A 288,358-nucleotide genomic window follows, 5' to 3' on the forward strand; every position below is an offset into this window, starting at 1 on the left:
ACAAAAGTGTAGCTTGTAGGAGGCTAGGAGTAACTATTACTCTCTTGGGGGGCAGGATTAGTTAATACCTGGCGCATACAATGGCTGTAGATGGCAACAACTGAGGTGAAGATAATTGGCCACATAAGGGGGAGAGTTTCTGTTAGGCTGGGACTCAGAAATAAGTCTCCTGTCAGCTGGACTGAGTGATTCAAATAGTGCTACTAACTGCCACCTGATTAGTGATGTAACTGATGGCTCCTTGAATGAGAGAAATAGAAGGGAGAATAAATACATAAATTCAATTTTTGCATTGAAATCAGTAAACAAATAATTTTCGCTGTCTTTGTGTATTGAAAGTTTGCTTCTATTAAGAATTTTTAGTTAGATGTAGTAAGTGTGTATAATTCCCTGTCTTTTGTATGTATGAGGGTTTCCTGGTGTTAATTCCTTCTCTTTACATCACATCCTAGATATTCTTGTGCCTGACCAACACGTAGTCATAACCTGTCAGACAAGGTGCACTTAATCAGTATTCAGTCAGGCCAGGAGTTATGGCCAAGTTTTGCTCATTCAGTTTTTAGAAAATTTTTCAGATAGCTTTTTTTGCTTTGTAAATTACCATGCTTATATATAAAAAATTTGTAAAATACCATACTATTTTTTTTTTTCCATTTGCAGTGAACATGGATATACAATTAGGAAGGCCATTCTGCAATCTTCTTTCAGAGCTGAAAAGAAGCTTCGGCATTCAGGTCTAGCAGAAAATTCTACTTGAGCATGTGTAGTTTCTCCAAATCTGTTTTAACTCCTGTGCATCCATTGTCAAAAAAGAAGTAAGGTATTTTCTGATGCAGTATGTAACTTCTGCATCTTGATGTGAAAGATATTTATTGTCCCATTATTTTAAATTCAAGATGTGCATTGATGCTGATTGTGCCGTACTCAAACCTCTCCTGATGGGAGAGAGTTTTTAAAGTCCTTGCCAGGAGTTCGAGAGACAAACGGGGACTCTCAGCCTTCACTGCTTCTTGATAGTTGTTTATTAAGTCTTATCAGAGAAAAAGAGTCACTAGAGTGATCCAGACATAGCACAAAGCAGAGAATGCAGGAGAAAGCCCAATTATCAAGATTTACACAGCCTTTTAAAGATAAATTAACCAATAGTTACTAAAAACGTACATTATTTTTACTTTTCTGCCAATTATTTAGTAACACAGCCAGGAACTGCGGCATTCTTTGTCCAATCATCCCAAACTACTTTTACTGCAGAATATGGAGTAGTAGAAGAAGAAGAAAGTTTGGAGAACAACAACAATCCTCCATTTTGATGTTTTTTGCTTTTATCTATTTACTACATTAACAAACCCAAAACCTCTAAATTTTTCACCCTGGGACAATATTACATAGTAGTCTATCACCTAATTTACAGTTCTTTTCTAGTTCTTTTTTAATAGTAGGCAGTTTTTTCCGTGGACAGAGGTCAAAAGCTGTGTTGTTCAGGGGGGTGAAACCCCTCAAAACAGGCAGAGAAGTATTCTCTGCACTCTGAGTTCCTACATGCATCATTTGGGCAACTTTTGTTTTCGTCTGAATGTAAGTTGATATTCTCAAAAAAAGCTAAAGTATTATGTGACCCATCAAAGGGTCCATAAAAGCTCCATAAAAGGCCCATCGAAGCTCCATATAAGCTTGCTGAGTTCAAAACCCTTGCTTCCCACTTCTTAACTGAATGAAATTGAAATAATGAAACCCACTTCTTAACTGAAGCCCAGTGAGCATCCTTTCACCCTCATGAAACAATGGGTTAGGCTAAAGTTCCCCCAAAACTTTATTATTCTGTGCAAGTTTGCAGTTGTTTTATTTTAACTGCAGATTTAAGCATAATTTACTTTTTCAGTATTTTGTCCTGCTACTTTGTCACTTTTTCATGATCACGCAGATAAAGTCTGAGCAATGTTGAAGACTCCAGTGAAATTTCATTGTGTTCTTCTGGTGAAGGTTATAACATTCAGATATCTAATAGAAAAGTGCTCAAGACTGCCATTTTTTAGATAAATTTGAAATTTGCTACCAGGGGTCATTAAGGTTAAGTATTTAGACTTAACTGTTACTATAATGAACAGAAAATTGGATCTACACAGTAATTTATAATTAAAACTGTTTCCAGTAAAGATCATGTCATAAACACTGATTAGGCATATTATTAGACGTATTTAATTTCTTATTTAGGTAGAAAAAAGTTGTCCTTTAGACTAAAGCAGCATATTGGGCCTCCTAACAATTGCAATAGCTTCCAAGTAGAGCAAATTATGTTCCCCGAATGCAATCCTGTTGGCATAAAGCTAACAAATAATGCATCATTTGTGCATTTCTAATTAATGAAAACCATTTATATATCATTGCATTAAAGGTACCTTGATTTGAATGCTTCAACTTTATGTTCTCTGTTGTTGAATAAGCATTTTTAAATATTTTCAAATGCTACAGAAAACATACAGAACAAGTATTAAAGTATTTTTCTTTAGCATTTGTTTTTAGACGTATGCCATTTTCTTAATCTAATAAAGCTTAAATTTGTAAGATTTTTGGTGGTGCTTAAGATGATACCATTTAAAATATTTTTTTATACTCTGCAGTGCAGTCTAATTTTAATCAAGTTGTGACAGTATAGTGTTTTTTAGGATTTCTTAAGGTTTGGATTATTCATACCAAGTAAAGAGCTTCTTTACTCGGTTGCTTAGCTCTGGAAATTCAATGCAAGGATAAGGATATTAGAGACTTACACCTTATCTCTATTTCTTATTAGTTATTTCACACTTTGGTGCATACATTTGTATGTTGACACAGCTTTTTAAAAAATACTCATAACTCACTGTCATTTTGAAGCAGTGATCATTTTCCGATTCCGCTTTTTTTTCTGATTCATTTTGCATGTAACTAATTTTTTTCTCTAGTTTCCACAATCTTACTAGGTTTCCTTTCCCCAGACAAATCTCATTCTGTACTTTTGTTTCATCTTTAATTATCAAGCATTTTAAAATTATAGTTGATTTACTATATCTACTTTATATACTCCCTCATATTCATAACTTCCTGACACCTTTCATTCACTGAGCTCTTTCTTTATCTCTTTAATTTTTCTTTTCATTGCCTTCTGTCTGTTCCTTTCTTTTTGGTAGATTTTCTTTCCTGACAGGCTTTGACCAATTGGTTTTGCAGGTGTAGAACAAAAAAGATGTGCTACAGAAGTAGCAGTTACAGTTTTCAGATGATGTCCTCTGCTCTCTACAACAGATACCACTTCCGGCAATTGGAGACAATGAGCACATACTTCACGCTGTGTCACATTCCATTGGCATAGCTTGTTTCACAAAGAGGGCCTGAAATGGAGAAGTGATGCAGTGGCTTCCCCTGTCTTGCAGGCTTGATCTTCCTGCATCAATGTATTATCTCAAGGAGTAAAAGTACTGTACTATTGAAAACATCACAGGTAATGCAAAAGAAAAAATAGTGAAATAACTTTTGGAAAGCAGTTTAATTTGTCCTTGATTTTTGGCCTACCTTTCATATTTTTAAAAAGTTTTATTTTTGAATTCTTTGCCCCCTGATGTTTGAATGTACCTTCTGCAGCTCTCGTCTATATCCCAGCAGTCATCATGCCAGTTCCAAAGATTTGTGGTAAGTAGTGGTTAAGTTCCCAGGAAGGGAACTGGATTGTCCCCCAGAAAGTGCCAAGCTGAGTCCCTTCAGGTTGCATGTACAGGATGAACGCACCCGTAGCTAAGCTGTAATGGACTGGTCAGGGTGTAACCTGCAGTCCCAAGGAGTGGCCAAACACCAGCCTGGTGAAACATCATCCAGAGGCTGTTGATGTGGTCCTCTGGAACCAGCAGCTGTGCAGCTGCACTTCTTTCAGGTGTGGCCTGGCTCTGAAAGCAGTTTAGTCACATTCATACAATGTTGCTTTGACAGGTCAGACTTAAAGATTCCACCTGTAAAACTGGTGAGAGCTACATACACAGTCTATAGCATCTTTGACCTTGTTAATCTGCAGTTTGGATAAACAAACCCAGTATTACTGTCCTAGATAAAAGTAGTTGTATGCTAATTGAGCTTTAGATCAGAACAACGTTTTCCAAAGCTCCAGAGCTAGGTGACTGAAAAGAGCACCTTTAAAAGGAGTAAATCAGCATTTACTACAGGCCTTGTCTATGTGCCAGATTACTTCATTGAGCATTCCTACTTTTTCTTTGAGATCTGCACACCCTTTCTCCTCTCTAGCCCCCTTCAGAGAGGCAGTTTATTACTGTAATCTTGCTAAGACACTTGGAGTTTTTAGGGATAGAGATTTTCATTGCTGTAAATTTTGAAATGTGCCTTTCTCAAACATTGATTTCATTAAGCAATTGAACAGTGTTCTTAATGCTGTGCATCACAATCATACTCCTCTGAAGCTCACCAAATAAAATGCATTGGGGTTTGAGTTACATATATTTATTTGGGATGCCTGTAATCTATCTGTGCATTCCACCTCTCACATACCGTTTAAGGGGTCACAACTTTTGTCAACTTTATTACAAGAAATGTGATACAATGGTAGGAAAAACATCTTCTTTTGATGCCTGAGTAGGCAGGAATAGCAGTGATAATCTTCAAAAGTGATATGCCTTCATACAACTGGTTAGGAGAGTGCAGGAGGCTTTTTTCCCTTGCCATGACATCCTCTGCTAGGGTGGGATTAGCACTCTCAGCCCCTCTGTAGCAGTTTTTTGGGAGAGCTTCTGGCAGTGGGCAAAGCATGTTTCAGAGCTAGAAGTATTTTACTTGTCAGAACATAAGCTGAGCTCGGTTCAGATTTTAAAACCTTGAAAGCACATACTAGAAAAAGAAAAACACCAAAACAATGAAATGAAATTTTAAGATGCAAATGAGCGAATGAAATGAAGAAAGAAATTAAATGGAATCTGTGGCCATAGATATTGGTCTTAAGGATGGGTCTTTCATGATCAGCTGTTCAGCCTTCTTTAGATTACTCTTCCAATTTCCTGTGTGCGCCTTCCTGTTTTTTTCCTCTGTTAAGAACAAGCTTGAGGTTGTAGCAACAGAAGGGTTCCAGTGGCCTGTAGTCACTGCTAAGTGCTTAACCAAATGTTGCTCGTAAATACAACAGAGCACATCTAGATAACCATCGACATAATACAAAATCTAGTCACACAATCAAATATTAAAAAGTCTTCTAGAATTTGGTACTAAGGCAAGTGTCAGTATTTAGATTTCATTTATATTACTTTTTATTTTTTCCATGACCTGTGATGGAAAAAAAAAGTCTTCCTTCAGTATTTTCTGCTTTAAACCATTTGTAACTTGTCTCAGAGGTATATTAGGATACAAAATGAATATGTAAGCAGAAAGTGTCATATATTATCACTTCTGTCCTCCTTATTGATTGTAAACTGCAAGCACGAGACATTCTCCATGGAAATATGTTGATTTGTCTCTAGATGTAGCTGACAGTGAGTCAACAACATACTCTTTATGTCATCCTTTTCTTAAATCAATAGGGTGCTTTCTAAATTTATAATGTTCTTTTTTTAGAAGGAACACAGTCCTTCAAACCAAGAAAAATTATATACCACCATGGTTAATACTTTAAAGACAGTCTCTGAGCTTCCCTTGAATGAGTCATTGTCACAGTCATATTTAAGGGACGTTGCTGTATTTATAGCAAATATACAGCAGAAATATTATTCTGAAAATAATAAATGTTTTCACTTTATTTTTGCCTGATTTTGTTAATCAAATATGGAACAATATGTAATGTAATTTATATGAGTTAAAATTTAACTTGTGGAGCCTCTCTTCTGTATTTGGCCTGATAATACACTGTAGTATATTAGTGTATACAGTGTACACTAGTCCTGTTACTGATAAGTCAGCTGGCCTGTGTACCATAATTTTGGAAGCTTTTAAGATCAACTTGATTACTAGATATCTAATAGGCTCCAAGCACTCTTATTTCTTACATGCAACTTTTATCTTTAAGTAGGAAAGATGAGGAAAGCTATCTGCATGTTGTTAAATGTGTCAAAAAATGCTTCTAGTTCCACTTCTAACACATTTAATATTTTGGCAAAGTGAGAAGGTTATGTTTATGTATATTTTTTTTCCCCTGAGAGAATTTAAATCTCTTAATCAGTAGGATTGAGTTGTTAGAGACATAAACTTAGTCTTCTTTTTGTTGTATAAAAGCATCCTTTATCAACAGACTACCAAAAAGACAAAGAAACAATTTATTTTATAGACACTAAAAAATAAATAATATTAATTAAGTTCATATTACATAATATTCTCCAGTTTAAGTAATTTTTGTGAGATGTGGACAAATAATGCATTATATCCAACAGGCTTACCAAAAGATTTGTGCTTGAGATGCAGCATGCAGATTGCTCTTGAAAAGTCCTCTAACAGAACATAATCTTCTCTTTTTACCACGTCCAAACTCCTGATGCTTTCAAAAAAAAAAAAATACAATTGCTATTTTTCTCCAAATTGGCAGAGGTTTAGCACCTTTTTGGATGATGCAGTTGGCTATTATTAAGTCTTTGATATATGTGCAGATGGCAAGGGCACTAGAAATGAAACTTCATAACTGTGTCTGAGGAGCACGTTATTTAGTAAGTAAGATGAAACGTCATTGTTAGGAGAGCTGCAAAGGATCTCTAGAGCAGATCTATTCTCAACCAATTAATTAGAGTGCTTTCTTACAGTCCCTCATCTGCAGTTGTACACCACATGCTTAGGTATATAGTAAAAGGAATTAAATGGCCTGAGTATTCTCCCATTTTATCCCCTGGCTCTTGGAGCAATTGTGAGAAAGGTAAAATTGTTGAGATGTTAGCTAGGTAAGATACCATCACTGAAATCAGTTAATTGACAATGGCTTTGGGGAGCAATATGCATTTCTCTTTTTGGCTACATGAGTCTCTCTTTGGCCATTTCTCCAGCTGTTTTCCCTAGCACTAAGGGCAAGATCTTTTCTGCCTTCAGCTATTCTCATACAAACCCATAGAGATTGAAGCACAGCTAGACCCTTTGTTGTGGGCAGTGGTAGCTTCATACAAAATTTATTAAAGAAGCCCTCCTGTTGAGTAACAGGGTTCTGAGGGTGCAGAAAGGACCCCTTTGCTCTCTAAACTCCTTCTTAGAGAGGAGCCTGGGTGTGGCTGGATCCAATCTTAGCCCCAGACTTTGTCAAAAGTTTATGTCTAAAGGAATATAGATGTGTAATTGAACTTTGTCCTGCAAGATTAAGGTTGGAAGAACAGATATATAAATATATATGATTTATTATGATCATGATTAGACAAAAAGATCTTAATCAGATTTACTACACAGTATAAGAGCTGCAACAACAATTATAATATAGTGCATTATAAAAATGTTGAAGCAATTGCATTAAAGTAGTTGTATTAAAACTAGCAGAAACAATTATTAAGTAGGGATTGATGTTATTCACCCATACAGATGACTGTGGGCAAGTCTCTTTTGCTCAGCCTGGAGGAGTAACCTTGAGGGACATCTCCACTCACGAGAGGAATCTCCACACATACACTCCAAGAGGGGATGTGTTAGAAGACCCTGCCGTTAAAATTTGGGACTGGGTTTTTATAGTATAGAGTGACTGTCAGTCTTATGTCTCCAGGCCAGCCATGCCAGTTCAGCAGCTTTAGATAAGTTGTTGGTAGTATCACTTGTTTATTCCTTTATCTGGGTACTTTACCAGTCCTACCACATCTTCATCTCACTGTCAGGGTGCTTAATTTTGGGATTGATGAGTCAGACTGCTTTCAGCTTTATTCAACACCAAAAGCAGTATGATGCCCCTTCTTCATTTACCACTGGTACCTTTGTGAATAGGGCATTGTTCAAGCTGTTTTACCCCATTCCAGGCAAAGCATCCTGCAAGTGCATGTGCATGTTGGAGGAAGAGTTGCTAGCACATTTTGGAAAGGTTCTTAAAAGCAAGAGTGGCTAAAGAAAGAGTGGGAAAAGAATGCAAGATACTGAAGGCAAATCTTGTAACTGAGTATGCTCACAGTGAGTGGTAGATTTGAGCTGCTCCATGCAGAGCTGTTTGCATGATATGCTGAATGCTTTCAGGGGCCTCACTTCGAAGAGAGTCCCTTTTGACAGGAACAGTAGCTGCTGAGTATCAGCCAGCAGCAAGAGAAGAACTCCAAGGCTAAAGGTGAACCGAGAGCTGAGAGCAGCCACAGCAGAGGATGAGTAGTGTTCTCATTGCCAGGGCACAGTCTGATCACACCTGGGCTGGAGAAGTAAAGGAAAGCAGTAATAGTGACGGAGTTTATGGAGAAATCATAGAGCAAAAGCAAGGCAACAAGCCAGAACAACCATGTGGGGATGGGGATGGTAGGTAACACCTATAGGATAGAGCAGCCTGAGGCTAAATCAATCTTCTCAGGCCATGGGTCAGGGCTTGTGAGTGTACTCTCATCAGGACCATTACAGCCTCTTGGTGCACTAGACCATGATGTTGAGCTTTTCAACTAATCAAGCCCAAATGGAGCTCTTAAATGACATTACTTGGCAGGCCAAAATTTGCAGTGAATACATAATTACAGGGTGTAATAACCAGATCAAGATTGTACTGATTTGTCATGTTCAAGGTATGCCAAGTTAAAAAGCTTCTGGTAGCTTCACCAGCCTTAGGTAGGCATTTGGTCTCTTGTAAAAATTATGTCTTACTGTTGTGATAAGAAATAGGTTTGTGATGTCTCTCATTTTTTTAATTTGGCCTAATGCATATATCTTCATATGCAAGACAAGGATGAGTAAGTTTGTGCTAAGACTTGAGCAAATGCTGAAGGCCAATGTTTTCCCCTCAGTGTATACTGGTAATAGTGGAAGATCTTGTTAAAGCCAACTCGTTCTTGCATGCAACTACAGGACTGAACATTCTGTACTGCATGAGTGATGCTGATGCATGCTGATCTGCATGAGTGCCTAAATCTCCACCCTTTAAATCATGTGAAAGATTGTATCACAGTGAGACACTGGAAGAAGTTGCCTGGAGAAGCTGTGGATGCCCTGAACTGTTCTGGGCCATGGTGGATGGGGCACTGAGTAACCTGATCTAGTGGGAAGTGTGCCTGCCCATGCCAGGGAAGTTGGACTAAGTGATCTCTTAAGTTCCCTTCCAACCCAAACCATTACATGGTTCTATGTTTGTTTCATCTTGTTTCTTAGCAATTCTCAATTTTCTACTAACCTAAAGAAATAAAAAAGCTAAATAATCAACTATTTGGCAATAAAAAACTATAAATGTGCATAGGGGTTATATGCCTTTAACTGTATTACCCAATCTTTTTTCCATACAATTACATGAAAATAATAAAAAAAAGTATTGAAAAAACATGAGACAGTGTGAAAATTACTCTGCTAAAGTCTGTGTTTTCTCAAGTAAAATAACAGCCTGAAATCAACAGGGCAACACACAAGTGTGAGGTTATACCTTACATAGCCTTCCTTCTTGAGTGTGTGTTGAGCCTTTCAGTGTCTTGAAAATCTTCAGGGGACCCCATATGAGAAAAGTATAAATGTTTTCTGCTAACAGGATACTGTATATTGTAATAGTGGCAGAATCTGGTCCTGGAACAATTAAAATCTCAGTATATTAAATAAAAAGAACACAATTCTTTGTTTTACATGCTAAGTTTGCCTCTGAATGACTTGATAGCCTGCTACTGAAGCAGATAAAAAGACTGTGGTAATACAAACCTCATTTTCTTCCCCCAAGGTATGAATTGTATGTAACTGATGTGCTTTTTTGCAATTTCTAGTGTATAATTAATTGGAATCTGCATACATGAAAATGTTTTACAGTGTATAGGTAGCAACATGTTATTGTTAGAGAATGCTCACTAATTATCTCTGTTGGACCTCCTGTTTTTAAAGTCTGTATCTAGGTAATTTTTGGATGCTTCAGTGCTTCATATAACTTATTTCCTACTGAAAAAGTAGAACTCAAAGCATACTCTAGATCACAGGTAAATGTAGCAGTGGCAGGTAAACATGTTTTTTTAGATTGGGCCAGCATCGACTTAGGTCAATGAAGAAAGATTGTACTCAAGTCTCACTTTGGCTTCTAAGTAGTTGTCACTGCAGAACTTTGCTGATTTGACGCTTCTGTTCTCCGAAAAGAAGGTTGATGCTGTAGAATAGAAAATGAAGCTCAAGAACTTTTCTTTCTGTGAAAAAGTGTAGAATGGAACAGGCAGCCCAGAGAGGTTGTGGAGTCTCCTTCTCTGGAGATACTTAAAAGCTGTCTGGACACAAGCCTAAGTAACATGCTTTAGAGGGCCCTGCTTGAGCAGGGAGGTTGAACTAAGTGATCTCCAGTGGTCCCTTCCAACCTCATGCATTCGGTGAAAATAATTGGTGCTTTTTCTTGTGTTTTGTTTCACCTGAATAAAACTACTTGTATTTTTGGAATTTAATAGAGAACTGAACACATAATGTACACAAAGTTGTTAATTAAGACCTATGAATAGAATTACAACCAAATTTTTTAAGTCTCTTGAGCAATAGAAGTCATTAGGCACTACCCAGCGTGTAAATAACCACATAGGTCAGACTTGTGTGACAAATGAAATTATTTGGTATCCAACTGGATTCATGGGGATTCTTCAAATACATCTGTATTAAGAGTAAAATTCCATAGATATATTTAAAAAATAGGTATACAATACATACAATGGCAAAACAAAAACACCCTGCAGAACTTAGGCTATTTAATCTTGTTCCATTTTGTTCATACATATCTTTTAACATTAAAAAAATTAGATGAAGGCTACTGCATAGCTCTTCCTATCTTTTATGATAGTATTCTGCCTTCCAAAAGTTGCCAGAATCTTTAGATGAAGTTTTAGAATATACAAGAAGAAGAAAAAACAGTAGTTTCCCGAACCTCAGCTGTGACAAGGAAAGAGTAGAAGCATCTTATTTTCTGGAATAATTCACAAGAAACAGATTTTAGAAAGCCACAGTGGAAAATACATTCTAGATACCTAAGAGTTTTTCTGAATAATTTTACAAATGTCATACTTCCTTGGATTCTAGTTTAGGATTTTTCTTCTCTGTTATGCCACAGAAGCAGCTTTTGACTGCTTAATCCTACTTTTCCCCAGACACTTAAAAATTTCTGTGAAATTTTCTACTTGGAACTCTTGGGCGCTTTAGACCTTGACTGTCAGAGTAGCTTCAGTTTCTCATGTAATGTGGGTATGCTGCTGTTACAAGTTCATTTAGCCAAGTGACCCTGAGGCTTTTTTCATAGCCTTTTGTTTGGTATCATCTGCACTATCACTGACATTAATAAAGTCAATGTACTACCTTTCTTTATTCTGATTTTCCACCTGCAGCCAAGAAGGATCATTTCAGACGATAACTGTAACTCATCTTTATTCTGATGTTTAAACATAAGAGAAGTCTTACAGACCCCTCATTTAATTCATTCACTGACCCCCTTCAAACATTAGAATTTATTTTGTCACATGTTAATTAGTTTTCCAGAACAAAGACAAACTAAGTATATGGTTGTAGGTTTGTGTGGCTATTTAAAACTAATTTAGCTGTTGCAGAAGAGTGACACCATTTATTGCAATCAGAACTGGGGAATCAAAACACAATCAGATACTGAGAGTCCAGACTGTAATAAATACTTGTTTTGTGACTCGGAGCTGCAGGCAACTGTAATGGCTGAATAATTTTATAGTTAGAGGATGAAATACACTCTTCATTTCATAGGAAAAAAAAAATACATGGAAGCACATAAAGGTGAAGACCCAGCATTTGAATAATGTTGCCTTCTCAGTGAGTCATGATGTAAACCTTTCAGCATGCTAAGATATAAATCTGACCTGCTATAACCAGCTTCAAAAATTTCAAACCAACATACTCAATACCTACATTTTATCCAAAGCCATAAAAACTTTAAATATCAATTTAAAAAATATAAAATTAGCTCTGATAAATTTCTTTCTTGATGGTTACCATTTAAACAACTCTAAATATTCTTAGGGTTATTCTAGCACACTTTTTTTTCCCCCCCCAATAGTCGTGGGGTCAGTAGCACCCAAAGATGGTGGTGTTGTGAAGTACAATAACATCCAATATATCTTCACTATTTCTCTGCCTAAAACAGAGTGTAAATTCTTTGGGAACAGGGGATGTCTTTACATGGGTTTATTACTGCATCACACCTATATAGCTCAGCTATCAGAATGTTCCCTTTTAGTAGATAATTTAGCTTCTGACCTCACTGTTGTTGTCAACTTTCTGCTGACAACTCTTCTGATTTTGCAAGAGTTCTTTTCAGGAATATAGTCATTGGTTAGTGCAAAGGAAGGGGGAATTTATGTGGCATTAATAATTTTTACTAATTTTCAGTGAGCGAGCCCTTGGATCTGTCATAAAATAAGATTTCTATTTGACAGGAAATTCTCTGAAATACCTTATTAAAGTCAGCACCGTATTGAGGAAATTTTACTAAAATTCTATATAGAGATTTGTGTTTAGTCAGCTTCCTGTTGTTGTTCTCTTCCCATCTGGGACATTAACACCAGAGAGCTTGATTTCTTTAGATAATTTTTAGATTTTTTTTTTTTTTTGCAGTGTAATTACTAGAGCAGCAATGTAATGTTCACAGAAACCAAAAGCTCCCAGACCTGATGACTACGATATGACTGTGAAGAACCTAAACTAAGCTGGTGATACAAGTTTGATAGGGGTTCTTCCTCCTTTAGAAAGAAGATAGGCTCTGTTTCTCTAAAAAGACTTGGCTTTGCCAATCAATTCATATAAATACCTTTACCCGTAGAGGAAATAAGGGACTCTGGTATTCATTACTTCTGCTCTCTTGTTTTATTAAATACTGAAGACTTTAATGGAAGTTGAAGGATAATTTTTAATACAATTAAATAACAGTGAAGTAATGATACTATTCATTCCCATAGCTTTGAAATGTAAAGATAATTATTTTCCCAGTTCTCTGTAGAATAAGCATGTAACATTAGCCTTTGATTACAGTGAAGTACAACAAGGTTAAACAAAATTTTCAGAAGTAGAAAAAAATAAGGAAAACCAAGAATAGCACTCTAATTTTTTGTCATCTTGTTCTGTTCTGTTTTCACAAGATCAGGCTTTATTAAGTTGTCATCTGAAGCACCTTTAACAGGTTATATCCATGAAGAATTTAAATTAGAGGCTTCTAAAGTTTATTTAGGAAATTAACTACCAAGACGGGATATAAAAAGCATTGCACTGATGATGAGTTTTGTCAGGTATGCACAATTTTAAGTCCCTGTCATGCTGCTTGCTTGGATGCAAATTTCTTGTGGATTTTCTTCTCATGGCTGGAGTGCTTACCAAAACAAGGCCCAAACTGTCATTATATAGGAGAAATACCTAGGTTGTGGTTCTTAGTAAGAACAAGTTTCCTGCTGTTGTAGGGAACCCAAGATGCTGGTGGTGTCCTCTGGTAGCTTTTGCAGTACAAGCCTTGCATTTTTCACAAGGCGAAGGAGAGTGATCTCTGATTGATGGCATGCAGGGACAGAGCTCTTGGCTTTTCTTTGGGCCCACTTTTGCTTCCTTGTGTCTGATTATGGGGAGTTGGGCAAAACAGGGATACCCAGCATTTATGGTTTTTTATTCTTTGATAGATTTTACCAGATTTTGTAGACTTCAAGGTGAAATTGCTAGAAGCAAAACAGTCTCCTGGCAAAATTGTATGATAGCTATCCAGTCTAGGCAGCTTTACAAGAAAAATAAGTCTTGCAGTGTTGTTTTGGTTTTTTTAACCCAACCAAACAAAATGCAACCTTAATATTAAGCTGTATAGCCAGTATACCAAATGGGGTTCCTGAAGTGAGTAAAAAATTACAGTCCTGACATTTCTATTTAGATTTTTCTTTAGGGAGATCATATTTGGATGAGTTCAAAAGCTGTTTTCATGAGTTTTTTCAGTTTTCTTCTACAGCAAAATTTAGCTATTTTCATCAGGCATCACTGCAAGTTGCCAGGAAAGTGTCAGAATTCTTCTCAGTAAATCAGTTTCTACAAATTTGTCCCAGGTAGAAAAAACATTTGCAAAGAAAATGAGTCTTATGACCAAAGGGAAAAACAGTAACAAATCTAGTGATAGGGAAAGAAAAACAGTGTTCTTGCTAAAGGCTATTTAATTTTATCTTCGTAAATTTTTAAGACTATTATTTATATCCTGTACTGTTTACTGATCTAATCATTGGTAAGAAAAAATGTTTTATGACTTTCAAAATATTTCTGTGGTAGATGAGGATAAAAAGGTTGCTACACTCTATGAAAGATAATTTCTTCTATATTAAAATGTTTTTCTCCCATATTCTTATTGCCTATTTTTCATCTTGTAGGTTAGTGAGCTTTGCAGTCCATGCTTCAATGTCTGTCCAGTTGCACCTTGAACCCTGGAAACAATTGTACAAAATCAGTTCTTCCTACAAGCCCCAAATGCCCACTAGTGAGGCACACTGCCAGAGTGGACCCCAGCCTCCCACGGTGTGACAGATCAGAGCTGCCTCCCTACAAAGCTTCATTCCTACACTTGCTCCCTAAAACGGAAACACTAAGGAATATTCTGGTTAAATACTAGAGTAATTTCTGGTAGGACTTGAAAATAAAATTATTTTTTCATGAGAGACTGTGCCATGGTAGTTCAATTGTAGGATTGTAAACAGGTAGTGCTCTTCTGGCACTGGCTCCAAATAGATTACAGTTTTGTTACCAGACTGTACATCTTGCTTGCTGGAGGTCTTTAACTCTACTGTTAAAATGCTTGGCACTGTAAGGAGAGGAATACTTGGTACTTCAGTAAACATGTAGACCATGCTTGAAACATCTCCAAGATCTAGTCTGAGGTTCAAAGCAAACGCTGCATTCTTAATCAATAAAGGAATTGTGATGTCGCATTTGCATCTATCTCTTTGTTGAATAAAGAACTCTTGGGATGATTTTTATTTTGGGAAAGGAATATTTTAAGAGATTTAGGAGAAATCTTGGTTCAGACAAAGAAGAAAATTAAAAGCTTAGACATTGCTTAGAAAGCATGCATTCTATAAGAACACAAATAGAAAAAATGGCACTTTTTATTGGGATTTGTTATATCTACATCTAACATAACAGACCTGAGTCCAGAGTGTGTTGCAAAACTTCTGCTGCTGAACTGTCTCCTGTCAGAATTGATGTGGGGGGTTTTCTGCAAATTTACGCAGTAATCTTTCCATTTTCCATGTGAGCACAAGCCCACACTCAGAACTTGCAGTTCTAGAGCTAGTCAGGCTTCTTGTCCAGGGACTTAGTGAAGGTCACTCAGTATCTGTGTCTATAAGGCACACTAAAATGTGTCACAGATGAGAAGAAGAAATATGTAGACATTTCTGTTCATTTATAAAAGGATTGTGTGTGCAAGCATAATGCCATTAGTTTTCTTTCTGAGATGTTTTCTAAGTAGAGAAATGTCAAAAGGCAAAACCCTGAGGGAACCATTGTGGTATGATTTCTTTTATATTTAAAGATAGTGTTCAGGAGAGGGAGTACACTTGTTAAAAGGGTAGGTGTTTTAATCTGAAGTGAAAAATGGAAGGCATTCTGTAAAAGACTTGAAAACAAATTCATCACTTCACACATTAGACTATCTAGAGATGAAATTTTGGCACAGTGTTTGAGGATAAATGGCATGTCTTTTTGATCAAAGTTTTTGGAGATTAGCTGAATATTAAATATGTAAATGTACTCTCCTCTAACAGGTATGTAATTGGCAAGAATGATCAAAGTATCCTTTCAAATCTCTAGACAGATACTAAGTATGTATTTTCCCGTGTTCTGAATTTTACTTTTTTTTTTCTTTTTACAAGAGCCTCTTCATCTGCTCTTCTTCAGGAAAAAAAAACACACTGACAAAGAAGACTTCTTTTGAAAAGCTTAAAGAGGAACATGTGCTGTGATATATTGATCCTTTGGAAGCAGCTGATAGTGGCAAAGCCCACTCCATCACTTAGGAGTCTGACAACCCTGGAAACAGGCTGGCCAAACTGCATGAATCTGATTTTTGCATTGCTTACATCCCTGTGCTAGCAGCTGTTATCATAGTATTAGCCTTCTGTAGTCCTCATGTAGCCTCTTGAAACTTATATGGGCTTCATGCTCTGAGATTACCTGCCAAATATTTAAAAAAAGAATCATCATCACCTCTCTCTTTCTTTTCATTTTCCACCTGGGGAGAAAATAGCTTGATTAGTTTGGGTGATGGTAGGAAGCTGGAGGAAATCCAGTCATGATTTTTCAATCTGAAGGGTTTATTTCCTTTCATTTCATTCATTTCCATTCAGCTGAAGGTAATGAGGTTATGCAGGTCTGATTTCAAAGGGCACAATTTTGAAACGACGGGTTTTGCTTAGGTACATTATAGCTTTAAATTGGTGATTTTGATGAAGTTGCATAAACTAGAGTATAATGCAGTTTCTCCCCCCCCACCCCCCAGATATGGTGGCTCAGCAGCAAAGACATGCAGTGGTATTTTTTCTTTTTTTTTTTACTCTCTCCCCACTAAAGCACACAAGAACAGATCTGCTGAGTAGGAAGTGCTATTTTTACATAATCACTTTTCAAACCATAGCCTCACTGTAGACATTTTGAAGACACCAAACTAAGCATTCTAGCAGTCACTTCTCCTCCAGCTGCAAAACTGCATGTACAAAGCAGTAGTGTAGGTCATTTATTAATTTAATAGCCTCCTCTTTACTTATTCTGCTGTCAACTAGCTGAAGTATTTCCCAAGAACTGTTCTTCAGATTTCTGGGATTAACCATCCAGATATTCCTTGCTTACATATGAACAGCTTATGATTTCAAAAAAGAAATTTTTGAAATTAAGGTATCTAAAAAATAACGTAAATGTGGTTATTTTGTTTTGAAAATTCTTTTTAATTTACTGGGATGCATTGCTATAACATCTGAGTGTCTAATTTATTTTCATAATCAGCCCTTTGAGACAGAGAAATGTTGCTGTTATCCTCATCATTCAAATGAGAAGTGTTTTGCTTAAAGCTGTCCAGGGCCTGCATAAAAGAGAAGGGAGATAAAACCATCTTTCACATTTCAATCTGAATTGTTCCGATGCTAATGAAATAGCAAACATGATTAAAGTACTTGTTTACAAGTTGATACAGAGGCGTCTCTTCCTTGACCATGCAAGTGACTTCCATTTAGCTCACTCTTTTTTTGACTCCCTCCAGCTGCTGCCATTGACCTGCACTTTTTATTCTTTGCACCAGTGTTAGGGGCAACATATTTTTCCCCATGTCATTGAGGCTAAATTTCTCTTTTTTCCAGGCTCTGCTATAATCTGGGATGACTCTTAGCAAGTCCTTTCTATCTATTGTTTATCAAAAAGAAAAAGTGTTAAATGAAAGACAGACAAAGCCACCACAAACACATTCATAAATCATAGATCCAAGAAGCATGTAGTAACCACAACGATTCAAAACATTCATTGAAAGGCAACCTTTTGGCCAGAGAGCATATCTTTTCAGTAAGTTAATTACTGCTTAAGATACGGATGCATACATAATCTTTCTTTATAATTTCTGCAGAAGTTTTTACGTAAGAACGTCTGCTCACATGTGGCAAATTAACCTCTTTGCATGCCAGCTGGGTTACACTGTGTTTGTGATATACAGCTGACATTAAAAAAAAAAAAGTGCCAGCAAAAGTAGTAAGAAATAGAAGGTGTTTTGAAAAGATTTCTGCCACCCATTCCTTCCAATGAAGTAGAAGAGGGTTTTTTTAATGCTGGAGAGCAGACTCCTTGACTTTGATAGCTCAAATTTCAGAGCACCTGTGTAAGGTTTTATAGCACCATAACAAGGGACTGCAGGGCCCATATCCAGAAATGGGCTTTGAGCCAAGTTCTAGTTAAGTGACTTACAGGCTTTGTGGGTAGAAATCACAGTGTACTTCAACTCAAAACACTTTTTATTTGTGTTAAGAGACTTTCACATCTCAAATACTGTCCTTATTAACCTTACAGTTTGAATTAATATTGCCCCATAGTTTCCAATTAATATATATTCTGCCTATCAGAACATCTGTTTTCCAGACAAATTAGCCCTTACTTCCTTCCTGTTCATAGAGCAGCCTAGGTGATGCCAAAAGTTGAGATCATTTTAGGCTTAGCTGGACAAGGACTTCTCTCATCTGTGACCAACAAAGTGTCTTACTGAGTTCTGAAACAACCAGAAGGAAAATGTACAGAAAGTGTCAGTGAGTCATTTGTGTACATGCCTCTGGGCATTTATCCTTCTCTTGGAAAGGCATTTTCCCTCTCATCCACTGAAGCAGAACAAAATAATATTTTAATTTTAGGACTGGACTTATATGTAAACATTGTACTTTCAAATTGTAGAATTCTGATATAGACATTACTATAAACCAGTAATTGGCTATGCCAGTATTCAAATAAGGAAGCGAACTCACACTGGATGAACAGGCAAGTGAATGCATCCTACTCTGGAATGATATTCTGAAAATCACCTTGAAAATGATCCAATGGGCTTCTGCTATCCAAGGAATAGTTATAAGTCACTGCACACGCCAGCCTTGTAAACACACAAATAATTACCATGTTTAAATTCTGACATCTAAAGTTAGGTACTCATCTACAAACCTGAAAAGCTGGATGCTTTGCATAATATGAAGATCATTGGCTGCTATATTCTTTACATCCTTGTGTAAAAATAAGTGTTCTGCTGAAGAAAATACTTTCTGGTCTTACTATGGGATGATTTATCCACAGTTTAGATTTTTTCTTTTCTTACGTAACAAAGTTTAATCAATGACCTCAATGACAATTCATGTTTTTGTAAAAAGAAATGTATTATTTTACATAATTTATTCAATAATCTTTTGTTTTATTGCATTTCAGAAATACAGATGATTCCAAACTTTGTCTGATAGGTTGAATTTATAAAAAAGATTGTTTAATCATATTTCTTTCTTTTGTTTTTTTAAGAACAGTCTAGAAACTTGCTAGTATGCTCCACTGAAGAAGTGGCTATTAGAGTATCTGGTAACATATAAAAGATATAATTATGCATTGCTACATTAATATGTGAAGTCTCCTGTTGTATTGCTTTCCCTGAAGACCCTATTGCTACCTGAAGAACAGAAATGCAATAATATTATGAAGTTGCAAGTCATTACTTGGTAAAAAAAGAGTTTGTGAGATAACTTAGTTTTGAATCTCGAGATGGACAATAACGTTGTTTTCTTGTGTGAAGCTAAGGGATCATTACAAGTGCTACTAAAATTATCAGACTTTGAAAAAAAGAATGCAAACATTAAGGCAATTGCAATGAAAAGCTGCACAAAAGCATGAGAAATGCTGTTTTCTTTGTCTTTTCCATGGTCATTTTCTTTCAGTTTTAGCGACAGTATTCATTCTGCTTGATTTATAGAAAATCAGAATTTATAGGTATCAATTTAGAGGCTGTCTACATGTTAAGCTCTTTGAGATGGAAAAAAATGTTCAGAATCCTTTTATAAGATTGCAGACTTGTAAAATGAAAGCATATTTTTCTAATAAAATTTTTAAAGGACAAATGTACTTCCAGCTGTGCCATATTTCTGTAACTAATGATATGCAAAAGGCTGGCTCCTCAGCTGATGAAATTCAGTATTACTTAATGCTAGTAAAGCAAAATCCACATAAACATATGGCTCACTAAGTAGAAAAAATCTGCAGTGTGTTAGCTAAGCACTAGGAGAAATGAAACCTAAAACTATGCAAATAATAGGTGAAAAATCAAAATTCTCTTAAGTTTTTCCTCATATTCATCTGTTTTGAAGGGAAAATATGTCTTCAGTTCTAATTGTTTATTTTCCCTCTTTGTTTACAAGTGAGAACTAATTAATTTACTATTTTTCCCAGTAAAGGAGCTACTGGAATGAAAGAGCAGTTGAGAAATACCTGGTAGATGCTGCGCTTGGGATAGTTCAGTTTGCAGTAAGCTTTTGATTAGTAGCATGAAATGTTCAATATCCTAAGAAGACTAGAGCAGTAATTTCCCGTTGCTTTCCAATTGTTTACCGATCTGCATTTTATTGCGGCATGGAATGCCCTCTGGTGGCGCACAAGCTTTATGGCAAGTCAAAGTACTGGAAAAATGGGAATCATCAGTTGGATGTGCAGCCTCTCTCCTGCTCTGATTTGCAGCTCAGTGACAGAGCTTTTCCAGCGACCTGCAGTTGTGATAACTTTTGGCAAGTGGCTGAGGTTAGTGGTGAGGCTTTATTCAGAGCTGCTTCAAAGAGCTACAAAGCTCCTGCAGCCCTGCCGTGAGTGAGCGGTACTGCCCTTGGAAGAGGCAAGAATCCTGCTAGTGCTGAAGCAGAGTTAAAGTCAGATAGTACTCCTAATTCCTCTACCATAGGACTAGAAATAAAACACATATCTTATTCAGAATTTATTCCTGTGTATCTTTATTGAACACAGAGGACTATATAGCAAAGAAAGAATTTACCCTGGTAATAAGCACAGGGGCCTGTCTTTAGCATTTTTTCAAAGTTCATCTCAGCCTGGAGCATAGAAGTTGAACAGTTCTGTTGCTGTCAGAGATAAAAATGTATAAAATTATTTTTAAAAGAGTTTTAAAATTACTTTCTTAATCTTATTAATGTTTTATATACCTAATACATTTTCTTAAAATCACCTGTTGTGAATATACTTCAGTCTTTTTTTAGCACAATTATTGGAACCAGATGGTGTAAATATTTTCTTTACCCCAACAGGTAAACACATAGGAAGAAGAGTAATCTACCTTGTGTTTTGTGAAGATCTTAATTTTTTTTAGGAGATGAAAAGATGATTGAAAAGATGATGAATAGAGAATGGATATAGGCAATCTCTTTCCCTATCTTCCCCCTCACACTCCCCTCCAATCCTATCTTTTGTCTCACTTTGAAAAACTGTAACTAGAAATAGTCATGGAAAAAGTAAAGAAAAATATATTAAGTGGAAATGGACTTCCAAAAGACAGTAGATTTTTTGCTCTATCTATCAAAATGATAACATTTTGAGACATACTTGCTAGATGAATGGATAATTTTTCTTGACCTGAGTTGTTAAATATGGAATTTATATATAGCGTTATAAATCTACTGGCTTTCTAATGTTCTATGGCAAAGACCTTTCAACCTTTACACCCAAGGCAAAGCACCAAGTATTAGCAAGACATAGAAAGAGGAAGAAAAGAACCCCCAACATTTATAACTTACACGATTCCAGCAGGAAGGAAAGAAGCATGGACGCATGAGGCTCTTTAAAAATTCAGACATTCTGTTTTGTTCCACTCCAGCTGTATTTAAATCCTACTGCTGCTGAAAGGTGTTGAGATTATTCAACATAAACTGATCTAGACATTAAAGAAATTTTTGCCTTTGGTTAGATTGTTAGTGACAGTGTTGTGGGTTGCAAAGGGCTGATTGTGAAATCAGGCGAACAACAATAATTCAGAAAGTTCATTTTAACATGACAGAGCTGACTGGAGGCTCATTATAAATACCAGTTCCATATGAAGAAAGGCAGAAGGGAATTGACATCAGTGTTTTTATTCCTGGAGGTGACAGACACACACACAAAGTGAAAATAAACAACGAATAAATAACAGCAATTCTTGCTTTGTAGAAGGTCAAGCTTGTTTCATGCAAAATTTTGATTTAAAATGGTTTAAAAACCTCACAACATTCTGGGTGCTTCAATTTTTACATCACTTTGACTGAATACCATTCCATATATTCAGAGAACAATCTTATTTCAGATCACAACTGTTCTGTTACTGTGAGTATTCTGCTCATGTCTTCTAAGATCTCTCAAAGAAATTCCTGTGAGGGCCCAATTTTGGCATTTAACCTGAGATATGTCAACTGGCTGAGAAAACTACGGTCCATTTTTAAGTGCCTGACTGTACTTCAATTTTTAAAGTCTTAAGGTAGCTCTCTGCCAGAGCAGTAAGTGTGTAGCTTGCCCCTTACAGCACATCTTAGGTATTTTAGGGGAGGCACCAGTTCAGTCTGACTGCTCTGAACTGAGTAAAAACTGCATAGCCTATAAGATGAAGACAAGACAGACAGGATACCATTTTAGAGCCAACACAAGTATGTTCTCACCACTGCATGTTTTCTACACAGGGCAACTGAACAGTTATTCGATGCTGGCACAGCAGCACTGGATGATGTGTTCTTCCTCCTGAAAGCATTCAGTGGTTTTGTAAATGTATAAACATCAAGAAAAAAATGTACTGTACTGAATGATCCATCTAGCACATTCCCAAGCCATTAACTCTGGTTATTTGTGGGGATGAAGACAGGAGGATCTAGAACTTCCTACCTGGAAAGTGTAAAACTTGTCAAGAGATGTATTTGAAGGTGTTCAGTATTACCTATGGCAGGCATGAGGCCCCAGAAATCAAAGGCATGTCTTCTACAGTTACGTGGATGCCATTTGGCATGGCAATTTGAGGAGAATCTGGAAACTCAGGAAGCTACTGGGATAGCAGAACAGTGACAGACTGACTCTATGGTAAATCCCTTAGTCAAAGGCGATCCTAATAAGCCCTGAAGAGACTAACTCAGAAAAGGTTAGGGAAAAAGAAACTCATGGCACACATTAAAGTTGAAATGAGTAATTGTCAAGTGGATTCTATTTTGTGGCTTACCAGCTTCTCAGGTTTGGAACAGAGCATTTATTTTTTGAAAAAGCTGGTTGCATTTATAGGGCATTCTGTCCCTGGATAATTTTATTGACAACAGGTATGCAGTTAAATCTGCAATTTCTCAGACAGTACTGTATTGATTACCTTTCACCTTATATTGTATACTCCTTAAAGAACAAATCACCTAGAGTACATTAAGGAGTAAACTAACTTTTAATTGAGTGCCTTTTTATTATACTGCGTAGTTTAGATTAGTGGCACGTCAGTGTGTGGAGTGTGTTTACAGCTTCCTCTATTACTGTGCTTCCATAATAACCATAATAACTAGAGGAATAATAACTACAGGAAGGGAAGCTGAGGCCTTACAAAAAAAAAAAAAAAAGGAAATAAGTAAATCAGCTTAGATAGCTATTCACTGTCCAGAGAACTTAATTGACTAAAATATGATTAAGTTAATGGAGTGAGGTCAGACATTAGTGTAACGATAGATATTTGTTTAAAACAAAATAGTGTGCAAATCAAATCTGTGAAACAAGGAGAAATGAGGTGCAAATTTCCCTGAATCAGTACTGGACAAAACCAAAGTACAACATGACAAAAATTACAGGTGAATGCAAAGCCAAACCAAACCAAAACAAAACAAAAAACAAAACAAAACAAAACAAAAAAGATGGGGAAAATGTCCACAAATAAAAATCAGACTTATCTTAAAACAGATTAATATCAACCAGGCCAAAAGTGATATGAGAGGAAAAGTAGAACTATGTATGGTGCTCTATATGGTGAGTTGTACTTTAATCACAAAATCTGAAGTGTAGGAAGAGAATATCCATGTCAGTGATTGATTGTTTTTATTGCTGCCAAGTCCTACCCTATGCCGCATCCATGTTTGTTTTCTCTTCATCTAGTTTTCCTGACCTATCTCATCTCATATTCTGTGGGAAGCAATGACCTTTGCAAGCCTCTCAGTTCATCACAAGAGGAGAGGAGACACAAGAATTGCCAACACCTTAATCAAGGTATTGATCCACAAGTGATCTGCAGGGGGATGTGTTTTGGCCAGGGTTAAACTTCCAGTTTATGCAGCATCCTCAGACCAATGCTATATTCATGTGACACCTTATCTACCCAGGACCTCAATAAAGGTGCAGTAAGTGTTCTCAGTCTGTCTTTCAGGTATGATATTTCTTCTTCAGCCACTAACTGTACTAGGTCCCAGCAGCTGACAGCATGGAGGAGAAAGATGAATAATTTGGATTCTGCTGCCATGGACTGACTTACCTCTGACTTATCTGTGAAACAACTGATGTGTCCTCCCAGAGATGTAGCCAGCAGCCCCCGCTCCAGGACGCTTCCTAACACGAGGCCTCTGCCTCCTGCACCTCCTGTGAGCATCAGCTTTGTCAACGTGCAGACCAGCACTCCCCAGGCTGATTATTGGTAAAATGATTGACTATGCATTAATCCCCAGAGAATTTGCTTATGCAGTTCATCATGTTGCAAATTATTTTTAATCTCTCTTAGTCGCTTCTGGGCAGATTAATCACAAAAGCAGAACTGCAAAACTTACTGTTCCACTTGTGCTTCTTTGTTGTTCCTCATCTGCTTGGCTCTGTGTAAACAGCACATGCTGATGAACATATGGCTCAGGCAGAGTGAGACTAGAAGGTGGGAGAACACCCCAGCAGAGCAAAGTGCTTCTTCCACTGGAATCATCATAGAACCACAGAATGGTTTGGGTTGGAAGGGACCTTAAAGATCCACTACTTCCAACCTCTCTGCCACCTTTCAATAGACCAGGTTGCTCACAGCCCTATCCAGCCCAGTCTTGAACACTTCCAGGGATAGGGCATCAGCAGCTTCTCTAGGCAACTTGTTCCAGTGCCTCACCACCCTCACAGTAGAGAATTTCTTCCTGATACCTCACCTAAACCTACTTTCAGTTTAAAGCTCTTGTCCCTTCTTCTGTCCTTCCATTCTCCTTGTAAGAAGTGCCTCTCCAGGTCTCCTGCAGACCCCCCTGTAGGTACTGAAAGGCCACAACCATCTCTCTGGAGCTAATTGAGCCTCAGAAGAACAAAATTCCTAACTAATTTACCAACAGTCAGAAAATATTTTATTTCCTTTTGTATCAAATTGTTTACTTTGTTTGTTTACTTGTTTTGTTTGTTTGAAAAATTAACAAGTAGTACAGATAATAGACTAAGGCTCCTACCTGGCAGCAGTTTTTACCCTATGCACAGGCTGGCTGACTGGCTCAGAGATTCCCTCTTGGTGTCTTACATCCTGTACAAGCTGCCCCTGGTACCCCAGCAGTCCCAATGGTTCTGTCTTGTGTTGGCTTGGAAGTTGTGCCCTGACACCCCTCTGCTCCAACCACACTATGTACAAGGCACCAGTGAACAGCCGCATCGGGACCCTGACAAAAATACAAAACCCACACTGATATTTTTTCAGCCAGATCAGCAGGCTGGAGACATTAGCTTCATTACAAGACCACTAGGTGGCAATTTAGTAGCCCTGTTTTAAATGTTTAATATATTTAATTTCTTTGTTGCTCTAGATAACAGCTTGAGGAATGGCATATTGAATAGAATTCTGGAAAACCTGTACTGTTTGTTCCTGCCAAATATATTGAAGTCTTTCTGCTTATCATACCTCTCCCAGACATTCATTATGTCATCAGTGAATGCCTCTGAGCACTCAGTGAACACCTCTGGCCAGGTGGCAGAAAAGGTAATTATTGATTATCAAGAAAAAATAAGGGTCCTTCTAGCTCTTTAATACATACTTGGTGCAGCTAAGGCTGTATAGGAGTTGCAGCTGTGTATGCCATGAGGAGATTGACCCTGTCCACAGCCACAGCTATAGGACCATGACATAACTATGTGCATCCACTGAAGGTGAATTTCTGTGGCAGCACACCAAAGGCAACAGGGGAGCTACTGTGGCCTTCATCTGTATCTGCCAAATGTGTTTGCAGTGGCCCCACAATCCCCTCGCCTTGATAACCATAGATCAGAAAGATGATGTGAACCATTTTCCTAGAGATTCAAAGCTCTTTTCCTAATTAACAACTATTGTATGGTTGTGAGAGGATAGGATTGCTGCAGAAAGCATTTCAGGTCTGGAAGATTTAGGACTGGCATCTAAACAGAGAGAGAGGAGGTGAACAACTCAAGTATATGCATATGTGAATGTGTACAGTTATTTTCATTGCAAATACTATGTAATTGATAGAAAAAACACCACGAGGCATATACCAAAACCCATACAAAAGCTACATATGAGAGAAATGTTTTGATCTCATACCCCTTCACCTTTGGGATAATGTTTATTTTTTTGCCCCCTTGTTCAGTGTTGAGAGTCTTTATGGATTTTACTTAGCAGTGAAGTGATGCTGAAATAACTGATCCCAGAAGTTTTGTGAAAACTATTCATAGTAGCGCCCACAGTTAATGATTCAATAAGGAGGCTTACAAAGTATTTTTTCCCAGTGATCTCAAGTGACACATACTAAAAGTGGTGAGCTTTTGATGTGCTGACATTTGTTCCCGGGAAAAAAAAAAGAGCAATAGCATATTGTAAAATTTCAGCCTTCAGATGCTAAAAATAGGAGGAAATGAAAGAAAAGAATTGCTTGAAGTCAGAAACCAACATAACAATATGTAGTGCTTCTGTAGCCTCAAAGCAGGCTGACTCAGAAGCTAATGTTTTGGTGGAAAAGGTCAAGAAGAAAATGGTTTATGATTCTCAGTGATCTCTATATTAAGTGACTCTTAGGTTTCCAATTACTGAGCTGCTACCAGATGAAAAAAAAATTCAACCCGTCTGTTAATAGCAGAAAATATTGCAAATGACTGCAGCTTAAAGTTGCAGGGTGTGGGGAGGGGGGACAAAAGAGATAACATGGATGAAACATAAAGAAAGGTTTTGTGAAGAGCGCTTCAATCCAGATGAAAAATAGAACAAAGGATTCTCCCAGATAACACAGTAAAGAGGAACCAAATTGATCAATAAATAACTGCATTAATAATAGGAAGATTGATACCACTTTACAATTTCTTTTTTTCTATGTTTCCTTTCAACTGTGGTTTTAATTTTTAAAGGATCTGAAAAAGGGATTTCTCACTTATCTTAGCATTAAAGGGAGTCAGCTGAAGTGGGGGCAGGGGGAGGAAGGGAAAGTAGCTGTTTCCAAACCAGCTAGGAGAAAGGAAAACTTATTTCTACTTTTATGTACAGCTTGGAAACTGCACTAATTTTTATCAATAATGAATATGAAGGGAAAAATAGGAAAACAAATCCCAGGATTTATTGGGGTAAGAGGGTTTGAGCATCTCATCAATATATGAGTATCTGAAGGGAGAGTGACAAGAGGATGGAGCCAAGCTCTTTTCAGTGATGCCAAGCAATAGGACAAGAGACAATGGACAGAAACTGATGCTCAGGAATTTCCACCTGAGTATGAGGAAGAACTTCTTTACTGTGAGAGTTACCATGCAATGAAACAGATTGCCCAGAGAGGCTGTGGAATTTCCCTCAGTGAACATACTCAAAAACCATCTGCACACAATCCTGTGCCATGTGCTCTAGAATGAGCCTGCTTGAGCAGGGAGGTTGGACCTGCTGACCCACTGTGCTCCCTTCCAACCTGACCCATTCTGTGATTCTGTGAATACATTAGAAACTGAAGAACATCTTAGATTTCCCAAGTTGTGGGTGGTTTTTTTTTTTTTTTGGATAGCTCAAGACCATAAAAGTTGTGAGAGTGGTGCTGTTGCTTTTCATGCAGTGACTGATGAACAGCTGCTGGTTTTGTGTTTGCTCCCAGCCCTCGGCCTGCATTACCTGCTGGAAATCCCAGTGCCATCAGCTGAAGGAGGGAGTTTACCAAAAGGTATTGAAGTACCAGAACATGCTGTGGTCTTGTAGCAGTAAGAGAACGGGAGGTGGCTTTAAATTGCAAGAGAGTAGGTCTAGATTAAGTTCAGGAAGAAATTCCTGAATGTGAGGATGGTGAGACACTGGAATAGGTTGCCCATCTTCTCCCAGAGAAGCTGTGGATGCCCCATCCCTGGGAGTGTTCAAGACCAGGTTGGATGAGGTTTTGAGCAACCTGGTCTAATGGAGTGTGTCCCTGCCCATGGCAAGGGGTTTGGAACCAGATGATCTTTAAGGTCCCTTCCAACCCAAACCATTCCATGATTCTATGATCTCCCACAGTTTTATTGCGTAACAGGTAGAGGGAAGCTGAATAGAGGCTCCAGAGCTCCCTGGCAAAGCCGTTCCTTATTTGACCCTGCTTCTTCACATTAAATAGTTGTTAATTTCACTGGTAAAAGCTCATGTTTGAAAGTTTTCTGGGAGAAACTCGATTACAAGCACAAAAAATATTTTTGCTTGTTAATTTCCCATGTGCAAACTAAGAAACTTCATGTTCAGTCATAAGTAGTAGCAGTAGGAAACTACTTCCTATATAAAAGTCCAGAGAGAATTTTTCTCTCTTTCAGAGAGAAAAATTATTTTAGAATACTCCAGAGAGTATTCTAAAAATAAACATTTTCTTTAACCTTAAGAAACAGTATGGAGATTTTATTTTAATCAAATAGGTGGATTTTGATTCCTGGCAGCCATTTCTTTCTTTATCAACAGTTAAAACAATTTCATAATACTTTCTTTTTGAGAAAGTAATAATTTTATGAACACTTTTTTTTCCCCCTTTAAGCTAAGACAAATTAATGTATGTGGGCATTTCAACACATCTGGATTTAAAGCACCCATTTTTTTATTATTTTTTTGAACAGGGATTACTGTGTTACTTGTTACCTCTATTTATTTTTTCCTTTAAACCAAAAACAAGTAACCAACCAATAACCTTTTCCATTCCATATTTGAAACTCATAAAAAAAAATCCCTCAGATGCACTGTTATCTAAATAACATACTTAAAACCTGAATTATGAATAGAAATTAAAGGCTATAGAGTAATTTTTCCCTCATTTTTGTGAATTATACCAGTTGTCTTCCTACTTTATAGCTGTCTTTTATCTTACAGCAGTGACACCCCCATCTGACTTATGATCTCTCCACAGGAAGTCATTGAGTGACACAATAGAGTTAATGAATTGGTCTTTCACCTCCAAAAACCTGATCTAAATGCTAGCCTGAGATAATGAGCATGATGGAGTTCAGTAATGTCAGCAGAGTATTAACTTCTGTTTAAAGGAAGAATGAGCACTGGCAGGAAAATGGATTTTAAGAGAGATTTGGAGCAATTGCACCTGCATGCATTATGGCAACTCTAGCCTTCCTTCATTAGAGTCATATTCACATTATCCCTTTGCTATTTGAATAGAATTTGGCAGAGGTTTGTCTGCAGAGCGTATCATTTGTCAGGGATCTTTCTAGATATTTAAGTTCCCTGCCATTCTAGTATCTGAGCATTATGCCTGCAGTACCTGGTGGTTCAATGTCACAATACATCTCTGCAGAGAATCAGAGAGGACCACTTGACCAGTCAAGGGTAATATATTTTATCACAGACATGCACAATGGTAACATATTTCAGGGGAAAAAAAACCCCAAAACACTATCTAGGAAGCACTGGGTTAACTGCAGAAGTCAGCAGGACTGACAGAGTATCTGTTTTTCCATCACAGAAAGGCCAAATATAGTGTACTTCACTGAGGATCGCTATTCCTGCTGGAGGTGGATTACTGGGATGTCCTGGAGGCCTTCAGAGGTAACTACAGAGCATCTACAAAGGTAACCCCTTTGCACAATTTTGGAGAGACTTGAAAGAGGTCAGCAATGACTTTCCAAGCACTTCATCATTCACAGACGTAGTGCAAACTGTCAAACCATTTGGCCAAAGACAAAAAAAGTCTTCAAGTTTGTTGGCATATTTGCACCATCTTTCCAGCTCTTCCTCTTTGTTGTTTCAGACAAATCCCACTTGCACTCTCAAAAGGTCTCAGCCTAAAGTGGGAAACATCTCCCATGCTTCTCCCAAGTGCTTGACAGGTTTGTAGTTCTGCTAGTTCAGTGATGTCATTACTTATCTTAAGGCTACTTCAGAAAGTATGATAAGTGATATAAAAACATTCATGTGACCACACCAAGTGCCTTTGCCCACTTCCAAGCTTCCACAGGCTCTTCAAAACAATGGAAATGGTCTAGCTGTCTTGTCAGCTAAGAGAATATTTCTTTGCAAAGTGATAGATTGCAGAAAGAGCAGCTGGCTGCCAGTGAGCCATAGAGAGGCTGCCACTCCCTAGCTGCAGCTTCATCAAAAAGTCAAACCAAAGAAGAAAATTCCAAGCAGCAAACCGCAGAACTCACCACCAGCAAGACTAAGTCCAAAACAAGTAAAACCTTAACACAACAGCAACGGCAGAAGCTATCCCTTCCTCACATTTATCCCCACTGAATTTCTTTCCCTGTGTATGTCCTGTGTCTTTGGGAGAGAGCTGGTGATCTTCCTAACTGCTCCTCAAAACTGTAAGGGAGAACAAGGTTCTCAGAGTAGCTGTGCTGTTGCCCTAACTGATTTATTTCCCTCACACAACAAAATTCAAGATTTTATCTCAAAAAAAAAAAAAAAAAAACCAAACAAACTCAACAACAACAAAACCAAACCAAAACCAACCAACTAAACAAACCCCACCAAACCCTCAAACCCCAACCCAACCTAACCCAGACCAAACCAAAAAAAAAAGCATAAATCAGGTATTTGCAAACTAACCAGTGAAAATTTTCAAAGGAATAGAACCCTGAATAACCAAAAGAAACAAGGATTTTGGAAGAGTGAAATAGTTGGTACCATCATGTGTACACAGAAGACACCACCTTTACCTCTTAGCCAAATAAGCTTTACTTTTTTCTGAGTGGCAGCAGCATCTGAGTAACTTGTTCCCTGCACAGTCGTTGGCTCCTCACACTCTTACACAGACTGACATTTATGCAATCACCAGCTCTGTATCTCTCTGACTTCAGGCTTCCAATCTCAGCAAAATTTCTCTATTGATTACAGCAGACAGACTGTAAGCAGTTTACAGGCTGGTATTCTGTTAGCTTAACCATTACCATCTTTTTTACTTTCTTCTTGGTTTTATGGTTGGTTTGGGTTGTTTGTTTTTCCTTCACAGCTTGTGATTCACCCCTGATTACAGTCCATAGACAGCTTTAATATACCTTTGTCCTCCTCTTGTGCTCTCCTGCCTTCCCCTCCAAAGCTGCCTGCAATTCCCACCAGAAGGCTGGTTCAGACCCTCACTGTTCACATGTTTATATCCAAGTTTATCTGAGCACAGACTATGCCTGTCTCTGATCAAAGGTTAATTTTAAACTTAAGCAGATGTCTGCCTCCAGAGTTTACATAGTTTATATACTTAGAAGACAAATGTTCTCTTGGCTTTTGTTATTCTATGTTAAACAAGCCAAATTCTTTTTGGGTATGACCTTCAGGGAGCAGGCAGTGCTGTTTGTGCTCAGTCAGTGCCAGGAGCCAGCTGAACCACAGCAAACCTGTGCCTGAAGCCAGGCAGGTCTGTGTGTGTGGATACCTGCTCAGTGCTACACTTACAGTATTTAGTCCTGCCCCTCAGGGCTTGTCTCAGCAGCAAGGATCAGCCCACATCCATCAGCTATATTATTTTCAGTCCTGGATGGCTTTGCTTTGGTCAGAATGCAAGTGGAGAAAATGCATCTGGCTGTGTGAAGCAGAACCTCAGTCTCTACCCAGACATGGTCCCCAGTCACACAGTTTAACAAGAAGTTTTCTCAAACACAGCTCTTAAACAGATGAGCTCTCTTCTATTCATGGAACATTGTTCTGAAGACCATGTCCTTACACCTGGTAAAGCTGAGCTGGTTTCCAATAGGTTTGAAGATTTTATTTGTGTTTGGGGTTTTTTTAGCTGCGGCCCAGAGCTGTAGGGCTTGGTATAGATGACTTGTCCTGGTAGTATGACCTAGGACTTGCTCCAGATGGCATGAACAGAGCACTCAGCAGGGCACTGATGTGTCAAAATGCTGAGTAGGTGCCACTGAAATGCTGAATGAGGCACATAAGAAATGTCCCCTGCACCAGGCACTTGGTATCATGTGTGGGACATGCAGACATGAAAACTTCGAGACCTTCAGAGCCTGACATGAGCACAGCCCACGAAACTCTGCTTTAGAGTGCACATGTGTGGGGGAGAGGAGGAATGTAATGATGCTTGGAAAGGAGTTATCTTTGCTTTTTCTGCCTGTCTATTCACTCCATTTGTTCTGTGCTCCAGCTGAGAAGGAATGTCTTAGATGTACCAGTACATACTGTCATGGCACATTTGCTCAGTTACATCAAGCTTTGTCGTAATTTTGTATCATCTTAGATATATTTTTTAATTTTTTAAGTTTTTTTTTAAATTTTAGTTTTAAAGATGCATTATTATAAGGTTTAGAGGAAATTTAGGCTATAGGGGGAGTATATCAGTATATCAGAATTTTGTCAGTTAATTTCTTTTAAAAGTGTGTGGCAGGTCTGTGGAAAGGAAGTTTCTTTGCCCTGTCCTAGCTTCACACACTAGGTCTTCCTCTGCCTTCTGGAGTTGCCACCTTCTCCAGAAATTCATGGACATGATCAGAGAAGGGAGGATTCAAAACTGAAGAACAGGGCAGACAGAAGGATAAATTGAAATCCAACAAGGAAATAGCACAGCAAACATGGGTGGGTGGTTCCTGAAGAGAACAACATCAAAATCGCAGCCAAAACAGGAGATGAGCTAAAAAATCACCCTTCCCCAAGGTTTGAAAGAGGGCAGTGTGGGCACTTGGAAAGTCACTGAGCTGTGAGTTTGAAATCCAGATTGGACGTGAAGGCTGCTTCTGCTGTGATACTTGGAACATCCTCAAATTACCTTCTGTCTTCCCTTTTAGTTTTGAAGTTTGAAGTATGCTCTTCTAGTGTCTGTTCAGAAATAAACTGGCTTCTAAATACATGTATATAAAACCCCTTTATTATTCTGGGAGTGGTTACTTCCCAGAAAGAAATTTATACAGATCTCCCTTACGTTGTGGCATATTCAGGATGAGCATCTAAACAGTTTCAAAATATATCTCCAGTCCTTCTTGGTGGCAGTCACTGCAGCCTTTCACTGTGCTCCAGAAGGAGGGAACAGGTTCAGGTTCTGCAGCTTCACCCTGCTGCTTGTTTTGCTGAAGTTGGTTGACTGTAGAAACTGAGCAGACAACAGCTTAGAGCGGATTTGTTTATGCCTTCCTTCTATCTGAGCATTGTGTATTCACAACTGGATTTCAAAATGTAGCTGTCCAGGGTGTCTCATGTCTGAATATGTTCAGAACAAAATAAGAAATGGCAGAGCCACATTTAACACGGTGCTGTGGTCAGGTTAATAAGTCTTGCAAGCTTTCCAAATAGTGTGGTGTTGTACTTGAGGTGGACTTGCCTCCTCAAACACAATGTCATCTTAAATATTGTTACGTAGCTTCTGCATCTTCAAAGATTTGCATCCAGTCAGCTGAAAACATGCAAAGACCAGGCTCATTTTCATCTGCAGAATACCAAGTAATGTACCCTAAAAGAATTTGTATTTGTGCCAAAAATACATACACAGAAATAGTAGTTATATTTCTGAGCTTTAGGTTTGCTTTTTAGCAAGCTAACACAAATGTCTTTGTTTTAAAATCGGCAACCATGTCTATAAAAAGCTATGATACACCAGAAACACATTAAAATAGCCTTATATGAATACACAGTATGTCTCTGGTGATAATACTAACAGTGTGCCTTATGCACATGATTTTATTTGCATGAAGGGCTAGCAGAGTTCTGCTTCTTTTGATCATGTACATGGTGGAAAATTGAACAGATTAATGTTCTCTTGACAAACTGAGGTTTTGGGTACTTTGAGCAGTGTTTTTATGACCAGTGTAAACAAATCCTATGTTTTTAGCTGGCAGTGAGATGGTTCTGAAGCTGTATACAAGAATTAAATATAGGCTCTGTTTGTAACATATTGAGGATAGAAATAAGAGAAAGGCAAGCAATAATTTTAAAGCATTTGTTGTAATTTTGAATCATCTTAGATGTCTTTTTAAATTCTTTTTCTTCTTTTTTTAATAGAATATTTCCTATACTCAAACTCAGCCACAAACCTCAGGAAAATGTATTTTTAAACTTTCTTAAGAAGTGTAGTGTGGTTTGTTCCATAGGGGAGGAAATCTGGCTCAGCAGTGTGCCAGGTAGCAAATAGCTCCCAACTATCCATCATTTAACGAAGAGGCTGCCGTGAAGGGATACGTGGCTATGCCTCCTGCTGTAAGAAAGCTACCTTTTGTTACTTGAAAGCATTTTTCACATTTTTTTATGGGTTCAGACAGAAATCTACACAGAGTTTTCTTCCCCAGGATTAATTTCCATTTTTGGGACATTGGAGAACTCCATAATTCAGGAAGAGAAACAGAAACTAGCTGTGAGGAGGCCAGAGATTTCAGTTAACCATCATTCAGATGGAAATTATTTGGAATTCCTGAAAAATGCAGGACAATTATTTTGCCAGTTTTCAGACCTAACCAAACTGAAGAGACCTCCAGGTGCTCACCCCAGTCCTAGAGCACAGAATTTAGCTAACAGTGCCAGTGATGATTTTTAAGCAAACTCTCCTTACTGAAAATAGGCATATCCATGTTTTCAGGACCTGAGAGGCAGGTAGCAGTGAAGACTGGGTAAGAACAAGAATGTTCTCCCATAATTAACAGAAAACCTGCACTGATCTCCAGAATTATGAAATAGAGAAGAACCTCCTGAGCTACTGTCAAGAGCAAACAGAAGCTTCTGCCTCTTCAGTTTACTGAATCTGAGACATGGAGATAGTTTGGATGTGTTATTACCTAATGTTGGTGTTGTTATACTGCAACATGCATGTACTCCAGAGTTTCTAGTATCATTGTGGCCATGAGAAAGGTGAAGTAAAGGTTCAGTATATTAAGTTTACTAGATGATCTACTGGCAGTGCTAGTTTTCAGTGGGGAAAAAGGAAGTTTTCAATTCTTTCTAAATTTAGGGAGACAATAGATCTGAAAGAAAGACTGTTAGTAATTCTGTGGTGTAGGTTTTGAACTTTGCAGTCATATAGTTTGCTATTTTTAATTTGCATTCAAGTCACTTAGATTCAATTTTGAGGACAGAAAACAGATTAGAAATCCACAGTATGCTTTCAAAAGCTTCTTTGAAGTGAAATTTGACTCATGTGGTTGCTGCTACTGGTTTTGTAGCTCAAACTGTCTGATGAGTTTCTTAAGTAGATCTATTGAAAATAATTTCTTAAAACACAGTTCTCCCAAGAACACCTATAAAAACAAAGCAGGTGAAATAAGTTTTAAGAGAGAAAAATAATACTAAAGATCTAATTATACTTAATAAGATAGAAGGTTATGGAAACTATTTTAATTATGTCTTTTCCAGTTGTTTAGAAAGGAGAGAACATTGAAACCCAAGTTTACTACTTCAGGATTTAGGGCTAGTGTTAAGGGGGAAAAAAATGGAGGTTTTAAAAATTTGGAGAAAAAAACTATGTCTTATTTCTTAAAATAAACCAAGGCTACTATCCACACTATGTATGATAGAACAACAGCAAGCTGTAGGACATTTGGTGAAAGAGAACCACATAACATGATGCTTGTATGTCACGTTGGCACTGGTCTCCTGTCTGAAAGCTCATGACCCCATGGCACCTTGGTCCAGGAAGGAACAGCACCATTAGCTGCAAAATAACTTCATTGCAAGTAAAATCCCATTTGGTGGAACTGTTTAATTCTGACTCTGACATTTTAACTTGAGTATTCAACTTCTTCCTGACCTCCTTCACAGGGAAAAACTTACTGCTCTGTTGTCCCATGAATCAATTTTGTCACCCTATATTTTTTATTACTGGAAAAACAAAGTGAAAGTCCTTGTCTAAATTTAAGACTTCCTTACCTTCACTGCAGGCTTCTCAATATAAAGAAAATCTTAGTATCTATGTATATGTATTCATAACAAGTAAAAATTTTCAGGGCAATGTTTTTAATCAGAATTTAGGAACCACGTTTGGATGGTTTCCTGCTTTACAACACTTGGTAAACATGAGGGCTAAGCTAAGCTCAGAGAGTTTGTGCAGCTTTTGCAAACTCCAAAGCCTGCTTGCTTTTCCACATCACACAGACAGGAAGGAAAAGCATTTGTGTGGTAAGGGGAAGAAAATAGGCAGGAAATAGCAGATAAACCCAAACAAGAGTAATAGGTGCACTAGAAATCCGAATGGGTTTCAGGGAGCCTTCTGTCCTGTGTGTGTGATCTCCCTCTGAGAGCTGGCACAGCCTGGCCCTGCTATCTGGGGGTGGTGCTCCAGAGTCCCAGGAGGGTAGGAGCATCTCCAGCCAAAGCCAGGGTACCCAGCAGCTGAGGAACTGAATCAGATGGCCAAGTGAGTGGCTCTGAATGTCTGTCACACATCAGAAGGGGGAGGTGGAATTAAGAGCAAGCTCAGGAAAAGTGGTCTGTTCCAGTGCAATTTTATAGGTGTGGCAAAGGGCTTGTTTATGTAGCCCAGAGGCAAGTGGGAAATACCCCAGCTGGCAGGGACTGTTCCTTCATAGGCAGAACTAACAACTGGCAGAATTGTTGTGATCAGCTACATAGGAAAATCCCTGAAAATGAAGGTGAATATTTGTATAGATCCATACACACATTCCATTTACTTTTTTTTTCTTCAATATTATTTATTTAAGCGCATGCCATATGGACATTTGACTGTTTCCTGCTAACGGTATATATATGCTGCCTGTGATCATTACCCTGGAACAGGAAAATTGGAACTTAGAAAGGGTTTTGTTAATAAGCCTTTCCTAAATGACACTTTTACAGTCCACCTCTCAAAGGAGTACAGTGCCAACTTTGTTGTGAGGCAGATGGTAGGGAAAAAGGTGGATGTGACTCTGATCATTTAGCAGGGAAATTAATTTATGTGGTACTAACCAGCCTCCAAATTGGGTTTATTGGCTCATTACGGTTTCTCCAAAACGCCAAAGCTTTATGTTTTAAAGAAGCTGAAGGTTATTTTCAGGATATTTGAGAGAATGGGAGAAAGAAAGAGAGAGAAAGAGAGAGAGGAGAAAATTGACTGAATGATAAGGATCTGCATTAAAGGTAAAATGACAACTTTAATGCAGATTTCAATGAAGGACTCTGAAGATCAGCCAAAGAATGTTGAAGAAATTCTCCTGTCTGGTAGTGAAGTGCATCTTTATCCACCTTTGACTGTTGTAGTATGAATGTTCTTAGATTATTAGCATTGTGCTTTTGGCATGGACACACGTTCATTGCACGAGGTAAATGAAATGCACCATGGTCTAGCATTACAACATATAGATATTTCCCTATTTTTTTTAATAAACAAAATTGTGGATGTCTTTATAGCAGCGTAACTGTGTCTATTTAGTATACTAAAGTGAGTAAATTCAGGATAAAACTTAGACAGAAAAATGGAGATCATGCTTTATGTTTCTGAATTTTATGTCAGATGGGTAATCCTTATATTATCCCTACTTGTGGCATTCTATGGCCCACTGTTATCCTAAGGACAATTAGGAGCCTTTAGTACCAGCTTGCCTGAGGAAACAACAGTGTTGCTAGATCTGGTGCTTTTAGCTTTATTGCTTCACTTCCTTCAAAGTAATTATTTGTGCATGTAAATTACCTACTCTGAAAAGGATTTATGTAATGCATTACATTATGCACTCTGATAAGATTTATAAAAATGCCTTAAAATTTAGTTCTGAAGATTTTTTAGGATGCTGTAGTCAACTGTTATCTTTATAATTTTTTCTGACATTTCATGGAATGTGCTACAATGGCAAGGCTAATAAAATGCTAGTCTGTGACTTGGTTTTAGATATCTTTCCTTACACTAATGTTGGGAGGGACCTAAAAGATCATCTAGTTCCAACTCCCTGCCATGGACAGGGACAGCTTTCACTAGGCCAGAGACTAAGCTCAGTTTGAATCCATTACCCCTTATCCTGTCACCACATGCTCTTGTAAATAGACTCTTTCCATCGTTTCTTGTAGGCTCCCTTCAGACACAGGAAGGCCACAACTGGCTCACTCTTCTCCAGACTAAACAATCCCAATTGTCTCATCCTTTCCTTGGAGAGGTGCTCCATCCCTCAAATTATCTTGGTGGCCTCCTCTGGATTTTCTTCAATAGGTCCATGTCCTTCCTGTGCTGGGGACCCCAGAGCTGGATGCAGCACTGCAGGTGGGGCTTAGTTTTTGTTTAACTCAGTAGAAATTATTTGAGTAGTATAAAATTAATTTCCAATGGATTTTTTCAAGAACAAGTGGTATTTTAGTCTTTCTGTTTTTATCACAGTCATTTTTTTCTAATCTCATGGGGCGTAGACTTTAAAAGTATTAGCAGTTTGTATCCAGGCACACCTGCACAGAAGCACAAGTCATGATGTGGGTAATATTGCCAGAGTAGGATAACTCCTTCATATCCATTGGATGGGCCTTTTATAGATCCTACACCGCAACCTGAAATTTGCAGGATGCGCATGACTGTGCTTTCCACTTGAAACGGGGGCACTCTCATGGTTGCTTTGTTTTCATTCTGTAAGCTTGTATTTATCATCAGAAAAAGAATCACAGAACATTTTCAAAAGGAACAAGATGCTGAGAGCCAGAAGCCTGGGGCTTTGTGGCTTTTGAAGTTTGAGGGAAGGGCTACTTATATTGTCAGGTGACGTGAGGTTCCTTTTCAGATAATGAAGAAAAATTTCTGATGCTTTTTGAAAGTGGGAATGTTGCATGGAGGCGCATATGTGTCTTCTGTTGCATTTCAGTCCTGTACTAATACTCATTTTCTCCAGAACAGATTGTCTGTAATTAGTTGAAATAAATACCTGCTATGGAATTTAGGATATCCTCCAGAAAGACTTGGCTAGAATGAAAGCTTCCCAAATCCCAAACAGAGGGTTAAAATAGTCCTCCCTTATCATGGGGATATTTATATTTGACAGCTCAACCTTGTTTGACATGGAAGTTTTCAGGGCCTTTGCTTCTAGTCCACAGAAGTAAATTAAGTTTGTCTCCACTTCATCCTGTTTTTGCCAACCTGATTGGATTCCTCGTAAAGTCTCACTTGTAGGATGTACAAACTCAGCTGTAATCACTTTATGTAGCAAATGGGAGGATGTGGTAAAAGCTGTGCCAAAACTCAGAGTTCAGAACATCCCTGTAGGTGCACACTTTCTTTGCAGAGAGCCATCCCCTCCCATGGTATTACAAAGAAAAAGGCTTTTTCCTCCAGTTCTGCTACAGTTAGCAGGTGTAGTGGTTGAGGTGAATCAAGATACATTGGATTCATAAGTACAAGAATTTCCTCCCTGCTGGTTAGGCTTTCCTTTCAATTACAGCCTAATCCTTCCATAATTTGTGCTGAAGACTCTCTACCTGTTCCAGTTGCCTGACTTCTTCCAAGCATCAATATAGTTGTAAACTTTTAAAGGGCAATTAGAGACAAAAGAATTACATATAAAGCCTGATGAATTGAAATGGAGCAAGGAGGAGAAGGGCTTCTTATCAAATGGTTTTCAATAGCACTACTGGAGTGTGGAGTACCTTCCTGTGGAAAGCTGTAGTAGTCCAGTTATCTGAATAAAATGCAGTTGTGAGGTAGAAGAGCTGCATGAGCCTCTTGCAGCATCATACTTCTCTCCTCCTTGCCTCTAATTAAAGGCTGACTTTGAATGCTGCGATCTGAGTCTCTCCAGATGCTGAGGTGGAATCTTGAGGAGTCCAGTAACAAGAAACCAAAACACAGCAGATACAAGTTTACACTTTAGGTTGGAAAAAATGCAAATGTTCCATGAAATGCTGCAGGCTTTCTGCTTCCTCTAAATCTGTGGCAGTTGCAAGTGTTCACTGCCTACAAAGGATAAATGGGTCTATGATATTATACTCAGAGATTCCCATGGGAACATTTTGTGGGATGGTATAATTGATATGACACTGAGTGTGAACCCTCTGGACCAAAAAGTCTACACACGCCTTCTAGATTTAATTCCTTTCCTATTCAAATGCTGATCTCCACCTGCAATACTATATTCTCATTTGATTAAAAAAAAAAAAAGAAGAAAGAAACCAAACAAATACTTTAAATGGCTTTTAAAAATCCCATACACCATATTTTTGATGACTGTAATTTTAATAAATTATCTGTTAGTTGAAAAACTGTAGCATTTCATAAAGCTCTGGTCACACTTTTCGGAGTTATCTAATAGGCATTGCCACTCCAGGTTTTAAGTGACTATTTGAAGCATATCAAAGACAGATTTTCAGAAAATGGCAACATTTTATCTAGAAAGACTGAAATGTCCAGCTTGGAGAAGAGAAGACTTCAGGGTATCATAACTGAGGCCTTCCAGGATCTAAAAGGAGATACAAGAAAGATGGAGAGAGGCGATATACAAGAGCATGTAGTGACAGGACAAGGGGCAGTGGCTTCAAATTGAAAGAGGGTTGGTTTAGATTAGATATTAGGGAGAAATTATTTACTGTGAGGGTGCTGAGGCGCTGGAACAGGTTGCCCAGAGAAGCTGTCAATGGCATGGGAGTAATAACTAGATTATCTTTAAAGTCCTTTCCAACTCAGGCCATTCTATGATTCTCTGAAGTCAGATGTGTTTCTTCTCATCTCTCACAGTGTTCCAGATCTAGGTGTGTGAACGTGTGAGGAAGATGTGCGGAATGAGATGGGTACCTTGCTAATGCTATGGGGAGGCCTGTGCAACACATTAGAGCCACCCTGTGTCTATGGTGGTGTATCTACAGGTGATATGCTAGATCTTGTAGGACAAGGTCTATGAGAACCTCATCCTACAAGATCTAGCTTTAAGCCCAGTTTCTGAAGTGCCTTTGGTCTGTCAGGAAACATGTTTTGGGAAGATTATGTGGTTTAGGACATCACATGATTTGAACTCGGTCCTTGTGGAGATGCTGTGCTTCAATAACATCTGTCAGTCTACCCCTGAAGATAAAGCACTGGCTGCTTTTGGAACCACAGACCAGAGTGGCTCTACAGGATCCTATCTGGTGTCCTGAAAAGCTGGCAGTGAGGCAGCATGGAAGAGCTCAGCTGGCACCGTGCATTTTCTTCCCCATGAATTCTTGGGGATCTCTACTCTTCCTGGTATCCTGCTGTACTAACAGTCGGTGGTTCCTTGTGTTTTTAGCAATATCCACACTAGCTCTTCCCCCATCTGATTATTGCTTGTGCCCTAGTCCTAAATCACAGAGTTGGCAATAGTAGCTCTGAAGTTAATTTTGCTTCTTTAACCCCAAGAAAGCGTATTAACCATGTTTTTTCATTGTTGAGGACACACACTATCAAAATCCGTAAACCTGAGTATTTATGTACCTGGTATATAAGTTTGCCTGTTTGCTCACATTAGGAAAGACATGGGAGACTATTTGTTAGTGAGGGTTTTTTGCATGTATCCTGGCTTCATAAATTCTTGACTGTCAATCACCCATTCTCTTGCTTCATTACACAAACCATTTCTTAAGGCTCACCACAGCAGGAATTGTTTTCATTTTTGTTCTGCTAATGGAACCTGATTTGAAAAAACTCAGTGGAAGTCATTTAAGGAGCCTTAGCTTCAAATGAAAAATATGAAACAATTTATTTCCCAGTGGGGGAAAATGTGGGTTGGAGAAAGAAAAAGGCAGCAAAAGAAAGAAAGGGAGATAGATGTAGAATCACAACTCAGTCCTGAGTGTGAGAGCCTGAAACACTGCAGGAGTAATCCAGGTAATGAACCAACAGTCTGAGAAACCCACAGGGAGTTTCCAAAATGTTTCGTCTTTGGAGAAGATAAAAATAATTTCCATAAGAATTGTATTCATGGGCTTATAACCAAAACAAAGATCATATACTATGTTTTCAGCCAGCTCTTTCTCTAGTGTGACTGAATAGAAGTTGGTAAAGCCCTTCTCTCAGATAAAAGATGTTGTTCTGCACCTCACACAGCAGAAATATCCTTGTTTCAAGTCCTGTTGTCACCACCTTAAAAAGGATTGCTCTCGATCTTTGATACATAGTGGTATATCCAGGTGACAACACCACTACAATGTTTGGTTTTGCTTGGAGTTGAGCTTGACAAATAACTCATGGCACTTCTAAAACAATGTATTATCAATAACAAAAATTTTTTCTCTTAATAAATTTCCCTCAAACACTTCTGTGAGTTTTTGTCATATTATTTTTTGTAAATATTCCTTAGAATATGGGAAGCAGAAGAACCAGAATGTTCACTGTTTGCAATTCACTTTATGACTAGCATTTGTTTTTAGGTTCATGGATATTCAGCACTGTAGTATGAAAACTCCCTGTGTCAACAAATTTTTGCTTTCAGTGATTAAGTCTCAGGAAAACAAGTCAGAAAAACATCACAATTCTAAGGATTATAAAATTGTATTGTAACAGTTTCATTATTACCAGTAAAAACAAAGTACAGCAATTGGTATAACTAGGTTGTCAAGTGCGTGATCCATTCTTCTTGGGAACTCTGTGAATTACTATGCTTTTTAAAAAAAAATATGGAATCACTGAAAATAGCATGAATTGTAGCCAGAACTTAAAACTAAACAGGCAGGCTAGACAAAACTGGTGTTAAAAGCAAAGCAATGAGCATTGAAATATTTGAATCCTTCTCTTAAAGCGGTAGTTGGAAACCATGAGAAATGGAACTTACAAAAATCTCAGTGCAGACCCTCTGCACTGCTTTCTGGCCAATGTATAAAACCAATGTTTCTGGCCAATGTATAAAAGCAGGAGTTTTTCCAGGCTGAAAAACATTGGAATTTCTCCATGTCCAGCCCCACCTCTTGACTGACAAATCTGACACTGAACTTTCTTGGTGAGGGTCCCCTTGCAGTTCTTCATACTGGCAAGGTCCTTCTGAGTTCCTTTGGACAATGACACTCCTAACAACTCCCCAGCCACCAGGTTTCTACATTCAGCAAAATCCAGATGGATTCAGACTTGAGGGTACGAGATAATTAGCCTTGAAATCTGTTTCCATCCTCTTACTTTGAAGTCCCATATTCACAACTGTCAGAAAGCACAGGTAGAAATACTGCTTAAAACATGAACAAATACTTTCTGTTGCTTACTGTAGCCAAGGTTATTCACTCTGGAGTACCTGCTGTAGCTGTGGAAAGATGTGTTGCCTAAGGGTTTGAACTGAAGGAGAAAGAGTTTGCAAAACTCAGTTATACTGGTATTAATAGAATACAGCCAGATGGTGCAGTCATCAATAATCTAAAAATATCCCTGGTGCATAGTCAAAAGCAAAGTAGCATGAAAATTAAAGTAAAAATTTGCACTCACCGATAATGTCCTAAAAAACCTTTAATGGCAGCTCACACTATGTTTGCTCAAAGGTCAATGCAGAGAGACAATGAAAGTCTTTTGCTGTGAGAAGTCATTGAAAGGAAATCTTACCCATTATCTGGCTGATTTTAATGTTGTGCTCTTAAGCAAGTGAGTTAGAAGAAATACTTTAAACAGTGGCTTTACATGACACCAAATTTTTGTTAAAAACATGCACTCATCCTTCTGTATACCTGGCCCACTAATGAGTCAAAATTCCTGTGACAAGCCTGATTCACCACTCCTGTGTGGGTTTTGATATTGTTTCTAAACCCTTCTGCAGAAAAGGCAAAAATTTGCCATTCTGGTATGGTCCTATTTGTGCAACTATTGACAACTGTCTTAAGATAGAGTGGCAATCAAAATAATTCTCATAAAAATCAGAATAGATGTCTTTATGTTTCTATGTAAAGCTGCGAGAATACCATAGCTAATATATATATATATTTGATAGTTGCTCAAGTTACATATATGTGTGTGTATATATATATATATATGCATACATAAACATGTATTTGTGAGCAGTAATCCATTCTGCCATCTGCATAGAAATAGTTCTGGACCTCAGCTGCTAAATTTTTGCATTACTGTGAACCTCTCCATCTAAGACTGTGGTTGATTGCTGAATTAAAGAAGGTAAAATAAGCACTAAGCAATAAGCACTATGTTTATTTCAATGTTTATTTAAATGCTAATAAGATTTTTAATATTTTTATAGAAATTTATGAGGAAGTAGTCCACATTTAAATCTTAGCAATTAGTTAATGCAAGCTTTAAATTCAACAATATTAACTGAGGAAAAAAAGAATACACACATGCATTTTTCAAAACCCTTACCTGGGCATAATCTAGAGTTTTGATTTTCTCTAGGCCCAGGGGAGGAAACGCCACCAAAAATAAATCAATTTTCATTCTAGTCCCCAAAGAAAAAGGCTGATACAGTACATTTTTATTTTGTTCACATAAGCTATTTCTCACTAACTCAGTCTTTTTATAGTACATTTCAAAGGGAAGTAGGATGGATTTTGTTGGTGTTTTTCTCTCCCCCACAGGTATTCCCTAACAATGGATTTAGGAGCCTTTGTTCTATGCAAAGTCAAAAATCTCCTGCATGCCTTCAGAAATCTACATGCACGGGCTCTGTAAAAGAAAGAGTACATGCAATTTCTCAGGGCATGTCAGCTTTCATGAAACTGAGCATCTCTTCGGTAACAAGAGAAGCAAATGGAGAGAGACATGGCAGGAGATTATACTTGTCAAGTGGAAGAAATAGCACAACTGCCTGCCACAAAGACACCTCAGCCCCACGACTGCCTGTATGGCTCAAATAGATAACTCAAACCAACAGTGCTTGAAATGGTGATGTACAGGAAAGACTTGACAGCTCTTCAGAGCAGGAGAAGATCAAAATAATTTTTCCTTGGCTTGGGGGGGGGGGGGGTGGGGTAGTTTTGTGGGTTTTTTTTAGTTTGGTTTTGGTTTTGTCTTGACTCACTTTCCCCCGATGTTCTGTTCTGACAACCTTCTCACAGAATTCCCTTTTACAAAGCAGCTCCGGGTTGGGTTGCTGAGGCAATGTGGACTTGCTTTGTCAGGGGTGGCTCTTCTAAAGTACTGAAAAAAGTTATTTCAGGGGGACCAGGCACCATGAAAATGGGAAGTGAGATGGAGGTTGGGATGTAAAGTTTGGGGTGTGCTATAGATGGTACTACATGTAGAACAGTCCCATATGTGACCATAGGAGACACCCAAATTACTAAAGAAAAAAAGCCCATTTTTGAAATGTTTGAGAGCTGCTGAGAAGAAAGGCATTCAAAGGAAATTAGTAGATACACAAAGGCTAGTTTTGCTCAGGAGAGCAGGCAACTAAGACAAGGTGTTCTGCTCAGCCTCTTGTCTCACTACAGGTGCATATTATGGAAGTGCAGCAACATCAGAGGCATGTATAATGAGATTTGTGCTGATTTTGCACTGGTGTAACCAACACTTGAATCTACCCCAGACTTATACAGTTCTACCCAGCTCTTCAACAGTTGCTTCTTGTGTTGATATTTATTTCTTTTCCTCAAAGCTATTTGCTCCTTAAACCATTTCAGAGTAGAGAGGAACACCCCTAAATCACACTGAAAGGCTAGCAACAACTGAAATGAAGGTAAAACATATAACCTTTATAAACCTTTATTTATTTTTTATGCAAAAATAAGACTAGAGGTGTTGTGACTGTTCTTACAGTACAATACTCCACCAGTTATTAAACACCAGAGACATCTTTTTGGTGTCACCCAAAAAAACAATTCAAAGGACCAAAATATCCTCATTACCAGCATCCTGTAATGAAAGACTCACACCACCCATGAGAGATGCTCAGAAAACATTTGGATTTATATGTTAAAAAAAATTAGAAGGAACACATTATGGTTTTTTTGGGTTTTCTAAAGCCAATGAAAACCAATTTGTTTGAAAGCTATTCATTGAAAAAGCCTGAACACCAATATGGTGTTGGGCCTGTTTTATGCTTCCCTTTTTTTTCAGACAGATGGTGATACCCTTATTTCTATGAATAATTTTTTATTTATGCTCACTTCAGGGATAATTTCTGAAGTTAGCAGTGGTACTTGTGAAGAAAAACCACTTTTGAGCATCCAACTTTTAAGGATAAATTTTTCAAAGGCACATAAGTGACTTAGGATCCTACACTAATTTTCAAAAGTAATTTAAGCCCCCTTAGCCTAGTTTCCTCACAGCCAGCAAGATTTAGGATTCAAAGGGATTTATTTAGATGGTTTTCAGCATTGTTTGGCAGAGATGCACAACACAACTCCTCGACTGCTCACAGCTTGGAATTTCAGCACTAACTTGAGTGTCTGTTTGCAGCTTGGGATCCCTACATGGGAATTGCTAAGCTTCTAAGAAAGGGATTTTCAGCTTTTTAAGGCAAACAGCTGAGCAGGGAAGCTGCCTAAATTAGCCAATAGTGCAAGGCTGAAGAATGGGGCTTATGTGTCTGAGCAACTGATGTGATGCCAGTTTAGAGGTGGCTCCCCTTGCTCAGGATCCTTGGCTGGGAACTCTGCTGGACAGGGGCACTGCAGCCAAATCTGCTACTTAGCAGCCTATGCCCTAGTTGTCAAAAACCTCTGCTTGTCTTGAAGACCATCTCTGCTCACTTATTCTATTATTCTCATTATCCCTCAGCTGTCAGGTAGTCTGGAGTTGGGCTTTTCTTCCCAAGGTGGCCCTGTATTTATGTATTTTTCTGCCATGGTGCTGGGAGACAGCCAGGCTCAGGCATGCTGAGGATGTTGCTGGATGGGTAAGCCAGTAATAGAAGGACTGTTTAGATATCCCGGCTAAAACCTGGTGTCAGGGCTTGCAGGATCTTTGCTTGAGGCAGGGCTCAGAGCAGCTCATTACTGTGGTGCTGAGGTTGAGATTGGGCTGATTTGGATGTCTTGGATAGCAGCAAGTGTGAACTTATCATTACTGATTTGCACTGATGGATTCACCATGATCTGGTTTTAAAACATGCAGTGAAGCCTCTTCAGGTGCATAGTTTGGTTGTATGGCCTGGCTTAAAGGAAATTGGTTTTGGAAATGGAATTTATTATCATAACCTATTTATGCTGGGATCCTTCAAGGTGATCAATATCACAGTATCGCACAGCATAAGTGACTAAATATTTAGGTATATTAGTGTGAATCTGAATCTTACATGCTTTAAAAATCATGGATGCCCATCAGCATCCCTTTAACACCTAAATGCCCTTACAAACTTAACCCATAACTTCTCTGAAACTCTGGGGTTTTTTGATTGGAAGTTGTTCTGAGTATCTGAATTGCAGTTCACAGATTTGAACATTAAATTTTTATAAACATATTCAAAAAACCTCTAAAAATAACTTCTTCTGAGATAACTGTTAAGCTATTAACTATTGAGGCAGCTTCACTTTCTATTTTAAACTTCTTTATAGTGGAACATGGCTTTATTATTTCACAGTTTGTTTTGAAGTCCTGCCACCTATTGGTTTATCAGAGCAATGATCAGGGCGGCTGGATTTCTCCCTGTGAAACCACAAAGGAAAATGAATCTTACAGCGTCAAACCCCTAAGCACTGAGAAATCTAACAAGTGAGCAGAAGTAATTTAGCCCCTTTGCAATTGCCAGATAATTTCCTAGTGCTATATTTGCACCCCATATGGACAAGGCAATTTCTAAACCTTAGTTTCTCTCCTTTTGAATTTAAAAAAAAAAAATCCTCTTCAAAGATCAAAACACTGAAGCCCTGGAATCTTATTCAAAGGATTTGCAGACTACACTAGAAAAATGTACATATGTTCATTGATGCAAAATAGTTTTTAAATATACAGATATGCATGCACTACATTTACTTGTTTTGAGCCAAATTGTGCATAAATAACTTCTCTCATAGCTGCAAACAGATCAATCACTTTGCCTGTATTTGGAAATGCAATTCTTCTGTACCATTAACACGCTGCACTAGGAGAATATTTTAGGACCCTCTTGTAGCTTATTTTATCCTGGTACCACATTACTTTCAAGGTCCTTATTATGTCACTAAAAACTGCTTATAATAAGAGTATCTGGGGAGTGAAAGCAGAGCACAGACAGAAGTTAAGAGTTACAGGAAGAGTGCAGGACAAAAGTCTAAGGAGTAAGTATCACCTATATGGAAGCAGAAGTAAAAACTGGGTGTAAAAATGTTTTTGTAGACCTTCTGGTACTGAGACATTTGAAATATTGTTATGAAAGTGAGGATTTTTCAAGACATAGCTGAACCTGCTTTTAACCTTAACTTTTCTTAAAGCTTTGTTCAGGAGATGTCTCACTTTTGGATAGTGATCTTTGACACCTCCAATGCCTGATTTCTGCCTGGTGTCCTTCAGGGCAAAATAAAACAAATAACCACCTGAGGAGAAAAGACTTGCAGCTACTGAGGGCTAGTCAGTCAGCAAGCCCTCTGCTTTCCCTGCTAGTACCAAAGCAGTGTAGGCAAGTAGCATTGTACAGAAGAAGCAATGATCAACTTGTCACAGCTGCAACACAGACTGTATAGAATAAGGCATCATTGTCAACAAAGCTTGCCCTGACAGCTCAATCAAGTTGTGTTATGCTTATTCATGCAAAAGGGTCTGCATGGAGAAGACAAAATATTTTAAGAAAAGAGCTTAAAAAATATATCACCCACAAGAAACTTCCAATTAGTTAACAGTTCTTTAAATATTGGGGATAGGAAACTGCTTAATTCACAAGCCTTGCTGTCTTCTGTTCATTATTTTGTGTACCCAAAAGAATTCACTAAAGTGCACTCCACATGATGACAGTGTGACAAGGGCCAATTTGTGAATAACTTGTCAACAGCTTGAATGAAACTCTAGAAATCCATAACAGGTGCTCGATAGCTATAATCGAGTGACAGATGGATTAGAGACATGAAACCACAACAAACTGACTGAATGGGAGAGGGAGAGAGAACGAGGGTGAGAGTGGGGGAGGTTCATTAACTATAGAAGAGAGCAAAAATACATGAATTATTAAAGAAGCAGCATGAGCCAATTTGTGTGGATGCTTCCTGCTCATCTTCAGCAGCCCTGGGAAGAGGAGCTGCAATGCCAGCTACTACACACAGCAGCATTGGTCTAATATCTTGACTCTAGGCAGGGGTGTACCAGAGCTTGGCACTGGCCTTGATTGCAGAAATCACTGTTATATTTCAGTACACACACAAGAGCTGATTCAGCAGTGTACTTGAGCACAGGCCTTGCTCTAAGCACGTGAATAGCACCATTAAGGTCAGCAGAACAACTGTGTTCGACTCACACAAACACGTTGAAGCATCCTGCTGAATTTTTGTTCTCTGTTGTGGGATACAAAATACAAGGGGATGAACTCCAGCTAGTATAAATTGTTACAAGCCCCCCGGACACTGCTGACACAAGAGTGTTGAGTACCACTCAGGGGCACAGGCAACGATGGACCAACACTTCTCTGCAGCCATTAAGTGAGGGGGTTGCCCAGACTGGGCACTGCAGGTCTGTTCCTGTGCCAGCAAACCCAGAGGGCCTCTCCCCATAGCCAGAGGCTGCCTGCACCCACCCCATTGGCTTTCCCTGGTCCAAAACTGTCAGTGCTGGATACCCTGTGCTTTAAGTACCCAGAGCCATTGATAGGCACCCATTGACCACACACACCTTTGTTCCAGGTGTGTCAGAATATTATATTTAGTCTCAGCAGAGACACATTCTGCTTCACCAGTGCCCAGCATTTGTCTTCTGCCTGGCCCTGACTGTAGGCAGGAGAGGGGCTCCCATTACTGCTCCTCATCTCTCTTCCTCTCCAATGGGTTTTCCATTAAATTAAATTTTTTACCTTAAATTAAATCTTCCATTTCCTTATTTTCCTCCTGTGCACCCTGCTTAGTGCTACAATCCCAGATTTGCAGTTATTCTATCCAAACAATGCTTTTCCACAGCTACCTATTAAGGGAACAGCCAAAACCTTGACAGCTGGTTTGCTTTTATAGAGTGACTTATCTTGTTCTTTCTGTCACAAGTCTTGCCGTGCCTAATATCTTCCCTTAGAGAAAAAATTGTGACATTTTAGAACCTATTCAGATGACAAACAAAATACTGTTCCTGAATATTTCAGGTGCAAAACCAAGACTTGCTTTTGTAAAAAGAAAAAAAGAGTAGAAACTTGATTTCTATTTCTCTTCTACATAAATGTAGTGTAAACACACGGACTAAACTACTGCTTAGAAAAGGAATTTGCTGAGCAGTCATTATCACACCAGAAACCCCTGTGATAATAAAATGCAGCCATTTTGCAGTAAGTGTTGGACTCCTGACATCATTTAATTTTCTTGCACTTTGGCATAATCCATACGTTTTTTGATGTATTCACTCCTGCCACCATCCAGGATGCTCTGTTTACCTGAGGTGAGACTGTTCTCTCTGGCTGTGTAGATAATGATCCCCAAAACATCGCACTAGCACACTCATACCCCCATGTGAACCTTGAAACAGTGAATTCAAAGTGTCAGAATTAACCCAAGGAAGGCACTGTTCCACGCTTGAATGGCTTTCAGCTCCTAGCAATGAAAAAGAAAGTTGAGCTTCTAGATCCAGAATGCAGGGAAAAGGCAGTCTTGCACACAAAGATCGTGCATTAATGAAATTACATTTTGTTTCACTTAAGCTCTACTTTGTAGGGTTTCAGCAGCATATAGTTGATTACCTTGAAAGATTGCCTTGAGAAAAAGATTTCACTGATTTTTTTTTTTTAATGGTATGCAGTAATGTTCATCTAAAGATGTGCCTGAGGGGCTTAAAGAGCATAAGGTAGGAGATGAAGAGATCGTGAGCTCTGATAAGGGTACTCAGCTGTCGCCACTACTGTGGTGGTCAGTAATGATAATATAATAGCTAACACCACTTAGGACAGAGCAGGCAGGCACGTGTAGCAAGCAATAAAAACATATTAAAGAAAATTGCAGACCCATGGACAATCAATTGTATTTCAGTCTCTGGAAAAGTTTCTGTGCTTGGTTTATTTCTTAACCACTGCTTCTACAGAAACAAAACTAAGAGAAAGTTTCCTGTTTAGTAAGTGAATTTCCTAATTCCTCATTCAGATCTAACTAAATGTTCCTCTCTTTTGGATGAGAAACCTATTTTATGTATATTAGCCTTGGATCTAGCAGTGTTTCTCTGTTCCAAAGTTAAAAAACCCAATCTGATTGCATGCTCTTATGTCTATGCCTCCTTTGTAATGCACACTGTAATTATCACCATGTAGAGAATTTTGCCTGTCTACTCCACAGCTGCTTGTGGGTGAAACAGCAACTCTATGTGAGCAAGTACACAGATGTTCAGCTATTGAATCACTTCTTTGCACTCCAGACCTGACAATAATTAGGATGTCAATGATCTCCAGGCACCTGATCTGGTGTTGGCTTTCTTATTTTGAGAAATCTAATTAAACTTTGGCCTGGTGGATTTTAGGGCACTGAAACAAAAAGTGACAGTTGCATAGACCAGGAGAGACTGGCAATTGCACCTTGGATCTACAAGGAGATGCTTGTTTTGAATCTCTCTGCTTTGCCTAACCCTTTTGAGTAATGTCTGTAACATAAGGAAGGCAATCGGTTTCTTTTACTGGAATGAACAAGTACTAGGCAATGCTTTGAGTTTGGTTTAGGACTTTTTGTACCTATTAAGACAGGTACAAAACTCTGTCTGAACTCCCCAAGACTGTGTGAATAGCTGCACCATTGATTTACACTTAGGATCTCATTGAGAGCATTCCAGAGACCACTGCAGGTCTTGCTCAAGTCTACTGCTAACAACTAGATGAAAGGAATGTTATTAGGCCCCCAGTTTCACAGACGGAAGGCGAGAAAGAAGCATCAGCAGCTTCTTCACGGTTGCAGATTCATACACTGGTGTGACCAAATGGTGAACAAATGCCTGTGCACTTCTTTCACTCCTCCATGAATAGGAGTGAGAATTTGCAGGTTCCATTTGCATGTGGTCAGCTGTTTGAAGTGTAAATGGTGTTAAACCATGCAGATTTGCTTTTCAAACTCATTCTGTTAAGACACTTGGCCAAGACTTGTAGGTTATAAGTGTTAGAGCCAGGAACAGCTGCAAGGAGAGTACCTTTCCCCTTGCATTGTGAGAGCAGCTGTTGAAAGAGGTGTTCTCTTGATTGAATACTATAAACAGAAACTAGAAACGATCTGAAATGCTTCACACTACAACTTCTGCAAAATCCAGTCATCTAGATGATCAATCTGCTAGTAGCCCATATAAAAACTGAAGAACTTTATAAAGCTATTCCTTTAGCTTAAATAACTTTTTTCTTTAGCTCATCTGACCTGAGGACATCAATTTCTTCACAGTTTGATTTGGCTTAGCACTTTCAGCTTGAGCTAGTGGAGAAAAGGAATAAAATTGTCACACTAAAAGTTTCCCACGTAATTCACCATCTTCCCAGCCAACTCGTGTGTGTTATTTCTATGTCCAAATAAAGGAGGCATAAGAGCACCGTTTTTACCCCAAAACTTTTCCTATAGAGATTCTGTTTTCTGGACAGAAAAAAAAAAAAACAAACCAAAAAAAAAAACCTCCAACACAACCAAGCAATATAAAACCTCCCATTAAAACACTTATTCTTTATTATCAGTCCGTGTTAATGATGTGAATCCCTACGTAAGGGCTGGGTCTAGGTTCTGATTTTTAAAAGTTGTTTTAAAAGACCATGAAGCCAACTATAGTTGGCATGACCAGACCTCCTTATATTTAAACCTGAAGTTAAGAGTTGCTCTTAAGCAAAAATCCATGTGTAAATTGTAACTTCTAGGTAAATTTGAGACCTGGAATAGCAATACTTGGTTGGATCCTAGATTCAGTGTTAGAGCTACTCCTGTGTTACTGAGGTACATGCCAAGGGGTACAAGAGAGTGTATTAGGAGATGCAATGAACAGATTTCATGCTGATTTTCAGTTCTTCTGCATCTTTCTGGGATATCTTAAGTTACTGACTGGCTTTGATATTACATACCACTCTGAAGTGGACAAGAAGTCTAAATAATGAAAGACCTGAATCGGATTTCAAAGATATGTATTCATACCATAGGGGAAAGAGAGACAGTATTAAAATTTTGGAGGCTGAATGCTTGTGCCCCCAGGCCAATGCTGTACACTCAGCAGCAGGCTGTCATACCCTAATTGCTAGTACCCCTTTGTGAATCAACATCTCTGAGAAGCCAATTCTACATGATGCTTCTTTAATATACATCTTCTCATTTGCCCCACGTATATTTCAGTTTGCCATCTGATAATTGGAATTGTGTGGGTAGCAGCCGGTACCATCTGGCTTGTTAATAAGTAGAGGATAAAAATGTCTAATGCCTTGCTCTACATAAATACAAGAATTACCCTACAAATAAACAGCTCCCTAAAACCTCAACTGTGGAGAACAAAAGAAAATAGTGTGGTCTTAGCTCATTAAAAAACACTGAGGAGAGAATGAAGGGAACAGTGGGAAAGCCTCATCACTTCCCATCTGAAGTTTTAGTGTAACTAAAACATATGGGGAAAATAATGGAAAATTAAACGTGATAATGCACTTTTCACACCAAACCATATTGGGCCACTATACAAATGATGCAATTAAAACTGCTGCCTTCAGGAGCCAAAACCTAAGCTGAATAAGTACGGTACAATTAAAGTTTTTGATTTAAAACCAGTGAAAGATTTATCATAATGAAGCTCAGAATTGAGATAATATGACTTGGGGGCATCAAAGCTAAGCTATAGAAAGCCACATGTCCTACAACATGGAGCTGGAATTGGAAGACTGACATCAGCAGATTTTAGGGCACAGAAAGGCTTACAAGTTCATTTGCACGTGAATGGCCAAGACCATGCAAAATCTTGCATGTAAACAGTGCAGTATTGTAATCACTACTTTAATTAACAGGAAGGCAGTGCAAAGCTGTCTGCATTGGGGAAATAAACTCTGATCCTGTGGGCTGGATGTGAAAGCCGCGCTGTTGTGTTTGGAACCTGCTGGAACTTGTACAGCGCCTTATCTGGGAGGCTTCATGCACATCACGACAATGTCCTCTAATCTGGCAATAAAAAGGGCATCATGAGCTGTGGCAGCCGGGCCAGCCAGCCATGGCTGCAGTCACGCTGTTCTCCCAAGATGGTGAAAGGAGATTTAAGCCTCTTGCAGAAAAAAAAAGCCAGCAAGGATTGCCTCCAGCCTGGCCTGGGTGTGGAGGGGGGAAAAGGGAGGAAACGCTGCTGGACAGCCGCTACCTGGTTGGGGCTGGCAGTACGTGGAAAGGTGCTGCCAGGCAGAGGAAAAAAGGCACACAGCCAGCACCTTGGTTCCTCCCCACCATCAGCCACCCCCACCAAACCTCAGCCTGCGAAAGCAGATGTGCTGGCCACGGGAGTTTTGCACCACTGGGATTTTCCCCAGTAATGCTTAGCCTGCCCCACTGATGCTGGGTAATACCTTCATTCTTCGAGATGTAGAACTCAGAGGTAGCATGTGCTTCCCCAGGAAGGAGGGTTAGTAACACTACTCCTGATGATTCTATAGCAAGCTGGAGAGGGTATTTAGTGTGACAAAATGGGTAAAGACCCACATTTGGAAAACAGGCCTGTTTTGCACTAGGTGGAGCTGATGTAGTTTGGCACTCAAGGGACTCCTGTGGTTTTCTGCCCTATGCTCCAGCCCTGTAGGTGTCACTATGAATACAGGCCTATAGTCACTGCTGGTCTACCTTCATTCTTGCTCAAATATTTACACTCACACAACAGACTTGTACTGTTTACACCCTTTGACACTGCACCAAGAACACGGGTTTAGTTCTCTTGCCAGCCTTGCACTAACTCTTGCTGCTACTCTGAGTTGTATGTCATGCTGATTTGGAGCTGGCCCTTGCCAAACAGAATCTGTAACAGCTGAACCTCCCTCCTCTTCCCTCTTCTCATGAGTCATAATTTTGCTCTCATAGCAATCAGCTGATTTTTCACAAAATCTGTAGGAGCTCCATTATCTCAATAAAAAATACTTCTGCTTTTACAGCCTTTGCTTCTATTGTTTTGAAATTTAGCTTCTGCATTTTGAAAATTTAGTTTGAGACTGGCCAGCAGCACTAACTGAAAGATATCTTCAAGAGAAACAATGTAAGAAGCAGGACAATAAAATGAAGACTGTAATAATGTCTTAGAAAGAAAAAAAAGGGAGAGGGGGCTATATGCCCTTACACTTCTGCTCTGGCTCTTTCTCCCTTACTGTACATGCATGCCTGTACCTCATATCCCTGTGTAAGACTGGCATTGCTCATTCCCAACACACTTTGGACTGGTTTTCATTTGCCAGGTGTGGAAACAGAGCTGGAATCAAGTGTCTTGCTCAAGTTTATCTATAAGCCTGAGTAGGGCCTAAATCTGGGGTTTCCGAGGTGCCATTTTGTCTCTTGCCAGCTGGAAAACACAAGACATCCTCTTCCAGTTTTCAGCACTGGTGCTCCGTGTGCAGTACCTCTGCCACGTGTTTGTGCAAAGAGCTCAGCTCTTCAGTCTGTGGAGATGGAACTGCAATTCCACTGAAGGAATTCAATTTACACACATTTTTCTGGTAAGTTTTTATGAGTTTTTTAAAGCCTTCATTCCTTCCCTAGGACCTTTTTGACAATACACTGGAATTGAACAAACCAACTTCCAGTTCTAGGCACTTCCCTCCCAAAGGAGCTAAGTCATCCTGCAGAACAATTTCATCCCAATAATTTTGAAATCAGTATAGAATCTGGGTCCTAATCCAGATTTTGTTTATTGTTTTAGAAGTAAGCAGAGGGTGCATGTAAGATGCTACGTGTTATTGTAATTAAGGAATATTGCTAGTCAGATAGCTTCAACCCTAGCCCCAGCTTCAGGAAAATGTTTGGACAGATAGTTAAATAAAGAATGAGATTCATTCCTTTGTTTTTTCTTCTTTTTTAAAAATTTTCTGTCAGAAGAAAAAATTTTAAAAAAGAAGAAAAAAAATAAAAAAGACTTGCACAAACAGTAAATGAGGAGTTTGGTAAGGTTTAGAATCAGGCTTGGGGAAACAAAAAAGATGTTTTCTTCAGTACCTGGGATGGCTACAAGTACCCACTTGAAATTTTATGCTGTATTGTTTGTGCAAACAAGTATTGACAAGGTATATTATATATGTATCTCAATGCTATGAAATAATATGAAAACTGAGTAGCTGGTAATTTGGATTGGCCAGAGAACGGAATTTGGAAAAGGCCCTGCTTGGCAAAAACAGCTGTGCATTTAGCTTCTAAAAATGAGGTTCCTCCAAGGATGTGAAGCTGGGCATCAAAATCTGGTGCTGGGCACCAAAAGCTTTTTGGAAAAAACCTTGTGCAGTAACAGTTTCAGGAGCAGACAGCAGTAACCTAAATAGTAATTACTATCACATAACTGAAAAGTCCTGAGATTTACTTAGACAATGTCCCTGGGAACATTCGTTAAGAATGAAATGCAGTTGAAGCAATTTGTACCATGAAGTCAGACAGGAAATCAGACTAATCCCTGATGCAATTATGTGTAAGCTTGGCTGTCTAAGACTTACTAGAGCAAAAGAAACAGAAGAAAACCAAGCCAGAATGAGATATTGAAAGGTACTGAAACTAGGTCACTGTCCTACATTACACAAAGGCTAAATGGAGCTCTATCATCCCACAGTATCCTGAGCAAGTTGAACAAAGGACTTTGTCTGGTGCAGATCTCCTGGCAGCATCCAAGTTACACAGCTGCATAAATCATAAAAAAACCTTAAGCGCAGCAGAATTGCCAAGACAGGTAGAATGTATTCTGAAGGAGTATATTCTGAAGCACTGAAGGAACACAGGAGGAAACCAAGGAGAGGACTTGTGTCATAACTCTGTGTCACTGCATGATAACAAATTACCATCAAGGAATGGTGTGACTTGTTACAGTGTAAGTAGGACGAAGAGGCATTGAGTAGAAAAGCCATGACATAATTAGATATATATACACTAAGCCAGCAGAAGAGATGCTTAATTGGTAAATAGAGATAAAATTGCAGTAGAAAACAGAATTTGTTTTCTACAGAATCTATTTTCTACATCATAGACTCAAAAATCTTCATCATGGTTAGTTAAGAGAGAGGATAGGCTTCCTGAGATGTCAGGACAACAGATGTTGACTGTTCTTGCTCCCCTTCCTTCTCTTTGGTATTTAAAGCTTTGATTCCTTTCAAGTTAATTCAATAATTTGAATTTACACATTTTTACTGAAATAAATACTTTTCCCCCTTCTACAGGCATAGTTACAGAACAATTGTTAAAAAGGGAAACTTCAGAAGATGAAAATCATTTGAAAGGTTGTTCAAGCACAATGGGTGTTCTTGTTTTGGGTTATCCCTGACCCCTCCAGCTTATATTAGTTTAATAATGAATAAAGCTTAAGTGTTTATTCTTTTTTTTTTTTTTTTTTAATGGAAAAGGGCCATAATTTCAATGCTGAAACATTATCAGATCAAGTTGTTTAAAGATGAATGTAGATAGTCTCAGATAATAATAACAATTTAATCACTGAACTGTGGATATCATACTCCTATCCAAAACCACTAGGAAAAGTGTTTTTCTGCTCACAGAAAAAACACAAATCCTTGTCTCAGATTGTTGGAAGCATTTGACAATAGAGCATAGTTTTCTCAGGTGTATGTAGAGCCTAACATCCACATGACTACCTTTCCCCAATCTTATAAACAGTAGATAATCATATTAGGTACAGAACTTTAAAAATGACGTGAAGAGCTGTCTGTCTGACAATAAGGCCCTCTAAATTTGTGATTTGAATTTAGGCATCCAGACAAAATGAAAATGTTGGCCTCAGTCTTTATCTGTTTAGCATTAAGGCACATTGCTAACCTGTTTCTGCTTCATCTGTGATGTGTGAGAAGAGACTGTCCCACTAGTGTCTCATGATTTGAAGATCCACAGTGGGAGATAAATAGTAAATTTTAAGAACCCTTAAAAATATTATTTTATATTCATTAAGTCATATTACGTAAATAACTAATAATTGGCTTAATCAAAAGAACCAGTTCATGCTGTCCTTGGATAAGTGTCTTAGAACAAATAAAACTCTGAACCCCAGTGGAGTAGAGCTTCCCAGGACAGGTCTGTCTTCATTCCAGCCCTTTGCTGACTCTACAGCTTCAAACCTGGCAAGATTTGTGAGCATCCTGGATTCATGTGATGCAAATTTTGAAATTCTCTTCTAGCTAAATGCAGGACATGTCATATTTTTATTTTTCAGTCCATTCTGGTTTATCTAAATGTGTCTAGTCAAATAAATAATTATCAGCTACTTTATGGTATTTAAATTTGCCTTATTTTCCAAATGAAAATTATTCTCTATCTGGAGAAAGTTGGAATCTGAGACAAGAAATGCTCCTGAAGCCATTAGCATGCATTCTAAATAAAACTGTCCTGTTTTCGCTACAATGAACAGTGAAAAAAGAATGTCCATTAGATGGAAATATTGTCTTTCTAAAACCAGAAGATTTTTATTTCTGCAATGTCTAAGCACTGCAATTCTAGCAGAAAATTGCACTGGAACAATGGGCGGTTCTGAATTGCTGGAAACTTTACAGTGGCTTTTATGTTTAAACATCGTTTAGCAGCTGTTAAAGGACAGCACAACTCCTGTACTTTATCAGTATAAATGAAGTCTACAACTGCCAAGAAAAAAATGCATTAAATAATGCAGCGATTATCATCTTGATTTTTTTTTTCTCTTCAGAAGTGAAAAGGACCTCTTAAGCTGTTCTATTTTTCTCCTCCTTATTTCAAATTGACAAAGTAAAACACTAATTAAATTATTTATATCAGAAATTTACTTATGAGGATGACACATTTTGTACACAAAGCAAGAGAAACATCTGACACATCGTATAATGCCAGGTGCAGTTAAGAAAGTATAATATAAGTCAGCAGCTAGAGGCTAAAAAACCCAACAAACTTGCTGCAATATTTCATTATCAATTTTATTTCCTACCATACACCAAATGTACAGCACAGAACACAATTTTGTTGTTTTGATGTAAGAAATATTAATTGTATGAAGAAACAGTATACAAACTACTCCAAATTAAAAAATGCATACATCATTGCTCTTTACAAAAGGTCTAATTTACAGTATAGCTCATCAATGCATTTAAACACAAAAAAAAAAAAGAAAAACAGAAAGAAAAAAAAACCAGTGCACATTACAAAACACATCAAGTACAAGGGAGGCAAATAAATACAAACATACTTCACAGAACATCCTGAGCAAACAACCAAACACAGATAAATTAACCTGAAGCCATAGTAAATCATAATAATAAATACATAGGTCAGTAAGAGATTTTTTTTTACTTAAATAAAATATATGACAAATTTGTTAAAATATTTAGTAAATTAAATTTTAGTCTTTGTAATGTGTGAACTCATTTTGTATGCATTTAACAAGTATAACAAATGTTTGCTTTTTGTGTTTTTAGCAAGAACAATAACTTTAATAGCAAATTTTTGTTTGGTGTTCTCCTATTTATATTAGACAGCACATATGGTAGCTTTTGAAAAATCAATTTAAAAATAAACACAGCTCCTAAGAACACACATTTTCCCCTGTCTAAACTAAGATTGGAGAGTTGAATCAACCCCCCAACAAAAAGCAAGCCCCACCTAATGCAGAACAGTGACCACAGTGCATGAGAGTTGAATCACTTCTGAATAGTACTTTTGTGCAGGAACAGTAATAATATAATTGTATATGTCAAGCCTGTGAATGCCATCATATTCAATCTAAATATAAATGCGGCTAATAAAAATAAACACTTTCATTATAGCACGGAAAAATTAAACACACACTAGATCCATGTATACATTTACACTGAGGCACATATGCACATGAGGTGTGTGTGCATACAAAAAAGGCAGTTCAGCTGGTTGTTTATACCTTTTTCTTAAAAAAAATAAATATAAAAAAAACTTCTGAAACAATGCTTAATTACTTACAATCCCTGAAATAGACATTGCCTCTGTTATAGCAACCGCTAGTTTCTGACGGAGTCAGAAGTTCCACACCCAGGCTAACCGGATACCGAGGCGCACGCCCGCACCTCTGCGCAAGTGCTCATCTGTCCACACCTCCGCCTGTCTGTCTGCTCTGTAGCACTTGGTACCCTACCAGAAGACTGGTGACAAATTCAGTGTCAGCCTAGTCTTAGTGAAGAAGGATGGGAGAAACCAGTCACGGTGTTGCTACCGGTCATTCAAAGGGACAAGCGACCACCGTGGTGCCAGAGGGGTGTTGCTGCCCTCCAGACCGCTGCCTTCTCAGCTGCCATTTCCTTCAAACCAGTATTAAATGCCATTTCAGGGGAGATGTGTTCGACTCATTATGTACAAAGCCTTCAGCTTGGGATGTGTTTGTGTTTCTTTAAATCCAAATCCATTGCAATACTGGTCACTTGCTTAAAACCTCAACGTCTCATACTAAAAGAGTACCAGCACCTACCTAGTTACCCTTCTTGTTTAAAGATAATTGTCGTTTCCCTCCATGAGCTAACTCTGAACAAAAACTGCAGTGGTAAAATAAATATGAAGTTCTCTTGAAACATTTTAAATAATCATTCTCATAGGCTAAATCACACAGCCAAGTCAAGTGCTTTGCTGATTGCTATATTTCATTATTGCTAACATATTCTTTAACACACTGTTTTCCAGCATACTGTGCTTTTAAGAGCCCAAGTTCCCCACTAGTGGGCACCATTTATCTTCTCATTCCATGCATCTTCACATCTCGTGTTACTGCAAATCCATTTCTGATACAAAGCCATTATAAAAAAGCAGGATGTGAGGAAAATAAAACTAGAACCACGGTTCAGTCATTTGTTACTTTCATAGGTTTTTTTTTTTTCTTCCTGTACAAACCCAGCAAGTTATTTAATTTACAGTATAGCTTTCAGTCTATTTAAAATCCCATTGGAAAATAAATTAATAAACACATTTGTAAAAATATGGCAGGCCGCAAAAATGCTGTTAAAAGATAAAAAAACCAACTCTTTGATTAGAAATAAATAAAAAATATAAAAAATAGTCGCACACACTTTTTACATTCACTTTACAAAAACTGAGTGCAAAAGAAGAAAAAAAAATTGTACTGAAATAAATACAATATACTAACAGAGTGCATTGCTGTTAATACAAATAGTCTGTTGTGGTTTTATTCTTTTTTTTTTTTTTATGTCAGCTGGGAAAAAATTAGTGCAATGTTGCAATTGTAAATGCAGCATGGCAACCTACACCCCTTAGCAGTACATGAACTCCTAACAGATCCATCTGGAGTTTACTGCTGTTAAGTAATTTCTGTTGCCCAGCAGCTTTCACATCCTACACATGGATGCCCTTCACTGCCTGTTTGATACTTTCCAGCAGAGCTTTGCATTCGGGGGAATAGTCCCGTTCCAGATTGCTGTACATGTCTGTGAGTGTATTTACATATGCTTCGAAATTCTGCTCACTGATTGGCCCCTAAATGGAGACAAAACAGATTATAATTGTAGGAGGTAAAATTAAGGCTGAAAAAACCCAAACACCCAACCCCAAAGCATGTCAAAGGGGCAATATGGCAACTAGGGAGAAGTCATAAACAGGGCAGCCATCCAAATTAATGGAGGGGTTATGGAAATTACAAGAGTTGCATGTCCTGGGAAATCCACACTCTCTCCAAGCAGGAAAAGGAGTTGGAGATATTATGGCTAGTATAACTTTTTTTTTTTTTCTTTTTTATGGTCGATTTGGCTCTGGGATTGTGACTGACATTCCCCCTAACTGTCCTTACTTAATCTTCCAGTGGCACTCTTGATGTTTGGAAAGGGGCTTGGAAACACAAGTGCCTCTGGATTTGGCCTCTGTTTGAGGGTAAGATGTGAAATTTTTGAGAAGATAGAGCTTGGTTGGCTCCAGAAGAATCATCTGTATGAAACAGGTTAAAGTTTTGATCTGGGAGCTGACTAAATAAGGATTCTCATCAGTGTGAAGTTTTCACTCTGTGCAGTGTGGGTGTTCAGACAGGGAGGGACGAGGGAAAAGCCTGCCTTGCACAGTGTGGTACAGGGCAGAGATACCAGGGCTGGCTCAGTCCTGGGAGAAACTGCACCTACCACCACACAGATGTCATGATCCTGCATCTCTGCAAAGTAAATCAGCCTAAAAGTGCTCTCTGCTAATGCAGCTCCAGTGTTCCTGCTGGTCCCTGAGCCTGCTCATCTGCTTCAAGCGCTGGCAAGACAGTCTCAAAAGAAGGTGTGAAGTTGCTGGCTGTGGTCTTACCATCTGTGGAAGCTGAATGTCAGCGAGACTGGAGATAAGGGCTTGGCTTAAGCCAGCTAACTCCTTCAACAGGCTCTCGTTGTTCTGCTCTATGAGTTTGTTCTCTTCCTCTATTGTTTTCAAATTGCTCTCCATAGATGTGATCTAAAACACAGGCAGGTACAAACACAGACAGACAAACCCTTGGCAACATCATTACTGCAGTTTGAGCCCAAAATATCAGCTGGGTGATTACGAGAGGCCATGATAATCTGAAACTCAGCTATGCTTTTTTTAGGAGAGACATAACTTCTCCACAGAACATTCAGAGCAAAGAAGAGATTGTATTTGCTCTGAAACAATGGACTTTGCTGCTGGTTCATGAGGAAACTGGAGAGTGCCCCAGAGTGGGAGGAGGGAATTGAGCCTGGAGAGGAAGGTCGGTGTGGAGCCGGGGTGGAGAGTGTGGCCTCAGGGCTGGCGGAGGGAAGGAGAAAGGAGGTTGATGTTTACTTTGCTGTCCTGCTCTTACAGCATCCCTGCTGCTCGGCCACAATAGCGAGGGCACGGGTATTAGCTGCTGTGCTACTTTCCTGCCCTGCTCCTGGGTGAGCTCTGGGCTGGCTGGGATTAGCAACAGGCCTGGCGCTGGAAACAATAAGGGAAAATAGAGTGGAAAGGAAACTGAGAGGATGAGCACACATCACAAAGATGATCTCTGACCAACAGAATGGAAAGGAAGATTTTGGAAAGAGTGGGAAAAAGCAGCCAAGTAGAAAAAAACGGTATCTTTTTAAAGTGAGAGCTCTGGGATATACTGAGCTCTGAAAGCTTAGATGTCAAAAGCAGTACTGAAAAAACAAAACCAGCAACGGCAGGGTCTGGTTTCCTCCTGCCCCGCTCCTTGTCCCGGGAGCAGGCAGCTCGGCAGGGCAGAGCCAAGGGCTGTCATCCCTGTGCCCCGCCACAGCTCCACAAGGCGTGGATCGGTGCAGTCGTATCCACCATTGCCATGCCCACCCTGTCCTTATTAGTATGCACCTTTCTGCACTACTTAATTGCCTCCTGCTGTTGCCACTTTACTTCCCTCCACGCAGCAAAACTCCCCAGTGTGAGAAACCAGTTTTTGCGTGCCTGCCATCCACTACAACCCCTCCTCTGGAGGGTGTTTGTAGCAATCTAACGCCTGGAGGGAGTAGATTTAAAGGAGGTAGGAGATTCACATCTTCTGCTGTAGTTCAGTTCGGGCTTTGCTGGTCAAAGTGCCTTCACCAGGGAGAAAGTCTGGGGAGAAGAAATCTGACTGCATGAATTGGGCAATCTCCATGCAAATAGCACAGCGATCACCAGTGAGAACCAAGTGTCCTGAGACACTGAGCAGAGCCCCCCTGCAGTGCAGTTTGGGCTGGATATCCTCACAGATTGTTTAGATCCAGCACAGGTGGCACAGACTTCTACCTTGTTTAGACCATACACGCAGTGGTTATTGCAAAAACAGCGTGAGTCAGTGCTGCTCATTCCAATGTGGTACAAATACAGGGGGATGGTTACACTCGGATTGGATCGGTTTAGATTTATATTCAGTTCACAGATCTCATTTAGGAACTTTTTCCTTTCATTCTTATCCTGAAAATTCTGAGTAAGCTTCTGCCCTTGCTTTTACCCAGTCTGCCCAGGCTAACTTCCAGGTGCATATGGGAGTTTCTGTAGGGATGAAGCCATATAGCTCACTCCATAGAACCACTAGCAGCATCTTAAAGCCAACTTCATTCTCCAGTATACAAAATACTGACAGAGAATGGCTCTTTTCCATAACTCCTGTCAAAATCCTCTGCTACACAAATTAGCAAAAGGTATACATTCTTTACCAGGTGTTGCCTGGAGGCAAAATTCAAACTATTTCAATAACTGACAGCGGGTGAGCTAAACTAGGAAGGTTTTCTTAGGTACACATAACAAAGTCAACTCTCATTAAGACTTGGAGTGGGTTAGTAAGAGGAATTATCATCCCTAAAAACTCAGGTCATATGATCTGCATGGTTTGGTAAACAAATGTTTGGTTAACAAAGGAAAATGCATGTTTTGTTTGGTGAGTATGATTTTTTCTGCTTGCCAAGATTGACTCCAAACTTCCCTGAATCTGTCATTCAGATCTTTAAGACAATACCTGCTGCTTATTTACAGAAAACACAAACAAGAGCTGGAAAAACAAGTGCACAGGAGACTAGCAATTTTTAAACATAGCATTTACGTAGCATTTAATTTATTCATCATTCTTAAACATAAGAAAAGGTTTCACATTTATGGCATACCTGAGTTTGAAGTTTCATCATATCAGCTTCAATTTTAAGATTGGATTCATTCAGTTCTTTTATTTCCTCATCCAAGTGTCTTATTTCTTCATCACTCTCAATACCTGTAAATAGTTGAAAATAACAATATCAGGTTTAAAATGTCCACATGCAAATGGATGTATGAGTAATAAGCTGTGTTACCTGTTACCTAACCATAGGAAAATAAGCTTTTCATCAAATGATTGATCCTTAAATTGTCTTTTAGTTTGCTTTTACTGTCAAAATTGTTTCCTACTTGTTAAACATCTACATGATCTGAAACATAGATGGGGCTATCTTAGTCCTCATTTTTTCACAATTTCTTTTTTTTCATTGCAACATGCAACTACAAGCTGGAGGGTACAGAAAGGAAAAATTGCCCAGAAAGAGGAAAGTTTATCATAAAACATGAGGGGATATTTACGGTGTTTAGGATTGGTGGATTTTTGGTTTGGTTTGGTTTCAAAAGAAATGTAACAGCAACCCTTCTTTTTCAGTGAACACCCCAGGGCAACATCTTCACTAGTAAAATTGCTAACTCTAGTAAGTCAATCTGTACCTGTTTCTGATCTTGCAAGAATTTCTGTGGGGGCAAACTCCTGTGCAGAATAATTTCAATAATCACAGCCTTAGTTATATCTGATAAATAGTGAAATTTAAATAACAGGAAAGGGGAAATTGTCAGAAAGCTAACAAGTATTACAGGGAAGGAGAAAAAAAAAAAAGGAATCTAGTGTTTTAGTGTTTTACATCCCAACAAGTTAGACAGCAAAGGAAAAAAAGCTTCAGTTCTTTCATGAAAGCCTTGTCCTGAAAAACACTGAGCTGCAGCAGCTGCTGGCAACACATGTGCCTGTTTCTGCTTAGCATCACTCTGAGCCCAACTCTGCCTGCAGATTTGGGCCACTGTTGTTGTTACTGCTTTAAAGCCTAGAACTGAGTCTACTGGGGAGCCAGCCTGGGAAATCTGTAAGCAATAACACAACCGTTTTGCTCAGCAGTTGGAGGCTAAAGACTAAATTTCCTGAATCCTGGCTCAGTGCCCAACTTGCTAAAGCACATTGTATAAGAAGGGAGACTCCTACACATTTCCCCCCTGCAACTCTTTGGTAATTATTGCTTTGCACTTAGGTTAGCAAAACTACACAAGCACTGAAAAGATACTAAACCGTGTAGGATTCAAGTTAGGGAGATGAGTCAATTTCTGCCCACAATATTTCTCCCTCCTTACCTTATTCGTCAGATAGCTAAGTCCTCCTGATCTGGAACTAATAGTTTGTTAATAACAACAATATTGAAAGCATATCCAAATAAAAAAAATAATACTCTGGGACAAGAGCATACCCTCAATGCTGAGTTATCAAGATGTAAATAAGAATAATTTTATAATCTCTCATGCAAATATTTTTGTTATTCAAGATTTTTTTTGCTAGAGACAACTGAAAGTAGTGAGAATTAATGCCAGAATGGCTTGAAGGGGCACAAGTATAAATGGGAGCTAGGGCCCTTCTATCTGAATAAATGTCATCATCTTTTACAGATCTCCTTACCGCCACTTGCTTTAAGCTTGATAGTCATTAATTCTTCCGAAATTTTGCCCTTTTTTATGGTTTGTGCATTCAGAGGACAACCAGACAGGCTGAAAAGGATAGGAAAAAAAACATTAGCACCCACTTGAAAATGGTAACAATCTTTTCAGGCAATATTATCATGCACTTGGACAAACCTCTGTACCTAAGGTCACATCAGTATCTCCATTATAGCATGGCTTCGGGGAATGACATAACTCATAAAGAGCCATTTAGCTGTATATTCCAGCTTGAAAACTGGCACAGAAATCTCCGTCTGTGAGTAAACAACTCTTAAGCATATTTCAAAATAATCAAAATTGCAGTGGCAGCTGCTGTTAAGTTACACGAAGAAGCATTTACAGAACTCTTAAAGTTCAAACATTTATATACTGTTTTTATCAAGGGATTGTGCTCCAAAGGAGAGGGGAGCATGTTAGTTTAAAATGGCAAGTTTGCCATCCTAAAAAAAATTAATTAATGGGATGATGTCCACAGTGCACAATTATTGTATCACTTTGTTGATACATAATAATCATCAATACAATAATAACTCTGGATATACCCTATAGGCTGTAATAGCTTTTTTGAATGGTTCTATTATATAGTCAGTTTGCTTTTTAACCACTGTTCACATTAAATTACATTTTGCTATTTCAAAGCTTACAATTTCATCAGCTGGTAATTACCTGAGGCAATTTTTATAGCCCACTAAAGGGCTAAGAGGAATTGCACTGTCTTAATACTATCTTTATAAATAACAAAGAAGAAATACCCATATGCTGAAGAACTGGCAGAAGGATTTGTATTTAGGTGTAGCCAAGGAGTGAGGGAAAATTTTGTTCCACAGGAAAAATGAATGATGTGTGTGTGTGTTTGTGTGTGTTTGTGTGTGTGTGTGTGTGTGTGTAAAAATTAAAAAAAAAAAAGAGAATCCTAACAGACATGGAATTTCCACATAGAAAAAAAAAAACCAAAACAACAAAAAAAACCCCAACAAAACCCAAGCTTTTTTTGTTAGCTTAGCTAAAAGTTATACAGGGGAAGATGCTAGTTCTTCAGATCTAAATTTCTGCTTTTTACCTCTGCCCAGAGCAGATTGCTAACTGGGAGGTTGTTTGAAAGCCATGAGTTACCTGTTGGGATACCAAACCAAGCTATATTTGCTACCACATTTTACCTAATGTGATCTTGAGAGTGACCCAGTCTTACGTAGGACAGGAATCATCTGTACTACGAATTGCAAGCAGCTAAAATACAGTTTATGCTACTTGCTTAATTAGCCACAATTTAAGGGTAGTGTCCTAATATAAAGACTTTTAGATGGGATATAGGGAATAAAATTAGGATAACACTGGACTCTGACGAATTCATTCAAATCACCTTGGACATTCTTGTATTGAAGAAGCTGGTTCAGTGTATTAGGAAGAAAGCAAAGGAGATAGAGAATGCAGACTTAATTATTGTTAAAGACAGAAAACCAAACTTGCCAGATATTAATTCAGATACTGTAATCAGATTATTTGATTATTTTTTATTCAATATGGTCAGATTATAGGAATTTTTTCACAATGATATATGGTGGTTGTTGTTGTTAGTTATATGTATGACTCCTCTGTAAGGACAATTTTTTTGTAAGATTGTTATAACTTCAAACTTCTTTAATCCATATGAGTGCTGAATGCTTATTGTTTTTTCTTTGTGTGACTTTAGCTGTTTAAATACAAAGTTTATGAATATAACTTTTCCACTAGTAGAAAGATGAAATGAATGACTCTTGGCTGAAACTTTTCTGGTGACATTTCAATGATATTTCTCTTTTTCTTTTGAAGATATGTGGATACAACTCCATATTTCCCTAGGAAAGAACCCTAGTTAATTTTAAACTGCATAGGCTCTGTGCTAATCTGAACACCTCAGAAAGTCATGCTTCAATAGGAACACAGAAAAAGACATAAAAATTTAAGTCTCTCAAAGTAATTCTGTTTTGTATTACTTTAGCTGCAATGTAAACTGTGTTGTTACTCAAAAAACTTCAGCACAATTTATTCTGACTCTAACCTCACATGTTGCCAATTCAAAGTGGAATGTTAAGGAAAAATGAAAAGAGAAAACACAAAGTTATACCTTCTGTGGGTGACAAAAACATTATTAACATGACCCAGCCCGTTGCAGCCTGGCAAAGGACAGTGTGGCAGCTCTTGTTTGTTCAGTTTCCAGGATAGTGAAGACCCATTGACAGGACTCTCCTTCTGTCTCTTGGCAGCCAAAGGACAACCAGAAGCAGTGCGATGAGAAGTGTATTTACCTGATATGTGACCTTGGCCATCACAGCCTATCACTGGACATCTACAGAAACACAGCAAAAGAACCCTCGTTTTCACTGGAGAGAGCAAGCAAAGACAGTCTCAAAAAATTCTGAGAAAATCATTCCAGCTGCCTTTGCTACTTTGCTTTAATGGAGTAAGACTTGGTCCCTGGTGGCACACTGTACCTGAGCATCCAATTCTTGTCAAGCTGAGTTATGGGGGTTCAGGTGATCTTAAAATAAGGCAATTTAAAATACAGTTGTAGAGACTAAGAAAATAAGACATTCATTTAGATAGTATTTTACCAGAAAAGAAAATTGAAGTTCTATCACAGGCAATAAATCTTCAAGTATATGGAAAGTCAGCATTGCCTTTTTTCTACCTCGGTTTCTGGTATGAAGCAGAGGGTGGGTTCCTGTAACTGGAAAACTTGCATGGAAACCCATGCAAATACTCGCAAAGAAAGGATAGGGAATTTTTTGTGCTGCTCTGTCAGTGTTATGCAGTTTTGCATATATCACTAGCAAGTATTAAGGCACGTATTGCATTCAGCTGAGTCTTCCCTTATATATTCTGACAGTTATCATTTACAAATTTTAGTGGAATGTGCGTTCTAGCCAGGAATGTAGTGAATCTCTACCGAGTTTCCAGTTTTCATTTTAAGTGAAATTTTCATTCATACGTAGAGAAAAGACATGAGATTTACAGATACTTAAGTTCTCTGGAACATATTTTGAAGGTGTCGCTCTGATTTAATTATCTGATATGTTTCACCTCAGTCAGTAATAATTTTCCTTCATTTTGCCAAATTTTTCAACCAGGTGGCACTTGCATAGCACTCTTTAAAATAATTGGAGCGATGCAAGCAGATATAGCAATCCTTCCTCACTGTTTAGTCTCCTAGGTGATGGACTCCACCAACTTCACTAGAAGCAGAAACACTTGGTTTGGTTCCAGCTCTAGGCACTATTCTCATATGGTTCAGATTAACTGGAGCATCTCCCTGAGATTCCTCAAGTCCTGAACTCTCACAGGCCACTTCCCCCCTCCGCTGGTGGTGGACCCCTGCTTCTTACTCACTTAAGTTCAGGGTCTTCTTTTTCTTCCTTGGTAGGAGTGACTTTGATACCTCCTTTCCTGGCACGAGGACAACCAGACAAGCTGAAAGAAGCACACAGAGTAAGAGCCACCTCTTTCTGCTGCTGCCAGCCGAGAGCCCTGAGCACTGCAGCCCCCTGCGATGGGATGGTTGTTACCTTCTGTGGGATGCATAGTTCCCTGTCACGTGGCCAGAGCCATCACAGCCAGGTGTTGGGCACCTATGGAATAATACAGGAAGCTTACAAAATACAGCCACAAAGATAGAGAGTGAACAATGTGTACATTCTATATTTTGTCTAGAGTGGAATAAAGAGCAGCAGAGCTTTTGCTGAATAACTAAACCTAGCTCTCGTGGGTTTTTTGTTTGGTTTTTTTTTTAAATAAACAGACTCCTTTTTTTGGGAGGGTATTTTTTCTATATAGCAGAGTTTTAGTAAGGAATGTGAAATATATTGTATATGATGTGTAGATTTAATTAGTTTTTATCAATGTTTGCATTGAGCATTTTTTCCTTGCACAGAATCAACATTACAAAGAGAAGAAAAAAAAGCAGCTTGATATAGATCTATTTGTAAATTTACTATCATGCGTTTGTTTTTTATGATGATGTTTTCAGGTACAGATCTAAAGAAGCACTTTGCCAGTATTTACAGAAGGGGAAATGAAAGCAGAGAAGCAGTTTTACTTTTGGGCATCAGTAGATGATATCCAGAATTTGAATTTAATAATTTGTGTGTTCTAGCACTGTAAGCATACCACAGGACCATCTCTTTCTAGCATGAGATTCAATTGGGTATTCAGCTGAGCAATTGGATTATGCTTATTCCTTATGGTTAAGGGGTATCTCTGTGTATGTGCAACAAACAAGCCTTTTTGGGTATGAACGTTTGATACTGAAACATCTATACAATAAAAAGAAGAGAACCTGCCTATTACTGTGTTTTTTCCAGTGGTCTGGCAGGTTGGGCTTCTTGCTTGCTGTGCCCCAAAAGCCAACTGGAGTCAATAGGTCTTCCCACTGACTTCTGTGGGGTTTGGAGAAGGACCTTACTGGTAACACCTTCCATCTCAGAAGTACTGAGATTTTTCTTTTTTTTTTTTTTTTATTTTTCTTTTTAAAAATTATTTTATTTAAGGCTGCTGTATGTTTGTGGGGTGGCTTGGTTTGAGGTTTTTTCAGAGAACCTAAACATACTTCAGCACACAAAGCAGCACCAAAACCCATTTGCCTTTAGAAGTTATGCCAGCCTTTTCTATGTTTCTGTATTATACAACACAAAGTTCTTATGCTAAGCAACCCTAAGGGACTTTGAAATGCTATGATTTTTACAGAGTATCAGAATTACATAAGGAATTGTGCCAAATAATGTTGTACTGAACCATTAAGGAAAGTTGCATGGTTCAATATGCTCTTAAGTTGTTACTGAATCTTTCCTGAGTTAAAGAGATTCGTGATTTAATCTCATCATTTGTAGGCTGCCATGGAAAACACCTACAAATATAATTGTAATAGCACATCTGAGTGTGCAGGTGCATCTCTTCACAGAACATTTAAAACTACTTTTCTGTGAACAATTAATTTGTCAAAAATCTGACTTCTTTTGGACATGAAAAAATTTATGCATTGATTCAGGTAGAATTCAGCAAATAATTTCAAATTAAGAAGGGGGTGACTTTTTTTAAAAAGATAATGTCAAAACACTTCATGATGACACTTTGTGAACAAAATATTTTTGGCAGAACAACTTGCCTCACACTGACAGCAAAGGTAAAGGTGGGGGCTGCAGAGTGCCAGGATATGCTTGGCTGTGTAGAACTAAATGTTGACCTGTCTAAGTGTGGGACAAGGACTGGGCACAATGTCATGTGGAGCAGGCAGCAAGGGCAGATGTCTGGAGAGTGTGAATTCTCAAAAGTAAATCCAGAACACCTGCCAAAAACTATGGCTATTAATTTTAGCTACTTGTTTTATCAGATGATCACAGATGGAAGGGCTCCCTGCATAGACTGGAGGTGGACTTTAATTCAGTAAAATTTGTGTGAGACATTCAGATCTGAAAGTCTGAGAGTTGTGAATATACTTTAAAAGGACACTGAATTAAATTTTAAGTCACACCATCTGTATTTACCACTTCTGGCAGCAGACAGATTTCCAACTGCATTGGAGTCCAAGCTATTCTGGAGGTCACTGAAGATTTGAGGCTGAGATATTATCAATAGTAATGAAGTTATAAGATGATATTTCAGGTGGCCGACTGACAAATCAGTAAAAAGCTTCATTAGCAAGACTCTTAATCTTGACCACTGGGTTGGGTTTTCCAGATATTAGTTATATCTTTGTATGGATTGTGAAATTCCAGAACACAAAATAGACCAAAAATCTATTGCCTTGCAGTCAGTAATGCTGTGGAATTTCATCAGCTTTTAACTGGTGTTTGGACTGGTGCCCCAGCTTAGGGAGTCATCCTCTATAATGGATTCCTGTGCAGAGCCAACAAAATAAGATTTAAATTGAAGGGCCAGAGGTCTCAGGAGGTCAAATTAAGAGATGTCAACCCTCAGGTGGGTGTAGGTTACAAGTTCTTTTACAGTCCTTCCAAATTTGTTATTCAAACATAAATCTCTCAGCAATTTCACATATAAAATCTTGCAAATGGGCATCGAGTACCTCCTATTTTGTCCCTTTCTCCAAGAGGATTGCTTTATCTTTAGGAAATGAACTACAACTACATGCAAATTTTAAACACTGAGCTGCAGGTTTAGGAGCATTTCTGGTATATTTGCTCCCTCAAAAGCTCACTGGCGGTGTTGGGTATGAACTGTAGTTTAAGCAAACCCAGTATCAGTATCAATGTTTTATGTGGAACTCATGTAGAAAAACTGCTTAAATGTCTCCTAGAAATTGACATTTAACTACTGCAAAAACTTGTCTAAAGATAGGACTGACCGCCTATTCCTCAAAGCTTCTGAATTGTTAGTAAATATCTCTCTAAAGTACACATTTAAAATTCTTTAAGACTTGATAAGCAAGCTCTTCAATTAAATAGAGTATCAGCCAAAATTACCCTTTTTAGCTTTAAAACCTGAGTCATCATCAAACTTATTATGTTTTAAATTGACCACCTCAGATTGTTCTGAGCAGCAAAAATCCTCATATAGAAATTTTCTTGAATCTGAATTGCAGGCCCACTTTCTGAGCAGATCTTCCTTATTTCCAAACTGTGGATCACATGGAAGCCTTGTATCTTTGCTGGCATAGAGTTTCATAATTAAAGCCAAAATCTTATCTTGATTCTGGCAAATTAAACACGAATAACATTTGGAAAAAATACACAGCTTTTTCATATTCATGCCTAACTACATGAGGGTACTTTCCTGGCCTGATTCTATGAGCGTTTATGCCCTCTGCTCACACAGCAATACTAAAATTAACTATTGATATGACTACACCAGCACAAGCATGATTGCAGCATTTTGGCATAAGGTTTAATTTAGCCAGAAGCAGAGTTTTGTTCAAATATCACCTGATCTATGTTTGCAGGAACCTAAATTAAGGTGGTACATTTGTGGAAAATAATTTTATTTAGCCCTTTTTCCTTTTGCGAATTGTCTGTGAACAGATTTTGATTTTTGCTCTTTTTCTAGTTAATTGAAATTAAATGCTAACTGCGTTATGCAACATATTTCTGTCTGTGAAATGTCCATGAACCTTGACTTTGTCTTTCACAACTCACTTATACATGGCGTACAGTGTGCAGTTTGTCATTTAAGTCATATGCTGTTGCTCCTCTTTCCTTATGGCATGACCAAAACTCTAGAAGCTTTAGTGGAAAAATAACCATATTGGTATGCAAATTTACTTATTCACACATGAATGGGGCGGGGGGGGTGATGCATGAGGAGCAACTATTCAAAATATTTGTGTGAGTGTCTTTGTATGGCAGAAAGCCAATAAAAGCAGGGACAAATATATATGACTCAGCAAATGATTTCAAATTTGTCAGCATTTTTGCAAGTCAGTTCCTTGCTAACCATTCCACTCTTTTAAAACCAATTAAACCTACATTTTATACCTTTGAGGATCAGGGATGTCAAAACATGAAGCATTGTGCCAGTGTGCCAGTTTACCTACTGGCTTTGTGAACTGCTTTGGACAGCTGCCTAAATAAATGGTCTTTCTTTGCCATTTTGCTGCATCTCCTGTACATTCAACTTCATAGCTACCATCAGTTCAGCATTTCAATTATAATTTAAGTTGTAAGGGTAGAGAATAAGACCACTAACATTTGATCTGGGGAAGCCAAACGCTGAGCCAAGTCTAAATGTAGTCACTTCTGCTATTAATACCATTAGGAAAGGAAAATAGAGCCATCATCAGACTTTATTTTCTTCTATCTGGTCTAGGGATGAACCTAAAGGACAGAAAGGACAGTCACGGGGTTCTCCCCTTTTTACATGCATTCACGAGTTTTTCCAAGCCATCTATTATGGGATCCAATTTACAAGTTGCAGAGGGAAAGCTATGAAAGAACTCTAATTATCCTTTCCTTTTCCCCACATCCTTATTGACAAAGCCAATTCAATAACTAGATGACTGGTTGCCAGTGCCTCTCTTGACTACAGATTTTTGAAATATTCATATGTCCCTATACATCTGTCTATATAGCAGAGCTGCACAGTCCTTTTGTAAGTGACATTTCATGGTGAGAATTATGCCAGCACAAAATCATATGACTTGATGTCTGCTTCAGTGACATTAAACTCATAGTATAGGGTAGTGAGTAATAAAAAATGATTTGCAGGTATTCTGGTCTCATTTTTAGATTTATTCTAACTAGATTTATTTCTAACTAAATAATTCCAATTAATTCTATCTGGATCAGTTATTTGCCAGATCAGTCTTATGTATTAGATATTTTCTATTCCTATCTGATTCAGAAATACTGAGGAAACTGCATTTTTCCTAGTGTTTACAATTTTTCCCCCGAAGTCCTGATTAATTAATGAAAATGAAGGGGTTAATTAATTAATGAAGAATGAAGAAAGACAAATGGAGAAAAGTAAACTTTATTTCACTCAAAAGCTTTCAAACCAATTCACTTCACTTTTCAGACAAAGGTTTGATACCACTCAGAGCAATTCAAATTTACAATTTCAATAACGCAGGGAACATGTTTGTCGAAGACAAAAACCAATAAATTTGTGCTATTGTTAATACTTACTTGAGCTCCTGAGAGTTAGCAGCCATAAGGGATTTTAATGTCTTGTCAGCTAATGGGCACCCAGAAACACTGAAAAGAAAATCTGATGTGAAATACTTTACTAAACCAAGGCAATTATTTTTATCAATACAACAACATACAATCTATGACTTATACCAGTTAAAATTATACCTTCAAATATTTGTTCTTGGCAAAGAAGGAGCAGCCAATATAAGGCTGTGGTTCTTAAGTCAATTAAAAAAATATATAGTTAGGGACAAATGTTTTTCCCTGTAAAGCTTTGCTAGGGCGGGGCAGTGGTGCACAGAATCCATCCTTTATGTTTCATATATGAAGGACAGCTAGAGGATCCGGTCCACATGGCTGGTAGAAGGCAGAAAACACTTCCATCCTGCTCCCAAGGGAAAAGCAGGAAAATATTGTCTCAACCCCTAGGTTGGCTAATTTGAGGAAGATATTTAACATCCTCAGGTTGTAATGGCAGATCTATGAATTTTAAAGCCATTCATAGAGATATTCAGGAACCTTATTTCTAATCACATGCAGCAGCATCTGTATAGAGACTGCTTGTACACTCAGGGAAATGCAAACTTTACTAAATGACTTATCTGCAGGTCTCAGCTAAGAAGTGCAGCTACATTAATAAGCATATGCTGCTTAACTCTGCATCAGTATATAAAGTCCAGACCTTCACAAATATACCAAAACCAGGAAAAACAGCCACATTTCTCTGTGGATTATTTTCTGCAAAGTGCTTTCGAATATTTACCCATGGTTATTATAAAAAGGTTCAAAGATGACAAGAGCTAAAAGTAGCTCTATTTCCTGTTTTAGGCTTCCTGTTGTTTCTTACCTGCGGTGTGAGGCATAGTTTCCTGTTACATGACCGCTACCATCACATCCTGGAGTTGGACAGCTATGCAAAGAAGAAGCAATGAGCAATTAGAGTGTATGTAATTCACCACATAGCTTACCATACCCTGCAGTGAATTATGTAATGATCTTTAGGGCAATCACATTCATCATTACACATTTCAACATTGTCACGACGCTGCAGAAAACTAGAAAAACTTCACTTCTGTTTTTTAATGATTACTTGAAGCAGAGATGGAAAGAATTTCTCCTATTTCCACAACACAAGTAATTCAAAACCTTATTTTTTTATCTATGTAAGGTTACCTTTGCATAGGTATTTTAGTTACGAAGTGGGTTCTTAAAAAGACTGTTTCTTTGTCAGTACAAAATTTTGACAGCAATTCTTAAATGTTAGAGCTGAAGTTTCTGACATGACCTCCAGTATAACATGGGCAAGAGAACAGTAGTATTCAAAATAATTCTTTTCACTTCTGACTAGGTTAAGGCACTGTCCTTTAGAAACACATCCAATCTTTATTTACTGATACGAGTGAGAAAGGTGTTAGGGTTGCTTGCGGCACAGAAAGCACTTCAATGTCACACAGCTGAAGTTCAGAAAGAGCACAGAACTTTCTCAAGATGTTTTCCAGCTGAACTGAGAAGTGATTCCAAGGTGGTTGTTGTGGTTTAGGAATGGTACTCTCCAAGTGAGTGTTCCCACCAAGACTCTCCAAACCATAGGCCTCTTTCTCACCCTCCTTTCCTCCTTTCTCTGCGGCAGGTTGGAGAGGAGAATTGGAGGCACAAAGGTGAAAATCACATCTTGAGATAAGAACAATTTACTGGAAACAGCAATGAGATAACAAAATGGTAACAGCAAAAATATCCGTAAGAGGGTGTACAGGATAGGCACATGATTGCTCAGAAGCAGTGCTGCGCTACCCTGGCTCGGTACTGGCGTTACCCAACTGCTCCCTTTGCCAAGCTTACTCAACTGGGAGGAAAACCTTCTCCCTGGGTGAGGTTCCAGGTCCCAGCCATGCCACCTCCTGGCTACTGCAAAAATTAACCCTGTCCTGGCTGGAACCAAGAGAATGGTGTACATTTAACAGAACACATAAACTCATTTAAATCAAGGGATGGAGGTATGCTCAGCCTGGAGATGTTACAACTTCTCTTTTTCCTCAGCCCTTCTTCAGTTGTAAAGCTGAACTCATTTATCAAACTGGGATACAATCCTCTCCAAAAGGGCGAAGATACCAAGAAATGCAACTTGCGCATAGAGAGGGAGGTGGATTAAATATTCCTTTGTACAGCACCTTAAAACACTCTTAACACCAATGTTGCAGAGTTGCCTAATAAAAAACTGTTTTTCTTTCACTGGGAATATGGATAAAGAGGGCAAGCAGATGCTGTACAAAAACCATTATCTAGTGTTCCATGCTAATGAAAAAGGGGTGCCTGAGATGCTCACCTGGCTATTTTCTCTGAGCTGGCAGAGTGCTAGGAAGTTTTTCAAATCTGTAAAAAAGCCTTAGGAAGACATCAGCTTCATTTTCACAGCCCACTTCAACCTGAGTGATGCCGTTAAGGGCATCAGAATTAACATGGAAAAATGGAAAGCACATGCTAGAAGGTGGTATTCATACAGTTCTTCACTGTAGCTGCACTAACCACGTTCAAAAATTTTTCTCTGCAAGTGCTTATGTCATTTTAAAAGCTTCCTCATGATGGAGCCAACTGTACTGAATTGTTCAGTACAATTTCTGAGCTCAGTGGGATCACAGGAATGTAGTCTGATCTCTACATTGCCTATGGATTCTTCTGATAAATTAAAACTATTCCTTATTTAATTTTCAGCACAACTACATTTTAGATACCTATCTCTGCTCACTGTTTGAACATAATAGAGTACAACCACTGTACGCTCATCATTGCCCTAGTAAATACTCTGGTGTTATTATTTAGGAGAGTGGAAAAGTATTTTACAGGCATCTCAAAACAGGTCAGTATGACAAAGGAATAAATATTATAAAAGAAAAGCCATTAGTCTTCAGAAAATAAAATCTCAGTGATTTTGTATGCATTTGTTTTAGAAGAAGAGGCAAAACAACCTGACCTGTAGCAATTTAGGTCATGAACTACAACTGCAGATATAATGTGGTGAGTAGGCAACATGCAGACTGCATGACATGAGGGGAAAGAATCACTCTTCATAGCAGCTTGCCCCAGGGAAATGTAAATTCTAGAGACAGAGGCAGCTGTAACTGCTTCAGTGCCACCGAGTCTGGAGAGCAGGACACAAGTTGGTGGGATGTGACTCGTTTATTTATGGGTGAGCATGCAGTGATATGTTATGGCCTATCATCACTCAGTGATACAGACCATGCTTGTTCAGAGAGACCTGCTCTGGTTTGGGACAAAAAGAAAAGTGCCATAAATGATTGCTGAGTCCTAGTTGACTATTACAGTGAAAACTCTGTGTTGATATCAAAATGATGTTGATGTGAACCTATAAGGAATTTTGGGAAGAACCTAGATGAGATTTTTAAAAAGTGACTTGTGCTATGAGCTGCTTGGGACAAATTTATTGAACAATTCTAAACTGAAACAAGCTGTTGTATGCAGACAGATTTAACAGAATGTATTTGCAGTTCTAGATAGTCAAGTTTTGGATCTTAAGACAGAGCAGGTGCATCTCAGTACTTCAGAAAAGAGAGTATTAGTCTATACTCTCAGAGCATGAATTTGTACAGCCACTGCGTTTTCTGCAAGACTGAATAACTGATTCTGCTTGGAAGGAAGCAGATGAAGGACTTAAACATATTTCCTACAGGTTGGAAAACCCCGTGGCACTTTCTGTCTTGTATTTTGTCTTTTTATGAACTCTGCAGGTTTTCTGTCTGAGAAATCCTGACTGCTTCTGCACAAGCTCTAAGCAATGGATCTATAATGACGATTGTTCAATTAAAGCTTATTTAATTATGTAAGCATTATCAGAGCCAATCTGTAGCATGTAATGAAACTGTGTTTTGTAGAAGGAGCTGTTGCCCGCTTGATACATATCTATCTGAGGAATAAGGAGTGGCACCCAGTAGAAATTTAGTCATTGACCTATCCAGACCCCCAGGCATACCCTGGCTTGATGCAGCTCCAAACCTCATGTCTAAGTACCCACAATGTGGAACTAACCACGTGCAGTAAATTGTGCAAGTCTCCCTGCTCAGCTCCTGCAAATCTACTTCAAACCAGAACTCAGAACACCAGCACAGTCAGTCTTTACCAGGGCAAAGGAAAATGCAGCATTTTTTGTGACTCACGTGATGAGTTCCTTTTTGAGATCTCTTGAATGAAGCTTGGGTTTAGGACTCGGTATGGAGACATCTCCTGGATACTTCTTTTCCTCCATGTTTTCTGGAGAGTTCACTGGATCTTTCTGAAATATTAGATGAGAACGTGACAAAAGGTTTCTCTCTTCAAGTCCTCCCACACATTCAAGAAATAATATGCCATGGCAAGAAGAGAACCTCTTGTAAAACTTAAAAAAAAAAAAAAAGGAGAAAGAAATTAAAAAGATATGATGGAGAGAAATTAAGAAAGTTTAGTACATCATAGTTCCAGGTTCTTACAGGTAGCCTTTTAAAAATGTTGTGTAAATATTTCTGAAGACAGATGCTAGTTTAAGCCATATATAGGAGAAATTTGGGGTTGTTTTATAAGATGATGATAAAGACCAAAGAAAAGTACACAGAGAAAATAAAAGTGGCTGTTGGGAGAGCCAAACCAAACTTCAGCAATTATGTTCTTTTTATTCTCTGTGTAAGTACATTGCTGACTTTTGAATACAGTTGAAGTGGTGACTATTGCAATCATAAATTATAAAATTGCAATCATAAATGTAAAAAAGTACTATTTTGCATAAGCAAATGTAAATGTAAAGCTTTTTAAGTCTGTGGAATGGAATGTCTTGTTATCTTATTCAAAGAGCAGATTCTTGCTAAAATAACAATCATAAAGAAAAAAATGACTTTGAAGTTTTCTTAAGAGCAGGCTACTGAGGGTAGTTCTTGATTTCTACCATTTGTAGATCAAAATCGTCACTTCTACCATGCTGTTTGGATGGATGGTATGAATCATGAGCATTCACTCCCTTGGGAAGGCATTTTGGAAATTTGGAGTCCTGGAAGGAAATTACATTTTTGTTTTCTGAAAAATCTTTGATCACTTCAGAGTAGCTTGGTTTATATTGTTTTGAGGCTTAATACCTTCAATTATTATTACCTTTATGAAAGATAAGTATTTTCTTTTTGAAGGGATGCTCTGCAGCTATTTTATCATTCGAGAATCCTCCAAAGCTTATAGCACCAATTATCAAACCTCTATTAATCGCTTCTTGGACTTCATGTTGGTTGTGTGATTCCATTCCAACACACAGGTATTTCCCAGAGATTACCATCTGTAGGAGCAGAAACTGCTGCCTGTGGTTGAGAGGGGAAGGTCCCAGCCTCTGCTAAATGCACGAGGCTGGTGCCATGGATGCTCTGGGCTTGTGCAGCTGACAGACGTGCCAGGACAGAGGAGCAGGGATGTCTGCAGAGCTGTTAACACCGAGTGCAGGGCTGAGTTGAATCTGGACTGAAAATGGAGTTTCTGCCTCCTGGGTCTTGTAAGCTCTGCAGGGGTGTTTCTTCTGATAAAGCTTCCATATGGTCCTCAATTCTGGCAGCTCATCTTCGGCTGTTTGGAGGCTGGATCCTCAATATGACTCCTTCTGCTTTCTGCTACTGGCTACCTACTGCCTACTGTAACTCACTCTACACATACATATCGAAACGATGCCATAGTATTGCTGTATCAATTACTACTGATTTTTGCAACCACATTTGTGGGGTTAATTTGTTTGGGAATAATCTAATCTGCTACAAATATAGAAAGCAAAAATACATATATTCAGCTTTACTAAACATTCCTTCACAGTAATTATTGAGTAATTATTTTAAATAAATAGAAAAACTCTCATATATTTCAGGCTTTGGGAATTATATTTCTGAAGGAGAACTTCAGATAAGGAGCAACAGAGAAAATTAGCAACTACAAAAGGTCTTGATAAAATATTAGTACAGAAATAATAAATGAATGAAAGTCCTCTAAACATGGAAACTAAAATGCTAAAATACAAACGTGGAAAAATGGATGTCAGCTTTGTTCAAGAATCAAGAAACTTCAAAGACACTTTTCCAAAGTTGGGTTAAGTCTAGGTCCCAGTGGCATATGGGGGTGATTTTGCCTCTCAGAGCTGCAGAATGGGGATTTGAATTCCTGACTACTTCTGTCCACAAGTTTTGACCTACCTTTCTTAGCATCACATGCAAGCAGGGATCATCACTGTTATAAGTCACTGTAAAATTGAAAGCTCCTCAAAGAAACAACAAAATGGTAATGCCCTGTTACCATTATTACCAACCTGTTAACCTGTTGCCAGCTGGAAGGGGTCAGATGTCAAAATAACTTCAAAAAACACAGATGAAATGGTTTCCACTTAATCTAACGGAGGGTAAAGAAGGCTGGTTTATCAGTTTCCTGTCTAACAACTAACTGCCAGGCTACGTCTGCATCACTGAGCTGATGTGTGTTTCTAAAAATTTAAAGCATGCCTTGCCTGGATCCCATGTATCTCAACCAGGCTTCCACTTCTTCTGAGAGCAGCCTGGAGTAGGGGGTGGTGAAAAGAACCCTCTAGATCTCCACTGTGATCCTCATCTGGGTCATGTACCTGAGAATTCAACCTGTAGCACACCAGAGTAGCCATAACTGTGCTGCAGGATATGTTAATGTTTCCAGTATGTGCAACTTGTGTTCTTTGTTTTAAATTAAAGATATCTCCTGATCTTTTGCTGATGATGGACCAGAAACTTGTGTGTGTGTGTGCGTGTGTGAGAGTTATTCATCATGTCACTGTGTGATACCTGCTGCACAGAGCAGACTGATGGAGAATTAAGTATATCAAGGCTTGACAAAATGCTACAGTATTGCAGTTCACAGTTTCATTTCACTGAGTCATTTAATAAAAATAAGATTTCATGATGAAGACTGACACAAGTACACCTACAGCCACCAGTATAACTGATACTAGAGGGTTTAGAATTGCAGTATTTTCATTTTCTGTCTTTAACTAATTAGGTTTTTTTCAAATCTTAATGGTGAATTTCCTGAATTGAGATTTTAAGATTTGTAATTTTTTTAAGTAAAGCTATACACACATAAATATACAGAAACATCAACAATTTTATACAGGATTTTTCCTAGCTATCCTTTAGTATATTTCCCAGGACTGAGTGAGATATATAGACTTTAAACTGGTGACTTCTTCATCATTGTCTTAGTTCCTTGAGAAACACTTGGTGCTATTCAAGCAGCATAAAATCTTCAGATGTGTAGAAGCTGCAAAAGCAGGACAGTGCAAAGGAAATGTAGGCAAAGGAATACTGAAACTCTGCCCTTCTAGAACCTCACACCATTACACATAGTGCAAAAAGGGTTATGTTTGTCTGAAACACAGAAGGTCAGAAATAAAAAACAAATACTTTTTGATACCCTGCACTTAAGACTGAGAGTAGAGCATCATGTCTTGGCTTGTGTCCTTCTCCAGCTATTTATCTTTAGAAGGAGAGCTAATCCTCTGGGAAAACACCTTTAGCACTTCTCTCTTTCTGGTATGTTGGGTGATGATCACCACAGCTAGTCAAGCCCAACTGTATGTATAATTTTTCCTTTTTTGTTTGAATGGATTTATAGTTAAATGCTATTAAAAATCTGAAGAATTTTAGACTAAAAGAAAAATCGGAACCAGCCCAAGTGGTCCAAGCACTACTATTTCCTGCAAAGAGCATGTGTGTATTCATGCATGCCCACTACAGAAAGAAAGCAAGCAATGATACCCCATTAATGTACAGATGGAAGTTTATATTGATTTCGGCAAAGACCAGAACATAATGGTAACATGAATAACAGATAATAGCATCTGGCACTTTTAACATTTTTAAGCCCTGAAATCTTTGGAGAACTGACAGTTGAACTAACTGACAGCTCTAGTTATTTCTCAGCGCTTTCCTTTTGGAGAGATTTTGAGCTTTTTCCAAATTCAGATTTTTTTTTTTTTAAGGGGGCATCTGGACAGGCTATTTTGCTGAGAGAGAGAGACACAATATTTTCTGGAAATTACCACCAAAATTAAGCAACTGTTGTGCATATGAACCAGATAACAATGAATTAGAAATAGATATAATCAGTCATTTTCTTTGCATAGGGATAACTGCCAGTCTTTGATTTTGAAAACAGAGCCTCTGGCCCTGACATCACTGGACATATCAAGGCTCCCTGGGATGGCAAAATCTCACAGCAGAGATCTGGGGCCAGATCCTCGATGAGGGATGAAATGCACAGTGTCAAAGCACCGAGTGCAAGGGGCACCAGCACCTGAGTGCATTGGACCATTATGTCCTGTTGGGTAGTTTAGTTGCCTCAAACTCCCTGTGCTGGAAAGGGACAGGGAAACATCCAGACACCCATCAGAGCCTTGTGAAAGTCAGGCAGGGATTGGGGGAGATGTGGAGGTGCTCCTGTCTTGGCTTTTTTGCTGAGCTGTGATGGCAGCAGGGAGGAGGAGTGACATGACAGGTCCCCTGACAGGTCTGTGGCACCTCTTGATCTCAGCAGCAAGGCAGTCCTCTCAAAGCTGGATATGCTTGCTCATCGTGCAGCATTAATGGGGAAGGGCCTGAGCCCTCAGCCTCATGTCAAACCCACTCCAAAACCCTGGTACACGAATTGTTCTGTCATTGGTGAGGTAAGGACCATCATTAGCCCCAAAGAGGAGACTGCAAAGGGTTCAAGACAAACCAGCCTCCAAGAAATGCAAGCTTTTTCGGTGGACACATTGCAACAGACTACCCAGTGTTGACAGTGTTTTTTCCTTACACAACTGAATTATCTTTTAATTCCAGGTGGTTTTTGAATTGGAGGCCTGGATCCTCTAACCCCAGTCATAAATAGCTTTACCCCATCTATGTCTTCTTGAAGTGTCAGATTTGATATTTGAAAAAAAAGTTAATTTCATAATAAATATAATGATCAAATTCTATTATTTGATATATAAAAACAAACAGGGAGTTAATTGTATAAAACTGTCCAACTGGGGCATCTTTTAGTCTGTTTCTGAAAGCTGTAACATAAGCTTTTATCTAATCAGCCTTTTAAAGATCTGTTGGTCCCTTCCTGATTTTAAGAAAAACGAAAGCAGTCCATATTCTGAAAGTCAGGCTCAAGAGAAAAAAATAAAATCAAAGTTGCTGGCAAAGTAGAAGAATAAGAAGGAAAGGCCATAGTAGACTATGCTGCCTTGTTGTCAAGAGCAGACATGAAAGAGCAAAACCGAAACAAAACCAGAATCAAGACAATTACTGAGTTGGAAGTGACACTCTAGAAGACTGGTTGCAGAAGTTGCAAGCTGGAGATCTAAGACTCACTGGTGGAAATTTCTTTCAGTATATAAAATAAAAAGTTTTCCAATGAAAGAATATTACAGGCAAGGTTTTAAGCATGTGTTTAAATGCTTACATAGCAAGTTATCTAGACGATATCTATTTTCTATCTGAAGAGATGGTATGGAAAAATTGCTTTTAGTTTCAGCATGAAAGAATTGTCTTAGTTTGATTTTATTTGTTGGGGTTATTTTTTGCTTTGTTTTTCTTTTTTTCCTGGTGATTGCTAGTCCATTTGGGTGTCTGTGTTACAGGACTGAGCCATTAGGAACAAAATTTAAAAAGCAGTCTCTAATGATGGATAACTTTGTTTCCCTTATCTTAGAGACTTACAGACATTAACAAGTAGGCTCTGAAAGCAAGATTTTTCAAAGTGAGTAATGGGTTTTTCTTATATCACATCCAAGAGACCATTAAAACCAGCTCAATGTTCACAAGCATCTACCTGTGGAAACTGATTCCCTTTAAACTGCACTAGGTGATCCCAAAGACTATTATATGGTCTCTCATGCAAGGGAAAAAGTCACTCAGAAACTGAAAAAATACCTCTTTTTCTTCTTCTTTCCTGCCATGGGTCTTGCTGTAGTTGATTGGTGTATCCCAGCCTTCCTGTTCACAAAGTGCCTGGTAGAAGGCTGCATTTACTAGGATGCTGCTTGCTTTGAAAGGAGAAGAGGAAGGAGTGGGAAGTGCTGTGCTGGAAGAAGTGAGAGGCATAACTTTGTCTTGGCTTCGATTCTTTTTCATGCTCAAATCCAGAGTGCCATTTTCATCCACTTCTATCTCAGCTCCCTGACATGCAACAGGAAATAGAGACACGTTTAGATATGGACATGGTAAGGCTGTAAAATAACCATGTGGTGCTTTTAAAGGATAAATATAAATGCACGCTTTTATTTAAATTTATCTGAATCTAAACCCAGCTTTTCGATTTATGTCAGTTAATGTCCAAGTCTTAGGCAGACTTAAGAGTAGCCTCAGTAATGGTATCCCTGCATCTCAGCTTAAACATAGTAAGTGGAATTTAAATAAGATGCCTCTAAACCATAACCTATACACCCTAAATCTAGTTTTATTTAAACAAAGTTTAGCTTTAAATCTTCTTGATCTTTTCACTCTTACAGAGAACTATGACCCCAATTCACAGTTAAAAGCATTAATGCATTGTTTAGGTCATCCCACAGCATTACTATCACATATCCTCCCTTCCCCCCACACCCTGGAAACATTATAACATCTGCATCATGGGGGAGGAGAAGGAGGGGGAAAGAAATACATCTAAAAGTAGCACAGTGGGAGAAATTTTCACTAGGGTTTTCTACATCACTTGGAATAACAAACTGCCCTTATCATAAGTTGACTAGGCCACTAAGGCACAAGTCTGCACTGACACCACTAGACTGAGAGCTACAGAAGGATCTTGAGGAGGTTCTCCCTGATGCAGACATTCTGCCTGAGTTAACAAAGCCTTTTCTTCCTGGGAATAACAGCAAAGAGCAGCCTCTAATTGCAGAGGTGTGTGCAGACTGGGGAGAGACTCAACCTCTCCTTCCAGTCTGGGAGAAGCTCTCCTGCTCACAAAAAGTGGCAAATGCTGCTTGGCTGTACAGGAACAAAGGAAGGAAACTTTACTGTGTTGTCTTATGCTGTTTGATCACAGAAAAAGAGGACAAACTCCTCTTCTTGCAATGATAAAAAGCTGATGAAAGTACAACTTATTAGTGTAAGCAACAACTTCTCCCTCGTGCTCGATATGCTACGCTGAATATTGACATATTTTCTGTATAGGCATGAATCAAAGACTAATCCTTGCAATTGCCAACATTTACTGAAGTCAAGTAGGGGGAAGAGATGAAAGGTGGCTTCTAGAGGACTATTCAGTAGTTGCCCTGAGTAAAGTGGAGAATATTCAAAGACTATGGAGATAAATAGCAATGTCAGAGATCTACACCAAGAATACTGTAATTAACACTGCTCATTGTCTTCCTGTTATTTTCATCACTTTTATTTTTAATTTGCATCACCACAAAGACTGGATAACACTTGGGAATTTGGGGTAGATGTGTTTGGTGTTGTGTAACTGTAGGAAACAGTTGTATAAAACAAGATTTCCTACCTTGAGTAATATAATAGGAAACTCACAGTGTAAGTGAATCACCTAGATGTTGTGTTGTAAACAGAAAAGAGATGGGTATGTCCAGTGGGCAAGTTTTTCTGTCTTTCTTAGACCTCTTCCTCAGGAAGACACTGGCAGAATGAGCCCCTTTGTCTTTCTTCCCATTAAATATTGCTGGAGTTGGATGGTTAGTCACCCATTTAATTGTTAATGATAGGGCAATGAAACTTATCCTCTTTGGAGGATCTTAAGAAGAGTTGTGGTGAAACAGGGAGTTCTTCCCCTGTGCTGAAAGTGTGGCATGGCCATCCTGGTTGGACTGAGCTTCCTTCATGCAGCCTTGTCTTCTACCACTGCCAGTGATGTCTCATTTAAAGGTAAAATGTGATTCATTAAATCTTCTGAATAAGAAGGAAAATATTGGTAGAAGATGACAATTTAGGGCCTGACAACCTCTCTTCACTCAGCCAGCATAGTTCCCTTTTGCATCCATGAGCCTAACACAGATGCCCACCTAGACTGAAGCACCACCAAGCCATCTGCTTGTCTCTGGTTCAGAAACTCAGGCACCTCTTATGTTTGCTTCTCCCACATAGCTAAGTTCACATTTTCAATCATACAGCTTAAAAGAGAGAGATGTTTTATTATATTTATGGGAAGTAAATACACTTCTAATATGTTCATACTAAGACGCTTTGGTTATATCTTTCTGCCCCTTTTTAGTAAATAGTTTAATCTCCTGTGATAGTTTTAAGCCCTGAATTTGACAGTGCAGCTTATCCTGGATAATAACTTAGTAACCACAGCATCTTATGCCATCTGTATAATATCAAATACATTTTTATACCAACATTAATAAACCTTAGTTAGAAAAATCCAAGATATTAACTATATCAGTGCCAAGCACACACTCCAGGATCTGACAATATAACTCTGCCATGATCGCCCCAGTGTTTTTTGGCTTCATAGTTGATATGTAACTATAGCAATGAAACAGAGCTACAGTAATCAAGTTTAATGACCAATGTAAAGTAAAATGCTAAACATTGTAGTTGCTGACATTTTTCATAATAAAAAAACTTGGGTTAAGTCTGCACAACCAACATTCACATAAAATTCCAGACCTCTGTGACAGATGGCTTAGGAAAGGAAGCCATGTGACTGGGCTGCGGTAGTTTTATAGTGCAAAACCCATAAATAGTGCAGATTCTCTGTCACTGACAAAATATCAACTACTCAGAAGGCAACAGCAACCACAAAAAGGACCAAAAACAATCAAGGTCCCCTTCTCAATGCAACTTGACATAGAATAATATCAGAAAATCATTTTCTCTGAGAAAGAGATAGCAGTAGCCTCCACAAGGAGCTCTGAATAATAAGCAGAAAATTAACCAACACAAATATTTAAAGCTTTCTCAACACTTGCCTGAAATCATGTAGAAGTTGGGTTGTCCAACACGTACCTAATTCTGATCAGGGAAGGCTGGGTTGTGTGTTTGTGAAGTAGCATGCAGATGGGGTTTAAGTGAGCTCACAGATGCACACAACAATTAAATAAAGTCATGGAGAAAAATATCCCCCTTTACTCATTGCAGGATGGATCCCACGTTTACAGCATGGCTTTTTATTCAGAATGGTATAAAAGAGGTATTGCTTTGGTGCCTTTCTAGCAAACTCCAAATGGCAGAGCGAAAAGAGGGAAGTCAGAGTTATTGCTCCAGTTTGCATTCCTACTCTGATCCCACCCTCCTCTCAATATGTCTCCTTTGCTTGCTTTACCGCATTTATTTTTACATTAATTATAAAATGGAACTAAAAAGGCAAAAATGGCAAATGGGAAAAAATGCTAGAGTAGTGCTCTGACATGCTGACAGAAAATGGCACTTACTACGCTTAGCTCAGGCTTGTAAAGGCTGCGTTCTCCTCATTGAAGGCAAGATCTTATTACTGTTGACTCTAGTGCATGTGTGAACAGGCCTATATTTATCCATTTATCATGACATATTTAAAATATAGCCACCAAAACAATGTAAACTGTTCAGATTATTCCTTAAAACTGTAAACAAAACAAAGATGCAAATGTATCTTTTTATTTCCTAACTTATATTTGTTTTAAGCTGTGTAAATCTTTGCAGCCTGATTTTGATCTTACTCACATTTACATTTACACTGGTGTAAACCAGGAAAATATCCACTGAAGCAATGAAGAAAAATCAATGAGCATGAGAGGATACACACAGCAATTAAATTCAAGTTGCTTCTTACCTACTACCTCATCAGTGACAGTCTAATCCCCCCCCTCCATGTTTTACAAGCAGCTGGAAAAGGATTCCAGAATAAAAAATGAAAGAAAAGTGATAGGATCACATTTTCTTTATGCCAGTAGCTATTCAGTGAAAAGACAAGGTACAAATAGTACTTTATTACCAAAAATGAAGACTAATATAAATACATAAACCAAAAAAAGCTGGTCTGTATAGTCTCCAACTGTGTTGTACCATAAAGTCAATCTTTTTCAACCCCCTTTATCTTATGACATAAATATTCGGGAATATTTTCTAGTACTTAATTAGGTCTTGTCCTTAGAATTGAATTACAACAGCTAGGACAATAAAGGATGTTAGCTTTTTGTGCCAAATTTCTCCTGCATTTTTTCATATGCTTTTGGTCCATCTGATCCCTCACAATATTTAATACTCTCCAGTGTGTCTCCAGTAATGATTACAAGTTAAGCTTTATCCCAGCTGGATCAGAAACAGTAAATTATTGTGTCTGCATGGATCCTATTTCAAACCTGTGACATCAGGGAGATTGTGTCATGACATATAAGGGAATTCATGTATTCCTTGGTTGGCATCAGCCATGGAACTTAAGGCTAAGCAAGTCCAAAGAAACAACATGATCAATGATTTTGCATTCCCCGTAGCAGTTCAGTCTGGTTTGGAAAGCTCAAAAGAGCTCAGAAGTTCTGGTACTGGGAGTAAATGAGACTCATATCTTGCCGTGTGTATGAAAAATATTCTTAAAGCAAGTCCATCCAAAAGAGTACAATCTTTTCTATTCCTAGCCAACAAAAACACAGGCACCTCATCCTCCATTCTTCACACTTGGATTTAAACAATTGAGTACTTCTGCAGAAAATTAAAATATTAATTTGGATCAAAATGAGAAAACTTGTAACAGCCCAACATCATCTGAAACAAAAATGGAGTCACAATTTAAGCCCAGAGCTGTTCATAAATTAAAAAAAGCTAGCCAAGAAGGTACTCAGAGAGCAATATGCACAGCAGTATTATAGGATGGTACCTAGTGATACGCTTGGATGATTTTTCATCCTGTATTTAGGCTTTAAGGTATTTGTAGTAAAGTACTGCCTGACAAACATGTTGAGCACTAACTACATTTTTTAAACAATAGATGTAATTTTCACCATCATCAATATCCAAGAACGGAGAGATGACATAGTTTTGTTCAAAACCAGAATTTGAACTTTAAACATTTTTATCAAGTGTGATTTTTTTTGTTTGGTTTTTTGTTTTCTTTCAAGGCATAGTGTGCATATGCCATTTTGTCTAAACAGGTGGGAAAAACACCAAAACATTCAACAAAATGTTTGGCAAGCAGTAGTGATGAGGATACAGATAAACTATTGCTTGCAGCTACCTCACTGAGACGTGTGTGGTGAGGGCTGTAAACAGGGGAGATCCCTGGAAGTTATGATGATGTGGATTCTTACACAGATAGAAACTGCAGGCTAAGCCTCCTAGGGGAACCCTTCTGGTGACTTCAATGGGAGCTGAATGGAGCTGCATAAACTGTAAATCAAATTCAAACAGGAGACTGGCTTGGGGTACTGACTGCATGAGAATTGGCTGGTTGGGATTATATTCAAGGGAAGATTTTACTGCAGTCCCAGGCTGAATGGCTCAGATGGTACAACATTAATGTGGTATTAATTATTTTTGAAAACTATATCATCAAAGTATGTGATGATCTTAGTATTTTGTATGCAACTGATAGATAATTCATAGAGAAGGTTTAAGATTCATTTGACTGCTCATTTAAAATAAATTTATTCTTTTAATGGCTTAACTTTTAAATTAACATTTTTAAACCTGGGATTTTTGTCAGACCTTGTGCAGTAGGTCTCTTTGGAAGTTTTTCTTACCAGTGGTACTGTTAATGTATAATATGACTTCTCTATCCTTGCTGCACTTGTCTTTCTCTTTTGTTGTCTTGGACTCTCCCTTTTGAACTGATATGCAGAGAATGAGAGATACATATTTGAATGTCCATTAAATTATTGAAATTTGGAACTATTTTATAAAATACGTTTACTTTTTCATTTAAGTGTTATCTGTATATACAGGGAAGTGGTGAATATTCAGGGTAAACCATCCAACTCTTCCTAAGAGAGGGAAAATGCTTTGGGGGGCAAGAAATAAAATTTAAAAGGCAGAAAGAAAAAAAAATGCTTGGGAACACAGTTGTGCTAAAAAGCATTTTGTTGTTTTCCCCACTTGTTTAAGCAAGGCAACATATGCATGCCTTGAGCAAATACATGAAAATGCCACTTACTTGAAATGTTTGAACTTTAAGTTCTGCCTTTAAAACTTGGAAGCACAATATTTTTACATCTCTGACAAGTGTACTACTGGCAAAGTATTTCCAGCAAGCCTAGGAAGTCCTCTGCAGTCTCACATATCCTTACTCTATCACCACACAGTCTCCCATCTGTAAAGAACCAAGGCTTGAATTGCCGGGAGGCTACCTGATGCTCAGGGAAGAGCAAACACCTTTACCTGTCAGGAGCTTTGATCTGCTAAAGTATGGACCAGGCTAATTAGGTTTTCTTAGAAAAAGGAACAAAAGGATGTGTCAAGGGGCAGGGCTGAGATGCTTGATAATGTGGGGCTCTGAATACAGCCACTCCACACAGGTATTTTCAAACCTGTTGAATGTGTGTGCTGCTGAGTAGAAAAAGGAAATCATTAACTCTGTAGTAATCTATCGCATTATTTGAGTTCAAATACAGATAAAGCCTCAAGAGGGCAATTTTTATAATCTAAAACTTTGTAAGATATTCTAGCAATTAAGCATTAAATTTGTTACCACGACCAGCCACAGAACAAATCAGAAAAACTGATAAATAGTTAGTAGTCTCTTTTAAATTAGCCTTATTTTATTGTTTCATATTTTAAAATTAGAAAGAATTGAAGAGAGTCTGGCAACTTAATTCCACAATTTTTTTGGTTTGAATCCTGTATGATCAAAGTAATAAATATCCAAAACCAAATAAAAATATGTTTTGTGTACTTTTGGACACCAAATCTGTTTGGGGCTTACTTGTCTGTGTTCTGGCCAGAAGCTAATTCTGATTCTTCTGTCAGATGTTTTGTATCAGTATGCCCTCCAGAAAGTCTGGCAGAAGTGGAGGCAGGCAGATAGCAAGGTAGGCAGGTGATTTTCTTTTAGGCTGGATTCCTGGCTGTGAAAAAGGAGTAAGCTATGTGCCCCAAGTGCCCCTCTGTACCATTACTATTCAGTTCACTTCCATTCAATCCTTCCCCATGATTTGGCAACTGTGAAGCAGGTACACAGGAGAAAATCTTTGGGTTATGTCTGGTCCCTTTACTGCTCTTCTCTGGCAACAAAGGTCTATTGCTGAGGTCAGCCAAAGGCTGCTGCTGCAATTTAATCCAATCATTGGCATCGGTTTCCATTTCCCTACTAGAAGAAGTCTTTGTTCAAGACTGATGGAAGGAGGTTTTTTGCAGCAGATATCAAGGATTGATCTGTCATTAGGAAAGGTTCTATGAGCAATCTTTGGAACATATAATGTCTGAGTTACAGGGAATGCATGTGGACATACTCTAAAATGTTTACCCTGTATCATTTCCCAACATTGATTTTAATGTCCAAAACTTCCCACAGGAGTAGAAAGCAAAAGCAGCAAAGTAGGGGATACCACTCTGCAAAGGCACAAGGCTCAGAATATCTAACAAGGTGTTATGCTGGTGGCAAAATTAATGGTTCCACTCAAAAAATAATAGCTAACCTCCTAGCAATGGTGAATGAACACTCAACCAAAATGTAGATCAACAGCTGTGGAAGCCACCTCTAGCCAGACAGAGCCTTGTGAGGTTCAGATAAGGGAGAGATAAGGTAGAGTGACACTGACTTGCAGAAAAAATAGTCATCTGTCTTTTGGGGCAAACATCACGAGTCAGAGTCCCACAGCAGAAGCACACCTGCTATGCTGTGTTTTGACAAACACACCTCTTTTCTCTCCCCAGTGATTTCTCCTCAGGTTCTTGTAATGACTCCCTCTCATCTACAGAGAGCTTTCAAAAGTTTCATTGCAGTGGAACATGTGTGACTTTAATGCAAATAATAAACAGTGCTCCCACACCATTGTCATCAGAAGAAAATCTTGTCTATTTTCATCAGAATTATAATACTATGTAATGGCACAGAAAATAAGGCTCATAGCTCACACAGCACCATTTGTAACTCATAAAGATCTGTGAGGAAACGCAGAGCAGAAACCAAAACACGAAAGCCACACAAACATCTACAAAATTAGGCAGCTTTCCATTATGACAGACTTGCCCAAATTATCTATCTGCAAACGCAGTGGGCCTGATTCTCTACTCATGCCAGCAGAAAGGGGAATTTTACCAAAGTCAGTTGTTATTCCCCCCCCCTCCACCTTGCCGAACTGTTAGGAGCTCCAAACACAACAGACTCCATAGGTAGTTCTGTTCCATTGCTAGCAAAATATCACCTTGATTAATCATACTATTTTTATTTTTTTTTTTTTAATCAGTCTCCAAAATGATCCCTAATGACAGGTTTCAGAGGGGGAAAAATTCCCTCTTAAAACAGATCTTACTCATTATCCACCACAGATTGTTGCTGGATTTCAAATAACCTTTATCTTTTTTCCTCCCAGAAAACTCCCCCCTTGTAATTAGAGCTCAATTATGAAAAGAATTAACAACATAATTCCTACTATTTATTTAGTTTTATCAGAACTGGTCACTACATTACTGTTTCCTTTCTCTGCCTCTCTTCAAAAGAGCATGCAAACAGAAGCCTTCTTTTGGGGGATTTAATGCAGTCACTAACATGAAAGACAGTTTATTCGCACAGTTCAGTAGCTAGCACACCCTCCAGGTTCTTGGACTACCCTACCTTGGCAGACAGACTCTGTGGTTTGTTGGAGAGGATCTCTGCTGCTTCCCTGCAGCGGGTGGAAAGGTTCAGGATAGCAGCAGCTGCTGCTATGTGGGTGTCTTCACTACATTGACCGTAGCTATAAGAGTTGGCATGGCAAGGGCTCTGTGTGTGGGCGCTAGCACTAGGCAGTCGATTAGAAAATTTCACTGGATTTGAAAAATGCTTTGCTGTTGAAGAGAGATTTGATTAGCAATTGCATGTATGAAATTTTTCCCATTAAATAGTTTTGCTTCTCAGACTACAATTTCATACATAAAAAATATTCAAAGATTACATTTAAAACAATCCATTTCCTATTGCCAGTAAGGGCTTACAGTAAAAATGGCTTCAGAAACACAATAATTTAATTTTTCCTTGAGAAATACACATCTGTCAACAAACCTTCTGAGATTTTTACTCATCTTTTACTTATCCTTAACCCAGGCATTGAAAGCAATGATGTCCAAGGAAAGACTGAACACGCATTAATGTGTTACCCATCGTGGTTTGACCACTCCAGTGGGCAAATGCAATCATAAATGTATTCTTATAAAGGCTTCCTCTTGGAGCTCTGTTGTGCAAAAAACCAACAGTGACTTGTCCAGTCTTAGCTAAAACAGCACTGCTTACCCTACTTAGATAAATAAGTCTGTTATTTAAATAGCTTTGCTTATGTGACTAAGGAGCACAAAACCAGGCTCTTGAATGAAGCAGAGCAAACAGATAAAGACATTACCTGTAAGGAACATTCAGTACTGATTTTGTGGAAATATTTAGAAATTTAAGTCTATCCTTTAGTCAATTAAAAAAAAAATGGCAATGAACATTCATATGATCTTGGTTTACAGTCTTTTTTTTGGCTATATTTGGAATAATACACAGATTTATTAGGCACAGTAAGGTCAGTTGAGAATGAAATACAAACAGGTGAACAGAAAAGCACTTTCACAGACAAAAGCGGTGTTTGTGGTTCTTTGTTTTCTTCTTCATCAGCAGCATTTATTCTAAAGCTGTTAGAGAGAACTCTGCTCTCTCTTCTGGATTTTGGAGCTTGAGATGGGATAAAGTGTTGCAGGGAGAAGACAACACCATGATTTCAGCTCTAAGGAAGCAATAATCACTTCTTTTGTCTGCAGCCCTCACAGTGTCCTACAAAGATAAACTAAGCAAAATCCAATTTCTCAGCCTACACCCAGATACATCAAGAACATTTCTGTGTACGGCCATCTGCTCGCTCCCTAAAGATCTGAGCCCCAAGGCTCTGGATCCCTTTGGATGTAGGGCTTTGGCTGAGTGCTTTTTAATGCTAAGAGCTACACAAGGCATAGGAGGACTCATCTTCCCTGAAACTTGGGATGCTCTAAAAGAAATGCTTGTTTATGTGCTTTGACTGGAGCTGAATGTTACATTCCATTTCTCTAAACACTGGAGGCATCTGAGTAGAGCGATACATGAAAGCCTCATGATTCAGTCCTCCCTTTCTCTAGTGAAAATTAAAAGGGATTTATCTACCCTGCTGTAATACTGTAGCACAAACAAGACAGTCTACATTTTATCAGTTACTACAATGAAATTTAAATTGTGTTTAAAGACCAGAAAGTGCATTTTTCATTGCCTATCCTAAAAGATAAAAAAACAACCAACAAACCAACAAAAAACCCCCAGGCTGTAAAGGGTGTATATATTTTGCTAACAAAACAAGTTTGCAAGCGCAGAATCGACAGAGGGCTAATGATGGGCTTTTGGCTGGCTATATATTTACATAGGACTCTGAACCCATCACTACATCATCAGCTTCTTATTGCCAACTTTTGTACACCTGAATAGTTAAATCACTCACCAGCTCTTTTACTTTCACCTTCCATTAAAATAATAGCTGCACATTGCAATCTTTGCAAGAACAACAGGCTGTAAACTTCAGCTCTGATATACTTCATACATAAATTGCATATATGTGTATTTGCATTTGTATAAAAACATTTCAATCATTTTTTCCTTGAAATGAACCTGTGAAATAGACATACATCTGTGCAAAGAGACAGTTAATAGGGAATACTCAATTTTAGAAACAAAATTGGAAAATCTGCCACCCAAGAAGGCAGCAATGCATATATTTGCTTTCATTTAAGCAAGCCTATTTTCTAGGTCAGATAAATATCTACTTTTCATTTGCAATTTTAAATAGAGTATTTTATATATATACACAAAAGACAGATACCTACAAACATATATGTGTGTTTTTGTGTACTCAGATGCATACACAAATAAATATAAAAACATACAAATTTTATAAATATATAAAATATATATAATATTTTACAATATTAGAGGTATATTAGACTATAATTAACTTCTGTGTGAATTTATTCGTTAACAAAATTTTCTGCTTTTCTGTTCACCTTACTATGAATGTTCTTCTTTGTTGGGGTAAGTGGGACAAAATTTGTTTTCCTATTTTGTTGTCCTTGACTAATCTTTTTGTCATTAACAAAACAAAAGCTAACTTAAGAATCTTTTATCACATTGTTCTGGAGCTATTTTCTTCTGAACCCAATTTCGGTGCAATGAAACATTTCTTTTCCATTTCCCTCATGACAACAGAATTATTTGTCTCTTTAAACTAAAGAACATTCTATAATGATCAATACAACAGCAGACGTTTCCCATGCAGATTCTGAAGAGCATCTGCAATAAACCATCACTGTCCGCACTGTGGTATCTCATTTGTACAGAGTAGTACCTCAGCAAATCTGTAAATGATGCAAGCAGAGGACTCTTGATAACAATTCAATGCATTGGTTATGTCTGCACCATAAATATGATTTAGTACAGAAACGTGAGGTACCAAAACAAATTCAGTCCAGGCCTGGACTTAATGTAGCTGAGGCACATGCTCATCTAGGACGAATAATACCTGTATAGATTCACCTAAATAGTACCTGAAGTACCTTTGAAACCTAACTTGGGTTTCTTTGTACTACAATTCATTACATCTTGTGCAAGCACATTTCATGGAACTCCTCATCTATTCCATAAAGACATCGCAATTTTATAAAGGAAGAAGGTAACAGGTAAAATATAAAGCATTCCTTTTTACTCCTCTTTTCCACTGATGACTGCTTTCAAAGGAAGCATCAAAAAAGTAAACTTTGTAGTAATGATATTTAGATTCTATATTTTGCAAATTAGTGATCCTATTTAACATTCTAGACACAAGTGATTAAACATGGTTTCTACAGACCTTTCTAGAATTCTAGAAGTTTGAAAGCAGAACAAGCAAAAAGGAAAAAAAGTCATCGACTTTTTGCCCCTTTATCAATAGAAAATTGGATTTTGAGCTTACATTCAAGAAACTGAGGTGTTTTTCGACCTTGTGACACAGGTGCTGTTGTGCGTTTGCCAAAGACTTGTGCATCAAAACTGGCATAATCAAATGGAACTTTCCCAAGCTTCTCCTGTTCTTTCACCAGGGTGCCTCTGGAGGAGGTGACTGGCTGTGAAGTTCTGTAACTGTACTGAGATACCTCAGGCTGCTTTGATAAATTTGTCCTGCAGAGGGGAGGAAAAGAATGAAGGAGAAAGACAATAATGTCTTTAAATAACCTTGTCTTAAAAATAGGATATGGTTGAATCTCATAATCTAAAAATGTGCTATTATCACATGAAACTTACTGGTGGGTGTATACAAGAAATAAACATGGTGGCTGACTAGTAGTCAAAAAGTACTTTGACTACTTCACAAACTAAAAGATGAGGACATTAAAAAATGTAGCATTCTTTAGCTGTAGTTTGGTCTTTTTACAAGGAAGTTACTGACTTACTGCTAGATTACCACTGTAGCATGGTGCTTCCTTTCATTCTAAAAAATTGCCTGGATTTTTTTCTAGCTTTTAGTTTTTTGGATCAGTATTGTTCTCACTTTACTGTGGAGTATGATATAAATATAATATAAGATGATCTGAAATAATTGCTTGTGCTATTTGGGAGGAACAAATGATGTATGGTGTGTTATTCCATTTAGTTAATGTTCAGTAACTACTTGTCTTTAGTAATTTCCTAAGGACTTTTCATATGTAGAGTTAAGGCACGTGCAGTTGGCAGACACATGGACATAATATTCTGTAATGGCTCTGAAGGAACCATTAGAGCTGATCATGTCAATAATCCACAAATTAAAGTGTCCCCAAATAGACCTGAATATAATAGGTTGCAATGGTCATGGTGCCAATGATGTGCAAATTATGCATGTCTGTAGGGTCCATATAACTCAAACAAAATACAATTGCAATGAAAAGTGTTTCTCTTTTTTGATGTCGTATAAAAAAAAATTAAAGTAATTAAACCAATAAACTAAGAATTAAGAAATTCTATGAATTGTTCTGATCAGGTTACTTGTGTGGAAGTAAGATTTAGTAGGATATATTTGACTGCTTATCCAAAGATACATCTTTTGTCTTTAATGTCAGCCACATGCACAGGAACCAACAGAAAGATTATTGTTTATTTTGAGAGTCAGATGTCTTTGCAGAGGTTTATCTTGGAAAACTGGGTTACCACTGAAACCTAAATGTGTAAGATCTGGGGACCAATCCACAGAGTTTGTGCATCATTACTTTGGAGAGACTGGTTTGTGAGGACTCCTACCTGTGAGTCTGATCATGGCACTGCCCAGCTTTTGGAGACTCGAGCTGGTTCTTTTCCTGGGACATTGCCAACTTTTCAGCTGCAGCAATTGGACAACCAGAAAGGCTGTAGAAAAGCAAAAGTGAAGAACAGAAAAAAACATTGAAATTAATTCTTGAATAAAGGAGATGTGTGCTGTTTTTCTGTGGAAACCAGTGGCTTTGAACTTCTCTGATGGTCTGCACATCTATGGAAACTGCTGCCATTTTAGCCCAGATTCATGTGTTTTTCAATCCTTAATGCAAAACTGTGAAATCTGCATGTATTTAAGGTGATATATCTGGAAACTGAATCATGTAGGAGTTTTCCACAGTTTAGCTTTGATGTTTTGTGTCTGGCAAGTCACTAGTAAATTTTTTGACAAATGTCATTTACTTTATCAGCCAAACCATGCATATAAGCCTCCTGCTGATTTAAAGGGAAGTGAATTTGGGAAAAAACCCCAGAGATATATGAGGGGCTGTTACCAAAGAACACATTCTGTCATTTCAAGTTGTGCTAGCTTATATTTTCCTGTTTGTTTCATTAGATTAGAACGTTTTCTTATCCTATTCATGGATTGCTCATGATACAGCCAATGTGCCTCAAAGATGACTGGGGATTTAAAACAGGAAACACAAAGAAAAAATATCTGCTTGTGCCATATATATTCTTGTAGACAAGACTGTCATATGTCTGATAAAGACTTACTATCTTTATTATTAAAACACAGTATGATAAACCTTAATTTTGGTGCACTCATGCGATAACAAATCAAGCAATAAACAAAAAAACCCAAAATCTCACAAATATTCAGATCAATGAAGAAAGTAGTTTTTGAAATTCTTATGTCCCAAGTTTGTTTGTAAGATTGACATTATCTTTCCCAAGAAGCTTTATGATGGAATATACTGCTTCCAGCAGAAAGCAGTACTGACAAGAGCTGTGCTGACAGCAATGCCTTGCTGGAGACAGAGTGTGTTGACTCTCTGCCTCACCTGCAGTCCAGCTATGATTCCCCAGCTGCCTGTCTGGAAGGCTTTTCTCAATTATACTTTCTCCCTGCAGGCATCGAGTTAAACAGACAGGAGTGTTCCAGGCAGGAAGATGGCATTCCTGAGGGTAGTAAGTGGAGCTTTTAAACAGATTTTCAAATAGTCCACTTAAAATTATCTGTTTTGCTAAAAGGGAATGTGCCTTGATTGGAAGTTCCTGTCAAGGACTAACATGTAGTGGTGCAGTAAGAATGGGTTTTGGTTTCCACTGGGTTTTCCAGTTGTAGCAATAATAATGCATTTTTTCATTCCTTCCCCTTGTACATGATGATTTTACAATGTGAGGACCATGATGAAATTGTAGCTTTAAATCTCATCTATGAAAATACTAGTGGAATTTGCCATCCTCAATCCAGCAGCCATTTTTTATATAACAGAATTCAACACAATTATTTGGTTATAAATAATACAGGCTGCCCTTGCAGTTCATAGACACTCTTCAGTGTAGTACATAGCACCTAATTCCAAGATGTGCCTATCAATTTACTCACGAGTACATGTAAGGTTTTAAGTGGACAGGAATTTTTCTGATCTACCTTCGGTGCGTGTTGCGATTGCTGTTGACATGTCCTCTTCCAGTGCATCCAGGGGTGGGGCACTTTAAAACATTTTCATGCATGGCAAGAACTAAACAGAAATAAAAAAACTGTGGGTAATAAGTGTATCAATTAAAAACACACATCTTGAAAAAAATAAACCTTTGAATTCAGATTCTTAATTCTTTCTCATTTTTATCACAGAAGAAGAGGTCAACACAGGGACCATGGTGCCTCCAGCATAAACCAGCTTATTTCTATATTACTGTGATGTGGCTTCCCACATGTACAAAATTGTTTCTAGGGACTTTAAGAGAACATAAGTGGAAGTCAGCAAAGATGTTAAATCATGAAGCCCTTTATACATCACTAACACTGGAAAAGGTAGTTGATAGAGGAGCCCTGGGCCGCACAGTCCATGTTCTGTGGAGCTGCAGTCCTTGTCTGTCCCAGGGAAGGAAAGCTCTCAAGCACAGGAAGGCTGTTTTGTCAGATGTTTTGAGTATGTCCCTTTGAACTGTTACACCTTCTGGTCATTTGAGCTGTGCTGAAACTCCCTTGGGCCAATCGGTCATGGTTCCAAGCAGCAGCTTACACTCTTGGTAGTGATTACCACCTCTTGCCTGTACATTTCCCATGCCCTTGGATGTGGATCACCTTTGCTAAGACTGACAGGTACGTCCATGTTAAACAATATGCATCTTTGGGGCACAGTGTTTCACAAAAGCTGACTGTTCAGTCCACGGCTTTGTTCTGCAAGGAACCAAATTCTCTGGGGTTTTTTTTTCCCCATCAGGACAGAGCACATCTAATTGGAAGTGTGATAATTAACAAGGACTTGTTAATTTTAACTTTTTAGGAAGTTAATGTTGCTAAGGCCTTCCAAATGCAGCCTGCTTAACTCAGCAGATGTTTCCATAAATACAGTTTAGTACCAGATTTAAAAAAAGGGATAGCTACACTTAGGAAGAGGATTTTGGTAAAGTGCAAATATCCTTTTAATTTGTTGTTATGCATACCACCACAAAGAACAATCTGACTAACTAGGTTGTTTAAGCGGATAGTTTCACATTAAGTTTTGGCTTATTATACAGCATTTCATTGCATCATGTTGCAGGATTACATACACAAAAAGCCAAAGTAATCAGAGCAGCACAGTTCGAAATAAGCAGGGAAATTCAGGCTAGACTGGTCTTAAAAGGGTTAGTGTGATACTGTCGCAAGAGAGGGACCTGCTGTGGACCAGCACTGGGATGTACTGATGGAAATAACCTTTTTGAGCTCAGCAGCAAGGGGGACACTGGAAACATCTCGGCATAAGCATGCCCAGGCCTCTCAGCTGTTGGCAATCAATACCAGCAGCCTCCATGTGCGATTGCGGCAAATGAGGCCATGGCTCCAAAACAAGCAGCTGATGTCTGTGCCTCAGCAAAGGTGTGAGCAAGCAACGTCTTGAAGATTCATGGGACTACAGCATGCAGGTCTGCTGGCAGTGTGGGGACAGGTTGTCTGATCTTGTTCTTCCCAGGCTACCTGAGGATGCTGCTGCTGTTTGTAATGATGCTGCCGAGGAGCACTTGAGCTGCACAAGTGTGGGAAGTAGGACTGTGACTATGAGCTGGAGGGCAAAGAAGGTGTGATGGCTTCTTTCCCAGTCTCATTCTGCAATCTCACGCAGAAAAAAGGGGATTCTTCTCCAGCATAAGCACACACTACCCACAATACTGAGACAGATCCAGTTGTTATTCTGGACAGCAGAGTGATGATACTCACTTTCTAGTGGCACTCTAACTTTATGTGGACAGCCTGAGAGACTGCGGTGGTGAGGGTACAGCCCAGTCACATGCCCTGTGCCATCACATCCTGGGATGGGGCATTTGGTTTCTCTCTTTTCAGGCCTGGGTGAATCTGCAGAGAAATCAGATAAGGATTTTGTTTGGGTTTAGCCCCTGTCTGCACTCAGCTGAGTGATCTTAGCAGCCTGATATTCTCTATTTTATACTTCAGATTTAATTCCTGTGCAAAGTTTTAACAGAGATGTATGCAACTGAAACATCGCTTCAGGTTTTCACACTGTGTCCTTTAAACAATGATCCCCCCCCCCCAATATGCCATTTATGTGCTAAACTATATCGCTTTAGGATTGCAGTGTCATTTATTCCATTCAGACCCTCAAACAGGACAGAAGCCACAATCCAATAAGCCAGAAAACTGGCAGCATGAGCCAACAGCAAGATCTATAAAGGAATAAATAAAAAAAGCAGAATCAATCTTTTGCTCTGTTAATGTCAGACTCCAGGAAACTGGGACAACCAAATAAAAGCTGAGGTGTGAAACAAATAAACAAACAAACAAAAAGCATTTCAACCAGAAGCCATTCCTTAAATATCACAGATCTCTAGGCTGTAGGTTCTTTGTTAGGAAAATGAATACATGCCACTTTACATTTGAGAGGCAAGGCAAGCAGCTCCCTCTGGTACACATGGCAATGCTGCTTTGTGGAGCAGCCCACAAAGACACTGAAAACATGGAACAGCCGATACCCTTTCAAAGGCAAGGTCTCAGCCCAGCCCCACAGCTACCGCTCTGTAATGGCCACAGTGCATTACCAATTTCTGTTTCACGCACCTAGAATTGTGCAAGAAACACTGGTCAGAAAACCTTTATTTGATTTCCAATGCAGGATCAAAAGTCTGGGCGAGAAATGAATGATTTCTGGTCCAGAAATTCTCTTGTGAGAAATCTGGAGGAAGTGGCCGCATAAATTGCTGAGGATGGTTTTAGCTCCATCTGTGATTGGCTGCCAACAGCATTTGGTGCTGAGGGAGGAAACAGCTGCAGCCAGCACAGGGAGCTGCCTCCTTCAAGCTCATTTTTCTGGACTATGAGGTAGGACATTCTTAGGGACAGAATCACCAGAGACAGTTGAGGGTTAAACTTCTAGCAAGTTTTTAGGTTAAAAAAATAAATAAGTAGGGGAGGAAAAAATAGACTCAGAATCATCAGGAGACCACATGCTTTTTAGAATCACTGCAAATGGAAAGTGCTGCAATAGTGAACAAAAAAATAAAGAGGGATCCTGAAATATGATTTCGTGTTTCCTCCGGTAATTGAAAAAGTTTATCATTAAATAGATTTTTTTCTCATCTAGCATCCAAGAATGAAAATTAAGAGCTGATGGATTTGATGGTAGATTTTTTAGAAAAAAATCCCAGTTAATTATATAAAGTGGAAAAATTATGTGCCCAATACAACATTGACTACAGTGTTTATACAACCTGAACAAAGCCTGGTTTGTTTCTCCATGAGTGTTGCCTCTGAACTCACCTGGAAACCACAGCTAATTATAATACGATGTAAATAGGGAAGGGACAGATTCTGCCATTCTTACATCAGTGCTCTTTCCTATGTGTGCTGTGAGAAAGTCACATTGGCACCAATGTGAGCCTGGTGAACACAGAAGCTCTCAGGGTAGGAAAGGATATCTGTAAAGTTCCTGCATATGCCAAAGTCATCTGAGCAAATAAATGTTCACGTAGTTCAATAAAAAGGTACATTAATACCTTGCATGCACAGCTTAAGACATGCAAATGAAAACACTACTTGAGACACAAAAATGACATGTATGCATTTTCTTCCCAAATACTGCAGGAAATATTTTGTAGTTGCAACTCCTAAAAATGCCTGTCAGTTCTCTTTCACACTAAATGCTTCAGATAAGTAAATTACTATAATATTTGCAATGTCCACAGGCCTACTCTAAAGTTACATTAGAGATACCAAAGTAAATCATTAATCAAAAGCAGAAATTGCATCAATGCTAGGGTGACCTCGGGATGTTTGGAAAGCCAAAAGGAAAAGTCAAAGGACAGATGAATGTATTGTTACTTACTACGGAAGGGAGTGTGCTTAAAAAATGACATCTCTTGATGTTCTATAATTATCCTCAATTGAAGAGTTTCATACAAGACAGCCCAGTTTATAAATCAAACCCAAATTTCTTAAATCTCCACTTCTAGAAGCCTGATTAAGTGCTGAAAATTGAGTGATGTTCCTACGTGTATGTAGGATACCATAAACCATCAGGAACAATAAAGATTTTGGAATTGACTGGTATTTCTGCTGATGGCAAATTAGGCAGAAGAGCTTGTGCTTTCCTGGCTCGGAAGTGCCAGCTGTAGCAAAAGGTAATGTTGAGATGTGAAGTAGACTGACCTCAGAAAACACATGGATTAAGAATAGTATCCTTGGGAAAGGCCAGTTTTTCACCCTGAACTTGACCTTGAGCACTGTTTTAATGCCTTGTCTTTTGTCTGCTGAAATTTTGGAGGTTTGTATTAGCGCCCTACAGAGGAGGAAGCAGAGAGGAGGAAAAGGAGGAGAGCAACTGTCAGTGCCAGCTACACAGCCCTTTCAGTACCCATTACTGATCATTTCACATCACAGTTTGGCTGGAAGCCAAGTACCTAGCATTTAACCTGGTTAGACGTGAGGCACTAGTGTGAAGGTACATAATTAACAAAATTACCAGCTAAATTCCAGATTCTTTACTGTTGCTATAAAACCCAGCTCAAAATCCTCTATCAGTCACAGGACAAATGCTTAAGCCAGCAAGAAGAGCCAAAAATACTTCCTTACGTTTGCTGCTAAATATCTGTCTCCCACCAATGTCAATAACTTTGGTTTGTCTCCTTTCCCCTGCTAGATGCTCCAGAAGAAACCTATCCAGTTCCTTGTAGGTGCTGTGAAACACATGCCCTTGCTCTGCCTGCAGAGCGATTGCTTGCTCTAGCAAACTCAAGTTCCCTTTTGTTTTGTCCAGCTCAACTGACACATCTGTGGTTTCTGACAGGCACTCGTTGTCATCTTCTTCACTTTCTGGGAAGAGATTCTGAATTCTCTTCTCAAAAGGATCGGGGTGAGGCTCCTGGGGTGCCCTCAGCTCTGTTTCTGAGTCACAGACTGTTTCACAAGGACCATATTCGACCTCTTCCTTCTTAATTTCTGGGACTTCCAGGATGCTGGCCTGATTACACTCTGCGATATACTTCTGAGTTACATGGGGCTTTACACTAGTTTCTTCCGAGAAATTTGAAGAGCTATCCCACTCATCCATAATTTCAGAGTTACTTTCATTTTCCTCAGATGAACAGTATTTTGGGTCAGAAATAGCAGTCTTTTCCTTTCCTTCAGCTGAGTTAATCAGGTAACATTCACCAGTGTCATCACTTTCTGTTTTTAAGGATTGAATGCCACTATCATTTAGATTTTCTGCCACTTTTTGACTGGGTGCATCTTTTGCTACTTTTCCTACGTTCATCAAAGATTTGGCCATGGCATCTTGATAGCTGGAGTAGTTGTCTTTTCTTTGACTGGAATTCTCTTGCCCACCCAAATGAGGGATTTCCTCGGATGATTTTGGAGTACTCTCCTCTGTATGAGAAAAAAGGTAAGAGAAATACATATGAATAACTATTTTTGTATCTTGTAGAAGTGATATGAAGATATTTACTTATCAATTACTGTACTCTGGTACTCTGAAATGATTGAATTCACACCAAGGATGTGTTTGAAATGACTGCTCGTAGCAGGATGAAAAGCCCTTCTAAGATTATATCTACTTTATGTTATCGTTCCAGCACTCCATGAGAAAAAATTACGTCCCCATTTCTCACTGATAGTGAAAACATATATTATCTTAGAACACACACACATATGCACACACAGTCATATACACTTATGTAAATATAATGTGCCATACATCTATACTACATATATACATATAATCTATATAATATGTATATATACATATATATATATATACACACAAGAACAAAACCACATTTTAAAATTCCTCTGATCTATATTCACTTTTATTTCATCTAAGATTCCCAAATATTTTCTCAAAATGAACCCTAATTACTTTCCTAGTCACCCTGGATCCCATGAAAGACCTTGATGGAAAAATCCTCAATGCTTCACAAAGGGCAAGCTCCTGGTCACCACTGAAATTGCCACATTAAGTGATAGATCAGGTCACACACAGGCAAACAGAAATGGTTGTTATGTACCGACTCATAAAGGACTTGTTAAAGACACCACTGAAGTGCATCCTGTCTTTATAAACATCTTTCTTCAGAAGAAAAGCAGCAGCCAGCAGGTAATAAAGGCTGCATGTAGGAGAGGTTGTCAGTGTGGAAGACAATATGCCTTTTGTATCTCATTTAATTTTTTATAAACATTTCCTCTGACAAGGACACTCAAAAATACATCTCCATCATCTTCCTTTCTGGTAATTATCTCTCTAAAATCAACACTGGTTTTGCCAGGATCAAGTAAATATTGCCATAGTAACTAAAAGCATTTTTGGATGAAGGGAAGAATTTAGTCACAACACTAGCCCCTTCAATAATGCTGATTATAGGGTACATTCTTTTGTTGGGATCTATTCAACATAAACTGAAAAATTTAACATTTTACTTCCTAGAAAGGAGGATGAATAAACAAGCACAGACTATTTCATAAGATGTGTCTTTCCTTTCCTGAATCAGAAGAACTCCAGGTTTAAATAATAAATTAAGCATAGCCTAAAATGCAAATGAAGTTTCTCTCAATAACACAGCGAGCTATTAAGAGAAAGTGTAAAGGGTTATGATAATTTTAAAGTATTATGAACTACAGAAAACAAATAAAAAGCATTTTCAGTGAATATGTCCAATTCATTGAACTATTCTCTCAATCCACTTAACTACCCACATGTGTACAATAATGATTTATAGACATTATACCTAATTATGCATATTTGGGCTGTGTTAGAGTGCCTAACAAAAGCTCTAGAAAGCAACAATTACCTCTGTTGCTTAGCTACATAGTTTAAAATATTCCTATTAAGTGCAGATTATTGTGGAGGGGAAAAGGGGGACAAAAATGCACATGTGCACCACAATGCATTTCACTTTACTGCTGCCAAACTGTTAGCATTTTGGGTCATTTCCAGTTTACATAATTGTTTGGTTCAACTGTTTGTTATATGTTAAAAGAAAATATTGATTAATTCTTATTCTTCTTCAGAAAATTGGACTCATGCAGGGAGAGGTGGCCTTGTGCACTGTGTGCATAAAGTTGTATTTAAAGAAGTGTCTGTAAACCTTCGTGTAACTTTTTAGCAGCTGGTCTAGTACCACACACATTGCAGTAATCTGAATAAAGTCTGCCATCTTTTCACATCTCAGCAAATAAGAATGATGATTTGGCTCTATAACCAACTTTAGTCAAATGGGTTTTCATTGTTTGCTCTTCTGCCATTTGGAAAATAACAGAATCCCATCAGTGGGTCATTTCAAAAAGTAACAAGATCTAGTTTAAAAGAAATCTCCTGCCCATTAAAAGAAAGCAAATCAGGCCAAATGTTACAATGGTAAAATGTCTTTTCAGTTATTTTTCTGTGTGAAAGATGAAAAATAATATAAATTCATGATTAAAAAATTTTTGTTCCTTAAATAATCAACAATTTCTAAAATCAATGTTTAAAAATTTGTTGTCGAATCAGTATTCATGGTCCAGCTGTCCCAGCTTTGCTTTTTACTTCTACAGGCTGTAAATTTACTTTTGAAATAATCAAAACTCAGCTTAGTTTACAGTTGCATCAGTCCATGAACTGAATCATTAACTGCTCAACTGACAAGAATGATGAGAACATAATAAAGTGAGCAATATTACTCTAAGAAATCACAAGTAAACCTACATAGCCAGAACAACTGTATGCTTTTGCTGAAATTTGTTCTGTAGCTGGTAAAATTAATGCAAAATATGTAGGTTTTATTATCACTGACACAAGCAGGTTGGAAGATATCATACTGGTATCAGATAAATCTTTTCAAAATCACGTGGGATTTTTTGTTTTGACTGAAGGGCATGGTTTCCCCACTTTTTCATCAAAGGATCTGACCCACCGCTTGTCCTTTTTTTTAAAAGGAACCAGTTAAACAACTTAGGTTTGTCTGTATATGGCACAGAATCTACCTTTACACCCATCATAGTATCTTCCCTTCATAGAGTTCTTCAAGATGTGCAGAGGACAGAAAAAGGGGAAGAAAAAGACGTTCCTGAGGGCAACTCTGGATGGTCAGGAACCAGGCTGAATCAACACAAAAAATTTAGCTAAAATCCAAATATCTAAAAAAAAAATTCCAAACAAACAATAACAAAGCCCCAAGACAACAACCATACAGGAGCTCTTACCCCAACAAATTCCCTCCTGGTGTTAGGAGATAGAAATACTCCCTGCAGCCTCAAGAGGCACTGAGAGCCATGGGACTTTCTTCTTGATGAATTTTTCTTAACAATATCACCCAAAAACACAGAGACATTTTGTATCACCTTGTTAATTAATGTTCTGTTTGAAGATGGAGCTACCTTCTAGGCTTTCACAGCAATGGGATGCAGACCTTTGGAAAAATCTGCTCTTAGAAGATTTGCAAGCGACAGCTGACTGAAAACTGCTGTTAAAGAAATGCCACTGATTTTAGTAGAATCAGGATTTGACTCTTTAATCTGAAAGACACTCTGCTTCCTCTTCTGTGTGTTCTACAGTAATCATATGTATAAAATTTGGGGGGTTTGTTTTGTTTTGAGGGAGTTCAATTTAGACTGGATAAATACATGAATTACTAACCTCAGTTCATTATAAAATCATAGGACAACCTAGGCTGGAAGGGTCCTTAAAAGACCATCTGGTCCAGTCTTCTGTGGTAAAGGGACCCTAGGTGAGATTATCTACCACCCTGTCCTTCAAAAACATTGATAAGAAGAAACTAAGTGGAAAATAGATTATCTTTTAATTCCATAGCAACCAGCAACTGAGTGACATTTAAGTTCATTCTGCTTACATATTATCTATGATTACTAATTTCCCAATCCCAGATCACATTCCTTTTATTTTAAGATTGCTATGTACAGGTGACTCCTAACGTCTTCCTGATATTTTCCACTGATATCTCCTCACTTGTCTGATTAACTATCTTGGCAGGACTTCTTAAACAAATATGTGAAAAACAATTTGGTTTGAGACTTTTTGTTCCACTTGAATATATATAAAAAATATATTAGGAAGAGTAATCAATACATGCTATAGCTATATCTTTCTGTGCCCCCATCCTGATCCATATTTTCCAGTACACACATTGTAGAAGCTGCCATAAATTGTTGGATATGTTTGGCTTAGCAGTGTTGGAATAACAAGTATAAAAGTGCTGAGTCTAATAATCGTGTTAAACAGAACACACACAGCAGTCACATGCATGAAATTGCTTTGCTAAATGTTCAAGTCAACAATGTTTTGCTAAGCATTTTTTTTTCCTCCTAAGAGCTCTATATACTCCAGTGAAAATCTGTTCTTCATAAATGTTTTCTTGTCAGTGGTGGGCTTAACCTTGTTCTTTGACAGAGGTAGTGGAGAAGCAGATGCTTCTCCATATCTGACCTGGTGCAGTAGTTGTCTCTGTGTGACCTACAAAGCACTTACTAGACCTCAGGAGAAGTTATTGTACAAAATAAATGGAAGTATGATGGTTAAAACTGGACAGAAAGGCACCATTCCAACTCTCTTAGAAGTCAAACGTGTCTTGTATCCTGTGTCAAAATACTGTTTCTTATCTCCCTTCCTGTGGAATTCAAGTTCAAATGGAGTTCAAGCAACTACCTGGAGCTGAGCTGCTTTCGAGGACACTGATATCTTCCTGTAACTCTGTCCTGTCTTCATGTTCCTCTTTGCATTCCAAGCTGGGGCTGTAGTGGCGGGGTTTCATTAACAGGGACTTCCTTTTGTTGACAGGAACGCCTGATATCTGATCTTCGGCTTTTCTCTTCTTAGCCATGGAGCATTTGTAGGCACTGCGACGATCAGTTGCCAGGGACAGAGAAAAACATGGGAGAAGTGAGGGGCAAGTTGTTTTAAAAATAGCACCACCCTATAGTTTAATTCTAAGTATGAAAGTGAGGGCTGAAAAAATATTAAATCACTTGCAGTTTCAGCAAATTGTGTCTAGAGATATTTAACTTTAGCCCAGGTACTGAAAGTCCAGGCCACAGGCAAATCCTGTTTCTTTTCACTGCTGCCAAAATCTTTTTGGGGAAAGGGGATGAGGAGCAAGACAAAACCATAACCCAACAGCCTTAAGTGGAGTTAAGGAAAGGATGAACAAAATTGTAGCCTGTGTTGACAATCCAGAAAAACAGCTAAAGAGAAAATTATACCATCAGTTGAATTACAAAATTCTGAGCCTTTGGTCCATTACCTTTACATCAGTATGAATATCCAATTAGACACCTTGAGTTCAACAGCATAAAACCTGTGAGAACACACTGTACGTTGATAACTTTTTGCAACACAGGTCCCTCTTTCAATACTAATCCTGACCACTGGTTTCATTTAATTTACTCCAGCCATAAAGACCTGGTTTAAGCTCTACTCAGGTCTTTGTGCAGAGTATGAAAAAGGCTTCTGCAAAGAGCTATTCATGTCACTTAAAACTATATTTATGTGATAAAAGGGGGAGCTGATCCCTGGGAAAGGTCTTACCCAGTTCAGATGTCTAACTGTCAGATGACTGACAGGAGTAGGAATGGCAGGATTTTAGAGAGGAAGATCTTTAGGAGGTTTAATATACTTCTTTTAGCTCCTAATAGATCCATATGTTCATGTGAATAGTCTTTTGGTTCTCCAATTATTTAGCCAAGCCTTTGTCACCACAGGAATCTGTATGTCATGTAGGTGTTACAACATAAGGCACATCCCTAAAGAGGCTGGAACCTTCAACCCTCTTTTCTTAATAATTTTTAGTGTAAGTGATTTGACATGATTTTATTCTCTTACACACAGTATACTAAGAAATTTTTTGTAGTATGAATAATAGTGCTCATATTATATCTGTCAGAGATGAAAAAAACTACATATATGGATCTGTGTAATCCACTCAATGGTTTCTCAACCTTAGGTACCCCCAGGGAGCATTACAAATCTACACAATGCCCTTAGGTGTTGGATTTTGCATTTGGCTCACTGACTTAGCTTCAAGATTTGCAAAAAAAAAAAAAAAAAGCCATGTATGACGAGAACTCCTATTGGTTACACATATTACAAGCTCAACATCATAAATTAATCCTTCCAAGGTATCTTATGTGCACTAAATTGGCTCAGGTTCTGATTGTTTTGGATGAAAGCATATGACTAACTTGAGCTTTTTGTTTAAAAAAAAAGACAAAAATGTTTTTGGCTAAGCACCTTTTTGGCAATCCCTCATTGCAAACATAAAGGACATGGAAATACAGCGATCTGCATTTTAGGGGGAATGTTAAAATTCCATCATATACATCTTAAACATTGGATATTCTTGATCATCAGAAGACTAAAATGCTATGGGCATCTAGAATCTAGGAATATGGGATGGTAAGCACATGCTGTAGCTGAATAAAATATGGCTTCTGTGTTATTTCTCTGTTTATGAACGGAGGATAACATGAATATCATAATAAAGGTCAGAATCACAGTAGTATCTGTGTACCACTGGAAATAATGCCTATATAACAGATACCAGAAAAAATATGCATCATTTGTTTCTAAGAAAATACAGTTATTTAGTTCATATTTGTGGGTGGCATTTCATACCAGTGATGTTGTTCCAGGAAAATTAAATAAATGACAAAACTTTGAAATCTCTTCATACACAATTGTTTTTATCAACGAAAACCTTCACTAGGTTTGTTTTTCTGATATTTCTTTTATTTGTCAAGTTACACTCCAGTTAATACTGTGAAAATGTTTAGGATAGGATGAATTTCCAGTGTTTAATTCCCCTTTAACAAAACTACAGCTATTTTTTACGCCAGAATAATTAATAGATTTTTTGGAACAGAAGATCCAGTTGGATAATCTAATATGCCCTCCTGTGCAACACAGGTCACAGAATTTCATCTAGTTCTTCAGCCTTAATCCTATAATTGTCTGACTGTTCCTGAGATTTGACTAACCGCAAGTTAAAAGAAAACTTGGTAATCTGGTAAATTCATTACTGTATTCTTGCTCACTGAGTACAATCTTTTTCTAGCAACATAATGTTACAGGTCCCACACTGTGGACTGGCATAACACTTATTCAACATATTGGGTTTTTCACCACAACTGGAAAAGAAAATCAAACCCAGATGTCAGCAGACTGCGATCAAGACCAGGTTTCCTCTAAAGGTCCCATCGTTTTAAAAGAAGTGAATATATGAGATTCAACTTCTAGTAAAATCATTTCTGACACCATTCTGATTACAGGAAGTTGACAAACATAGTTGTCACTTATTTCCTAGGAAGTTCAAACACCAGGAAGAGATTTTCAGCTCTTGCTTTTACTGGTGGCCCTTTAAACTGCTGGTTTTGAGCTTAAATTAGAATCTATTAGTTTGAAGGAACCAGTTTAAATTTCTATCACATATCAGAAATTCCTTGCCTTTTCTACCTTACAGTGCTTAAAATGAAATATTTAAATAAAACCAGAAAAAAAAATCACAAGTGGCAGCTTTTTTAAGTACTTACACATGATTTGTTAAGGATCTGATGATGGAAAACAGGAATTTTAGTACTATGAAAATAATATGTTTATGCCTTTATAACATTCATGTCATGCCGATTTCACCTTTGTCTTTAAAAGTTTCTATTTCTCTCTTTTCCTTGTGCACATTCATACACAGGCACACATGTAGGTTATCACAGATTTGTCAAGCTGTACTTTGTCAAGTGGTAAACCTATAATTTAGCTTCTCTATTACTCATCTCTTAAATTCAACATCTAATAGTTTTGTTGCTATTTATCAATGGCCTGCTTGTTGTCATGGAACACTGATTCAGCTGTCAAGGTTATTTGGTAATCTGAGGCTCATAAAACTGGAGAAGCTCTTTTTGTTTTGAGCCCAAAGCCAATACACAATTGGGGTTTTTTTTTCCCAATATAACTGTGCTTAAATTTTATGGATAACAAATCATGTCTGTACTATCTAAAATGAGCAAAGTTTTTATTATGTATTTTTTTTAGTTAATGATTCAGTTACCAAAAGCAGTCTTGAGTCAATTATCATAGTGTGAGTCAAGAGGTGAAAATCTAAGACACTTAGGACCTGGCTGCATATACTGAAAAAAAAACCAAGATAAATCTTTCATAGATATTTCATACCTAAATACATTTTTGGGGAATTTAATGGGTCTTTTTCTTTCTTTTATTTCTTTTCAGATCATGTCTTGCAGACACTGGTAATATACAGGCAGTACTTTGCATTGGACCCTCACCACAAAGCAATGTCTCAGAAGAAAGAAATAGGTTTTAAGCAGTCCCAAACACATAAAGCTTTTCTTAAAAAATGGTCATGCTTTTGTTTTGGGGGTTTTTGTTTGGTTTGGTTTGGTTTGGTTTGTTGTTTTGCTTTTTTTTTTTTTTTTTAATAATTTGTTCATCTAAGTGATGTGTTTGTCAAGCCTTCAACCCAACCTTTAACCACTTTGTAGCCAGCAAGGATTTGTTGTAGTTAATCTGCTGGCAAGACTTCTAGACCTCTGGGGATTTTTGCTTATTCACAGGAGCCTGCAGATTGGCAAAGCATGAAAACAGAGCAAAGAATTGCCATAGTGGGTAAAACTAGGGGTACATTCAGTCTGAAAACTGGTGTTTAATAATGCCTGTAATGGATGCCATGTAAAATAATGAGAGCAGAACACACCACATCTCATGTACACTTCTTAGATTTTTGAGAGAAAATAAGTGCCTTTGAATATCAAGGCACTTGCATTTCTTTTCTACTGCTATGTAAGGATCCTACACCGTATGTGAGTTTGTGCAAGAAAACTTAGTGAAACATTTTAGTTGCGGAGAAAATTTTTTAAATCATTAAAATGAATTGGGTTTTGACTCTTTGCTGAACTATTGAATTAGAATTAAAGGAGACATCATCTTTTGATGTGCAAAAGCATTTCTGATGTGCAAAAACATTTAACTTCACACTAGTATTTACAAGGAGAAAATCAGTCTGACTACTCCTTAATCATATTTTGGTTAAAGATATTGCCAGATGCTTTAGACCTTCATCAGGATTTTTTCCCCAAACTTTCAGATGCCCTAAGACAATGTAGTCAAATACTACATTTTCCTTACAGGAGGTAAGAGTTGGTATTTGAAAATTCAGGGACACTTACCACTCAAAGATGAAGCAGTAACATAGAAGTGCTTGTCATAGTTGGGCTTTTTTCTAAGAATTTTAAGAATCAAAAGTTATCTAAGGGGAAGATAAATTCTGAACATCTCTCCATCTTAGTCTCTCTTTTATTTCAGTTTGTTCTTTAACCACAGATGAGCTGGATTCTGTGTAGTTCTCTAGCACAATGGCTCCCTAGGGTTTAGGCTACAGCTGTGAAAAAAATCTGATCACCTAGAATCACAGAAGAATTTTGAGTTCCTCACAAATGGGTGATGATCAGGAGACTTTACTAGCACTAGACACAGAAAGGGGATGATCTGCTCCTAGGATGGATCACACATCAGTTCAGATTCCATTGCTGATATAATTTACATCAACCATGAATGCCAGAGGTTCATGAAAGGAGATGGAATGTCAGAGTTCAAAAAAGAGTGCCGGTAGTCTCATCACTGCAACTGAAAACCAAAATGGGCGTTGCTAGTTACAGTAGCTTCAGATGGACAGCAGAGGTTGGGAAGGAAGGTGGAGTGTTACTATGACTCAGTGGTTTTTCGTCAGGTTAAAACAGATTTATGTTCCACTTTCTTAATTAACTCTCATTGTTTGTGAAGAGTGTATGTAAATTTTGTAGCTCAGTGAGAGTGATAGCATTGTCAGCTCAGGTTGCTCTAAAAGGGATAACAAAGAGAAAGATGGCTTTTACAGTCTCAAGAAGTTGGAGTCTCCACAGAAAGTCTGAAAATCCACAGCATCAATCAGGTCTGCAAGAATTTTTTCACAGCCAGGGTCTAGGGTGGTGTTTTCAATGCCATGAAATCACCTACTGAACATGAACGTGTTCACAAAATCTAACTGTATGCAAAACCAACTCCTAGATTCAGAAAATGTGATAGAAGTGACTTTAGGCCACATAGATTAGTCACCGATTATACATGTGTATATATTATATTTATATATAAAGATATATATATTTATATATAAATATATATTATATTATATATATGTATACTTGAATTTTTTCTAAAAGAAAGAAAGCAAAATGCATCACTTTGGATCATGGGTACTAGAATACAAAATTTACGAGGCTTATATACAGTTGGAAAAAATGACAGCCAAACAGTAATTCTGCTTCCTCTGTTCCACTCTAAAATCCCTATACTTGCTGGATTCAAAACAAAGCAAATTCTCTCACAGCACATAAAGAACTACTCGTGTAATAAATAAGGATTTCTTGACCCATGCCTTTTATAATTTTTAAGAAAGATACTTGATGAGGTGCTTTTCATTAGTGAGAATGTCATTTAAAGAAATGGCTGTAATGACTTCAACCCATTTGTGTACCCTTCAGCTCTCAATCTCAGAAGGATCTGTTTTTCAATACCTCCTATTTTGTCTGCTGTATGGATTAATAAACATGTTAATTCATTATGTTAAGATTTCTATGGCACTGTATTCTGATGTTCCATCCTGAAATGAATTTTCCAATTCCAAACATCTTTGTACTCAACGGGATATGAAACTGTGCTTACAGAGGTTTTGTACGTCCATGAATTTATCCCTGAATACTGGAACATGCTGGAGCAAGAGATAAAAGAAATCACCATTCTACCTACTTAAAATAAGTAAAAGTAAGATTTGTGAACTGTCAGGTGATGGAAAATTGCACATGCTCAGAAACAACTGTTTGATTTGTGAGGTAGTGAGTTCTTCACTACCTGAAGAACTTCAGGAAGTAACACTGTGACTGGCTGCTGAGAAAATTGCCTTCAAGGTTGGGCTAAAATTCATTAGCAGTCGAAGACCAAGTTAAATCAGAAAACAAGAGTTTTCTTTCTAGCTATTTTAAATAATTTTTACAATTTTTGAAATATGCAAATAAAAAATTATGGCTTTATGTGAAAATATTAAAGAAGGACATTTATTAACTCTGATATGAGATTTTACAGATGAAATGTTGAATGCTAGTCCTGGAAAGGACCACTGAGTTCTCATTACTGACAAGAAGTTAAAATGTATTTGCCCTAATTGCTCATCTGGAGCCAGTTACTGGCATTAATGGTTTCTTCTATTTTATAGAATTAACCAAGCTATAGGATTATTTTAGATAATTTATAACATTTGGACTCCATGACTAAGGGTGTTGTATTTTACATTCAGACTGGGAGATGAAAAAAATCTGGAAAACAATTCCAGCTGGAAATTCCTCAAAAATACATTTGTGAAAGAATTCATCAGGTAAAAAGAATTTTCTTCCATCAACATTTTAGAGCATTAAAATGGTAAGAATATAAACCAATAAAATGTGTTGGAAAAATTTGCTCTTCATTTGGACAGAGAGAATTGGTTGCAATGAAGCTTAGGACTTGGAGGACTTACTCCAATGGTAATTAAAGAAAATCTGACTGATTCTCATTTTTAAACAGCACACACAGCACTAAAATAGTCATGTCATCTCTTTGTAACTCACACACACTTGGCTTACAAATTGTATCTGTGAAAGGAACAGAGGCTGTTCCTGTGTCCTGTAGCAACCACTCTACCTACCTGTAGGACCTTCTACATCTACAGAAGTTTATTCCCATACATGTGCAATGCTCTTTTTTCTAAAATGCCAGAGTTGTGAGAAGTTCAGTCCAGGGCTGGACCAAGAGGAAAGGAATGGACATGAGATATAGATGGGAAAAAGATAAAAGGGAAATTTATATTTATGAACACTAATACAGAGCAAAACAAGATCAGTAACTTGGGGGTATTAACTGTCTTCTATATACACAATTGGAAGGGTTAGCCAGGAAAAAAAGGAACAGAACTGTACAGACAATAATGTGGAGAAAATATGGTATCATAACTGAAAGCTGGCTGGCTGGAGCAAGATATTAAAATATATATTTTATTTGAAAAAGACATATAAGAAAGGCAAAGGAACTGTCATGCACCTTGTTGGTAAAAGAGGATTTACTAGACCCCATAAGAAGAGGCTGGGGAGAAATGGGTAATGGTGTTGAGTCATTAGGTACTGAGCTTGGAGGTGTTTCAAGCAGTAAACTGAATGTTACAGGCCACCTGACCAAAAAGAACAACTGGACTGTGAAATGATTGAGCAAATGCAAAGAAGCACATAAAAAGAGTGAGGCAATGGTAAGTCAGCAGTAACATAGGAAAAGACATGCAGTTATAGTTAAATTTACACATGCCTCAAGCTCATGCCTCTGTGGACAACAATTTCAGGCTGCAATAAGCTCATGAAATGGCTTTTTATTTTTCTTTTAAAATATATTTTTATTTTTTATTAAACTCTGTTTTATTATTTTGTCAGGATTCTCCACAAAGCAAAGGCAACTCAGAAGAGGACAACAGAGATTTAACTTCTCTGACTTTCTTGTTTTCAGTTAACGAGCTTGTTGGATCATAAGGATATTCAGATAATATTAAAATTATTACATATAAACCCTCAAATTGAAATGCTATGTCAATGAAATTAATGACTTCTTCAGAGAGTCATTCCATAACTCATAAATCAAGAACTCTACATGGTTAAAGTTGTATGGTTGGTCCCTTTTCTAACAGGTAAGTTATTTTTAGTAAAAGCCAGTTTAGAGAAAACTTATTCTGTGGAGCTCAAGAAGTTCTTAAACTCAGTAATATGAATGAATGGCCAAGATCTGGGCCAAATCCAGCCTCCCTAGCCTCTTTTTTGTTTACTCACTCAATCTGTCCAGGTTCAGTAGGTCAATAAATTCCAGTGGGACCCAGGCCAAGAATTTGGCTTAGAATGGATTAAGTTTTCAAGGCAAATCTACAGATCATCCACACAACCTTTGACTCCAGAAAGCCTTGCACATGAGTGGTCAGCCTGCTAGCACCAGTAAGTGTTTAAATAAAAAACATATTGGTAACTACACTCTGGTTAAAGAAGATGTAAAGAAGATAAGATAAACTTTGTGGGTTTTTTGCCAACAGGCAGTAAGCAACTCATTGTCAGGAGCCAGTACCTCCCTTTAATGTAGCAGGAGGTCCCATGGCTGCATTCTTCCCTTTTCCTTGCTATCTCCAGGCTGTACACAGTCTGTTTCTGCTCACTTTTGCTTGGCTGAATCCACCCTTGACATCAGTCAGAGGCAGCAATTCAGCTAGCCATAATATTTAGCTCATGATTGATATATATGAGGCAGAAGTTACGGGTTGGCGTTTCCATCACTATATGGCTTGCGGTCATCAACAGGGAAAAGATCTGCCATAAGAGGAAACAAACATTTGGGGCTGTAATGTTCTGATGCATTCTGTCAGGCAGCAGAAGGCATGAAGGCATATGCAACCCTAAATTTCTGTGCAGGTTTGGGAGGATAACATTTACTATGTGCTGATAAGCACAGAAGTTGTGATGGGGAAGACAGCGACTCATGTAATATATTAAATAACATAAAAATTTTAGTTCAAGGCAGGGAGTATTCTAAGATACAACCAGCTCTCAGGTAGAAAAAAACTGAAAATAGCTATATCTATCTAGCAGCTGCAGCAAAGTGATGTGGATTTGACATATATTATAAAAAACTCTTACAGAAAAACATACATTGAAACTAAATTATAATTACCCTTTTAATAGTAAATGGAAGCTTTAAGTAAAAAAATTGTAAAACTACAATCAAATATAATAACGAAGAGAAAAGAGACTGAGACTGTGGCTTTTGGCTATAAATGAACATAGTAGACATCAAAAGAGCCCTATAATATGCTAGAAATATATCTAATGTAGTTGTTGTTAAACAGAGCTATAAAAGTCACCTATAAAGCAAATGCACATAAAGCATCTACTAAAGCAAGCTAAAATAGAAATCTGAACGTGAAACACAGTCTCTAAAAGTTCTAAATAAATACAGGAAGAGAAGGTAGAGGTCACAGTACATAGATCAAAAGGTCTGAACATGTACAGGAATTAAGCAAATTATTAATCATAATTAACAACTCCAACCACAGTTGTCTCAAAAGAATTATGAGATACAGTTCTTCTTTCAACCATCTTAGTGGTTATTCAGAACAGTTCTCTGAATATTTAAGTGAAGGATCTGTAAACCCCAAGGTTACCTGCAAAATGTTAAAAGTCATTACTTGTGGTCACTCAGAACCATGTTATCATTTATTGAAACTGAGTGGAGGTTCTTATTATCTTATTACCTTGGACTCAAAGAGTGACATTTTAATAAAAGTAAAAAAATTATCTGATCTTCTCTATACACAAGTTCCAAACATTTTATGCAAGGCTCAACCCGCTCACATGAATTTTGTGAGAAAACTTGAAGCGGAAAATGTTTGAATTTTGAATTTCTTTCTGTTTGTTTGTTGTTTACAGTTGTCTTGGTTACTGGCTTAACAGTATTGAAAGAACAACTTGGTTCTGAACTATGGAAGCACCTGGTACTGTAAAAAATCAAAAGGTTGATGAGGTCCATGAACTCATCCAAACTCTAGTGAAAGGAAAGGACGAAATGAAGTGAGATGGAGAGGCAGAGTGAAGGGAGAGGAGGAATGACAGCACTGTAGATTTCACACTTTGATGGCTAATTAGAGGGGGACTGGGAGATGAAGGAAGAAACAAGGGAGGAACATAGACATGACAGAGTATAAACTTGATTGCCATTACAATTTTCATTAATGCTTGGTTTTTTTAGTTATGAGAATAGTTGACATACAGGATTTAATAATAAGGGTAGGAGAGTTCCAGCCCTATTCTTTGTCACTATTAGGAGTCTGATAATATACTGTGACTATGTACTTACCTTTGCCTTACAGCAAATGGCACCACATAGTGATTGTTCAGTGTTTCTTTATGTTTCATTGTTCAGTGTTTGCTATCAAACATCAACTACAAAACCATTTTTCCTTAGTGTAAAACATAGATTTCAACAGATTCTTTGAGGAGACTAAGGTCTAGCACACCAGATAAAGTTCCTTAAGAACCTAACAATGTTGTCAGAAAAGAATAGTAAATGAACAAGATTTAATGGGCATTTAAGAAAGTGTGATTCATAATAATATCACAGACTTGCTTGTACCAGAAATCATGGAGTAAGAGACAGAGGTTAATATTTTCAGCGCCCCATAACCATTTCAATTTCTACGATGGCTAGGGCAGGGAGGAAGTTCCTCTTCCAAGCTGAGGAGCAAGCAGTACATACCCTTAACTTATTCTTCTAACAGATCTTGGGAATCGCTACTCTTAAGATTAATGCCCACTGTTGAATTGAAGATCAGTTATCAATAGAAACAGCATAATACAGGTCTTTGACTCAGGTGAAATGTTTAATCCAATATGTCATGGAGAAATATTTAAATGCCAAGGTGGCAAAGCTCTGCCCCAGCCAGTTACCATCATGAGGAGCACTGGGGAGGAGAGCTGGAAGTGTATGCTGTCAACATCCAATCTTCAATTGCAAAAGAGGGCTTCTGGCAGTAGCTGTAACTATTGACCACCTTCATTTAGCATTTACTACTAAGTCTGTTTGAATTCAGAGATACAATTTGTTTCAGCAAAGCGCATTAAGGACTGCGAGGGTCCCACACTCTCTGCCAGTGGGAGACAGATGAGACACCAGGAAATGCAAGAGTCCACCTCAGTTTCTGTTCCAAATGTGCTTATTCAGGATTATGTCAAATGTGCTTTTCCACAGCAGTTTCCAGAAAATCAGTCTCTGACCAACTCCTGTGGAAACAGAAGCCAAGCCCAAAGGACAAACCTGACAGTTTTTCCAGATGCAGGCCAGGAACAAACAGCTTTCTCTGTCTCTGTCTCATTTCTAAGCAGTGCTATGGGATAACAGTACTCTGAAGGTGATAGCTACACAAATCAACCATAATCTCAGTTCTTACTGAGGAACACCTTGGTGTCTTTTTGTGTGATTTTGCTTCATGTGCTCACTTCTTCCATCATCTAAGTATCACTTTCATCTCTTTCTCCAGTCATCTGCCATACTACTCCTTAAAAATATGCTTAGTTTATGAAGTTCAGAAAAAGAGTTGCCAATCATTCCTTCCTAAATGCAGCTAGGCATGCACAGTGCTTTTCTTTCATGCCATGAACTTTTCCCGAGGAGCCAAATTATCTTCTATCTACCAAACTCTCTACCTTCATTCTATTACCATCTGAAACAGAATTCAATTGTAATTGCATACATGTAATTTAGCAGTTCTTAAAGGAAACCAGCAAAATATTCAGCAATATAGAATAAGGAATAACTGCTTCAGTTACTTAAATGCTTTTTAGTATGTTGTCATATGCTTGTATACAACAGTATATTGATGTACCTCTTAAAACATTACTGGTAAAGTTAGGGAATACATTTTAGTAACACAGACTTTCTGAAATACTTCAGTTCCATTGCTTGCAGAGTTGCTTTGCTGGTTTCTCACCCTCCTAATCAACAGCAACAAAAGTGTGAATTGTCTGGTTACTCCTTCTAGCAAGGAGACATCCAGACAGCTCTGCTCTTACTCCTCTCTCTGCTAAAGTATTCAATATACTCAGAACTCTGTACATTCACACTGAACAGTTCAACTTCTCTGAATACCTAAAATGTCTCACAACACCTGGAACAAGAGTTCCAGATAAAAAAGTAATTTTCCTTACTTTTGAAGAAGTGATGCAACACTGCAGAAACTAAGAGGAAGTGTAACTATTCCCACCAAAGGGCAATGCTGTTCTCCATGATTTGAAACACCTTATGGATTCTATACTAATCATCAGTGACAGAAGCCCAAAACACTTGGTTTCACCTGTATCTAACTCAGAAAGGTACCCTTTCTATTCAGATATGGATTTGGCCAAATTGATCTATGCTTTTGCCACCCTGTGCTTTGATCAATCCAATTTGCTCTTCCTTGGTCTGACCCAGATGCCACTCCATAACCTACAGATGGTTCATTGTACTGTATCCCATCTGTTAAATAAAACACAGTAATGAGAATGCATCACTCCAATATTCCTCACTTTCCTTTGGTTTCCATCCTAATCCTGAACACAGCTGAAGGTCCTGGTCCTTTCAGTGGTCCATGACAAAATTGCCTAAGAGAAGACCTCTTCATTCTGTTTCTTACAGAAGATGGATACAACACAGCTTCTATGCCCAAAAGGTGTCAGATTCAAACTTGAATGTATGTGACAGAAATCTCCTGCCTTCAGCACTTGCTTCTACCACACACTGTTCTTTGCTACGTTTAGCTTGTGACAAAAAGACTCATCTTTTCTTAAGATAGTTTAGCTACCAATGAAAACACCACAGCACTACATTCCTAAATAAAAAATTAAACCATGTTGTTAATAAGTAAATCACTAAGATTTCAAGGAGAAACAGTTTTGTTTTGAAGGACTTATTGAGTTTAGCGTACTATGCTTCAACACTACAGCACATACAGTAGATAAAGTTAAAATAACCTTAATAAATTTTTACTAATAACACAGAAATGTTGACAGTATTCATGTATAAAGAAAATTATTTATATTATACTGAAAGTTGGGATTCCTTAGGACATATAGTTACATGAAATAAGTGCAAGTTTGACACATAAATAGTTGTGTATGCCTGGAAGAAAGTCTGAAAAGCCAGTGCAGTGCAAGAGAATTTTTAGTTATTTTACGAAGCGAAAAAAAAAATCTAAACCCCAGCTTTTCCCTTAAGATAATATTTTTCTGAAACTATACTTTTTATGTAGAAAGGTGGTCCTATTTTTCAGGAGAAGATGGATGATAACAACATTAGGCAGTTTTCTCAGTGAAATCTTGGCTTTCTTGAAATCAAGAGATTTTTTGGCATTGAATTCTATTAAGCAAGATTTCAACGCCTGAAATTTAGAAGAGAGAAATTTTCATGCTTCATTGTATCTAATTGGTGATTGAAACTCTTTGTTTTGCTTCTCATTTATTTTATTCTCTACTTTTGTGAAACACAAGTTGCAGAATAAGAAAAGGCTAACAAATGCTCTAGAACCAATCAATGTTATGAAATTAATAATAATACAAAATGAGCATGTAAGCTTATGTAGTGTCTTTCATGTAAAAGTATCCCAAGGCACTTCATAACAGAAACTCAATAAGGAGTGCAAAAGTGCTTTGTCAGATAGGATAAGCCGGGGAAAAGGGAAAATTAATTAAGCATGGATTTAAATTTCTCAGCCAACACAGCATTTAGAACCTTGGTCAGAAAATACAATGGTTCCAATATCTATATCCAGGGAACACAATAGACTACTTCAGTCTTTAATTCTTGAGGAATTCAAAAGTTTTCCCACAGTAGTATGGGTGTGACTAACAGGAATGCAGTCTGATGGCTGCGTTTCCAAAAAGCAGTCCCTGCCCCTCTCCCTCTACTTTTTCATGGACAAGTAGATTCATGTATTGATCACCTGACTTGTAGGTCAGTAAAGTCACTTGACTGTGGAGATACCCAATATGGAACTTGGTACAGCAGAAACTACAAATACCAAGTTAAGGGCTGGCTAATACCTTTCTGTGCTGTTTAGCTCACTGCTTTAAAGCAATGTGTGTTTCCTTATGGAGGTAGTCCACATCTCTGACAGAGTGATCTGCTACACAGTAGTTCCGAAGACAGCATGTATTTCACAGGGAAAGATAAAGTTGCTCGGGAAAAGCTATAGCAATTGATAATACATAAATCACAGCTTTCCTGATGTTGCAGAAACTTGCACATCCTCTATTTTTCAAACATTTTTCTCTTAGGAACACATGGACCATCCCCATTTTTGGATGGCTGCCTCTTCGGATTAATGCATCCTTCTGGTGCATAAATTAGCGATGCACAGAGGAAAAAAGGAGAAGCACTAAATCTCAGGAAACTGAAGCCATACAGAAAAATTAGATTCACAGTAGAGCTGAATGAGTGACTCACCATGAATAATTTATCCGAAAAGTTAGCCTACACTTCTGTTCACGGAATAGCTATAAGAAGCTTATAATTTCCTCACTTTTATTATTAAACAAAACCTTAAAATATTGTATGTCTTCACTGCAAATAACTTCCTGTAAATATTTCATGTCCTATTTTAAGAGATGGGGGCATTTTGGTTGATCAAATAAATCACATGATGATGTTTCTCTTCCCTAGATGGATGAACCCACAAGCACATATTTTGGATGCCTGCTGTGATTAAGCAAGCAGCTCAGTAACACGTGATGAAGAGTGAGTGTAGGGAAAATAAGTTAATTTACAAAAACTCTAAAGATCTTTCTGCAAAAATGTTTTCAGTATTTACACTGAAGCTGTAGTGAATTGTAATTCTGATTAATAACTTTAGGAATTTTCAGCTACCTGTAAATATTTTCTTTCTTGTACATGGGTACTGAATAATCTGCCAGTCTTTCCAGAGCTTAATCTAAGTTTTTGGAGCAATTATTAGGATTTGGTGCACACACAGGTAGATCGAAGTAGTTATGTTGAAGTTTTACTTGAACATTTGCAGTCTGAAATACCATTGCATAGTTTGTGGTTTTGAATGGACTGACATTCTTTATGCAAGTTTGAGAAATACTCCCTGCTACTTCCATAAACTATGAAACCTCAACAAATACTTAAGGAAGAATGAGCCATTAGTGCATTTAGAATTTACAGTACTATACAGATCAGTTTTATAAAAACCATCCAGTAAAATATATTAATATCTCCTAGAATGTTCAGACATTGAAATACTATAATACATATTACAGGAAAAAGAAGACTGAATATCTGAAGATTCACCGGAAATTATTTTGTGGTGTGCCCTGACACTGGCTGAAGATAAAGATAACATACCAGAATCCTGCCCACTTCATGTTACTTTTGATTATGCTTGCATAATTATTGCTAAAATTTTGCTTTAATTTTTGGTATATCTAAAAAGTGAATCTGCATAAATTATCCTTTTTCAGATCTGTGCTAAAACTTTACAAAATACATTTGCTTGATTCTTTATTTTATAGCAGTAGCAGTGGTATAAATTTCTCAGTATAATAAGAAAATAAAACTGAAAAAATAAACAACGTGAGTTCTTACCTGAGCTCTTGAGCTATAGAGTCCACTTGAACTGTTAAAAAAAGCAGGAAAGAATTAATTAGTTTACACTTCCAGACTTGTTCTTTCTGCAACCTTGCACCTGCCTATTTTTAATGACAGAGGAGTGGCTATCAAAACACAGGTGGTTATTTCATGCTAACCACAGGATTGTAGCTACTAGTGACAAATGCTAAACGAATGTGCAATTCTCACAGTTATTTTAGGATGCATGAAACCTGGAGTATGACGTTCAGTGAAACAATAAGCAAAATAAAAATAAAAAATAAAAGTAAAAGCAAAGACCCTTGTTTTTACTGTTGTTTTTCAGAATTTAAAATCAGTTTGGGAATTGCAAAGGCTGGTGTTTACAAATTCCTGCTCACACGAGTATACAGCATTTTGACAAGGCCAACAGGTGTCTCTAGGGATTACTCATATTGCAGAGGCAACTTTTGTTGTTTCTACTTCTGGGAAAATTTTCTTGATATATTAATTGCTATAAGAGTGTGTGCACATGTATAAAAACATGGAGAAAAAAAATCCATAAGTTTTAAAATTGTGTTATTAGCCTTTTGAGTGAAAGGGTATGAAACCCCTATGGATTACAATTAAAATTTGCTATTCCAGCCAAACTGTTTTAACTCACAGTCCTGACCAACAGAGAAGACATGCCCTAATGCTGACCTGTAAATATTTCCTATTCAGTTTCTTTTCAAGTTCTCTGCTTGGTACTTTTGAAATATATATGAATTTTATATTAATTTCAGAGAACTGAGGGTTGCATCTAAGTTTTGATATGACAATGACTATGGTTTTTAGAACGGTTTGTCTGTGTTCGTCCACTTATCTGCGGTCAATGTGTGGTACTTCAGTGCTCTTCCTCTGTCTTTCCCTAAGTGAAGTCTAGCACTTTTTGCCCTTTTGATCATTTGAAAATAGAGAAGCCAAACCACTCTAGTTTTTCATTCAGACCATAACTTGAACCTGAAGTCACAATATTAACAATCCAAACTAGTGAGTTGTGACAACAAATCGAAGTAGTCTGTTTTGCACAATCCTGAGAGCGCACAATTCCCATTAAAATCAGAGTAAAGAATGTGTGCTTTGTGCCTCTGAAAATAGTCATAAGCAAAAATGTTCACAGGGTAGGCAAAACTCTGACATTTATCTTTAAGTATATCCATTTTTCACTTGTTATCAAGAGTCACAAAAAGTGTTATGAATTAAAATAAAAAGTTATTTTCCTGGAAGGGCTCTATTTCTAGTCAATCATGTTTTCCAGATGTTGAGATCATTAAGGGCCTGTTTATCTCTCAGTACTGCATTTCCATCTGTTCCTTACAAAAAGAGAGTAATATCTGGGAAATACAACTATGTCATAACTTTGCAAATGAAACCTGAGCACCAATACTTCAAAAAAAATGCAAGGTTCTCTTCTGCCACATACACCTGCAGCTTTTGATTAAAGAAAATTTACTTCTGGACCATTTACACAACTAATTTATAGATAATTAATAGCAATAGACAGAAAAACATTCACGTGGCTGAGACAAAGTTTTGTTATATTATTTTTAAGGCATCCATTCAATGTTGTCAACTCTACTGACTGTGGAAAATCGTTTTGGGTTGGTTTTTTGTTTTGTTTTGTTTTGTTTGGGTTTTTTTGCATAATAAAAAGCATAGCCTTTATTTTCTTTGAAAAAATAACTCAAAGAAAATAACATCAGTAGATTTTTTTGGCTTTTCTTTATACCATAGCTAATAACATCGTGCCTTTTAATGCCAGCAGTCAGTGTCCTGCCTTGATTAAAAAAGCAGCCCTAAGGAAGCTACAGAGTCTCTTACTGCACATTAAGGAGTGTGCACAGGAACTATGATATTTCATGGTGTTCTGGGCACAGGTCGTGGAGCGTGCTTGCTAACTCACCCTTGGTTCCTTTGGAGCGTGTGCGCAGCTTTTTATTTTCCCCATCTGCATCCATCTGTAATATTAACACAAGGTCTTTAATTCATACCTTTTGCCATTGAGGAAAAAAAGTACTCCAATGCTTTTTTTTCACATTTCCAAAGGCTAGACAGTAATAGAAAAAAAAGAATAATCATGCCTTATTAATCTTGTCAAAGAGATAAAAAGCCATCTGTGAATATCTAGTAAATACCTAGGAGATACTTTTAATGATACAGATTTGTTTAATAAAGTGATGGTTATGAGTGACTCTGTAAGGTTTAATGACGAGGTCTACAGGTGTTAGCTGAAGGCATAAGGTTAGAAAGAGTAATGCTGCATGAGCGCTGCTTTCAGCATCCACCTCCTGAAACAAAAGGTCCCAGAAAGCTGCCATGCCTACAGGAACTCTGCATTTTTATTGTAACTGAGGCATAGCTCTATAGCTGTGTTGGAACCTGCATTTCTGACAGCTTCATCCTTAAAACACGAAACCTTCTTGCTTGACAATGCATAACTACACATATACAGCTTTGAAATTCTTCACCACTTAATCAACTACTTCTTAAAGAAGTTTTGCTTAAAGAGACATTGAGTTACGGATTTATAGGAGGTTTTTTGGGAGAATGCAGTGTCCAGATTTGTATTTTACATTAAAAAAAAAAAAGCCCAAACAATCAAAAAGCCCAGACCTCCCCAGAAGTCAGCTGTTGTAATAAGTTTTCTAACTGAAATAAGAGAGTCCTTTCAAAATCAGCTGTTCTCACTATACTTTTGGCTACATCTAAACCCGAACTGGAAATATGCACCTTCTGGTCTTGGATGTGGCCCAGACACGTAATTGTAGGGGCAGGCTTTCAATCCATGGATTTTATTGCAAAACCCTGAAATTTGAAGGGATTAAGATTTCGTGTTCTGGTGTGGACAACTGCAGTGACATATTGCAGATTGTACAATGGTACAATTTTGATGATGTCCAGGGAGACAAACTCCTTTCTAAAAGTAACAATTTTTATGTGAGGAAGACTCTCTCACCAGGAATTTTTGTCTAGGCAAAATTTTGGGAAATACGGAATTTTTCTTCAGTCTCTGAGGGAACCTTGTTATCTGTCTTTGGTTTGAATCTCAGTTTCCCTGTTTGTAAAATGGTGATGATCAAATATACTGTAGAAAAAGCAACTGCCATGGGCTTCTGCAAATCAATTTGCAGACACCAGTGTCTGATTAATAAAATTGTGTTGGGTGATAGGTAGATGTGGGTACCAGAAGTTGCCAGGCATCTCTCCCTGCAAAATGTCATGAGGTAAATACTGATGTCAACAGAAGATCCTGTCTATTGTATCATTTTTTCTTTCTGAGGATCAGCTGAACTGAACTGAAGTAAACTGAGAAAAGAAGCAAGAAGTCCTGTTAGTGCCTTTTTCCATTTATAGAGTTTGAAGATCTGAGTATGCTTTATTTTTAGCTCTATATGACTCAGATTACCAAGATGTTTTGAAGGTCTTATCTGAAAGAACATTGCAGAATATGACAAAATTGACCTGAGAAATAAAAGAGTAAAGTCAGCCTTTTTAGGGAAAAAAAGCATTTTTCTAATTTTCTGGGATTTGTTTGTTTTTATACATGTTTGAACACTATAAGTAGCTATTGGAATCAAAATACCTATTTGCAGGAGAGAACATAAACATTTGAAAAGGGACTTGAAGAGGTGTAATTCTAGAACAAATCTAGTGATGTCTGAAATGAAAATATAAATTGATGGAAATGCACATCAAAGCCAGACAATGATACCTTTTCTCCGTTTAAATTTACATCTGATATTGATTATTAGCAGGGAAAAACATGAAGGGCTTCTGCTTATGTAGTGGGGCTGGTGGCAGCCGTTACTTGTTACTATCCTTAAAACCTGGAGAACAAGTATTTGCAATGTGACTGCAATGGTAATGGGAAACATGGCTCTGTTCTCTGATGCTGAGTTGTGATTGAAGGCACTGACCTGCCATAGACTTATAATAGGGGAGCAGGTGTGGCAATGATGGACTTTAATTTCCTTTAATAAACCTTTTATGTGCCACACTTTTACTGCCATTCTATGCTCTCCAAGGTCCTGCACATAATAGGTTCATTACTTTTGATTACTATAGTCTATTGAGACAAACAACTCCAGAACACACTATATATTATGTTCAGTTAAACCAATATAGACTATTTATCCACTGTGCATTATTTCACCTGCAACTCTACAGACAAAATTAACAACAGCTCCTGTAAGCTAAAACTATTAAAACCACTGGTACTCCTTTGTCATCATTTCATAATAAATACCACACCAATCACAGTGCTGCTATTTTAATTATGAAACAAAAAGTGTCCACTGCTTCTACTGAGCAGCAGTTACTTTGGACTAAACAGCAGGTTGCATTGTGATGAATATTTAAAAACTGCACAAAGAGTGAAAACCAATGATAAAATCAATGCAGGTGATTTTTCAATTGATTTTCTTTCCTTGTGAAACTTTTGAACTATGAGATATCTTTTTATCAACTCAAACATAAAATTTATAGAACAGTTTAGCCTAGTGCATGCATATATCAAAATAGTCATCATGTCTGTGCTGCAAAAAGACACTTTAACTTACGAAAGAGTCCTATGCATTAACTTGAAATACAAAAGTAACTGAATAAAACTGAAATCTCTTAACTGTGTCAGCAAAAAACCTCTCTTGCTCAAAATTTGAATGTAGTATCTTTGTAGCTTAGCAGTTCTTTCAGAGACAGCCTGATACTAAGTAAATGAAGTGGCTCATGTCCGTTTTTCATCCACATAGTGATAATTTTACATTAAATTACAGCAAAGGATGGTCAGCAAGAAGCATTCAAACTTTCAAATCACCCATGGAACAACGAGATGATTAAATTCTGAGAAATTCTTGCCAACCTTTTTAGAGGTAATTGTTATCAATGTGTTAATTTTGGACATATATTATTACTGTTGTGTACTGTGAAGGTTGGATGGATTCTGGAAGGTGCCTCATGCTGTCAAAGCTGGGGGACGGTCACCCTCCCTCCCACTACATATGTTGTCTTGAGTCAAGAACCCATAAGGGGTAAATAGAATGGTTATATGTGCACAAAGTCCTCACACAATATCTCACCACTAATTTTTTTAGCCATCAGGACCATGGGGATAATAAAATGTGTGCCAGGAAAATTTTATTGGGGGTTATAGTCCCATAATTTTTAAGGGCAAGCTTTACAAAAATAATGGCAAGTGAATAGTGGAACTAAGTCCACTTAATCTTTGTGTCTTATAGATAGATTCTCTGATTTGATGGATTTTAAACTCATCTAAACATTTTCTTTTCAAAATTTGTTGAAGCTAGCTAATGGACTCTAAAGGAATTAGTGGGAAACACGCAGCCAGAAACACAAGGACAGAGGTGCAGCAGCTCTGCAGTCCCAAATCATTAAGCAAGTAAGCTAAGAAAAAAATGCTTGCTGCTTCAGTTATGCTCCATTTCTGTGATCTCAAAATTTACTGAAAATATTGATGTTGAACAATTTTCTGAAAACATGTTCCAGCAAATCTCCCCAGGTTTGTGAATGCCCTCTGTCTGACTTTGTGAATTTCATTCTGATCCATCCTCCACTTTTCCTTCAATGTTCATTGAGATTTAAGCATAAGCCAACAACTAGATCGTAGAAAACTGACTGGAGTCACTGACAATACCCCAAATTCTGCTTGGCTCAAACTGTAATAATTTGCTATTTAACTGCTACAGGGTATTCATGTTTCTCCAGATTAATTTACTGGTGGAATAGCAGCAATCATACTTTCTGAGCAAACTATTTCAGAGTTCATGGCTGCAGGAACCAAATGGTACTTCTTTTGTTTGTACCATCCCACTGCAGTTAACAGACTCGAGAGCAGCACCTGGAAATACTTCCCTGAGTGAGAGAATCAGGATTTGGCTCTGAGTTTGGTTTTTTGTGTGCCTGGAGTCTGTCTGTGCACATGTGCATGTACTGATGTTATAATAGGATCCAAGAATATGACTAACAGCGGAAAATAGGGCATGTGCAATAAATTATAATAATGACAATAATAATAGTAGCAACTATTTCAGTTTACTTGCACATTTTTAAATTTGAATTTCAGAAATTAAATTGACACTACTCTCTTGGTAAGATAGTTTTACAGCACATCACTGTGAAATAAACTATGACTTAGGGAAGCCAGTGCTGCTGACTTAGGTAAAAGTAAAACGCACCTCCTGGAAAGACTTCATGTAAGAGCCATGTACTTTGTAATTTCCATTGTAATCTTCATACAAACATGACTTTCCTGGAGTGAGTTTCACATTGCTGTAGTGTCAGTCTGTTTTCTTTTGCATAACGGGCTAGAGGAAAGGAAATTGCTGGTTTATCTAAAGACTCTAAGCTTTATCATTGCACTGTGATTTTCCAACTAAAAGTTACACCTGATGTTCAACATTAAATTTGGGGAATTGTTTCACTAGGAAATTTTTACCTGATTTTGAGAGGTCTGGAAAAATAATAGCTTTTCTCTACAGTTTTTAATTTAAGAATTACTTAAGTTACTATTGAGACAACAGCTATATCTGTCACAAGCTTAGTGAACTCAGCCAGAGGAAAAAATCTAAATAATTTTTAAAGCACACAAATACATTCTAAAGTCTCCAACACAAGCCACAAACTTCAAAGTTGAAGTCAGATTCTGCTAAGGGCAATGAACCGAACTGTTCTATACTGTGCCCCACGGTGACACAACACTCTGTGTACTTCTCCCTACAGTGAATAATACCCTCAGAGAAAGCTTTTCAGTGGTTTTGGTGGTCATATTTTGATATTTCTTTTCAATAACTCATTTAAGATTCTACCACATAAAAAGATAATAAAGTCATAGAGAAAAATTTTTTTTAGTAAATCTGAAATCATTATTTCTTACTGCCCATCCAGAAGTGTTGAGCACTATCTGGCTGTCTGTGTATATGTGTGCTGACTGAACCTTTCTCTTAGCTTACAATAACATTTTTAATATGAAGTATTAATCTCACACTGACAGTGAGAAGTATGGTGAGAAAAAGAAATGCCAAGAACACATATAGCAACTTCTAGACAAAGTTATATATTTTCATTGCTGGCAGTAAAGAGTAATCCAGAAACCAAATATACTTTTTTTAGAGACATTGCTTGTAATGTGGTTAAAGCTTCTTTCTCTTCTTTTTCTTTTAATGATATGTTGAAGACCAAAAAGGAAAAATATTTACAAATGTGTTCTTAAAGACTATTGCTAAAACTAAGCCTTGTTTTGTGATTTTGATTATTCCTAACCAAGGAGTCATTTCGTCTTTATTACTGAAAATTTTGCTTTAGTTTGCTCAGTGCTATTCCTGATTTTTCTAGGAAAAAGTTGAATGACATGGAAATAATTGGTTCAGCTCTATGAATTTCTCAAGAATTAAAATAAGTACACCTACTAAATGCAAACTTTAAAGCATGTTTATAACATATAAATCATCAAAAATTTGTCATTTTATAGTGTGATTGAATGGTGTGCACATTCTTGAGAAGTAGATTTTTTAATATTGATTTCAGTACTTCAAAATATGCAGCGGCAAAATAAGCCTTAAATCAGAGGCAAGCTTGAATAGCTTTGTAATGAGGATGATTTATTTTGATTCTCACTTATGATTTCTGAGTTGTCACTGCTGTTGTATACTTCATCCATGCAACTTTGCACAACTGGCAGTGCTGAATATAAACCAAAGCCATATGTTTATGTCCTTTTGCCAAACGACTACAGCAAATAGTTCTATTATTCCCTTAGGTAACCAACGTGTGCCAAGTATTTCTATTAGTCTTCTTTACCAAGGCTTTAGAGGGCAGAGTCACAGCTTTATGAAATTAAGGGGCAACTGCTAGCTTTTTAAATTCAGAGAAAAATTATATAGTATACCACACTGAAATGCAGCTCAACCCAGGCTACTTTCTGGAGGCTTTTCACTCTGGATTATTATTTTTTATGTAGTTCAAGGTCTTGTCACTATTTTCTCTGCTACTATATATTAAATATCATTTTTTAGAAGAAAGAAAGAGGCAATATTAAAAAAAAGCTTTGACACATTGAGCTCTTTTTAAGTACACTAAAGTTTTAGCCCACCCAACTGCTATATAGTTAAAAAAATCCTAAAACAATAAGCCGTATACATATATATATACAAAACATCACTAATAAGTTATCCCTGAAAGATAAAATTTTAGCACTGCATTATGAAATATATTCTCATTCCTGGACTCATACAGATTCAAAGATACTTGTGTTACTGACAGTATGTATGGCTAACAGAGTGTAATTCACACACTTAACTAGAATTTCTACATATTTACAAAAAATTTCACCTCTTCAAATGTTTAATGCTGCTGTACCTGACTGTTGAAGACTTTTCTTAAAACAGCAGAGATTATGCAAGAAAAGTAGTCCTAGTGCACGAGGCTCTACACATGAAACCACATAGTATTCTACTACTAATATATAGATACATTTCTACTCAAATTAATTTTTGTAAATCAATTATCCCACCTTTGCGTGTTTCCAGGTGAAAATATGTGCAGATTCCAAAGGACCAAATTCGTCACACAGCCCAAGATGACTTGCCTGATTTAACAGATAATCCTCAAACTCATTCTCTGGAAAAAACATACAAGCAAACAAAAAGAAAAACAACAAAAGAAAACAGAAAAACAGCTATACTAAATAACATATGGATGAAACAAGACACTCTTTAAATCAAATGGGTAAATAATCCAGGTGCAATATTTTCTTCAGCGGTTTTACAAAGATAGGGTGTAGAGGCATCAACAATGCTTCTAAAAGGCGTAAAGAATAGGGTATTTTCTTTTCTTATGGTACTTTCTTTATCTCATTAATGCCTTATGAAATAGACCTTCTCTAAGAAAAGTTTTGCTTCTTGTGTGGACAAAAACCTACCATTTCTATATGTAGAAATCCTTAGTCAAATGTTTTAATTGCATCAGAACCTCTTTGACTGAGTAGGATGGTTCAGTACATGATGTAAAACAAATGAGAAGCATTCTAAAATATTTTAAAAACAGAAGAAAACTCCTCTGTTTTATTTTTTCTGATTTTGAATATTAAAGTTTGGCAGGCTGATAGTGTTCGCAGCATAAGCCAGATTAAGGAAATCTTTGACATTTCTCCATGCTCAATTTTTATTCCTTTCTGTGAGGCACTTTATGCTAAATCAACAGTAACAGCGAGGGAAGTAGAGCTCCAGAAGTTTATCTCTGAGCGTACAATACCGAGATCCTTGTTTTCAGAAATACTGAACACCCAAACCCTTCTGACAATTAGAGTTATACGCACTTGCAACCTGGAAGAATCTCACAATGAGCAGTTATTAAGGGCAAGATTTACTTTGGCATCACTCCTGACACTGGTGACCAAAACATAAAAATTTCGCTATCAGTTGCAACTTCAGAGGTCTGTTTCACATATTATCCAGTGTATTTAGTAAAATAGATTTATTCATTGAAGATATTTCAATCATGACAAAGTTTGCAAATAAACTTTGGGAACTTTGACTATTTATTTATTGGTATCTGATGATGTTATTTTCAGCAAAATTTGAAATGTCACATTTCTGAAATTGGAAAGGCTCATTCTAAACAGATTCTCAGGGAAGCCAGAGTTTATTGAATAACTAGTTTCTGCTTGTGTCCCAATAGATAAGATGTTAGTTTCATCCCATCAAGAACTTTTAATTAAAATAAGTACACTTTTATCAAATAATGGAACAGGCAACAGATGAAAGATGATAAAGAAGGGAGAAAACCCAGAACAAAACATCCCAATACCAAAAGGATTTTTATGCATTTTTTTAGCCAATATGTTGCTAGAAAGAGATATTGTTTATCCTCAAAGGCCTATTTTCTTGTTATTCTATTTCAACATTCATAAAGAAAAACCCCAAAACCACAAAAGAAGTCTCAAAGCCTTCTACCTTCCTCTTTGTTCAAAACACACTAATCTAAAACAAAAGATCTCAGAGAATAACTGCAATGGTGAGCAAAGCTCTTTCTAAAGACTAAAACTTAGCAGATTTTTGTCTACAATTCCAGCACCTTAAGTATTTATTAACAATGTATTTTTGCTTTACTTTCTCCAAGATTGCCAATAAAGAACGAAATCACATAAGGGAGTAGCTGTAAACCCTTTGAGTTCCCCAATGTCAAACTCATTAGCATCCGAATAACCACACAGCAGCACATCATCTGCACAATTGCAATTTTTTACTACTTTTAATAGCGTTTCTCAAAGGGCTCATTTTCAACTTTCTTCAGTGGTTAGTTGGTTCTCTGGGGAAAAGGAGCTTCCTGACGCTCACAGCTTCCACTCAACAACCAGGCCGTTTGCTGTCAGAAGCATCAGCCCTCTGCCCTAAACCCATCTGCTGTCTCTCTCATCCTAAGGGACCGAGAGTTAAGACAGCACAGCTGAGATCCACTTGGAAAAGTGCACAAAGGACAAGGAAAAATATACAAAACTTTTCACATTTAACTTTACATAATAAGCTAGTATGTTGAAAATTCTCCTCAAAAGAAAAGGAGTTTGGACTGGGACAGGTCTTGGGGGGGCAGGTTTTAAAATTGAACTGAAAAACTACATGCTGCAGGGTCAAAGAACAAAAACCTGCACCCCTCTGCTGTGTTTAAACACAGCAGAAGTTACTGGTTAGTAAGTCTAACTGTGCTGGGTTTGATTTCTTTCACATAACAGGGTGCTGGCTGTGATTCAGCTGATTCGTGGGTGAGTATGAACATTTGAAGATACGGTGTTTCATAAAAGGTCTAATACAATGTCATGCATCTGTCATGCTATAAACAGGGTCTGTAGGATTGTGCTGTGTCACGGGATGTGACATACCCCTAATGTAACATAAACTATGTGTCACCCCTGTCCGCCCTCCAAGAAGTAAGTTATATTTCAAATATAAATGTTAGGATCTGATAGTTCGGGGAGCAAAAAAGGCTTGGTGCTGATTTCACAGAAATATCAATGTCTTACACAAAATTTATTTAGTAATTCTGATTATAAAAATCAATTATAAAATTGATCATGGGCCAAATTTTGAGGTATTGCAAGAAGTGCAGAAGTCTGCAAAACCAGCTGGAGAAAATAAGATCTCAGCCTCAAGAGCCCACAAAGTACATCTAACTAGATTGTTGGTGACTTTAATGATAAGATCATTATTGATGGAAATCAGGCAGAGATAACTTACTTATTTGTCAATCAGTGTTCTTCGGTGGGGTCGCTCCCCTTGGGTCCACATGTATCTTCATTTGGCCCAATCTATTCATAGCTTGCATCAACTCATTTCTCTTTTTTAGTCAAGAATTCAAAACTATTTATGCTTACACTTCAACTGCCTATGTGTCTGAACAGTATTTTTTATTCTGGAAGTTGAAGCCTGCCTGCCTATAAAGAAAACTTTCAGCCTTTTCAACCACCATATCAGTTCAACTAGGATAATAAACTTCATAAACCCACAAAGATGGAATGTATGAGTTGCTTGATTTGTCAACGTAATTGTTCAGTGAAATCACCTGGAGCCTTTGCAATTCATTCTTCAGTTTATAGCCATTTCCAGTGCAATATGATTTTGTACTGACTCTGAAGTGCCATCCTACTGAGATCCATGAGTCATGCCAGGATACTGATGTGAATCACAGTTTAGGTCCTGATCCTCAACATCAGATGTGTGTGACAAATCCCTTCAAACAACTATTTTTGTTGACCCCTTGTCTATGGGTACAAGTCCACTCATTCAGGTCAGATTGCTAGAGATCCTGATGATTTTAAAATGAGAAAAGACATATTGTGCAACCACAAAATTATCTCATCAAAAGTCTGAAGTTGTTTTCTCTGTCAATACTCAAAGCTGTACTATATTTGTGAAGGATCCCAAAAGCTTTTTTAAGCACAATACATTGCATTTCCAACAGAATAATTTGATTTTCTCTCATTTACCATATCAGTGGTTGATATATTGCAAATATGGGAATGAATAATCACTACCGTTTGTGATTTGTCAACTTAGAATAAAAGTAATATCTAAGGAAACAAAATCCAGCGAGGTCACCAGTATGATCCCTGAACATTTCTTGTGTTTCTACAGTGACAGTGATTTCTCTTTCTCAAGACAGAATAATGCAGCATATTCAGTATTTAGTATTTGAGAAAATAATATGTGAAAGAAAGATACAACTACAAATAAATGAAGACATATTTAGCTCAGGACTTCAGTCAGATCTTTATCCTGCACAGTCTGAAGTCTGTAACTTTACACATTAAGTTCTGCACAAACCTCAAGGAGATCCCAAGGTGCATGTAAAATATTCAGTGCATGAGGAACCGAATTTCATTTGGCCTACACCCTCACTGCAGCAAATCTGCAGGATTCTATTTGAAAACAACTTTTTTTTTGTGTATAATTTGACCTTCAGAAAGGAGTTTCCTTGGGGCAGAATACTCGTCTTTGCACTTGTTTTATTCAGTGCAAAGTACGCAGGAAGTAGAATTTTTACTGTTCCAACAATCACATTTTCTTTCTCAGCTCTAATGCTAAACTTTATCTTATTTTGTTCTACCATGAGATGAACAGGAGGTCACGTTAGCAGTACGAGATAGGCTGGTAACACCGGCAGTTGTCCTAGTACCTGTAAAAATCTTCACTTCCACTCATCCTCTCTTTTAAACAGGGCAGTAATTCCAATGCCAAGATCATATTTCACCTAGCAGTGGAGTTTAACTTTCACCTGATTTAAGCAACAAACTATCCCTCAAAGATGCTGGAGGCTTTGCTGTAATTAACATAACTACATTTAGATGCTATTCATGACCGATAATTCCAACACCTTGTGAAAAAAAAAAAAAGGTTGCAAGCTGTAAACATTATAAACATATTCAAATAAGCTTAACGCAATCTGCCATGCTTATTTCTGCCTAGATCATGGACCAGCGAAATGGTTAATGCAAATGGATTTATAATTTGCTTTGGGGGGCCAGTTTCTTCTCCTTATTTATTAGCCCAGCTGATGGGGCAGATTTGATGAGGCACTTCTGGAATAATTGAGTCATCACACAAAGAAGGCTGCTAGCATTCAGAGTGGTTTTATCAGCAGCAAGCAGGCCTGATTACTGACAATTACACTCTGATCCGGTGATGGAGGAGAAAGAGCCAACGAGTGGGAAATGTCCGTGTTTCTATCCAGGAATAATTTCTACATTCATTTTACATGCTAAGTGTTTCCTATCTCTGCATAATAAACTGTAAACAGGAATAGATGGCACAATGTCCCTTAATATTTCCTGGTAATGAAGACACAAATGTACAGTGAGTGCTGATAAATATAGATGAAACATAAGCTATTCTCTGAGTCTGTATTGTTACCTTTAAAATAAATGCATTTTGGTGGTAAAAGCATAATCATAGCTAATGCAAAAAAATGACAGAAGATTGAAGCTGTCCTTGTAACTACACAGAAACTTTGTAAAAGTCCTGTTAATCACTGCTGCTCTAGAGGCTCATAAGCTGAAGGTGATATACTGGAAAGAACATCATTTTGTTTCTCAATAGTCAACTATGTAGGAGCACTTTTGCTTTGACACAGTAAAGGGGAGCAACAGCAGTGACCTCCATTAACACTTCAGGGATAGAGCACATCTCAATGCTAAACTGAAAAACAATGAAGCTGGTCCTAGAAGACATCTTCACTATGATAAATTCTCATTTCCCTCTCATCAGCTTTAAGACAGTGTTCATAATGAATAATAGAGCTAGACCACAGATTTCATGAGTTGTGTAAAGCAATACATTATTGCCTTTAGAACATTATTTTTATAGCAATTTAGATGCTGTAAAATGACAGTTATTAACAAAATTCTGCAAGCAGAACTTTGGAAAAATCTGTTTCTTTGGGGGAAAAAATGGGGGAAAACATGAAAACAGATATAGTGGAGAGTTGAAAAGTAATTTTGTGTTTGTTGATGGGGAATTACAGATTTCAGCTAGAAAAAGTTAATGCCCTGGTCTAGGGAGACTTTTCCTTTTTAAGAGTTGATCAGGCATGAAACACTGAATAATAAACTTTTGCATGCTTGTTTATTCCTTCTCCTCTTTTTAAACTAATTCATAGCTTCAAAAGAACTAAAAGTTATTCCCTGCTCGCCTGCAGTAACTATGGCAACTATGTTTCATTAAAGTAGCCACTTAACTTCAAGGCTTGTGTTACAATGATATGCATTATTTTGAGTAAAACCACACCATAACAACCTTATGATTTCAGAGCAATTTTAAAAGAAAGTTCAAAGAGCATGCGTCATTGACTCTGGAACACAGGGTTTGTTTTCTTTTAAAACATGTTTACTCTTTTCCAGCCAGGATGACTTTCCCTGCACGGAGTCATCTCTGTTGAGAGGCATTGTGTGGGGGGACCATGATCTGCTCACGGAAGGGCTGCCCAGGACCTGCAGGATTGTGGCCAGCAGGAGATGCCTGAGCACACAGATCAGCACAACTAAGAACAGCAAAATTCTGTGGGTTTAATTACTCTGTTACCGCCCTCTTCAGTATCAGAAAGATCCTGGTCTGGTTCTGATGTTTGCTACATGCCTGCTTTTTAGCCACCACTGTTACAGCCTTTCTACCGTACTTGATTTGCAGCAAGCTGGTTAGGAATTGATGGGTTTCAAGGGCAGTTTTATGGGGTGCTGTTACGGTTGCACTGAATCCCTATAGAAGTTCTGAAGCTGGTTAAGTTCAGTAAAAGTGGTCACTTCTCAAGCACATACAGGTTTAATCTAGGTTCTTTTATTCCTTCCCTGTGATTTCTGACTGTTCCAGAAGTATTTTTTAGGAATACTTTAATAATCAGAATTAGGACATCTCAATTCTTGTGCTGGAAAAACCCCATGTCTAATCAGCTGACTGTACATTTTTGACATGGAGTCAAAAGGAACAATAAACCTAAAAATACAGACTACATTTATGAAAAGAAGTATAACTACCATTCTGCTCTCCTACACATTCATCTTGCCCTTTCTGAACAAGTTCTCTTCATTAAGCATGACAGGCATGTCCCAGGAAAGGGAAAGTCACACAAAGGGAAGAAGTGTGCCTTCCCTCAACATGCAAATCACATATGTTCATTAACTTCAAGAGTGCCATGTGAAGTACAGTCTGCCACCATTTAAAAGACTTGTAATGACCCTAACTGCTAAAGATAATGGGGGCTTGCTTACACTACTGCACTGCCCTGAAGATCTTAGGAACATGCTGAAGAGCACAGGAAAAAAAACCCCAAGAACAAAAATACCACCTTGCAAATGAAAGCAGTAAAGGATATCCAGAAAATTGACTAATACTTGTCAGATACCAAAATGTGCATGTCAAATATTCCCTGGGACAGACTTCTTATGCAAAAGGTTTTGCTCATCGTATGTTTGCATCTGGTAAATGGAGCAAGGAAAAGCATGTTCAGTTTATTCAAACTTATGATAAGAGGTTGGCGTCATCAGGAATGGTGGTTCAAATTCTATTTTCAGAGCCTTTTATGTTTCTAAAGTGGGACAAAGATTATTTCCTAAAATGACACCTGTCTTCTGCCATAGACATAAATAGAAAGCACCATGACTGAGCAAATAACTGGAAAAAAAGGGATTCTGGAATTCTCTTCCTGCCTCTGCCACTGATCGATTCTGTGCCCCTCAGCAAGTCTTTCCACCTTTCAGCTAAATGAGGATAACAACAAAGAGTGCTGTAAAGTGCTTTTGTGCATTTCTAAACATACTTTAATGTAGCAAATATTATTTTTATCATCATGCATTTATCAGTTCAGTAGCCTGCTCCTTTCACTTCCTCTGAAATTCAACTTGAAATGTTTCCTCCTTCACTGCAGGCTTTTTTACCAAAAAAAAAAAGAAGAAATAAAAAAAAGGACAATACTGAGAAGGATGGGTACTAACAAACATATGGTGAATGGCAAAATAATTTAAAACACATTTCCATTCTCTTCTCTCCTAAAATCTTAGGCAATCTGGATATAACTGTCATCTTTACATGTCAGATCCTTATCTTAAAAATCTGTTTGTTTTCCTGTATAGAGAAATACTCTCCAAGAAAATATCTTTAACTCTTTTCCTTTGATTTTTGCTCTCATGCTCTCATTGCTGAAAATGTCAATGAGGTGTACATATATATGTGTGTGTGTGTGTACATATATATATATATTTTTCTGTGTAAATAAATATATTTATATCTATATGTTTGTGGTAACATTAAGTTCAAATATCGTGCTCAACAAGCACTGTGTTTAATTTAAAAGATACTGAAAGAGGAAAGTTTCTTTCAAGGTGAACCTCTTAGACGTGTGGTAGGGAAGTGGCCTGTGGTACCACTAAACAATGCTGAGTTAAAAATAATGTTACAGGAACATATCTTTGTAGTACTATTTTGTATTGGCAAAATAATAGCAATCATTCTATTGCAGCAAACTGGACTAGAGGAAGATGAAAAAAATCATCCTATGGAGAGGTGTCTTGCAAACTTTGTCACATTAAACTCAGTTACCCTTGAGATTCCCTAGTGTAAGCCTGGCTGCATTGAAAACAGCCAGGACACTCTGGTGGACCTCAATAATACATGTTATCTCCATGTGAAAGCACTCACATACACTTGGTGTTAATCACACAGGTATACAAATGCACAGTCCTGGCCAGGAGGTCTGACAAAGTAAGGTGATCAAAAACTATTTTGCATGTGACAGCTTTAATTAATAAACAGCAGTTTAGAAATTCCAAAACCACACTCATGAAATTTTAGTATTTTAGGTGATAGTTATGTCATTCTTGGTAAGTAGGCCTTAATCAGGTGTCTGCATAACTATGTAATAGTCTGGCTTGTTGTTTGGGCTCTTATTAAATCGTGGGCTCTGTGTCTTATGTTGGAACCCCAAGTGCCAAAATGCATGCAGGAAAGGGGGTGGGCTGAGGGGTGGCTTTTGTGCTCAAGGCATAATCTTCTTTCTTTCTTTTTATTTTCATATGCTGTGCTTCTCTATTCAGGAGACAGATTTTTGTTTTCTTTAGAAGAGGTCTGCATCATTTTGCATCAGATCTGTGTCCTGATACAAGAAGTAGTAACTGTGACTTTTAAATAATCAGCCTCACTAAAGCCTCCATTATGGCAACCAACAACCTTAAATCATTTTGACAGTGCATTCTCTGCACTGTCCATATACTTGGAGGCTGTCCTCAAAACACTGAAAGCTGGGACAATATTCATGGTTAAGAAAAGTCCAGAAGCAGCCAAACAGGTGGGCACTTCTTTCAGAAAAGACCTTTTTAGATAGAAGACCTTTTGTACACTAGTTCTATCCTAGGCCCCTTTCAGGAGCTACACCTGAGAGAGAAAGTGAATTATCAATGACTTTTTTTTAAAGAATCAGTGGTTTAACACTAATTTCTAATCAGATCCTACAGAAAGGAACAGCTCGCATGGCAGCTGTACTTTTCCCAGGGTTAATTACCTTTCACTGCTCTCTACTAATGAGTCAGCTGTTCCTGTCATCACACAACTACACTGTGTTCATCTGTAGCTCTAGCTGTGGACAAACACAGTAGCTAGAGCCCTGTTTACATATTGGCGAGGTTTGTTGTGAAAAGAATTTGCAAAGCGTTCAAAAAAAAAAAGAAATACTTAAAACTCCTTCCATTCCCATGTCTCTTTTCATGGAAACAACATTATTTTTCAGGGAAACGACATGTTTTCCAGGTTACTAAATGCATCAAGAGGAGTAGAAATCTAAGGACATAAAAGCTAATGAAAGGGGTTTTTTTTTGCAATATTGCATAATAATTTATATAAGGAAGAGTAGATCCCTGTAGCCATTTATCTTGTCTTACCTGATTGTTGAGTGAGGATGTTTATTTATAGCTTGATGACCTAGGAACTAGAAAACTTCTTTATAAAATATTGGTTTAAATAATAAGTGGTAATAGCACAAGAATTAATGCAGCTAGGGAAAGAGTTTGTACTATTTTATATGGCAAACCTTAATGAGACAACGATTTAAGACTTTCAGTAAACTGTTAATGTTTTTATGTAACTCCAACAGGTAATTCAATAGCAAGTAAATAGAACACGTCATTTTCTAGCTAGGTTGAACAGGATGCATTTTTTTATAGCCATATAAGATCACTACTGGTTATTTCAGCTTTCTTGTGGGAGGCTACCAAAGACTGTGGCTAAAGTCAGGCACTGTGACAGCTCTTCCAAAGTTCAAGTCCCGTTTGTGTCAACATTCAGAAAATGTTTTCATATAACTGAGGGCAGGACTCTAAGCTGGTGCTGTCTTCATAACATGATTTTGTGCTGAAAACATCTCTATGGAGATTGCCCTGATCTGAGGAGATTTCCTTAGTGTAAGATCTACAGATTTCAGTAGAGAAAGCAAATTTTCACCAGACACCAAAGGGACAACACACATGTGCACGTCATGTGAATACATGCCATGTGAGAATGAGCTCTGCTACCTGCAGTTTTATCTGTAACAGGACTGTTCGTGAAGTTATTTGAGGCTGAATTCCTTGCTAGTATCACATGAGGTAATGAAAACTGAGAAATTTATGGCTGGACTATAGACATCTTAATATGATGATGGAAGAAGAAACTTAAGCTTCCATCTCCAGGTAAACCTTGCAGGACTGACAGCTCAAAATATGATAAATTTCCTTTTGAGAACACCAAAGCAAAAGCAACATGGCATTCCAAGGGATCACTTCAATGGTCATCTAGGAAATGAGTAGTATACTTTCCTTTGAACATTACTGTAATGAACCACCTCTTTCTGTTAGGCACCCTAGGATGTGCAAGCTGTATTGACAGCTCAAACACTCTGAGCAGAGAGAAAATGTGAGCTGTGTGGTTATGCTCTTTTAAAAAGCAGATATTTATTTATTGCACCATTAGAAGCAATTCTCCTGCTGGATTTTGGATTAAGTGAATTTCCTGAAGGTGCATTAATTGGGCTTAATGATTCACAGAAACCCCTGATTACCCAGGTCAGGCCAGGGAAAACTGTTATGTAATGCTCATTTTGTCTCAGATTCTTCCCCTGAACAGATTATTCCTTCCTCATACACTCTGTATCTCACTCACTGTTCAAGCAAAAAAGAAAAAAAAGAATTCCCAGGGACAGCATGGCTATTCTCCACATAGTCAAAGGTCTTCTCATGTTACTGGCTTGTTGTAGGTTTCCTGAGTTCTCAAGAACATTATTCCTCTTTTATCCACAGGCAAGAAACAGGGAAGAAGTTCTCTCCACTTTGTGAATAGAAAAACTTCACCTTTGGAATGAGTTTCACCTTTTCTTGAGATCTGGTCTGCTTAGCTTCAACTCTGTCAGTACCCAGGCTAAATATCTCTCTACTAGAAGTAGACTTCTTGCTGTACACTGAAGCAGCTGGGATGCTAGAAGGCAGCTTCTCTGAAGCTGGGCTGGTGATATTCCTACTGTGGGGATCTTTGTTGCAGATTCAGGAAGAAGGAAAAAAATTGTGCCAAAAACCATGATATCTTCCATAATGTGTCCTCTTATAAACTTGACTTCTTTACTCCTAAAGTATCACATAAATTTAAAAGGCAGGGACCAGGGATCACACATAGATACCAAATGCCCCCAAATAAACAGGGAACAAAACCTTGTGGCCTGGAGGGTGTCTGCAATGCTGAACTTGCTGTTTGTAGGCTGACAATCATTGATTGAAAGCAGCTTGCACTTCTTCAGTATTACAGTACTGTTCCCCATGATCACAATATAGTAGCATATAAGTCATATTAATAACAATAAAAATAACTGGTATTGTTAATGTTGTTGCTATGAATAACACTGGGCCCAAAGCATTCAGGGCTAAAGCTGTTTATTCTCTCATGCTATTCAGAATAACTTAGGGATATGTAATAAGACACTTTTTAATGATAGCCACTAAAGTGTTGATTTTGGGGAAGAAAAGTCCGAGAATATTATACATAAGCTGGTTAAACTTTTCAGGATCAATGTTATAACATTATAAAGGGTTATGTCTATTGAACTGGTGCCAATTTATACCATAATGAATTTCACATTCCTACAACCTTGTGCGTTGACTTTGAGTCTGTGGAGGTGCTACTGAAGACACAGTCATTCACCCTTTGTAAAACTCATCGTTTCAAAATGAGATCAAACCGAGCATTCTCTTACAGCAGAATTTACTCCCATGTCTATCCTCCCCCAGGGAAAGAGCCTGAAAAGGCAAAACACTGCCAGAGACCCAGCTATCACTCCCTGCTTCCAAGGCCCACCTATGCCTTCTGTGGTATGGATTAGGGCATAGCCAAATACTGTCCCATAGGAACCATCCACTACTTAAGGGTTAGCTCAGATCTGTGGAGTTGCATGCGACTTTGAACCTGCGAAGTAATTTTGAGCTGCCCACTTAAAGAATTTAAGAACTTTGCCTTGATCTGAAGGAACTTTGCATAGCTGTCCCTAGAAATTTAAAAGATTTGTTTAAAAACCACACACTTACGTGCTAAAAATGATAAATAATTCTGTAAAAATCAAAATTTTTGTCAACAAATCTCTTAAAAAAATGAAAGAAAATAGTTGAAATCTATGCAAAGTATGCACAGCATCTGAAATTTTCATCTGAAAGCTTGTTTATAGTTTTTATGAAAGCATGGGGAATGTTGAATCACTATAATCACCCACTGAAACAGTGCAAAACCATAATCAAATCAATCTTTCTATTACTTTGAAGCTTGGAAACAGAGTCTTGAAAGCCTGAGGAGACAGAAAAACCACCCCTAAAAGTGCCTCCGGACGCTAAGTGGTGGCCAACAGGAAAAAGAATATGTCTGGAAATGCTTCTATCAGCAGTGTTTAAGAACTCCAACAGATTTAAGGTATTTTTGAATTAATGGATATTGTTAAATCTTTACAGTTTGTTTCTCTTCATTTTTTTGAGAAGTAGTTTTAAGAAAAGAAACATTTTTGTTAAAGGAAATAAAATGGCTTCTAGGAAGAAAGCAAGGAACTGACCCCTTCCCTTTTGTAAAAATCACATTTCAGGAGCAAAATTTAGTCCTCTGAGCTGCACAGCAGTATTCACTTCTGTTATTCTGCTCTCCATTAACTGCTAAGCAGATAAAGATTTTCACCAATTTCATGTGAATGCAAGAGAAGAGTTTTGATCTAAGGTATATCATATTATCCATATCACTGTCTTGTAAGAAAGTGTGAGAAATGTTTCAGTGACAAAAAGATTTAAGAAGAAATCAAGTCCAGTGTTTGGGCTGGATGGGAAAGACAGGATTCATCTTCATAACTTTACATGCCTGAAATACAAACATATATTTCTGAGGCAGTAAATGCTGGATTCCCATGGTCTCTGGGTAGCCTGTAGGTGACCTGCAGGCATCTCTGAGGCTGTGAGATGTGTGATACATCTTACTCATTTCTGCTTCAGGGTGAGATGAATTGCACACAAGAAATGTCTCTTTCCACTGACTCTAAAGGGAATCTGGAGGACTGGCTCAGGTCTAGCCATTTCCACTGTGCACACTGACATTTCACCAAATGCTGATTCCTAACCAAGGAACCTATGGCAATCACTGAACAGCGTCTTAAAGCTTAAATAGCATGTATGCTATGTGAGCTGTGTTGTGAAACAGAGCTGGGAAGGCAAGAGAAATAGAGTAGGGAACCATCCTCCAGGAACTAGGGCAGTGCCAGTCGTTGTAGGAAAAAACTGGCAAACAAAGCGAAGCTGGTGAACAAATAAAAGGGAGCACTAGTAGATGGTGGAATCTACAGAAAAGGAGAGTTAGCTTTAGCTTTGACACAAGCAGTGTGGTTTCAGAGACACAGGAGTATCCAGTGCCAAGAGGCAAAGGAAAATGCCAGCATGATATGGCAAATATTTCTTATCTAGATATAGCAGGAAGAAGACAATCAAGTTCCAAGCAGAACAAGGGAAATGGAACTCTAAGAGTTGGTATGGAATGAAATACCATCTTTTTACTCTTTGCATTGGACAACATTTTATGAAGGAATAAAAGTTTTCCTGATAAGTATGTTCACCACTTGGCTTAGTGTCTGATAAATGGAAAGTGTCTGATATGAGTAAAAGTTACTAATAGAGCTTATCTACGTTTTTTACTTGGTTTACTATCAACTGTTTCACACTGGAGAAACCTGATGTCACCAGTGACAGTGGATCTGCATTTAATTCTTTTGTATTTGTTTGTTTTAACCATACGTTAATTCCACCTGCCCTGTTTTATTTGGTGTCTTCTGTTCTGAGTCAAGTTTTCAAACATAAAAGTAAATAAATTAAAACCCAAATTCCTTCTTGTAACTTTTGCTGGTCTTTGGAAGCTAATAAGAGCCAGATTTTCAAAAATTAAAATGTCATCATGCCTACATTGCTTGCCACAAACATGCCCTTTTTTTTAGCACGTAAGGTGAGTGTTTAGGCAAAGAATTATTAACACAATTTTTTGCTTGATTTGTGTAAGTCAAACAGATCTGAGTTGTATGCACTCAGTAAGCCGCAGTGTAAAAAACAAAGCAAAGAAAGATTTTGCATTATTAGTAGTAGTAGTATTATTAGTATTTCATGTATTTACCCCAAAGAGAAAAGTCTTGTTGGTGAAATTCATCATATCTAAACAAAAGACTGGCAGCTTAAGTAAGTATATGAACAGGGGGAAGGGAGACTTATTTCCTGAGTTTCAACAGATGTCATACTTAATTGGTTGTGAAATAAACCAGAGCTACTCTCGGCCTGTTTCCCTAGTTTCAGCTGTGAAGACACTTTTAAACATGTGCATTTCCCTCCTGCTTCCCATAATGAGGGTGTGGGGTGAGAATCAAACCTCCAAAAGGAGTAAAGCAGCGTGCATGTTGCATACAGGCCTTCAGATACACTAATTAAACAGAAGTGAGCGTTGCATCCTTTGTCCCTGTGAGATACACATCAATACAGCATGAGCCACGACAACTCTGTGGAAGGGTTACTGCATTTGCCTTCTGCTAATATCAGGAAGTCACTGGACTATCCCATACTGCACATAGTTTTTCCACCTTCCTGTATTTTCTCTCAAAAACACTCTTTGTCCTAAATCACAGCATTGTCAATATACTAGAACTAATTGAAATGGTATCATTTTTGTATTTTTGACAGAGAGAGCACCTTAGAGGTTGGGGATTTTTCCCCTTGTGGTCGTTTTCTGCTAGGAGCAGCTGAGTAACACCACATTTAACACAATGGCAACTACAAAGATTTTTTAAAAAAGAAAGGACTGTCAAGTATAAAATATTTTGGCTGCACATAGTGATGGACACAAGAAAATTGAGAACGAAACTTCTCACAGACCAAAACCCCAAACCTTTTCAACTGCGGCTAACCACCAGCCAGTGGTATGGTAATACAAATAAAGTCATTTGTTTTTAAAGGGCTATGGCAAAAAATGTTAGCCATTCATTTTATGCCTTATTGGATGTAGCCCTCTAAATCAAAATGCTCTTTTGAGCTTTGCAAGAAAAAGTTAAATATATGATAGGTGCCTCTCTGTGAAACTCAGTAAACAAATAGTAAAAAAAAAAAAAAAATTGGAATAGTGTTTGTTAAAACATTTCAAATGGAAATGGAATGAGAATTGTGTATAAAGAAAAATTAATGCCAAGGTTAAATGCGTTTAATTCACCTGTGGCAACCAAATTGAACAATATTTGTTCTTTTAGTTTAAACTTGGAACCCAGATCCCAGAGGTGCTAGGAGAGAGCTTTAATCCCTAGAAAAAAAATTCAAATTCCCAAAGTGTGTGATGAAAACCAGTATAATCCTTCCTGAAGTGAGAAACAAAATAGAAAATACTTTTTTTTTTTTCCTATTAAAACAAGAGCAGTCATCATGATCTTTATTCTTTTAATGTTTTACAGGTCTGACTTTCGGCAGATGACCTCTCTTGTTTGTCCCTACATGTTTTCCAAAATATAAAAGTGAAATAGAGTCCCAAGGGCACTGTACTTGAAAGGTTATGAGAGTTAGAGAATTTTAACCATGCCTGCCAAATCAGCAGATGGCTTGTGATTATAATTATATGCATCAATAAAACGAATAATCTTTACAAAATTTGAATTTCTACTAAAGTAAGGGATTTAGTAAGCAGATGCAACAGAATGCATTTTCTTTAACCCTTTTTGTAGACAGTATTGTTTATCACAAAAATAATGGCAAGGTTCTCCATAGATTAGCTTGAACATACACTTGAGCCATAAATATATGTTTCTTTTGACCAAGTGTCAATGCTATTTAGTGTGATTTATGTGTTCAGTAGCACTCTGTTCACTAAATGTTGAATGCTTATATATAGGATGATTCCCATCAGACCCATACTTCAAAATGGTCTTTAATTTTATAAAATGTTAGAGATACAATGAAGATGTCATGTGTACTCATTCTCTTCATTTTTGTCGCTGTGCTCGTTCTTTCTGTTTAGGATTTGGTGACTTTCCGTGCCTCTTATGGAGTCTGAGTTAACCACATTATTAGTGAAGAAAATAATTTTTCCCCAGTGTGGGATATTTAAGAAAGGTTTTGTGTGTGTGTGTGTGTTTTGGTTTTTATTTTTAAATCGCAAGAAATTAAATTACTGAAAAGGAAACATATTAATAGGAAAAAAAATCATAACTGTGGTTTTCTATGACCCCTGATCTTACCTCCAAACTTACTTTTGTAACAAGATCAAGTGTGTTAGGTTGTGTCAAACCTCTGCTTGAAGTAGGAGAAAATCATACATTAGAAAAATTAAACGAAACAAAAAAAAGCCCCCCTAAGCCAAATTTATTTCTGGACTGCCTCATAAAAATGCTATTTGAAGACAGGATATACATATCCTATAATTCTTCTAATAAAGTAAGGAAGAAAAAATTTGAGAAGAATAAGTATGTTTTCAAAAAAGTCCCTGCTTGGCATACTGTAGCTGTCTACCTACAGTATTTTAACATTTATTTTAGTCAAACATTTAAATCTTAACTTTTACTTCAGGATGTATGTTTGTCTTTTTATCTCCCCTAGTATCTCTGAGTGCAAAACAATATTTTTATGCTCATTAAAAAGTGGATTTTTACTTCAGAAATGACAGAGCCATTACTCTGTATCATGTAAATCCTTCTTAGCATAAGGATTATTGACCTGATAGTCCATAACGGTGCCATTGGAGCCATTACGACTTTGCTGTGCCAATCCAGATGCTGTACATGTGCTTCAACTTGGGGGCAGGAGGGGCAGTGAAAGTGTCAAATTTTCTCTTGAGATTTAGGGAACTGACCTAGTGACTCTACCGCTGGAAGAAGAAGACCCCTGTTTAGAAGAAATTGAGATCTCCGGTCCTCGCTCAAACCGATCTTTTGGAAAAGTTCTAAAGCATTTTTTTAAATCTAATGCCTAACAGTGCAGAGGTCAATACATGCCTTTACATGAAAATCGAGCTCTTTTTCACCAAAGTTCCTTAGTGGAGGGAAAAGTTTGCATATGAACCCAAACCTGAAATATGTGTTAGCAAATGTTATTTGAATCACTTAAGCAAATCAATAAAGACCTCATCTTCAAAACACACACCAGCTTTACTGTATTAAACTGAGGCACCAACCTCACCTCAGTGGAATCACTCGTGTATAAAAGTTTTTGTTAGTGTTCACCTGCCCAAGAAGGTAAATCCATTGTCATTCTAAAGTAACTTTTGCTGATAGGTTATCACCTTTTCTTGAACCAGAAGTCTGTTACTTAGAAAGGCAAGAGTTGCTAGTGTCATTAAAAGTCTTCCATGAACATAAAAGAGAGCAATTCTCCTCTAAAGAAATTTGATGTAAATACTAAAAAAGTTAAGAGGAAGAAAACCTTTTTTATTATTCATTAAACAATATCTGTAATCTGAAGTACTTCAAGAGAATTAAAATCCAGAAACATAGATTCTGCTTATGTAATTTTTAATAATCCCCAACTATGCGCACAATATCTACAAAGAAGTGACCCGACCCCAGGTATATATGTACACTTCCAAAATCAATCAGTTCAGTAACAGACTTTGGTCTAGATTCTCTATACATTTGTGGATATAGTAGAATATAAAGTTTATTCTGCATGTTATCTGCTATGTTTTAATTTGGCGTGACAGCGTCAGGCCTTCATGAGCTTGTCAGTGACTTTGGAGATACTTGCTTGTTTGTCAGGAATATCAGATATTTTGGGATAACTGGCTAGAAAAACTATAAACATGAGAAAAAACTGATTCAGAATTATTCAAATCAACTGCATAATACCATAAAGCTTTTCAGATCGGCGTGCACAGCTCATGGTGTTGTGCCCTGGAACTGTGCACTAAGATAAAGGTAGAGGCCTCCTATTGGATTGCAAAGTCCAAAGTTGAGTGAAAAGTGGTTTCTAAAAATCTGGAGTGTTTCATACTTTATCAGGGAGATCAGATGAATGACATTAATTATCAGAAATCAAGTTTTCTTTGTCTTTTCTCTTAGGTGTACTAAAGAAATGACAAACGAGGAAAAAAAATGAAGCTGCGAAAAACTACTAAAACTTACTGAAGCTCAGCCTGTCGGATTACAGAATGTAATTGTCAGATTACAGCAGTATGATTTCTGTAACACTGCTCCATGTGCATTACCCCTACGAAACCACTCTTTGCTTTTAATAGTATAAACAGCTAAACTTATTAATGTGATGAATGCTGAAATATCAAATATCCTTTACTCTTGTTGGTGTAGGTATGTAAAAAGGATACATGACTGTGTCACAGGGATATGCTAATTTTTAAAAGCTTTGGGGATGCACCTGACATCAAGTATCGTGGAATATTTTCTGTTAAAATAAACTGAAAACTCTATATCAATTAGAATATTTTAAAGCAAAACTATTGTAAGACTGAAGTTTGCTAGATCTCTGTTGATCTAGGTTTGAATTATAGGACTTAGAAAGAAAGCTTCTTTTCTGATGCCTGAATATCTCATACTTGCTGAGGTAACACAAGGAAACATTGCTGAGATGTACACAACTTTAAAAAATATGGAAAATAAAAAAAAAAAAAAATACACCATTTTACTTGAGCTTTGTTACTTTCTCATTCTATTTCCTGAACTGGAACTACTGGGAAATGCAAGAGCAGATATAACTGCAGATATAACTGCAGATATATACCTAATATATACTGAGTGTCAGGTAACCAGGATACTACATAGGTGAATATAGTTTTTTGCATACATGAACTTTTTTAATAAATATGCGCACATGGATTTGTATATATGCATATTCTCATACCCCTTTGCAAGGAATCATCAAATATATATGTTAAAAACATCACATTTTATCTTAGGGTCTGTAAGCTGTGGTGATAATTCTATTGCCCATGCAGTAAAAAGGATGTTCCTGGGTAAGTGACATATCATAATGAACTGACTTCCGTGACCTGTGAAGAGTTTTAATTAAGGGGTCAGGTTATCCTGATATGTCTAAATACACATATATTGGCAAGTTTTTTTCTAAATTTAATGTCTCGCAAAGCAAAGCAAAGCAAAACATAGCAAAGCAAAACAAATCAAAAAACAAACAAAACAAAAAACTAAACCCCCAAAACCCAACAAAACATCAATTGTAATGCAGACTGAAATCTAAACCCCACTTCTTTAATAGTCTGTATTTGATAAAGCATTCTTAAAACATATGGTTTGCAGTGGTTTTGCAGGGAGGAGAGAAGAAGCATTACTTAACGCACACAGGCATCTTGCAATAATATCATGTTGTTTTGAAGCTAACATCCCCTGAGCCTCCAAAGTGCAAAGCAGACAGAAACATTTTAGTAATGCAAACAAGACTTTCCGGCAACTTCCTGTTGCCATTTTTCAGCAAAATAAAGGGTCCTGAGGTACTAAACTGAAGCACTACTAGAAAAGATTTTATCATTGGTTACACAGGCAGGCACCTGCTATTATAAGATATCAGCTGAATATTTTGCTGCTGTGCAAAGAAAATAAGTAATGACTGTGCAACTGTTAAGCAGTAATCTTCAACTTTTTAATTTCAGCTCACGTAAAAGACAACACAGAGAAAGACATCACGTAAAAATCTTTTTCAAAAATCCCAAAATTATAGTAGCAACTTCATTTATATCTGCATACTTGTAAAAACCGTTCCAGGGATTTAGGGGTGTAAGTAGCTGTCTAGTGGATTGAAATTTGTATTCATATATATAAGATATTTTCAGCAGATTTTTAAGAGAAGTAAAAAGAAACTTTCTGTCTGTAAAGTTCATCAGATGTAATGTACATCTGAGGCAATGATTACTGTGTGGCAGTTCCTACAAGGAATATTTAATTCATTAGACTATAATTGAAATATCCAGTTCACAAAACATCCTGTGTTACTTTCGGAATTCCAGAAACTTTTGTAAGCTGGCAAATCAGACAGAGAGAAAAGGAAACAAACAAACAAGAAACAAACCCAACCTTGATTCCAGAGACATTTTTTCTCCCCATCATGAAGTGACAGAGGGGGAAAAAAAATCCCTTCATTATGACCTACTTGTCTAGAAACGGACTTTCAACCCCATGGTTAGGCTAAGATTTGCTCTACTTTCTCCCTAGGGCATAATTGTCAGACTGACTTACCGTGTGCCTTTTAGCCTTTGTTCTGCCTCTCACGCTGACATCAGGGAAGCAGTGATGTAGAATAAAGCAGGGGTGGGCTAGGTTAGTCCACTGTTTGTGTCGTTGTGTGGTGTGCAGGGACACTCTGTGATACTCTAGTGAGCTGCTAAGCTTTTTTTGTAGGCTTTGTGTCATTTACTTAACGACCAATCTCATTAGCTGCCAGGGTACAATGGGCTGATGCATTTTCTATGTACATACTCTACACAGTGACCCTCAAGGTTGCCGAAGGTCTATTTAATCAGTCAAAATGCTGAATATATTTGCAGTAAATCACAAAAAAAAAAAATACGGGACCACAGAGGTATCTCATGAGTGTTTACTCTTTCCTGGGAGTTATTTGCAGGTAATAAACTGATAGGAGTTCTAGGCAAAAGCAAGGGCAAAGAAGGGAAAAGGGAACTCACTGGGCTTGCACTGGTCACCTTTAATTTAGGGAACCTTGGGGGCCCTGCATATCGCTGCGTCTCTGCTTGTTAATTTCTCCATGCAGTTCATGCTTCAGTGTAATCATGTTATCACAATTAAACCCCTTTAAATAAGAAGAGCAGGACTAACAAAAAACCACAGCCTTTCACACATTGGGGAGGGGATGCGTTTGTGTGTGTATGTATGTATGTGTGATATTTATTTATTAACTTCCTTACTACAGGCAACCTCAGGGCTGGCATCTTTGCATTTCTAACCTCTCGTCAGTTACAAGGTAAAACCCTTTTAACTCTTATGAAAAATGAAATGCTGAAAAGCCCCATGAATCACGACAGCTGTCCATAAGTAACAGGGAGAGTTCTATTGTCCATCTTGTCCCTGGATAAAATGAATACTTTACAGCAGAGGCTGTTCAGCTTGGCTAAAGAGTATGGGGAGAAGGGGAGGAGGTCACTGGAGATTTCGCACACTAATTTAATCTGGGAAAAGGACAGGCACTGCATCTCACTTGAACAGACTGGCGGCAATCTGGGCTCCCACAGAACTATCTCCTTTTGCCTGTGCTCTATTTATTCCTTATCTCTGTTTACCAACCGCTAGGTCCCTTTCATTCACACCACGAGGCCGTTCTCCTACTATCAGTCAGCAGCTGACACTGTGGAAGAGCCTCAAAGGCAAAAAAAAAGGGATCAAAACTAAACCAAAGCTGTATAAACAAAGCAACAGTAGAAGTAAATGCATAAATCCTAATTCTTAACCCAACCCACAGGGTGCGAACAGAACCTTTATAGTAAATCCAACAAACCCACCACAGTGAGCTATGGGCTACAGAGGAAATGGGAAAAGCCAAATATCATTCATGAAATCACCATCTCAAGCAGAAACATTGAAAATAGGCATTGGAAGATATTTAGCTGGTTTCAGGATAACAGGTTCATCAGTCCTGTGTATTCCTCAGCAAGTAATGAGGCACAGGTTCACCTGTGTGCCTGGTAAAAGACGAACAAGAGATTTTTCCACTTAAACCTTAGCTAACTTTGCACTCATTGCTTGTGATTTAGATTAAAGTAAGTAGATGCAACCACTTTAAAGAAAAATCTTTATCTGGAGATTGTGGTCATTTGGAAAACTTTATAGCTAGAACTTGAACGTGAATTTTTTATTGAAGCATTTGTCCAATTAATTTTGGCTTTAAAACTCTGGATTTTTAAACATCACCCTTTCTCAGTTGTTAACTTATACTTTTCACTCATACTCTAAGTTTTTAGCACTTAACATGAAATGCAAATGGGTGAAGACAAGGAAAGAAAAGATCAAGCTTGTGAGTCTAATAGAAGAGTAAAGTAATAAACTACATTTGGTGTTCTGGGTTAGGATTATTACAGTGGCTTAACTATGCGTAAGTCTATTTTCTAATTTCAGTAGTCCTTTATTTTGTACTCTTAAATTGACTTAATAAGAGACAAGTTGTGAATATTCATAGAAAGACACCAATATTGTTCCACTGAAAAAACCTAACTTTTTAAACCTACACAATCTGTAACTCCCAAAGTAGGGATATTCTTTCTGGAAGAGGAGTTATGCTTTCAGGACTATTCTCAACTTTATAAAAATAGTGGTTAACAGCATATAGCCAATATACTGTCAACTGACTGATCAAAATAATTATAACAATTACAAAGAAAATGTTTCTCATTATCAAAGATGATCAACTGGACCTAATTTCAGTTTTGATTTTCACCTATGTGCATTATGAGCAATGAAGTCTTTACTACTTGGATCCTTTTTTCCAAATGAATTAATGAATTAAATTTATCCTTTCACCAGCTGCTAGGCAGCAGATGGAACCATTTCTGAAGCCTTGTTGAATTCAATCCATAAAACTCATTTCCTAGGATTAGCAGTCCAAAGTTTCTTTTAATGTTTATATACCGCTTGGGATTTTGAATTTCATGATGTTAAACTTTCAATTTAACTATTTTTTTTTCATTTCATATCAAACAAATATGATGGTTTGGATTTCTATAGCTTTAGAACCACACATTTCAGGTCACATAAGGACAAGAATTCATTTCAAAAGCAATCAAGTAATGCAAGATTGGGATCTGGGTTGGTTTTTTTTTCCTTTGTTTTGTTTACATTACAGCACTACCATAGTAACCATTTGTGTTGTACTCATAGATTAATTTAGACTGGTAAAGTTTTATTGTCTGTAACTTTGACAAAAACCTTTGCACAAAAATTTAATCTTGCTAAGCAATTTTTGAAAGTTACTGTGATCTGAGGCTGTATTTGCTATTCACAGAAAGATGACATTTTCCTGAATTAAGTTTTTCATGCACATAGTTTTTATAGTTGACTTCGTTGTAAGGTGGGTGGGTTTTTTTCTGTTTCTGAGGGGGAAAATAAAAAGTAGCAAACGGTGTTAGTTTTGTGAACACTTTAGTAAAGACGTTTTTCGGTGCAGTAACAGGAAATATTAGTCAGCTGCAGTACCCTGGACAGCTCCTCTTCTTTCATTTTCGGTATTCTCACCTCTGCTACCCATCTCTGTCACGAGAATCAGAGATCAGGGGGCTTGAACTGCAATTTCGGTCACAAAGATCCCTATTCATAAATATCTGAACAAATTAAGTTATAATTTAACCAAAGTTTCTACTTTTTAGAAACCTACAAGAGAAAAAACAAAACAAAAAGACGCCCTTTCCCGCTCAGCATTCAAAGACATATTTTATTAAAAGTCTTAAGAATAAAACATCATGATGTCAAGTCTTCCTGTTATTCAACAAAGTAAATAAAACTTTAAAAAAAAAAGTGATTCGTTGTTGTGTATAACAGTGATTTCCGCTAATTTGGCACAAGAAATCTATATTAACCTAATAATGCAGTAAGCCAAGAAGGCCACATAATAATAATTACCATTGAGTAATTGAATATTTAGAAGGAGGAGGAAAAAAAGGAAGACTGGTAATCTTAGCCTGCAGGCATGAAAGTACTCTAACACAAAGATGATATTTACAAGTAAAAACAAAATGCTCCAAAACTGGGAAGTTAGGAGGCAAAGCCTATATTTGGAAATTCCTCATTCCAAATCTGTATTATTTGTTAGCCACCTTAGAGCAGAAATATATTATTGTCTCAGAGAAAGCTTCCATCACAAATGCTGTAATTTTCCTCAAGAATTACAAAACCACTGCACAGCCAAACCAAAGAAGACACATCTATGCAATTAACTTAAGTAATTTAATTGACAAAAGAGGTAGTAAATGGTAATTTTGAATCCCACAAAGATCCTTAACTAACAAAGTTCACCCCATACAGTTTTACAGTCTAAGGATAAAATCTGGGATTTGTGCTTTTATAATCTCTTAAAGGAAAAATTCACAGCACCTTGCACAAGATTGTCTTGGTATTTACATATGAAGGAAGACAAAAATCTGAACTAAGTGCTTTGTTAAAGACAAAAGAAAGTCAGAGAGAGAGAGAGAGCTATTGCTGATCAGTGTTAAACAGACTTTCTCTAGCATCAAATGCTATTTCATAAAAATTATCCTCCTGCAAAATGTTGTCCCAGAAGGTCCATTTCATTCTTCAACCTTGCCTGATATTACTGTCATTTAACTTTCTAAAGATTTTCCTGACACATACATTCATTCTAAAGTAAAGTATTCGCTTTTTAAATCAGAAGCTCTTAACTCACTCTCTGAATCCCAAATAATTTAAAGGACAGAAATGCCATGCTTTGAAAGACCTTTTTTCCCTTAGAGTAGAGTTAATAAATATATTGATCAGCAATTTTCATTTCAAAAGCATTACACCATGATTTTAAAGCATTCTAAAACATCATGAGAAACCTCTCTGGTCTGTAATACAGAACTGCAAGTGAACCTGCATCTATCGAACAGTTCCTACAAATACACTGGTCCCACTCTCTCTCCCTCTCCTGCCTCATTTTTTTCTCTCTCTTTTTTTAAAAGCCAGTCTTTAAGTTCAGTAACTTTTCAAAATGAGAGGAAAAGGGTCCTTGTGATCATTTCCTCAAATCAAATAGCTAGAGCTGCAAATTTGCACAATTGTAAAATGTATATGAACAAAGGCTTTACTGAGGCAGTATAAATGCAATTACACCATGACATTTTATTCAGAAAGCCTTCTCAAAGCAGTTACAAGTAGCTATTTTTTAATTGAGGCCCAAAATAGCATTTAAGATAATGACCAAGCATACAGCATTAGTGTCATTTAAACAAAAAAGAAAAGTTTGCAGAGAGCATTTTAAACATGGATTAAAACCCCTCAATCTTCTTAATAAAAATCTCTCAAGATTTTAAAATCAGTATATGGACAGGATTATTTGCTTTTTGCAAGCTTAGAGCACAAACAAAAAAGAAAAGACAGAAAGTTACTAACAGTACAAGTTGCTTAAACATCAATGGGTTCATAGTGTGAAAAAGTTGTTAAACTTACTTTATTTTTGTTTCCAAAACTTATATGTTTCTCCTCCCTTGTGTGCTGAACTGTGCACTAAAGCTGTGTCTTTGAAAGGTAGTTCCCATGATATGACATCCAGCGCCTTTGACTGCCTAGAGATAAGCACCTGCGTTTGTGTCCCCTCTTTACGTCACACCTCCCTATTCAAACCTTCTCAATATGATTCACATTTGCACATCAACAGCCTCATGCGCATACACAGATTTTTTTCGGCTCTGGGCCCAAAACTTTCACTTTAATTTTCATCACATGATTGCTGTGGCATATGTCCTTCCAAACCTCCCATATATCAGTCATCATGCAAATGAGATGGAATATCACTCCTCTGCAGCAGATGGCCAGGGATGATAACAATGGCTCAACAGAGGAGATTCAATGTCCCTGACTTTATCGCCACGGCAACAACAACCTAAAATATATGTAATGGAAGTGGTGCTTATTAATTTTGCAGGCTCGAGTGTTCTGATTTTGTGAGTGAATGGGCTGAGTTAAAAAGGGGGCTGTGTCCTCCTGCCTCTAGAAGACTATCTATAAAAGCCAGGGACCTGGAAATTATTTTCAGTGACTAAGAAGGCAACAGCCTAGCAATTATTTGAGTAATTAGGTGTAATTCCTCCCTGTAGGCCTTGTACCCTCCTGTGCTTGTTTCACAGAAGCTCGTGAATTAGACAGGCACAGATACTGAAAAGAAAAGTGCCTCAAGATATAGCAGGAGAGCTTGCAGGAACTAAGCTTCAGTGATATGACACTTGGCCTCCACCAGGCTTGGTAAACACAAGCCCCAAGCCATAAGTAAATAGAGGCCCCACTCCACAAACACAGACCAATTAAAATTACAAAGGCAGCCACACTTCTGGGTGGGGCTGGGGGAAGCTTTATTCTGCCTTGGTCTCACTGTGAGCTGCACACATAATGGTCTCTTAGTTCGGAGCACTAAGTACCGTATTCCATTGCTATCTGTCACTATCAAACCCAAGCACAAGGCTCTCCCCGGGCTGTGAATTTCTCCCTAGGGATTGATCATGCACCTTTAAGGAAATGTTTCAAAGTGAATTTTCTGTGTGTTGTCTTCTGAATGCAAACCAGAGAGAAGTAAAAGCAGCAGTTTGCTATTTATCTTCAACAGATTAGCAGGCAGGAATAGCGATCACCATTTTACCCCTCAGCAAGCAAAATAGCCACAGTGTCTCTTCACACTGTTCATGCCACAATTGTCACATGCTTTAATACTTTGGGTGTGGGAGTAACCATTTGATTCCTCAGAAATAAAGTTCAGCTATAAACCGTGTGTTTAACTAAGGAAGTATACTTCTAAAAACTATTTGTCTTTTGTCCTGTTCCCCGGGGAAGACCTTAGAAAAATGGAGATTCCTTTGTCTCCCTCTGCAGTAGAGGGGAGGATGTTTAAGTAAAACCGATGAAACACTCTGGAAAAGCAGTGGATCCATCCTGTTAGAGATTTAGTGCAGAATTGAACCAAGGAACCTTGCTACCCCTTACAGGAGATAATTCCTCAAAATTGGTAAGACTGTTGAAAGCAATTTTCAATGCTCTCCTAGTAGCCCACATACCCTGAGCCCTAAATTTAACACCAGAGAGGAGACACTGAGTGGCATCTGAAGGAAAATTGGGATGCCAGATGCTTTCTTGAAGTGAGTGACAGAAAACTCCAGAGGCAGTGCTGGGCCTGTGGATTCTTCTCCTCTTTTGTCAGGGCTCAACACCATCTCAGCATTGCTCATTTTCTCTAGTAGTATTTCCATTTTTTATTAAACCTGTCTTCCAACTGAAAAAAACCAACACAGCCACATTTCTATTGTGCACTAAGGTCATAAACTTACAGAACATTTATTTATTTATTTATCATGCGACTGTACATCATCCAGCACTCTCACCTCTAATAGATACCTAGTAATAGATACTACTGGAGTAAAAATGGTTTTAGGTCCCAAGAGAATAATTCAAAAAATAATAATTATAAAGTAAAGCTTATTGTTCATCTTTACCTCACACTTTAGTGTGGAGTTTGCAATTACATTTTCCAAACATAGTGTTGCAGATGTTTCTTGTTTCAGAAAAGCTCAGCTAAAATGAAAACCTAGACCTTTTTTTTGTGTGTGTATACGTCAGTTTTTTTGTGTTTGTGTGTCTGTGCGTGTGCATGTGCAATAAGATTCTAGAATTGTTTATGTCCGTGTTCTTTACTTGTGTATATTTCATTCTCTGCCTTGCTAATTTGAAATAATTCATGAACAAGGCACTTATGGTGAGATGAAGAGAAAGATTTGGTCCAAGCCTATGCAAAGCTCTGAAGCTCCTTGTAGTGGATCTGGAGTTGGACAGAAAGCCAATACACAGAGTACTTCAGGAATGATGTTTTCCTGACAGCTTGTGTTATTTATGGGACTGGCCACTGTCTTCTGAACCAGATGGAGTTTTTTTCCTAGCCTTTTTTTTTTTTTTTTCCTTTTTCTGTGATCTGCTGTGCATGGCCTTAATTGATCATAGACATTGGCATTTAGGTCACTGTCTTTATTTTTTCCAGGGTCAAGTATAGTCCTGGACTGTGAAGCACCTCATTTACCTTAAAGATGCAGCTCATTTAACAGAGCTATTCAGATCCTCTTGAACATGGGAAGAACATGGGACTGAGAGGATGAGTAAAATTTGTAGATACAGATTACTTTTTCCTGTATGATTGCTATCTATATAGTTGCATGTGTAGTGCCATGCATATTGAAAACTGCTTCCTAAAAACTGGATTTGAAAGGTATTTGTTACATTCCACTGAAACACTTAAATAAGAAAGAAAAGATCTTTGCCATTAAATCAATCCTAATTAAAGTTCAGATTTAACACAACTTAGCATTTTGCATGGTTTGCAGTCCAGTAAGTAATGGAAAACTGGCAGATTGGATTGTGTTCGGTATTCATTAAAAAAAAGTTCTTAGGATGTAAGTGCTTAAAACTTAGCAAAACTTTAGGTTGCAGCAGTCACCCTATTTTAATCTTCTAAGCAATAGGAAGTTCAAAGCTTGCAAGACTAATGAGAAAAACGTAAAAAACCTAAATCATCCCCCAAACCGCTACTTAGGTAAAAGTGAAATATAATAGTGATGTCTTGCTGCAGAAACACAAATGAAACAAATATGCATTTCAATATGTAGTAGTTACTATTCAGACTTGTCGTAGTAAGAAATTGTGCATGAATGCTCAGGTGAAAGACTTCATAGCCTTCAATTGATAAATAAAATACTCCTCAAAGACCACAGACAAAAATGTAAATTAATGGTGGTAATACATCAGATAAATCAGACTGACAAAGAAAACTTCCTTGTAGACTGTACACCAGTTACCTGACTGCTATTCAAGTTCAGGGAAAATTTCAAAAACTGCACAGAATTTTAAATAAGTACCATGAATATTGTACTAAATAGTACTAAAATTTTCAATGTTTTCACCTGAATTTAGCTTATCTTCCAGTTATGAAGGAGAGACTAGTAGAGTAAAAAAAAGTAGTTTTCCCTCCTCCGCAGAAATAGATGTACTTTCTGTATCCCCCCATCTTACCAAATGATATTCCAGATCTATTTAAAAGAGACAACCTTGTTTATGATTCTACCTCCCAGACAAAACAGAGATGCCCTAAGAGACATCAGGAGACAAAAAATCGAGAGTGACGATAATTATAAAGAAACTTCAACATAGCAGATATATTTCTACTTCTCTGAACAGCTATGAGCTCAGCAGAATCACAACTAAACATTCCTGAAAGGGAGAGGTACCAAAGAAATCAGAGATTACATGAGACATATTGAATAACAAGCAATATGGGAGATGAAGCTTGATTCTTCACAAAGAGATAAGGGAATGAAATATTCTCTGCTGGTGCCAGTAAATTCATTGCACGCGTTGGCATCATCAAGCACCAAGTGCAGAGTCATTATAGACAATAACATTGCCAAAGTTGCCAAACCCATGAAGCACCTGGTTGAATAAAAAGAATAAATCAGCCTGGAGTGAGTTATTTTACCAGGCTTATGCTGAGGAAAGCTGGCAGATATATACATAACATAAAAACTACAATTCATTAAACATTCAACTTTGAAATGACATTTAGAAAATGTACTAACCATGTTTGTACAACATATTACTTCAAAAATGTCAGTTTAGAGGAATAGAAAGGAGAAGAAGAAAAGATACCTGAAGTAATATTAACTAGGGAACAATTATCCAATTAAAATTATATATTGGCTTGTGGGAATGTAAAGGTTTTCAGCATGTTCTCTATGAAATACTCTCTTCCCTAAAATAACAGAAAGATTTCATCTTCTCTCTAGCCAATTTCTTTCTTAAATGTTTGCTCAACATTGCCCTAGAGAAAGCCAGCAAATTTTGAAGTACTCCTTTCCTGCCAATAAATTATATCACAGAAAGCGGAAAACAGACATTTCAGGTGAGTTTTCTTGAAGCCTCTTAGTGCAGGCATGCACCCAATTCTCTCAGGCCTTCTATAAACATACGCAGAGGACTATGGAAAACTCTCCAAGCAAAGGATGTAAAAAAGTAATCTTAATGGATCTTATTGTTGGGATTGTACCTCACTGACAGCGAGATTAGAATAGTGCTGGATAGAGTTGCAGTTTTATGAAACTCAGGCAGATTTAAAACTAGGGGGAAAAGAATTGTCTTTTTGCAGTCTTATTTACTTTAAAATATAGCCTTAATAAGTAACTGAAAACAGTTATTTAATAATCACTGAAAATTAGGTGTAGGTGATGTCAAATACGGATTAATCCTTTCAAAAACTCACATAATAAGGCTAAATAGTAACAAATTTTCTCCGCTCTTGGTGCTAATTAAAAAAAGCTTCAAACACATCCTTCTCCTAATCATTGCATTATTAAATGCATAAATAAAAAAACAATAATCATATTGCTATTGTGGTAACTTTCTATCCTAGATACTACCAGATTTTCATTTGCATTTTAGATAGCTGATCAGCTGGAAAAATTCTTTTGAGTCACAATGTTGGATCATGTCATATATTAATAATTTTCAAGTCTTGACTCAGAAAGCAAAATTATTCTGTTTATGTAAACGTTATTTTAGAGAATTTTTGACTTCGAAATTATTGATCTGTTTGCTGCCTATTTTAAGTGTTTGTGAGTGTATGTGCCATTCCTACCTTTCACACACCATCATAAATGTTAGAAGGTGCCATAAATGTAAGAAGTAGGGGTGATGCCTCTAACTTCTATTGTTAGCCTCGAAAAACTTCACCATGAGTATCTGCAGCATCAGACTCTTGTTTGGGAATATAATTATTTCTAACAGACCAAATGAGCCCTGAAAATGTTAATACAAAGCTCACCTAATCCAAATAGTACTGAGAAGTACAAAACTCAACACAGCTGTCTAAACATCTTGATCTGTCTTTCCCTCAATTCCCTTCATATTTTTCCTTATGTATTTTTTATTAAAGCTTACCTATCACAACTAGGATCATTCCAGTTTCTGTTTGGGAAACATTCTTTCTCTGATTTGGACTTGCCTGCAGGCAAGTGTGTCTGCTTGCTCTGTTTCTGTTGCTCACATGCCACGGTTTTCCAGATTAGAGAATTCAACAGGTAAACACCCATCTGCTGAACACCTGTCTTGCACCCTAAGTTCCTGTCCTCATATTTCCTTTGGCTTCCAGCTGTGGTTCTTCAGAGTTTTGCAGTTGATAGCCATGCCTTGGGAAAGCGCCAAGGCAACCTCTTCTGCTCCTCTCAGCAACATACACAAAACTCCAACACCTATTGCCAGCAATGTCTTACATGATCCCTGACAGCTGCTTCCTCCAGGGAAATCCTGCACATCATTTTCCTACTCCTTTCTGCTTATGTGAAGAACATAGTTCTTCTCCAAAGAAAACCCTAATGATGTTATTGAAACATCTTAGCATTCTTGGGTTTTAAAAATTCTACGTGGTGCACCAAAATTCAAATGGGTCTCAACATTAATTATCACGATGAAAACAGCCAGTCGAAAGAAGTATTTTTAAATATATCTTTTGTGGATATAAAGACAGAAAATATTGGCATCTTCTTCCTTCTTTAACTCGCCAGGATTTTGGCACAGGATTTTCCTTCTGCTTCTAAATTTTTAAGATATATTTTATAGAGATATCCTATTGAAACCACTCTGACTTGTTCAGTAGAACCATCTTCCTAGTACAGAGATTTCTATTATATTTTTTAAATCTTGTCAAGCTTCATTGTTTTTAAAATTTCTGAATTTATATTGTTCAGGGTTTTTTTAATAACATTAAAATAATGTTGCTGAGCTTTGAATAAGTTTACTGGAATGTGTTCAAAGAGTTAAATTATGCCATAAGACACAGTGATCTCATAAGGACATCTTAAGCATTGAGTGAAAAGGATCCAAAGTCTGTGTATGCAATATTTTGAGTATATGATCACAATTGGATTTAAATTTACATTTTGTGAATCTTGTTAGGATTTTAAAATACCTTACTAATGCACTAAACAATTACAATACTTAATGTTATAACACAGTGTCCGCACAGAGTGTGCAAACTCTGGCTGTCCAAACAGCTATAAATAGGCACATGTAAAATGATTTCTGTTTTCAAGTATCTATGTGCAAATATATATTTTATATAAACACATAAACATATATATGTAATGTTTTTGCATAATTTATTTAAGCCTTCAGGGCAGAAAAATCTTCTTTATAACACTGAAGAGATAATTTTAATAGAATGGAAATAGTACTATAAACTTTTTCCCAGCAGTTTACACAAAAGTAAAGGAGAGCCATAAGAGGGGTTTTTTTGTCTTTTTTTTTCCCTCAGTGAATCAATGAGACCTACAAGAATGCCTGGTCTTTAATCATAAAGTATTTAAAAAGCTTAAATCCAGAAAGGGATAACAACCATCTGAAAAGAGGGGGAACGATATTTCCATGGACTAGACTTGCTTTCTTTTCTTACACACTTTGATGAACAGCCTACATGGCCGGAGGCTATTCTGGACCTAATCCTAGGAAATGAGCCAAGCGTGATAAATAAGGCTGAATGCTGGGAGTGGCTAGTGTAAACCACTGTGTCATTAGTCACTAGCCCTCAGTAACTAAGTATATGTTTTCTTCTGGCATTTCTAAAAGCAGTCTTTAAATTAAAAGCTCAGCCATTCCCTCTGTGTTGGAAATGTCAACCAAGAATATGCAGAGAGCCCCAGAAACTAATCACTTGCTCAAAAACTCCAGGTAGATCAACATGTGAATTATGCTCCGCTTTGAGAGATACACCACACTCCCAAACATGACTTGCTTTTGAAAATATTGATCAGACTGCCTAGTCCTATGTCCATAAAAGTCACCAGCAAAATATTCTTTCTGTCAGCAGCAGCAGAAAAATTAGCCCATCCCTCCTAACAGAGAAAAGGCAACAGGGGTTTTAATTAAATCATTTGAAAATAATTTTAACTAATAAGGGCAGATATGGCAGCAACTGTAAAAATCTCCAAAAACCTAAAAATTTAAACGTGTTAATTTTTCCTTACTCACTTAAACTTTGTAACAGTTAAAAAACTTGTCCTCAAAAAAAAAAAAAAAGAAAAAAAAGCTAAAAATAAAACCTAATCATCACACCCCACTAAATAAACAAAAAAAAATCCTCAGCTATTCTTCTTTGCTTTTGGAGAAAATATGGCAATTTGTATTCCAATTTTACAAGCCAAAGTTACAGGGGGCTAAAATAGGGCTTTATAATGGAAGTTGATTGCAACCCTAACTATAGAGGGGCTACTGCCTTTCCATAATAAAGAGCTGCACATTTCCAAGGAGGGGAGGAGAATACTGCTCTGCATGACTTCTTGCAATTTTGCTTCTTTAAATTAAGGTTGTGTCTCGGGAACTTTCTTAGTTCTTTTGAGCATAAAGTTTGATATTTCACTTCATGTGGTTTTAATTCTGATCCTAGCACACTGGCATTTTGCAGTTGATACATTTTAGAAAGGGAAAATTAGGAAGCTTTGCACTTTGTCAGAGCTGTGATCTTGGTTTAGTTTGGGGTTAGTGGTTTTTTGGGGGGATTTTTTTGTGTTCTTTTGTTTTGGGATTTTTGTGGTTTTTTAGGCATTTTTTGGTGTGAAACACATGAAAAGGCCATGCAATCTAAAGCAGCAATTTAAATGTGTTTGGATTGAGTTTGTTTTCTTTGTATTGTCTTCTTGCTTAATGGTAGAATGATTTTTGGCTGTTTAAATTTCAGTCTGGAATGTGTGTTGTTTTTCTTTTTTCTGGGTATAAAATGGGTGAGACCACAGAGACAGTGTCAGGAATGTAAACTGTGACCATAATAACCAGTGCCCAGGTATGATATTATTAGCCTCAGTTTTTATTGCAACAAGGTTTGACTAGCAGTAAATGTTTTTCAGTCAGCTGGATGTTTCACTACCATTAAAGGCTACTGACAAACAATAAACAGCAAGTAAAAGGACGAGATTATGCAAATTTAAATTGGGATTGTTTTCAAATAATTAGAAGTCATAGTGGTGTGAGATTTTTTCAGTGTCTTCAAGGGAACACAGAAGAGATGAGATATGGTAAAATGGACATCCTTGGAGGAATGATTTAATTGCATGTAAATTCAGATATACAGTCTAGTCTCCCAAACTTTGGTGTAGATTAAAGTCCATTCTTATCTATTGTTCGTTGCTTCCAATATCTGCAGAAAGCCATTGATCTAGATTTTGTGTTATGTCTGTGATTAGTGAACCTAATGCTTTTAAATGTTTTCATTACAGTGATAGGTGAGAACACCCTTCCAACTTAAAGAGCTTTGCATTAAGGCACAAAGCAGGCAAATTAAGAGCCTACCACACTTAAAAGCACAATTCCTGGGTATAAAGACTCTTGCCTTTTTAGACACAGGAGGCAAAAATCTTCACTTGTACAAAAGACAGGCTTTTTACTTCATAGTTTGGAAACTCTTTGGAGCAGAACTATAATGTACCAGTGAGGATTGCTAAAAGATTCATGCATTTTAATTCATTTCTGCAGTATTAAAATCTTAAGTGACTATGGAGGAAATTAGTTAAAAAATTTAATTCTCACACGTTTATTAATTGAAATGATGGAATAGAGGACTATTTAAAGACAAAATTTACATTTCACATTTACAAAATGCCTCCTAACATTACTGCCTAAGTACCTAATGTGTATTTCTTTGTGTATTCTTTCTCTAGAATACTCTAAAGACCAGCTTTTCACGTTAAAATTATCCTTTCCAAATATTAATGAAAACAGTAGAATTGTTTTTCAAAAGTCTTTTTCAGAAAACAAGAGTGTGAAAAGGGTACTATTACATTACTAGAAGAGAAAACTGGAACCATGCCTTTTTGAGTATCCAGGAAAAATAGTTTCTGGTTTAGGTACTCAAAGTGCAAAAAGAAATTAATTATCAAGTCATGAACAATCAGTAACATTTTTTTCCTCTTCAAGTCTGTGTATGAATAAACATGTGAATAAACATGTGGAAGACTTGTCATAAAATATCAAACCATACCTGGAACACATTACAACCTTTTTTTTGTTTTACAAATCAGTTCTAAGTGTAGAATGTTTCAGTACTTTTTATAATGCATCTAAACTATAATTTTATGCAGCAATTGTGATATCAATGTTTGATTGTATATGTGCAACATTGAATTCCTCTTTCCCCACAGAAACAGAGACCTAAATTATAAGGATAAAAATTTAAGTCCCTTCAATAAAAAAATGTTATCTCACCTTTTCAAGCAAAATACACAAAATAGGTAATTGAAGAAATGTACATTCAGGTGATTTTATTCAAATGTGAAGCTAGTGTATCTTCCAGGTTGTAAAAAAGAAGTAGCAAATGTAGTACAAGATCCATGCTAATTGATAATCCTCATCTTCATAGTTCAACCTTGCATTAAGAAAATAAGTACAAATGCAATTCTTTGAGTTAAGCTTTATTGCTCATTTATTCAAATCATAGTAAGAATTATATATATAAATTGCTATGACTTTCATCTGTCTTTACTCATCTAGGTTCTGCAAGAGTTGATTAAAATACAGTGGCATAAACTCTGTAGACCTCTAACTCCATAGAATACACTGATAGTAAATTAAAACTGAGTAAAGCCAGAAAAAATCTACCAGATCAACCAATATTTTTAATTCTGCTTAGTAGGTGCCACTGACTAAAAAACAAAATGCAATCATAAATTCACCAGGAATTGAATAAAAAAAGAAACATGTGATTGTTTTCCTAATTAACTTACCAAAGATATGACTAATTTTATAATGTTTTAAAGCATCCATATGCATTAATTTGTATGCTGTTGTAAGCAGAAAATCAGTTAAGGAGAGAAATTTTGCTAGGGTAAGCATTGTCAAATGCAGAACAAGAATCAAGGAGCCCATAAGTATTATGTCTTCTTCACAAAAAGTTATCTTTAAATAAATCCATGACCAGAGTTAAATCCATTTAAGCCAGAAAATACAAATTTAGACCTTTAACGTATTATTCGCTTTTTTTTTTTATAAATTTAAAATTTACTTATAATAAAAATTTACTTATTTTTATTGAAGTTATTCTGTTCTTTTTCTTGAAGGCCCAAATTTACCATAAGTTATCAGTACATCCAGGAGTTTAAACACACCAGACTCATTCATACAGAACACTAAATGTTCTGTCACCAAGAAAATGTCTATCACTGGAACTTTACACATTTCAGAAAGTCTGACAGCATTCCTAGGAAAAAAGTGTGGTTCATTGTCAAATGTTGACTAGGAATGGCACAAAACTGCTTTTTAATTGCTAGTTTGAGTGTTGAGACAAGTCTGAAAGTATGTTCCAAAAAAATAATAAACAAAAAGTACTCATTTATATTAAAAGAACAAAATAATTAAGATTTAAGGGACAGTAGCAAACCTTAATAGTGTATTTCAAAAATCAGCTGACAGACACTGCTTGTTAAAGAGAGAAGGTTTGATGTGCTAGCTGTGAGACTCATGATTTAGTGATTACTCACTTTTAAGTTTGTACATGGAGAGTTGCAAGGGGCTACCTGACCTTATACAGTATTCAGACGAGAATGCTGAGATCCAGTGCAGAAGTGTTACCTAACAAGCTCAGAATTTATCTTCTTTCATTAACTTTAGACCTAAAACATAATACAATATTTTTTGTGGCTTAAAAGTATATAAGCATCTGTTAGCAGAAGCCCTTTATTTCACATAACAAGAGAATCCTGTTTATAATGTGTCACCAGCTGCTCAGTCAAAATGGGTTCTATTAGAACTAATTTAATTTTACATAAGTTGATCTATTTGCATTCTGAGTCTCCAGTTAAATGACTAGGTACTATTTTGTAGACTGATCTTGCTTCAAGCCTCAGTGTATGGACAATGCTTAATCAGTGTGTACATCAGGAAATAAACATAATCAGCAAGTGCACTAATTAAGCCAGGAAAATTTTGCAACATGCATACACTGTATGGATTAACAAGGCAATTCATTAGAAATCTTAATTATGGAATATTATATTTTCCGTACATTTTATTTTATGATGCTTCAGATGAGTTTTCTCTAAACACAGAAGCCATCTACACTTCTCAAAGTAGACAGGGAGATCCTTTTAACTCAGGCACATCTGTGTAGCCTCTAGTCTGGAAGCCTCTATGGAAAACATGCTTTGTTATCTCCAGCCAGATAACCTGATATGCTCTCTTAAACAAATGGTTGCTAATCAGATGTTAATATGCAGATGATTGAAAAATAAATACAAAATAAAACATATAGATAAAAACTTCATTTGGTGATATGGAGCCTCTTCTAACCCTTAAAAAGGGTTTTTAACATGTTTATTTCTGAAAAGTCAACAAATAGGCACCTAGAGCCTGAGACGCAGCACTCAGGTTTTAATGCAAAAAGCTTCCATTGAACTCAGCACGCTTCAAGCTTTTAGTATAAACTGGTGGCAAGGCTCCAGTCTGAAGCAGAGATGTCAATAAATTCCAAACCTGCATGGTGGTAATAACGCTGCTTCTCTGACTCCCTGTGTAACAAATATTGCATCCTACTCTACAGCTTCATGTAAACTCCTTGATGAAGGAGTTTTTTGTGTTGAATAAAGGAGATTGGGCTCATTGGAAGTACAGGGAATCAACCAAGGAGTTTTTAACAGCAGAAGTGGACTTTATACGAAGCACTTTAGTAGTCAAACAGAGGTATTATAATACAGCTGACTTCTGAAGTTATTCTGCACTGATGGAGGAGGACTCAGAATGTTAGCACAGATTTCTTCTGTGTAGCCAAGAAATAGGCTATTTCAGAGCTGCACATTGGTAGGATCATTGTACCATTTCCAAGCCTTGCACGTACAGCTTGCATGGAAGGCTACCGTGATTTTAAAAAATAGAGACGTGATTCCTGCAGCACCTTCTGAAGATGGAGAGGGGCCCTGTTTCCACAGCAAAAGGACACATAACTATGCTAAGTAAATAAGAAATGCTTAACGGGATAGAATGTTTATATATAGCTGTTCATCTGTCAGGTGCTCCACAACCAGATAGTCCCAAGAACGTCTCCTGGAGCACCTGTACATCTGGCTCATAACTCCAGTGTGCAAATGGGAGAAACAGAAGAGCTGAAAGTCCCCTAGCATATTCTTTTTAAACCTTAGGATAGAATACTGTGGATATATTTACAGCACACTTAGCCAGCCAGGCTCATAGCTCAGTGCCTTAGAAAGCCCCCAGCTGCCTAGAGAGACTGCATGGGCGATCTAGCACTTCAGTAGCTCCAAAAGCGGCAAGTGGTAGCCGCAAAGCTGATACCAAGAGCAGAAGCAAAGAGGTAGAAACATAGCTCTCGCTCTTTGCTTTAATCCTGCTAGTAGATTGCTCTCGGCCCGAGGCAGACACACAGAAGCTGCTAACAGAAGGGCAGCAGAACCAAAGAGCACAGGCCCACTCCGAGCTCTCTCTTTTATTCGGGGGGAAGGGAGAGGGGAAGGCAGGGGGCGGACCCAGGGTAACTGGCCAATTGGCCACTGCTCCAGAGAGTCTGTGCTTTTGTCAACTTTTACCCGCGCCGGGAGCAAAGGAGGTCTCAGGGCACGTGGTTGAAGCAAGTCAGGGCATGGCTGCGCAGTCTTGGGCCTGGCTGCGCCTCAGGGGCACGCAGCAGCAGAATACCATGGAAGGAAGTTTCTACACAGGCCCAAAACATAGATCATTCCTCCCTAACATGATATAAGGTATCCTTCTTGCCCTATTATTAACTCATTCTTTGCTCCATTTCCATCGTTCATCTCAAAATCACTCATGGGAAGTGCACATATATTTTCAGCTCTTTAGATGCTATCTGGATAAACTATCAGGAGATTCATTGTTGGGAAATATTCTAGTCGTCACAAGAATGGGTGAAATGAGGTTATGAATCTTGGCCATTTACCACAGCCAAGCTTATGTCTTAGATAATAAGTGTAGCTAAATTGCAGTGTTAATTTAGTTTAGGTCTGTCTGAATAGCATCAAAAGGGCACAGTTACATGTTTTCTTTTTACCACAGTACAGGACGAATTTTGTTCTTGTTTGTACTGTGCTTTGGATGTAAAATACTGGTTTGAACTGCCTCTGTCTTCAGCCCCTGATATCTCTCATATTATCAATTGTAACTTTAACATTAATTTACATGAAGCTGAGTAAAGTCTAGGGCTTTGACTGTAAACTTAAAAACTACTGTCAAATAAGAGTTACTCTCTGGTCTGTTGCTAGCAGAAATGCCAAGCAGTGCCCATATTAGTACAGTCCCTTGGCATATGCATGAGTCATAAACGTGTCTTTTGGCCACTGCTTCATTTGTTGCTCATTATGTTTGTTGTGGACTGGTAAAGCAGATATAAATAGAAAAATGCTTACGTAATATGATGGACAGATTATGTTTAAACATTTTCAATAGCCTAGCCAAAACCTGACAAAGTAGCTGTTATTGGCATCTGAAAATTCCCATCTCATAAAGGATTATTCATGTATATTTAGGCCATGCTTACCACCTTATTTGTGGCAACAGGCATGAAAAAAAAAAAGTAAAACCAGGGGCTAATGTATTCAGTGTAAGCACTTAGTAGAGATATGAAATATTCATGTGTGGGACACAGGGCTTAACAGCACAATAAAAATGCATTCCCAAAACAGAGGCCAGATCACTTAAATGAGATGGAAAAGGATATGTGACAGCACCAAACCCTTGTCCAGAGTTCTGGCCTAAAGGCAATGAAATAAGTGAATTGACAATCTGGGTAAAGCTTTTGTTGTTGAGAGTAATAATTCACATATTCTTTGCATGATCATGACAAGTGAAAATTACTTTTACATCCAGTTCTTCCTTCTGTTCTAAATCAGCCTATGATACAGATAAAGTTTTTTTAAAAGGACACTGGCCATCGTCATAGTCAAACAGTATGGAAAATAAAAGATTAAAGTTCTGAAACTTCCCTAATCCTGTAGCAATACTTCTTTTCACATCACAGATTGTACTTATTGCTTTCTTGAGACCGCTAAATTACTATAGTGCTTGGGTTTTAATTTGAATTAAAAAATAAAGTAGGATGCCTTTTTAAAAAGTTTACTTGAAGTATAAATTAATTTGCATTAGTTTATCAGTTACAAAGTATATTTGCCTTTGAGCAATGACTTTGTCACATCATCAAGTCATGGAAAATTCAATCTGTCATAGGCTGAAGGGCCAAACTATAATAACTTCATTAGAGCATCACAAAGGGAGACACAGGAAATTATATTGACGGTAAATTATTCCTCTCAAATCTCAACAGTTAGAGGACTTTTCTAATAATATCAATTTAGAAGAATACAATCCTATGTCATTGCTGATTTCACAAAGTGTAGAGGTCATGCTGAGCAAGTGTGGACAAAATTGTTTCTTCATTTGACTGTATGCTATAAAGAAGAGATTATCCCAGACTTGTTTCAGGGACCACTTTTTTACTTATATTATCTGAAGTCTGAGATACCAGCAATGGTGATAAACAGACGTTGCTTACATGTAAACAGTGCAAATAGGCAGGTTTTCAAATGATGCAAAACTCTCTTGAAATGTACATTAACATAGGCCTTCATGGGGTCCAAAGTCTTTGTTCAGAACTGTGGTATTGCTAACTTGGTTTATATATAACCAAATTTAATAGATTTAATAATTAAATGATAGATATTATCCTGAGCTACATAGCAAGGGGATTGCACTGCCATACAGCCAGGCAGAAATTGCATTAATGTCGTTGTGAATGGAAATTTTGTGGGACTGGTTTAAATGAGTGCATCTGGTTTAAGCCTATGGCTCAATTTAACTCAAACAGGTAAATCAAAATCAGCAAATTTTTCAAACACTTCAGGTTCACTATCTCACTCAGAAAAACATTCTGTAACCACCAATATTTGCACATATAAATAAATATTTTGGACATTAAGACAGAGGGTTTCCAGATGCCAAGAGCTGACATTTGAAAATATGGTCCTAAGTGTCATATACTACCCTTGATTGATGAACACAGATCACAATGACTTCACAGAGAATTCTACACACAGATTGAGGGTAAGGTATGACAGTAATAAAATGAACATTAATCTATGAACAGTGTTGTTCTCCACCATAGGGCAATGATACATTCACCATAAACCTTTTCCATCTGTCAAGTGCACTGCAGTGTTCTTGTGCCTACACTAATATTCTTTCATATTTATACCAGTGGTTTTTGAACACCATGTCAGGCTGAATTCAAAATATACCAAATAAAAATAGGTGGTGTTAAAATCCAAAACTGGCTTGGAAAGAAAGCCTATAACTTGCAAACAGATCTGTCTTCAGGCTGAACAATGAATTCCAATTAGCAGCATTAACATCACTGACATACAAACATTGTATTTATTGAAATAGTAGTCTGTAGTTTCTCATATGGGAGAAAAAAAAGCACGTGCTAAACCACTGACAGAAGCAGAGTTCAAAGGATGTGGTCAACTTCCATACCAACAGTGGAGAAGTGAGGTCTGCAGTATTTCTCCTCCAGTCCATTAGGTTTATTCCTCAGTCTGAGGTTATATCGGTCGTATGTGTGAGTGTACAAAAGACTTACTTTTACAGGAAACATCTCAAAGCAGGTTCATGGCACAGGGAAATGTGTTGAAGCAAATAATGAAAGACAATACTCTAACACTCATTTCTTCATTTGCTGATAATAATTGAATTTAACGTAATAATATTATTTGATCATTTAAAAAGCTGGTTGAATAATGAAAATAATTACTTGTCAGTATTTTAGTACCAATTGATGGAAAAATGTGAATAGGTCACAAAATTAAACATTATTTGACTATCTATGCAACTAATTGAATAATGGAAACATTTATTCACCAGTAACATATTCATCTAGTACAGAAGAAAGGAAACAAACAATTTGCAAATCAGACCTACATTAAAAGGATCTGATGAATATGTGTAATATTGTCCAAAATTTTTGTTATTGTTACAAAGAATATGAAAGCTTACTGAAATAATGTTGTCATTTACAATGACGGAATTTCAAAAGGGAAATAATTTGGCTAGAACACACTGGTGTCATTAATCCACTGTATATTTAACTTGATGAATGGAATGACATTTCAAAGCATAGAAGGAAGAATAATCTCATATTTTAGGTACAGGACCAAGAACTAGATGACCTCTTTTCTACTACTAGTCCTATCATCAATTATTTTCACAGGATTTTCACCTCCCTAGCTGGAAATTACTTGTTTCTGAGCTAATTACTTCCACCTAAGGTGAAGCTATGAGCTTTATTCACAGTCGAATGAATAACTAAGTACCCTTAACTACCTTTGAGTTAGGGCAACTGTAGTAACACGGGTATAATTAACTGAGGCTCAGAAGAATAGAATACTTGAAAGAAACAATATTCTTACAAGGTATCTCACTTCAGATTCCTCAAGGGTCCCTGTGAGGGGATCTTTCACCAGTAAGTGAAAGCAATGATTAAGTGTGAATAACTTCAGCAGTTGTTGATGTTACTTGACACTTTAAAAAATAATCTGCCTGAAACACCTGAAACCAAAGTGGTTGGAAGTACAAATGTAAAACTGTGGAAACCATCTGCAACTGGTGATTAATGCAATCTTCAAGTTCACTTAACCAGTGCAGGGTGATGAATAAATCCCTTTCGTCAGGAATCTCTGTGTATCGAAAATGTCAAGTTCCCAACATCTTTATCTATGAGAAAACACCAGTCCTTGGCAGATGCAGTGTGCTTTCATTACAGTGTCATTAGGGGCTTGGAAAGCTGTGAGTAACTTCACCCTGGACGAGCAGCATTCAGATCTTCTCTCCGAGCTTTGTTTCTAATTGTTGTTAGCCAGGCTGTGAACAAGAAAGACTTTCTAGGGCACAGCACTGGGTGAATTTTATAAAGGGTCTTTGCCCGATTCTCTTCATCAACTTTAATTTATTGTCTGTGTTCTCTGCTCCTGAGTAGAAAGCAAACTTAAAAGGTGTGAGATATATGTTCTTAGCAGAAACAGGATACTGGGACCACAGCAGGAAACCAGAATTAAGAAAAGGGCAATGTTGCTGTAAAATACTAAAAATAAAAGAAATTGTTTCTCAGGATTTGAGAAAGGGACCAGTTTCATCCTTGGAGGATCAGATGTCTGTTTATTTTAATCTGAAAAGGACTCCAAAATGTGTGAACAAACTTAAGACTCTAAGCATAGCTCTTTCCCAAACCAAAGCAAAGGCTAACACAACAAAAACCTCAAATGATAATTTTTGATTATTCAGAATTCAGTAGCAACTGTGTTATTTTGTATTAAGGCACAATACCAAATGTCAACAAGAAAAATCAGCTTGAAGTTAATGTTTTAACCTTTTTTGTTCTGACGGAATTGGATTTCCCCCCACACCTTCCCTTTTCAAAGAGAATTCATGCAAAACTGGCCACTTCAGTGGAACATTTTGACTTTGACAGAACTGCACATTCTCTGAGCAGCAACACCGGTCAGCCCTTAGCTATAAAGCTGCATATAAATTAATGACTTCAACAAGCTTGCAAAGCCAAAAACTGAATTTTAATATGGACCTGTACTTTTTTCTGTATCTTCCTCTTCAGAGTACAGTATAATATAATACAGGTGATGAATATTTATTCAACCCTGATTATACTTGAGCCGCATTAGTGTACTTTAGATTAAAGCTCTGTTGTTTCTACTGCCAATTCTCGTGAATGGTAATATTTTACATTTTAGATCTTTTGATTTACACATAAAGATATACTTATTATAATGTCTGACATATTAACCCTCTTTCCTCTTCTACCTACTAGTCATGGTAGTATTGTATTCATTCTGTGAGTTATTATATTTAAAAACTTTCTTATTTACTGCAAATGTAGAAATTGCTATAATTAACTATGCATTCAGTACAAAATTTAACTATTCAGACTTAAAGTAGGATCTTAGTCTTCTAAAAATATTTAATTGCCAAGAACCTGGACATATTTATTTTTAATTTCGAATTAGTATAAAGTTGAAGCTACTGTGTAGTAAGAAGTGGTGGTGTCTCCACAAACAACACAGAATCCTACAAGATACAAGCAACAGGAAGCCTGACCATGCAGCACCTTTAGATGCCAAGAATGTGGCTTACTGAAGCCATAAATTTAGTAAGGCACCTGTGAAAGCCACCAAGATGTCATCTGTACCCTCCAAGACACTGTTTCTTTAACCAGTCCTCTCAGAGTACATTGGACTTACGGACTTGGTTTATAAGATATTGGAGAGAGAGGAATTTCTGAGTTAGATGCAGGTTGGTATGACTAGGTGGGAGGCATGAAGGACACAGCTAGGTGTTTGCTATACCAGATAGTGCCCCATGAGCTGGTGCTACAGGGAAGGTTTGCTATGGTTTTTTGTGTGTTTTTTTCATTGTTTATTTGTTTGTTTGTTTTTAATAGACCAATAGAGAGAGGATCAAGCATCTTACCTAGTCCTTGTCACCTGGCATTCTGAGCCTAACTTCATCATTTACACAGCTAAGCCTTACAGACAAGTGGAGACTCATCTACATCTACGAGTTCATCAGTGAGGGAAACATTTCTTCCCAGCCCCAAACAACTGGTGCACTTTCAAAGAGTAAGCATAAAGCTCACTGTAAACTGGCTAAGATTAGAGCAGAGAAAAAGTACTGTTATCACCCAAGTACACTGTAAATCAACTATTTTCCATCCATTTCAAACACTTTACCAGGTAAGTGGTAACATTTATCACTATAACCAAAATCTTGGGAAATCAGAAAAAAAAAAACGGAGAAGATATAAAGGAGAAAAAAACTCCATACTAAAAATTTATTTCTCCTCCTGGCATTATATGTGCTTTACTTTTCTTCATTCCATTTCTCTTTCTTCCTCCTCACATAAACAGGTTACCCAGACTTTTAAAATATAAGAACAATGAAAAGAAAATTGGACATATATAGAGAAAAGTCCAGGCAAGCATCCTCCAGCCAGACAATAAATATCATGCCAGAATCGGATACTCCTGCAAGATCTTACTTGCAGTACATGCAATGAAGTGCTTTCAAGGTACAAGCACATCTCAGCCTATTGAAAAAAATATGTTTGCTATACTGCCACTGCAAATACAGAACGTTTTCTTATGTTCGTGCATCTGTCAGCATCTGCTCCTCTGAACAATTATCATGGTGCACTACAGTGCAAATGAAAGAAAGTAACGGTGTTAAAAGTTGTGATATCTGAAAATGCAACTATGTGAGAAATTAAATACTGTATGAAATAATGAAAAAAGTGGATTGAAGAGAGAAATCAGGTAGGTCACTAGTCATTATTTAGACTTCTATATTGATAACAGCTATTTGTCTCTTTCTGAGAACATCTTATAGTGTCAGTGAATCTGTGTACAACATAGAGAAAAATACCAAATTTCCTGATCTAAGTAACTAAGAGACAGTCAAAGCAAGAGAAAGAACATAACAGTGCCAAAAAAAATTATGCAGCAAAACAAAGGCAGACACTAGCAATAATACAGCCACCTAAATAAAACTTAGGTGGAACGTTTGCAAGCTATTTTTCCCTAGGCATTTGTAGAAGGCAATCACGTTTTCAGTTATATTTCCTAATGAGCTGGTCTAGAGACAAACTCAGCAAGTATCCTCCCTACCAAAAGTTGTGTTTCAGAACAGTGGGTTTCAGCATTCCCTCAAGAGGGCTGTCACCTCACTGCAGCTGAGCAACTTAAGAGTGCAGGTCCATTTGGACGCTCAGCTTGTCTTAGAAGGCCAAAAATTACAGACACAAATGGCACTTATGAAGAATCTAGAAGACCTTCAACATCCTCTGAGACCAACCCAAGCAGTCAATTATCATCCCCAGGAGACAATTTCCCTTATGGGAAAAAAATGCGGAGTAACCAGCTTCATGATGTAACAGCTACAAAGAACTTCAGAAACTCATCACAAATGAAATATTAATGAGGCAGTGGATGCTAAAGAACTCAAACTGTATGCACTACCAGAAATTAAACTGTTAAATATTTTGGCTAACTGCCATTTCAGTGATCATTAGACTGAGATATTTGGCTAGTAAATTCAATATCTTTAATTTTAATCAGATTTGAGTGTTTGCAAATGATGCAGCTGTTGCTATAAGATAATTAAATAACCAAATAGCCAACAACTTTAATTTTAGGGGGTTTTTTTGAGAGATTTGAAGATTAGAGCTATTTGCAAACTCCTCAGACCCCACTGCTCTCATCACAGAGAAAGAAATAATCTCAATTCATGAGCTGTGTGCAATTTATTTGCTGTCTTAGGTCAGTTCCGAAGAAAGTATGACAGACTTCACAAATCTCACCATCATAACAGGCACCTTTGTTCTCAATGTCAGCAAAAAGCCAAAGGAAACCACAGAGATGTAATTGTGCACATCTGCTCTTACAATTGGTCCCACTGAAAACTCAAGCCGATGGCCTGGATCAATAGGAAGGAATTCACAGTTCTCACTATTTGCACTGACTCATTTTGTTTGTTTGTTAGTGGTCCCTCTACACCGAGTTGTGGAGTTAAAAATAGGATTACATTTCTTATTTTGAATATGATGCTTTTACTGAGTAACACCACTGGAAATCAATATATATTCAAAGAAAATCAACTGGCTCCAATAGAGTTACCCAAGATTTGTCTAGGCATAGAAGTTATGATAACTGGCTGTACAGGTTGCTGCTGATCTTTGGCTTGGTAGGCAAATTTAGGCTTAGTCTGTAGTATCAGAAGCAGCAAAAGATTTATAAGAAAATAATACAAAGTACGGCTCTCTCCTCAAGTTTGCAGTATGTTGCTTTGATTATACTTAAATAAAATATCTTGAAATAACAGTACCATAATGACTGTAGCTTACAGGGACTACCCTGAAGGATATTCTGTCAGGGAGAACTCCAGCAAGCATTAAATCCTAGGGAAAACAAGTGTTGCTTTCACAACTCTGGATAATGTTTCTATTCTCCAAGTATATGTGACTTCAATAGGTATCCGCGTTCAGAAACACAGCACAGCAGCCCAGAAAAGGTCAAATACCTAAAATTCTTTGGCGTGTCCATAAAGCAGCACAAGGTATACAGCATGAAATATTCCAGGAAGTGTAGACATAACTTGACTCAGTAGTGACGATATTTAGATTCAAGAAAAACAAGAGGCTTTAATTAAAGGCTCGCCTTCAAAATCATACAGAATCTCTTAGTAACACTGTTATGAAAGTCAAAAACCCATCCTAGGTGTCATCAGAGTAGCCACATTTTTTTTGCTGCATTTGTATGCTAATCACATAAGAAGCAAAAATAGGCTTAGATTGGAAATCAAAGATTGGTTGTACACAGGTAATAGAGTGCTCGAATGCTTTATTTTAAGATAGAAGGCTCTTGAACCAGGCTTTATTATTGAACTAAGACTATCTATCCTTTTTGACACTTTTTAAATTAAGTTCTTCCTCTAATTTATGTTTTTGTCAGCTTTCCTCCTTTACCTGGCTTTAAACTGATTTTTTTCTCTCAAAGTAATAAACCACTTCGGAGAGGAGAGAAAAAAATTTTAACGACCCTAGGAATTCAGATTAACAAAATGGATCATTTGTATACAGCTGCAGAATTATGAAACCTTTTGAAGTAGAGAGAGAGAGTCTTCAGCAATACTCTGGTTCTACATATTGCCACAAAATTCCTGTTAGTGCTCCCTACATTCTCAATTCTTGACATGTTTTAGCAATACCTCATCCTTTTGGTGCAAAATTAGGAGGTCAAAGTTAAATCAAAGGGATAATGTTAAGGTCAAGACCATCAATATACTCTTTTATTTTTAATTCTGTGATGGATAAACCCCACTATGCCTTGTACCAAAGCACCAAACAAAAGTCTGGGTGAGCCTGGATTTGCACCACCAGTCATGTTTGACTCTTTACTGGCTGCACAGTCTGCCTCCTTATTATTGCTCATCCAACCTGTTTTCCAGTATGGTCTGCATCCCATCTGACTTCAGCAGAGATACAGGGAGCTGGTGCAGGCAAACAGAGCAGGGTAACAGCTGCAGCCTGATGAGTGGTGGCAGCCAGATAATCTACTGTGATGTCTTGTTGGAGAAAATTTGGGACAATGTAATTTCCCCAGTTTGACATGGAACCCTTGTCAGAGTAACATGAGGCTCTACACAGTACACCCAGCCTCCGGATGCTGTAAGCAATATTTCTTTCTCTACTACAAAAATTAATATTGCATGTGCATGCTTCTAAGGTGACTTCACTTTTTCAGTAGTTTACACATTAAAGATATGAATACAGATTGCAAAAAGAACTATCTATTCAAGAGGAAAATGATAGCAGCTCACACTTCTTCCCTACTTCCCTTGTCTCTCTTTCCCTGTCTCCAATGTGATCTTAATTCTTCCTATCAGTGGGTCATGCTGTAGGCTTTTTTGAAGCTCTTTTTAAAGTAGATAAAGGGAAAATAATTTTTTAAAAAGGAGTCACTGATGTGAAAAATGATCTGGTTTTCCTCCATTAAATAGAGTCATGTTCACAAAATTGTGCAAATATCCACTTCTCATAATCCTGTTTCAAAATGGTATCTTACTTTGGCATGTCTTGCAGGGTTCCTGGTTTAGCATGAGAAAGAATTACAGGTTTGAAGGGCTCTGAATTCTTACAGAATAAGGCTTCATTAAGGCAGTTTCACTCAGAGAAACATCCAATAACAATTTTAATGGAAATACTCTTTCCAACCAGGTCCCTCTGTGAACATTTTCTTTATATATTACAATATACCTTCAGTACAGAAACTAAGCATACTCAACTAAAATTAAAATAGCAATTAGGCAGGATCTTAACTTGCCTTCAGAACCTCAGTGTGTCCTTTTAGCTTTTTATAAAGTTTCTATGACTCTTTGAAACTCAAACTCCCTCCCTGGATTTTTCAGCAGATCTTTATTCAAGCACATTTTTCAGATTTATTTTGTACTGAGAGCTGTATGCTGATTTTTGTACACCTTTTCATCAATGTTGGCCGTGAGAATTTAGATAAATGTAAAACAAAACCTCAAGTAAAGAATATGAATGTCCTGTGTGATTCACTACCACAAATTGCATTTACATTCCAGATTATTTCTTAAAGTTTCTGTGTGAGTACACATCCTAGGATGCAATTCCAGTACCAGTATTTAACTAACTTTCTAATGTGGGAACAACACGATCTGAGTCTGGTATGGCCTCCTACAGAAACTGAGCCATGAGGATGGATGGTAGAGCTGAACCCCACTTTGATTACACAAGTACTACCAGATCTGATGATATGAAAGTAGTCTAAATTCACCATTCTGATTTCTCTGTCCAAACCCACATAAAAATATAGGCCTAAGTATCCAGAGAAAGATCCTTAAATTCCAGACACCCAAATAAAGTAACCAGTGTGAATAGCTTAATTTGAAAAAATAAAAAAATTCTGAAAGTGTGCCATGTCCATTACAACAAATGAAAATTCAATGAATGAAAATTCAATGTAGTTTAGGCACTTTGATCTAAAAATTAAGTAAGTAACATTAATTTGTGAAAATTGTGCAAGCTAAAAAAGAACACAATCAAGTTCTCTATTTATCTGTATAGCAGACAAATATTGTTTGCAGAAACTGCCTAAGCTTTTCCAGCCTAGATGTGTTTTCCAGCCTAGATGTGTTTTACAAGCATGTTGCTCAGATCTTCCCTGGTTTCGATTTGATGATTGATAATTCTCAATACATGGATGACATAATTCTGGAAGAAACAGGGACATAGAAGTAAACTAATATTGAGTGTGACTGTATTTGCAGTGGTGAACAAAAAGTAAAAAGCATTGTACATTCCCAGTGGTCATTACAGTGAATAGAGAGAGTAGAGAGAAAAATGAACAAATGCAACTTACTTTGTTACTATATAGCTACTAGTATCATAGCTCTGTTGTCTAAAGTTAGTTAATTAACTTTTAATTAAATTTGTCACTAGATTCTCCCTAAAATACTCAAGTATGGAGTCAAGCCAAGGGTAGTGCTGACTTAAAATTGGATTTCTGCTGAAGAAAAGGTTATCATTGAGAAGAAAAGATTGGAACACACTATGGATTCATCAGTTATAACAGCAGTTTATATAACTAAGTATTTAAAAAGAAAGGACTATGAAACATATTTATGCATGATAGATGCCGCTCTCAGTCTCCCCATGAGTGCTGATTTTGGAATGAAATCAAAGAGTCTGATGCTACTGAAGCAATTGAATTAATACTTTTGGGGCTGAACAGATCTGTCAGGAAGAGAGACAATGCCATAGAGTGTCATTGTCTTTTCCACTTCATTATTGATTCTCTGTCAGCATACAGTGCGCCTGCCTCACTGCATGGTGCGTACCGGTGTCATGTGCCATGTTTAACACCTGGGCTCATGATAACTGAAGAAATGTAGCTCGACAGTCCTTGTCACTGCATTAACTGAACCAGAAATACCATCTATTCTTCCCTTAAAAAAAAAAAAAAGGAGTAGGGAGGAATAAAATGATTTCTCTAACATGGCTGATAGTAAATTCTACTATGAACAACATGCTATGCTTTGTGCTGTATTATGTTGTACTGAAACTATATTATCTCCTGTGCAGAAAAGAAAACTCTCCGTTGAATTTTTGAGGCAGATTGTGTGTCATGCTCACAAACACAAAGTGCAAAGGTATTATTACTGAACAGCGAACATGGTATTTTGCCATGGCCGGAAAAGTTACATCAAGTGTCATGCATACGGAATGCCCAGTGGGGTCAAGAGAAATTACATGTTTGATTGTAAACAACAAAGTGTGTGCTCTTGCATTATAACATCTAGGCAGCCTTGTTGTGTGACTTGGGATGTTTGCTACTATGCATGCAAGTGCTTTTACAATAGGTGATAGCATATTTTCGGAGTAGTGTGACGTGCAGTTAATATACATACTGGGGTAGATGTTTTAAAAATGTTAACATTTTTTCCTAGATAGATGGGCATCCATCCTACATCACTAAATACCACATACCTGAAAATTATCACAGTCAGCTCCATTCACATCTGGGTTGCTGGGCAAAGCACGTTTGAAAATAAAAGGGCATTTTGTTCAGATCATGTGCAAGTCATCACAGAGGACATCCTCATAGGCTCGTGAAGGAGCTGTGCTTATGTCACTGAGCTCTTGATTTGTATTCTGTTCAATATGTTTTCTCAGCTCCACAGTTATGCTTCATGTTGGTAGTATTGTGGTGTTTGGAATGTAGAAAAGCTAGGGTCTCATTTTTCTTTCATATATAGTAGAATGGGAACGGTAAGGGCAAAGTAATTATGCTTTTGGGTTGCTATCTAGGTATCAATCATTAGTATTAGTAACAGAGATGCAATGTGTAAAGCTGCTGAGGTATTTAAGGCCATATCTAGTGATAGCAAAACAGCACTACAGTTGCATTCAGTTTGTTCACACACCCAATTATTCCAATGTAGTGTGTGTCACAGTACATTAAAGTAGTTAAGGCTTTTCATTGAAGTTTTTCTTTTCGGTATGTTGCAAGGTGATCTTAATGTTTTCCTTTGTTCTCAAAGCAGATACATGAAATCTCAAGTCTGAATTTCATTTGTGTGTGAGAGTGTTTGCCAGAATAATAACAAAATAAAAATGGTAAATGCCACTTGCTTTCCTGCGTTAATATCTGTCTTTAAGAACATTTGTTCAGTGAATCTTCCAATGTGAGATCACCTAAGGCAAATTTGGATGTGAGGAGCTGTACCAGAAAGGAGGTTTGACCCAAAAGAATCACAATTTCCTGTCCAGCTATGCATTTATGGGGGCAAAAAAAAGGCTTGTAATTTGTAAAGGCCTGTTGCTGTACAATTTTGGTCAACTCTGCCATATGGAGGAGAATTCAATCACAGACCTATGTACTTACAGGTAAGCACGTCTAGGTGGAAAAAGGTGTAGGCCAGTGGGAAAACATATGGTGCAGAGTACACTATTTGCTCTTCCTACTGTTCTCAAGACACAGCCTGACATCTGCAACATGAATCAGGAAGTTAGAAGAGCTTTGGATTTTACAGTCCCTCAGTTTAACTAGGTGGCTTGCCAAGATTTAGCACAATGAGACTGGAAGGGTTTGAAGGAAACTCCTTACAGAATCCATACCCACATTTTTAATCGCCAATTAGAAACACAACTTGTGGAGCTTTTGCATTTTAATATGTGTTTTTCCTAGATTTGTCATTTGTGAATAAGTTAAAATAATAAAAGTGGTCACTTTGGTTAAAGCTATCTTGATTTCCTCGTGGTCACTTTGATTAGGGCTACCTTGATTTCCTTAAAAGTAAGAATTGCAGTTTTGACTCACAAAATAGACATTTATTATAGACAGACTTGTTTGAAAAAAAACAAACAAACCAAACCCAACCCTAAAATATTAGTGAAATCACTTAAGTGGCTTGAAAGCTTTTGAATGATTTTGAACAAATACTTCCTTTAATCTCTTGTCTTTTTTTAAAGGGGAAATTAATCATTCTGCTGGTTCAAAAGAAGGAAAAATGATTACACATACATGCCTTGTTCATCCACCTGTAGGTAGCTGCTTCTTTAAATAGGCTCAAACTAATTTTGCAGTGAACCATCTTTTATGCACCGAAAGTGTAAGATAACTTGTTGCTTGCTGTTAGATGAGTTTTTAAATGTATGTTATAAAATGTGGTACATTGATTTTTAATAAGGCAGTAACTACTTTAGATGTGATTTTTGAAGGTTTTTTTTTTTTTTTTTCAGTTGGCATTAATTTAAAAATCCATAAAAATTTTAACCATTAAAATCCATTTGCATTAAAATCCAAAATTGTACCAGAAATGAAGCCATAATAAAATATATGTTAGAAATCTCTGGAGAATTTTCATTCTAAGGGAGTTTACAAGAAATTATTTGGCAAGGTTTATGCAATTTTTTGCAGAATCATTTGTTCTTAAGAGTTGAAAATAGCATGAGATATGTGTGACTGATTATATAAGACTAATTGATCCACATGATACCCTGCTTTATCTATGACCTACAACTACTACATCTAAAAGGACTCAAAGTTTTCTATATTTTTTTTCTGGAAACTCTAAAATATATAATCAAGGAAAATCTTTTAGAACCCTAATAAAGTACCTAACAGGGCCCTGAAGGATAAGAAACTATTAAGTCCAAGTCACTATACTACCTTTCACAGCAAAGAATGTCATTAAATCTCTATGAATTCTTATAGCTCAGTGTTCTCTTAGAATGCTTTCTCAGAACATATACCATGTGAGGGTTTCACAACAGATTTTGTAGGAATCTTAGTCCTGTTTACAGTAAAACCATACAATCATAAAATCATAGTACCATTAAGATTGGAAAAGACCTCCAGGATCATCAAGTCCAACCTTTGACTGAACATCACCATGCCAACTAAACCACAGCACTAAGTGTCATGGGCAGTCATTTCTTGAACACTTCCAGGGATGGTGACTTTACCACCTCCCTGGGCAGTCTGTTCCAATGCTTCACCACACTTACAGTAAAAATATTCTTCCTGATGTCCAGCTGGAAACTCCCCTGGCACAGCTTGAGGCCATTTCCTCGTATCCTGTTGCTAGTTGACAGAAATATAGAACATCCTGAGGTGGAAGGGACCCAAAAGGATCACCAAAGTCCAAATCCTGGCCTGGACTGGACACCCCAAGAATCACTCATGTGCCTGAGATCATTGTCCAAATGTTTCTTGAACTCTGTCAGGCTTGGTGCTGTGACCAATTCCTTGGGGAGGCCAAACACCCTCTGGGTAAATATTCTTTTCTTGATATCCAACCTAAACCTCCCCTGGCGCAACTTCAGGCCATTCCCTTGGGTCTTGCCACAGAGAAGAGATCAGTGTTTGCCCCTCCTCTTCCCCTCATGAGGAAGCTGTAGACTGTAATGAGGTCTCCCCTCAGTCTCCTCTTCTCCAGGCTGAGCAGACCAAGTGACCTAAGTTGCTCCTTGTATGGCTTCCCCTCTAGGTGCTTCACCACCTTCATAGCTCTTCTTTGGACACCCTCTAATACATCTTTTTGATAATTTGCTGCCCAAAACTGCACACAGGGCAAAGCACAGTTGGATAATTACCTCCCTCGGGGAACGAGGGTGGTGCACCCCAGGACACAGTTGGTCTTCCTGGTTGCCTGGAGAAAAGACCAACCCCCATCCTGCTACAAGCTCCTTTCAGGTGGTTGTAGAGATAAAATGCCTCCCCTTGAGCTTCCTTTTCTCCAGGCTAAACAACTGCAGCTCCCTCAACTGCTCCTCAATAGGACTTGTGCTCCAGACCCTTCACCATCTCCACTGCCCTTCTCTGAACATGCTCCAGCACCTCAATGTCCTTGTGGTGAGGGGCCCAGAACTGGACACAGGATTCCAGGTGTGGCCTCTCCAGTGACAAGTACAGGGGAACAACCACTGAATCACCACCCTGGTCCTGCTGGCCACGCTATTTCTGTTACAGGCCTTTGGCCTTCTTGGCCACCTGGGTACAAGGCTGGCTCATATTCAGTGGGCTGTTGACCAGCACCCCCAGGTCATTTTCCACTGGGCAGCCTTCCAGCCAATCTGCCCCCAGCCTGTAGCATTGCATGGAGTTGTTGTAACCCAATGGAAATTAAATTTCTTCAGAAAAAAAAGCTAAATAAGTGCAAGATAGTCATTACTTAACCCAATATTTCACTGCAAAAAGTAGAGTAAAAATTAAGTGCAAAAATGTGCTGTATACAAAGTGGAGCATGCTGCCATTTGTAGCGAGGAGACTTTTGAAGGTAATAGGTAAAATGAGAAACAAAGGTTTAGGTAAAATAGATGTTATCATTATCATCATCTTTGATTAAAATCTGTTTAGCATTAACACAAACACAAAAACCTGGACTTTGTATTTAGATTTTCTTGGCATTCACATGAATATTAAAGGAGAAAAAATGGTGTAAAAGATATAACACAAAACCTCTATTGAATCAGTAAAACCTAACATGAAAAGAGACCTCAGGATATGCTTGCACAAGAGTCCAACAGACAAAAACCATATTTTGCCCTGTTTTAAAAAGAGGGGGAAAATGATTTACTAGAGGTAGAATATATGCATTATCTTCGTTTAACAGGTTAGAATATTCTCCTGGCTGGAAGCTCCCTGGCATATGTGAGGGTGAATCAGGACATGTAATTCTCAGCAGTTTCACAACTTGATGGCATGCTGCCAGAAGAGCCAGCAGGTCATTGATTGTTATTGGGGAATCCCCTGACAGTTCCAACCCCCAGGAAAAGAGAGGGAAGGCTGGGCAGCCAGCCAGGTCTTCACTCCTGAAAAAATCCTAAATGCCGCTCCCTGACTAGTTATGCAAGAACTATATAAACCTTTGGTACTGCTGGCACCCATGAAATTCGTGATGAAACATTGAGACAACATAGAGTTTACTTAAATTGTGGGCTGGTGTTGATGTCTTTACTTGACTAACAGCAATGCTACCTCAAAGGGGCACCTTTTAGTACACACCTTCTATAGCATGAGTATTCACTGTTATATGTTATCCGAACCCCAGAACCAAATTATTCAATAATCTGAGCACGTTCATGTGACAGTAGTACAAATGATATAGCCAGTGGTTGTCACTCTGATCACTTCAGTGCTACGTGATGCACCCAATGGGCATGTGAAACGTATTCCACTGATGCAGGTGGATGTATAGGTTACTGTACATTTTGATATTCCATCCAAATGAATGAACTATTTATTCAAAGCTGTTGCTACACTGGACTGGCTTTCTATCTTCACAGCACTGAAGAGGCTGACAGTGATTTTTCAGGAAAACAACCTATACACCATAGAAATACAGTGCCACACAGTACAGAAAATAGTCTCCACCTAAACATCAGCAAGGACAAAAGTCAATAATTATTTCAAAGTATGACTGAGTGAAAAGAGCATTTCCTGGTTTGCATAACACTTTGTTTGCTCAGTGACTGCAAAGTAACAAAGAATTAACCTGTCAAGTTGGGTTCTTCAGTCTAATTTCTTCTTTGTCTTGTCCTTTTAACATATTTGCTTTTCTGAACATGTTCAGTTTTCCAGAGGTACTGAGTTCTCCATGCAGGACTCAGAATATATTGCTAAAAAAATTCCATATAGCAAGTTTTCTAGATGCTTCTTCTAGAGCACAGGTGGGAATTTTAAGAAAATAAATCAGCTATATATTTATGAAATCAACATTCAGGATTTTTTTTTGTAAAACAAATCCCTGGAGAATCTTGAGAGAGATTGTCTTCTCATGAGGTGTTTAGTACCATTATCTAAACAAGCCACTTGATGGGGTCTTTCTTTGGACTTCTAAAACACCTAGTGATTAATGATCTGGAAACACTGAACTGTGCTCAGCAGTTAAATCTTCAGGGAAATATAGAAATACAAAGGACAACAGTTACTAAACATTGAACACTTATCCGTTGCTATTGCATATTGCTGGGAAACAGACTAATTAACAATTTCTTGCAGTTAAAAATCAATACTCAGCATAAGAACATATGTTTCAGCTCAACAATTCATTTTATTCAACTGCCTACTCTAAGTAAGTTAATACAGATTTCATTTGAGGTGATTTAACTATATTCACCTCCAAGGCTGGTGATAGGCAACCAGGGGTAAGAGAACAGCAGCAGTTTCTTCACCTGCAGGCAGCCACAGCCAGTAGAGCACAGCTAGACCTTTGGCTATTCAGAATCATGGAACCATGGAGTTTTTAGGTTGGAAAAACCTCTAAAATCACTGAGTCCAACCACTAATCCAGCACAGTCAAGTCTTCCACTAAACCCTGTCCCTAGGTGCCACATCAACATGTCTTTTAAATATGTTTAGGGATAGTGACCCCACCACTTCCTTGGGCAGCCTATTCCAGTTCTTCAAAACCCTTTCTGTGAAGCAATTTTTCCTGAGATCTAATCTAAGTCTCCCATGGCACACCTTGAGGCCATTTCCTCTTGCCCTATTGCTGGTTGCTTGGAGAATAGACTGACTATCACCTGGCTACAACCTCCTTTCAGGTAGTTGTATAGAGCGATAAAGTTTCTGCTGAGCTTCCTATTCTCCAGGCTAAACACCCCCAGCTCTCTCAGCTGTTCATCATCACAGCTGCACTACAAACTCTTCACCAACTCCATTGCCCTTCTCTTGACATTTTCCAGCACATCAATATCTTTCTTGTAATGAGGAGCCTGAACACAGCACACGAGGTGAGGCCTCACCAGTGCCAAGTACAGGGGGACCATCGCTGCCCTGATCCTGCTGGCCACACTATTGCTGATACAGACCAGGATGCCATTGGCCTTCTTGGCCACCTGGGCACAGGCTGGCTCATGTTCAGCCGCTGTCGACCAGCGCCTCCAAGTCGGGCAGCTTTCCAGCTACTCCGCCCCCAGACTGTGGCACTGCCTGGGGTTGTTGCGACCCAGTACAGAAATCAGTACTTTATGCTGTTGAACCTCATACCACTGGCCTCAGCCCATCAATTCAGCCTGTCCAGATCCCTCTGCAGAGCCTTCCTACACTCCAGCAGGTCAACATTCCCACCCAACTTGGTGTCGGCTGTGAACTGTCTGAGAGTGCTCTTCATGCCCTCATCCATACTGTCAATAAAGATATTAAACAGGACTGTCCCCAATACTGAGCTGGTCACCAGTTGTGACCATCTGCCAGCTGGATGTATCTCCATTCACCGCCACTCTGGGCCCAGCCATCCAGCCAGGTTTTTACCCAGTGAACTGTGCACCCAGTGAAACCATAAGCAGCCGGTTCCTCCAGGAAAATGCTGTGCCAAAGACTTTACTAAAGTCCGGGTTAACAACATCCACAGCCTTTCCCTCATCCACTAGAATGGTCACCTGGTCATAAATGGAGATTAGGTTGGTCAAGCAGGACCTGCCTTACGTACAGCTGTGCTGGCTGGGCCTGATTCCCTGGTTGTTCTGTGCATGGTGTGGGATGGCATTCAAGATGATCTGCTCCATGACCTTCTCCTGCACCAAGGTCAGGCTGACAGGCCTGTAGTGATTTCAGGGTAATGGAATCAGAAAACTTTTGAATAAACAAGTCTTGCATTTAAGCTTTATATAAGCTAGTTTCTTGAATTTTTGCTGTTAGATCAGCATCCAAATAAATCCCCCATCATTTTATTGCAGTTGTGTATAATATGGAAAGAGTCACCACTGTCTCTACTTTTCTAAAAATGGCTGGAAATAATTCTATTTCAGGACTTTACCCTGATGGTCTATTAAGTGCTTATTATAAGCAAATGCAAACTCTATCTTTGAACTCATCTTCAACATCAATATCAGAATCTGCAGGTCTACTTTTTCTCCACATAAACTATAACAGCAAGGTATTTACTCTCCTTACTGCTTTAGAAATGTGCCAGAGAAAAATCACAGTAACACACTTTATGTCAGTGTTGGTACTAAGTCACCAAAAAGAAAAAGATACATACCTAGTTCTCACAGCTGTCCCATTCAGAAGTCAGTACACACACAAATGCCCCACCCCCCTCCCCCTTCTTGAACCCCTTGGGTTTGCATTGAAGTGGTACCAAAACTGCTGTTGGCATCCCCTTAGCAGCTGATTTCAGGCCTGAGCACACACAGTGAAGAAGTCAGACCAAAATTCCAGGTACAGCTGTGGATGGTGAATCAGTCCCATTCTATAAGAGCATTTGGTCAACTAACATTATCCACCAAGTGCCAGTGAAACATCACAATAAAGAACTAGAACTTCTGCATATTTTCTGAGAATTGTCTGTATTCCTTGATAAAGTGTAAAAATTAGTGTTCTCTGAGATGTAAAATCAAGCACAAACTAAACTCTCTGGGTGAAATATGAGGGAGAAACCTAGAAAGCCATCTTATGAAGAGATGAGCACAAAGTGATCCCCCAGAAAAAAAATGAGAACACTGAAATGCAAAATATCCTACCGACAGCTCCATGTAGCTAGCCCTATTTACAATGGTGTGCAAGCACAAAAAAAACCATGTAGCCCACTTATGCAATTAAGGCTTGGCAATTTGATGAAAATATCATGGAACAGAATTGATGTGAATTTGAGCACCCTGCCAGCTCATTGGGATGGAATTGGCAGTCAGGAAAAGAGACGGGTGGTGTGATGTGCACGCATGAGCCTGCAAAGGCAAACTCTGGGCTCCAGGGCAATTGCCAGGAGTTGGTTATCCTGCAGGAAAACAGGGATTTTAACAATAGTTAAGCTCTCAAGGGAGATAGCTTCTTCCAGCCTTTGGATAATTGAGGGAAAAAATAGTGGGGGATAGACATATTACCAACCTCAAACAGCCACAATCCCCCCAGAAAATTAAAAACACTGCCATCACAGAAGGAGCGGCAAAACGATTCTTCTCCTAAATGAAATTGCATTTAATTGTAAAACTATGCATTTCACAGCAATGTTTACTTCTATGGTAGTTAAATTCTTCTTTAGATTAAATCACTTAATGCTAAATAAAACCAAAATGCATCACACAGCAGTTCACATATGCCAGATTTTCTTCAGTGATTTCAAATTTATGCTAGATGCTAAAGGAACTACTGCATGTCTAAACATCTGCAGAAATTTAAACACATAAAGAAAAAGAAATATTACATGACAATAGACCACCAGGATTTATGAAATCCTACTTCAGGATTTAAAGTTATAGCATTGTGTTTCAGAAAGAACAAGGAATTCTCCCCAAATATAGAATAATTATTATAGTTATATAATAGTGTTTTGTAAAAAATCCTTCCTCCACTAGGAAGTTTTTACTCCTCCATGGAGCATCAGCTGACCATTCCTGTAAAAGATTTGGCACAGAACAGAAAGACCATGAAAAGTTAATTATATGCCAATGTAATAAATGTTTAAGCATCCTGAAAAATAGTCTTGTATACTACATTTCATTTCAAAAAGGGGTCTATTTTATAAGGATATTTTTTACTTGTATTCATTACTTACTGTCAGACAGCAAGCACTTACTGTCAGATCTCACATTGTGCATATTACTGTATGATAGCAGAATGGACACAATTCTGCAAAAGCTTATAAATTGTGCCAATAACTGGACTTGCTAGTCAAACCCAATTAACTTCTAACACCAGTTTGCCTAGCAAAGCATCCACTTAGTCAGAATTCATTGGTGCTTTAAAAATGATGCATTATGCATTTTTTGAAAAGTACTATTTTTTCAGCATGTCATTGGAATTAAAAAAATATATATACAGATGATTAGAAAATCTAAAGTTACAAATAAAATTAGGCTGAATATTTACGGTTTACAACATTTGAGTGTGCTGTAAGTACACGGTATTTTGAAGCATCAAGCAGTTCTCAGCTTCCTGCTGTGTCCCATATAGAGTCTCCATCACTATCATCAGTCATGCATAAAATAATTGTTTTTCTGCTCTTACAATAGGACCAAGAAAACCCTGCATTCTGGTTGAAATGAAAATGAAGGCAACATGAGTAATCACATCATGATGGGTCAGCTGTTGTGTACCGAGCATCCTTAAAAGCAGTTCAATAATGGTACCTTTAACTAAACGTTTATTTACATAATCACATAGGTAAAAATATACAAATAATTTTCTTTTAAAAAAGCAATATAATTTTAAAGACATTTTTGATTAAATATTCAGAAAATCAGTGATGACAAGAAAAGCTTCTTGACAGTGTCTATAAAAATGGTAATAAAATATTTACAATGAAGAAAAAAGCAACCCAAATTTACATATCTGAGGTGTACAAATGAAGAAATTACCAATTAGAATTAAACTCTCTATTAACTACTGAATTGTGTTGTGACAAAATAGAAGTAAACTGAACACCAGGTATTATTTTGATGCTTTTTCTGAAGTACATTTGAAATAAGCACATTTTATTATTAACAGTAATCTACTGTTGCTTAATCCATTAACAGAATATGATAAGCATTTATGTAAATTTGTTAATTGGTAGACTGTTTTCATTCTGGCTAGTATCTTAAAAAAACCTTGAAAGTCAGTGAGTTAAAATATACTCTATTTACTTAAAAAGTAAACTGGAGTTCAATTAGAAAGAAGATAATTTTTCTTCCTTTCCATAAGCAATGGCAGATCTGGGATGCAGAATACTGTTATTACAGTATTTAGTTCTTCATACAATGGCACACTTGGATCCCATGTAAGTGCAGATCAGAAAATATTTAATTACATTAGAGAACTCTGTCATTGGCTTAGTGTGTTTGACTCTGGTTGGCTCTTCAGTTTTCTTTTTGTAACAAATCCTTGACAGGAATATTTGGCCTTGACCCTTGAAATGCTTAAATATGTACATTACTTTACACACCTTAATTGCCCCCTCTAACTCATGTCTGTTTAAGCATGTGAGTAAGTGTTTGGAGGATAAGAGATGGACAGGTTTTTAAAAGCACCTCAGTGGTGTGAAGGAAAAAGCAAACATCATACTGTGATATATAAATACAACGATGGAGAGGCAGTGTACAAATAGGAGTGTCATGTTAGATTCGTGAAGTCATCCTTCCACTCTACTTGGTTCTGGCTGTATCACATGGAGTTTTTGGCAGGGAGATGTAGATCAACTGGAAACAGTCCAGAGGAAAGCAACAGCAATGAATTAGGTTTGGAAAACAAGATTTGGAAATAAAGACTGAAGAAACCGAGTTTGTTTATCTAGACAAGTGAGAAATTTCAGAGGATGCAGGTTGTTTGTTGGAGTTTGCAGACATTATGTGAGAAAATACCCTCAGAACTTCTGTGCAGGTCAGTGGTGTATAGGTTCACAGCTACAACGTTACATGTCATGTCTTCTAAACCCTTCTCTATATATTTTATATGTGTGAGGTTCCCCACAAAAATCCCACTTAGATACTCAATAGATGAGAATAAAAGTGCCCAAACAGTTTTTGATTTTGTTTCTGACTGGTTCAAATTTTATAACCTATTGATTTCTCCTTTGTGGTGGAATTAATTTAAATCCCCAAATAATGTCTAGAACTGTACTTAATTTTTTGTTACAAATACCTGTTTTTCAGAAAGACTGTGGGGGGCCAGAGGGGTACAAACCAGTTATTTTATTTTCCTTTTCTTTTTTCCTGTTTTTGTCATTTGTAGGAAAAAAAATGCCTCTGAGGTAAGTAATTTGATCACAGTACACAACTGTGGTGAGTCACTCCCACCATATTATCTATGGATTACTGGAGTTTAATATTCTTACTTACAGAGATTAGGAGGAGATCAAAAATGAACAGAATGAGGATGCTCATCCCTAATTATCTGTATTATGACAGAGAATCATTGTTTTAAGTTGCAAGGTTATTGCTTATGAAATCGTTGTGTATAAAATATTGATATTACAGTAATACTGTATTTTGACTGTTAGCATGGTGCATGCCGTCTGTATGAAACATAAGATCTGGCAAAACAAAAATGTTTTTCTAGGAGATTTAAAAAGTGACAAGTTTTTTTATTATTTAAGCAATCCTAAAGATTGAATAAATGCATATTTTTCTTGTAACTGTATTCCAAGAGTGAATGCCTCAGTAGCAACATTAATCAGGAAAAAAAATCTGTAATCTGTAGCATTTGTCATGTAATTAAAATGATAAAAAGCCGGTAAATAGGAGGGAAATGGCTGTCTGAAAGGAGTTACAAGTAGGCAGATATCCAACACATGCTCCTACAGTGGAAATCGTAAAGCAAAGCTAATGTGTTTAATAATTTGTAAAATTCTAAAAGCAATAGCTCCTCAAATAATAAACGTATATGAAAATATCCCAAGAGTTCCAACTCTTTATTTTTCCTTTTGAAATTCCTACAGTGTGTTTGGATCCTACCTGGGTTTTGTTCAAGCCCCTATAAAATCATGGTGCTCCGTGTATCTCTCTTCTGTTGTTGTGTTCCTCCTTTAGCTCAGTCTACATTGTAGGACATCCCAGCAGCTCACATTTCACCTTTCACACTTTGTGCTAGGAAGGTGCTCAGATTCAACCTAGATTCATAAATGCTCTGAACTTCAAGATAGAGTTATCCTTCCTCAGGCAGGTACTGGAGAGTGGTCAGACTCCAGAAGGGGACTTGGAGCATGATGTAATATGAGGACTATATTTGGCATTGACTACCTGGAAAATAAAAATTCTCTTTCATATATAATGATGTTATGTTCTTGCTTTCAACTAGACAAAGAATCAAAGGAAAAAAAAACATTTTGAGAGCAGACAAACAGAGAGAACAGGAAAATATTTAGGGAAACCTGATGCTTCTGAGTTGAGACAACAACTTGAAACTATGTCTTTAGCAAGCCAAGCATTAAACAAACTTCCTAGAAAGTTTCCCTCTAAGCAACTGAATATTTAACTATTTATACCACATTTATGACTCTAGCATGGTGGTGATGGGTGGGAGGGTGGCAGAGTAGGTGTTCCTGAAACAGGCAGACAGAATATTTCTACACCAAAGTATGCAGACAAATTTTTGTCTTCACAGTTTCAGTGCTACCATAGCACTCTGCAGAGCTAGAATGGCTATATCTTCCCTCCTATATTAGCAAAGAAGCAGAGGAACCCCCTTTTTTTAATACCTTTTCAAGTAGATGTACTATCCCTGTTAACGGTATGCTCAAATTACCCAGAATTACCCAGGTTCTGGTCCCCAGTCAAAGCCAGCCAGAAGGGCAGCCTGAATCTGGTACTACAGCACTACTACCTCATAAGGAACTCCCTAATTTTGGGGATGTTAGGTGTTTCACATTGAGGGTCTGCTGCACCTCCACTTTCAATTCCTGATAAAAGTAATTATGAATTTAGCTCTCAGATCCCTGGTTTTGAGTTAATGCATTCTTGAGAAGTCCTGCTGGTCTCTAGGTATGGTCCTGCTCGTACTCAATGAAGCTTGTGGTGGGAGATTGTTGTTCACATGGAGGCCCAGTATAGTCTGTTATCGATATTGCCCCAATATGGCCAATGGCAGAACTCCTGTTTCAAATGCTACATAGTCACTTTTCAAGACCATAATTATGAGCCATGTCATATTGAGCCGTGGGCGTATTCAACACAGACACATTTCAAACATTTTCTTCTCAAAGTTCTCAAATTCCGTGAAAAAGTTTCTATTAATATCTCATTATTAATTTCCTTTCTTCCGCTTAAATCCAAATGGTTTATTTGAACTTGACTTTTGAAAATCTAACTGTAGGGAACCCTATATATCAAGGAAACATTCGATATTTCCTTAAGATTATATTGCAAATTACAAGGCAAATTACAATATAAATGCAAACAACATATGCTGTAAGCAAACAGGAAGCTGTCAGAATTATAGTAATTCAGGAAAATAACAGCCTATTGATCTGTTGAATCTAATCAAAGGGACTAACAATTGACTAAACATTTGGTATTGCATTTAATCTTTTTATGAACAGAGCTTCCATTACAACTTATTTGCATGTACTCCATTTCAATACATACTCTATAGTTATATAAGAATGAAACTTTTTTAGGGAGAAAATGGAAAAAAATATATGTTTCATGCTCACTTAAATGGAATAAAGTGGAAATACAAAGTGGGAAACACAGATCTTTGTGGGTATGTTGTCATTATTGCAAAAGACTTCCCTCTTCAGATTGTACCAGAGATTTTTCTTGGGTTTTTTTTTTTATTTTTTGGTTTGGGATTGTTTTTGGGTGTGGTAAGATTTTTTTAGGAGAGAGAAAAAGAAAAATGATAGGCACCAAAGAATTATAGAATTATAGCCAAGATATAAACGACAAGAAACATCACTCATTCTCAAGCTGTATGTTAAAGGAAGCATTAGATTAAATGGATGATCCAGTTTTGCTGATCTGCTCATGACCAAAAAGACAAAGTCACTGCCTAATTATGAATTTAAAAGGTTAAAGCAATATAAAGGCACCAGTTGTGTGCAGTAGGAGTAAAACGCGGTGCTTTTTTTTTTTAATAAGTAGATATCTACTTGATCATGCACCTACCAATGTTCTTCTAAGATAAAAGTTATTGTAAGAATCTCAAACTGTTTTCAATTAATTAAGTCCCTCCATCTAGCATTGGCCTAGGGATATATATGATGTGGATATACATGAAGAAATAAAACAGGCTTTTTTTTTAAAACTGCCAAATAAAGCTTCAGGGAAGTCTAGTTTTACTATCACATTTTACAAAGCACTGTTCCTTAAACTAGCCCCAGATGCACAGTTCAGGTCCATGCACCTCATCTCTCTTTCCTACTTTATATGAGGTGATAATATCTTTTATTCACAAAGCTGCGAAAGATGTCCTTGAATGTACCAACCATAGACATTTATCTCGTTAAGCCTTGATTATAAAATTCTCCCCCAAGATCTGATAGACAGGGACCAATCCAGCTTTAAAAAAGTTTCATTATCTCTGGAGAAAGTGTCTCCATCTTAGCAGACAAAATAAGTTGTTTAGAACCTCTGTGCTGGGATACTATTTATTAACCATAATGTAAAGGGTAGATTTGATCTATAGACTGTTATTAAAGATAAATTAAAACCAGGAACATGTCTGAGCTGAATACAGTTATTTTTGGATTGTGGTAAAGATTAGACACCTCAGCAGTGGGTGGTGAGTCTGGGAGAAGCCCATTTGATGAGGCACTGTGAACACCATCAAAAGACAATCCCTGTCTCTAAAAGCTTGTTGCAAAACAACTCCATCAACAGCACATTGTACTCTCTTGGACCTCTGCCCTCCATTTTCTATAAAGTCTTTCTGGGTGCCTTTCTAACTACATATCTGGAGAAGGAACTACACTTACACTTAGAGCAAGAGATATTGTGGAGATGAGACAGACAGATGGGGGAGCACAGTGCACCACGGAGATTTATGACAAGTGTAACAAGAAGTAATTAATCACTTGAACATACATTTCTGGGAAAAAAATTGTTAATGGCAAATTTTCAGCAGTACAGTCCAGCTTTTCCAACCTGTTTATATACTTATCATTTAAAATTAGCAATCTGGTTGCATTCATAAAGGTCACAAAAATATTTATAGTTCAGGCCTCTTCACATTAACTGCAAAGCAAGCTGGCACTGCTGTCAGGAATTCTTTCATACCAATAAGGGACTCTTAGGTGCTACTACTAGAGAAGTATGATTGTGCTAATGAAGTATCTGCAGGAGGGAGAAAACTGCCATTTCATATAGATTATACTATAATGTTTCTGCTTAAGCCAGTGAAATCATTTCCTCATTTATTACAATAGCTGTAATTATAATAGCTGTATCACCATTAATAGCCGTATAATGGCTCTGCAGTTATTAATACTGAGGTACAAAATCAATTTAAATTGTCAGAACTTTTGTTATTATCCAGCAGTTATTAAGATGCCTTTTACCTACAACTTTTATTTGCCCCCTAGGAATACCAGAGTTGGGCTTGAGGATACAGAATGAAAGATGATAAAATCACTGAAGTAAATTCTAATTTTTCAGAAAACTTAAGAATAACTTCAGCAAGTAATTTTCCTTACAAACTTTGTATTACAAGTGCACATCAGTTCAGAAAACCTGCTCATCTAGTCATTCCCAAAGAAAGAATGAATTGCTCTGGTGTCCTGATGGCCATACCTATGCTCTGCTGTGCTCCACTATTCTCCCTTCTCCCTTTGCATTTTTCTCCTTCCCTGGAGCTCTTAGGGTGCTTTATTATGATAAATGGAATCTAATGAGCAACATACAATCTGATTTTCTCAATGACTCAGTTTACCATGTACGACCTGGTGCTTTATGCTTCTTGCAGAGGAGGAATTGTGCTGAACAATCCATCTATCCCCTCAAGCAGATTGGCTTCACCATCTCCTGTGAAAACACTGGATCCTCAAGTTTTTCACCTGTCACATGAATTCATTAGTCTGTGCACAAAATGTTGTTTCTCAGTGTAACTGAAAGACAATATGTCCAGTGACTGTAAAAAGGGTCTTTATTTTGGTGAAATGAAGGTTACATTCAGTTTCATACGAAAAAATGTGGTTCCAGCCATGAAAACAGACCACCATTATTACATATTAGGAACTCGTCTTTGAATGAAGAGCATTTAGCTGGGTCACTTGAGGAACATGTCATATATTTATGTGTAGGGGAAGGCTTAAAGAATTTTGGGAAAAGGAGGCCAGGAGCAAACAGCCGTCTAGACAAGAATTTACTCTCTGTCCTTATCTGAAGAGATCCAAGGAAAGAGAATGATTATAAATATGCTCTGAGTCAAATGACTTTTTTTTCTATTGGGCATGTACATTTTATGTACATGTATCCACTACATGAGGGACTTTGTCCCGGGAAAAAAATCAGACACCTTCATACAGACAGTCCTTTCAATATCAGAACTGTCTCAAAGGACATAAATATTTCCTATCATTGTCTCATATTTAGATTTTACTTTCAGACCATGACTCTGATCAAAATTGACAAATAGGATTTTTGTATGAATCAGAAGTCAGGATTGCTGCATTTATATTAATTCCTATTCTAAGACAGTGAAGTAAGTATATCTTGGAAAAAATGCTATCTTAACCACATCTCAAGGACAGTACAATCTTATGCTCATATGTATTAAAGCAGGAGCAGACAAGTGCCATGAATTACAGGACCTAAATTGAAGGGAAAGATTATCACCAAGCAGTGCTACCTCACACCAGAAGAAAGAAGCACGAAAGAGTAGTGCAGATCAGAGAGTTTTGCACAGGGTAGAGAAATTTGCTATGTTGGGGGCTGCTATGCTGGCAATTTAATCTGTGTTTTATTTAATTCACTCTAGTTGCCTTGTCTTTTGCCTTTTGACATCCAAGATTCACAGGCCCATAATGACATGCATTAGTTAATTACTTAATGTTTCTAAAGCACTTTGAAAATGTAAAGCATTGTGTTGAGAACAACACATGAGAAATTGATACGAAGATACATTTAACTGTGGGAGTGGGAAATACACTTTTCATATATGGTATTAGGGGAGATAAATATTTTTGCATAATTAAACTAGGCTATTCTGCTCCCTGTAAATATACACATGATATATTTGTGTCATACCATGCAGCTACAGCATGACTGAGATTACATATGCAGAAAACCACTATTCACATGTTCATTGGAAAGAACACCACAGATCTATGGTAAAAGGTACAGAATTTTCTGCAATATGAGCACAGAACATTTTCAGAGACTATAGCCCATATACTAGGCATGTGTTATATGGGCATGATATTGCCCATATAACTTTTTCTCTTTAGTGCTATGAAATAGTATTTACTCCTTTTGAGGTGCAGAGAGAGCTAAAGGGGAGGAAGAAGAAAAAGGAAATTTTGTATAGGAGGAATTTTGTGTTACCTGACTGCAGTAGTCTTTAAGTTACAGAGACATTTTAGGGGCATCTAAAATTAACACCTTAGCCAAGGTGCTCCAAGGTGCAGCATTTAAGATGTAGGTACCTGTGTGCTGGCAGCTTGTGCAGGAACATGCTCTGTGCAGCAATGTGGACTTACACATATTGCACAGTGCACTGATGTGCCTGACTTAGCTATGGAAATTGTAAAGGAGGATGTGACCAGCAGGTACTTGAAAAAACATGAACACGGTCTCAGCTGGCATCAGTCATGCTGATACAGGGCAGTTCATAGTTAGTCCAGATTCTAGTACTAGAAAGTTTTGGCATTTCTGTGCAGGATAGAAGCATGTCAGGTGTTTTACAAAAAAATTTAAGGGACCCACTAAACATTTATGTGTGTTTCTAGTACAGAAGCCATCCCATTGTCATACATTCTTCCCAACCAACAGTCTCTGCGTTCTAGATATATCAGGTAGTGATGGGCCAAATAAGAATTCTTTTTCATGTTATCACAAAAGATAAAAAATTCAACTGTTAGGACATTGGCAAACAATTTTTAGTATTTGCAGTAACAACACACACTCTGTGTCAAAACCACATCGGTTTCCCAATCTCACAGTCCAGCTGAAAGTCCATAAAGAAAAACAAAGACGTGTGTCTGCATCCATGGAAAGTAGGTTCAATGCAGTCTCATAAGGGAAACTCTGAGCACTCTTAAAACTAATAGAAAGTAATTTATCAGAAAACTTATAGTTTCCTTTTAAGTCCACACTGCAAGGAGCGAGAGATATCCATTTATGAGCAATTAAAAGAGAAAGAAGAAGCAAAGTCACAACAAGTAATATCTGGGAAATGTCAAAGATATTAAAATAATCTTTTTCGTTACAGTGAATTATTTTGCTTTATTTGTGTGAAGCAGTATCTAGCAATTTGGAAAAGAAAATACTGTGTAGGTGCAGATCAATGTCTCAATTTAGACAAATTTAGCTGGCATGTGTCTGTCCATCCCCCAATATGCCTCAATTTTATTAGATGAGAATTTTCTGCTGAAAAAACTTGAATGTTTTCTAACAGATCATCTCATCAAACTATTTTATATTGGTAAAAGATGAAAGTATATCACAGAGAATTGTATTTGCAATTATTAAGTATAAAAATGCTAGGTTTATTAAATATGCTTCATCATCAAAGTGGATGTACAAACTATCCTTACTCATACTACACCCTGCTGTCTATCATTAGTTTTGCCATCTCATTTTCATCTCCTTGCATGGTTAAGAATTGATTTTTATGGCAAAAAAGTGTATGCAGTCCTCAAGTGAGGATGAAAGCTGAAGATGGACCTGGTCTTTGCTAAGAAGTGAATCAAGTTCTGTCTATTTTTCCAGTTGACTTTTTGCTAATTAGAGAGAAAAATCAGACTCTACAGCTGCCAGTGGGTAGGTTTCCATGTCCTTCAGTGGGGTCAGGATTTTTCAGATGAAGTTTTATTACTTTTCCAGAAGCATCTAAGCCTTCCTGTGGGCATTGACAGAACTTTATTTTTACATCTGGTACAGGGCAGGGTGTCTTCAGCTGGTGGGAGCAATGAAGGGCGTATTCTAGGAGCTATAGATGCCCCTTTGTACACAGTCTACCCCAGACTTGCCACACTTCTGGAAAACAGTTTTACTCATTTTGCCGTACATGTATTTTTTTTCAGATGTAACAAAACTACTTTGCAATTTTAGGAGCCTCTCTTGATAGTCTTTTCTTTCCAGGTCTCTTCATAATAGGAATGAATGTAGCACTTTTTATTTCCTCCTATGCTGTTTAAGAACAGGCTGTTGCCTGCTACTCTTTCCTACAAGTGCTATTTGCTCAGTGCCTCACCCACTCAACAAGAATATTCAATCTTCCCTCAAACTAAGAAGAAATAGATTAACAAAGCTGCTAATACCGAAGAATACAGTTATGGAAAATAAATTCTTGACTGAGGAAAACAAGTGCAAACTTTCTAAAACTGTTAATATTTTTTGTCATAATTTTTCCTAGTGCAAAAATTTGTCTCACTTTTGCAAAGGAACATTAGTCGATAGGTTGAAGCGTTTAAAAAACAGACACTTCTGAAAATTAATGGTAGATGTTTCTTTCCCAGTGTTTTTATAGCAACCATAAAATACAGGGACAACAAAAGCTACACTGTATCATTTTCTTTCTTAAAATTTTTGAAACAGATGACTGTGATCACCTAAACCACAGCAACAAATGTTATGTCCGGGGAGGGAAAGGTAGGCAAGACCTGCAGTTTTCTTCTATCACTAGAACTGCTTTATTCCAAGCCCAGCAAAGCTCCTTTGGAATCATCCTTTTGAAGTGAAGCCATGTTTACCTTTCTTTACTTGCTGTGAATTGCTACATGCAGTCAATCTGTATATCTGTGAAAAGAAAGACATTAGCCTTCCAGCTGTGATATATCATATTTTATCCTGTGCTTTTCTTGCAACACTCACTTCATTACATCTGTTACCGTTCACCCACAATTGGAGATTGTAATATATCTGTTAGCTACCCTTAGGCAGATATCTACCTTAAATATGCTTCCAGATTTTATAATGATATTCTGTAAACATATCTGAAACAAATGAAAGATCTTTTTCCTGGAGGCAACCACTTTCTCTGTCTTAAAAAAGGCTACCCAAGCTCAGTTTTATTCTTAACTTTCCTAGAAGCTATTAGAGTGCAAAGCACTGTCCTAAACATTTTTTATGTACCTTTTTGATGTGAGGCTGACCCAGGGTATTAGCAGGTCACTTAACAGTGGCAAACACTTCAGCATGTACATGTGCAATAATGGGGAAGAAGGTTAGGGTAAAAGAATAATAATAGAGGGGTATCACAAACAAGTGATGTTAAAGCCTGTAATGTACAAGAATGATCCTGCCATTATGAATTATGAGAATCTGTGACACTTATGACATAGGTTTAAGTGATAGCCACTGTAACAGTTGCTCTTTAGTACAGCATTGCAGACAATGGTGAAGAAAAAGATCTTAGAAACAGCCCAGTGATCAACTAGTCGTAAAATAAATCACGTTTTGGGGTCTGTATTATCAGATAAGCAGCAATACACAGGCAATGTACTACTATTAAAGTAAAATCTACTCATCTCTCTTCTAGCCAGTTCCTCACTCACTCTAGAATACCCTATTAATCCCCATTTTTCTCAATGTAACCCTTGATTCCCCATAGTTCTCTGACTGACTTTTACTTCTTGTAACCAAAAAAAAAAAAAAATTACTTGAGATTCAGCTAATACTATCTATGAGCCCTTTGTTTTATGCTGTTTACTTCCATTTCTTTCATATTGTCAACATTTGCTAACTTTTTTCCTGATGGGGTCACCCTTATAAATCCATATTAGTCGGGTCCCTACTTTCTTTCTTGTCTTAAATGTAGCTAGAATTTATATTACTCCACAGTTTTATGGTGCCATTCATATTTCTTAACACTGACAGTCTGATTATTTTATATTCCAATATTTTGGGAAGGATGTAATCTTTTTCTCTCCCATCTCCTTCACATACACATACAGAAGCTTAGTGAGATTTGCTTTAGTAAGCCTGCCTTTGCTTTTGTACTTAGCATTGGTCCCATTAGTAAGTGAAACAGATATAATTTGGATCTGTTTTGGGTAAAAGATAATTTTAAACACATCTGCCTTCTTTGTGTACTATTAAGAAATTAAGAATCTTCTTTCTAAAGCAAAGACACAGGCTGATTCTGTCTTCCTTTAGCCCACTGGTTTCTATTCAACAAAGGACAAGATTCTTTCTTGTTTTCTCCTTTCCACATTTTTTATAGTTCTCTGCTTAAGGTAAATGTTCTTTTAAAAGTCATTATTCAGAAGAGAATTTGAGAGCATTTGTCTTGGACTGGAGTGTGAATTCAAGGGAGTTTTTGTACCTCTGACTGAGAAGAATTTCACTTCTTTAAGACTTGAGTTCCCAAACTCTTGATTCCAGTTGGTTTATCTTAATTTCTCAAGGTCTTCTCTTTTTAACTGAAAACATGTGCATAATAAGCTAAGCTAAAATTTCAAGGTCTATTCCAAATTTCTGAATAGTTATTTTGAAAGCTTTTTCTTTTAATATTTAATATTTATCATAAAAAAAGATATTAGCTGTAGCCTTCCATGTTTACAAGAAATTGGAAGTATTTATAGTACTTTTTTTTTCTGCTGTATCTCTCCACAAGAACTCCTTAAGGGGAGTATCTTGCTGTCACAGCTGACTCATAATGAACACAGGTGTGTGTGTTTTGTCTTTGAGTCAGTCACAGATGTCATAGAAATCAAAATCTTTCAGTTGCAACTTGATCTAATAAAATACAATTACAGTATCATCAGCAGGGAGAAATCTCCCACACAGGCTGGTGAGCACCCTGGGGGGAATGTTTTTAGTATGGTGCACAGTAAATTAACCACTAAGCACCCATTAATGCTAATGAGAGCTCCATGGTTAATTTCCTGAGCACTGTGCTGAACAGATACCTGTAGGTATTGGTTTTAAGCCTGTCTACTGTACATTTAGTCTAATAAAATGTACTGTAAAAAGCAAGCAGACCAATTCAACTATTAAAACTGTCCTTACAGTGCAACTTGCATAGAGCAAGTTAGTCAATCTGCTAAAGAAAATAAGGTCAATGAAGATTGAGACACTTTACAAATGTAGAGCAAATATATTTGCATACCAGAGACAGATCAAGTATGCAAAAGGAAGTGCAAAATATACTTTTAGACTGTGATCAAAGACCTTCTGTCCTGCCCTGATAGCTGTTGTCATCAGACACAAGGGGGCAAATTTCTAATGCACAGCACAAATCTGTTATACCTGAGTCTGTTTGCTGTATATACACCAGTATTTTTATTGTTAATTTCTTTTCAGTGGTGAAAGTCACTTAGCTGAAGGTTCTATATTCTTTTGAACTGTATTTTGAATGTTTATACTTCAAGATATAGTGACAAATTTTAAGTGGAAGTTGCAGCTGTTACATTCTTAATAATGTATTTCCAACTCATGCTACAACAGCCATCTCTGATTACACCAGCATTAGCTAAGTTGTCCATAAGATGAGACAATTCTATTAAGCTACAGGATCAGATCTCAAGGAAATGTTTTATAATTCCATTAAAAGGGGATATAATTTTTCTTCCTATGCATTGGTCAGGATATGTAGAACACCAGTCTCACAAACCCTTACAATTTAAATAGCTTTAAATTAATAAAAAACAAAACACATTTTAAAATATACAGGCTGGTTGTGTTTATCTTTAGAAATCATGTGACTGTAGTACCTTTGCCAGCTTGTCCTCATCTCTCCATAATTAAGCTGTGATTCCTTAATCCTTAGTTCTGAATGTATAAGGATAGAAGCCCTGACATGTGATGCACCTTTCCGTGGACAGTTCTACCACTGCTGAACACTTGTAGTGATTTGGAATTGGCACTCCCATCCTTTAGGCCCTAGAAAATTTTGAATCAGGGAAAGAGAGAAGGAAGACTTTTAACATCTTAACATCTTTCATTCTTCCATTCTATTCCGTATTTCTTCAGTAACACACTTTACAAACAGGCTGGTTTTGTTTTCTTCTGGCTTATCATTTTTAGATATCACATTTTTAGTATCTAAGGTTCTTTCAGTGCAGAAAAATATAACTACTATGGAACCTTTGGCAATTACCCAAATTACAAACAAATCCATTAATTTTATTATTTATTTCTTATAGCATAGCACTAATCAATAATCAGAACCACCGTGCAGGTAGAGTATAAATAAAGGGTCTCCCCTAAAAACTAACAACATAACCTCAAATAAATAGCTCAGTGGAAGGTTTTTGTTACAAGCTTTGACATAGCTTCACTAGTAGGCTTCAGCTATTACACAGCATTCTCTGCTCCCTGAAACAGTGAGAGTTGTGCAGGCTGCACAAAGTCAGGAGGAAAAATACCAAAGAGACAGATTCATTCAGATATAAACTTGGAGAATTAAGTCACCGCCTCAAAACAGTTTCAAAACATCTAATTATGTTTAAATACACTTAACACTGTACAACTTCTCTATTAGGTACTAAGATGTAATTTCAATGTTATGCTGATGCACGGGTTTTGGCAGCGAGAGAATTCATTGACTTCACAGTAGCTGGTATGGGGTGTTGGATTTGTGCTGAGAACGGTGTTGATGACACAGGGGTGTTTTTGTCATTGCTGAGCAGGGCTTGCACAGTGTCAAGGCTGCTTCTCACCCCACCCCACCCCACCAGCTAGTGGGCAGGGGGTGTGCAAGGAGTTGGGAGGGGACACAGCCAGGACAGCTGACCCCAACTGACCAAACGGATATCCCACACCGTATGGCTCCACATATAGAGGGAGAAAAAGGAGGAGTAAGAGAATGGACATTCGAGTGTTGGCGTCATCCCCCCAAGTCGCTGTTACACATGATGGAGCCTGGCTTTCCCAGGGATGGCTGAACACCTGTCTGTTCATGGGAAGTGGTAAATTAATTCTTTGTTTTGCTTTTCTTGCATGTATGGATTTTATTTTACTTATTTCACCATCTTTAACTCAACCAATGAGTTTTCTCACTTTTACTGTTCTGATTAACTCCCAAGTCCTCTTCAAGGGGAGTGAATAAGTGGCTGTTTGGGGCTTAGCTGCAGGCTGGGGTCAAACTGTTTTCGTGAGATATACATTAATATCCTCCTGAGTCCCAAAGAAGCATTTACATTACCCATTAACATGTATTTGGAGGTGCCCTATTTTTGAAAATTCAGTGTACAAATCCTGCAGTGAGAATGTAAGCTCTTGATTTTCAGTGTTGTCTCCAAAAGGCTTTTTAAAAGGCTTGTTGGCTAGCAGCTGTTCATGGAATGAACCATCATGGTTTTATGCACATAAAGAATCCTTAGACTTCACATTAATGTCACCCCTTTTAAACTCAGTCATGCTATTCAGTTTCTCTAATGCGCAAACTTAGGGAAGCATACAAACCTACAGGTCTTTCTGTCATGGTAGAAGAAATATACATACAAATATTGAGCATGCAATTCTCCTTACCAGTTCCACCCCCTGCCCCCAGTCACATCTCTACTTAAGCTATTTCAATTGCAAATGAATGTTTGCTAAATAATTGGCTGCTGAAATGCTGGCTTGAAACATCTTTACCTATACTATCATCTAATTGCTTACAGGATTTTCAATTAGGTTCTCTTCACTTTTTTAGATGTTCCCTCTGCCATATTTTTTCTCATACCTGCTTCCTAGTAAGTCAAGCACAAATTTTCCTTCCCTTAAGCACACACACGCCAGTTCTGTAATGTACCAGTGTGTAATTCAACTTGTCTTAAAATGATTTAAACTATGGATTCAAGGCAATCATCAAAGCTTTACTAAGTTTACCTTTAAAACACTCAAAGAAGTGTTAATCAGATTTTTGCTTTCAGATCAAAGTGATCGAGCACACAAAGCATTTCAGCTACAATAATGCAAAGGTGCCCTCTGGGAAAAAGAGCCTAGATTTTCCATGTTAATGCTCATCCATTCTCTAGATTATGTTGCAAAGCAAAAATTCAGGATGTTAGTCACACTTCAGGTTTCTCACACCAGGTTGGATTTTTCCATGCCTGCATGAAGCAAATGTCAGTTATATACCTAATCCACATGTAAAGCTGATTCTCTAGATTTGCAATAACAAGTATATGTGATCAAATAGAATTCTTTGAGAATAAACACCGAGAAAAGTCAATGTTTCTTCTCTGAAGCCCTATCTGTTTCTCAAGACTCTCCAGACCTGTAAAATCAAAGTGTAACTATTTTAATAAAATACTGCAAACAGATGTGGAAGCACAAGGTTTGAAAAAGGTATATTTGGGTGAAAGGAGTAAAACATAGATTACTCTTCCTAAAACAATCTATTTCCAGGATTCTCCATAAAGAAGACAAAATAGTTTATTATATTTCAGAAGAATAAAAGGCAAAATAAAGATGTAGCAATTCTTCTGCGGGAGACATAAACTCAGTGAAGGCTTGACTATTTCTTCATGCTATGCCATTTGATAGCAAAATGGAAAAAAAATGCTGGCACTTCAAACTGGCAGTGTAGCTATCCATTTAAAACCCTGTATCAGATTACCAATACCATGTGATGTCTTATATAAAGCTGGATAACATTCATGATCAGTTTGTATCCAGTACAAAGCTCCTCATAAATAAATAGGGCTAGAGGCATGTTTTGATGGCAGAGGGCATCATACTGTTCTGTTCTTATTGAAAGATGGCCCTGGTTTAGTAAAGATATGTTTTGTTGGCAAAAAGTCTGCTATCATCTGGTTAAGTGGAAGGATGTTCAGACGTGAAGCTGAAGCAAACATTTAAGCTTAATCTTGAAGGCAAGTGATTTACTTTGTAGCATTTCAAGGCTATTTATTTTACAGTACAGCAGCTTGTTTGCCTGGAATCAGTGTGACTCACAAAATCTTGTTAAAATGCAGTATTAGGAGGAAAGAGAAAAAAAAAAAAAAAAAAAAAAAGGAAGAAGAAACAGAGCAAGAGTTAGGAGTTAGAAATATAAGTAGAAGAAGAAATAAGGATTTAAACAAAAAGAATGTTAGAGAATGAGAATATATCAGGCAAACATACATTTGACTTTATCTTCCATATGAACCTCTTAATAGAGCCCTTGCTTACTCTGGCCAGCAATTTCTCTTGCAAATAGCTTCATAGGCATCAGTGGGACAATTTCTGAGAATTACTGCATTTTTATGTCACTTAGAAGTGGACTACATAGTGTTTCAGATGATAATTAACAGAAATGACTACAGAGAAGTCAGAAGGAAGAGAATATATATTCTATAAACTCAAATATCAGAGTACCAAAAATAGAGGCTAGTATTAACCACTGGGAACTTAGAATTAATCAGTTTTTTAATACATTTGGACTTATTCCACACACAAACACATAAATATTATTTTGCTTGCTATTTCACCCATTATTTTTCTATAGCAAAGTTGATTAATTAATTGAAATTCTTAGCCTTCGTTGGTCCCTTCCCTCCTGTTCCCCACAAGTACACCTCTTTTTTTTTCACTAGCACATGGAAAACATAATGCAGCTACTATTTTAAATGGAAAAAACCATGAATCTATGAAGATACCACTTTACATAAATACAAGAAATCAATGCAGCAGATTTATCTATGCTTTGAGCTGTCAGTTCCCACAGTGACTTGATCAGCTACATTTTTTTAATGTTATACAAACATGGTTAAGTCTTGATCTATAAATTTAGCCTATCAGTACCATTTTTGTGAAGACATTTTCACTGAATTATCTAGATCCTCATAAAATTTGTCAGTAATGTTACAAAGAATCCAGCCTTGATATCAACTTCAATTAAGGAGATATTATGTAGTCATTTATTCTCAAATTCAGATTTCTGGTAATACATACATGCAGTAATGACCACCTTAAAACTTATTTCGTTTGAAAGATACATTCCATGTCAGATTTCTATGTTGATATTAGATGTTACAAGACCTTTTCAATAGCACTGAGCACCTCCCTAGTCTCTCACATTTTCCTTGGCTTAGCTTTATCTAGGTGAGAGTTTTGCTGTGTAAATGGCTTGCTGTTGCAATGTTGTGAATCCACGACAGAGTATGTGAGAGCTGAGGACCTGTTTTTACATTTTCAGCAACCAGTGATGGTCACAGGATCCTTAAAAGGGGCTCCTTTGAGGTACAAGTTAAAGATGCATCTGCCACTGCAAGTCAATGGCCAACAGCCATCATCTCTTCATCATTTGTATGTGGATGTGACAACCTCCATCTGTCTCTGTTGCTTGAGCCCAAGCAGTCACAGTATTTGGGGAAAACATGTAGGTAGATGGAAGACTTAAGACTTGTACAAAGGACAAATCACTCTCACATCTGAATTGATCTCAGTATTAACTGGTGGAATGGAAATACAACTAATAGACAAAAGAAAGAGATTGAGAGTGGAGAGGGTGACAAGTGAAGTAATCCCACTCAGAGTCCATTGCTGGCCATATCAGTCTCAGTCCCATGCAGAAGTTGTGCTGTGAGGTTCACATGTGGGCTGTCAAACATGGGAAAAACTGCTTTTCCTAGAACTGAAGACTACCACAAGAACAGATTTTAAATTAAGTTGTTGGACAGCCTACTGGCTTTGGCTAAAGCAACTAATCACACCCTGTCTTTGAGTCCCTATACAGAGAAACAACTGATTCCAACACGTTCACAGTCTCCCCCTCCACTTTAATTCCCCACCACTAGGGAAGAAAATAAACATAGGAGGGTTTTATGTGCACAGGGTCCTTTTTATTTTTTAGTCAGGACCAGATAATATCTAATAAAGTGAGAAACACAACCAATGAAAACTTGAGGTCTTTATGCAAAAAGACCTTTAATTAAAACAAGACAATATTATACAGATCTCTCACAAAAACTGTCTACAAACACATTCATTTTACTCTCTTAACATTTGTTATTCCAGTATTTGCAGGTTTTGACATTTCGTTTTTTTTATTTTTTCAAGCAGTTTTATTATGATGTGAATATTTTTTATACATTGTCATTTGTATATGTAAGTCTACAAGAAAAAAGAAGAAGAAAAAATATATTATTTCTAAAATAGTAAAAAGAGGCACAAATCTCGTATTGCACTCTTTACTCATAAATGAAATGCAATTTTTTTCTTTCTGTTTCAACTAGGAGCAGTTATTCAGAATTTAAGTATGCTTCCTGAGTGCACAAAGTGAGATTAACTTTTAGAAGAAAGCGGCTGCTGCTACATTATATATTTGTAAAAAAAAATCCTTTGGGCTTTATTCTGCCTACCATATTTGATGAATTTATCACCACATCCTTTTATTTGGTGTTCAACATTGGAGAAATTCTTTGATTTTGTAAGGAGCAGATATGAAGAATGATTCAATTGCATCACAAATGAGACCAGGTTGCTCCTAACATCTAGGTATAATGCATCAGAAAAGTATTAACAATAAAAATAACTTGCAAGACAGGACAAAGCAATGGCACTAAATAGCATGTGCAGACATACTAAAAAAGAAAATTGGTGGAGAAGCAAAAAGCTGCGCATCTTCCATCAGTCAATGCTCAGAACCACCCCAGGAGGTGCCAGGTGTGGCTCACAGTAACCTGTCTGCAGGACCTTCTGAAGTCACTGGTGATCTAGCAGCAACAAATGGTGTTTCAGCAGGCAAAAGTAGCAGCTGGTTTCCCTGATGGATCTTACGGTGAACGACATCAGTGGAATCCCCTGGCAGGTTAGAGGTGGGGATATTGGTCTTTCTAAAGATCAGACTCAAACAAGCCCAGAGATATCAGGACTAAGTTGCTTAATCCACTGGTCAGTCCCTGGAAAGTCATGGACGGGGACAGCCAATCTATCTGCTTTGCAGATGACCACAATCTCCTGTCTCCTGTCCTCAGTGACATGCAGGTGGTTATTGGCCAGTTTAAAAGTTCTGCAAAGTTTTTTAGATTTACAGTTCCTCTAACAGAAATGTGAATTCAGTTAAGACCAGATAAGGCTGACTCTCTAATGTGCAAGGTAATGAAAAATCCCCTTGGTTGGGCCCAAAAGGTTGCATTTCAGATGCAACCCTGCAGATGCCAGGGTAGATGAATACAGCCTGATATATTGGCTTGGCTGGTAATCAGGTACTGTCTAGGGAAGGGGTATGATGATGATCCACAAGGGAGGGCTGTCACATAACACTTGTCTCTACATTGCCTCACAGTTGGGAGATTTAGGCTGCATATCCTTGATAGGCATAACCTTGCTATTATATGCTTCCATCAGCTCAGTCCCCAGGCTCTTCCATGATTAACAGAATAATTCCATTTGCAGGACATGATACCTAGCTCCACAGTTCTGGGGCACAGTATATTACTGGCACTGAAGTTAGGATAATCACAGCTGAATGGCCATGTAGCTTGTCTACATGATGGCACAACCCCTCAGGTCATTATTTGCAGAGGGCTCAAATCAAAAACTCAAACACTGCAATAACCTTAAAGCTAATCTTGTAATGTAACCAGCAGACTTTAGTGGGAGAAGATTACTGCTCTGTTCTGGCAAACTTGGATAATATCTCTGTTGTTGTCCTGAACTTCGACTATGAATTCTATAAAGCAAAAGAAAGAAAAGCAAATAAAAAAATAAACACTCAATAATATCCTGTCTCCTCTCCACTGTACCAGCCTCTGCTCTCACCTTAACATTTATAAATTGTCTTTTACAAATAAGGAGATACTGCAACTTTTACAGTACTTTTGAGGAGATACTTCATCCTCACACAGACTGGCAGCAGAGAAAAGCAACTTAGAAAACTGCTTTTTCATAGAGTAGGTGAGCAATAATTTATCAGAAACAAATTGTGATACTGCCACAGCAAACAGAGGGAAAAAACCAGAAGCGTCACACAGCTAATTCAAATTGAAGCGTATTAAACAGGATTTGCCCACAACTAGCTTGCACATTTTTTACACTGCATTCTTAAAAATATTCCTTCAAGATGTGCAACTATGAGGCTAAATTGATGAAACTCTTCCAGATATCACGAAAAGAAAGAAACATGAATTGCTTGGGGTGTAAAAGATGATTTCAAAACATACACTCCTGAGATTTTCAAATTTCAACCATGCATTTTAATATTAAATTCAGGGTTGAAAATATACCCATTCCTTCTCAAAAATTGCCTATATGGAATTTCACCATTGCAGTTTGAGTACCTGATCTTCAAAAGTACTAAGTATTCAAGAGTGTTAAAGGTGAATGAAAAAGGCAGATATACAAACCACACATGAGTATTTGTACATGGACTTCTACATAGTTTCTTCTCAAGGCCAGGATCACAGGTAATATATTCTAGACATATATTTGATAGTTTGAGTTCTACTACAAAGTAGAAATGCCAAATTTAAAATGGCTGAATGAAAAAATAAATTTTTTCCTACTTTCCAGTCATGAATATGCCATCATATATTTTGTTTTTTACTACACAGCTTTATTTCAGTAGCACAAGAAATAATAAAAGAAGACTTTTCTAGACGCGAAACTGTTACTGATAATTGCTTTTTTATTTATGAAATTATAAATTCTCCCTCACAGGTCTTCATTCTCATCCTGCAGAATCTGATTGGCAGGTATACCCACACCAGAAACTATCCCTGTTTTCCCAGGTGTGTGATGCAGAGTATGTTTCCTCTTCTCGTGATCATGATAATATGAGCACAAGCTTCATAGTCTTGCTATGTAATATGAGAAGTTTATAGGTACTCTCTTTCACCATAGAGGGTTTACAGAGGCATGATTACTTTCTGTAGAAATATTTTTTTAAAGTCCTTTTTAAATATTAGAATATATATGTTGAAAAATTTTGTTTTTAGAGAAGGGTGGGTTTGATTCTAAATTGTCTGTGTGAAATTTGCCACTGATTTGATGTGACTACAACTAAACTGTGAGGTTCATTTTGTGCTTTACTGTAACAGGCCCAAAAACTAGAGGGGCAACCTCATGATTTCATGAGATAAATGATCAATAATGAATTGCTCTTTGTTTTCCTGATACCACATCTGTGGATTTTTAGGTTCACAAATAGTCAAAGAACTTAAAAATTGCAAGTTCCCAAGTGTTGCATTTGTTTTGCTGTTCAGGTCCAGAAGGCAACATTTCTTGTTTGATAGTAGCCCATCCTTTTTCCCACATCACACACTGCCGATGAAGTCATCAGGGATGGGATGTGCCACCCAGCTCCAGGCTGCAGGCCAAGGGCCAGCCAGCAAGCTACTGCAGCCAAGGTTATTCTTATTGCACCCTCTTGTACAGGGGCCATTGCCTTACTGGGAACAGCTTCTGCTTCCAGTAGAACAGGAGCTCAGGTAGTGAGAGGTGACATTTTTCAGTAGAAATGCTTCCCCTGTTTTTATCAAGTATCTTGGTACCAGAAAACAAAGCTAGCAAGCTTGTTCCAAAATGAAGCTTGCAGGCTGAGAGGAGAGGAAGAGCATTTACAATATGGAATTGATCCATTTTAAGCGTTCTAGTTGGCAAATGTGTTAGAGAAAAAAAAAATTCAGAGTCTGCAATAGATAATCTGGCACAAATCAGAAACAATATTTTGTAGGTGGGCCCAGCACAAAGCAAGGTCCATTAGGCTCAAAGGACACTGCAACAGAACAATGGAAGCAGACAGGAAGTCTGCACTAATAAATATGCCCATTGGGTCAGTGCCACAGCCTAGCATGGCATAGATACATACAGAAGGATTATACACTAAATGGTGCAAACACAGTCCAGTCCATCTGTCATAAACATTAAGTCCAAAGGCCACAGGTGCAGATGGTACTAAAAAGTAAAAATTACACTCAGACAGAGACCACTTCGTGTAATATGGAGAAGAAAAAAACAATCCAGCAACACAAAACAAAACAAAACAAAAAAATTCACTGATTTGTTTCCAATCAATAAATATTCTCAGAATGTCCTTGGCAATCTCTGCTTCTTCCTTTCCTGCTGTCATTGTACATGCATAACATACATTTTGTTTCACAAAAGTACTTTGAGCATTCAGGATCACTTTTTAACCAGTTAAGTAGATCTACCAGATATTTTGGCAAAAGACAAATAAAAGTAAGATTCAGTCCTTCATGCTAGTATGTTGAGAATAGAATGTGTTTTGCCTTTGGAGATGGAATGTTCGACTCCAGGTATATTTTGTTTGAGGAATGTTGCTATAATAAAAAGCTTAATAAAAAGCTTAATAAAAAGGAGGACAGTGTGCTTCTCTCTCTCATAGTCCAGATAAACAGAAAGTTGCATGTTTTAAAGTTCTAAAAAACAAAGAATTTCTGCTTTTTAATCATTTTACATAACACTTGCACATGACATTGATTTCTCATACTGAAGTATCTTTAATACATATTCTATATATCTGCAGATTTTGTACAAAAAGGTGGCTAAACACCACACTTTATTATAGTAGCATTTAATTCACCATAGTTTTTTTCTTTCACAATCACCACAGGCTAGTAACCAAATATCCAGAGCTAAATGGGAACAGATCACCCAAAAAGGGTTTTCAGAATTGTTCCTCCAAGTGAAATAAATCCTAGAATAAACACTGACCCTTCAAGATTTTGTCTTGTCTACCAAATCAACTGTGTCTCAAGCCTGTGGTAGTCAGAACCCCAAGTGTGTCTTTTTCCAGCCATTCTTTGATGCAGTTGTAGAACTTGCACAAGTGCCAGTCAATTTTTCAGCTGACTAAAGGAACGATGCCAATTCTACAGCAGGACTTACAAGAGAGTTTTAAAATTATAACAAAATGCTTATATCTTTGATGGGGTGTTGGATAGCATTTAACAAAGAAACAAAAGGCACGCAAGAATATAATTATATTCCAACTGTATAATCCCACTGAAATTCCCAGTGGCAACCCCAATGTTGTTTCAGAGAGAGTAGTTTTATTGATACCAATCTCCTCAACTTTTTTTTGCTACAAGAATAAGCATTATCTTTCCATCTTAGTCAGCATTGCCCAGTGTGCCTCGTTCATTTTGCTCTTGAAATCTGACCTCCATAAATCAATGAAGGAAACCTGATGCCTTTGCACTAGCAATATCTGTAAGGTTGCATGAGCAGGTGTATAGGATGGGATGTCTTTTCCTTCTGGACTGAGCTTTTGTAATGGGCAGCAGACTCTAATCACAGAAATGATTATGCATGCTGTTTCTTTGTTGTACTTGCAGCCAAGTACTGTAAAGATCTAATAATACAGAAATGAATCAACTGACATTTCCAAAATATTGAAGCATTGTTAAGAAACCCCAACTTGCACAGTTTTTAATTTTTAAGAGGTACATACCCGTTAAGCAAGGGTTTGAGTATGGTCTGTACAAGAGATAACAATGGGCAGCATCAATGCCATTTTTCTAGAGTCTCAAATATAAATCATTTCAGAAAGGTTTTTTGGTTTCTTTTTTAAATCAAAAGGTATGAACAGTGATTCTGAAGGCCTGTGGATTGTAATATTTCAGTTTTCCCTTACAGCTATGGCAGGATCCAGTGTCTCATAACTAGGGCACATTCCCATTTAACAGCTGACTACCTGAAGTTATCTGGCTTAACCATGGATTATAACTAGGGACTTTTCCAGTATCCAGTTTCTAAGTGTTTATTCCCACACTGATGCTGCAATGACAGCTGTGACTACAGCTACACATACTTGTTCTGCTCCCGCTGTCCTCTGTGACCAGGAATGACAAGAAAAAAATTCCTGTCTCATTGACAAGGTCTGTTGGTGCAAGTGTGAGTAGATGAGACCTCACACTGCCATATATTAAATCTGCCAACTCTCATATTGCTACCACAAGAGTTAAGAAATGTGATGCTATATCCAGCCTTCCAACAAGGCTTACTTATCATGGCCACTGTGGTGACACCTAGACACACAATATTAGATTTCTCATTTCCTATTAGCTCAGAACTTAGGCAGAGTTTGCTCCCATTCCCATTCACACACTGTGACTCCCATGTAGCCCTGGCAGGTGGGTTCTTGTGCCAGGATGTATGGAAGGAACCTGAAGAGGTTTCAACCATCCATCACCAGCCATTAGTGCCTATGCCCTTATTTCCTCATCTCCCTTGGTGCTGCTGTACACCAACAGCAATAACTAAGGATGATGCTATTGGTGTTAGGGCTCAGGAAAGCAACAAGGCTGGTCCATCTGGAGTTAAATCAACTGAACAGGACATGTTAAAACTATCTATACAATGTAAATGAGAAACTATTGAGAGATTACAAAGGGAGAAGCTAATAAGACAGTGCAGTGAAGAATGGCTGGATTTCACAGGCAGCTGAGAGACAGTCACATAATCACTGGCCAGCTTCACAGAGAGTTGAAGGGGGTCACTGGGGACCTTCTCATGAGTGCAGTCATGCAAGGTCAACAGTGCACAGGGAACTGTAGCATAAATTCCATGCAAGGCCATGAGCACACCAGCAATGGTTTCAAAAATACTGACCTGGCAAAGTGATACAGCAAATCTGGGATAACTGGGGAAAAAAAAATTGGGGCAGGCTGTTTTTTTGGGAGAAGGCTGAAGCAGGAAAGAGTTAACCAGAGAGGTGAAAAAGAACATCTAAAAATAGTTATTAGAAGCTTTGTGAGTGCTGTGAGCAGTGCTGCCTGCTGGGTAGTCCTGCATTTGATGAGCCCAGCCTGAGTCAGGACTAAAAACCAAACTTGCGAACATACAATGCAAATATCAAGCTTGCTTCTGCAATAAGGAGGAAGTGGGTTGGGCAGAGGCATTTTCCTTGGCCTAAAAGGACAACATCTGGACAGGACAGATTGAACATTCTGGCACAACTCCAGGACCAATTATATTGGTATCTTCCCGGCCACTTCCTAATATCTTTCACAGTATAAATCCATACAGTAAAAGATTGATTGCAATGTATTCTACATTCCCACATAGAGTATTTTCTACCAATGACCCAAGAGGTTTCATTTCTTTCCTTCTACTTTTAGCTCCCAGTCCTTACTGTTAGTCATGTTGATTTGGCATAAGGAAAAGGTAGACTTACAAATATCTGTTGATCGCTCTCTTTGTTCTACCATTTTCACTTCCAAGCAAAAATGCGTCAGATGTCTTTTGATTTCTTTGACACAGTACTTTCTTCCTTAGCAAAAATATTCACATCAAATTTCAGGGAAAAAAACCAGAGGATAAGCACCATCAAATCAAACCAAGGCACAGTTAGAATACATAGGCCATTGCTTCCCTAGCAAGAGCATTCAACACCCTGGGCAAATAGCTGTACTCTGTAAATTTACAACATTCCATGAACAATAGCAAGAACTACTCTACAGGAAGAATCCTTCCAGCAGATATAGGAGATTCAAAGACCTGGATAAGCCTTTGGTTTACATCTAGAATGAAATTTTTTGGTATTTTTCTTTACTGCGTATGTGAAGACAACACTTTACCCTTACAAATTAGTAAACTACTACCTAACTATTACTGCCTGACTTGAAGGAAATCTCTTGCAATGTTTAATGTTTCATTAGAGCTGCTTAAGAGCCCAAGCTCACCTGATGCTTATGAAGGGTAAGCTTCTTTAGGAGGCAGGAGCTACTATCTACTGACAAGGAAAACATTATTTCAGAAGTTGCCACACTATTATTTTCTCAGGAGTTCTCTGCCTAAAAATGATTTTTTTTTTACTTGCAGGTATCTCTTTTCTATATTAAACAAGCCCTGCTTTCACAGAGTTTATTCACAGGACATATGCTGCTGCCTCCAACCATCTTGATAGTTCCCCGCTGGATGTGCTCTAGTTGATCAAGTTCTGTCTTGATTGGAGGTACCCTGAACTGGATGCATTGTTCTAGATGTGCCCTAGTTAGTACCAAGTATAAGGAAATCACAACTTTCTCTGATTTACTGGTAGTCTGCTTTGACACGACCCCATGCTTTGTTACCCTTCATCACAATCAGCATACAAAGTTCAGCTCACTGTCCACTGAGGAAGTTACTGAACCAGGGTGGGCTTCTGGACAGTCCCCTAAGGAACTCAGGTAACAAGGTGGAGTATGAACCATTAGCCACTACCCCTGGAATTCAATGTTTCTGTTTCCTACTCATGTACCTGTCCATCTACCCAGTCCATAATTACATTGCATCAATATTAGGATGTAATGGGAGATTGTGCTAAAAAACTTGCTTAAGTCAAAGCAGATGACATCCCCTGCTCCCCTTAAACATGAATCCAGTCAACCGTGTGATCTCATTGCAGATGCTACTGTGTTGGTTAACAATTACAATCCGTGCTACTCCAGAACCCTTTTTTATAAGAGAATGGGGTATAAGCATACCAGGTATAAACATTCATATTCTCCATGGTCATCTTTACCACCAACATTAAGCTGCCAGAAAATCTTTACTCATATATTTTCTCTGAAGTAGCATAAATCTGCTAGCAAAATGGAATATTTTTGACACATGCGATCACATGATTAACACTTCTATAGGAGCACTACTAATAAAATTATTTCCGAGAAAAATAGAAAAAATATTTCTGTGAGTCAAGGTCATGGGAAATGTGTTTCAGTTTCATGCTGTTTAAAGCTGCAGTTAGTATTTTTTCAGACTTTTATCCATATTTCATCTAATTTTAATGAAGTGTTTTCTTAAGTTTAACATCTTAATTCCTGGAAAAAAATAATGTCCATATTAACTTGTTGAGATCATAAAATATATTAGTGAGCTCCTAAGTATCATTTCCCTGCAGAAATTTCAAAATGTTCAGTACAGATTCATATACATATATAGATCTAAAATATGAGTGTAGTGATAAAAATATAATATATATAAACATAGACTAAAAGTTTTCAGAAGAGCGTACTTCTTTTTCTGGGCCAACATAAAATCCCCAAAGAATAGTAAAATAACATATTCAAATAACATTGTTATTCATTGTATTTTTACAGTGTTGGGAAAACCTAGGGCATAAAATTGAAACTGAGATGGGCCACCAAAATAAAAAAGGAAAAATAAACCATGGAAAAGCAAGAAAAAGAAAAAGTGAGCATACTTGTTGAATATTTTCCATTCTGTGAAGCCTGTTCTTAATAACCCCTTGCACTATATTGACTAATCACAATCATCTCCTACAGAAGACCTTTATGTGTTACAGAGTATTGATAGAAGAGTTATTCTGTACAGTAGAGCGAAATATAGGATTCATTTTTTGGAAGAGACTTGTTAAAAACATAAATATCTTTTGAAGTCACTTTGCTTGTAAACGTAAACATGAATATGTATTACAAAAAGGGAATTCACACTTATTTTGTTGACAGCAGTGTGAGTATTTAACTCTTAGAAATAAATAAGTGTAAGAGAAATAACAGAAATTTTCTAGGAAGGAGGAGTGATTTACAGAGTTTCTAGAAAGGCTTAGTACCACATATCCTCAGATTTAATGTTGAGTTCATAAAGGCTACAGTTCCTCAGCTCTAGGTCACCACACACCATAAGTTGGTTGCTTTTTTTTTTGTTCCGAGGATGTGTGAGACACTCAAGACTTGTATCAGCTTTGTATGGATTTCAGTGGGAGTCAAAGAATATCAAGAGACTGGCATCTGAAGTTTGCTCTTGACATATGAGAAAGTGAAGCAATGAAAAAAAAAAGCCTAGTATTGATTTGAGATACACAGTGAAAAGGGCAGGTAACAAACTCCCAACAGAAATCCAGGATAAAGTGAAAACCACCCAAACCCAGCTACATGATCCAATCTAATATAATCGGGGAAAATCACCATTTCTGATTCTTAAAGCACATTAGAAATAAAGATGCCTCCATAGATATGTTTCAGTAAAATGATAGAACCACCAAAAACAAAACTGCAATATTGACATTTTCTTGTGATATATGTCTACATTTCCCAGAATTACACCAATTGCTTAGGCTGTCCATTTATTCATGAAATGGGTGAAAAATCTATATCTTTTTCCTCCGTATTGAATTTTTGAAATTACGGTTTATTTGCCTACATTTATCATTCTAATTTACTGGCTCTAATTTTTTTAAGTTTATTTTGCAATCTGCAGATTGATAATGTAATTACCCATAAGGAGCCTGAATTTATTCAATTGCTGGTGCAAATGCCACAGTTTCCTTGTTTACATGAGGAGATTTTCACTAGCACTGCTATCTTGGTCACTGATCACCACTGACTGAATCAGGGCTACTCCCAGCTGGACACAAGCCCACATTTTCTTTGATACATGCCTAAACAGAATACAAAGCTTTATCTGAATGACAGATACCTTCACTTCAGGTACCATAAAGATTTTGGTAGTCACCCCCACCCCCTTATGAACTAAGAATGAAGAAATACATCCCTGAGTTAAACAAATGTAAAACGTAGCTGTATAGTGGCAAGATAATTTAACTATGCACAACTACTTTGCAGAGTAAAACTTCTACAAAGCAGCAAAAAAAAGAATAGATCAAAGACATCAAAAGGGAGGGGAAAAAAAACGAGAACATGATATTACCATACCTGTATGTATGAATAATACCACAATCAAGAAAATATCAAACGTTGATCTATGACAGACTGGGAACTCCAGCAGTAAGATAGACCTTCTGCTTCTTGGTCATGAGCTGCTAGGCTGCAATCTTCTATCTTTGGTCAGCATACAGATAAGAACACCAAACTTCTAGCATAGCTTTACACTTGACTAAACTACACGTTTTCAGCAACATTATTTTGGTCTCTGAATTTTGGGGTTTTGTATTCAGGATGTTACAGAAAAGAAAAAGTCAAAAAAAAAAAAAGTGGGCCAGCTGCTAATGAAATTTAACAAACAAGCAAACTTAATTGAATCAAGAGTCCACTTGGACTTGTGGACTTCAACACTGACTGGCTAAAACCAGAGCACTGAGGGTTATAAATAGTACCTTAATTTCAACCTCTGCACTAATTTGCGGGAAAAGCATTTGAGGAGGAACAAATAACTAAAAACTAATGAAGAGAATCAGCTACTGTAATCAAGCACTTCCACTGTGGCTCAGCTAAACACAACTTCTCACACCCTTTTTAACCAACAAAAAATGAGAGAGATATGTAAAAGCCAACTGAAATATATTGCTTGTCAAAATGCTATGGATGACAGAAGCTTATGTGGGGAGAGAAGGGGGATTTGACTTTTGGACTCAAGACTATTTTTTCAAAACATAATCAAATCCAGGAGTGAAAATAGTACTTAAAGTTATTTCTTCAATTTTAAAGAAGAACTGAATTGAGAGGAATTGAATACAAGGTTTTGGTAAAAATTGTGACTCCTACTTGAAATTGTCATTTGACATACTATCACTTGTATGCGACTATATTAGATTGGATGCTGTCTTATGAAAGAAATGAGATTATTTCTAAGTTTTCTTTGCCCTAGGGAAAAAAATTTGGTGAAACAAGCCTGTAGAGATTCTGGTCTCTCTGCTGATTCAAACACGAGCACTTCATTGGCTTCACAAATCCAGCCCTTTATGCTACATGTATAAATGGAGATATTGACATGAAACCCATGGATTGGAAGACCTGTATGTGATCTTACACAGAGAATTGCAGCAAAAACATATCACAGGTCAGATACGCAACAGCAGTTTATAGCATCTCTCTCTCCTTCCCACCTCAATTTATACAGCTGATAGCTGCTACAGTTATCAGGGAATCCCTCCCTTGCTGTAATCCTCCCTTTAAAGCCCTTGGAGCTTCCTTCCCACTCATGCTACACAGAACAAGTGCCTGTGAGGAAGGGCTGCAGAGTCGCTGTCTGGCTCATGACACTTTTAAGAGCATGATAAAGGAAATGAAAAGAAAGTATGATTTTCAAAGGTGTTGGATTCTTTCCAATGCCTCCATAATCAATTTAAAGAAGGACATGAAAGGTAAGCAGAACAAGTGAAGAGGATTTTCAAGAATATTTACTGTTCGTGTGGCTCTACTCTCTTTAAAGGTATGGGAAATTTCCCCCTAACATCATAGACAGCAGATGAAGGTTGGCATTTGAATCAAAGTAGAACAAGACCCCTTTTATCTGGTGATAATTTTTTTGCAATTCCTTGATATTCAACAATCAGAATTTAATAGCAAGCTCATTTTCAAAGTACTTAGTTAAAGTGTAAGGAAACAGAATGGGGACAGGCAGGTTGCTCTTTCTAGATTCACAGAAAGCAGCTTGAATAGAAGCCTTTTCAGAGAGGAGATTTTGCAGCTAATATATATTGAAGGATCTTTTCATGCACTGACTATAGTCAGTGATTCTTTTCCTTGCTTTAAATCACAATAGGAAACCACAAGCAAACAATGGCTTTAAAAAGTGAAACAAAAGATAATTCAACTTTATATACAGAGTCTGTTTGCCTCACCCCACTCCCCTGCATATCTATGTATATACACAAAGAAAAGACTTTTAAAACACCACATAATGATAATTTTACAAACTTTTTACCAAAAATGAGAAAAATTCTGTTGTTACTGTGACTTCAAATATTTGAAAACTTGTTCCCTAAAAATTATCCTTTCTCCTACTTTTTTTTTTTTTTTTGCTACATAGCCATCAACTAGATGTATTATCACTGCAATGTATGTAATAAGTATTACACATTGGTTTCAGTAATGCTTCCACCAAATAAGGCTTCCAGCATCTGTCTGCAAGCTATAACATGCAACAAAATGTGTTTTGTTGCTTAAAGTGATCTGTTTAAGCAGTGTGACATTATCATATTGTCACAAGTATGTTTAGTCTATCTTTCGAAGAGGATAGGAATATTGGCTGTAAGCCACTGTAAGCCTTTACCCTATTTTAAAGGAAAAGTTAAAGATCAAAAGTAGAGAGCACAATTGGCACTCTCCTTCCATTTCAGCACTCTGCACTGACCTCTACTGGTTTCTCCACCGTAGCTTTCATCAATATGAAACGATCCACTTTTATTGAACTTTTGCACTCTTTTCTTCAAATTCCAGGATGAAGTAAATTGTATCCCACCCTGCTAATATCTCCCTGACTGAAGGTCATAAAAAGATCAAGCTTACAACTATTGGTGGCAGTTTATCTGTAGAGAATGAGACACTACGAAAAATCATCTGTTAAAAACCACCTCACAGTACATATACAGCTGTAGATAGATATTCAATCTGAAAACTCTATCTTAACACATTTATTATTACTAATTTGTTACATTTTTAAATTTAACTGCTATCTCAGGTCTCATATCATCATTAGATGTTTGCTTTATAAAATCTTGGGGTTTATTATACAATTCCAAACATCTGACCCATGATGAAGACCAGAAGTACTACTGCAACACAAATACCTAAGTTGTGAATATAAATTTAACATCTTTAATCATCCCCGTTTGACATACTTCTGCTTCACATAACATGCTTCTCTCTAGAAGGTTCTTCAGTATAAATATTTGCCTTAATTAGGGCAGAGCTTGCAGCTTTTTTGACCACACACCAATGGATCAAAGTACTGTAACAGGCTTGGCAACGTAAAAGTATCACTGTAAAAGCTTTGTCAAACCAAAGTCATCACCCTGTCTTACTGGGAGGAGTGATGCACTCACCACATCTTTCATACAGCTAAATGAAGTTCAAACTATACGTTTTTTAACTGATCACAAGCAAAAACAAAGACGTAGTTCTTTATGTGCCTTACAGTAAAAAGCAACTCTAGTTAGTCATAAGTAAATGAGCAAACTTTTCCATCCTCATTTACCAAAGAACACTTTCGTTGTCAGCAAAACCCAAAACTTTCCAATTTTAAAAGCATAATTTTAGTTTTCTTTTTTATGAAAGTGTTCAAGTATGAATAACAGTTTTACATATCATGAGAACATTTCCTCTCACTGCTCCACCAGCAACTCCAAACAAACTTTTTAAGTCACCTATACTGGCTGGAAAAAACCTCTACAATTGTTGACCACAAAAACAATGAAGTTTTGTTGTTCTGTTGGTGTAGATAGTAAAGCAGATCACATATTGTTAATTCAATTTCAGAACAGCAAAATCCCTCTTATTCATGAAGCTATTTTGTGTAATAACGCATTTTTCTTTCATTTTCCATAAAAACCTGTTTAGATCCTGAATGTAAACAGATGTTCAGCATGAATCTATAATATTTTATACTGTATAAATATCTGAATCTGACATCCTTTTTTTTTTTTTTTTTTTGGTAAATCATCTTCTCCGACTTGTGGAACACTCTTATTCCTCTCCCTTCTTTTACGGCAGCTGAAGCTCGCACCACTCCATCCTGTCCGTGCTCAGTAGCAGGAGCAGCACCCTGGGGAAGCCCTGGAGAGCCGGTGCGGGTCAGGGCTCCCCGGGCAGCCCGGAGGTGCGGGTCCCCCGCGCTGCCCCGGCGCTGGCCAGCAGAGGGAGGAGAGGGGGTGCCCGCAGAGCCCGCAGCCCCCGGGCACCGCACCCCCTCTGCTCTGCCCGCAGGCGCCGCGACAAGCGGCAGCCTCAGCTTCGCTGTCCGTGATGCAAACCCGCACCTGGTCCTACCCGGAGAGAGCAATGATACTACTTTGTGTCACTTTTCCTTCTTACCTTCACCCAGTGACTGAGGATGGGTGTCCACAAGGTTGCTGTTGCCTGGTCTTGCTGGGTTTGCCACCGCTCCGATACTCACACTGCTGCTTCTAGGACTTGGATGAACAACTGGATCTGATCTGCTTATTCTGTGCTGTGTTAGAAAGAAAAGATTTTGATGTTCTGTCACTAGAACTGGGCCTTTGCTCAATGAGCAAGTACGTAACTGTTCTGAGATTTGCAAATCAGCCTCTTTTTCCGTAGGTGGGAAATAGAAAATCTTGTTAAGGCATCCTATAACTTACGAAGGAGTGAAAGACATTGATTTTCACTGAACAAGGTGTTGACTGGATCACCATGAGACCATCTTCTTTCCAAAAGGCATTTTAAAACAGTACTTTCTGTCAGCTCTGTGCAAAATATTCCACAACAGCCCCAATAACTTTTTCCTTACCTCTGGTATCCCAGTGAGGTCACATTCTGTTAAAAACATCCTGTCAAGCTTGATACAAAAGGGCTCCAAAGAATCAGAATGCAGAAGCTATGCAACTTGCTGACTAACTTTGCTCTGTGTTATTTACCAACCACACAAAGAAAATGCTGTCTATTCAAAACACAGTTCAAAACTCTCTTCACAGAAAGTGAGTGAACAAACAGTCCCATGTCCAGTGCTGTAGTCACATCTCCCATGAGGCCCGGTGATAGCTCTGGGGCATGGGACGGAGTGACACCACCAGCAGTCACTACAAGGCACTTTTGTAAACAAGTTGTGTGTGTGTGTGCAGAGGAGGAGGAGGCGGGTGTTACTCTTTCTCTATCTTAACATTACACTTTATTCGCTTTATCAGGTCAAAGAAGAGCTTCAGTCTTGCTTAGTCTACTGGGTGCATTTCCTATAGTCTTGCACAGGATTTTCTTCATGATAGTCTTTACTTTCTTCCAGAAGGAATCTGAAAGGAACATATGGAATTTGTGCAGAATCTAGGTTTGGAACCCCGGCACCCAGTTAAGCAGCAGAAATTAGTTCAGAACCTTCCAGACTTATCAAAGAAACTGACAGAAACTCAGTGACTTACTCTATTTCACGCCCAGGAAAAAAAAACAAAACAAAACAAAACCAAAGCGGTCTAACTATTATTTTAAACTTACCTATTCTTTGTAAACTCTTACTCCACTAGTCACAAAGCCACATCTTGGCAGAGAAGCAGAAATGTCTTTTTCAGCTCCCTATAGGAAAAGAATTACCATACAGACCCAGCACTTCCAGTACTGACCACTGGGCCCTACTCACACCAAGACATTCCAGTGCCTTTCCTCATACTTGCAATAAATGACAAACAACTGTTTCCAGGTTTGGAAGGATAAATAATTGTTCTCATTGATCCCTTTGTAGTTTCATTCTTTAACGGTCACATCAGCACTGGAATCCTCTTTTGCCACACAATCCAAACCATCCTCACTTCTTATCTCCAAGGCATCCCCTCCCATGCTCGATTTTTTTTCTTAACAGTTCTCTAGTAAGTACTTTTTGATGTATTTTCAAAGGTCTAAAAGACAGGCATTATAAAAAACCTGTGATGTATATTTGTGAGAGAAAAATATGAGACACAGTGACATTGTGTTGTAAAATAAACTCAAGTCTGAATTTTCTTTTTGGGGTCTTGATCTACACCTTTATAAACTTTTACAGGTTTGTGACCTAAGTTCTTCCAAATCTATATTCTAGGAGTAAGGATCCTTCCAGGTATGACATGAAGCACATTCAACTGCTGATATTCTTCAGCAGCTGAATGGTCCACAACCAATAACTGGATAACACAAGCATAGCTTTTAAAATGTAAAGGTTTTCTAGAAGTACACAAACCCTTAAGATACCTAGATATATTTCTTTCATGCAAACTTGAAAACAATGTCTCTAAAATATGAATGGTGAATGATCTTACAAGTAAAATTGTCGAAGTAACTCAGGATTTTTAAAACAAATGTGATTGTTTCTCAGTATCCAACAATCTATCAGTTTTTCTTCAGAGTTCTGTCTTGTTGACCAGTACCATTCTCCAAAAGCAATTACCTACAGATGTCAAGTGAACCTTCATTTGTCCATAATAACTGAAGATACTACACCTGTTGTTATTGCTTTTTAGTCTAGATTTTAAAAAGTGCTGGAGCCAATAGGAAGTTTTCCACTGATATTTTTATTTTTTTTTTAATTTCAAGTTTACAGTATAAGTTCTTGTCATCTTTTTAAAATTAGTAATGTACTATAGAAAAGTACACATATAATCTTCCCCTTTCCCAAAAACCTCAGTTTTCCACTTAATTATCTATTTCTCAGGAACACATACTCAGCCTACCAAAATACTGCAGAATGCAGTAAGATGATTATTTTCACATATCATTCCAAGGTCAGAAAGTTTATAATCCCTTTTATGGACTGGGAAAAACTCAGCTAAGTCTACCTCTTAAGCTTTTTCTGAGCCCTAGTACCCATTTTTGAATAGGTCGGAACCAGCATGCAGAAGGCTGTACACAAGAGCCAGGCCCATGAAACATTAAGCCTCCCAAGTCCAAGCATCTGATGACTTTTTCTTCTCTGTTCCTGATCCTGTAACAGAATTTTGAAAGGTACACTTTGCTTTTATAGGAAACCCTACCAAACTATGGGAGTTAAAGGAATCTAGCAATTAAAATTGTGTTCAGATCATACTCCTTCATATAATTCCAAGAGATTTTTTTCTACTTTGGTGATCCTTGTGGGTCCCATCCAACTCAGGATATTCTATGATTCTATAAAAATAAGCAACATTGTTGCAAGAGAGCAAAAAGTGGAGATGTCACTGTGTTAGAGAGACAGTTTCATGTTCTCTAGTTTTGTTTTGTGGATTTCTGTTCTTTGATGTACCTGAGGTTCTGTGTGCCAGAAGCTCTTTTTGTCATTTGCAACCTGACATTCTATGTCCCACACACAAAATGGCACTCATTGAAGGGTGCCCTTTAGCATTTTCCTTCCTTTGGATCCTGTCTGGGGATGAACACCTGTTCCCTAAATTTCGGGGTCTGGATTGTCAGTGACTCCATTCAACTTCACAAGGATTATCAGGTTGTTTTATTCATGAGGCTCAAAACTGAGACAGTGAAGTCAGGCTCAGATTAGAAGTTCCTCCTACCTCTTGCAATCTATTAATTTAAGAAGACCAGCTGTAGTCTGTATATGTGCTTTTCAAGAATTGCCATATACCTCAGTCTCATGGAGAAAGAGGGAAGTTTAAGTTTTGATGTTGATTTGCCAAATATAGGTCACATGGGAGCTAAGTTGTGAACCTAATAACGTGTTTAATGCCAAAGACTCTTCCCTTTCCCCCAAACAGCTCCACCAGGGAACTGAGGAAGCAAGATTGATACTAATTAGGCACAGAGAGGAGACCTAGCTGCAGTCACCAGCCTGATACAGAATTCTCTGGGGATTACAGGCAAAGCTGGCAAACAAAGACAGAAGGGGGTAGAAAGAAAAAAAGAAACAAAATGCTTTTTCTGGCTATTCACAAAATATACCCATCACTTTCAAAAATAAATCAAAATACACACACAAACGCAAAAAATCAGGTAAGTCATGGAAAAAACAGTTAGGCATCTAATAACTCCAGGAGCAATGTCAGATACCAACCAGTCACACGGTCCCATCAGGTGGTTTAAAAAATAAAACAAAAAAAGATTTTAAAAAATCCCATGCTTCCTCCTGTTCCATGTAATTATCATGAATTACAGTCTGGAGTGATTCTGTAGAGAGGGTTGGGGGGACTGAGGTGAATTTGAAATAGATAAAATCTGGGTAAACCACTCCAGTAGTCAGGCTCATGCAAAAGTACTTAACCAGAAGCAAATGCTGCTGATGCTTTTGTTCTGGTCTTTTACTGAAGCTTATTCTGGCCTTCTGATATGCCTCCTATAGGTTGCCTCTGCCAGGCAACTGTGCATGTGCTCACAGTCCCAACTGCTAGCATCACATTTATTTATTTATTTTCAACCCAAATAAACTCTTAATGGCTTAACATAAAACATTTGGATTTTTTTTTTGAAGCACACTAAATAATAAAAAAGCCAGAAGCATAAAAGGCCATAAGGGAATGAAAGGGATGATTGTACAAAGCCCTATTAAAAGGTTTGTTGCTTTATTTATATATTTTTTTAACAACACAATTTCAGAGCCTTTTAAAGAAGACTCCTCCTCCCCAGTTGCCTGCCAAGATAGTACTTAGCTGAGGCAGGGAGCGCCTGCTCTTTAAAAGATGATGGTATCTATTAGAGAGAGAAGGGAAAGAGAGATACATAAAAAGGCTTTCCCAAAAACTGTTGTGCAGAAGGGTCAATGAAAAGAAACAAAAGGTATGAGATGAGAATTAAATGGAAAGAAGATGAGAACATTAAAACAGAGCGCACCAAGAGGAGAGGTTTTTACAGCAAGAATGGTTCTGTAAAGGTCATTTTAGTTACTCTATTATACTAACCATGGCCCATATTTAGGCATCTGTCAGGTAATAATTGCAAAGCACTTCACAAAAATTAAGAGTGAAATCCCTCTTTCATGAGGTAGGTGAGGGACAGAGACCCCCTTGCAGGCAGGCAGAGACCAGATTGTTTCCACAGAAGACCAGAAGACCCATTTGACAGCATACCATGTTACAGAGCAACAGCCACAGAAAAGTTAGTCCTCCTCTTGGTGTGCTGCATTATTTCATTGCAGGTATTAGGCAATTTGTTTCAGTGGGAGACATTTCAAGTGCAGTTAAAATATCTGGAGATGAGGCTGAGGTTCATGAACACTCTCCTTTCCTTTAGAAGCAAATATTACAGTCTGGGTCTCACTCTTAAAGAGGGTCCTCCAAATTGCCACTGGTGACATGTCCATGGTGACCTCTGCTGACGGGGGATGTGGTTTGTCTGTGGTTTGTTCTGGATGGATTTTTTGTGATACCACTCCTAGGGATTAGGAATGATATATCTCTGTTTTGAGTATGAGAAACCTCCTGTGCAGTTAAGGAGGGAGTGTGAAGAACTTTACCTTTCCTGGTGGGCTACGATCAGCCACAACAGCTCTCTCTACCAGAGCCATTGGATCCTGGGGCAGCTTACATCCAAAAGTGATGCAGAAGCCTTTGATACTTCCTGTCTCTTAAGAGCAATAAAGAAACTAATGCAAGAGGATATTTTCATTGTAGCTTGGACAAAACAAAAAAAAATCATCCAATTCCCAAAGACAGTTTTATTAGAAATACCTCTGTTTCAGGACTGAAATTTCATCCTGTGAAATTAAAGATAGATTTCATTTACTTTCATGTGTTTTCTGATATGAAAAACCCATTTCAGTGATAATCTCCAAACTCTGCTGGAAACATTTAAAGGAAAACTCTACTGAAAACTTTTCAAGGGCTCTTTAGGTTTTCAAACTGAGTCCCTAAACTTAATGTAATGTAAGGGCTGTAGATTAAGGTGCAGATAAATTCTTCAGAGATTATCCTTTTCCTTAATAGGTTATTCTTGCCTGGGTTTGACTTCCTAAATCTTACTGGTCTCCTGAGTTGGAGATTAGGATATGCAAAAGACTTTGAAAAGTCATATACAATATGTCTTTTTGTATGACACAGCTCTGAAGCTGCTAGCACACTGACTTGTGACTCTGAGATCAACTCAGGGCAAACTCCAAGCTAGGGTCTTTTTTTCTGTGTTACCCAGTTTACTGGGCCTGTCCATGGAAAAAGAAAGGATCCATTACCTTATTTATTTACTGAAGGAAAACAGTGCAATCTTTCCTAAAGGAATCTTTGAAAGTATCTGAAATAACCCAAGGTTACATATCTTAGATTAAACTAACAGACACCCATTGAAAATAATATGGCTTGTACACCAGAGTCATATAAAATTTTCTTTCTTGTATTATACTGTTTTTAGTAAAACAGTGACTAAACTATGATATATGCTGTGAGGCCAAGCAACTCCTTGTAAAATCCATTAAAATTAGTGAAAAGAGAGAAAAGTGAAACTGTATCCAACAGAAAGTACAGAAAGACTTCCAACACATAAGGAAATTTACTTTTTATGTGACATGGCAATTCCTCTTTATCATCCTGAGAAGACAATGGGATCCTTGAAGCTGTTGTGGCCTCTGTTTCTTGCTGGCTGAAGGAATCTTAGCAATGCCTCCCCCACCAGTGTCACAGGAGGCAGAGCCAGAGAGGCTCACTGCTTGTGAGGCTTAAAAAGACTACAGCTGAACAGACAGCAGTGATGACTGCAGTCACAGGCATGAGCCTCCTAGGACAGCAGATCAAAAGTGCTGTCTCTCACTGATGTAAAGATTCCCTTTGGTCAGGGGTGCTTCAGTGTGTTTTAAAGTACAAGGCTGTGTGGGGACACAGTGCGTGGTTTTCCCCTCCGTTCCCAGCTAAGCTCCTTAAGCCCATTAGATATCTCCAGGGAACTCTGTGAGTAGAGTGTTCGTGGCGAAGGTGTTCATTTCAGAATCCTCACTTTAAAAACAGCTTGTGTGAAGTAATCACAATCTAATTAAGTACCAATACTGGAACTGCCTTTTTGAGGAGCCATTAGTAGAAGAGAGGCCATCTTGCTATGAGTCCCTGAGGGTGCAGGGGCCGACACTTGACTCACCAGATATACAGAAAAGTTTCAAGAGCTTTACAAAGTGCAGATATGAGGGTGATGCTGGTTTTTTCAGCTGTTGCTTTTGAGTTTGAGAAGAGCTTGGGCTGCCACCCAGTGGAGACAGGTACCAATTTTGTAGCAATTTAGCTTCCCAGTCACAGTAGGACAGTCGGCTCTCCAGTAGCAGGAAAGGGAACACCTTAATGATTTTATTGCTTAGTGCCCACCAGTTATTCTGGATCACTATATTCCACCTAAAAATTCAAATATAGCTTTTTAAAGTGCTAACCTAGAATCTTAAGAGTTAGACTGAAATTTTACCTTGCATATCTGCAGTGGTAGTTTCTGTATGACAAAATTAGACTGACTGTTGAATAAATTTCCTAAAGATGTAATGCTAAATACTTGTTATATTACTGTTTCAGCCATAAAATAAATTTTATTCTACATTTCATTCAGCATTCTCCTTGCTATTTATGACCAAATATAGGCTTTTGTACATATGGTATCACTTGCACTGTAATTTTACTACCAAAAAATGCGCTGTGGAAATACACAGCAAGAACAAAGGGCATTCCTATGAAACATCCAAATCAGACTTGAATTACTGTCAGGACAGATAAGACAGAAATCTTAATCCCATGTATTGACAAGAAAAATTAGGCACAATTCAACATTACATTGATTTAAATAGGTGCTATATAATTTTTCTTTTTATTAACTCATATCTGGCATACTGCTGCTCTAGCATAAACCTAATTTCTGACTGGTTTTCTTTTTAAGCATTTAAAATAGTATTTCAAGGAGTATTTCAAACATCTTTGTTGTGTACAAAAATGAGAAAGTGGAACTTACCAGGGACAAAATCAAAGGATCTAGTCCCTTACCAAGTTGTGAATTCTCCAACCAGATATGTCAGATTTACACAAAGCTTCTGGTAACTTGGAAATTTTTTCACCCTCTTTGTCTGACAGGTGTGCAAATGCTTTATGTCTGATTGCAAATAAGATAATTTCCCTTGTAGGTATTACTCTTATTTTCAAATCTGCACTTCATCACACTTGGAGAAAGTGTAGCTTCAATTTCTGGAATGCCAGTAACTACCAGACCAGGAATCCTGTACTTGCTTATTAGCAACCTCTTCTGTTAAAAGCTCTTCTACTTATGATATTTATTCACTAGACAAGATGACATTTATCTGCTTTAAAGCTCTGTGGTTAAGGCATTCACCTGGGACACATATACTTCAGATTCTTGCTTCTGTTTTAACAAGACAGAGAGTTTTGAAGCCCATCTCTCATTCCTTCAGGGGATGCTGTATATCTCATGTAGTGAAAAATCCCCTACATTGCCACATAGCCAGAACAGATTCCCAGGACCATCCCTTCTGGGTCAGGTTACACAATATAAGAATACATCTTTTCTCAGGTTGTAAGAGAACAAGTAAGTTTGTAGGACTGCAGTTAGAGAAACAGAGATAGAAAACCCTTTGGCTCAAAGTCAAAGGGCGTTTTCCCTTGTTTGCTGTACTGTGTCTAAAGTCTGGAACAAAACAGCACCTCAAACACTTTGTTTTCTGTTTTGAAGAGGGAGACTAAAACTCTGTGACTACACTGATTGCTCTGGGTGTGTGCTTATTCTCTCTAAATCAGTCCCTTACAAGGACAGAAGTAATTTAGTGGTCTAAGAGTTTGCTGCTGATAAATTCTGCATGCTTATTAGCCCATGTTTGAAGGACAGCTTTGTGCCTTCACTTGCCTCTGAACTACACTCCCTGTTACACAACAGCTTCAATAGGTTCAGCACTTATAAAAATGTTATTATCTTTGGGCACTCTTTACATTCTGCTGAGTAGCAGTGTTTTCTTAAAAAATCTGGCCAAAATTTTAACTTGAAAATTTCCCTACACCTCTAGGAGAATTATCAACAGTTCAATTAAAAGAGCACCAAAAATTTAGAACAGAAACATTATAGAATTTATAGCAATGAACAAATCTGAAACCATGAAACTCTGTGCTCTTTTCCAGTGGTTCTGTTACAATTAATAATTTCTGGTCAATGTATTTTCATGCCACAAGAGGGAGACACGAGAACATAATTTCTTCACTTAAAATGAGTCAATGCCTTTACATCCTGTAAATTACATTTATCAAGAAAGTTGTCGAAACCATTTGCTCTCTCATGACCACAATACTAGTTCTGGAAACGAATGGGCTGGCACAGAGGAGTTTCTCCTCCATACCTCATCCTAGAAAGCAGACTTAACATTCAGGGATATTAGGCTTCCACTGATGTACATGGAAGGAAATATGCAAGAAAATCCCAGGTAACCTCCCAAGGAGATAATACAAATGCTGAGCTTCTAAGCTTCCCGCTCAGAAGAAGAGTTTGTTCTAGGAATTTATATGTGGGAAAGATTAATTAGTTCCCATTTAATTTCTCTTGTTGTTACATAAAATTGTTATGGGACAAGCATTTTATTTTAGCCATTTATAGCTGGCATGATAAGAAAGAATGCTGCTATGATTTTAAGACAAAAGAAGTTCAGCTAGATGGGTGACGCTGTTTTGTGTTAGTACAGGTATCAAATTTCATAATTAGTCATTTGTACCTAAACTTCTGGTAATGGAACAACTTACAATCCTCATGGATAAAGAATATCTACTCAGCACATGGATGTTTCTAAATTTGATTTGGTTTAGAGAAATGCCTCAAAATTCATTTCTCCACCACTTTTGTAGCTGTGTTGCTCTGAGTTGCCAGTCAAATAAAATTTAGCATTATTTTTTCTCCAGCACTGCAGTACAGTTCAGTTTTGTTAAATACATCACAGAATGGACTAAAAGCTGCACTACATCTTGAAGCATTTGCAAGCCAGTACCAATACTGATATAAACCAAGGTAAGGAAACACTGCGGTGTTGAACAGCTGTGTTGACAGCAATACATGAATTCAAACAATTAATTCAGCACTGGGACTTGACCCAGGTAAAATAGAGATAGTAGTTGTTCTGGCAGCTGTTGAGACTCATATCTCTGTAATTTCTAAAAACCTAAACTTAACAACACAGGAAAGAAAGAAGAATGCAAGACAGAAAGCAGAAAAAGTAGAAAGCAAAACAAGCCCTCTTATTGTGAGTTATTCAGAAACTTCCCTGTAGTCATGACATTGAGCTTACTAATCTAAAATTATTTTGTATTCCCCTGTTCTTCAAGAGAGTTCTATTCTCTATAAAAATCAGTACACTGATAACACTGGAAAATAGTCAATAATTTCATGTTTGAAGACATAACAAAATCAGTTTTTCTTGTATGTTATTTCAATACAGAAAACCCCCTTCATTTTATGGGTCAAATGGAACAGATCTGTATTTCTTTTAAAAAGGGATGAAAACTCTGGAACTATTCAACTTGTTTTCAAAGGTCCTTAACATAGTATGTTGCTCTGCCTTACAAAAGCATTTGTTAACAGTCAAATAAATTAACCTCTTGAAAGAAATCCTTGCAGAATTTTGAGATACTTATGCACCAGGATATGTAGTATTTTTTGCAATGCATTTTGAATTGGCCAATAATTGCTCAAAGCTGAATTTAAGTTGCTCAGAGGTCTGAATTAGAATATGCTTTGTCTTGATAGAGATATGTTAAGGGGAATGGCAGAAAAAAAACCAAGCAATGCATCCCCATCAGGACCAGCTTTTGTTTAATGAGAATGGCTGGTTTTGAAACTAATGAAACACTTAATTTTGAAATTGAAGCCAGTGATGTTAGAAGAGTGCAGAGAAAATAGCTCAATTTAATGAAGTTTTTTTAAAGTCTTTATTTGTAATGAAGATTTTTTGGCATTATAAACTTGAAATACTGATATTATGAGAAAAATTATTTCAGAATATCTCTACAATGCTTTTGGCATACGCTTATTATATTATTGTGTCAGAGAATTTGACAAATAAGGTCAAACCCTGAAATACAAACAATAAGATGTTTATGAAAGTTCCATAAAAAAAGTTTTGCTTCCAAACACTACAGTAGAAGCTACTAGTAGTGTTTAAAGTAGTGTAAACAATAGAGTAGAAACACTAAAAGGTATGTATTTCAATGATAATTATAAAAATAGAAAATTAACTTAAAAGGAGAAGATAGATGGATTACAACAAAAACCCCCATGTTGTTCAAAACTTAAATGTGAGTGTGAGTTTCATAAATGTATACTACCTCTTAAAAAGTAAAAAAAAAAAAAAAATTAGAACAATATAATCTGAGAAAAGCAATTAATTTAAATGTGGGTTTGAGGTCTATAAATAGACATTTCAGGCAAATTGTATCTGTAATTCTTAATGACTACTCCATTCATTTCAATATTTTTTTTGAGTTTACTACCATAGAATATTGATACTGCAAATGTCAAACACAATGTCTCTAAGATGTGATAGAAAGCAGTGAAAAACTGTGAATAGATAAAAAGGCAGCATTTTTATTGAAAGAAAAGTTTCATAAAAGGCATCATACCCTTTTTGTGTAACATCAATCCCCTACCCATCCTAGAAAGCCCTTTTATTTTTTTATGAGGAACATAAATATCTTGGATCTGACTGCATTTTCCACAGTGGATTTAGCTTAGTTTCCATAAAATACTTCCAAATCCATGGATCACCCTTAAATATACCAGTGGATATTTCACTAGAAAGAGTCACTTCATATTCCTCTCCAACTTCCTTCCAAACCTACTTTACTTCTACATAAAATCTCTGGGCCTTTCCTCACCACCTGAAGATGCACAAAGGTAGGCATCATTCAAGCTGCAATTAGGAGCTGATGACCCGGAAGCTTTCCTTAGCACACCATCAGCACGTGTGGAGCTAAACATTAAATTATTGCCAAGAAGCTGCAGGATATATGTGCTCATCTGAACAGAAAAAATGGATTAAAAAGGTAGAAGCATTTTGAATGCTGAAAAAAGCCTTTACAAAACCACAGTTTAGAAGGTTTTGATAGCAGATTTTTCATAGTATTTGAAAAGCTGATTGTTGCCCAACTGTACCTGTATTTTAGACTGTGGATTACAGGCTTCAGCTGTACCTGCCATTGGCTTTCTTCCTCTTCCATTGAGCTTTGAGATAAATTTCGAGGGACTTCCTCAAAAAGCACCTCTTCAAAATCTGGGTCTGAGACAACACAAAGAAGAATTAAACATTTATAATGCTTGCTTTCATCACAGATTGATTAATTAAATACATTAAATTAAGTTTTCCTAAGTCATGTCTGTTTTGCTCATGACAGTAATTGTTAAGGGATCTCCCTGTCTTTATCTCGTGGATCCATGGACTCATGAACTGCCATCTTACCAGTGGATGGAACAATACATTGTAGGGAACTGCAGAAAGTAGGAGCAAACCCATCTCCACCAGGGTAGGCAAACAGGGAAACACAAAAAGTTTTTCATCTTATTTCCCCCCTGCTGCCAGTCCTATTGAGTAGTGGGGAGAGAGAGAGTGGCCGGGCAGGCACCTGGCTTCTGGCCAGTGTCAACCCACCACAACTTAGCATTATATTGGAGTCATGTTTCTTCTTTTGGGGGAATTCACAGAACTGTTTCTTGGTAACATAGTCCCTGTAACACCAGAAGATGCTGTAGGGATGTGAATGTGAGGCACCTGTGAATGGAATACCCCAAAGGGAAAACACAAAGAGAGTTGCCTGAAAGGATGTTTGCAGAAACCCTAGAAACCTTCAAGAGGGAATGAACAGTGATGAAACTTCACAAGGTAACTATCAGATGGATTCAAGAGCAAACAGAAGGTCATCTGGGCTTTTTAGAAAAGGAGTCAGCTTGACAGGATGTATAAGAGGCAATAAGAGAAAATGTGTGACTGCAGAGAGAGATCTGGGAGTGGGAAAGCTCTGAGGGCAGCACTCAGTCTGTGCCTGACCCTGGCAGAAATCACTCTGCAGCCATTGCAGCCCCATGTAGGTCTGACACAGCGTGGTCCCTGTCCCACGCAGTGAGCAGGCTGTGCCCAGCTGATGGGTGACATTATGGGGTGTGGTGGAAGGAGAACCCCCAGTTCAGGATAGGGAACTGCAGAAGGGCAAACCCATCTCCTCCAGCGTAGGCAAGCTGGGAAGCACAAAAAATGGGCATGCCAGCAACCATTCATATAAGATGTGTTTATAGGGGGGAAAAAAACATGTGCATGATTAAAGATTTTTGGCATTACGTATGAAAATGGTACTTAGAACCTTGTAAGTTCATTAAAATTTTCTAAGTTGAGTGAGGTGGTTCTGCTGTACTGCTGGCACTGGACTGGAATCAGTTAACTGATTTCCAGTTAACTATATGTTATTAACTTGTCAGAAAATGTTTAAATCCTGATTTGATATAACCCACATGAGTTGACTCTTCTATAAAATAACTTCCTATGTGAAGAGAAGAACCTGAATGGAATTTCTGGACAAGTTCCATGTATTAAATGATTCACATGTGATTCACCTGCTCCATGTGCATATCTAAACAAACTCAGTTAGAAGAATAAAATGCTAGGAGACCTGACACTGTGGGATGAATGATGCCAGGCTGAGTCAAAAGATTGGAAAAGGAAATGCTGCAGTATTTGTCTATGTTTCTGTGGTCAACACAAAATGTTAGACTTGGGCAGATTTACCCAGGAATTTCAGGCTGCTTGGCAGCCTTCTGTCTCAGTTCTCTTTGGCAGTCTTACCTTGTGGTGTGAAGGCAAAAGATGTTTCATTCCTTGCAAAGATCAAATATAAAACCTGAGCTTGAGCTTGACTACAGACCTCTTGCTGTGTTTTAATTTCTTATCAGAAGTCTGTCCACTCTGAACATTTACTCAGCAGAAATTTGCCATCTTCAAGACACAAAGAAAAACGCTCAACCCTTTGCCCCCATAACCCCAAAGAGTCTCTTCATTACCAATCATGGTGACCCAGTCTATTAAGAGATATTAATAAATCCATTATCACAATTTCAAAATTTACTGGTGGATCCACCACATGTATCTGCTGATGTGGGATCTCTGAGCCAGCTAAATTTCGAGCCATCAGGTTGTGACAGTGACCAGAACCTTACTAATAACTCCCAATAAGCAAACCTACTGGCAGTGAATAATGCAACCAGACCTTTATGAAAGGGGTTAGGACTGCACCTAAGAATAAAATCCAAGGGAGAGAATTAGCATCTTTTTTATCATGACCCCCAACTGCAACTCAAGACAAATGACACCGTTTAACACAACACCTGGTGTTAAATGCAGCCACTTTAAAGTTCACCCTCAACAGAGTTAGCAATGATTTCTGTGTTTCATGACAGTCACTGTTTTCTTTTCTTCTACAGTACCTCAGGATAGTTTTCTTATTTTTTTCCTGCATTTCTGAACCTTGATTTACCTGTGAAAATTACAGATTACTTGCACAAGCAGAATCAATCCTTTAAAGAGTAAAGAGGCTGGACCTTCAGGAGAAACCTTATACACATTTCTATGTGACAACAGTTTGGTCACTATTTTTCACATCATATTTTATTGCTTAAAGCAAAATGTCAGGGATGGGGGTTTTTCCTGTCAGCTGAGATCCAAAATCCTATATTCTCTTATTGCCTCTGGGCAGGTTGGTTGAAGACAACTAGCATATCAGACCTGTCAGTATTGAGTTCATTGCATCAGTCACATGCTAGACCTTCTGTGTACGCACAAAGGTGTTCTGAAAGCACACAGCCAAATTATTCAAAACCATGGTTTTTCATGGCAGGAGATAGCAGATTTCCTTTGATTGTAATTACCAGACTCCAAAGGACACTGTTTTTATGCCACAGTTTACAGTTTGTGTCACAATCACCTTGAACACCTGACTGCTGTGGTAAAGAGGCCTAGTACCAAAAGCACACACAAACATGTAAATGTATCTCCCTTCACATACGCAAGCTTTCAGAAGTTTAGTGTTCTTTAGCTAGCTATTTCAAAATTATTGTTATAACAATTGTTCACTTTAGAATGATGTATTATATAAAAACATACATGGTATATATTAAAACCAAATACTGAGGAAATACAAAAAGTTTCTGTTTAAATCTCACTAAATTTACAGAGCAAGAAGTAATGATAAGGTTAATTGCATGCCTAAGATTAGTGATACTAGATATTGTCTGGAAATGCATTAAACTAATTACTTATGTTCACAATAAAACACTCAAAGGAAACCAATGTCTTTCATGTTCTCAGACAGGACTTAAAACTAAGTGAACAAGAAATGTCTCTAAAGAATAAGATGCAGATCCTGAAAGGGCCCAGAAAAAAAGGAACTTTGCCATATTTCAGTTGATGGCATGCAGAGCACAGAAAAATTAGCTATATTCAGAAGACTGTATAGATATTTATGCTCTGCCAAGATAAGCAAGGGAGTTTTAAATATCATGTGATTCTGTTTTACTTGTTCCTGTCCTTCTGATCATCTCTCTTAGTTATCATGAAGGAAGAACAATAAGCAAAGAATTATGGACTGGAAATATGGGGTTTTGCATCTGCTAAGCCTACTCAGAGGACCAGGAGAGGAAAATGAAGCATTTGGAGTGTTCAGGAAGAGAGCAGCAAAGAAAGCAGCAAAGTGCTCTTTTTTAAGGGCACAGTAAAGTGTCCCTTTCCAGAGGCTGCTGAGAGCTGAACAGCCATTTTAACCCAAGCAACTTAGTTTACTTGTACAATTTTTAGATGTTCCTGAGTTTTACATGGACATTTTTTGGGGGATTGCATCTTAACAACTAAGAGATGACAAATATCTTTGTACATTTACTTTCCAGCATCTTAGAATGTTAGATTTCCTGGGAATGTCGCAGCTGACATTTTGGAATGCATTATAGTTTGAGAAGTAGCTGAGTTGTAGCTAATTTCCTGTGTAGCAGCCCTCACAGTGCTGTGCTATGTATTGGTAGTTTTTGGGATTTTATCATCTAAAACTAACTCAAAGTACAAGGGGGCAAAAATATCTCTGGTTTACGACACTTATGTTGTTAAAAGGTTTAAGTATCATATTTGTACTTTACTACACCACAACTTGAGTAGTACTCATTTTGTACCACAAAGATTTATGGATCACTACACATATCAGAATTCACTTTATGATTTAAAGTTAAGCTTTAATTAAAGTTATGATAACTTTATCTATCAAGCAAGAATTTGGACCTGAAAAATTATGTTTGAAATAATTTTTCTGACTGCCAGCATGGCTCTAAACCAAGGGGTGGGGTTGGCCCCAGTGTCTATGAACAGCAAAGTACAGAAAGAAAACCTGAATCCCCACTATTGTGCTATCTTGAAAAAAAGAAAAAAACAAAACCCGAAAACCTAGGAACCTTTAAATCGCTTCTCCAAAACAAATCACCCCTTTCAAATTATGACTGCTCAAAAAAAAAATTTCTAGAAGAAAATTTGATTTTTTAAGCTTTTTTTTTCTACAGAGGAAAGTGTTTGTGAAGAAGTGATTTTCACTACAGTGAAGGAAAAGGTGGCAAATCAGAAAGGAAAGAGAATCTCAGTAATTAAATACTGAAGCAATGGACATTATGGATACAAATACTTGTGTGGGTAGAAAAGCAAAGCCCAACCTTAGAAGGCAGGGGGTACTGAGGTATTACTCATTGTGGTGATCTGCAGTTGAGGCATTCCTGTTCTGAAATGCATGTTTGAATCATTCAGATATCTGATCTGGCTGATGAATACCTCATCCTGCTGCTGCCTGATGTCAGGGGAAACTGAATTTCCTGACTGCTCCCTTCAAACACCCATTAAGAAAAATGGCACTTCATTCAACACTTGGCTGCCCACACCAATAGATGGAGGTTGTTGAAATGTGCAGCTTCACAAAGAGGCAGGGCAGATACTGATTTCTCCTAGACAAAAGATGAGTGAGTTTAATGAAACTGTTTTGGGATTCACTCTCAGATGGAAGAGGTGGATCCACCCATAGGATGGCAGGCTACTGTCTCAAGACTGTATATCCCAGAACACAGTGGTGAAATCTTCTAGGATGAAACTGATTCCAACTGACTCAACTGCACATTAAAAGACAGAAGAAGACACTACTTTCAGCAGAGTGGATGTTCAGAGAGAGAACATCAATGAGAAAGTCCTTTTTAATAAGGCTGCAAATAGAATGGAATTGTACATATGCTATTTTTGTGAATTTTCATGGTTTATGGGATTATAAAAAGCTAAACTTTTTAGGGGCGCTGATTTTGAGCTCAGATATTAGTTACCTTATCAGTACTTAGCATGAATTGTGTTCATTAACATTATGTTGTCACATAGATTAAGAGAGAAAAAGCAAAAACAGAATGTGAAGCAGAGAGAAGACTGAATAAATGGGTGAGTGGTGTGAGTGGGGTCATGTCATGAGAGACATGGTAAGAGAGTTAAAAATTTTGCCTAAGAGTATAATTATAAAGACAGGAATTCCCCCACTTCTCAAACACATCAGAATGGATGGGGAAGACGCTTTTATTTCAGCCACTTTCTCATTTTATTTTGTACCTAAAGTAATAAAAGGGGTATCTCAGGGATCTGTTGGGAGAGGGAAAAAGTACGTCATTATCATCACTATTTTTTAAATCATAAAGCAGTACCCACTGTTCTTCTTTAAGGATCCCGAATATTTTTTAATCTGGAGGTAAAATTAAAACTTTTGATGATTCTGCTCTATGTGATGAGGAATATTTTCTCAACAAAATGTGCAGATGACAGAGTATGGCGAAGTTTCTATCTTTATAGGACTGCTAGTTTCTCTTTAGCCCCTCACTTCATTTAACCCAAATACTGCCTATCTGGGCACTAATAGCACAAATTGACACCTGGGCTATTTCCATAAAGTCAGCTTGAACAACAGAGAAGGAAAAATACTGAGCACCTGTCTAACAGTGCTGCAGTTGGGGTTTTTTTAAATGATGTAAAATGTGTAAAGTAGCCTTTTTCAAAGTAATGAATATAGTTTTATCCCTGATTACAGTGCAGAGAGGAGAATCAATAAGTCAGAAATGATTGGGAAAAACAACAGCAACAACAACAAAAAGGCAACAAACGAGAAAAAGCCTCAAGAGAAAGTTTGTTTTGCAAAGTATTTCTACTGTGCCAACCACCGATCAGATATCTCCGATCCAGTTTTTTTTTTGGACTTGAAGTTTTGGACTTCCCTGTGCAACTGTCCTCTGCACAAGATTGGAGAAAACTGAATACAAACCGCAGCTACCTCTTCATGACCCTCAGTGGTCACCGAGGCCAAGAATTGTCAGGAGTGGCATCTTCAACCAGTCATGAAACTACGAATGTTTTGGACACATCCTTGTAGAAGAAAAGTATTAAAAAACTATTTTTAAGGCAAGCATCTAAGTCATTCCTAGGAAAGTTAATCATCTTCTTGTTTTGTACATGTGATAATAAGAATGAACTTAATAGCTCAAATCATTTGCCTATTATCATATATTTCAAAAAAATAATTTTGACAACTCCACTGAAGGCTGATTAAAGTTCTAGCAGAACACAGTCTACAAATACTCTTTATGACAAAGGATTTGACAATAGAATAGTTTTCTCTAAGAGACATTCTGGACATTTTTCTGAAGGTATCTACAAATTAAAGTTGTACTTTGAGTGTGAGAAAAATCCTTTTAATTTCTCAAAGTATTTGAAAGAATTGTAGATGGGGGGGGGCAACTCATCTGCCCCAAGTGTTCACAAATTTTTATGGGGGACTACAGCATATTGACAAAAACAAAAGACATTCATTTCAGTTTTGAAAATCTTTTTGTAGTTTAATTCGTGCTATCTGAATCACTACCTCAATTCCAGGAGAAAGGTTTCTGCTGTTACCCATCAAACTTAAACATGAAAACAAGTAAAGCTTTCCTTCATTGATAGCCAAGGGGGAAGTTGCCACTCCAGCAGCACAGGTCATGTGTTCATGTTTTATCATCTAAGAAAAAACATTCATTTTGAAAACATAAAATTTCCTATCTGGATCTACATAACACCTTTTAGTTTCAATTGCCTACAAAACCCAAGGACAGTGTTAAAGTTTCTGTCATGTAGTTATAAAATCACCAGCTGGCTCTGCTTCACATTAACTTTTCCTCTTCTTTCTTTAGCATTTTCCCCTTCTTTCTTTAGCATTTTCCCTCAGCTCCCACCTTCTTTAAAACACCCATAATAATATCCTTTCACACAAAATTTATTTTCCTTTAAATAGAAAAAAAGAGACTCTTACTTGTTAGAAGTTAGAAAAACAGTTCCAAGGGCATGGTGACACTATGCAAAAGGGAAGCTCATAATGACAAACTTTTGAAGAACTCTCAACTTAAAACCTAACCCTTACATGCACACACAAGTTTCCACAAACTTTGAGCTCATGTGACCAACTTTATCCTCAGCAGCAGCTTCTTCTTTTCTCATGTATTCATATTCAAAACTTCCACTCCAGTGTATACGGATTTACTTACTGCCTGCAGGTTACTTTGCATTTACTTCCTCCTTGTGATCTTTTTTGTTTACTTCCAGTCCTTTGGCCCTGCAAATTCTTCTATACCTCAGTGCAGTGCCTAAGAATTTTCTCCCAAATAACTGTAACCTTTTGGGGAGTACATCTTCAGAAAGTAGAGGCAACACCAGTAAACTTATATTACTTAATTAAAAATTGGGTTTCTATTGGATTCTATGAGCTTAACAGTCTTTTCCTAAACTAAATTATTTTTGATTATATGATTTTATTAAAATATTCCAGGAAAAATAGAAGATAAAATTCATTACTTCTATTTGGGATAATATCCTTGTAAACTGCCTTAAAAGTGGATTTTGAAATCTGAAAGCCAAATGTAAATGTCTCCTTGATATTATCTTAAATTCAATATTGAATATGTTTTAGAAATTAACATTTTAATAGTTCAGTTAATATTTGATTTTATAGTTAGTTTATACAAGATATAATTCTTCTTGCAGAAAACCCTCTTGGTTTCTGTCCTTCAGAGCTTCCTCCCACTGTCTTTTTATTGTCATCTTGATTATTTTATAGTCTTCAGAGGAAAAGGTTAATGAACTGTGGGTTTCAAATGCTGTTGTGCAAATTTTGAGTGCATATTTTAAACCATAGAACTATGGTCTGCTTTCATCTGCCCATTTTCATTGTCCATGTCTGCCTACAGCAACTAGCACAAAATTCCTGTCTTACACGTTTTCCTTTGGGGAACTCTGATTATGCCCAAACTGGCCTACACCAGAACTTAACCACCAGTGTGGCATATCATATGAGAGGAAAAAGAAGGGGAAAAACCACACTCATACATTCTTATTCATACAACACTAACTAGAATTGCCTTCATCAGATTTTTTTACTAAGCCGTGACTAAAACTAGTCTAACATAGCATTGCATTTAACAAATAAGACCAAAACCAATTTCTATATTATCTACAAATGCTCAGAAGGATTTAGAAGTGACTTATTTGTTATAGTTTAACATCAAATCTATGTCAGTTGGACTTTCTCCATTGACAATGCTGGAATAGGGTCCATGTGAAGAATTTCCCTTTCCAGAAATGTGAAGAAAGAAAGGAAATGTATCTCTTTGCATAATGTAGCATTAGTAGTTAGATGTGCCGCAGCCTTGGGCCACAAGCTGTGAACTTGCACCCAGATATGCTGAATTTTCACCTTACTTAAGGCTCCAGAGCTGGTTCATACTGGAAGATAAGGAAGGAAGGAAGGTTGAAACTGCAACCTGAGAGATAAGAGAACCAACAGCCTGCCTAGAGACAATGAAGAGACCCAACAAATAACAGGAAGACTGCAGATCCTAACTTAATCTTTGGACCAAGCTGACACATGAGGGGCAGGAAACTTAGACTGTAAGACTAAATGTCCAATTTCTTTCTTCTGGTTCCCTCTCTGGAGGCACTTTGCTGGAATGTATTTTGTCACTGTACTCTACAAATTAATTAGTTGAATACTGCCTGAGGCTCAGCTCAGGGAAACCTAGGGTTGAGCCAGAGGGGAAAACATCTGCATTAGTGTGTGTGTGTCTGAAGTCAACACCAGCTCAGTGGAGCTGCCCACCACGGTGGTACCACAGAGTCCTGTGGGTTAAAGTCTCGGGTGACGTGGATGATTGAGTGTGTGATGACTTTCACTTTCCCTAACAAGAAAACTTCACTTCTGTGCTGAAAGTGCCCAAGCACAAGTTTCAGCAACTTTGACTTTATGAATCTTAGGCACCCTCCTTATACAAATAATGCAAATGTCATAGAAAAATTAAAATTAGCATTTGCTTTCCCACTAGTGACATCTATGAAAAACCAGAACTGGAAGAATAATGCCTGTATTTCTGTATTAGTTCCTGCTCCATCAAGCACTCTGATTATTATTTAGTGTCTTATTAATCCTATTAAACATAGACTCTGCATACATTTTGCACATACAGAGAGCAGCAAGAAGTTATTTTTTAGTGTGTGGGGGGGAATGTTGGAACCAATCTCAGACAAGGACAGTAAATTTAAAAGGTTTTGGACCCTCTCTTTTTCCCACCCTCAGAGGTTTTCATTTATAGTGTTCCCTTACACATAAAATATGGGAAATAATTTTTAATCTCTAAAATAATTGAAGGATCACAAACATTTAGGTGATCCTGCAGGACCAAATATAACTCCCATCAGATCTTCTATTTTTAATGAAATGCAAAGTAAAAATAACTCATTAAAAAAATAATTTTATAACTACCCCTGTTTTGGTAAAAGCTCTAAGCTGCCAGAAACTTTGAGTTTGGTGTCACCTCAGGCAAGCATCTATGTGTATGCTTATCTCAAACACAAATGAAACATGTCACAAGTTAAGGGGTAGGTTAGAGACTTTACACGGTGTTCTTGACAAAGCCATATATTATCCCACAAGCACAACTTAGCCATTGCACCGCTACCATTCCTTTAATTAGCCAGAAAATGCAACAAAGTTTCAGCTACTGAGAAATACCAAAGGTTAGAAAGGGCTTTTAATCTGAAGTTTTCTAATTTAATCACAGACAGGAAAGTATTAAAAGGGATTTAATATCTACTGTAATGGGAGGGGGGGGCTATTTAAAACTGGGGGAAGCAAACCTGCCCAAGGAACAGCACACATAATTAATTCAGAACACTTCTGTTCTGTCAAATGCACACTCTTGAATGCAACTGGGATGAGAACACTGGTCAAACAAACTTTCCAGTCTTCAGCACTGGGGCTCTTTGAATGGAAGATGAACCTATGAGATAAGGATAGGAGCATTTTGGAAGCCTGGTCATCAGGACTAGAGTGGGCCAGTGTAAAATGAATTTACTGAGATCCATTCACTGTGAGGTTTGTAAAATAGACTAAATGTACAATAAAATTTATGGCAATCAGCAATTAGGAAATACTCCTCTATATAGCAGCCAAAACACCTATTTGCCTTCTGGAGTATTTGCATGAAGAGTTTTGCATTGATGATTGGTGATTAAGTGTTCGGTGTTTTCTTCCACAAATCCTGTTGAAAAATCATGGTTAAAGTCCTGGTGTAGTGCTGGCTATGACCAAACCATCACTGACACAACATCCCGTGGAAATGACTGTGGGGGAAAGACTCAACGTTCTGAGTAATGCTGCTGGGAAAGACTGACAAAAAAAGACATGCATTACTGACAGAAGGAAACGAGTCAGATAATGTCTCTTCCAACCTTCACCCACCACCTTCCCAGCTCTCTGTAGATTTACACTGTGAATATTAGCGTTGGCGGGGATCACTCTGATTATCCTATGTCACATGCAACAGTTACTCTCTTGAAGTGATAAATAGGAACAAGAGTAACAGGCCTCACTGCATAATGATCACAGTGTACTGATAATCACGTAATTAGCATCTTAAAAGTCACTGAAAAAGAGAGGGTGGAACTTTGAATTAAAATCTGTATTAAGTCAAAGTCCCTTAAGGGACACTTCAAAGTAGCAGTGATAGCAGCTGCAGGAATAGATGAACATAAAATACCAAGCAATCATAAATGAGTAAAATGGAAGAGTGAGAAAAAAGCAGAGACTAAGTACTATAGTGAAAGAAGAGCATGTTCATACAGTAGTGAAAGATAGAAGTGAGGAAACAAAAATAAATATAAATCAGTCATGAATTTTTCTCTTAGAAAGGACATGGGAGAAAATAAGAATTACCAGTATAAAGGAGATTAAAATTTAAACCCCAGGTATTGGCTTATAAATTCCACTTGAAATGGAATTAAACAGACCTTTTGTTGTCTTTTTTTTTTTGTAAAAGAGGCAGCCTGTACTCATAGCAATTTTTTTTAAAGATAAGGCACAATAAATTATTAGTTATAATAATAACAATAATAATAACAATGTGCAACTGAGGTGCATGTTCATATAAAGAAGAATACAAGCTCCAGAGATTAAATTTTGAATTCAAAAGTGTATTTGCTGATCTACATAAACCACACATACACAAATTTCATTAAAATCTCTACTAAATTTGCTTAGGAAAAGCTCCTATTTTAAAGCTGTGAGATAAACAAAAAGGCCTGCCTGCACTATCTTTTCTGTTCTCCTCTGATGTTCCTGTCTGTTTTGTTGTGGTGAACTAAAGCACTTCTGTGAAAGTAACTGACAGCTTCTGAAATGTATAAACTTTTGTGGGGGTTGGAGAGAGAAGGAAGTGAAATGCTATTCTGGGAGGAAGTGGTTCTTTTTCAGCAGCAGATTGGATTCTTACTCACACTACCTGTGATAAATCACAAAAAAAAAAAAAAAAGTGACAGGGTCTCCAGCCTGTTACAGATACTCCAGAACTCCTTCTCCAAAGTCCCAAAAGAAGTTATTTATCATAAGTGAGGAATAAATATGATCATTCTTTCCAGCCTCTTACAAGAAATTACTTAGGAAGCTACATCAGCTTACAAAAAGAACCCTAGGATCACAGGACAGTATCCTCCAGAATTCTTTAAAGTCTTTCAGATTTTGCCAGATAATCAAACCAGGATCTATCAAGACCAGGAACTGTCAAGTCCTTAAATTGAAGAGAGAAGAGAATAGGAGAAATACAATGGTATAAAATTATTACGGGAAAATATTCCACATAGCAGAGAAAAAAATGGAGTGGTCTTGAACAAAGAGTCTTGGTTTTATCTTCACCAGTTTCAAAATGGTAGCCCAGAATTACAAAACCACAGTTGGAATTAAATATGTATTATTATATTTTCTAACTGGGGCACCAGAGCACACCTTGATAGTATTAACCATATAGAAGTTCTTCCCTTTCTTACAGGCATATTGTTTGCCTTTTGAGAGAAAACTGCCAATTTTTCATGAAAATGGTGTAATGGAAAGGTCAAATGAATGACAAAATTTTCTGAATCTTCAAATTAATTTATCTAGCCCTCCAAAATACTAATTAGTAAATTAATTGGGCATTAAAAATTCAATTTAGTCCATTAAAAACTAATAAATTGAAAATAAAATTTACTAGAGGAGATAAAATATTCTATTTCTTGTGGCTAAAATTAGCACAAAACCCTCTTCACACTCTCTCATTATTACTGCTCTGCAAGGATGAACTCATCCTTTTGCTTACCTATCCCACAACAACACTGCAGCAGACTCTGCTGTCAGACTTACTCAAACATGTGAAAGGGAGAAGTATCCATACACCTCCCCTTTTATGTGTGCACTTTGAGTTAATCCCTTCAAACATGACCTCCACTCTACCTCCTCAAAGGCTGGTGGTTCAGCACTTAGCTCAGCTCTGCAGCCAAACAGGGGTACAAAATGATATACCCAATGCCTCTGCCTGTGTCTCTGAGAGACCATGAAGTACACAGAAAGAAAAATGGGGATATTAGATATATGCTTATCCACCCCTTCCCCCTCACAACTACAGAATTGTACTTCAGTTAGAGCTACATGTTCAGATATTATCAAATAAGAAAAGGACAGATGTTCCTCCTTTGTCCCATTACACCAAGAGAGAAGGCAATTTTTCCAACACAATACAGATTTATCAGAGTAAAGAAAGTACAATTTTATGCCACTTTTGTCCTGATAAATTTTTTGCTTGCCTCGTGGGTCAGTGGAGGTCCTGGCCTTTGTAAGCTGTTCTTTTGCTAATCTGTGACATATTCATCTGAGTTGTTTATGGAATGCCCTGCAGGGATGCAGATTTTCTCCTCTAAGACATAAATTCATATCATTCTGAATTGTTTCCCTAAGTGAAATATCACATAGAATTCCTTAGTGTAGTTTAATAGCCAAATGCTCTGAGGTTCCTGTTTTGGGGTAGAGATAAAAATAGGCAAGTCTCTCATTCTGCTGTTTTGAGGATTGAAATTTAATTTCTTCTACACTTTACAAATTATTGATTTCAGTTCAAGGATCACTATGATCAGAAGAAGCTTGGATTAAACCAGAAGAGCTGAAACAGATCTAGCATGAAGTCTACCCACTCTTAAAAATACTACTTAAGGTTAAATTTATGGGACAATTGTGTACTGTTACAAACTCTACAAGTTTTCCTGGAAGACTTCTAAGATGCCTAATGTATAGTGTGGTAAGAAGAAATCTAATTTACTAAAGAGAATAGACTCCATAGAACAGTCTTCCTTTCCTACTAATGTCAGATAGAAACTAAATGCTACATATTCATCAGTAATCCAAAAGAAACATGGAAAAAAAATCAGTTTGAAAATTGACCAGGAAAATTCATAATTTGGAAATATTTGAAACATTAAAAAACACAAAAGAGAAAAGAAATGGTCTTGTATTTTCTTGATTTTAGGACAGAATGAAGCTAAGGGCTATTTGAAAAAAATACACAAGGACATATTATTCTGTGTTTACTTTTAGAATTAAGGAATTATGCATTGCCTTCTGTCTGTTAAGAAATCAGAATCATAGTCTTTATATACTGAGTACTAACTTTTTATGTCTCTATTAAGAATGAAACAAAACTCTCTAAACAGCAACTTATTGTAGCAACAGTTTATGTGGGACTAATCATAGAATTTTCCAGCAGTTCTGTTGTACATTTAAACTTTTTCTAGTTCTCAGACAGAGTATTCCATGGGGCATTATTTCCTTTTTTCAATACAGCATTACTGAAGATTTGTCTTTTGTTCCCTGAACTCCTTCATCATAAGTAGCAGTAATACCATTTCACTCAGTTTCCACTCTGTAGGGTAGGATTTGTGGGTTTCTGAATTTTTCAAGATGACTGTTAGTGCTGACAAAGTGTGCCTGGCAGAGTCCCAACTCATTTCTTCCTCCATCAAAACCTCATTTTCTGTAATGTTTCTTCCTATTTGTTTCTGTCCCTCCAGCACTTGGATACACACAGTAAAGTGTGACATTAGGTTATGCAGGCATTAGCACAATGATGCACGGAGCATGCATTTGAATAGTACAATGTTTAGGGCTGAAACTTAATGGAAGTAAGTCATATTGAGGAAAGTCAACTTTTATTTTTAATGAAGACCAACAGCTAGTGAGAAAATAAGCAACAAGACTGAAAAAATAAATACATGAATGAATACTTATAGCCTGTATCCTCTGGACTGAGCACTTCTGAAATTAAGAGTTGGACTCTTTACCTCTCTAGCAAGGGAGGGGGGATGCTTCTCTTGTGTTTGGTCATTCCCCTTTGAATGCTCAGAGTACATTTAGTTCTATTTAGTGTATTCAGGGACTGGAGTCATTAACCATCAGAGAGTTATATAGGGTGCTGTAGGCTCATTTTCTCAGAATCTTATTGCTAAATGGCCTCTGACAAATTTCTGCAGCACTTGTGGACCAGCATATGCTCTTTAGGGCAGCTACGAGAAAACAGCAAGGGCATCTTGCTCCCAACATCAGCCTTCCTAGTTACAGAGTCACAGAATATTCTGAGTTGGAAGGATCATTGAGCCTGATTCTGAAGTGAATGGCCCACACAGTGATCAAACCCACAACCTTGGCGTTATTAACACCATGCTCTGTTAAACACTGGCACTTCTGGCACACAGGTCGGTGTTGCAGAGGGAACTGTGGTCTGGAATAATGTTTGGGATCACAGGTGTTCAAGAACTGATATATAGAGCTTCTATAAGCAAGCACCATTAAAAATAGGATTATTTCCACCTCCTGTATTCTTGTGCTACCATCAGTAATAGACAGGATTCAGGTTACTTCAACATTTAAGATTATTCACTAGATGTTTGCATTCTGCAGAGGCCTGGAAATTGTCTGCAATTTCAAGCAGATCTACTCCTGCAACCTCTTCCACATTTAGATGCCACTAAGTTTCTAATTCGATGGAGTAGAAAGAAAGGACAGAAAAACCTTCTGCATTGGGGATAGGAGTCTTCTAGAGACAAATTCTCAAATAATAAAAAAAAAGGCCTCTTTAAAAGAGCAAACTTTCCCTACCCAAATTAGTTTTAGATATTACTGTTTTAGACAAAACAGATAGGTTTTTCAAAAGGAAATGAAAGCTGTTTTTATTGATGAAAATCACTTTGAAGTTATAGAAAAGTGAAGGTTAATCGCAGTTCTCATAGTCTGTAAAACACTATTATTATTTCCTTAGGCTTTTTGAAGCCAAGACACTCCTTAATGGCTTCCACAGTAAAATAAATTAAAGCCGCCATTTAAATATAAGGAAGTAATTTATGACTGACTGTGTGAACAGACCAGACCTTACAGGCAGTATAAAGATTTTGGTGCAAAGGGAAAAAAAAAAATACAGCAGTAGAAAGAATCTCAGATGGAAAGTCAAAGAAAATTAAAATAACAACTTTCTAAGTGAAAGTTATTTTTTTAGTCTAACATCTCTTAAAATAGTATCTTTCATTTTCATGGGACTTATGAAAAGGTAGAGCACTTGAAATATACACGTGGGAAGGTGATGGTTTCTCCTGAAGCAGTGGCAGGATCATGGAATATCAAAATGAAATCCTCCTCTGTAAAATGATTACATAAAACAGCAAAACTTTCCAACTCTTTTGTCCTGAACCACTTAAAAATGGCTTAACAGCACATTTAGGTCATCATAATACCAATGTTCAATTCCCTGTTAAGGATGAGAAGATTTGCAACATCATCTCCCAGTTCAATGCTTTTGACTGGACTCTGTTTCAATGACAAGACAATAACATAGGCAGAAGTTCTGAACCCTATGAGTCTTCTCTATGGGAACTTCTTATCCAGGAAACTTAAAAATGCTGTTCACTCTTAACAACTAAATACTTCTCAGGGTAAGTGACATTAATCTTGTCAAATCTTCTTAAAATGAACAGCTTCAGCACACAAATTGAAATCACACCATGCCAGAATATTTTGTAACAGGGGAATTGTCCTGATCACAGCACAGGTGCTGATGGAAAAGTGCCTTTTCAAAGGATCAAAACCAAGAGTGGGTTGTAATTAATGATAGCAACTCCCCAGGTATTTCATTCCCAGTGGAATTTAATTTATATTCCAGTAATCTATAACTGCCAGATATGGCCTAGGTTGGGTTAGCTCCTTCAGAGGCTGACTGCCTACTTTCGCCCATCATTTGCTTAAAAAGCTAACTGCACCACCCTACAGTTTTGACTGCCATACTGTAACAAAATGTTGGGATGAAAAAAAACTTACATGTGCATAATATATAGATTTATTTTGCAAAATGTGATATTTAAAAGTAAATGCAGATCTGCTTTTAGTCAGCTATTGCCTTTGACTTTATACAAAACATCAGATTTGGAGTTTAATTTCTTAGTGAGGCAAATTACTCCTTTGGAAATCATAAATGCATGCTTGTGACCTAACTGCTTCCACAGTAATCAATCAAAATATTGCAGGGAATATAAGCCCCACAGAAAGCATAACAACCACATTCTTCATACAGAGACTACGAGTAATAATAAGAAAGGAGAAATTAACCTAAAATATAAGAAGCCTTGTCTGAATAGAACAGTCGTAATTCCCATGAACTACTAGCAGGCCTTCAACAGACTGCTAATTCATATTTCCCCAGCTAGGAAATTAGTTCAATGTTCTATTATTGGAGACCGTGCATCACAATACACGGAATATCTTGATACAGAATATCCAAGTGAGGAGAGTACATATATAAGCTTGCCAGATGTAAACTGTTCTTGGTAGACTCCTTTGTGGGTTCGTCCCTTTTGAATCAATGTAAAAGTATTTCCATTGATGTCATAAACAGTTTGAGTGGAAGAAGTTAATTTAATTTATTTCTAGGGAGAAAATCCAGTATTACTTTTGTAGTTACAAACACACAGATGGAATGGTCTTTTTAATGAATTAGAGTAACTATGTAATAATTGCCATGAGGTTTTTCAGGGTTTTTTGTACATAAGCATAATTTATAACTAATATTAAGGAAATTAGATGAGTGTTTCACTTTCTAATTTTCAAATGAAAATGAAACAAAATTATAAGAATAACTGCAAGATGTTTCTTTTCTAATGTTCTTTGATTTTCAGTATTATACCTGGTGTGGATCACTAAACTGTACTATGAAGGAGGTACTAGAGTTTAGTGCAAAGCTTGAGCTGATGGCAAAAATTCATCTTCATTTTCATTCCCAGTGGAATTTAATTTATATTCCAGTAATCTGCAACTGTAAATGTACAACAGAAAACACTGTTTCCATTCTCATATGATTTACTTCTCTGAGTTGTTCAAATACCACCTCAGCCACAGTTACTTATCAAGACTCTCATGAGGAGACACATGGGGAGGACATATCATATTTTTCACATAAACACAGAATTTTAATTTTTTTCAGGAAACTCCATTTGCATTTGTCCAATTGTTTGGTTTGCCTTGCAGTAGTCCAGAGTTATTTTGTTCTGAATGCAGTTTTTCTTAAAGCTCTCTCAGATGCACTTTTTGCAGTTACACTCTTAGCCATAAGAATAGTAAACCAAGGATTTAAAATGTTTTACAGATGAATTCATACCTTGCAGAAAGTGTCATAGGAAGATCTAATGTCTAGCTCCACAGGTCATTTCACTCTGAGCACACAGCGTTCCTTCTCATGGAAATGCTTTGTCTTTTGCCTGTATGCAAAACCTGAGGGCTCACCCTTTCTCTGCTTTTGCATATCCAGCTGCTGTTTAAGAGCCACAAACAAGAGTCACCTAGCATTTTGCTACTGCCTACCATGGACATTTTTCATAGTATCTGTAAACTCAGGGAGGGTGAAGTTCTAGTTCTAAATATGACACCTCTATAATGGAAAGCATTTATTCTGTTGTATGCTGTCAGTCCACTTCTCTTGAGAGTCATTCTTTGATGCTGCGAGTACACAGATACTATATTTTCCTGCAAATTCCCTATATGTTTATGAAAAAAAGTGCTCATGAAAAAGTGCACATGAAGGAGACATGCAAAGTCTTTAGTGAAGGCTGTTTTGTTAGCTTTTACTATTTTGCATGCTAAAAATAGAGAAAAACAGGGTTGTAAGCCACCACAGAACACACTGAAAAAGAACATGGCTTGAACAAACTGAAAATTGCAATTTCTTCCTAAGTTTATGTTATAGTTTATCTGACTAGAAAAGGGCAGGGAACTTCAAGCAATTAGATGGCTGGTTCTGTTATGTATATTTTTAATGTTCACTGTGATATTATTATATAAGGTTCAGTAAAAGGTGAACCTTGTATAACAATATTCTTCTGTGAGGAATATCAAACAGTTACCTAATAAAAAAGAGATTAATAAAACAATAAAAAAGTGTGATTACTAACCAGGAAAATGATTCTTACTGCAGCAGAAAACATATACCTCCCTTTGTAAACTGCAGGGATCAGTAACAATACTGTCTAGAAGCCTTGAAAGGGAGATAGGGTATAAAAGCCAGGATATCCTCCCAGAGGCAGGAGGAATGCAGATGCCCTGAGTATTGCTGGACCAAGAAGCAAAGAAATGGATGAGAAGGTAAAAAAGTATTTAATTTGGTGCAAGCAAACTATACACAGATTGTCTTCTGTTTATCCACCTGCATCTCTTTGCAAAGGTACAGACATTTAACCATGTTGTCTCTTTTAGCTATTGTAAGTAAGTGTTTGTAGATGTATTTAGACTTCAACCTGATTTGGACAGAGTACCATTTTTCAAGTCAGGAAACAACGTGTGTCCCTCATCTAAGGCTGTGGAGAATCTTTAAAACAGGCCTGTGGCTCAAGCAGTCTCCACTCCATCAGACAGGACTCCCTGTGTGAGCCAGGCAAAGTCATGGGTGGGCTCCACATGGGACAAGGCAAGCAAAAGTGTCGTCTATTGGCTCTTAGTGGCACTGAAACCTCCCTCACACTCATCAGAATGACCTGAGTGTCACAAGGAGAGTGTCCCAGGGACACCAATCTCTGTCCTAGTGTACCTAAATTCAGTTATTAGAATTTGCTAGCAATATAAATTTGATTAGATTTATGTTTGATTTATTCTATCATAATAGAAATCTAAATTCTCTGGAGGTAAATATTTCCTTACTTCTACAGGCCATAAGTACATGATATATAGCTTAGACACACAACTTTCAGACAACTGAGGTTAGCAGAATTCCCATCTCATAAAGGCCATATTAATGGAAGTAGGACCAAAGAAGTTTCAGTGGTTTTGCTGTTCATCTGTTGAACCTTTAGGTCATGTTTTAAAGCTTAAACCTGCAAATATGAGGTCTAGAAACTGATATCGGAAACTTTCCTGCTATTGCTGAAAATGCATTTTAAACAAGAAATGCACAGCTAAAAGGGGTTGTTAAATCATAGATAATAAACACAGAAAAGCATAAACAGCACTCAACACTCCACATCTTTTCCCCTCGCTTACAAATTAAGGCATTTTCTGTGGCACAATTCACTAATCAAAGGCGTATGTACAGTTCTGACATTTTGCCCTTTTTCATTAAATCTGAAGTTCACCTTGCGTGTACGACATCCTCATCGATTAATAATGCAAACAAAATACATATCAAACTGCCACCTGCTGAGATGCAGATTTATTGTGTTGACACAATATAGACAGTGTTATTTCATCCTCATTTATTAAGCATGTTTCACTGTAATTACTGAAAGATACTATATCATCATGGAGCAGTTAGAAATGCTTTAAAATTGAAGTACTTGAAGCGTGTTAAAAGTACTTTTGGAGAATGAAGACGGATGTTTCCACATTTCTAATAGAAGATTATAGCAAGTGTTGATAAAATGCTCTTCCATTTTATTCAGAGCAGGTGCATATTAATCATCAGTAATTTGTAGTCTGCATGACTAATACAGTCAGCCACAAAAAAGTAACATTTTATATATTCTCCCATTCAGCATTCATTTACAACTTTATTTATAATTTTTAACTACTTTAATCAGAAATAACCTTCCTATAGAAAATTTCAGAGTCTACAAAATAGATCTTTCTGTTCCATCTTCCGAACATTATTTCCTAAATTAGGATTTTTAATCGTTATTTATTATATAGAACAACACGTGGGCTGTAACAGTTTCATTCCATGTCACTTTGGAAATATAATTGTCCTGGTCTTCAGCCAAGGATGGGATGAGGGTGGAGCCCGGAGCCATATGGGTGTGTCTAGCTTGTTACTCTGCAGCACTTACTTCATCACAGCGGAGGTGGAACTGAGGAATTCTAGCTTCTGTGAAAAAGGAAGTGTGGCTTTGGGTGGAAGAAAAATACTGGGTTCAGCAGCAAGAAAACTCTACTTCTGCTGCTGTCATGACCTTAACAGAGTTCAATTTCTAAGTTCATAAGGATTTAGAAGCCAGTAGCTGGCCTGGGAACTCTGGTTTATGGTGTAGGGATGGTCAGTTTTAGCTCCTGCAATGACTCATTCTTAATTCCTTAGGGTGACTTCAAAGAAAATAATTCATTCAAGAGGATAAAACTCAGTAATAGAATACAAAATACTTAAAAGATTTACAATAAATTTTATTGTGATTCCTTATTTAAAATGCCGGTATTAAGATATGACTTCCTTGCTTTTAGTATGTCAGATACATACATATTTTAAGACTGACTTTATATATGTATGTATCATCTTTCTCCCTTATAATAATGAACAGTAAAAGTACAAAACTTTACTAAAGAGGAATAACATTTTTCATTAAAGCTTTCAAAGTAGAAAAGTTGAAATCCTCAACTTCTTTGAGAAGCTTAGTAAAAATTTGGTAGTTGTCTAAACTATACAATCATCCAGTTATAAATCCTTCCTCTTCTATCTTGAGCTTCTTTTCACTCCAAGTTTGTTTACCTGCTATGGCCAAACAGAGACAGAAGTAAGCAGAATTTTGTTTATTATAGAGAAGGTTTGTTGTTCAGAGAAAAAAAATAACTGTGGAGCAATGCAACAAATACATTGCCACGAAAAGTCTACATTTTCACATTAAAAAATTAACTTGGCATCAGGAGAGTTTCTGAACTGCACAGTTCTCCATGAGGGTACAATGTTTCCACAGATTAATTTCTCTATAACTTGTTACAAAGGAGAACATTGGAAAAAGGTGATCAGGTTCCTTTTATTGTTTGGTTTGGTTTGGTTTGGTTTTCCCCCTTCCAAATCTGTATGAAATTGTCTGAATAAAAGTACCAAGGAAACCACCACAAGACAAATGCTGAATCAGAACCACCAGTCAAACACAGACAAGTGCCTTGCCTAACACATTCATCCTGATCAAAGCCCATGTACTGGGTACAATTCCTGGAAACTGGCAAAGCACCTGGGGTTGCCACTGCAAATGTGGCTAGAAAGCTGAGTTGAGTAGCTTGCCAAAATATTTTAACCTCTAATACTAATTTGCACACTAATTTTAGGGTCTGTAAATGATCTGCAGTTTCCCTTGATTCTGACCAGCCATTTTTTGGCTTGATTTCCAAAAAGCCAGTCTGCCTCACTTTCAATATCTGCACCTACCCCTTAGATATATGCTGAAGATTTAGATACACCATGTATTTAAAATTAAAAAGACTGGGATAGAAAATGTGAGATCCTATCCGGGCTAATGGGAACTTGGACTTAGGAAACCCTCCCCATAAAGCTGCTCCCTTTACATTGCCTGCCTCAACCAGGAGTCACAGAGGAGTCTCTAAGTGTGATCACAGCAGCAGTAAAATGGACAACATGAATTTTGGTGGGAAATGCTAAACCAGATTCCCTGTGCCTGTGGGTATCAGGCTTCACGGGCCTGAGGAGAAAAACCCCTTTCCACTAAATAAATCCCAACTGAGTGATGCCACTAGAGGGAGAGCTGACCATATTTTTCAACAATATCAAACTACTGTGTGCGTCTCGATGGTGTCAGTGGGTTGTTGAGCTATGTGGGGGCAAAAAACCAAACCCTTTTCATTCCAGACAAAGACTACACCAATTTTAAAATGCTAGGTGTATGGGTAGGATAGATTATGTCAAACATTTAGGAGAATGATAGAGACAAAAGTGGAGGGACTTTAAAGAGCATTTCCACCCGATTCAAGAAAGACCAGTTTCATTCATTTCACTCCTGGCAAGTATCCATTCTATCTATCTATTGATCTATTCCTAAGAAGCCCATAAATGATGACTGGAGTTTCTGGATAGAACATCACTGCTTTGATGATCAAAAGAGCTTATTTCTTTGTTTAATACTCCTCTGAGATGGAATGGTGTTTTCTCCCTGCTAACCTAAACATTCCTCAGAGCAACTGAAACTCAAGACCCCTTTCCATCTCACAGTGTCTGTGGAGAAGATTTCGTTTCTCTCTGTTGGTTAGCAACTTTTGAAGTTTCTAACGGTATCACCAGATGCCCCCTCAGTCTTCTCCTGTGTAAATTATTCTGATTTCTACAGCTGGTCTTTACACATGACCATTTCCAGACTCCGGTTATTCTCATTGCTCCTCAACTCAACATCCTCTCAATGATCCATGCCTTTCTTAAACTACATGCCTCTGAATGCAGCCAGAAACCTTTAGATGCACCACTGATTATTGCTACCTGCGTGTGCTTCTGTACACTTTTCGAATTAGACTTGCGGCTTGAATAAAAAAACCTAAAAAACCTGTTCACTGCAGAAAAGGAGTTACTTTACTCTTAAAGGGAGCTTGATTTTCTAATGCAATGATAACTGCATATTGGATAATTACTTCCAAATCCATCTCCAAGTCAAAACTGGAAAGTACAGACCAATAGTAGAAGAGATTCTTCCAGAGTCAAATCCAATGGGTAATTTTAAAAGCATGTGCTCCCCTCTCAATTTGGTCACTTGTATAAGAGATGTCAGGCTTTATTTTTATCAGTATTTATGACAAGGTATTCAGCAACTGTGTCAAACTTCTTCTCACAGTTTAGTATTGTTTTAATTGCTTCTCCTTTATGCAAAAGGCCTATTGGTTTTGGAGAAAGGTACATTAGTGTAATCTAGCTGGTTCCTGACAAGTTCATTGTTTTATTTCCTAGGTGCCCAAAATTGGTTTATTCCTACATGCTTTTTCTAGGAATTGACATTAAGTTCAACATTCCTCATATATCTAGCATTGGTTTTTTGGAAATACAATGATCTCATCAAGCTAAATCACTATTAATTAGATGAAGCCATTATTTATTTTTATAATCACTATAATCACTATTAATTTTATAATCACTATTAATTATGAAGCCATAATTTATTATTTTTCTATACCCACCAGTGTTTTTACCTCAGTTTTTGAAAATCTGCTTTCTACCTGATTAGAGCAAAAGATCCTTGGCAGGCAAATCCTTTTCGCATTTCCTTTGGGTATGTACCCAAGGAATACCTCTTGCTATTACTATTTTGCAGGTCAAAAGCTGGTGGCAAAAGGGGAATAGTCCCACCCCCAACAGTGAAAACTATAGCAATCAGCAACTGATTGTTGACCTTAGGGAACATTTGAAACTTCAGTGTCATGAGAAGCAATAATTTGCTTGGATTGGAACAACTGAGTGAAGGAAAAACTCTTGATCCTGGTGGAAAATCACCAGGAGAGGAAAAAAAATTACAGTTCCTAATGAAGAAAGAATGATTAAATAGCCACTGACTCTCCTTAAGACCACTGAGAATTAACAGCACTGAGATTTCCAGGCGGCTGTCCAACAATTTAGGAAAGAGTGAGGGGAAGCTGTGGATTTTTTGATACCTAGAATTAAAATCATACTCACTTCCTAACTAGCAATCCCATCTTACACACTGAAAAGTATGCTCATTCATGTTGGGTGAAAGACACAAACTAATTCTCAGTTGAAACCAGACAAATAAGCCATGCCAAAGTCAAATTCCTGCTGAAGCCCCGAGAAGCCAACAGTTATTTCTGCTGTTCTGAATGGCAGCAATCTGTGAGTTCTCTAGAACCTCTTCTAAGAAATAAAAGCACATAAACTTTTTTCTTCATTTGTACATATTTCATGCTTTTCAAATTTGTTCTTTTTAAAAGCTGTTCTAAGAATAACAGGGTATGTCAGCACATCATTCTTTCTCTGTAACCCACTTTTAATATCAAGAGTCATATTTTAGTATAGTATTCTGAAAAGCTTTCATGGAAAGAGACTGGTTTATAATTTAAGCATATTTTCTTTCTTTGATTTTTACATTTACAGAAATCATAATTGTGGAACTCCTCTCTTTATATTGGTTGAAATCCATTGTAAAATCATAAAAATGTTTTTTCTTTTAAACCTGATTCCCCAAGAATGATGACATTTAAGAATTTTGGAAGGTAAATAATAATCTCTTTTTCATTTTGGCTATGCAAGATTGCCAAATCTCCTGAAAAGAGCTCAGAATATTTTCATCTCAGCCAAAGCCAAATCAGAATCTTGTCTGATTTAACCTGAAACCAGCAGAAATGTTAACCTAAAGCTTGTCCAAACCAAAATGCTTTATTTGCATCTTTTTTCCTATTAAAATCCAAAACTAGTAAGAACAATTCTCTACTCATGTTACTATTGTTTCAGGGGATTTTGATCATGCCTTCTGTAATCTTATTCCACAAAAGCAAGAGTTGGTAGTATTTATATGCCTTTGAAATTTCATGTTTTATTTATGTTATTTGTGCATTATTCTTCTGGACTACTGTGATATCAACCCTTGGGAAAATTAAACCCGCTTGCTGAATGGACTCCAAAATAGGTTTGGAAAGCACTACCACAATCCATGTTTACTGAAATATCACCCTTATTACTTTTTTTTTTTCCATTATTTGTAGGATCAGTGATAGATTTGGCTTCATATGGAGCAAGGATTTCAATTTCTAATTTAAAGAATGATAAACAAGGGAAAAATAAACAGCTGTGCAGGAGAACAAGGTAACATTTTTTTGCCATTTTTGACAATAGTTTCACCATTGCCAATATGGTGAACAGAGGGGGTCAGACAACACTCAGCGAGGAACAGATGGAGTAAACAGCAGCACAATATTTAAAACAGTTTAGAAGATTATTACGAAAGTCAAAGGGTCTGCAGTGTAGTATTGGGGAGCGGGAGAAAGACATGGAGAGGGAACCTACTGGCTCCTTGAAATTGCTCAGCAGGTGGTTAATGTCACCTGTACATGTGATGTGAGAGTTACTGCATTAGAGGAAAAACTGATGCATGCCTGGCAAGAGCTGCTGGCAAAAGGAACGACTGCACAGGCTTTTTTGACCCACTTATGTTCCAGCAAAAAGTTTTCACTCATGCCTTAGTGCAGAGCTTCATGCCTGTGAGCACACAGGAGGCGACCCTTTCCTACAGGTACCCAAAATGCAGGAGTGTGGCTGATGGCTCCACTTGTAAAAGTTCCCTTGCACTGAAAGTAGAGTGTGTTGATGCTTGTGCCACATCATCCCCTTGTGATTTAAACACTAGCAAGAGAGAACCACTTACAAACATGGTCATGTTCAACTACTGCTTTTTGGTTCCATACAATGCTGGTTTAGACCCAACGAAAGTCACAGCAACCTTTGTTTAAACACACAAACTAGATTGATCTTCTCAGTCAGTGTCTCCAAGACACAATATCCAGAATGACAAAAGAATGAATATTATAGAAAACAGGATGTTAGTCCAGAAATTCTTATGAAAAGAACACTTCTTATAATAAAAAATACACTACTGCCTGCAATTCCAGAGTGTTTCTTTTATGGGGCCTTTTGCAGCAGTTTGGAAAAAGATTGTGTCCTCCAAAATTTTGATTTGAATTTCATTCATATTTCTAACTTCCATAAGAGTTCCACAGCTTTTCAGCCCATCTTCCTATTATTGCAAGTTCTTTGAAGAAATCATAAATAATATGAAATCCCTTTTATTTTTAAAATGGGAGGTTCCTTTAAACTCTGTGGTTTTCTTATATTCACCATAACATTTCTAGAGATGGAGAGTTTTCTTCAAAAGCTTTCCTTCCAACAGCCCTATGTTTGGAACTCCTCTATAAATACTGAAGTTCTGGCTCATTCTCTATCTTTGAAAAAAAAAAAAAATTGGCAGAGGCTAATTATTCCAATTAACCATCATTCAGAGACTGGCAGGTAGTAAACAATAAAATAATTAGGGAGATGGAATGACACACTGGACTGAAATATTCCAGAGGGGTTTTTTTACCTGTAGGCAGGTTAGAATAATTATTTATTTCTGTTTCTGATCCATGAAAAAAAGTAGCTACGTTGTACTCTGGCAATAAAATAAAAGACTGTCAAATATGTTGGGGACAAAGCTCTCAAGGCAGTCTCACCACCAGACAGGACACCACAGCTGTTGAGTCATGGAACATGGGAAAATATAAAATAATACCTAGCTTGCTAGCAGCTTTACTTTCACTAATGAAGAATCATTTATTATTTGGTTGACAATTGTTCTAAGCAAGTATTTAAAACGAAAACATAAAATTTAGTCAAATAAACATTATTTAAAGATTTCTTCTTATATTCACAATGTAAATGAACCTGGCCTTGACATTTTCCATCACAAAAGTGGTGTGAGACATGGTATATAAATTACAGTTTGGGAGGTTTCTGCATTGTTAAAAGAGATTGTAAAAGGTAGACTTAATATCCAACGTTTTAAAAAATAAGGTAACAGAAAATAAATTGCCTTACTGATCCAGTGTCAAAGATCATTAGGTAATTTTCCTGTACAGCACCTTTCTTTTGGTAAAATTTGGTTGTTGGGCATTTTTTTAACATTAAATAAGACATGACAACAAACGAATTATTCATAATGTGATTTTACACAAGACAAAAGAAATAGAGTCTCCTCCTTTTATGTGTTTAAATATTGAATTAATTACATCAACAGCCTTTGAAATCTCACTTATGTGAGATCATATGTGAGTGATAAAAAAGTGTTGAGTGCAAATGCAGAGAAGACTTGTTAAATTATCTAGTTGCATTTGGAGTATGCATCAAGGTGAGGAAGCCAACTCAGTTAAAACAAATTCACCACTTCCTCAAAGGTCTCTCAGAGATTCTAAGAGTATTTGGGATAGAAACTACGACAAAATTTTCAGAGTCAAAATAATTAATGGAATAAACAAGTTCAACTTAATTTAAAGCTCGAAAAAGTTCTTGTATTTGTTGGCTTTATGTGGTTTTGTTGGGCTTAGGGGGATTTTTATCACTTTTTGAAAGAAAAAAAGGGCAAAATTTTCGTGCTTTTGTCTAGGGAGTAGAACCCTCTTTGCACCTTAGCCTGAAGCTTTCTGATAAAGACCCCCACAGAACACAGCAGCTCAGAGTTCTGCATCTGTTGAATGATGGCAAACTAATCCACAGAAAATCTCTGTTCATCAGACAGGACAACTGAGTTCTTTCAGGTGCTGCCACTAGCTCTGCTCCAGGTATTCATAATTAAGCTTTTACAAAAACCTCTGTATAAAACTCCAAAGAATACACCATGGAATAGTCCTAACAGCAAGAATTAATGGAGGATCTTAAGAGATTCTCACCTGAGAGGCAATAAATTGGAGTTTCAATCAAGCACGTTCATTATTCAGGCCAGGCATCTGAATCATGACCTTCAACCTTCACACAAGGATATTACTATTCATAAGTAAAAACATCAAGCAAGCTAAAATAGCTCTCAGCCAAGCAGGTAGGAAGCTTGAGTTTAAGACCTTTGCCAGTAAATTTTGACCCAGGTCCCCCAGTTAACATCTCTACTATTTCAGAGGTGTTCTGTCTGACTAAGTGCACAAGATGTCAAAGAATTTATTTCTTGCAGGCTGACAAGTACGTGGATACATATATGGAACCTGGAAGTCTGAAAGGCAGATAAATAAAATCTTGGGAATTTATGTATGTCAGTGAAATGAATTGTAGCCCTTGTTCTCATAATTCTGGTCATTGTACATGTACAAATTATGAATCACATATTTTATTTCCTTGTGACTTGGAAGAATGCCATTTTTCCATTGAAGTTAGTCTCTTCCCAATGCCCACTTTGCCTATTTGGATAGAAGGAAAGCTTGCTGCAATTAATGTTTTGTTTAGTGTTTTGCACAGGACACATCTTGCAGAGTCTGAAATACTGAAAAACTCTAAAATAAGTACTTAAAAGTATTAATTTGGAGAAGCTTGAGCATGTGTGCATAATCCAAAAGAATGTTGAACAGTGTGTCTACCTTTGTTAAAACTGGTCTGAATGAGCAAGGTCCCTTTGAGATTTTCAGAGGGACCTGCTGCTTGTTCCCTATGACCATATTGCTCACTAAGTCCTGTTCTTACAAAACACTGTATCTCTCTCATTATTTTTATTAGAAGATACCTTTGGAACCTCACTGCTGTGATAACTCTATACTGTTGTTTAGTTTTCAGGCTAAAGTAATTCTGATGAGTTTTCATACTCTTCTTTCTGTGCCTTTTTTGCACCTTCTTCCACAAATATGTATTTTAGAGAGTGTTAAGAAAAATGAAATTTGATAAGGATACGGACAAACAAGAAAATTCAGATCTCTTCCCTGCTTCATACTAATAGCCCTTTCTCACATTTATTCCAGGCCAAGTTCATCTTTTTTTGAATGTCACTGGCTATAATCTTGAAAAGCAATTCAGAAGGACTCATGTCTTTCCTACAATGATCCTGCATGTGCCTACCTCTGCTGAGGTAAATGAGAATTAAATTTACCAGCTCCTGGCACTATGAATCACTCATTCTCACAAGATAACTGAATCACTACTTCATGTCCTTCTCTCCAGCTGTTGAAAGCCAAAATGTGCCTACTTTACATCTGTTCCTAGAAACTTTTCAGCTTAAATACTACATTTTATACTAATCCCTTTTATTCCAATCCTATTCCTTGAGGCTTCAAGATGATCTAGTTATTAGCTATCTTTGAGATCTCAAATGTCCTTTATATTGATCACACCTCCTAGCCCTGCATCCTCAGCAACTTCTCTGGCACACTCATTAACTGAAAATAGCAGAGTTAAACTCCTTGAGGATTCTGCTTCATAATGCCTTTACTTGCAATCAATACCTATCTTTGAGTACTGCCAGCTTTCCTCACCCTATTAGCTGGCTCCTAAACCATGTTACTATCAAGAATCTAATATCCTCTGTCCTAACTAGTCATTCCTCATCACAGACTGAAATTTTGGCAATAGCAGCTTAAAAATGTAGTGAGACGAGGCTTTAAGGAAAGTTAATATTTCTTAGTCAGTCAGTTCACCTGAGCATGGGTGTAACAGGAAACTCACAGAGATCACAACACACAGGGAGACCAAAAAAGCTCCTTTTCTTATTACTCAAAGAACAGGTTTTGGTGTCTCAAAATTCACCAAACAGTGTGTTTAATTGAACTCCTCTATCTTTTTCCCACACCATCAATGGTTAAAAAAAAAATCTACAGCTAAAATCTTCATTTAAGCTGAGATCCATGGTAAGCCCATTACAGTTCATGGCTAAGTCATCCTAATAAAGACTGGCTAAAACTCTTGCCCCACTGAGTACTAACACCCTCTTATATCAGCGCTTCAGCTCACAATTTGGGAGAAAATGTGGGAGCAGCCTTCAAAATCATCCATACCTTGGTAAAAAATCCTGAAGGATGATAAGGAATCCTTCAGCCTGGATTGGGGAAATATAAGTATCATTTGAATAATATATATTGATATTGCAAATATTTTGGGATTTTTTTAGAAAACAAATGTTATAATGATTACTGCAGTGGATCCAAAACTAAAATAACTGCAGTTAACTGTGCCTGATTTTTTTTCCTGGAGAATGCCAAAACTCAGCAGATGTTTTTGCAGCTCTGTTCCAGCCAAACTGACTCGTGATTCTTGCACTCTTAACAAAGATGGTCTAGTTGCTAGTTTCATCTACAGAAGGAAATTTTCATTGAATTTTTTTTTCAGCAGAAAGGAGGAGAATGAAGAAAACTAAATACCAAAAATAAAACTTAAAAAAAACCACTCATCATAATGTCAAACTCAACTACATTCAATATCTCTCAATAAAGAAAAAAGAAAATATTTTTTGTTAATAAGTGTTTAAAATATTTTATGTCAACCTAGCGCCCCTATTTTCTTCAATTTATCTCCTTACACATTTATTCACCATGTTCTACATTCTAGACCTTAAGAAATTGCTGAATGGAACCCCAAGAATCAACAGAATGTTACGAATCACTCAAAGTTTGCTTGTGGTGTTAAGTTAGTTTACAACCAAGCATCTAAATGCTCATCAGGAAAGTAATTTTCTTCTTCATTTGACACTAATCTATAGCTACCATTTACTAAAGTTTTCACCAAAACTGCTATGTATGGACCCCAAGATACCATCACTGTCTTCTTCTGAATTTTTGATCCTCTTCAGAAGTCCGTTTACACCTGTTAATTAATCAGTATGAATTGATTTGGCACTTCTCTGAGGAGTGCTCACAATGCCACTTTGAAATTTTCCTTGCCTCCTCACAAACATTGGAGAACGGGTGATTCCACACAGTATTTATATCCTGAGTGCAGAGATGTCTTATTGCAAAAGGGAAACAAGACTCTCAAAAATTAATTTAAAGCCTATAAGTGAATGAAGAGCAGAAAAACTCAATACAGGACACAACCAAAACCAAAAGGAAAACTTTATGATCTTTTAAAAGATGAAGTGAGTTAATTTTGCCCCAGAGAGTAAACTGTGCAGCAGTAAAGTAAGGGATTTTTATTTAAAACAACAACAACTTCTAGATGTATTGAAAGAACATTCCTTGCATAAAGTCAGAGTTTGGAGAGTAGCTACAAACTTTCTTAGCTTTAGCAAATTTATGATCCAGTCCATCTAACCATATAGTGTACCCAACACAGAAAACAGAACTGAGCTTCTGTTTGGACAACCTGGTACAATAGGAATTGTACTCCTTCCACCGAGTCTGCAACTTGTGTAGTGCTATGAGTTAGAGCTTGAGAGTGTCTGTTTTTCTCATGTTCTTTTAATAATTTAGGAATGAAATCAAGTTGGCACCTCAGTGCTTGGCAAGAGATTACAATAGATCTCAGAACGTTCTTGTTCAGGGGTGGTCTTCTGCTTGTCTGAACGCCTTAGCTGAGGCTGCCTGAACAGACTGTGCTGTTTGTGGAAGGTTAGTACTGCAGTAGTTTCCAGGTACAAGAAATTACCATTTTTGTCATAGTATGACATCTTGTGGACTGCTGGTAGTACTACCAAAGGACTCACTGTTCTTAACCTAAATATTACTCCCGTCAAGTAAACGAGTACATAGAGTGCCTGTTTCTTTTAAAGCTGACTGGGTCATATACACAGCTGTCATCTATTTACGGATGAAAAACATTGCAGATGATAAGCTTGTGAGAAAGGAGATACATAGGCAAAACCTATTTAATGTACAGGCACTGAGCCCTGTGATGGCAATGTGCAGGGCTCAGGATAGGGGAACGCCTTCGGTCCCTCAGCACGTTCCTGGCAGGGGTAAGCTTCCAAGACTGGCACATTCCCATCTTCAGCCTACTTTTTTTCTTAACCCAGTTTCTGGCAAGCAGTCAGAAAAAGGGATAAGGATCCCTTGACATGTTGTCTGGCAGGCAGGTGGTAGGTCTCTCTTTCCAAACCTCCGAGGAATGAAGAATGAAATAGACAGACAATATTGAAAAGGTTGAGGGTTTTTTTCCCTCCTCATGCCTAAAAATGGAGAGTATTCAGGATTATTTTAAGATTTAGAGCATGACTAAAACTTGCTTACAAGGCATGTGAGCTTGCCTGGTTGTATCACTGTCCCACACCACTACCTCCTGATTAAGAGTAATGGAAAAAATCTGTCTGATCATTAAGCTCCTGACTACATTTGAATACATCCCCACATATATTTCATTTACTTCTTTCCTGAGTGACAAATTCAAGGAAAACCTGGTGTTTCATTTCAAATAACAAGACAGCACAGAGTTATGAGCTGACAGAAGAGTTGAACAGTATGAAATCTACACAATTTTTTTTTCCTTCCACAGGAACTGAGGCAAATAGTTTTAGGTAAAATGTTTTTTTAGCTCTCAGATCCCTTTGTTGCTTTTTGGTTTTGCACACAGGATCTCCAAATCTATTCCCCCTGTTTCAGGCCACCTGTTAGCTCTTCATGTGTAAGAATGTATCATACACCCTTCCAAGGAGCAAGAGATTGTGGAAAAGGAAAGGAGTCTGCACTTTACATAAGAAGAGAACCAACAAAAACAACCACTATCATTATTTAGATGACACTGTAAAATACAAGTATCATGCACAGATGCATTGCAATGAAACTGTGAAACGTACCACTATTCATGAAGGTGGAGAACTGAGATACTACTTTTTGGACTTTTCCTCCATAGCTGAACTTACCTTGAGAGTTTTGACAGAGCAGGTAAATGTCAAAATTCTCTGAGAACTTGGCAGGTGTTTCCTGTCCTAACTGTATGTGTTTGGTTGGGTATGTAACCTCTGTATCCCTAGTGTAAATGAAGGGAAATTCCAAAACTTCCTCTTCATCAGGTTAATTTTTTTCCTAGAGAAAAGATACATCAGTTTAAGAATGACTTTCAAGTTAAAGTCTCATCAAGTGCAGAGAAAATCCTTCAAACTGGGGATAATATTAGGGGTAGGATTCAGCCCAAGATTAAGACCTCATTGATAGTGACTACATCTCCACAGCACTGGAAGCCCAGACAGTTATCATGCTTTAGAAAGTTGAATTCAGCTGTCAGCCTCAAGCTGATTCCCATGCTGTACTGAACACAGACAAAAGACGTTGTGTAACCTGTTAGGTAGCTGTCCCTGCTGTACCATTTCTGCAGACACATTAAAACATTAAAAATCAAAAAAATAAAAAAAAATTAAAAACCAAAAAATCATCAGACTAATGAAGTAAAGTAACACAGTTAGGTACCATCATGAAAGAAAAACAAAAAGTGGTTTCTTTCAAGGACATGCCACCAGAGTAATTGTACTCAGTTGAATTTGACCCACATTGCATATTAAGCCTGGCACAAACAAGTATGAACATAAGGAGAGCTAGGAATGATGACGTAAAACACTAAATCTAGCCTTCAGTGGAATCTACCAGCCTCACAGGGTCAAAAGCTGAAGACTAGGGGAAAACTAGCCTTTTTCAAATATTTGCAAAACTAGAACGTGATAAAATCCCTTTGATCCCTCCCCTGCCCTAGCCATGCTTTCTAATTCTCAAGTGATTGTTTTCAGAAGAGAAGTAAAAAATCGTGTCCCATAGCTTATATATATTTATTAACAGTGGGCTGCTGAAGGATAAATACTTGCATCTATATAAAAAAAAGCAATAGTAATGACTTAGGCATCCGTAAAATTAAAAAAACCTAGAAATATTAAGCAAGAAGTTCATCAGAATTATTAAGAAACCGACACAATGCATTTCAGTCTCCAGTTTTCTTCTTTTCCTTCGATTTATATTTGTTCTGGTAATCATTAATCCCTCCTGTCCCTGTTCCCAACTCGTGGCTGCAGTTTGCACTGACCATTGAACTTGATCAGGCCAGTCTGCTGCCTGTGATGTAAAGAACATTATGTAAATTTTTGCTATAATTTTGTTGCTACTCCTAGTGGTCAGCTACGTCTATTCTGTGCTTGTGTGGATCTGAACCTCTATTTCCATTTCAGAAACAGACTTCCAAAGGAGTTTGAAAGGGGTGTATATAGGATATTGGTAAATGAGCAGCATGCAGTCTGTAGCTGAGTTGCTTGGGAAATCAACAAAGTGAGATATGGATACAGAGAAGAGGAGGAGTTCGGATGTAGAGAATGTTTCCACACATTTCCAACACTTAACTTTTCCAGCCACCGGGATGGAGCAGCACACAATGTTGCAGGAGCACAACAAAGCCAAAGTAGCTTCTGGTTCACAAACAGTAGTAATTCACAGTACCAACCACTTCACTGGGCAGCATGTTCCAATGTCTGACAACTCTTTCCATGAGGAAATTTTTCTTAATATCCAACCTAAAATCTTCCCCGGCACAACTTCAGGCCATTTCCTCTCATACTGTCACTTGTTACCTGAGAGAAAAGATCAGCCATCACCTCACTCTAGTCTCTTCTCAGGTAGTTGCAGAGAGAAATAAGGTCTCCCTTGAGCCTCTTTTTCTCCAGGCTAAACAACCTCAGTTCCCTCAGACACTCCTCATAACACTTCTTTTCTAGACACAAGCTGCCTTAATTCAATATTTCATTCTGAACAGATATCAAATGCCAGATCAAGTTCTTAATTTGCTTTCACTTATATCAGGTCAAAGGCAAAGTTTAACTTTGCATGACTGTGAAGCCTATGATTTTCCTGAAAATTTCTAACTGACGAATGTTTTTAGATGTTTATAATAGAATTTTAATTTTATATTTTTGAAGAGCAAGCATAACTTTCTAGAACTCCAGTGACAGTAATTGCTGCAACAGTTGGACAATGACTGTTTCTGTCTCCACTTAAGCAGAAGATTTTAAGTATTGAAGTAGATCAGGAGTACTATATTAATCATTTTCCAAAAAAAAACCCCTCCAAGAAATAAAATTGTGTAGACATCTTCTGTTTGACAGGGATATTCAGAAATGACAGAAGAAATGTCAGGATTTTTTCTAATTTAGTTTAATCACTCCCATATGTTACAAACCATACCTTTTTGTGTGTCTCAGTTAACAAAATTGTACCAGCGTTGTTCTAGGCTGAGTAAGGAAGAGATAGCTCTCACCCAAACATGTTTTACACCTGAGTCACTTGATGATCAAACCACTTAGTCTTAATTGTTTTAAAACCAGGTCTTAACCACTTTGGGAAGAATGTGGTGCTGTTAGTGGACACAGACCAGGCTTGAATCATTACAAAAGATGTAAACAAACTGGATAGAGTCCAGAAAAGAGTAATAAAATTATAAGAGGTGCAGAGAATGACCTATGAGGAAAGGTCGAAATAATGGAGCTTGTTTAGTCTAGAAGAGCAAAGACTGAACTGGGATATGATAACAGTCTTCAAGTATGCATAATGCCCTTTCTATGGAGGAAAATGATCAACTGTTGTCTATGTTCACCAAGGACAGTGCAAGCAATAATTTACAAAATTTGCAACAAAGGAGATTAAAGTTTGGTATTAAGGACACATCTCCTAATAGAGCTAGCTAAATAACAGGATTCCTGGTTTGGAGAAGGTTCAAAAGGATTTTCAAGAGTAAATTGAAGTTTTGGACTGTTTCAGAATACTAAAAACAGTACTGCAAAAAGTCATAACATTGAGGCAAACGACAATCAGTCAAGAAGGATTAAATATGATAATTTATTTTAAAGAGAACAGTTTCAGTTGCATTAAAATTCAATTAAACTATTAAAAAGAGTTTTAACTGCTCAGAAAACTTGGAGAGGTTCTGTATGGCCTGGGGAAGTCTTTTTAATCTTTGCTATTCTTATATGTGATGGAATTTCTCCATATGTGGCATATTTTATGTCTTATCCACAAAAATATGAGGTACATAGTTACTGACACAGCAGAGTTCTCTAACATACACTTAGAAGTAGAGCCCTTTAGAACTAAAAGACAGTCTTTATTCTTTAACACTACATAATAAAACTGTAGGAAATATCCATATAGTTTGCTTATCTTATAAACTAAGCAACTATAGATATAAAGCAAACTTCTTCATAAAAAAAGAAAACAGCAAAACAATGCTGGAAGTCTAATTCCATCCGCTCGTTATCAGGACCTGTGTGTATAAATCATAAATAGCCTACGAAATGCTTATTTTAACAAAAGTTAGTTTTGCAGTTTATTCCAGAGCACATTGAACTTAACTGGCTTCTCTCCTCTGTAAGTAGCTGGGATAGATAATGTATACATATACAACTTTAAAAGCCATACATACACATTTCCAATAAATATGAAAATAGCAGGTGGTATGTCTTATATGAACATTTCCTGTCTTTTCCTGAGAAACCATTGATATTCATTGCAGGTGAAAGGGTAAAAAGGGTACTTGATGGAATTCTAAAGATTAGCTACAGTCCTATATAGACACTTCATAAATCTTTCATTGCTTTTAAAATACCATCTAAAAGTTAAAAAAAAGCATTTTCAACACAATTGTACAATGTACAATTCATAACTATTAACCAATTCAAACATCTTTTCATCCTGTCAAGGATGGGGAAAAAAAATAATTTTACCATCCAACTTAAGTGTTGACAGTAAATTTCTTTTACTTAAGATGGATATTATTCTTGGAAGGAGACTAGCACCTGAAAGATTTTAAAACACAGAACATGGCTGTTAGGATAAAAGTTATGAAAAATAAATAGCATATGGAGATGTGCCAAACAAACAGTCCTGTACACTAATTGTCACTACAGTTGGTTGCCCTCAGAAGGAATAAGGAATATTTGGAATTGAAAAGCTTCCATTTTGATAACAAACACAGAAGCTAGTTAGGATTGATCATTTATGATAAATAGTGGAAGTGTAAAGTAGCATCACCCAATCCAATTGTCCCAAGTAAGGGAACACTCAATATGTGAGAAAATCTTCTCCATAAACCTGAAGTAAAGTTGAGCTTGGACTTGTTTCCACAAGCTACGTTAAAACTGGGAAATTTACTCAGCAGAAGCAGGAGCTGTTTTGAGATACACTGTTGGCACACGCAGCCACAGCAGACATCAGACAGTTAAACTAAGAACTTTCCTCAGGTACAGCCACAAGGTGTTCTACCCTACATATGGTCTGTTGGGAGAGGTTACCTGTGTTCTCCTTACTCCAGTTGCTTAGAGAATATACAGGAAAGGAGGGACTGTTCCACTGCTCGACATTCACATCCATGAGATGCATGTCAGCTGTAATTTTCCCAGAGAGGTTTGCAGCTCTGTAGACTGCAGAGTTTGTAACATACTGGAGGCAGCTGAGGAAGTGGCTTCTGCCTTTGCAACCTGTGCCCTCTTACACCATGTGACTTCACTTTATACTAGGATGTAGGAAGTCCTAAAACACCCCAAAGCCACAGAGATACCCAAAATATGCAGCAGAAATGAGGAGGTGAAAGGATTATTAGAAACCTAATGTTTTGTCTAAATACAAAGTTCAAGGCATGTTTAAACATTTTGATATATGTAATGTTGTTTCTGTATTAAACAAGCATTTCAGGAAAAGGAACAGAAAGCATTATCACCTAACCCGAGAGAAATACAGGTACTACATTTGACAGAAATTTCAGAAGAGCACAGTGTACAACTTCATCTTTTGTTCGGATGCTAAGGTATTCCAGTTTTAGCTTGCCATGTTCTTTCCAGGAGCCTTAGTGCCAAACCTCAAACAGCAACTGTAACTACAAAATCAGAAATATACTTCAGCCCTAGAAGTCAACAGGAAAGTAGTTCTATAGCCAGGCCAATTTATCAGTAAAAACAAGAAGGTACAAGAATTCAAATATTTTCCTGGACTAGTAGCTTTCTTGCATGCTGAAGATTTGAAAATTTCTCATTCATTAAACTATACTGCCTTTGATAAGTATCCATTAAATAATTTTATTGAAATTGCTCATTTTCACATATATTCATAGGAAAGTATTTTCATAGATATATTGATCTGCATTAATTTTATTTTCTTTCTCTCTAAGAATTTTAACCTTATACTACTGAAGTAAATTGATAAAGGATCCGGTTCATAAACCAGATGACTAGAGATTATCAGTTTGTAACAGAAATGAGAAAAAGAAATTAAAAACAAAACCTAGATTTGCTACTCCTTTACCCCTCCAAAAGAGACTTCACACCTGCCAGTTTAGATTTAATTATTTAGATGTGGAACTATTAAAAAGATAAACTTGGAAGAATCACAAGCAGTTCTATAGAAACATTAGTCCAGTTCTCAAACAAGGAAAAAAAAATTGTGAATCAAAAACTGGACAGTATGGATGACAACATGAAGGGCTAGCTGGATCTGTGTGGCAGCTGAATCTCTAAAACATTTCTGCAAATTTTGGTTAGTTTTCTAGAATTATTTTTTTATCATTATTTCTGTAGCTGTGCACATATAAAAACTCTGAACCTACGCTTTGCACTGCACTTAAGAATCCCCCAGGGGTAGCCTTGTCCCCAAGGATATACACACAACACACACAGAGCCATTCCAGTTCTTTTGTACTCAGGCTGACTACTGAAGATCCTTGACAGATCAGGATTTTTAGAAGCCTATATTAGAATTAATAATGGATTATCTACAAAGAAAACATGATATTGCAACTAAAGGGTATTTGATAATATAATTACCAGGCAAATTAAGTAGATCTGTTTTCCAGCTTGAGAAAAGTGACGGAACTGCAACTATACCTCACTGCTCAGAGAGCAAACTGATTCATATCTTTCACTTGTTCAAAGAATTGAACTAGAGGTCTTTAAGTTGTTGAGAGCCACTTATATTTAAGAGGACAAAAAGAAGATGAAAAAGATAACATACATGTAGAATAAATCTGTCACATGAATAAAAAGGAAGACGTTTAGCTGAACATTAGAGATAATTTGAACCCTGAATGACCTGTGGTGCCTTCTCAAAGATTGGAACATGGTTCTTCAGGAAAGCCAGTAAAGATAACTTCTAATGTCAGCAGCAGCAGGAAATTGGAAGAGCAGCTACTATCTGGAAGCTCAATTCTATTTTGAACTAGGATTCAGGGAAGTAACTAAATTGCAAACAGATGAGAGAAGTTGTCTCTTCAGTTCTGTTATCCATTAGATGTGTCTTAAAGGTGGCAAATACCAGAGAAGCTTTATTCAGTGCTTAAAAAGAAGTACCTTAGTACCTTAACCAGTAAAGTGTAAGTAGTTACTGATTCATTTTGCAGGATTTTGGGACAATATCTGGCTGTAAATACTGTAGGAAATTCCAATTTGATTAAAAACTAAATGTGCCAAACTACCACTCATTTGAAAGATAATTCACAATGAACAGCACAGGATGTTTTAATCATTATAATAATCACGTGTAATCGCATCCATTCTTTGAGAATCGTCAGCAGCAGTTGGCTAAATAGTAAATCACCAATTTTGGGAAAGCCTGTGTTGCAGGGTTCCTTGCAGCTTAGTCTTCAGCTGGACTGAATGAGACTCTCCAAACTGCTGCTCTGCCCAACTCTTAGAACCAGTTGGCCCATGGTCTTCCATGAATTTCCTACTGCTTATATTAATCTATATATTAGAAATCTTCTAACTTCCTCATGAAATACTGTCCTTCATGACCACCTCTACAGCTGCTGCAACAGTTTCTACTGAATACTTACAAAGCCAGTTTGATGAGCAGGAAACACCTGGGAGTGTTGCTGGGGCTGCCATGATATAATTCAACACATTTAAGATTAAAGGAAGGCCTGTCAGAGGCTTATCAATACAGACTCAAATCACCACACAATTTCAACACTTTGTATCTGAAATTGGAAAAAATGCGTTTATCATTTTCAGGGGGCACAAACTGTATTTCCTTCTTTCCTACTCCTTGATAAGCAAATGCCAATATTTTAATCAAATGGTGGGACCATCTTACTGAAAGTTACTGCTCCCAGTATTCCCTCGGGCTGGTTTAAATGTGAAAGCAACTGCCTGCTACACTGACAAACATTATCACCTGGAATTTCCTATCACTGCTGGTCCAGGCATACTCTTGTGTTTTGTACTAACACTCAGATTGCTTTGGAAACCCAGTGATTTGGCAAAGCATTTGTAGTGTGAGTATACACCAAGCATAACACTAAGGTACAAGGCAAGAAACGGTGTTACAAGATGCTAATGTAGCATAAATAATGTTAAAGTAGTTTGTGCTACTTCCTTCCCCTACATCCTATGTCTGTATGACCTGTCCTGCTTCTGCATCTGCTACAACCTTCAACAGAAGATTTTACTTATAGACAGCCAAGTTTTCTACAAAGGCTAGACTTAAATGTGACTGCTTGACTATTTCATAGTGTTGGCTACCAGGTTCTTTATCTTCACTGCAGAAGAGCAGCCAACAGCAAATCTCACAAGTCTTTTTTCTTTTACAGATGTGATTCTGCTGACAGAAAGAAAGAATTTGCATATCTTTACCATTCACATTTGCAAGAACTTTTCCTCCCATACTTAATCTTAAATCACTGTTAAATCTGCAACAATATTTGCAGAAACATCTCCCTAATGTTTACCCAAATTGTTGTACATTTTTTGGTGAATAGGTGACACAGATTTCTGATCCATATTCCTGTACAAAAGTTTAAACACCTTTAAACTAAAATAAGCAGCTGTGATAAACTACCACTAGAGAGATAAAAGTATTTTTAAATTACAAAAGCAGGAAAGTTTAACTTTAGAAGAAGATAAGACTGTATCTGCATCCTGTATCTGTGTTGTATGTAACACATACTAAGAAAGTAATCGGTGCTCCTACATATTTCTTGCCACATCCAGAGAATCCTCCTGCAACTTTTAAGAGATAGAATAACGATCTTGAAAGCAGAAGTTTATGTACCAAATTTCGATGACAATAAATAAAATACTATGCCTAAAATATCAGGTCCTTAGCACACTTCCAGGGTATCCGGTTCTAACCAGATTCAGAAAGGAGGAAAGCTATTGATGTCAGGTTTTTAACCAGGTCTGATTTCTTAGTAAAAATGGACAGGTTTCTATCACACATGACCTGCAGGGCAATGTTTTATCAATTCATGTTTTTGTCTCTTCCATCCACTCTGATCAGACTACAGCTGCCAACATACTGACACTCAGAGACTGCAACTGGCCAGCATCACAGCCTGATATATTCTGTTATCTTCAGCCCTGGATTCCAGTCTGTGAAAGCAAAGAGTAGGAAGCAAGGGGAAGAAAGGTATTTGCTGTGCTCCTAGCATTAGTAAGGGTTGATAAATTAAAATCTTAGCTCTCCACTGCATTTAAAGCAGATAGATAACTGGTAGATGGATAAATCTTTTCAGATACGACATTTTGTTTGTTTTCAATTTGTTTAATCATTCTTTCCTTTTTTTTGTTTTTCTAAATAATCAAGTTTTAGCTAGAAAACAAATTCAAAAATGCCTTTTTTAGCCAATGACTTCAGTGGAATCCAATTTTTCCCTTTGAGCATTAAGGAATTCACATTTCCTGCCTCTTGGAGCCATACACTCTTTAGAAGGGTTGTAAAATCTCTTTGTGGACAGAAGGAAAACATTCTAAATGTACTCTTCTCAAAGAGTTGATTAAAACACGAAATCAAAAGTGTGGGTAAGCAGTAGAATCTCTCTGTAATGCTGTGCTACTGCATCAGAGGCCACTTAAGAAAAAAAATCAAGGTTATATTTTTCTCTTCCCTATTTATAAAAACTTAGAGAGAAACATGTCAGTATGCTCTGATGGAAAAGGCTAAAGTAGCCAATTTCTCAACACTGAGCAGCAAGAGCTTTTAAGAATATAAAACCAGAGCTCAATATGGACAATTTAAAAATAGAATAATTTGTATTCTTTTGCTGAATTCAACCAAACATTCTTACCATTGACAAACAGCTTGTCTTCTTGACACTTAATTTGAAGAGGGCACAAAAATCCACTTAACTGATGACATTTAATGTGCTGTTTCACTCCCACATCCACTTGTCCCAAAAAAATTTCTGCCTTCTAAAGTAAGATTACTGACTCGGTGAGTGAGGGGAAAGCAGAGGTTGTTGCTTATTTCAATTTTAGTAAGGCTTTCAACACCATTTCTCTCAGCATCCTTACAGACAAACAAACTGAGGAAGTAGAGACTGGATATGCAGACAGTGAGGTGGACTGAAAACTCCAGCTAGGCTCAAACCTAGCTGGAGACCAAGCAACTGTGAGGTCCCATAGGGGCTGAAATTGGGTTCAGAACAGTTTAATATCTTCATTAATGACATGGGTGATAGGACAGAATGCACCCTCAGCAAGTCTGCAGATGATTCAAACTTGGAGAAGTGACTGATAAACCAGATGGATGTGCTGTTTTTCAGAGGGATCTCATCCAGCTGGAGAAATGGACTGACAGGTGTATTGGGAAGTTCAGCAAAAGGAACTGCAAAGTCCTGCACCCACGGAAGACTGGACTCCAGACACCCCCAATCATACTGGGGGCTGAGGAGAAGAGAAGCATCTTTCCAGAAAGGACCTACACATTCTGGTGGACAAGAAGTTGAACTTGGGGCAACAGTATGTCCTTGCAGAATATAAGGCCACTACACCTTGGTCTGCGTTAGGAAGAGCATTGTCAGCTCATCCAGAGCATTACCAGAAGTGATTACTGTCCTCTGTAAATGGAGATATACCTGAAGTGCTGTGTCCAGTTCTGAACTCCCCAGGATGATAAAGAAATGAACATTCTGGAACAAGTCCTGTGAAGGAACATGAAGATAAGGAAGGGATGAAGAGCATCTGCTATGACAAGAAAAGACTGAGAGAACTGGCATTGTTTGTCCTGGAGAATGGAAGGTTAAGCAGGGATCTTACAAATGTGATGGAAGAGGATAAAGAAGATGGAGCTGATAGTCAAGTGACAAGAAGCAAAAGGAACGAATTTATATACAAGAAATGCCCTTTAAAGTTTAGAAAACATTCTTTATCATGACAGTGGTCAAACACTGGAACAGGTTGCCCAGGGAGGCTGTAAATTCTCTATCTTTGGAGACATTAAAAACCGAACTGGAGTCAGTCTTGGGATACCTTCTGTAGCTGACTCTGATTTGGGCAGATGTGTCTGTCTCCAGGAGTTCCCTCCAATTCTCAAGTGCTCTGAGATTCTGGTTTCTTCTACAGGTTCCTTTGACATAGAAGAACTGATGATTTTGTGTCTAGACTGTAAAATATGACTCAGTATAAGCAGTGGCAAGCAGGAAAATAAGACCACTAGTCCAGCAAGTAGAGATAAGAACTGGAGAGAATCGTATCTCACATATAACATGCAGTGGAAACTGTACGTAATGAAACTCAAGCTAAGATCTTTATATCTGATTGAACTGTGGCAAAAAGACTTCAAGAAAGATGCCCTATGGTCCTCAGATGCTAGAGGACTGCCTGGATACCTGCCCTGTAAAATTGTTCATCAGTGTCAACCAAAAGACACAACATTCACAGACATTTAAGTTATGAGGTATTGTTTTTTCAGGTTTTAACATACTTAAAACATGTAATGAACAAGGCTTTAGCAGTATGGTCCCTCTTGAAGAAAAAAAGTGTTAACTAGGGTTGAGATCAGGACACCTGGCTGCTTCTTGCACCGTCAAAAAGTAAACCCATCAAACAAACCACAACATAAGATTGTTTTTAAGTGAAAGCTTTTTTGGAAGTCAATGTCATCATCTTAAATGTACTATTGTGAATAACTTGGCTACATCACTTGAAAGTAAATGTTTTAATTAGTTAGTTCCAGAACTTCAAACTTTTTTAAGAAGCCATGCTGTAGCTCATTTGAGCACCTCACGCAGTGATGACACATGCATTGCAAGCACAAACTTGCTTAGTAATACATCATATTAATTGAGAATAAGATTTATTTCTATATTTATTTATGACTATCACCATGTATAGATTCTCTTTTCAAAATGAAACCCTTAGGACCTGTTGAGAGTAAGGAAAGCAGAAATAAGGATGAAAAGAACTGTACTCCTACCATTTGTATGATTGCAAGCAATAGTATCAGGTTGGGGTTTAATAACATTCAGTGAGTTCACACACAGAACAGAAGTGCTTGAAAACAAGATTCTCATGCCAGCCTGACAGGCAGGTAATATTCAAGTTTTGGAAATCAGGTGCTAGTGTACAAAATTCAACTACAATCATCAAGAGCAACTTATATCTGTGCCATGCACAAGTGATAAGTATGGGAGTTACTGACAGATTTTCCCGAAAAGGCAAACCTCTTCGACTTGAGTTCTTGACTAGATAATTTGTGAACATTGCAAAGGAAAAGAAAAAAATAAATAAATCAGGCCATTTACCCCATAATTCTATATAGCATAAAGAAGTTAAGAGATATTAACAAGCCTCCTGAGTTACTTGCATCATCTCTAGATCATGTAGAAAGTAATCACTCTTGCCCCATTACAACACAATTTTAAAGTTTGTACGGGAAAATAAAATAAAGATAATTTTATACTCCTCACCATTCAAGAAGAGGTAATTTTCTTTTTCTCTTCCATTAATGTAACAGAGTCAGAGAAAGATGGAGAACACTGGCACTGCCAGCTGGAAAGCTTCTCTCTGATTTCTCTAGGGTACTTACTTTCTACCTTGTCAGTTGCCTCAGTCTGATGGGCCATGAACTCGAATAATTCATGATAGAAGTGCTAATAGGTAAGAAAAGCATGTTACAACCACTGTAAAGTTTAAGTCACACCATATCATGATGCCAGAAGAAGCAATGGTATAGTTCCATATTCTACGTCAAAACCACTTTATCTATTCCTTCCTAAAACTAGCCCTCATCTTAGGTATGCAAGGTCAAATTTTGCATGCTTATTTGCTAGAACAAGATGATTTATCAGGTCTCCTTGCTTTATTATTTACTATGCTTTTCTCTTTTTTTGGTGAGATAGTGGATAAATAAAATTTTTTAAAAAAACCCAAACAACAAAACAGAAGTAAAGGGAGGATAATATTTCAAAAGTAAATTCAACAGGATAAAAAGTCAAGTGGTTCTAATGAAGGAGTCTGATGTCTGTGGTTTGTTAGAATCAAGGCAGTGGTTAAGATTGGTTTCAGTGGAGTCAGGAGACTGCAGAGAGTCTGGACCATTTTGCATGCCAGTTGTTCTCCACACAACTTTATTATAAGGTTATAAAAGAAAGATTAACTGGTAGCAGGACCCGAACAGGGACAGCTTGTTAATATAAGAACATCAAAGATGTTAAAAATGCTTTTATTTGGGGACAAAGAGTGAGAAAGGAACTGGAGAGATAAGGATCATGAGAGAGATCAGGTGGAGGGATAAAATCAGTGGGGCCTGAGATTGGATTAGAAGGATACCAATTAGCATCTGTGATGAGGAGAGGGAAGGCAAGACAAAGGGAGGAGGAAAGTTAACATTTTATCAATTTTCTCTTAGAATATGTTTAGTTCTTCTTCAAAGAGGAAAATACATTTATTCTTCAAATCTTTCTCTTGTCCTGCCTCTATGTCATGAAAGAGCAGTGTTGTGAGGACAAATAGGGATTTGAGCTTGGAATTTGGCAATACATTTAAGAATAGACAAAGCAAGATCACTCAATTTGAGTTTTCCACAAGTTTAAGGAAAACAAGGACAGAAGATAATTATGAGATGTGAATTTATAGTTGCTTTGGCCAGGTGACTTATAATGAACAGAGAGTTAAGTCGTTGCACTGATTAACTATAGGAAAAAATTGCTATGTTAAGTAATGATGGAGACTGTGGAGACTGCTATCAAAGGATGTTGGAGTGAAAAAAGAACTCTGATAGTGATGAGCTAGTGGTGGTAGGAGGTCAATAAAAGGATTGGAAAAGATTTCATGAGTGAATGGAGATAAAAGTGCTGGTTGACAAAAAGTTTAGCAAAAGGTGCTTTCAGTAAGCAGGAGAAATAATTCTCAGCCGAAAATAAAGAGATTAAATTGAGGAAACAGGACATGTCAGATCTTGTTGGTCATCTACTTGGAAAGGAAAAATTACTAAGCAGTGAACATAGGAGATGATGAAGAATAAAAGACAACCAGTAACAAAAATCAAAGATTTTTACAGTCAGGGGTTCTACTAAGGTTTAACATAGTTTCAAGTTGCTGTTATATGGTTTCAAAATCCTAGAGAGTAAAAAGAGATTAGATAAGATCACAGTGACAGATGGAGATGTCAGTGCAGATGATATAATGCCTTAATGTCACTAAATGAACAGTAAGTCTTGTTTGAATGAAAACTTTGCAGCAGATGGTGCCTTTATCATTGCAGACAATCCAAAGTATCACTATATTACAATTTATAATTTTTATTGATCAGTGGAAAAATTAGTAGTCTATTTCCATAAAGGTTATTTTTACAGAGAAACCTTTATCTTCAGTTTGCAGAATTTACTGGAAGCACAAGATATCTTTATTCTACTGCCTTAGATTATGAACTGAATATAAAAAGGTGGAGTGAAAAACTGACATAAGATAACAAGGTATCATGTTATTGTACCAATAAAGCTAAGGATATTTATTTCATGTGTCCCTTTATGCTGGAAGCACAAATTTCCTTTCCAGATCCAGCCTTTATGTATTGGAAGCCTAATCCTTGTTGGAACTCATTTAGGGAGGTATTCACAAGGACAAGCTGTGATTTAACAGACTTTTTTTTGTTAATCTTCACTCTTGTGAGCAGAGAAAGTGAAAGTCATTCAGAACCTTGTTCAAAAGAGGTACTAAACTGTAAGAGAGTTCAGAGTTGTTTGACTAGCTGAGGTGCCAGCCAAAAGTGTTCTGAAAAGAGGATGTAAGATTTGGTCTCACTGCTGGCTTTCTCTGGTTCAGAGCTATAAACTCTTGGAATAGCTCACAAGGTTAGTTTGACCTTCTGTTCCTAAGCATCCAAGGAAAACAGTACTAACACACTATTCTACCTAGCTTACTCAAGTTAAAGAGGAACTAAAGAACAAATGTGAAGCCTACTGCAGGTTTTATTCAATTTTCTGTTCCACAGAAGCAGTTACATGCAGAGATGTGTGAGATTTTTAATTTGCTTGTTTTAAATGCAATGTTTCCAGAATGTAGCTTAGTTTCTGGCAGATGAATTATGGGGTTTTAGATTTGCCCATTTTTTCCTCTTACTGATTTATAGCTGCTTGGAGACCGCCTCGTTTTCCAGTTTACACCTCTCAATTTCATATTTTCTAGCTGATCATGTCACTTTCCAAACTGAGAGGTCAGTCTCTTTAGAAAAGGAAAGAACGAACAGCAAGTAAACCTGTTTATCAACAACTGATTTTGTTCGTGCATTAATACAAAGAGCCATTTTAAAAAACTTTAATAAAATCCTGTTCACCTCAGTCTTGCAAGGCAGACTATTGTTAAAAAGTGTGAATGAAAGAGGCAGGAATTCTGACCTACCATTCCATGCATGAGACTTCCCAAAGAAATGACAGAAATGTCAGGATAACTTATATAGAAACAGAGTACCATTTCCACATCCCTAGGCTGTCCCATGTGGTTGTAACCTGGAATATCTGATTGCAAAAGCAGGGCACAACTAATTGCACAGGAGTCCTCCCCTAGTGCAGCACCACATTTACCAAGTGCTCACTTCCAGGAAGGAATACCAAACAAACAAACTGAAGCTATGAAGACCTTAATTCTTATCTGAGATTGTTCAAATATGAGTTATCACATCACGAAGAAACCCTCAATCCTGAATAAATATTTGTATGAGCAAATAATTTTGCAATTGTTTTTTTCCCACTACCAGGAACTTTAGCAAGAATAATCATATAAGAATTTAAAGAATACATACCCAAGCGTTACAGTGCAGTTTTTATCTTAAAGTTATTGTCTACAACAATTCTGGAAAGAATAGGCAACTGAAAGAGGATAAGATCAGGTCTTACTAACTCTTCTACAGTTCATTCATTTATTAGTGATGTTACTACCTCACGACAACCCATTCTTTTTTCATCAGACTCAGCAGCAAACATCATAGCATTGACTTACTGAGATATTTTAACTTTGAAGGGAGTAAAAAATAATTGTTAGTAAATTTTACCTTTTTAATTGATAAAAAAGGAAGTGCCAGTACATTCACTGCACTGACCAGCACTAACCACTTATATAATATGGAGCCCTGCCGTACTCTTGTTGAAGCTTACTAATTATAATGTTATCTTGTAAAGAAATCTTATAAATTTGGGTTTATTTGCTTTGGTTCTAATTGTTGATGACATTAATAGGAGTTTTTGTAAGAAATTTTAGGCCAAGTTCAAGAAAGCATAAAAACAAATGAATGGATCAAAGGTTATATTTACCCTAGATATTAATTAAACTGTTGTGTTTAAAAGGCAGACAGAAGACTTCTGCACCAAACCTAAAAGAGTTTTTAACTTCTTCATGCATTAGGGTGATCAATAACAGTTTTGTCAAGCAATAATAAAATGTCTACAGAGGTACACTCTGGCTCCATGGGGAAGTTTCTGTCAGCCTCAAACCCAGGTGCTGAACCCTCGACGGGAGGTTATGGGGCTTATGGGCAAGAGGAGAGAGAGGTGTAGCCCCAGTCACATCTGATAGCTCAGCTGAGTCCCGCTCCAATAGTGCTGCCCAGCCCTGGGGCTGAAGGGAGGGCTGGCTCATTCCCACGGAAGTGGGAATTGCACTCCGGGTCACCAGCTGGAAGGTCTGCAGGGAGAGGTGAGCAGGCTGTGCAGAGAAAGACAAGAGTGAATTTAAGAAGTGAGCATTTGTTCTGTGTTCTAGAAGAGAAACTGCTGTATCAAAACAGTAAAGGACAAGTTAAAGAATTAAGTTCATTACAGGGAAGAAAATACTTTTCTGGAATTATGATGAATGAAATCTATGGAGGAAATTAAAAAGAGATGGCAAAGTGTAGAGTAAAAAAATAGAGTACCTGCAGGGATTTTCTGATAGAATACATTGTTGATGCTTGCTTATTACTGAAAATAATCACTATACATCTTTCTATAATTATTGTAATGATAATTTGTTTTGGAACCTTTGAAAATTGAGAACATGGGTAATGTTATACCACATAAATACACACTTTCCAAAAAAAGAAAAAAATAGAAAAAATACAGTTGAATTCAGCAATTATATTATCGAGTTAATATTGCAATTTAGTTACTGCTGTGTGTTATTTTTTATGACGTTTCAAATGGAAGAACATTCAAAGTTTATCTGAATTTTTTTTAAAAATTTTAAAACTGTCATATTTGCTTGTCTAAGGATGAAAAGCAAAAGGAATTTTCAACTATGGATCATTCATGTATTATCCATGTATGCATTCAAATGTGAGCTTTTGAAACACATTTGCTTTGAACAATAAACCACTGCAAAAATGTTTTTTCTTGTAAGGTTTTACGCTACCTGCAATCTGAATTTTCTGTTCCTTAGCCACTTACATCTTCCTTAACAGGATGTGTTGGTCCTACACACTATCTGCCAAACAATTTGGCACATTTCCAGTCATAAGGAGACCCAAATTCTGCTAGTTAATTTTTGTGGAGTTAGCACCTATGCATGTTTG

At 37.3% G+C, this 288,358-nt stretch overlaps 1 protein-coding gene across 2 annotated transcripts; it reads right to left on the minus strand.

Moving 5' to 3' along the window:
- Nucleotides 1-61,288: 61,288 nt before the first annotated feature.
- ST18 (ST18 C2H2C-type zinc finger transcription factor) lies at nt 61,289-227,499 on the minus strand (the record flags this gene model as incomplete). 2 transcript variants are annotated; one of them, XM_082279424.1, is made up of 23 exons in its annotated part: nt 61,289-61,429; nt 62,231-62,374; nt 64,522-64,625; nt 66,093-66,181; nt 68,238-68,459; nt 69,500-69,580; nt 69,676-69,738; nt 74,743-74,811; nt 75,596-75,658; nt 78,918-79,033; nt 84,684-84,929; nt 93,451-93,662; nt 96,818-97,023; nt 98,119-98,223; nt 99,728-99,818; nt 101,501-101,635; nt 104,366-105,160; nt 109,428-109,618; nt 124,992-125,022; nt 126,919-126,973; nt 133,540-133,646; nt 227,025-227,160; nt 227,461-227,499. In XM_082279424.1, the coding sequence occupies 23 exons, from the start codon at nt 227,497-227,499 to the stop codon at nt 61,289-61,291; spliced, it is 3,441 nt and encodes a 1,146-aa protein (XP_082135550.1). The 2 variants fall into 2 exon arrangements, with proteins under 2 accessions (XP_082135550.1, XP_082135549.1); XM_082279423.1 differs by lacking the exon at nt 227,461-227,499 and adding an exon at nt 227,312-227,365.
- Between the last annotated feature and the right edge of the window lie 60,859 nt (nt 227,500-288,358).

Source organism: Coloeus monedula (assembly GCF_965178545.1).
Source record: "Coloeus monedula genome assembly, chromosome: 1".
NCBI classification, from domain to species: domain Eukaryota; kingdom Metazoa; phylum Chordata; class Aves; order Passeriformes; family Corvidae; genus Coloeus; species Coloeus monedula.